Below are 288,358 nucleotides of genomic sequence, written 5' to 3' on the forward strand. Positions count from 1 at the left end.
CGGAAGATTTCCACCTGGGCCGTTTTCTCCACTTTCTGCAGACAGGAGTTGATATGGGCCTATTAAGGTGCAGATTTCGGCCCTATCAATATTCTTTCAGAAGGAATTGGCTTCTCTCCCAGAAGTCCAGACTTTTGTAAAGGGAGTGCTGCACATCCAGCCTCCTTTTGTGCCCCCAGTGGCGCCATGGGACCTTAGTGAGGTGTTACAGTTCCTTAAGTCATACTGGTTTGAACCTCTTCAAACAGTTGAGTTTAAATTTCTCACTTGGAAAGTGGTCATGTTGTTAGCCTTGGCATCTGCAAGGCTGGTGTCCGAATTGGCGGCTGTGTCTCACAAAAGCCCCTATCTGATTTTCCATGTGGATAGAGCAGAGTTGAGGACTCGTCCTCAATTTCTGCCTAAGGTGGTTTCATCATTTCATATGAACCAACCTATTGTGGTGCCTGTGGCTATGGGTGACTTGGAGGATTCCAAGTCTCTTGATGTAGCCAGGACGGCTCGAGTTAGGAAAACAGAGGCACTGTTTGTCCTGTATGCAGCCAACAAGGTTGGCGCTCCTGCTTCTAAGCAGACTATTGCCCGCTGGATCTGTAACACGATTCAGCAGGCTCATTCTACGGCTGGATTGCCGTTACCAAATTCGGTAAAGGCCCATTCCACTAGGAAGGTGGGCTCTTCTTGGGCGGCTGCCCGAGGTGTCTCGGCATTACAACTTTGCCGAGCAGCTACTTGGTCGGGTTCAAACACTTTTGCTAAATTCTATAAGTTTAATACCTTGGCTGATGAGGATCTCATATTTGCTCAATCGGTGCTGCAGTGTCATCCGCACTCTCCCGCCCGGTCTGGAGCTTTGGTATAATCCCCATGGTCCTTACGGAGTCCCCAGCATCCTCTAGGACGTAAGAGAAAATAAGATTTTAAACCTACCGGTAAATCTTTTTCTCCTAGTCCGTAGAGGATGCTGGGCGCCCGTCCCAGTGCGGACTAAATTCTGCAAGGCTTGTATATAGTTATTGCTTACATAAGGGTTATGTTACAGTTTTGATCAGTCTCTGGCTGATGCTGTTTTGTTTCATACTGTTAACTGGTTCGTATATTCCATGTTGTACGGTGTGGATGGTGTGGGCTGGTATGTATCTTGCCCTTAGATTAACAAAAATCCTTTTCTCGTACTGTCCGTCTCCTCTGGGCACAGTTCTTTAACTGAGGTCTGGAGGAGGGGCATAGAGGGAGGAGCCTGTGCACACCCATCTAAAGTCTTTAGAGTGCCCATGTCTCCTGCGGAGCCCGTCTATACCCCATGGTCCTTACGGAGTCCCCAGCATCCTCTACGGACTAGGAGAAAAAGATTTACCGGTAGGTTTAAAATCTTATTTTTTGTTTTACAGAGTGCCCTGTTGGCACTTTAAACTTTTATAATTTTATATTGTTACCTCAGAAAATGAGCAGTGGGATCCAGATATTGGGGCTACCTTTTATATTGTTACCTCAGGGCAGGTGTCTTCACCATGTGGCCCTCTAGCTGTTGTGGAAATACATAGCAAGACATGCTGGTACATGTAGTTCCACAACAGCTAGCGGGACACATGTTGAAGACCCCTTGCGTTATGTGGAATTTTACAGAGTGTCATGTTTGCACTTAAATATTTTATATTGTTACCTCAGAAAATGTGTGCCAACTGTTTAAAAGAAAACACATAACATAACTTTTAAACAAAATTTTTATAACTGAAAAACAAAATAAACAAAAAAAAAGGAACACAAAAACTTGTCCCACCAAGCCTGGTGCATCATGTTCAGTGACCCCCGCCCCATGATCATGTACATTCCACTCGGGGAGAAAGTTTTTCCTTTTGAATCTCACATATGTTATGGAGAATGCAGCAGGCTGCTACTATATCTGGCATTATTTTCAAGTCCACATCATTCCTCTTCATGAGGCAGCGCCAGCGTCCTTTTAAACGCCCAAACGCATTCTCCACTGCCATACGGGCCGAACTTAGGGCATGGGTATATGATGTCTGTTCGGGAGATAAGTGAACATGCTGGGTGTAGCCCTTCATTAGCCAGCGCTGTAATGGGTATGCTGCATCACCAATGAGGTGGACCGGGCTGTCCACACCATGTACGATCACTGATTTCTGATAATAAAACGTTAATATTATTACAGGGGTAAAACTTGACTATTGGTTTATGGGCGAACATTAGTTTAAGTAGTAAATAATCTTACCTCTCGAGGGAAAAGCCATCCACCAAGCTTGTCCTCACCAATACATTAAAGATCGGAGTTGTCGAGAACCCTTGCATCATGTGACCATCCGGGCCACCCTATGAAGACATCTGTGAAACTAAAAATAAAGGTTTATGCATTATCATAAAACAGGCCAAGCCTATTTCAAACACATTAGTGAAACAGTGCTTATCAGTATTTATGGTCCACTACAGCTTGCAGAACAATGGAATGCCAACCCTTGCGATTGTAATAGTCTGCTGGGTTGTCACGGGGGGCGATGATGGGGATGTGGGTCCCATCTATGGCACCAGCACACTGTGGGTAGCCACGCTTTTTAAATCCTTTTATAGTCGCATCTAGCTGCTGTCCTTGTGGCAAGGAAATAAAGGGATGGTTCATGGTATCCAGCAATGCCCGCGTGATCTGGTAGACAATCTTGCAGACCGTGCCAATCCCTACTCCAAATAAACTGGAAACTGTGCGATACTCTCCAGGGGTAGCATACGACCAGAGAGCAATCGCTAATCTCCTGGCTGGCTCAATGGGCTTCCGGAACCTGGTGGTCTGCATGGTTATTGCGGGGGACAGTAGTTCCAAAACATACTCGAATCTAGCGCGAGACATCCTGAAGTTTTCCATCCACTGCTCCTCCTGATATGCTAGAGTGGTCTGCATGAATGCTTCTCCATGTCTGCGATCTCTCACCCACATTCTTCGGCTTGGTGTAGAACTCATTGTTATGAGAGAAATAACAGTGGATGATATCAGCACTCTCCTCCTTTTCAAATATTTGCGTCGATAGGTAGCCCTCTCTGCAAAAGAATTGAGACCTCCTTCTCCAGCTCAGCAGTAGGTAGCACAAGGTGAAAAGCTGCATCAAGCTGTCTGTAGCAGAAATAAGCAGCAGTAAACTGCAAACAGTCTGCGACTCCATGCTAGACACAGCTACTGCACTGGCGTCCATTGCTGTAATGCTGTGAGCAGGCCCCACCCCTCCCTTTTGGTCATTTTGATGACATCATCTTGATGAGACAGTAAAAAGTCCATTTGTAGTGACATCAATAGGCTTTTACAGAGCTTACCCGGGTTAGGTGGAAACAGATCCGACACAGGAATAACCCGTGTCGAAGTGCAGTGGAAACGGGTTGTAGCCGGGTTAAACATCCCGGATCGGACACGGTACTCAGGTGGAAAAGGGGTATAAGTCAGCCTGTTGCTGATGATATTCAGGCCATAGCATGCGTTATGCTGTTACTGGTTGTGTTTACACACATAGGTTGTGTTACGTTTTATGTCAGCGTATTGCTGCATATTCTTCATGCCGTCGGCTGGTGTTCTATTGAATGCCACGTTCTGCGGCATACTGGAGGTGTGAGCTGGTAAAATGCTCACCGTGGTTTAACAATAAATTCTTTCCTCGAAATGTACGTCTCCCTGGGCACAGTTACTATAACTGGAGTCTGGAGGGGCATAGAGGGAGGAGCCAGTTCACACCCCTTTTAAAGTCTTAAAGTGCCCATGGCTCCTGCGGAACCGTCTATACCCCATGGTACTGAAGTGGACCCCAGCATCCTCTACGGACTAGGAGAAAAGGATTTACCGGTAGTTATTAAAATCCTATTTCCCCCCCATATCTACAGCACAGAGACTTGCTGCAGATGCAGTGGCATACCCTCCAAGTGTACCTTTTTGGCAGGTACAGTACCTTTTTTTTATGGTCTGTACTGATTTTTGGCTCTCCAAACTTCCATTGAAAGTATAGGAAAAGGGGCGTGACCACGTCACTGTACCCGTGGCCATGCTCCCTTTTCAAATTTGTTTCCGATTTTTATGCGTAAATTGTTGGAGGGTATGTTCCTGCAGATGCAGTGGGCCTGTTTTGGGGTGTGGGGCTGGAGCTGCAGCTCCATCAGCCCCATTGTTAATCCTGCTCTAGGAACACACAGCAGCCAAAGGGCGGAGCCTCCCATTGGATGTAACCTGTGTGGGAGGGCGTTTCTCGCCCAATCAGCTGTGGACTGGGTGCGATATACCTGCTGTTAACCCAATGAGAGCTCCTAGCCACTCCCAGCGTTATCCACACAGTCACAGAGGGGCAAATGTATTAACCTGGAGAAGGCATAAGGAAGTGATAAACCAGTGACATGTGCAAGGTGATAAAGGCACCAGCCAATCAGCTCCAATATGTAAATTAACAGTTAGGATCTGATTGGCTGGTGTGTTTGTCACCTTGCACATATCACTGGTTTATCACTTCCTTATGCCTTCTCCAGGTTAATACATCTGCCCCAGAGTCACAGATCTGGGCTATTATATAGGAGATTATATAGGAGATAAAATTATTCTTAATAATTATTAGTAAGCTGCTCCCAAATGGCACTACTGCTCCCGTCTATACCCCATGGTTCTTGAAGCATCCCCAGCATCCTCTACGGACTAAGAGAAAAGGATTTACCGGTAGCTATTAAAATCCTATTTTTGCAGGATTTGTTCGTGTATTGGCCCTCATTCCGAGTTGTTCGCTCGCAAGCGGATTTTAGCAGATTTGCTCATGCTAAGCCGCCGCCTACTGGGAGTGAATCTTAGCATCTTAAAATTGCGAACGATGTATTCGCAATATTGCGATTACACACCTCGTAGCAGTTTCTGAGTAGCTCCACACTTACTCGGCATCTGCGATCATTTCACTGCTTGTCGTTCCTGGTTTGACGTCACAAACACACCCAGCGTTCGCCCAGACACTCCCCCGTTTCTCCGGCCACTCCTGCGTTTTTTTCTGGAAACGGTAGCGTTTTTTCCCACACGCCCATAAAACGGCCTGTTTCCGCCCAGTAACACCCATTTCCTGTCAATCACATTACGATCGCCAGAACGATGAAAAAGCCGTGAGTAAAATTCCTAAGTGCATAGCAAATTTACTTGGCGCAGTCGCAGTGCGGACATTGCGCATGCGCATTAAGCGGAAAATCGCTGCGATGCGAAGATTTTTACCGAGCGAACAACTCGGAATGACCTCCATTGTGTTTTACAAGAAGTTCCATATAATGTAAGCGGCCATAGGGTTCATTGCATAGTTGCCGACTTCTGGGCTGCTCTCTCCGGGAGAGAGCAGCCCGTCGGCTCAGCAGGGGGGGGCGGGCAGTGAGGTGACGTAACAGGGGGCGGGCCAGAGGCGGAACGGAGGCGGACCAGGGCGTGGCTTCTGGACCACATAATTTAAGCCACCCCACCCCCACCCCCTGCTGTGTAATGCCGCATTTACCGGCATTATACAGCAGGGGGCGTGGTTACGATGACGCGATTCAACAAGAATCGCGTCATCGCCTGCCTGGACCGCCCACTTTACTCGTTAAGTGGACGGCGGGCAGGGGGTGACCCGCGGATATCGGGAGACTTGCCTGCTCTTCCGGGGGGCCGGGAGCGTCACCCGTTTTTCGGGAGCCTCCCGGCCATTCCGGGAGGGTAGGCAAGTATGGTTCATTGTGCCTTATAACCAATGCAGGGAAATGGCACTAATGATCCCATTTGAATGTATGTAGCGCTGATTTCTTTTCCCCCCAAGAATGTAATAGCTGCATAATGGGGGTAAGGTGCAGTCAGGGAGATTGCTGGACTTTTCAGGGAGTGAGGGAGATTGCTGCTATTTCAGCGAGTCTCCTGCAGAATGAGAGAGGGTAGGCAACTATGCCATGACCCTAACTGTGTGGAGTTTGTATATTCTCCCCGTACTAGTGTGGGTTTCCTCCGGGTGTTCTGGTTTCCTCCCACAATCCAAAAATATACTGGTAGGTCAATTGGCTCCTAACAAAATTCACCCTATAAGTGTGTGTGTGTGTGTGTGTGTATGTATGTATGTATGTATGTATGTATGTATGTATGTGTGTGTACTGTACATGTGGTAGCGAATATAGGGGGTAATTCCAAGTTGATTGCAGCAGGATTTTTGATAGCAACTGGGCAAAACCATGTGCACTGCAGGGGAGGCAGATATAACATGTGCAGAGAGTTTTAGATTTGGGTGTGGTGTGTTCAATCTGCAATCTAATTTGCAGTGTAAAAATAAAGCAGCCAGTATTTACCCTGCACAGAAATAAAATAACCCACCAAAATCTCTCTCTCTCTGCACATGTTATATCTGCCTCCCCTGCAGTGCACATGGTTTTGCCCAGTTGCTATCAAAAATCCTGCTGCGATCAACTTGGAATTACCCTCATAGATTGTAAGCTCCACTGGGGAAGGGACTGATGTGAATGGAAAATTATTCTCTGTAAAGTGCTACGGAATATGTGTGCGCTATATAAATAACTGGTAATAAATAAACAGTTACAAACTCCATTAAGACAGGTTTCTCAATAACACTGTAAAAAGTCCTTGCTGTATTCCAACATGAGTCCACCTGCAATGGCCAATCCTCTTTTCTCTTACGTCCTAGGGGATACTGGGATTCCATTTAGTACCATGGTGTATAGACTGGTCCACTAGAAGCTTTGGGCACTTAAAGAATTTTATAGGGTGCACTGGCTCCTCCCTCTATGCCCCTCCAACCAGACTCAGTTTAGAAAATGTGCCCAGGGGAGCCGGTCACTTTTCTGGAAGCTCCTGAAGAGTTTTCTGAATTTATTTTATACTAGGTAATTCATCGCGCCCTACGGGCGCTCTTCACACCGTTGGTAGGGGCTACGCCCCCTTATCCCTTGCACGCCCCAACATTTTTATTATATGGAGTATTTGCGCCAATCATAATTTAGTGAGTGGTGAAATATTGCACAGACAAAGGGCGTGCGATGGTTAAGGGGCCGTAGTCCCTTGTGATGGTGTGAACAGCGTACGATAAGTCACCTAGTAGGTGCTGTGGATGGGGGAGGGGGTGCGGGTGGGGGAGGGGCGGTTGCGGAGGTTTCATGGGTGGGGGAGGGACGGGTGCGGGGATATCACGGATGGGGAGGGTGTCCGGAGGTGCTATGGTTGGGGGAGGTGCGTATGGGGGTGGGTGAGGATGCGCAGATGGGTTAGGGGGTGGGGAGGTGCTACGGGTGGGATAGGGTCAGGGGCGTGGGGGCGGCAAATGCGGGAAGGGGTCCGGAGGGGCTGCAGGTGGGGTAGGTATGGGCGTGACGTGTGTGGGAGGGGCAGGTGCGGGGCTGCGATGGATGGGGGAGGAGTTCTGGAGGTGCTGCGGGTGAGGAAGGGGCAGGTGGGGTAGAGGGTCTGAAGACGCCGCCGGCAGGGAGGGGCAGGTAGTGGGGTGCCGCGGATGGAGGAGGGGGCTCAGAGGCGCTGCGGAGGGTAAAGGGGCAGGTGTGTGGGTGTCACGGGTGGGGTAGGGGGCCAGGAGGCGACGCAGGTGGGGGAGGGGCGAGTGTGGGGCTTTTGCAGATGGGGGAGGGGGTCCGGTGGCTCTGTGGGTGGTGGAGGGGCGGGTGCGAGGTTCCTGTGGGTGGTGGAGGGGCGGGTGCGGTGGTGGTGTGGGTGGGGGAGGGGCACTGTATATGCAGCCAACCATTCACACATGAGGCAGACACTCCCATGCACGTACTATACCCCAGACAGCACACACACAATCTCCTGGAGCAGCAGTAGCAGCACTGTAGTGAACTGGATGCGTGCTCCCTCACACTTGCTGCTGGTGCTGCTCCTGCTGTCCGGGTAACGGCGACAGGGGCTCAGAGACGGGGTCGTGGCTAGTCTGCAGCAGGTGACGGGAGGGAGCGCGCCGCTCAGTAACACTGGGCTCGCCTCCGGCGGCGGATAGTGGCTGATAGTGAGGGGGGATTCGGGGAGGTGCGGCGGCCGCAGTGGTGGGAGGCGGCCTCATTGTGTGGCCGTGCTCAGCCGCCCTCCTACCCGCAGCACAGGATCCGTGCAGGTGTGCGTGCTACAGAGCATCCCCAGCTCCCTCCATATAGCAGGGACGGGGGGTGAGGCCGGGTGCCGGGAGTGGTTCTGTGTTAGGTGCAGCCAGCAGGTGTCAATCATTTCGCTGCTAGCTGCAGGGGTGGCCAATCACAGCGCGGCCTTCCACCAACTGTCCAATGGTTGGTGGGGGGGACGGGGTTTGCACTCACTCACTAATTATATCTATATATCCTAGGATTCTGCTATTATCGATATATCCTAGTCTCCTATGTATTATCCTACTCCCCTATATCTCCTATATATTAGGGCATATCTGTGGCTTGTCTCCGCCCAGCGTTGTGACTCCACCCAGCGTTAGCAAATAAGTCACAAAGTCACAGATCTGGGCTAATATATAGGAGATGTTTGTTATTTTCAGGCAGGACTGGATGGCACCAGCCTGCCTGCTTTGTGGGACTTAGGGGGGAACGGCCCAACCTCTTGAAGGGTTAATGGTCCCGTTCCCCGCTGACAGGACACTAGCTCCTGAATGAACTATTTGCAAGCCCCACCATGGCGAGCGTACATTCCCTCAGCACACCATCACGCCTAACAGAGCCAGAAAGAAGAATGGTGAGTACTTAGCCGGCGAGCCGGTTAGCGAGTCGTCGTCCATTATGGCGGCATGAGGGTACGGAGACACACGGCTTCTACATGGGGCGGCTGGGTCTCCAGACTCAGTACACAGTGCAGATGCACAGCTTCTGAGGGGGCGAACTGAGTCTCAGTACACTATATGTGTACACAGTACCCAGACTGGCAATACAAACTTAAAACGGGGCTGACTCCATTTTAGGCACTAAATTACCTCAGCTAGTATAAAAAAGAGCGTAAGACAGCGCGCCATTCAAGGGGCAGGGCTTCACTATGAGCGGATCCAGCAGCTCACCAGCACCATTTTCCCTCTGCAGTGGACACAGACGCTGACTGACAGGGACTCGCAGCTCCCCCGGAGAGACTCCAGATTACCTCAGCGGTACCAGGGGATCATAGCAGGGGGGTGAGCGGCTATTAGTGTACTAAGTCCCTATTCTTAGTCTGTGACCCGGCTAAACTTAGCATTAGCGGTAAGGGCGCTGTGTGCTGGCTCCAAACTTTCTCTGTGTCTCCCTGGAAGGGCTCTTTGTGGGTTAATTGTGCATTTAACCTTTTCCTGTGTGTGTGTGCTGTCACTGTTACAGTATGTCAGGCAAAGATTGTGTTTCATGTAAGGCACAGTGTTCCTTTTCTCCAGGGGGTTCACTAGTGTGTACTCAGTGTAGTGTACCTTCCTAGGCTAGCAGGGCAGAGCCAGCATGGCTGGACTCCATTAGGGGAATGATTTCCAATATTTCTACTAAATTGTCCCGCAATGAGAAAGAGGCGCAATACTTAAGACAATCTATGACTGAGTTTATGAAAAGAGACTCAGTACCCAAACCAGCGTGTCAGTCCCCTGCCATTTGCATACCCTCCAACTGTATCTTTTTAGCAGATATAGTACCTTTTTTTATGGTCTGTACCGATTTTTGGCTTTCCAAACTTTCATTGAAAGTATAGGAAAAGGGTTAGATACCTTGCCTCAAGGGTAAATTATTTTACTCCTGCAACATATACAGGACTCTGTGACCTTTATGGTGGAAGCCATAAAAAAAATAGACTTACTTAATGCTATGGCAGTGTCAGCACGCAGGGGCTTATGGCTATGCCAGTGGACTGCTGACACGGACTCCAGGAAAGGCGTGGAAGGCCTACCCTTCACAGGAGAGGCCTTATTTGGAGATGAACTAGATAAATGGATCTCCAAAGCAACTGTGGATAAGTCCACATATCTTTCTTCTGCAGCTCCCTCAGCAAGGAAGGCTTACTCAGGTCCCAATTTACAGTCCTTTCAGACTGCCAAGTTTAGGGTCAAGGCCAGAGGTTCTTCTGCCCCCGCCAGAGGTGCTAGAGGTAAACCACGCAAACCAGCAACTGCCGGTTTGCAGGAACAGCGCTTAAGCTCTGACTCCTCTAAGCCTTCAGTCTGGAAAACTGGCAGGTGGGAGCCCGACTAAAATTCTTCAGTCACATCTGGACAAGTTCGTGCCAGGATCCCTGGGTCATAGATCTTATTTCCCAGGACTACAGACTGGAGTTCCAGTAGTTTCCACCTCACAGATTTTTCAAATCAGGCTTACCAGTTTCGCAAGAGACAAGTATAACTTTACAGGACCCCATTCAAAAACTGGTACATACTCAGGTCATTGTTCCAGTTCCACCTCATCTACAAAACAAGCGGCATTATTCCAACTTGTTTGTAGTACTGAAACTGGATGGTTCAGTAAGACCGATTTTGAACCTCAAGTCGTTGAACCCGTACTTACGTGTGATCAAATTCAAGATGGAGTCACTGAGAGAGCTGATCTCTGGTCTGGAGGAGGGGGAATTCCTAGTGTATCTGGATATCAAGGATGCGTACCTTCACATTGCAATCTGGCCGCCTCATCAGGCTTATCTACGGTTTGCACTGCAGGACTGTCACTACCAGTTCCAAGCCCTGCGATTTGGTCTCTCCACAACACTGAGGGTATTCACCAAAGTGATGGCAGAGATGATGTTTCTACTCTGCAAACAGGGAATGAACATAATTCCGTACCTGGACGATCTTCTGATAAAGGCACCGTACAGGGAGCGGTTGTTGGACAGCATTGGCCTCTCAACCAAACTACTCCTTGATCACGGGTGGATTCTGAACTTACCAAAATCTCACCTGGAACCGACGCAGAGGCTTCCTTTCCTGGGAATGATACTGGACACAGAGTCTCAGAGAGTGTTCCTTCCCTTGGAGAAGGCTATGGTAATCCAGTCGATGGTTTGGGCTGTCCTGAAGCCAACCTGGATCTCGGTGCATCTGTGCATTCGCCTTCTGGGGAAAATGGTGGCCTCTTATGAGGCGTCTCAGTACGGAAGGTTTCATGCGAGGCCCTTCCAGCAAGATCTATTGGACAAATAGTCCGGATTGCATCTTCACATGCACCAGAGGATCCGTCTGTCACCAAAAGTCAGGATCTCACTTCTGTGGTGGGGACAGACTTCTCACCTCATCGGGTCGGAGGTTCGGGATTCAGAATTGAATTCTGCTAACCACAGATGCAAGTCTCAGAGATTGAAGAGCAGTCACCCAGGGGGTGCAGTTTCAAGGAAGATGGTCAAGTCAGGAAGTCGTCCTTCCAATAAACATCCTGGAACTCAGGGCTATCTACAACGCCCTTCTGCAGGCCTCATCTCTACTTTGGAATCAGGCCATTCAAGTCCAGTCGGACAATGTGACGGCAGTAACGTACATAAACTGACAGGGCGGAACGAAAAGCAGAGCAGCAATGTCAGAGGTGTCAAGAATTCTCCTCTGGGCGGAAAAACACGCCGTGGCATTGCCGGCAGTCTTCATTCCAGGAGTAGACAACTGGGAAGCAGACTTCTACAGCAGACAGGGCCTGCACCCGAGGGAGTGGGGCCTTCATCCGGAGGTGTTCCAGTGGTTGACACGTTGGTGGGGATATCCACAGATCGACATGATGGCCTCTCGACTCAACAAGAAGCTCAAGCGATATCGTTCCAGGTCGAGAGACCGACAAGGAGTGGCGGTAGATGCTCTGACAACTCCGTGGGTCTACCAGCTGGAGTACGTGTTTCCTCCACTTCCTCTGATCCCAAGAATTCTAAAGAGAATAAAAAGGAAAAAGGTTCAAGCAATCCTCATTGCTCCGGACTGACCGCGAAGGTCCTGGTATGCGGATCTTCTCAAGATGCTGATCGAAGATCCGTGGCCTCTACCTCTTTGCAAGGATCTTCTGCAACAGGGCCCGTTCGTCTATCAAGACTTACCGTGGCTACATTTAACGGCATGGAAGTTGAACGGCTGATTCTAGCCAGGAGAGGGATTCCTGACTAGGTCATCTTGACTATGATCCAACCCAGGAAGGGGGTAATGTCTAAACATTACCACCGTATATGGAAGAAGTATGTCTCTTGGTGTGAGTGCAGACAATATTCTGCGGTGGAATTTCATCTGGGACGTCTCCTGCTTTTTCTGCTGTCGGGAGAGGATGTGGGCCTACGTCTAGGCTCCATAAAAGTCCAGATTTCGGCCTTGTCTATTTTCTTTCAGAAACAATTGGCTTCTCTCCCTGAGGTCCAGATGTTCTTGAAATGTGTTCTGCGTATCCATCCTCCCTATGTGCCTCCCACGGCACCTTGGCATCTCAATTTGGTGCTGCAGTACCTCCAATCAGACTGCTTTAAACCGTTACAGGAGGTTGACGTAAAGTACCTTACGTGGAAGACCGTCACACTGTTGGCCTTGGCTTCAGCAAGACGCGTGTCAGAGCTAGGGGCGTTGTCTTACAAGAGTCCCTACTTAATTTTCCATGAGGACAGAGCTGAACTCAGAACTCATCAGCAATTTCTTCCTAAGGTGGTGTCCGCGTTTCACATCAACCAATCTATTGTGGTTCTGACTGTTACGGACACATCTGCTATTTCAAAGTCTTTGGATGTTGTGAGGGCTTTGAAGGTGTATGTAAAGAGGTCAGCTCATCACAGGAAATCCAAATCTCTGCTCGTTCTCTATGATCCCAATAAAATTGGGTGTCCTGCTTCAAAGCAATCCATTGCATGCTGGATCAGGCTCACTATCCAGCATGCTTATTCCACAGCAGACTTGGCAGTTCCAAAAACTTTACAGGCCCACTCTGCTAGGTCGGTGGGTTCTTCCTGGGCGGTTCCCTGGGGTGTCTCGGCTTTACAGCTATTGGTGAGGTTCGAACACCTTTGCTAAGTTTTACAAGTTTCATACTTTTGCCTCTGAGGTCCTTCAGTTTGTTCAATCTGCAGGAATCTCAGCACTATCCCACCCGGTTTGGGAGCTTTGGTACTTCCCCATTGTACTAAATGGAATCCCAGTATCCCCTAGGATGTAAGAGAAAATAGGATTTTAATCACCTACCGGTAAATCCTTTTCTCGTAGTCCGTAGGGAATACTGGGCGCAGTGCTCCGTTCTTCCTGCACTGTTACTTGGTTCAGTAATGTTGTCTGGTTCAGCTGTTGCTGTTCCTGTTTTCAAGTTTGATTAGCATGGCTTTCCTCTTGTTCTGTGTGTGCTGGTTCGTAATCTCACCACTTTCCTTATCTATCTTTTTCTCAAAGTATGTCCGTCTGTGGCATACTGGAGTGTTAAGGGTGGTACTGACGGAAGAGATGTGTGCTGAGCGATCTTAACACAGGCCGCTCAGTACACATCTCTCCCCCCGCTCAGCACAGTGCAATGTGCTGAGCGAGGGGGTGGATGGACGGGGGGCCGCTCACTTCACACAATGGTGAAGTGAGCGACCTGATAGATTGAGCCTGCATGCAGGCTCAATCTAGCACCAGTGATAGCGATGCTTGGGGCCGCGCATCGCTATCGCTGGGGGGCATACACGGCAGAGCCGTACTCAAAATATAAGCAATCTAGTCAGATTGCTTAGATTGTAAATATGGATCTCTCCGTGTGTACCCCTCTTTAGGAAACAAGAGATACTGTATTGAAAAGTTCCAAAAGCCATTTGATTCTCATCAGGAAGTTTATGGCCCCAAAACCAGTTAAACCAGTTCTGGCAGACCCTGCCACATGTAGGGCGTTAGGACAGGAAGTGTAGGGGTTTTTAGCACAAGGAATAAAGCACAGGCTAGAGTTCAGTGTGAGCTGAGGACTGAGATGGAGGGCACAGGCTAAGTGACCAGGAGAAACGCAGTCTGGGGACTGTGGAACGAGCATGGTACTCCACAGTCCCTGGCATTATGGAGAGAAGAGCAGCGTGTGGGTGTTGCTATGGAGAGAGGGAGAGCCCATATCTGCAGTGTAACAGGAGAGCCAGCAGCTTCAGTGAGAGATGGAGAGTGCAGTGTGAGAACCACCGTATGCAGAGTACAGTGGAAGGAACCAGGAACAAAGGGGATCCCTACCTTCAGGGGTACCCAAGAAGGAGGACGGGAGGTGTGAGTCTTCGGGAGAGGACTATCTGGGTGAGTGGTAGGAAGCCACATGTGGCGGAAGGCCCCCAGTGACGTGTCCATGAGATATCCCATTTAGATAGAGCCCCCAGCGAATAGGGGAGAGCACACTGAAATGAATCTCAGTTTGCGGATGCAGCTCTACTGATTCCCAGAGACTGCGCTGGTATGTACTGTAATTCTGTCCCATCATTGTTAATGCTGTTATTGCGAATAGTATAGTGAAGCGAATTAAAAGAAATGTAACCTGATGTAACCCATATGAATATTACGCTGGAGAGAGGAGAGCAAGAAATTAAATGTTATTGTTGTGATAACCCTGTCTGAACTATGAATAAACTGCTTGCTTATGTGATGAGACGGCCTGGCGTGCAATGCTTTAAAAATCACAGAGTGGCCCGGCGCTGCCCGGCTATCACACGTCTCCTTGGACACAGTTTCCTAGACTGAGTCTGGTAGGAGCGGCATAGAGGGAGGAGCCAGCACACGCTATAAAATTCTTAAAGTGCCCAAGGCTCCTAGTGGACCCGTCTATACCCCATGGTACTAAATGGAAACCTAGTATCCCCTACGGACTACGGGCAAAGGATTTACCGGTAGGTAATTCAAATCCTATTTTCAGAATGTAATCACATTCAGTTTATTCAAGTTCCAACTTGTTCCCCTTTCACACATGCAGCTGTATCCCTATTTTTTGCACTTGAATGCGCATCATCCCGGGAATTCTGCATGTATGAAACAACCCAGGCAACCCGGGACTAGGTCCTGAGTCCACGACCTTGCTCCCGATCAGGGTCACATACCCTCCAACACATACTTGCCTACTCTCCCGGAATGGCCGGGAGGCCCCCGAAAATCGTGTGACCCTCCCGGCCCCCTGGAAGAGCAGGCAAGTCTCCCAATTCTTCAGGTCCCCCTGCCCAGCCGCCCACTTAGTGAGTAAAGTGGGTGGTCCGGGTAGTCGATGACTGAATTGCATCATCATAGCCACGCCCTCTGCAGTATAATGCAGGTGATTGCGGCATTACAGAGCAGGGGCGTGGCTTAGAGGTGCCGCTGTAACCCCACCCCCATCCTGCCTCTACCCGCTCCCATTCCACTTCTGGTCCACCCCCTCCTCACGTCATAGCCCTGCCCCGCCCCTCTGCTGAGCCGACCTGGTTGCTCTCTCCCGGAGAGAGCAGACAGAATGTCGGCATGTATGCGCCAACATTTTACACATGAAAACCGGTACAAATTAGGAAAGGGGGTGTGACCATGGATAAAGGGGGCGTGGGGGCGTGCTTCTCCTCCTGGAAGCAGCTAGGCTGCTGTCCTCCCTTTGGTAGTGGCTCTCCCGGAGACTCGCACAGCAGTCAATCACTATTGTTAGCACCGGTTATTTAGTGTGTCTCCTTCCCTGTAATGCGGCGCGTTTGGACAACAGCGCTGACAATAGTGACTGGCTGGCAGAACTGACTGACTCGCTGAATCAATGTAAAAGGTGAGAGTGCTGTGCAGTGTCACAGCACTGTCTATCACCCACTCTATCCATTACATTAGCCATCTCGGGGCTTCCAGGCCGGCAGGCCAGGTGCTGTGTTGCGGAGTCAGAGCCTCTGGGGATCTGGCCGCGGCTGTGGCGGGGAGGCACGTCTGTGACATCACACGCAGAGGAGGCTCCAGGGCTCAGAGAGTATGCGGCGCAGGGAGGGCTATGAAAGCCTTCCATTGCGCCGCTTTCATGCACATCTATGCCGGTGGCCACAGCAGCTTTTGTTCCACCTGCGCCGCGGCTAGGGAGTGGGGATTGTTGATGCCGGAGGGGGCAGGCGGACTGGCAGCAGGACATAGGGGGTCATTCTGACCTGATCGTAGCTGTGCTAAATTTACGATCACTTACATTGACATGCAGGGGGACGCCCAGCACAGGGCTAAACCACACCGCATGTCAGCCCCCCCCCCCCCCCCCCGCACAGGTACAAAAGCATTGCACAGTGGTGATGCTTTTGTACTTGAAGAGTAACTCCCAGCAAGCGCAGCTCCTGCGGCTGGCCGGGAGTTACTCGTCGGTGCCGTGGTTGCAGCGGCTGCGTGTGATGTCTCGCAGCCGCTCTGGGACACCCCCCTCACAGTACGGCCACGCCTGCGTTGTCCGGACCATGCCCACAAAACGGCGGCCAAACGCAGCCGTGCCGCCCCCTCCCGCCCAGCGACCACTTCTGCCTGTCAATCAGGCAGAGGCGATCGCTAGGCAACGACAGCCGTCTGCTGTCAGCCATGTACCGGCGCACTCTTGCGCAGTTCTGACCTGATTGCTGCGCTGCGATGAACTGCAGCGAGTGATCAGGTCAGAATGACCCCCATAGGACGCTGCAGTAAAAGGTTTTTCTAATACGTCCTAGGGGATGCTGGGGTCCACTTCAGTACCACGGGGTATAGACGGTTCCGCAGGAGCCATGGGCACTTTAAGACTTTTCAAGGGTGTGAACTGGCTCCTCCCTCTATGCCCCTCCTCCAGACCTCAGTTTTAGAAATGTGCCCAGGCAGACTGGATGCACTCCAGAGGAGCTCTACTGAGTTTCTCTGAAAAGACATGTTATTTTCAGGGAGAACTGCTGGCAACAGACTCCCTGCTTCGTGGGACTGAGGGGGCAGAAGTAGGAACCAACTTCCTAAAGAGTTTCATGGCTCTGCTTCTGGCTGACAGGACACCATTAGCTCCTGAAAGGAACTGAACACTGGCCGTGCCTAGATGCTCACTCCCACAGCACGCCGTCACCCCCCTCACAGAGCCAGAAGTCAGAAGACAGGTGAGTGTTAGAAGACAGATCTTCAATCAAGAAAGTGACGGCTAAAGGTACCGCGCGGCTGGCGGTAGCGCAGCGCGCCATGTTGCCCACACATACACAGGCACTGCAGGGTGCAGGGTGCGGGGGTGGGGGGGGCGCCCTGGGCAGCATGAAACTTATTGAAACTGGCATAAATAAGGGGCATAAGTTGCTGAGGCACAATCCTACCACCGCCAGTATAAATAATGACCTCATAAAAGCTGAGGAGAAACACACCACTGAAGAGTGGAGCTTCCTCCTCAGTCAGCCAGCACACTGCTCAGTGCCATTTTCTCTCTCTCCTCAGGCTGCAGAGACAACGCTGGTCCTCCTCCACTACTGAACAAGTATCAGGGTGCAAAACAGGGGGGCCATAGTGAATTTGGTGTGATTAGCATTATAAAAGCGCTGCATGTCAGTGGGCATTTTGTGTTCACAGACATTGTGTTACTGGCGCTGGGTTATGAACTGGCAAATCCTGTGTCCCTCTGACAGATTTTACTGTGGGTCTGACCCCTATAAGACCCGGAGTGTCTGTGGTGTGGTTGTGCACGTGTGTGACATGTCTGTGGCAGGGAACTCTTCCTCTGTGGGAGACATGTTAGAGACACAGAGGTGTAATATGACACCAAGAGCCTGACTGGGTGAAAGGTTACATGATAGTGTGAATCATATCAGTAAGAGGTTGGACTGAATCTCTTACAGAAAACTGAATATAATCTGTTGAAGATGTGATTTTTAATAGTTCTGCCTTTCATCCACAGGGACCCCTCTGGGTCACATACAAATTTGCACAAGTAGTACAAACTGATACCGACACAGACTCTGATTAGTGTGTCGACACTAGTGATTCCAGGGGAATAGGTCCTAAGTTAGCAAAAAGCATTCAAAACATGTTTTAGCTATAAAGGAGGTGTTAGAAGTTACGAAGCCCCCTCTTTTACCACAAGGAGAGGGTTTACTTTAGTAAAGAAGTAATGTAATTTTCCCTCCACCTCAGGAGTTGAACAGTCTCTTGGAGAGAGTCTGATTTAACCTGAAAAGAAATTTCAGATTCCCAAAAGGAATTCAGGCAGCTTACCTTTTTCCAAAAGGTGGGAGTCACCCCGCATTTTAGACATGTCATAAAAGAGAAAAGGTGTTTCTCCCTGCGCCTGGAATGGCTTCACTTAAGGAGCCGAAAGACCGCAAGTGAGTGAGGTGATTTATTGATGTGGCCAATGGGACACTACTCAGGCCTACCATTGTCTGTGAGTGGGTGAGTAGTGCTATTGAAAAGTGGTCAGAAAACTTGTCTTTAGACATTGACACAATAGATGGAGACGAGATACTCCTAACGTTAGGTCATATCAAAGACGCTGCTGCGTACGTACTAGAAACCATGAAATATATTGGTCTCTTGGGATCAAGAACCGCTACCAGGGCAGTATCAGCTCGGAGGGCGTTGTGGATTCGCCAGTGGAATGCTGATGCAGATTCCAAAAGAAATATGGAGGCTCTCCCGTATAAAGGTGAGGCCTTGTTTGGTGATGGGCTGGATGTGTTAGTCTCGGCGGCTACCGCAGGTAAGTCGACATTCTTGCCTTATGCTCCTACACCGGCGAAAAAGACACATCACTCTCACATGCAGTCCTTTCGGCCCAACAAATACAAAAAGGCCAAAGGTTCCCCCTTCTTTGCAGGTAGGGGAAGGGGAAAAGGAAAGAAATCCGCAGCGTCTCCCGGATCGCAGGAGCAGAAGTCCACCCCTGCTTCTGCCAAATCTGCAGCATAACGCTGGGGCTTCCTTGCGGGAGTCCGCTCGGGTGGGAGCACGTCTGAAACTTTTCAGCCAAATCTGGATTCAATCTGGCCTGGACCAATGGGTCTTACAAATAGTGTCCCATGGGTACAAACTAGAGTTTCAAGACGTCCCCCCATGACGATTTTTCAAATCGACCTTGTCAGCTTCTCTTCCGGGAAGAGAGGCAGTAACAACGGCAATTAAAAAATTATGTCAGGATCAGGTCATTGTCCTGGTACCCTTGACACAGTAAGGAGAAGGTTTTTTATTCAAGCCTCTTCGTAGTTCCGAAGCCGGACGGCTCGGTCAGACCGATTTTAAACCTGAAAAATCTGAAAAGGTTCAAGTTCAAGATGGAATCCCTGAGAGTAGTGATTTCCAGTCTGGAAGAGGGGGACTTTATGGTGTCAGTAGACATAAAAGATGCTTACTTGCATGTTCCCATTTATCCTCCTCACCAAGCTTATCTGAGGTTCGCAGTACAGGATTGCCATTACCAGTTCCAGACGTTGCCGTTCGGACTCTCCACGGCACCGAGGGTATGCACCAAGGTGATGGCGGAGATGATGATCCTCCTTCGTTAAAAAGGAGTCAATATAATTCCTTATCTGGACGATCTCCTGATAAAAGCGAGATCCAGGGAACAGTTGGTGCAGAACATTGCACTCTCCCTGTCAATACTCCATCAACACGGTTGGATCATGAATTTTCCAAAGTCGCAGTTGGAACCGACGACAAGATTGTCCTTTTTAGGGATGATTCTGGACACAGAAGTACGGAGAGTATTTCTTCCAGTGGAAAAGGCTCTGGAAATCCAGAAAATGGTCAAACAAATATTGAAACCAACAAGGGTGTCGATCCATCAATGCATTCGGTTGTTGGAGAAAATGGTAGCGGCCTACGAGGCCATACAGTTTGGCCGATTTCATGCCAGAGTATTCCAGTGGGACCTGTTGGACAAGTGGTCCGGATCCCACCAACACATGCACCGGAAAATAATCCTGTCCCCCAAAGCCAGGATTTCACTCCTGTGGTGGCTACACAGTTCTCACCTACTAGAGGGCTGCAGGTTTGGGATTCACGACTGGGTCCTAATAACCACGGATGCAAGTCTCTGAGGCTGGGGAGCTGTCACACAGGGGGGAAAGCTTCCAAGGAAAATGGTCAAGTCAGGAAGCCTGCCTTCACATAAATGTTCTGGAATTGAGAGCCATTTACAATGGCCTTCTACATGCGGTACATCTTCTTCAACAGCAGTCGCGTACATAAACAGGCAAGACGGAATGAAAAGCAGAGCGGCAATGGCATAGGTGACAAGGATTCTCCTCTGGGCAGAAAGACATGTTAGAGCTCTGTCAGCAATTTTCATTCCGGGAGTGGACAACTGGGAAGCAGATTTCCTCAGCAGACACGATCTCCATCCAGGAGAGTGGGGCCTCCACCAAGAAGTCTTCGCAGAGGTGACAAGTCTTTGGGGAGTTCCTCAAGTAGACATGATGGCATCTCGTCTAAACAAGAAGCTTCAGAGATATTGTTCCAGGTCGAGAGACCCTCAAGCAATAGCAGTGGATGCACTGGTGACCCAGTGGGTGTTTTTCGGTCGGTATATGTTTTCCCTCCACTTCCACTGATTCCAAAAGTTCTCAAAATAATAAAAACAAGAGTTTGAGCAATCTTCATTGCCCCAGACTGGCCAAGGAGGGCTTGGTATCCAGATCTTCAGGAGTTGCTCATAGAAGATCCTCGGCCTCTTCCTCCTCGAGAGGACCTACTACAGCAGGGGCCATGTGTGTATCAAGACTTACCGTGGCTACGTTTGACGGCATGGCTGTTGAGCGTCGGATCCTAGCCTGAAAGGGTATTCCTAAGGAAGTCATCCCCACTCTTATTCAGGCCAGGAAAGGAGTAACATCTAAACATTACCACCGTATTTGGAGAAAATATGTGTCTTGGTGTGAATCCAAGAAGGCTCCTACGGAAGAGTTTGAGTTGGGACGTTTTCTCCATTTTCTGCAGGCTGGTGTGGATGCGGTCCTTAGATTGGGATCAATCAAGATCCAGATTTCGGCCTTATCAGTTTTCTTTCAAAAACAATTGGCCTCCTTTCCAGAAGTTCAGATGTTCGTGAAAGGGGTTCTGCACATCCAGCCTCCATTTGTGCCTCCAGTGGCACCATGGGACCTTAATGTGGTGTTGCAGTTCCTTCAATCAGATTGGTTTGAACCTCTGCAGGAGATAGAATTGAAGTTTCTCACTTGGAAAGTGGTGATGCTTTTGGCCTTGACATCCGCAAGGCGGGTGTCTGAGTTGGGGGCCTTGTCTCACAAGATCCCTTACCTGATCTTCCATGAAGATAGGGCAGAGTTAAGAACTCGTCAACATTTTCTTCCAAAGGTGGTTTCATCCTTCCACATAAACCAACCTATTGTGGTGCCAGTAGCTACTGACACTTTCACTGAGTCACAGTCTCTAGATCTGGTTAGAGCTTTGAAGATTTATGTCGCAAGAACAGCTCGATTACGGAAAACAGAGGCTCTGTTTGTCCTGTATGCTCCCAACAAGATTGGGTGTCCTGCTTCAGTTCTAAGCAGACTATTGCGCGCTGGATCAGATGGACAATTCAGCACGCTCATTCTACGGCAGGCTTGCCGCTACCGAAGTCGGTGAAGGCCCATTCTACTAGGAAAGTGGGCTCATCCTGGGCGGCTGCCCGGGGCGTCTCAGCTTTACAACTTTGCCGAGCAGTTACTTGGTCAGGGTCAAACACATTTGCTAAATTTTATAAGTTTGACACCTTGGCCGATGAGGACCTCAAGTTCGGTCAATCGGTACTGCAGGGTCATCCGCACTCTCCCGCCCGTACTAGAGCTTTGGTATAACTCCATGGTACTGAAGTGGACCCCAACATCCCCTAGGACGTATGAGAAAATAGGATTTTAATACCTACCGGTAAATCCTTTTCTCCTAGTCCATAGTGGATGCTGGGCACCCGACCCAGTGCGTACTTTACCTGCAGTTTGTTCTTTACAGTTACACAAGTTGTGTTTCATTTGTTTTCAGCATGTTGCTGTAAATGGTTCATGCTTGTTGGCCTGTGTCATGTTGAATGCCATGTTGTGCGGCATGGTTGAGGTGTGAGCTGGTATGAATCTCACCATTAGTATAAAAGTAAATCCTTTCCTCAAAATGTCCGTCTCCCTGAGCACAGTTCCTATAACTGAGGTCTGGAGGAGGGGCATAGAGGGAGGAGCCAGTTCACACCCTTGAAAAGTCTTAAAGTGCCCATGGCTCCTGCGGAACCGTCTATACCCCATGGTACTGAAGTGGACCCCAACATCCTCTACGGACTAGGAGAAAAAGATTTACCGGTAGGTATTAAAATCCTATTTTTTCCCCCATATCTACATCACAGAGACTTGCTGCAGATGCAGTGGCATACCCTCCAAGTGTACCTTTTTGGCAGGTACAGTACCTTTTTTTTATGGTCTGTACTGATTTTTGGCTCTCCAAACTTCCATTGAAAGTATAGGAAAAGGGGCATGACCACGCCACTGTACCCGTGGCCATGCTCCCTTTTCAAATTTGTTCCGATTTTTATGCGTAAATTGTTGGAGGGTATGTTCCTGCAGATGCAGTGGGCCTGTTTTGGGGTGTGGGGCTGGAGCTGCAGCTCCATCAGCCCCATTGTTAATCCTGCTCTGGGAACACACAGCAGCCAAAGGGCGGAGCCTCCCATTGGATGTACCCTGTGTGGGAGGGCGTTTCTCGCCCAATCAGCTGTGGATTGGGTGCGATATATCTGCTGTTAACCCAATGAGAGCTCCTAGCCACTCCCAGCGTTATCCACACAGTCACAGAGGGGCAAATGTATTAACCTGGAGAAGGAATAAGGAAGTGATAAACCAGTGACATGTGCAAGGTGATAAAGGCACCAGCCAATCAGCTCCAATATGTAAATTAACAGTTAGGATCTGATTGGCTGGTGTGTTTATCACCTTGCACATATCACTGGTTTATCACTTCCTTATGCCTTCTCCAGGTTAATACATCTGCCCCATAGTCACAGATCTGGGCTATTATATAGGAGACTATATAGGAGATAAAATTATTCTTAATAATTATTAGTAAGCTGCTCCCAAATGGCAGTACTGGAGTGCCAGACGATAAATGTATTGTAGAAAAGATATAAAAAAATGTCAAGAGAGCACTTTATGTAGTAAATAAAATAAAGATTTATTAATTACATCTTTCAGATTAAAAACAATGTATCATATTGTAGCAGATGGTTGACATATAAACCTTGCAACAAATAATAAAAAGCTGTGTTGAGTTATATATCTGACACAATCGTCTCCGGATATAGCATTTAAATGTACCCTTAAATGAAATAAATATTCCATTATAGAGTCCTTGTATAGGATAGGGTAAACATGGCACGTAGAAACAGTTCTGTTAATTACAGTCTTATCCAGACAGAGAGTGGACCCACAAATTGCTCACCTCCTTCATTCCTTTAGTGCAAGAAAGGTTGTAAATGCAGCAACGTGAGGTTACGATGGCAAGGCAAACCAGCAAATAGAATTCCTCCGTTATTTCAGTATAATGATGCTGCATAGGAGGGGGCAGAGGGAGGGCGCCGGAGCGGTGTTGAATCATTTACAGCGCTATGCTCCACCTGTGCCTGGAGCAGTGGCAAACGCAGGATTTGCACGGGGGGGTTTCCAGAACTGGGCGGAGCCAATCACGGGGGTGGGGACTGAGGTGACCCAGTATATGTTGGGTCAGTAAAACTAGTGTGTGTGTGTGTGTATCTATATATATACATATATATATATATATAAAATCTCTATCTACACATATATATATACACACACACACACACACACACACACACACACACACACACACACACACATACATATACATAGCATATTAAACATGCATACATATATATATATATATATATAATATATACACACACACATACAGTACACATATATATACACATGTATATATATATCATGTGTGTGTGTTTATATGTATGTATGTATGTATGTATGTATATACATGTGTATATATATATGCACATGGATATATATGTACTATAATTAAAATAAAGTAAACTTTTATTGAACTTACAAGTGCCACCAGGAAGACAGCAGACTGCTGAGAACGCTAGACAGCCATTAGCAATACTCATGCATCTAGAAAAAAAAAAATGTATTATTTTTTTTTTTGGTGGAGGGGGGTTTCTGGGTGCTCGGAAACCCCCCCTGGGTGCGCCACTGCGGAGCGGCGCTGTCAATGTCCAAATAGCCGTGTTGGTATAGGCATATGCGGGTCTCTCTTACCGGGTGCTCACCGCCGTGTAGTAGTGCAATCTGTGCTCGAGTAGCAGCAGCGTGACTTGCGCTGACTGGATGCTGGCTGGACTAAGGAATGTTCCGGTAAGACGAAGGGTGGGATTCAAATCTTTTCTTGCCCCTGATCTCCCGTCTAAAGTGAGGTCACTTTTCATGCATTTTAGCTCAACACCCCAGGGGGTGGCGTGCTGAAATGCTGATATCGCGCCCATCGGCAGTAACATTTGAATACTGCCAGCGGGCGTGATGGGGGCGGGAGGGCAGCTGCAAGATTTGAATCCCGCCCAAAGTGTCTAATGAGTGGGTTAAATTCTCCATATGCGTTTCACCTATGTCCTGGCGGTTTCGTCAGAGGATAACAGGTACTGTACCTGCCAAAAAGGTACATTTGGAGGGTATGGGGTCATGGAGCTGAGACCCGGGAATTTGCTAACTATATTCTTTTGGATATAATGTAATAAAAGTCTGACTCAGAGACAAAGGCGGCACTCACCTCTCATGCACCCAGTGTGTCTGCGTGAGCAAAGGGAGGTGTGACTTTGCAGAGGGGGTGTGGGTTTGTGGAGGGGGCATGGCTAAGTGCCCCGACCTGCGTGTTCGTCACTCTGGGGGTCTGGAAATTGCGGGCTGTATCCGGAGACTAGCATGTCTGCAGTGCCAGCTCCTACACGGTGACAGGAGCCGGGTTGCTGCACGTAATGTGCAGCACCCGGCTCCTGTCACTCAGTGGGTGACACCCGGGAACGGACCGCACTCCCCTCACCCCCCTTGTGACGCCACTGTTCAGAGATGTAATCAATGTTAATAGACACCTCCGATGTCACACTGTGCATTTTGATTAACAGGATGTGCCGTTTGGGGGCAGAGGCCATACCTCCCTACTGTCTCACATTCAGTGGGACTGTCCCATTTTTCTAGGATTGTCCCATCTGTCCCACCAGCAGCTAGCAGTGTCCGGCGGTGGTGGTAGGGGGAACATACACTGCATAGCAGCAAGTAAGCAGTGGGAGAATAGCACATCCTCCAACATCATTAAACAATATACCAGTACAAATTCTAAAAAGGGGCGTGGCCACGCTGCCATAAGAATGTCTAGGACAAGGGAGGTGCTGAAAACTGGTACAAGGCCCCTTTTGGCCGGTACAGACCATTAAAAAACAGAACTGTACCAGCGAAAAAGATACAGTTGGAGGGTATGGAAAAGATGCACAGTATCTATTCACAGTGCTGTGAAGCCCAGCCCCCACAGTGACAGGAACGGGCTGCTGTGAAGCTCTGTCCCAAATCACATTCAACTGATCACAGAAGCCGTTAGTGGGGGTCTTTTAATTTAAGATGCCTTGCATATTTTAGCAAAGATGCCGCAACTGTGCTAACTGCTTCCACCTCTCAATCAGGCTTGTCAAATGAACAAGGCATTAATGAATAATACTTTTATTGCATTCTCTTTTATGTAGTGTTTAGTTTATGCAGGGCCGTTTCTTGGGGCAGGCGAGCAGTGCAACCGCACTGGGCGCCAGCCGCGGCACTAACTGTGGCTCCCTGCTTCCCCCCCCCCCTATTTCTCCCCTAGTAACCCGCTCGGGGGTCGGAGTTTCACGGAATGACACGGTTGCGTCGTTACGTCACGACGCAACCCCGTCACTCCACAAAACTCCCCCCCCCCCCCCGAGCGAAGTACAGAGGGGGATCCAAGTTAGGAAGAGGGAAAGGGCGGCGCGAGGAGCGACTGGTGAGGCGGGCCGAAGAGCAGTAATCGCCTCTGTAAGTATTCTCTCTCTCTCTCTCTCTCAATGTGTAAAATGGGGACACCTGGCGTAATGTGTGAAATGGGGACTCTTGCCTGCCGTAGTGTGGGAATTTAATGTATCAAGGGCTTTGCGGTGTGTGGCATAATATGGTGCAGGGGGCATTACTGTGTGGGGCTTAATATGGTAGAATTTTTTTTCCCTGTGGTGGTCGTGATCTGTTGGAGCAGGGTCAAAAACTGTACTTTTCAGACGCGGCCACACCCATTTAGATGAGGCCACGCCCCCTTGCCGGGTGCACGCGCAATTTTTTTTTTATCTAGGTGTGTGGGGGGGGGGCACATTTTTTTATGTCATGGGGGGGGCGCATTTTTAAATCTCGCACTGGGAGCCAAATTGGCTAGAAACAGCCGTGTTTATGGTTGTGTCTAACAGGACCAGGAACAGTGACAACACGTGAGAGAAAAGGAGAACTTTCGCCCTTACAGCACGTTAATATTTTATCCATTCTTCGTTTGTTTTAGGTTATTTTGTTTTATCTATGCACCATTGTATCCTCACGGGTTAAGTTCACTTCACTCGCCACGATTTGGCCTTGGTGTCTCACTTTGCTCGCCACAGGTTACTATTCCAAATAGTTAGTGACATGGACCCAGGGGCTTATGGGAAAGGTCCTCTCCATAAAGGGTAACTAGAGTGTTATCCAGTCCTAAGGAGGTGGCCATTTTCTATCAAAATATGCATACATATGATGCATATACTGAAGAATTACATAGGTCATTAGAGGATAAAAAGTACTTTATACTATTTATAGCTGAGCTGACATGGTTCCTGAACATCTCTAGGATCTTAGAGTGTATTCATCTATTAATGAAAATATATACAGCAAAGTTTTCTATATAACAGTTATCGAATTTAAATAAATGTAACAAAATATTTTTTTTTAATAAAAGTCTATAGTAAAAAGAAAGCATTTTGAAAAGTATTTTCTTACATAAGTAAATTATTCAGTATAAATACACAAAGAAACTTGCTTTAAATGAGATTTCTCAGCCGTGACCCCTAGGTATTACAGGCATAAGTAATTCATGAGAGGTAGCAGACCTGCCCTTACCCTCTTGTGTTTAAGCTGAGCCTAATATACAGGTTTGTTTTTTTTTCACTTATAATCTTTATCATTTTTTTTTTTACATACACAAAAAAAAAAACCATTTCCAACATGCACATACAGACCTACAAACATTAAAACAGTGCTATAAAATATACATAGCTCTATAGATCTATAGCTCTATAGATCAGGTGTATTCCATGTGCACCAATTTTATCTTGTGACCCTTTTTTTTTATTTTTTAAAGCTACTTTTTTAATTTCATAAAGGCAATACTATTAATAAATATATATATATATATATATATATATATATAAAAACCAAAACAAGGACCGGCACTCCTATATTCCATCCGGTGTACAATGCCCAGGTGCCAGTAAATGATATTAGACAGTCCAAGAAGAAGATACGGCACTCTAGGACTTAATAAAACATGCCTGTGGCAACTTAAAGCAAAGCTGACAGCGCAGCATAGTTTGGTCAACGTTTCATTTAATTTCTTAAATTTCGTCAGGACAATATCAAAAGTACAAACAAACATGCTTACCTTATATACCAACAGTGGCGTAACTACTGCCCCCGCAGTTCTCGCGGTGGCTTGGGGGCGAGGGGCTGCGGGGGCGCCACTGATTTACAGCAGACTGACATGCGGACGAGCGTCCGCATGTCAGTCTGCAGTCTCCTTCCCTCCGCCGCTTGTTGGAGGGACACGGAGGGTACACAGCGCGCCTCCCTGTGTCCCTCCTGCTGCATCATCTCCGGCGGCCGCGGGTCTAATAGGGGGAAGTGCCGTCCGTGAGCTCTAATTGGCTCACGAACCGGCACTTCCCCCTATTAGACCCGCGGCCGCCGGAGATGATGCAGCAGGAGGGACACAGGAGAGACGAGCTGTGCCCTCCGTGTCCCTCCAAAAAGCGACGGCGGGGGGGGGGGGGGGGGTAAATATCTGGCACTGGGGGCATATATGGCACGGGGGGGGAGGGAGGAATATCTAGCACTGGGGCATTTCTGGCACTGGGGGGAATATCTGGCACTGGGGGCATATCTGGCACTGGGGGGGGGGATATCTGGCACTGGGGCATATATGGCACTGGGGGGGAATATCTGGCACTGGGGGCATATATGGCACTGGGGGGGGGATATCTGGCACTGGGGGCATATATGGCACGGGGGGCATATATGGCACTGGGGGGAATATCTGGCACTGGGGGCATATATGGCACTGGGGGGGGGATATCTGGCACTGGGGCATATATGGCACTGGGGGGAATATCTGGCACTGCGGGGGGGATATCTGGCACTGGGGCATATATGGCCCTGGGGGGAATATCTGGCACTGGGGGGGATATCTGGCACTGGGGGGGAATATCTGGCACTGGGGGCATATATGGCACTGGGGGGGAATATCTGGCACTGGGGGCATATATGGCACTGGGGGGGATATCTGGCACTGGGGGCATATATGGCACGGGGGGAATATCTGGCACTGGGGGGGAATATCTGGCACTGGGGGCATATATGGCACGGGGGGAATATCTGGCACTGGGGGCATATTTGGCACTGGGGGGGAATATATGGCACTGGGGGCATATCTGGCACTGGGGGCATATGTGGCACTGGGGGGGAATATCTGGCACTGGGGGCATATGTGGCACTGGGGGGGTATATGTGTACCTGGCACATGGGGACGACGACTATATTTGGCACTGGGGCATGTAAGTACCTGGCACCGTGGGGGAATATCTGGCACTGGGGACATATGTGGCACTGGGAGCACAGCCCTAGCAACAAGGACTACCTCCTAGCAACGAGCATGACACCCAGTGCATGAAACACCTGGCAACGAGCATGACACCCAGTGCATGAAACACCTGGCAACGAGCATGACACCCAGTGCATGAAACCCCTGGCAACGAGCATGACACCCTGAGCATGAAAACCCCTGGCACCGTGCATGGAACCAAGAGCATAAAACCCCTGGCAACGAGCATGACACCCAGTGCATGAAACCCCTGACAACGAGCAGGTAATTGAAAAGTAATTAGAAGCCTTACTGTAGGACTTAATGTGTAATGGGCATTACGGTGTGTGGCATAATGTATCACGGACATTGCGGTGTGTGTCATAATGTGTCACAGGCATTACGGTGTATGGTATACTATATCGCGGGCATTGTGATATGTGGTATAATGTCTCAGGGTCATTGCAGTGTGTGGCATAATGTATCACGGACATTGCGGTGTGTGTCATAATGTGTCAGGCATTACGGTGTGTGGTATACTATATCACGGGCATTGTGGTATGTGGTATAATGTCTCAGGGTCATTGCAGTGTGGCATAATACATAACGGGCATTGCGATGTGTGGCATAGGGTATAACGGGCAGGGCATTGCGGTATCTGTCACAGGCATTACGGCGTATGGTATACTATATCACGGGCATTGTGGTATAATGTCTCAAGGTCATTGCAGTGTGTGGCATAATGTGTCACAGGCATTGTATGTGCTATAATGTATCGGGCATTGCAGTGTGTGGCATAATGTATCACGGACATTGCGGTGTGTGTCATAATGTGTCACAGACATTGTATGTGCTATAATGTATCAGGGGCATTGCAGTGTGTAGCATAATGTATAACGGGCATTGCGATTCCTGTCATAATGTGTCACAGGCATTACGGTGTGTGGCATAATGTGTCACAGACATTACGGTGTGTGGCATAATGTGTCGGGGGCATTACAGTGTGTGCATATTGTGTCGTGCATTATTGTGTGCGGCATAATGTCTAAGGGCCATTGCAGTATGTGGCATAATGTATACTGGGCATTACTATAAGGAGGAAAAATGACAAATAATGTAAGGGGCATGAATCAGGATTATTTTTCTTTCCTGTGGTGGCCAACGTATGGGCGTGCAGGTTGCAAAACTGGGGTATAAGGTAGTCTTTTCCTGCAATGCCACGCCCCTTTATGCGAAACCACGCCCACTCCAACAACACCACGTCCCTTTTTGGCGCGCGCGCCTTCGGCGCGCGCATATTTATCCCTTTCTTGCTCCCAGTTATGGAGCATGAAGGGGGGGGGGGGGGGGCGCCGAAGAATTTTTTGGCTTGGGGGAGAAAAATTTCTAGTTACGCCACTGTATACCAACACCACATACAGACTTGTCCACGCAGCACGAGCGGGTCCCGGACGGGGACTGATGACGTCACGGTCAAGCGACGTGCGCCCTCCAGCGCCGTAGTCATAGCAACCCGCCGGGTTTAGCCGCACCAGTGCTGAGGGTCAAAAGACAGTAATCAAACACATATATAACACAATATGAATATATACCAAAACACCAAAGAAAAAACATCTGCAATATGGTGAGACCTGAGCACATAAAGAGTGTAATATATTAATATATTCAATATAAATAGATGTCCTCCGGGTTATTATAAGATTGTGTGTGTCCAGAGGCCAACACGCCCCCAGCTGCACACAAGCAGACAATAATGAATGATACATAAAATACCTGTAGGTATACATAATATCAGCGAAACAAAAAATCACTGGAACAACTACCCTTAAGATTAAGGAGGGAAAAAAAGAAAAAATCAACTCACTAGTCATAACAGATGATGCAGATCACGTGCAATGAAATGGCAAAAAATGCATATAAAGCAAGAAATGCATATAAAACAAACCAAGTAAAAAATTAAAGAAAAAATTACAGAAAGCATCCTAAATTATTAGATTCATTAAGCCCATTCGGGGCCAAAGTCCGCAATTCAAAGATCCAGCGAGCCTCCTTACGAAGTAGAAGTGCTCCTCGGTCACCCCCCCGGATGTCACAGGGGACATGATCGATGACTTTATGTCGCAGTTTGCAGTAAGGAGGCTCGCTGGATCTTTGAATTGCGGACTTTGGCCCCGAATGGGCTTAACGAATCTAATAATTTAGGATGCTTTCTGTAATTGTTTCTTTAATTTTTTACTTGGTTTGTTTACCTACAGGTATTTTATGTATCATTCATTATTGTCTGCTTGTGTGCAGCTGTGGGCGTGTTGGCCTCTGGACACACACAATCTTATAATAACCTGGAGGACATCTATTTATATTGAATATATTAATATATTACACTCTTTATGTGCTCAGGTCTCACCATATTGCAGATGTTTTTTCTTTGGTTTTTTGGTATATATTCATATTGTGTTATATATGTGTTTGATTACTGTCTTTTGACCCTCAGCACTGGTGCGGCTAAACCCGGCGGGTTGCTATGACTACGGCGCCGGAGGGCGCATGTCGCTTGACCGTGACGTCATCAGTCCCCGTCCGGGACCCGCTCGTGCTGCGTGGACAAGTCTGTATGTGGTGTTGGTATATAAGGTAAGCATGTTTGTTTGTACTTTTGATATTGTCCTGACGAAATTTAAGAAATGAAATGAAACGTTGACCAAACTATGCTGCGCTGTCAGCTTTGCTTTAAGTTGCCACAGGCATGTTTTATTAAGTCCTAGAGTGCCGTATCTTCTTCTTGGACTATATATATATATATATATATATATATATATCCTATATAGTAGCCCAGATCTGTGACTTTGTGGGTGGAGTCACAACACTGGGCGGAGTTAGTCAAATGAGTCACAGATCTGGGAAAATCTATAGGAGACTAGGAGCAGAAGCAGATGGTATGGGCATGGCACAGGCAGGGGTGCATACCTCCCAACTTTCTTCAGGCAGAAGGAGGGACACATGCGTGGCAAAAGGGGGTGTGGCTGATGAAAAGGGGGTGGGGCTTCACAGAGGAACCGCTATCGAGAGCCACGCCCCCATTTTCACCAGTGAGGGGGCATGCTCAGTGCTCTGTGAGCTGCTGGCATGCCCCCTCTCCTCCTGTCTCCACCATGCACACAGCGTCGATTCACCACTGCTCTGCAAAGCAGAACAGCGAGTACAGGAGCCTCCCAACTGCCCCCCCCCCTTCACTGCGGGACACTGCGTCCCGCGGGTGGTACAGTGGGACAGACCCCAAAAAACAGGACTGTCCCGCGAAAATTGGAACAGTGGGGAGGTATGGGGGTGTGTGAGGGGGTATGCCATACAGACAGACGGGCACCGGCTCACTGTGTGCTTGACCCCCCACATCAGCATACTCAGCAGGGGCTCTCTGACGCGGAGGAGCGTCACTTTCTGGCACACTCCACGCTTCTTAGCTGCAGTTTTGTGGGGCACCTGCCGCTGTGCAGGTTCCGTACTGCCTCTATCTCCAGCCCCGGCAACCCCACCGCTAGCTGCAGCGCTGCCGCCCGCAGTGAGGTGCGCCCAGCTCCTTCACACACTTTAGCTGGCGGGCAGCGCTGCAGAAGTCCGCGCTGCTTGCAGGCTCTGACCCCCTCCTCCCTCCAGCCGCAGCGTCTCCTGGGGGCTAACCAGTCACTCCCAGTCTCCCCTTACCACAGTGCCCGCCAGTCGCGAGGTCCACGCTGCATGCTATGACCCCCTCCTCCCTCCAGCCGCAGCGTTTCCTGGGGGCTAACCAGTTACTCCCAGTTTCCCCTTACCACAGTGCCCATCAACTGCGAGGTCCACGCCGCGTGCATGCTATTAACCCCTCCTCCCTCCAGCCGCAGCGTCTCCTGGGGGCGAACCAGTCACTCCCAGTCTCCCCTTACCACAGTGCCCATCAGCTGCGAGGTCCACGCCACGTACATGCTATGACCCCCTCCTCCCTCCAGCCACAGCGTCTCCTGGGGGCTAACCAGTCACTCCCAGTCTCCCCTTACCACAGTGCCCGGCAGCCGCGAGGTCCGCGCTGTGTGACTGAGGAGTGGGGGGGGGGGGGGATGCGGGCGGGCAGAGGAAGCAGGACTCCAGCCTGAGAGAGTCAGCCATGCCAAGTCTCCAGCAGCAGCAGATCCCAACAGGTTGGAGTGGACAGCAGCAGCCAGCAGCAGTGACTCCGGTAAGACACATCTGTCTGTCACCACTGTTCTGTCCCTAATACCAATCTCTCCAGTGCCCTGTGTTCTGTCATGTCCCTGTCACCCCTGGCCTTGACCTGTCCCCCCTGGCCTTGCCCTGTCTTCCTTATCCTGGCCCTTTCACCCTTATCCTGGCCCTGTTACCCTTATCCTGGACCTGTTACCCTTATCCTGGCCCTGTCACCCCTATCCTGGCCCTACCATCCCTATCCTGGCCCTGTCACCCCTGTGCTTGCTCTGTCAACCCTATCCTGGCCCTGTCACCGCTGTCCAGGTCCTGCTGCCCCTACCCTGGCCCTGTCACCCCTATCCTGTCCCTGTCATTTCTGTCCTGGCCCCGTCGCCCCTGTCCTGGCCCCGTCACTCCTGTCCTGGCCCCGTCACCTCTGTCCAGGCCCTGCCACCCCTGTCCTGGCCCTGTCACCCCTGTCCTGGCCCCGTCACCCCTGTTCTGACCCTGTCACCCCTGTTACTGCATACCCTCCAACTACCTTTTTGGCAGGTACAGTACCCGCAGCGCCTCCAGACCCCTCCCCAATGCACTACACCTCCGCACCTTCCCCTCCACAACATGCGGCACCCCACCCTCCCCCACACGCTGTGCCCCCAGACCCCCTACACCACCCGCAGATCCCACTCCCCCGCCCCTCCACCACCCACAGCACCTCCAGACCCCCTCCATCATCCACCCCCCATATATGTCTCCCCCCACACCTGCCCCCCCTCCACCCGCAGCATCTGCAGACACCCTCCCCCATCCGTGGTCTCCCCCCACACCCTCCCCTCCCCCTCTCACGGCACCCCTGCACCCGCCCCTCAACCACCTGCAGCTCCTCCGGACCCCCTTCCCCATCTGCTGCACCACCCGCACCTGCCCCTCCCCCACCCACGGCGCCTCTGGACCCCCTACACCACCTCCGGCACCCCTGCCCGTTCCCATCCCACAGCACCTCCGGAACCCTTCACCCATCCGCAACATCCCCGCACCTGCCCCTCCCCCACCCATGGCACCCCTGCCCCTCCCCCACCTGCAGTGCCTCTGGACCCCTCCCCCATCTGCAGCCCCCACTCCTCTGCCCCTCCCCCACCCGCAGCACCTCCCGACCCTTCCCCATCCGGGCCCCCCCCCCCGCGCATCCGCCCCCCCTTCACCGGCAGCATCTACATACACCCTCCCCCATCCGCAGTCCCCCCTGCACCCGCTACATTCTGTACATCATGCTCTGCAGGCGCTGTTCACGCCGTCGCAAGGGGCTGCGCCTCCTTCACCATCGCACGCCCTTTCATTGTGCAATATTTAACCACTAACAAAGGAATGCAAATAATACTCCATATAATACAAATATTGAACCCCAGAAAAGCGTGCAAGGGTTAAGGGGTGTAGCCCCTTGCGACAGTGTGAAGAGCGCCCGTAGGGCGTGATGAAGCACCTAGTATATATATATATATATATATATATAAACGCATAGAAAAAATCAGCGGCACTCAGAGACTGTTTAAATGGTCAAAAAATATTCTATTAAAGATTACTGCAAAAAATTCCAACGTTTCGGGACTGGATCGTCCCTTTTTCAAGGTGAGTAACTCGTTACGTTGGAATTTTTTGCAGTAATCTTTAATAGAATATTTTTTGACCATTTAAACAGTCTCTGAGTGCCGCTGATTTTTTCTATGCGTTTGTAATTGGATTTTCTTCAGAGGGCACCAGGGCAGCTGCACCATTTGCGGGAGTGCCGGTCCAATCCTTATCTTTATATATATATAAATAATCAGATTGGGTATTTTCTTTTACTTTCCCTTGCTTCCCTCCTCTCCTTTTCTATATGGAGACAACCATAAACATGATCATATTAATAATATACTTTTTTAATGCAACAACAAACTATGGAACCACATATTAAAATGAATCCAATTATATTATTTTTGTCCATTGCCTGCTAGCATTTCTGTGCATTTCCATGTAGATTTAGGAGAATAGTGAAGTAGCAAACAAAGGATTTGGGAGAGTGCCTTTATTTGAAATAACATTAATTCAATCAAATCAATGATTACCCAGCCTGGTTTTCAAGGCACCCTAAGGGCTAAAACACACTACACGGTTGTTGCCGGCCGGGAAAAAGCCGGACGGCTTTTTCCCGTGCCGGCATTGTAGTTAACAGTGTGAGGGGTAGGGTCCCTTCACACTGCACGGCCCCGGCCCGGCTGCCGGGTTGCAGCCGGGTCTCACCACTGGAGGGTCCGGCGGCCGGGCGGCCGCCGGGCCGTCTTTGGAGCCAGTGAACCGTGTGTGTGAAGGGGAGCTTTCACACACAACGGTTTCTTCTGCAGCCGTGTCTGATGCTGCGCATGCGCACAGCATCACACACGGCTCAAAGCCGTCCAGTGTGACAGACACTGCCGGTTTCTCCCGGATGGCAAAAAGCCGGACAAAGTTTGTCCGGCTTTTTGCCATCCGGGAAAAACCGGAGTGTGTGTTACAGCCCTAAGGGCTGAAACAGACGAGCCGGCTTTTACCGGCCGGGAAAAAGACGGATGTCTTTTTCCCGTGCCGGCATTGTAATGAACAGTGTGAGGAATAGTGTCCTTACACACTGCACGACTCCGGCCCGGCTGCCGGGTTGCAGCCGGAAACTATCCACCGTGCCGTCTTTGCAGTCAGTGAACCGTGTGTGTGAAGGGGAGCTTTCACACACCACGTTTTTTTTCCAAGCCGTGTCTAATGCCGCGCATGCGCTCAGCATCACACACGGCTCAAAGCTGTGGTGTGTGAGAGACTCTGCCGGTTTCTCCCGCATGGCAAAAAGCCTGACAAAGTTTGTCCGGCTTTTTGCCCTACGGGAGAAACCGGCGCGTGTGTTACAGCCCTAAGGGCTGTAACACACACTCCGGTTTTTCTTGGATGGCAAAAAGCCGGACAAACTTTGTCCGGCTTTTTGCCATCCGGGAGAAACCGGCAGAGTCGCTCATACAGGACGGCTTTGAGCCGTGTGTAATGCTGTGCGCATGCGCAGCATCAGACACGGCTTCAGAAAAAACCGTTGTGTGTGAAAGCTCCCCTTCACACACATGGTTTACTGGCTCCAAAGACGGCCCGGCGGCCGCCCGGCCGCCGGACCTTCCAGTGGTGAGACCCGGCTGCAACCCGGCAGCCGGGCCGGGGCCGTGCAGTGTGAAGGGACCCTAGCCCTCACACTGTTAACTACAATGCCGGCACGGGAAAAAGCCGTCCGGCTTTTTCCCGGCCGGCAAAAGCCGGGTAGTGTGTTTCAGCACTCACAGTCCAGTTTCTCAGGCTATCCATGCTTGAGGATAGGTGGCTTAATTAGTACCTCATTCAAATGTATTTATCCAAGGGCGTAGCAACCATGGCCCTCATTCCGAGTCGTTCGCTCTGTATTTTTCATCGCATCGCAGTGAAATTCCGCTTAGTACGCATGCGCAATATTCGCACTGCGACTGCGCCAAGTAATTTTACAATGGAGATAGTATTTTTACTCACTGCTTTTTCATCGCTCCGGCGATCGTAGTGTGATTGACAGGAAATGGGTGTTACTGGGCGGAAACAGGCCGTTTTATGGGCGTGCGGGAAAAAACGCTACCGTTTCCGGAAAAAACGCAGGAGTGGCCGGGGAAACGGGGGAGTGTCTGGGCGAACGCTGGGTGTGTTTGTGACGTCAAACCAGGAACGACAAGCACTGAACTGATCGCAGATGCCGAGTAAGTGTGGAGCTACTCTGAAACTGCTAAGTAGTTTGTAATCGCAATATTGCGAATACATCGTTCGCAATTTTAAGAAGCTAAGATTCACTCCCAGTAGGCGGCGGCTTAGCGTGTGTAACTCTGCTAAAATCGCCTTGCGAGCGAACAACTCGGAATGAGGGCCCATAGGTGCAGGCAGGACAGCTGCTATGGGGCCCAGAGCTGAGAGGGGCCCACCTTCCCTGACCCAGTTACAAGTGTTATATAAATTTTTCGCTATTGAGTGGTACGTAGGGGTCCTTTCAAACTTTTTTCTTGGGCCCTGCAATCTATCTAGGTATGCCCCTGGACCTGCTCATTGTAGTGTGGTATAAAATAATGAACTGAAGGGCATTTTAATGTTATATAATATGAACCGGGGCACTGTAATGAGGCACAATATGAATGGGGAGCACTATATCATAATGTGAATTGGGGGTACTGTGCGGCATGGTGTGTACTGGCATCTCTGAAATGTGACATAGGGTAAACTTAAGCACTACTGCGATTCATAAAAGAAACTAGGGCACTACTATGGGGCGTAACATTAAATAAGGCTCTACTATGGTTCAGGAAATGACCTAGGGCACTATTATAACTAGGGCACTATTATAGGGCATAAAAGTAACAACTGCTGCAGAGAAGTGTCTCTCTAGAAGCATTGGGATGGGGACCCCTTCAAATGTTGCTATAGGGCCCACAAAGTTCTGTCTACGCCCCTGTATTTATCTATCTGTGCACAAGCATGGATATTCTTAAAACCTAGCCTGTTAGGGTGCCATGAGGACGGAGTTTGAGAAGCACAGCAATAATTGGTGCCTGCATTTTTTTCTTTCTTTCTTCTTTTTAACAGTACTTGCTGTATGGTTGTAAAACGACATATTCCAATAGACTTATCTTATGCTAGTGCTTGTATTTATACAGCCAGATTGAGGGCGATATTAGCACCCAGGATCGCATTGCAGAATGCAAACACTTCGAGTGAATGTATCACCCATGCACAGACAGAGATAGGTGCTCCAAAAAGGAGCCTGTCCGTGCAATATGCTGAGTGCAGTTCTGGGGCTGCTGTACATGCTCGATCATACAGTGGCCATTTCCGACAGAGGGTCCCAGGGAAACCCTGCCAGAACTACACCCACGATGTGTAGCCTATAGGTTACAACGGGCTACAGCTATTTAGAGATGGCAGTGGCACAGCTCCCAACATCAAGGAGGAAGAGGGACCCGCACGGAAAAAGGGGATGTATCCTAAATAAAGGGGCGTGGCTTTGCTGTAATGGCACAATCAAGAGCCACGCCCCATATTCTATCAGTTTGGGGGCATGGCCAGCACTCTGTGAGCTGCTGGCCATGCCCCCAGTCCCTCTTGTCTCAGTGAATAGACGCTGTCCCCATGTGTGTGAATTTTTTTTTAAGGAGGCGTGGCTACACCTCCCCAGAATTGGTGACATTCCCCCCTCAGTACACAGACCCGTTACCACATTATGTGAAAATGCATGTAGCCATAGGGATCACTGTGCCGTTTAACCAATACATGAAACTGCCGCTGATGATACCATTTGCTTGTATATATCTCTTATTTCTTTTTTACCCCCCCCCCCCCCCCACACACAAGTATATAAGAGATATGCAGTGGTGGCTCCAGAGGTGGGGCTGCAGTACAGTCCAAAATTCAAATGGGGGAGCTTCCAATTGCAACAGCGCCACTTTGCAAAACTCCAAACCACCCCCGCCCCCCGCTCCCAGAGCAGAGTACTAGGTAATAGGAAGGAGGGGGGAGCACAATGGAGCCACAAAGTGCCGTGTGCGGGCGTTCGGTGCGATAACAAGGCTCACCCGCCACAAGAACCGGCCAGGGCCATCTTTTCGTATGGGCTCAATGGGCTCTTGCCAGGGGTACCAGATTTTTGAAAATCGGCTCTGGGGAACCGGAGATATCTGACTTGGAAGCAGTGGTCCCCATCCAAGCATGTTAATTGCTCTTCCCAGCCAGAAATCTCTGGTTCTGTCTGACTTAAGAGTTTTTCTGAGGGTATAATCGAAATCTGTGATTCTCCCCTTTTGGTGGACACTGGCAGCTTGTCTCTACTATGCCCAGAACCAGAGATATCAGCCTTCCAGCAGCTGGTCCCTGCTCCAGCTCCACACGCCTAATATGCAGTTTTAGATTTCCATTGGTGAATTGCTCTGGCTCCTGAACACTGATCCCGAAGTCCCCAGAACCTCCTGAAAGGTGAGACTCTCTAGTGTTTTATCCCATTCAAATCTAAGAAATATATTTTCAGGAACTGGAGATATCTGCAGTCAAGTAAGCTGCCCTCCCACCAGAAAATTATAAATATTAAGCCCCCTCCACTATCCACCCCTCCCCTATGTATTAAACACCCACTACCACCCTGGAAGTCATGTATCCTGGCCACTTCATTCAGCTCACTGCCCGCTTTTACAGTTTAGTGTTCTCTCTCCTTCCCCATCTGTGCAGTAAAGGAGTAATTAGCAGAGATTACTGCTCCAGGTCCTACATGCTGAGCGGAAGATAGAACACCCCACACCCCTACCACTGGAGGATGCGTAGGGGGCCCAGTGCATTGCTGTGCCCAGGGGCCTATACTGCTGTTAAGACGGCCCTGGAACCGGCACTGGTAATGTGGCATAATCTGGCCATACTTACCTACTTTGCTGCCTCCTCCTCCTCCGGGAGGAGGCAGCGTTGTAGGTGTATGGGGGCGTGGCCGGCAGCAGGACGGGCGGTACGGAGGCGTGGCCGGCAGCAGGATGGGCGTTCTGGGGGCGTTTCATCAGGGTCGCGTCATCATGACTCCACCCCCTGCTGTGCTGTGCCGAGAAACGAGGTGCTGCATAGCAGGGGGCGGAGCTACGATGACGCGATTCAGCGCGAATCGCGTGATCGGACCCCCTCGGGCCGCCCACTTGTTCTCTGCTGCGGGCGGCCGAGGGGGAAAGCGGGAGGCTTTCCCACCTTTTCAGGGGGCCGGGAGGGTCACCCGATTTTCGGGAGCCTCCCGGCCATTCCGGGAGGGTAGGCAAGTATGAATCTGGCTGGGCACTGTAATGTTACATAATATGAAATGGAGACACTCTAATCTGTGGCTTTAACAACAGGGATGCAGGAGGTGTGGGCCGCACCCGGGTGTCACTCACCGAGAGGTGACACCAAAGTGCTGAATGTGACATTACGTGAAGCACCTGGCTCCTGTCACTGGGTAGGAGCCGGCATTGTACTCACCAGCCAGCACTGTACTCTCCGGGGGCAGACCGCATCTCTGGGACCCCCACGTGAGGTCATGCCCATTAACCAAGAAACCATGCGCCCTTTGTGGCATAATATGAACTGGGGGCATTACAATGGGGAATAATAAGAAATGGGGGGGGGCATTACAATGTGGCATAATATGAACTGGGGCCACAACAATATGACGTAGGGCCCAATTCAGACCTGCTTGCTCCTCTGTGTTCTTGCAGCAGTCTGCGATCAGATAGCGCATAGAGAGTGAACACCCGCCCCATGCAAGTGTGCGAATGCATGCGTACACCGTGCAAAATTTCCGCCAGACAGCGGATATCAGCAAATCCATTCGCAGCTCATTCACCATCTAATGTTTTTTTCTAGTCTGTGCAGTCTGTGTGTAGCCCAGGACTTACTCCTACAGTGCCATACAAACAGGCTCATCGGGGCCGGAGCTGACGTCTCACACCCGCCCTGAAAACGCTTGGGAACGCCTACATTATTCCTGATAGTGTCAGGCTGACACTCCCTGAAAACGAGCAGTTACCACCCTCAAACGTTGCCTTCCTGTCAATCACTTTGCGGACGCCCGTGCAATCAAAATTTTCACATCATCCTGACGCTGTTTGGCGACGCGCCTGCGCATTGCGTTGCATATGTATACGCAGTCATTCGATAATCAGCTGCTGTGCGATTTCCCAGAACAGCGATCAGGTCTGAATCGGGCCCATAATATTAAATGAGGACATACTACAATGTGGAATAATATGGACTTGGGACACTACAGCGTAGCATGATGTGAATTTGGGCCACTACAATGTAGCACACTATGACCTGGGGGGATGCTACAATGTTGCATAATATAAAATGGGGGGGGGGACACTACACGGTAGAATGATATGAACAGGGGGTGGGGACACTACAATGTGGCATAATATGGACTGGGGGCACACTACAATGTGGCATAATATGGACTGGGGGCACACTACAATGTTGCATAATATGGACTGGGGGCACACTACAATGTGGCATAATATGGACTGGGGGCACACTACTATAGCTCATAATATGGACTGGGTTCAACTTCTACTCTGTACAGTATGGTATAATATGTCCTGGATACACTGCATGGCATAATGTGTACTGGCATCACTATATGTGAATAAGGGGGCACTCTATGGCATAATGTGTACTGGCATCACTATATGTGAATAAGGGGGCACTCTATGGCATAATGTGTACTGGCATCACTACATGTGAATAGGGGGGCACTGACTCTATGGCATAATGTGTACTGGCATCACTACATGTGAATAGGGGGGCACTCTATGGCATAATGTGTACTGGCGTCACTACATGTGAATAGGGGGGCACTGGCATAATGTGTACTGGCATCACTACAATGTGGCATATTGTAAACTACTATAAACAACTGCTGAGAGAGGTGTCTCGCTAGTATTAAAGTACTATATTGCTATAGGGTCCACAAAATGTAGTTACACCCCTGTTTTAGAGGGTGCACTTTTTATGGGGGGCGCCGGTAAAATGGGGGCGTGGCAGGACCATATTTGGGGCAGCTGCGTCACACGCAGCAGCTTCCCCCAAAAAAATTGGTAGCTGACTGCCTGACAGCAAATCCAGGCTGCGCTGCCAGGGTTCAACCTTAGATCCGATGCCTCCGCAATCTAATAGCATATGCATCAGGGAGCAGCCTCACACATGCTCAGCGGCCTTGCCCTGTGCTGGGCGGCCGGCCCCAGCATGTGAGGAGAGAGACACAGATGTGGCTGCGTATGCAGCGAACTGCATTCATCTCTGACTAAACCCCCTAATAATCCAATGTGGTGCTGCTTTGCATAGAGACACATAGCTTCCCACCAAAATGGATGGATTTGCATATGAAAACAGCAATGTTTGTGACATTTAAACCAGCTGATAGACTGCTCCTTGTCAGGTGTGGAGAAGGAACAATACGGATCGGTATGAAATACCTCCAATCAAAATCCTGACGGTCGAAATCCCCACAGCAATTGACCGACGGTCAAAATCCCGACAAGGTCAAAATCCCGACATGGACAAAATACCGACATTTAACATACTGACAAGGTCAAAATACCGACATGTAAAACGCAGACAGGTAAAAATACCGACATGCGGTTTTCATTGTTTTTTGTGTGTATGTCGACATAGGTCGACATGGACACCATATAAGTGTACCGCGTCCCCTCGCATTGCTCACTGCGCACGCCATGCTTCGGGCACGGTGCCTCACTGCGCTCGGCACACTATTATATTCCCCCTCCAGGTCCACTGGGATGGTAAAGTATGAACAAGTCGATTTCAATGAAAAAATCATGTCGGCATTTCGACCTGTCTGCATTTGACATGTCGGTATTTTGACCTTGTCGGTATTTTAAATGTCGGTATTTTGTCCATGTCAGTATTTTGACCTTGTCGGGATTTTGACCGTCGGTCAATTGCTGTCGGGATTTCGACCGTCGGGATTTTGATTGGAGGTAAATTGACTACATCCCGAACAATAATGTGCCTTGTTTTGTGGGGCAGTGTAGAAATAACATTACAATTTGAGAATTGAAACTATTGAAATTTGATACAAGTACCGCTGTTCGCAGGGTGATCTGAAAGTCATACACCTATAGACACTCTTGTGCCATCACCACTACTGCCACGCATCAGGCAGCTGCGTAACAGTAATAGTATTGGTATAAAAAATAAGTTCCGATAAATTTTTAATTGTGTGTAAAATAAAAACTGTATTAATATACAAAAGGGTTTTTCTTTTTGTGTCTCTGTATTCCTCCTATCAAGGAAATAATTATACCTGCTGTATTAGATAAGTGTCTTTTATGTCATTCAAACGTAACAGCGAATGCCAATGTCACTATCAAAAATGTTCTTTATCTATTTTTTTAAGATTTGGTTGCAGCTGCATGCCTAATGTAAATGCGGCGCACATTCTACGGGCGCAGATCTGCATGTATCTTGCGAGTCGTTCATCTTTGATATGCACGCATTTGCATCTGTTTGGTGAACATGTTTTACTTCTGCAAATTTGGACCCAAAATTAGAGATGAGCGGGTTCGGTTCCTCGGAAACCGAACCCGCCCGAACTTCAGGTTTTTTTACACGGGTCCGAGCGACTCGGATCTTCCCGCCTTGCTCGGTTAACCCGAGCGCGCCCGAACGTCATCATCCCGCTGTCGGATTCTCGCGAGGCTCGGATTCTATCGCGAGACTCGGATTCTATATAAGGAGCCGCGCGTCGCCGCCATTTTCACACGTGCATTGAGATTGATAGGGAGAGGACGTGGCTGGCGTCCTCTCGTTTATAGAGAGTGAGACTAGAGTAGAGAGAGACACAGTATTATTTACTTAAGTAATTTTGGGGAGCATTAGGAGGAGTACTACTACTTGCTGAAGTGATAGTGTGACTGTATATCTGACTTGTGGGGGAGACAGTGGGGAGCAGTTAGAGTCTGAGAGCAGGAGTACATATTTTAACGTACAGTGCACACTTTTGCTGCCAGAGTGCCACACTGCCATTGTGACCACACTGACCACCAGTATATATTGTGATTGTCTGCTTAGGAGTACTACTTGCAAGTTGCTGATAGTGTGACCAGTGACCTGACCACCAGTTTAATTAATCACCACCAATTTAATATATATATATATATAAAATTGTATATAATATATATATAATTGTATACCACCTACCCGTGTTTTTTTCTCTTTCTTTCTTCTTGATACATACTACTATAGTAGCTTACTGTAGCAGTCTGCGGTGCTGCTGAGCTGACAGTGTCCAGCAGATCCGTCATCAGTCATTACATAATAAATATATATACCTGTCCGGCTGCAGTACTAGTGATATTATATATATATATATATATATTAATTTCATCTCATTATCATCCAGTCTATATTAGCAGCAGACACAGTACGGTAGTCCACGGCTGTAGCTACCTCTGTGTCGGCAGTCGCTGGTCCATCCATAATTGTATACCACCTACCCGTTTTGTTTTTTTTTCTCTTTCTTCTTGATACATACTACTATAGTAGCTTACTGTAGCAGTCTGCGGTGCTGCTGAGCTGACAGTGTCCAGCAGGTCCGTCATCAGTCATTACATAATAAATATATATACCTGTCCGGCTGCAGTACTAGTGATATTATATATATATATATAAATATTAATTTCATCTCATTATCATCCAGTCTATATTAGCAGCAGACACAGTACGGTAGTCCACGGCTGTAGCTACCTCTGTGTCGGCAGTTGCTGGTCCATCCATAATTGTATACCACCTACCCGTGTTTTTTTTTTTCTCTTTCTTCTTGATACATACTACTATAGTAGCTTACTGTAGCAGTCTGCGGTGCTGCTGAGCTGACAGTGTCCAGCAGGTCCGTCATCAGTCATTACATAATAAATATATATACCTGTCCGGCTGCAGTACTAGTGATATTTTATATATATATATATTAATTTCATCTCATTATCATCCAGTCTATATTAGCAGCAGACACAGTACGGTAGTCCACGGCTGTAGCTACCTCTGTGTCGGCAGTCGCTGGTCCATCCATAATTGTATACCACCTACCCGTGTTTTTTTTTTCTCTTTCTTCTTGATACATACTACTATAGTAGCTTACTGTAGCAGTCTGCGGTGCTGCTGAGCTGACAGTGTCCAGCAGGTCCGTCATCAGTCATTACATAATAAATATATATACCTGTCCGGCTGCAGTACTAGTGATATTATATATATATATATATATATATATATTAATTTCATCTCATTATCATCCAGTCTATATTAGCAGCAGACACAGTACGGTAGTCCACGGCTGTAGCTACCTCTGTGTCGGCAGTCGCTGGTCCATCCATAATTGTATACCACCTACCCGTGGTTTTTTTTTCTCCTTCTTCTTAATACATACTACTATAGTAGCTTACTGTAGCAGTCTGCGGTGCTGCTGAGCTGACAGTGTCCAGCAGGTCCGTCATCAGTCATTACATAATAAATATATATACCTGTCCGGCTGCAGTACTAGTGATATTATATATATATATATATATATATTAATTTCATCTCATTATCATCCAGTCTATATTAGCAGCAGACACAGTATGGTAGTCCACGGCTGTAGCTACCTCTGTGTCGGCAGTCGCTGGTCCATCCATAATTGTATACCACCTACCCGTGGTTTTTTTTTTTCTCTTTCTTCTTGATACATACTACTATAGTAGCTTACTGTAGCAGTCTGCGGTGCTGCTGAGCTGACAGTGTCCAGCAGGTCCGTCATCAGTCATTACATAATAAATATATATACCTGTCCGGCTGCAGTACTAGTGATATTATATATATATATATATATTAATTTCATCTCATTATCATCCAGTCTATATTAGCAGCAGACACAGTACGGTAGTCCACGGCTGTAGCTACCTCTGTGTCGGCAGTCGCTGGTCCATCCATAATTGTATACCACCTACCCGTGGTTTTTTTTTCTCCTTCTTCTTAATACATACTACTATAGTAGCTTACTGTAGCAGTCTGCGGTGCTGCTGAGCTGACAGTGTCCAGCAGGTCCGTCATCAGTCATTACATAATAAATATATATACCTGTCCGGCTGCAGTACTAGTGATATTATATATATATATATATATATATATTAATTTCATCTCATTATCATCCAGTCTATATTAACAGCAGACACAGTATGGTAGTCCACGGCTGTAGCTACCTCTGTGTCGGCAGTCGCTGGTCCATCCATAATTGTATACCACCTACCCGTGGTTTTTTTTTTTCTCTTTCTTCTTGATACATACTACTATAGTAGCTTACTGTAGCAGTCTGCGGTGCTGCTGAGCTGACAGTGTCCAGCAGGTCCGTCATCAGTCATTACATAATAAATATATATACCTGTCCGGCTGCAGTACTAGTGATATTATATATATATATATATATTAATTTCATCTCATTATCATCCAGTCTATATTAGCAGCAGACACAGTACGGTAGTCCACGGCTGTAGCTACCTCTGTGTCGGCAGTCGCTGGTCCATCCATAATTGTATACCACCTACCCGTGTTTTTTTTTTTCTCTTTCTTCTTGATACATACTACTATAGTAGCTTACTGTAGCAGTCTGCGGTGCTGCTGAGCTGACAGTGTCCAGCAGGTCCGTCATCAGTCATTACATAATAAATATATATACCTGTCCGGCTGCAGTACTAGTGATATTATATATATATATATATATATTAATTTCATCTCATTATCATCCAGTCTATATTAGCAGCAGACACAGTACGGTAGTCCACAGCTGTAGCTACCTCTGTGTCGGCAGTCGCTCGTCCATCCATAAGTATACTAGTATCCATCCATCTCCATTGTTTACCTGAGGTGCCTTTTAGTTGTGCCTATTAAAATATGGAGAACAAAAATGTTGAGGTTCCAAAATTAGGGAAAGATCAAGATCCACTTCCACCTCGTGCTGAAGCTGCTGCCACTAGTCATGGCCGAGACGATGAAATGCCAGCAACGTCGTCTGCCAAGGCCGATGCCCAATGTCATAGTACAGAGCATGTAAAATCCAAAACACCAAATATCAGTAAAAAAAGGACTCAAAAATCTAAAATAAAATTGTCGGAGGAGAAGCGTAAACTTGCCAATATGCCATTTACCACACGGAGTGGCAAGGAACGGCTGAGGCCCTGGCCTATGTTCATGGCTAGTGGTTCAGCTTCACATGAGGATGGAAGCACTCAGCCTCTCGCTAGAAAAATGAAAAGACTCAAGCTGGCAAAAGCACCGCAGAGAACTGTGCGTTCTTCGAAATCCCAAATCCACAAGGAGAGTCCAATTGTGTCGGTTGCGATGCCTGACCTTCCCAACACTGGACGTGAAGAGCATGCGCCTTCCACCATTTGCACGCCCCCTGCAAGTGCTGGAAGGAGCACCCGCAGTCCAGTTCCTGATAGTCAGATTGAAGATGTCAGTGTTGAAGTACACCAGGATGAGGAGGATATGGGTGTTGCTGGCGCTGGGGAGGAAATTGACAAGGAGGATTCTGATGGTGAGGTGGTTTGTTTAAGTCAGGCACCCGGGGAGACACCTGTTGTCCGTGGGAGTAATAGGGCCGTTGACATGCCTGGTGAAAATACCAAAAAAATCAGCTCTTCGGTGTGGAAGTATTTCAACAGAAATGCGGACAACATTTGTCAAGCCGTGTGTTGCCTTTGTCAAGCTGTAATAAGTAGGGGTAAGGACGTTAACCACCTCGGAACATCTTCCCTTATACGTCACCTGCAGCGCATTCATAATAAGTCAGTGACAAGTTCAAAAACTTTGGGCGACAGCGGAAGCAGTCCACTGACCAGTAAATCCCTTCCTCTTGTAACCAAGCTCACGCAAACCACCCCACCAACTCCCTCAGTGTCAATTTCCTCCTTCCCCAGGAATGCCAATAGTCCTGCAGGCCATGTCACTGGCAATTCTGATGAGTCCTCTCCTGCCTGGGATTCCTCCGATGCATCCTTGCGTGTAACGCCTACTGCTGCTGGCGCTGCTGTTGTTGCTGCTGGGAGTCGATGGTCATCCCAGAGGGGAAGTCGTAAGCCCACTTTTACTACTTCCACCAAGCAATTGACTGTCCAACAGTCCTTTGCGAGGAAGATGAAATATCACAGCAGTCATCCTGTTGCAAAGCGGATAACTGAGGCCTTGACAACTATGTTGGTGTTAGACGTGCGTCCGGTATCCGCCGTTAGTTCACAGGGAACTAGACAATTTCTTGAGGTAGTGTGCCCCCGTTACCAAATACCATCTAGGTTCCACTTCTCTAGGCAGGCGATACCGAGAATGTGCACGGACGTCAGAAAAAGACTCACCAGTGTCCTAAAAAATGCAGTTGTACCCAATGTCCACTTAACCACGGACATGTGGACAAGTGGAGCAGGGCAGGGTCAGGACTATATGACTGTGACAGCCCACTGGGTAGATGTATGGACTCCCGCCGCAAGAACAGCAGCGGCGGCACCAGTAGCAGCATCTCGCAAACGCCAACTCTTTCCTAGGCAGGCTACGCTTTGTATCACCGGTTTCCAGAATACGCACACAGCTGAAAACCTCTTACGGCAACTGAGGAAGATCATCGCGGAATGGCTTACCCCAATTGGACTATCCTGTGGATTTGTGGCATCGGACAACGCCAGCAATATTGTGTGTGCATTAAATATGGGCAAATTCCAGCACGTCCCATGTTTTGCACATACCTTGAATTTGGTGGTGCAGAATTTTTTAAAAAACGACAGGGGCGTGCAAGAGATGCTGTCGGTGGCCAGAAGAATTGCGGGACACTTTCGGCGTACAGGCACCACGTACAGAAGACTGGAGCACCACCAAAAACGCCTGAACCTGCCCTGCCATCATCTGAAGCAAGAAGTGGTAACGAGGTGGAATTCAACCCTCTATATGCTTCAGAGGTTGGAGGAGCAGCAAAAGGCCATTCAAGCCTATACAATTGAGCACGATATAGGAGGTGGAATGTACCTGTCTCAAGCGCAGTGGAGAATGATTTCAACGTTGTGCAAGGTTCTGCAACCTTTTGAACTTGCCACACGTGAAGTCAGTTCAGACACTGCCAGCCTGAGTCAGGTCATTCCCCTCATCAGGCTTTTGCAGAAGAAGCTGGAGGCATTGAAGGAGGAGCTAAAAGGGAGCGATTCCGCTAGGCATGTGGGACTTGTGGATGGAGCCCTTAATTCGCTTAACAAGGATTCACGGGTGGTCAATCTGTTGAAATCAGAGCACTACATTTTGGCCACCGTGCTCGATCCTAGATTTAAAACCTACCTTGGATCTCTCTTTCCGGCAGACACAAGTCTGCTGGGGTTCAAAGACCTGCTGGTGACAAAATTGTCAAGTCAAGCGGAACGCGACCTGTCAACATCTCCTCCTTCACATTCTCCCGCAACTGGGGGTGCGAGGAAAAGGCTCAGAATTCCGAGCCCACCCGCTGGCGGTGATGCAGGGCAGTCTGGAGCGACTGCTGATGCTGACATCTGGTCCGGACTGAAGGACCTGACAACGATTACGGACATGTCGTCTACTGTCACTGCATATGATTCTCTCACCATTGAAAGAATGGTGGAGGATTATATGAGTGACCGCATCCAAGTAGGCACGTCAGACAGTCCGTACTTATAATGCCAGGAAAAAGAGGCAATTTGGAGGCCCTTGCACAAACTGGCTTTATTCTACCTAAGTTGCCCTCCCACAAGTGTGTACTCCGAAAGAGTGTTTAGTGCCGCCGCTCACCTTGTCAGCAATCGGCGTACGAGGTTACTTCCAGAAAATGTGGAGAAGATGATGTTCATTAAAATGAATTATAATCAATTCCTCCGTGGAGACATTGACCAGCAGCAATTGCCTCCACAAAGTACACAGGGAGCTGAGATGGTGGATTCCAGTGGGGACGAATTGATAATCTGTGAGGAGCGGGATGTACACGGTGATATATCGGAGGATGATGATGAGGTGGACATCTTGCCTCTGTAGAGCCAGTTTGTGCAAGGAGAGATTAATTGCTTCTTTTTCGGTGGGGGTCCAAACCAACCCGTCATTTCAGTCACAGTCGTGTGGCAGACCCTGTCACTGAAATGATGGGTTGGTTAAAGTGTGCATGTCCTGTTTATACAACATAAGGGTGGGTGGGAGGGCCCAAGGACAATTCCATCTTGCACCTCTTTTTTCTTTCATTTTTATTTGCGTCATGTGCTGTTTGGGGAGTGTTTTTTGGAAGGGCCATCCTGCGTGACACTGCAGTACCACTCCTAGATGGGCCAGGTGTTTGTGTCGGCCACTAGGGTCGCTTATCTTACTCACACAGCTACCTCATTGCGCCTCTTTTTTTCTTCTTTGCGTCATGTGCTGTTTGGGGAGTGTTTTTTGGAAGGGCCATCCTGCGTGACACTGCAGTGCCACTCCTAGATGGGCCAGGTGTTTGTGTCGGCCACTAGGGTCGCTTATCTTACTCACACAGCTACCTCATTGCGCCTCTTTTTTTCTTCTTTGCGTCATGTGCTGTTTGGGGAGTGTTTTTTGGAAGGGCCATCCTGCGTGACACTGCAGTGCCACTCCTAGATGGGCCAGGTGTTTGTGTCGGCCACTAGGGTCGCTTATCTTACTCACACAGCTACCTCATTGCGCCTCTTTTTTTCTTCTTTGCGTCATGTGCTGTTTGGGGAGTGTTTTTTGGAAGGGCCATCCTGCGTGACACTGCAGTGCCACTCCTAGATGGGCCAGGTGTTTGTGTCGGCCACTAGGGTCGCTTATCTTACTCACACAGCTACCTCATTGCGCCTCTTTTTTTCTTCTTTGCGTCATGTGCTGTTTGGGGAGTGTTTTTTGGAAGGGCCATCCTGCGTGACACTGCAGTGCCACTCCTAGATGGGCCAGGTGTTTGTGTCGGCCACTAGGGTCGCTTAGCTTACTCACACAGCTACCTCATTGCGCCTCTTTTTTTCTTTGCGTCATGTGCTGTTTGGGGAGTGTTTTTTGGAAGGGCCATCCTGCGTGACACTGCAGTGCCACTCCTAGATGGGCCAGGTGTTTGTGTCGGCCACTAGGGTCGCTTATCTTACTCACACAGCTACCTCATTGCGCCTCTTTTTTTCTTCTTTGCGTCATGTGCTGTTTGGGGAGTGTTTTTTGGAAGGGCCATCCTGCGTGACACTGCAGTGCCACTCCTAGATGGGCCAGGTGTTTGTGTCGGCCACTAGGGTCGCTTAGCTTACTCACACAGCTACCTCATTGCGCCTCTTTTTTTCTTCTTTGCGTCATGTGCTGTTTGGGGAGTGTTTTTTGGAAGGGCCATCCTGCGTGACACTGCAGTGCCACTCCTAGATGGGCCAGGTGTTTGTGTCGGCCACTAGGGTCGCTTATCTTACTCACACAGCTACCTCATTGCGCCTCTTTTTTTCTTTGCGTCATGTGCTGTTTGGGGAGTGTTTTTTGGAAGGGCCATCCTGCGTGACACTGCAGTGCCACTCCTAGATGGGCCAGGTGTTTGTGTCGGCCACTAGGGTCGCTTAGCTTAGTCATCCAGTGACCTCGGTGCAAATTTTAGGACTAAAAATAATATTGTGAGGTGTGAGGTGTTCAGAATAGACTGAAAATGAGTGGAAATTATGGTTTTTGAGGTTAATAATACTTTGGGATCAAAATGACCCCCAAATTCTATGATTTAAGCTGTTTTTTAGTGTTTTTTGAAAAAAACACCCGAATCCAAAACACACCCGAATCCGACAAAAAAAATTCGGTGAGGTTTTGCCAAAACGCGGTCGAACCCAAAACACGGCCGCGGAACCGAACCCAAAACCAAAACACAAAACCCGAAAAATTTCAAGTGCACATCTCTACCCAAAATGCGTTAAAATTCAGCACCAGGCTCTTGGTTGGCAATTGTAAGAAGATAATATTTATTTATTTTCCAGATGATTTCTTACTGTGGTTAAATATTCCCCATTACTCCCATTATTTATTTACAACACAAAGTATAATGCGGGGAGCATCTGTCACATAGACCACATCATAGCACGCTACAGCTAGATGTCACATTAACAATACATGCCCATATCCAGTGTCAGTCCCTGGACTACATCCTTCCTGCCCTTTTCTCTGCTGCCAGTACACTCAGCGAGTCAGCTCACGTAAGTGTTTCTCTCTTTATATTCCATTTCTAGATTATATCCTATATCTATTTTGCCGTATACTCTATAGGGTTTTACCTAGACCGCATCATCCTGTAAGTGTGTATCACTAAACCAGCACATCCTAGAGAACAGGTTCTACATATTGGGGCTGGTGCAGAGGGTAACACAAGCCAGGATTGTGGCTGTATCTTGTGTGTTTTTGCATGGCACATTCTCCAGGGCTGAGCGCAGACAACTATAGTGTTGCGCTGTGGATGTTATTCAATTCGGTCAGGTGCCCTGAGATGGGCTTCGTTTAACAGTCCTCTCTGTTTCTCCTATTGCCTCCAACGCGTTTCGTGCACAGTGGCACACTTTGGCCCTCATTCCGAGTTGTTCGCTCGCTAGCCGCTTTTCGCAGCAGTGCACACGCTAAGCCGCCGCCCTCTGGGAGTGTATCTTAGCATAGCAGAATTACGAACGAAAGATTCGCAAAATTGCGAATAGAAATTTCTTTGCAGTTTCTGAGTAGCTCGACACTTACTCTGCCACTGCGATCAGTTCAGTCAGTTTCGTTCCTGGTTTGACGTCACAAACACACCCAGCGTTCGCCCAGGCACTCCCCCATTTCTCCAGCCACTCCCGCGTTTTTCCCAGAAACGGCAGTGTTTTTTCACACACTCCCATAAAACGGCCAGTTTCCGCCCAGAAACACCCACTTCCTGTCAATCACACTACGATCACCAGAACGAAGAAAAAACCTTGTAATGCCGTGAGTAAAATACCAAACTTCTTAGCAAATTTACTTGACGCAGCCGCAGTGCGAACATTGCGCATGCGCAGTTAGCGGAAAATCGCACCGATGCAAAGAAAAATAACGAGCGAACAACTCGGAATGAGGGCCTTTGTCAAGGATGGCAGGGTTGGAAACATGTTGATTATTTATAGTAAAAAACTTTATTATAAAAAACGGAAGTAGTCACCGGAAATGTTTAAAAAAGGTTGGAATCACATGTTCCTTATTCTCCTATCATTTCTGATGGGAAAAGGGGAAAAATAAATCTAACAATATTTAAAATTATTTTATGGTGCCACAATGATTAGTATGTTTTAGTTGATGATACATATACAAAAATCTCATTAAAAAACCCCATTAAATTCGAAATCTATATTCAACCCTTTCGGTTCTAAAGTTTGCATTTCAAAGATCCATCGGGATTCAGTCTTTTTTAGTTTTCGTATCATGTCTCCTCCTCTCCAATTTGGTTCTAGTTTCTGGATGGCCATGAATTGTAGACTGGATAGAAGGAGAGTAAGGAACATGTGATTCCCACCTTTTTTAAACATTTCTGGTGGTTACTTCCGTTTTTTATAATAAAGTTTTTTACTATAAATAATCAACATGTTTCCAACCCTGCCATCCTTGACAATGGTGGTCATTCTGAGTTGATCGCTAGCAGAAAATTTTCGCTGCGCAGCGATGATGCAAATAAATTTGGCACTTCTGCGCATGCGTATGCGGCGCAATGCGCACGCGCAATGTACTTTCACAACGGCCGATGTAGGTTTACACAAGGTCTAGCGACGCTTTTCAGTCGCACTGCTGACCGCAGAGTGATTGCCGTGAAGTGGGCGTTTCTGGGTGTCAACTGACCGTTTTCAGAGAGTGTTCGAAAAAACGCAGGCGTGCCAGGAAAAACGCAGGCGTGGCTGGCCGAACGCAGGGCGTGTTTGTGACGTCAAATCCGGAACTGAACAGTCTGAAGTGATCGCAAGCGCAGAGTAGTTCTGGAGCTACTCTGAAACTGCACTTTTTTTTTTGTAGCCGCTGTGCGATCCTTTCGTTCGCACTTCTGCTAAGCTAAAATACACTCCCAGAGGGCGGCATATCGTTTGCACGGCTGCTAAAAACTGCAAGCGAGCGAACAACTCGGAATGACCACCAAAGTGCGCCACGGCACACAAAACGCGTTGGGGGCAATAGGAGAAACGGAGTGAGGACTGTTAAACGAAGCACCTGACCGCATTTAATAACATCCACAGTGCAACGCAAGTTCCGGGCGCCCGCCGCCATTCATGTCATCAGCGGCAGAGGGAGGACAAGAGCCCCGTGCAAATGGGAGTGTAGAACCACTTGTCCGGACCCAGGTTTGCGGCGCTGCACCAAACATCAGCCAGAGCGGCACTAAACTTCCGGACATCCGCCGCTAACATTACTTGCCTGCAGCGGGAGGAGGACAAGATCACTGTGCAAACGGGAGATACAAACCATCCCATCCAACCCGGACTGCGGTAAGATAGAGGTAGGGATAGCTTAGCTCAGCAGGTGCAACTGTAGCGGACATAACAGACTCTATCCACATTCTCCACTTGCTCTTAAAAAAAGTGTAAACATTTTTAATCTAACCTTTTTTCATTTTACAGGTGCCACAATAAGTAAATAGCACATTGAGCGCTCACTATTTTCCCCATTAACATTATATTTTATTGAGCTGCTGCATATAGAGATACAGCGCGGTGCTTCACACATAAACTACAGTTATATTCCACACACCTATAGGCCAGCAGAGTTATACTCCACACATCTATAGGCCAGCAGAGTTACTGTATGCTCCACAAAACTATAGGCCAACAGAGTTATACTCCAAACAACTATAGGCCAGCAGAGTTATACTCCACACAACTATAGGCCAGCAGAGTTATACTCCACACAGCTATAGTCCAGCAGAGTTATACTCCACACAGCTATAGTCCAGCAGAGTTATACTCCACACAACTATAGTCCAGCAGAGTTATACTCCACACAGCTATAGGCCAGCAGAGTTATACTCCACACAACTATAGGCCAGCAGAGTTATACTCCACACAACTATAGGCCAGCAGAGTTATACTCCTCACAGCTATAGGACAATAGAGTTATACTCCACATAACTATAGTCCAGCAGAGTTATACTCCACACAGCTATAGGCCAGCAGAGTTATACTCCACACAACTATAGGCCAGCAGAGTTATACTCCACACAACTATAGTCCAGCAGAGTTATACTCCAGACAGCTATAGTCCAGCAGAGTTATACTCCACACACCTATAGGCCAGCAGAGTTATACTCCACACAACTATAGGCCAGCAGAATTATACTCCTCACAGTTATAGGACAATAGAGTTATACTCCACATAGCTATAGGCCGGCAGAGTTATACTCCACATAACTATAGTCCAGCAGAAAAAACCTTTTTTATCAGGCGCTAATATCAAATGCTATAAAAAACCCTTTTGGATAAAATAACAATCAGCTGCAAAAAGTTAATGACCTGGGGTTAGCAGGTCAATCAAATTGCACTGGGCCACCCAAGTGCAATTAACCACAAAACTCCAATTGTTAGAAACTTTTGCGCTATATTATAAATTTATATGATATGGCTGACAAAAATAACAGACTCCTATTGAATTAAAAATATTTAATAATATATGAATAATCACAAATCATAAAACAAGACCGGTCTTAGTAGTTTAATCATCTAAGATGACAAGTATATATACTTTCCAATAAAAGGAGGTGGACTTAAGCATATTCTGTGCACAGAGGTGTAAAAACTAGCTTTATAGCTAAATGACTTGATTTACAAAGTAAAAAAAAATATAGATCAAGTGTAGCTGCTGGTAGAACCCGTATAATAGATGTTTCCAATAGACAGTCACTTTGTATCAAAGTTCCTTTGAATGTAATAATCCAACATAGGTCAGTAAAATGAAATGAGAGCTGTTTTCAACCGGAATCTTACGTGAGGTGTGAGCAAGTAGTATCAGCAGGAGTACATCCCGACGTCCACCACACTGGCTTCTAGCTGCGGGGAAAACGGCACCTGCACTGGCGCCTGCTACAACTTGTCCTGCTCGGTCTGAATGCTCCACAGGTCTCCACCTATACGTGCCGTTTGCGGGCACCGGTGAGCGGCTCCTCTCCACTCAAGAATAAACAACCAGCAGATGAATGCTGCGGCCGGTATGTACTACGGGTCTAACTCCAGCTGGGGTCCAACAGTTCAGCTTCTGACGCGTTTCGCTCCTCCCACAGGGGCTTCCTCAAAGAATGCCTTTTATTGGAAAGTATATATACTTGTCATCTTAGATGTTTAAACTACTAAGACCGGTCTTGTTTTATGATTTGTGATTATTCATATATTATTAATTATTTTTAATTCAATAGGAGTCTGTTATTTTTGTCAGCTATATCATATAAATTTATAATATAGCGCAAAAGTTTCTAACAATTGGAGTATAGTCCAGCAGAGTTATACTCCATACAGCTATAGGCCAGCAGAGTTATACTCCACACAGCTATAGTCCATCAGAGTTATACTCCACACAACTATATGCCAGCAGAGTTATACTCCAGACAGCTATAGTCCAGCAGAGTTATACTCCACACACCTATAGGCCAGCAGAGTTATACTCCACACAACTATAGGCCAGCAGAGTTATACTCCACACAACTATAGGCCAGCAGAGTTATACTCCACACAACTATAGGCCAGCAGAATTATACTCCACACAGCTATAGGCCAGCAGAGTTATACTCCACACAACTATAGGCCAGCAGAGTTATACTCCACACAACTATAGTCCAGCAGAGTTATACTCCAGACAGCTATAGTCCAGCAGAGTTATACTCCACACACCTATAGGCCAGCAGAGTTATACTCCACACAACTATAGGCCAGCAGAGTTATACTCCTCACAGTTATAGGACAATAGAGTTATACTCCACATAGCTATAGGCCAGAAGAGTTATACTCCACACAACTATAGGCCAGCAGAGTAATATTCCACACAGCTGTAGGCCAGCAGAATTATACTCCACACAACTATAGTCCAGCAGAGTTATACTCCACACAGCTATAGTCCAGCAGAGTTATACTCCACACAGCTATAAGTAAGCTGCATCTCGTCCTGCAGATGAAGGAGCGTTACTGGGTGGTAACTAGGCATGTTGGCTAAGTTTATTGAGGGCGTGCAAAGATGTGCATAAGTGTATTTATGCCTGTATTTAGATGGCCTCTTTGCACCATGGCTATGAATCCAAGTGTTCACATGGGGAGCAGTTTGGTCGCAGAGATGCGTCCATGTCTTCAGGAGCAATTACGTTCGGTTTGCATCAGTCCCATTCTTCTACTTGCACTTCTATTGAGCAACTGAGGGAGACAATTTAAATTAAAATAGTATTGAAGACAATACAGATGTAGCCATGCTCATACAGCCTTTGGCACGCCATGCCGAAGCACGGGTGCAACCAAGTACGCTGAACTGCGGCTTAGTATACCTAGTATTCCTATGAACGTGCGTACTAAGACGTACGCGCGTGTCCTAGTCGTGGGCACACCTGACGCAAATGCAGCAAGCTGCAGGCTAGATGGTTGTGGCTACATCTGTACCTAAAGCAGGGATAGGCAACCTTTATTGGACCCATCTTTTCCAGGGTTCTCCCCTACTTCCTACACTTAACATGGCCTTATCACTATCTTTCAGCCTATACTTCCTGCAGTCTCTTCCAGCAGTCCCTTTACTCTGTCCCCCAAAGGACAGACTGTGCACATCAAAGATGGGAGAGACCATCCACAATTTTTATATAGGTATATTTAAAGGAAGAGAGATAGAGGGTCTATTTACCCAGATGTTGCCCATAGCAACCAATCCACTTCTTTAAACCCGTACTTTCGTAAATATACCCGAGAGAGAGAGCGATATATTGTATACGCACATATGCTACTGCTTTGATTGTAAAAACTATAAAATTCCAGTAACTTACATTTCCTATGAATCCCATATGTAACACTGTATTTATTTAGGTTCTTAGACACAATATGTCTGAAACCAGTTTCGAACCTCAACACTTTACTTCGAGCCTGAAAGAGGCCATGCAGCAATTGGAGCTACTGAAACAAAGGAAAAGTGAGTCTGTGAGAGCTGTTGGGGTCTGTACTGGCTTAGGGCGGGCTGGATAATCCTGGGTCTAGTCATGGTTTTGTGGCTCTCAGCACAAATCTACTGTCTAGCTTGGTGCAGTATGATGTTGTCGTGGGTGGCACTTGATATGCCGGCTGTCGGGAACCCGGCGCTCAGCATACCGATGCCGGAATCCCGACAGTCGGCACACCACAACTTTTTTCCCTCTTGGAGTATCCACTACACCCCTGGAGGGAGAATAAATAGCGCAGCGCGCGTAACGCACCACGTGCCCGCAAGGGGCTCTTTTGCGCTTGCCCTGCTACCGGTATACCGGCAGTCGGGATCACGGCGCCGGTATGCTCAGCACGGGATCCCGAGCACTGACATGCCGTAGTAGACCCTGTTGTCGTAGAGGGCATGACTTAATAGTTTGGCTGCGCATTTTGGGTGCATGGGGTGACTGTTTGGATGGCATTTCGTCTCACACATGTATGGTAATAATTTCCAAAAGGCATGCTGGAACTTGTAGTCCCCCAACTGTAGTTGGCCGCATCTGTCCTAGCATGTGAAGGTGGACTTTCTCCAGGAGTGGACAAGATACATTGCAATATGTTTATTCTTTTTTAACATCCAGGTGAGATGGCAAAGAAAGGGAAAAAAGAAATAGCAGAGCATTTAACGTCTAAGGAGAAAGTTCAAGCACAAATCCGGGGGGAAGCCACTATTCGGGAGGAGAACCTTGTGGATGCCATTGAGATCATTCAGACGCTTTGTGATCTGCTATATAACAAAGTTGAAGCAATCCAGTCTATGACGTAAGAAAGGCAGACAGACGATGGTGCAAAATATATAAAGTTAATTTTTTACAAAACCAATGCATGCTACAGAATAATGACATAGACAACACGTGTAGAAAAGGCGAATTGACATCTTTCTTGTTCTATACTGGGGATCTGCAGTGGCGCACCCAGGGGGGGTTTCCGAGTACCCAGAAACCCCCCTCCACTATAAAAAATAAAATAAAATATATATATATATTATTATTATTTTTTTTTTTTAGCTGCATGAGTATTATTAATGACTGTCTAGCGTCCTCTGCAGCCTGCTGTCTTCCTGGTGGCATTTGCAAGTGCAATAAAAGTTTACTTTATTTTAATTATAGTACATATATATCCATGTGCCTACATATATACACATGTATATACATACATACATACATACATATAAACACACACACATATGATATATATATATATATATACATGTGTATATATATGTGTACTGTATGTGTGTGTGTGTGTATATATATATATATGTATGCATGTTTAATATGCTATGTATATGTGTATATGGGTTCACTACGATCTCCCGGCGGCCGGCCTCCCGGCGACCAGCATACCGGCGCCGGGAGGCCGGCCGCGGCTTACCAACAGTGTGGCGAGCGCAAATGAGCCCCTTGCGGGCTCGCTGCGCTCGCCACGCTACGCGCGCCACACTATTCTATTCTCCCTCCAGGGGAGTCGTGGACCCCCACGAGGGAGAATAAGTGTCGGTATGCCGGCGGTCAGGCTCCCGGCGCCGGTATGCTGGTCGCCGGGAGCCCGACCGCCGGCATACTGAAGACCACCCGTGTATATGTATGTGTGTGTGTGTGTGTGTATGTGTATATATATATATATATATATGTGTGTGTAGATATATATATATATATATATATATATGTGTAGATATATATATATATATATATATATATATATACACACACACACACACACACAGACACACTAGTTTTACGGACCCAGCATATACCGGGTCCCCTTAGTCCCCACCCCCGTGATTGGCTCCGCCCAGTCCTGGAAACCCCCCCATGCAAATCCTGCGTTTGCCACTTATCTATCTAACCTGCTAAATAGGACATGTGGAAATGTAGCCTATTGTAATCAACCTCTAGTTACCACTTGATAGAATGTACTTGCTATAGGAATCTTCTTCACTTGTCCACTTTACAAAGTTTCATACATATCCCTCTTAGGGGTCAATTCAATTAGGAGTGAGTTTGTAGAAGTGAGTTAGGGGGTCATTCCGACCCGATTGCACGCTGCACTTCTTCGCAGCCGTGCAATCAGGTTGGAACTGCGCATGCACCGACGTCGCAGTGCGCCGGCGAACGGCAGTCATCGTTGCCTAGCGATCGCCTCTGAGACAGAGGCGGTTGCTAGGCGGGAGGGGGCTGAACGGCGGCGTTTAGCAGCCATTTAGGGGGAGCGGTCCGGCCAATTCACAGTGACGTGTCACGCAGCCGCTGCGGCCAGCGGGAGCGACGAGTAGCTCCCGACCAGCCGCAGGAGCTGCGCTGGCTGGGAGTTGCTCCTCAAATACAAAGGCATTGCCTCTGTGCGATGCTTTTGTATTTGTGCGGGGGGGCCGGCACTGACATGCGGGGTGGACTAGTGCTGTGCTGGGCGTCCCCCCGCATGTCTGAGTTAACGACTGTAGCTGTGCTAAACTTAGCACAGCTACGATCAACTCGGAATGACCCCCTTAGTTTCATGAAACTGGCATACATTGCGTCAATGTGCGCACGCATGCATGGTTCAGTTAGAAATGCCAATTCACAGTTCTCGCAGCGAGATTGGGTGACTGTTCTAAAGGCTGTGACCTGGAAGAAGTGAATGGAAAAGTGGGGAAACCATCCTGGACCCCAAAAAACAGGGCAACTGAGATAGCAGGACATATAGAAGTCTGTTGGCAGCACTGGAGGGTCTTACAATGTGCCAAATGGATTATTTTTGCACTTTTTTTTATTAATGGTGGCATAAGGATAGCCAGCAATCATTTGCCAGCAAATTAAAGTCTTTCCAGCATTTTGGGGAACAGGAAAATGTCTATAATTTTTTTATGTTTTTAATTTATGCAAGTTGTAAAACGTTTACATACTTTACCTTTCATTTGTAATGTTTTAAATCCTTCCTCCATCAACACAATCTCCAGGAACCTGTCCCACATCATTTATCCCATTATTGAGATTTTTAGAGAAAATTACGAGAAAACTGACATGTCTTTATTGGCCAAATGAAACCAAGTGTGTGAGTATTCATTAGGAGGGGTGCACCAGAGGTTCTACACTGTGTACTGACATCTTTACCTTGAAATAAAGATTTTCTCTGAAAAATCAATGCGAGTTTGGACAGCTCGCAGCTCCCAATTCGCACGTAACTGAATGGACCCCTTGACCCATTGACATGGGTGTATTTTGCCTCTGTGAGGGTCGGACTGGACCACAGGGGAACAGGGAAAACCCCCGGTGGGCCCCACTGCCTGTGGGCCCTCCTCCTTCTCTAGGGATCAGGTTCCAGACTCTATCCTAGTGCACTTGAATTATATATTATACTTATACATTATACTTAAGTTACATTTTACTTCACAAGAATATGGTTTATTATATAATGGTTAGCCAAACCTCTGTGTTGGCTGGCCACGCCCCAGTGGAGCCTTGCCACACCCTTAAGAATGGGCCCCTACAACAGCATCCCCCCGGTGGGCCCTTCATGGCTCAGTCCAACACTGCATACACATGCAGCCTGGAGGGGCATCAGGGATCCCTATGCTGGCAGGAAAATAATTTATGTGTCCATAGTCAACGCCCGGTATACCATATTTCATGTGGGCAATGTACACCTGTCTGATCAAATCCTTCAATATAAGCGGGATAATCATCAAAATGGGTAGTTGCTAGCTGCATAACAAGAGACAAAATGAATAGAGGTCATTCTGTAGGATCTGCAGCACCTACAAATCAATAAGAACATTCTGTAAATCAGGAAAACTAAGGTGGGTACCTACACTACAGTGGAAGATATATCTACAGGTCAGTGGATCTGCAGATGTATCTATAGACGGATCGGGCAGTGTGTTGTGCATACACACTGCCCGATCCGTTGTGACTGAGGTCACTAACTGGGCTGGCATTTACTATACATGCACCCGCCCAGTTGAGCCGTCAATCACCGCCGGCTGCTGCAGCATATGTACGGGCGGTTGTAGACACAGAACGATTCACCAATATATCTGTAGCTATATTGGAGATATATTGGTGTGTGCTGGTCATCGTGTGTCTGCAGGGCCGTCGTGATATGTCTATGAAAGACAGCGTTCACAAACATATCGCTGGTACACACTGACAGACGGACCATCAATACATCGAACGTTCAATTGAACGGCCGACATATTGGCCAGCGTGTACCCAGCATTAGAAACACAAGTAAACAAGTTTAACTGTATTTTATGCTTTCAGTGACCCCTGCACTAAATCCCCTCACCTTCAAATAATTATACTTTGGTGGTCGTGTTTTGTTTTCCCCTGTGACACTCACCATTTGCTTCATATAGCGGAATCTTGCCACCTAACTATAGACAGGACCTCTGCTGGCCACCCTTGTGCTGCTTACTGCTCCCCATAGCGGACAAGATCTGGCTCAGTCATCTTATAGTGACTGCTAGACCTATACTACTAAATCAGATGAGGTACCATCACCAAAATACTATTCTTGTTACTGGCGGGGACTGACACCGGCCCGACACAGGTCTCAGCTAAAGCGGACAAGTGGAAGATTTCTTTACCATATGTTCTATGTTTACTTTTAGCCTTCTAAAGACAAAATATTTGACTTCACTTTTTTATTTATATAAAAAGGCTCTTTGTAGTGCAATTAGTAAATGAGGGGAGTGTATACCTGCATACCTAAAGTGGATATGTTATATTCTTATCTGTAATTGCCCTTTTTCTATTTCCCAGATTATGACTTTCTAACAAGTGAAATTAGCATAATAAACATATCTCCATAGTGTAATGTTTTTCACAAGTATTTATTAGATTTTGTAAAATATAAATATTGCTGATACATTTAAATATATGAAGCTTAACATACATTGGATTGCTAACCTTAGAAACTTGTGGGATACCTGTAATACTGAGTTGAGAAACGCTTGTGGGACACCAGACTTAGCAGCAATAGTATACAGGCAAATGAGCAGAATACATGGACCATTGCTGCTTGCAGATGGTGAAAAGAGCAAGATGTTCTTGTAACTTTACAACAACAATTCATGTTCTCAAAACTTCTCATGATGGTTTCTTTAGGTGCAGAGATTTGGACCCAACCCTGTCCGAAGCAGTGTCCACTGTGATCTGGGCTGCTCCACATATGGAAACAGAGGTCCCTGAGCTGAAGACAGTAAGTGTAAATGATACCTCTTTCAGAGGTAAATGATACCTCTTTCACACCGCCAATGCCGGATCCCTCCCGGGAATTGGAAATGGATCCTTCCTGGGTGGAATCCGGCATTGGACCCTACAGTAGGCTTCCCTGACCCGGCAATATGGCGTGCGGGTTGCCATAGCGGCAGGGGCGGAGCCAGCAGCGGGGGCGGAGGCGGCGCTGGGAGATGAGCTCATTTCCTTGCCGCTTCTCCCTATGTAGTGAACGGGTCCCGGGTCGCATCAACCCGGGAAATCGTTTACGCTGCCTTCTGACCCGGTATTCAACCCGGGAATAACACTGCTTTATTCCCGGGTTGAACTACCGGGTCAGAGGACCCAGGAATTCGACCATGGCCCTTTCACACCGCACACCGACCCGTGTCGATACCGGATTATTTGTGCGTTGTGAAAGGGGTATAATAACTAATAAGCTGTGTGGGAAGAACACTACATGTCTGTCACCTATTTGAGCACATAGATAGTGTAATACTGTACCTTCAGTGCAGGATTATACTGGGTTGACCCCAGGGACTCTCTACACACTGTGTAGATGTGTGCTGTGCACCCAGCAACACCCCTCACTGGACACTGGAGCCCTCGGGTGGGAAAGCGGCACTGTCCCCAGAAAGCAGGAGGTATGCCATACAAACTGCAGGTAGCGAGCAAAACATGGCAAATGGGGTTGGGGGGGACACTTACAAAAGCACAGGCAATCGTGTAACAGCAGTGAAGGAAGATGATAAATCTTCCATCACCATGTTCATGTGTGACACCATCCTACGGGTATTATTCAGCCCTAAGTGCTGGTTTCTATAAGCAAAGGTTTCTGTGGGTTCCACAATGTTCTGGGTACATTTTCCTGGCACAGTTTGGGAGCAGTCATTCCCTTAGAAGGCAAGGTCAATGCTTATTTCAAGTTGCTGCTATGTTGCAGCATTTCTGTCCTGGTTGTCAAAACATCCATCCAAAATGGCCTCCCAGTGGTATGCTGAGCATGATGATGATGCCACTCATGTTATGGCCTTCTCAGTCACCTGATCTGAACACAAGCCAATATTTATGGACTATTTCGTACTATAAACCATCACACCACCATCAACCAGAATGATGCCGCTTCACTTCTGGCCAGTTAAAGAAATTTGTAGAACCAATGACTTGAAACGCACATGCCATACGTCCATTCACTCACATTATACTGCTTTCTTTCTGTTCACCACATGTAGGTGACAAAATGCATGTATAAAGGTTGTATAGGCTAAAAAAGTGTTGTTTGCATTCTGATGTAGGGGAGTAGCTATAGATGGTTCAAGGGGTGCGTCCGGGCGCTGGTAAGAGGCCTGTCCCTCCCCTGCACCCAGTTACTTCCAGCAGGCGGATGCTCTCCTACTCAGTCACATAGATGGCTTTTTATTTCTTAGCTGTGTGCTGCTACAGAGCGGCACATCTGCTGTCCCGGGCGGCTCCGTCTCTCCTCACTGATGCTGGGAGGAGGCGTGGTTGTGCTGAGCCTGCTCGGACATCCCCAGACCATCCCCAGCACACTGCTAAGAAATGAAAAGCAGCCCACGGGGCTCAGGAAGGGAGCGCCCGCTCCACTCTAAGTAATGGAAGATTTGCTATGGGGCCTCTGTAGGGAATACATACTATTTACCAGAGGGTGGGATGCCGGCTGTTAAGATCCCGTCAGTGGCATCCCGCCCGCCAGAATGCCGGCAGCGCAGCAAGTGCTAAGAGTCCCCTTGCGGACTTAGTGGCTCGCTGCGTTCGCCACAGGTTCTATTCCCACTCTATGAGTGTTGTGGACACCCATGAATGGGAATAGCCCCTGTGCGCTGGGACTCCGGCTGCCAGCAATGTCGGCTGTCAGTATTCCGCCGTCGGTATCCTGACCGCCGGGATCCCAACAGCCGGCAATTTGATTGCATCCTCTCTGTAGGTGTAGCTACACTCCTGCTCTGATGTATGTGCTTTATGGAAAATGAATATATGGGTGTGTTTAAGTAATGAAGATTGGCTAATATAGCAGCATATAAGCCGCCTAATGTACTGTGATTACATGACCATGCTGATTGTATTGCAGGCAGCCAGTCAGCTGTGTCATAACTTTAGCAAGGAATATGGCAATCTCTGTCGGTCAAATAAGCTTGGAACAGTCAACGATAAAGTAGGTGTGAGATGTATGTTCTATGTACCCATTACCAGGGATGTGCAATGTGGGGTTACAAACACGTTTCCCACCTAGAACCTGAAGTGTCACTGGTACCATTCCAAAGCTTTCCTATATTATTGCCATGAGTAGATGCATCTCATGGGCAGTGATGCTCAGAGAAGTGGCAGCATGCAAATGTGTATCTATATCAAGGAACCAATGCCTTCCAGACCACATCATTACACTGCCACCAACAGCCTTCATGCTAGACATCTGGCACGTAGCCTAATAAGAGAATATAAGGAGGAGATGTACTAAGCAGTGATAAAAATGGAGAAGTGAGCCAGTGGAGAAGTTGCTCATGGCAACCAATCAGCTGCTCTGTATACTTTTATAGTATGCAAATTATAAATGTTACTTCAATACTGATTGGTTGCCATGGACAACTGGCTCACTTCTCCACCCTTTTCACTGCTTCATGAATAGACCCCTTAAGCTAGATACATACTAGGCAATATATTGTCCGTTCGATCAAACGGACAATATATCGGTAGGGTGCCGGCATTCACGGACATATTGCATGGCCTTGCAGCACAGCCAATGGCCGATATATCTGCAGATATATCGGTGCATCTGGCAGTGTGTACTGGCAACCCGCCGACTGCCCGTATACTGGCTGCAGGGCAAATTAAAATGCCTGCCCAGCTGGATGACAGGATCGATATATTCAGCGCCCAATTGGTAACTGTATATACCTACCTGAATTACCCACTATGACGGCACGAAGGCGAGTTCTCGGTCAAGTCAGGTAGGTGTGTACCCAGCTTCTCACAGTTGTCGCAGCCTGATCCCTGGAACCAGGATTGACCAGACTAGGCAATGTTTCTCCAGTCCTGATAGGGTGTGATCCTGTTTGCTCTCTGCCATTCGCCATTGGTAACTTTTACATTTTACATAGTGATGAGAGGGGAGACGTGGACCAGTGCAGAAGATGTCCATAGCAACCAATCACTTTCAATGTAGCTTTTATCAAGTACAATCTATAAAATGATAGGTAAAAACTGATTGGTTGCCATGGGCAACTTTTCCGCTGGTCCACTTCTCCTTTCTTTTCACTGTTTGATACATCTCCCCCTTAAGTACAATGAGTTATGGGGGTAATTCAGACTGCATCGCTGCAGCGTCAGTGATCGCAGCCTGAATCACTTTGTGGAGTGCAAACAGCATCTCACTGGTGCGATCGCCTCTACCTGATTGACAGGCAGAGGCAGTTGCGAGGCAGGAGGGGCGTGCCAACGGCGTTAGAATGACGTTGGCAGGGCGTTGTCCGGACAACGGAGGGGCGGGCCGCCGCGGCTGCATGACGTCAGATGCAGGCGCTGCGACCCGGGACGCAGTGAGTAGCGGCCTGCCAGCGCACAGGAGCTGCGCTGGCAGGGACCTAGTCGCCAGGCACAAAAGCATCACCGCCGTGCAATTCTTTTGTACCTGTGCAGGAAGGTAGGGCTTGACATGCGGGGCGGACTATCCCTGTGCTGGGTGTCCCCCCGCATGTCTGAGTTCCTGATCGTAGATGTGCTAACTTTAGCCCAGATCTGAGTGACCCCCTATGTGTCGCAACATGCCGCTTTCTCCAGAACTCTTGTCACAATCTTATGGCCCCTTTTATTAATAGTCTGATTTCAAGCACAGGCTCAGAGATGGCTGAGAGTTACACCTGTGACATTGTTGTCTATGACGCGTTACCTATGAAACCCCCAGCAGTGTTGTTGTTACTGATACACTCGTTCCTGTTCCTGGCCCACACTATCATGCTGTATTATTACTTGTCTTGTCCACTATTCCTCTAAACTGAATCCACGACCCCATGAAGACACAGACATCAGATGCACATCAGCCAGTCACTGACCTTCTGAGTGACCCTATGGTCGCGCTACAAGGTCGCTGGAAGTAAGCCATTGTAACTATGTACGGGATCACAGTTGCAATATCTGACACGCACCAGAAACGCTTACATGGCTGTTTGCGAGTAGCCACTCCCCCGTTACCTCCCATAAGCAGCCCCTGCCTGTCCGTCACTTTGTGAATAAATCCTTCCTGCGACCCCTGACACAACACCATCGCTGCACATGTGCAGTGCCACTTACACGCAGGTGCAACAGGAAACATCATTCCACTGTGTACAACATTGTCACTGCACCCATCCCTGAGTCAGGCACATATTGCTGGCCTGGTGAAATGTGTTATGATCAGTAATAATTGTGCATTTCATATGGTTATAGATAATGATAGTATATTCCACAGTTCTGCCGAGAGAGGTAAATGAGGGTTTGACCGATGGTAAAGAGAATATGCTAAAACAGGTCAGGAACCAACATAAGCATCTAGCTATCTATCTATCTATCTGTCTATCTATCACAGGTTTCTTCTTCTTGCAGGATTTTACATAATGGCCCATATGTTTAATTTACAATACTTGGGGCCTAATTCAGCATGGGTCATTATTCTGAGAAATTGCAGTTGTCTGCGAGTAGAAAGGTGCCGCCCCAACAAGGAGACACAACGCCCTGTGCAAGTTTGCGAATGCATCGCAGAACGCTATCCATTCGCAGATGCATACACAATTCCCGGAACATCACAGATTTTTTACCATCTGAGCAAATGTGAGTAGGTCTGAGGCTGCCACTAATCTGCGACTGAGACGGCCTGGAAGTGGTCTGCGCTGACGTCAGAAACCCTCCTCAAAAACGCCTGGGCATGCCTGCATTTTTTCTGACACACCCAGAAAATGGCAGGTTTCCGCCCAGAAATGCCGGCTTCCTGTCAGTCAAACAGCGGCTAAATTGCAATTATGATCTGTACGCATTTTCTGTCGCTATTGCCCCTCATGCGTGCACAGTGCAAATGCTATACATGCACAATCACATGATAATCGCTCGATTTGTGATTCTCTGAATAGCGATCCATGCTGAATTAGGCCCATAAAACGACATTAACCCCAATATAAGAAATCAATAGCTGTTTATAAACTGAACAATATGGCAGCCCACCCACATCATGCCCCTTCCTCACTGCCCTAACACATTCCTTCTCCCCAGGTCATACAGTCGCTGGGTACCAAACCTCTTTCCAAGTCCCTGGTGGAGAGATATCTGTCTGATATAGCAAAAGAGTTCAATGTAGAGTATGAGCCAGATGAAATCATGGTGAGTACAAAAGTGGGGATAAAGCTTTTACTGTTAATAGTATTCCACTGCACTGGCAATTTAAAAAAAAAATATCTTTTTTTTTGGGGGGGGGGGGGGGGCAGTATAGAAAGGCATTAAACTCCTTGAAGCAAATCACCATTAGTACAAACATCGTCAACGTAACTTTGGTATCAATGGAAATCGCACATTTACTAAAAATCATCTTTGCAAATGCACACAAATTCATTGCATCAAAATCACACCTCAATGCACAAAATCCATGCACTGATATTTTTGCATGTTGACGTGTAATAAACTTTTATTTTTTTGCCTAAGTCCTATCAAAAGCCCCACCAAGATCACACAAAAAGTGCACCTCAATGCACCACTTTCAAAAAGACACATGTGACAACCATTTAAATTATGGCTAAACCAATCAGAATTCTAATAAAAGCCCCCCCAAATCACCTGCAGCACCAGGGACTGGACGTGTCAAACCTTCTCCGTCTGGGCCCCCTCTGCCGGCAGTGCTGTAGAGTCTAAGCCCTGCACTGCTCAGACTCTAATATACATGTGCAGATCTTCGGAAAAATGGCGTGGTGGCCATTTTCCCAGTGATTTATCTATGGCACATGCACAGAACTCCAGGAAAATGGTCTCAGTGCGATTTATCCAGAGATTTCTGCAGCTCTGCTGCCATTGGCATGGGACTCCGGAGTGGTAAGTAGAAATGGGCGCAGCGTATGCGGTGTGAGCCCTCCTGGACTCAGGGCCCATGTGCACCGCACATACTGCACCTATTATAAATACGTCAGCTGCTGGCAACCATAGCTGAGTGCTGTTATTATTTAACCTGGAGCTAGTCAGTGATTTTATGTGGCCTGCACCAGCTGATTGACAGGGCCCAGGACCAAGAAACAGAACAGAGGAACCAGCAGGTAGGGGTGCCGCAGAGCCTTTGACTTGTGGTGCGATTTTGTGTTGGCATGCGACTTCTGAGGCATTTTACTGTGCATTCAAGTGCAATTTTCCATGTGAAAACCGCCAAATCGATACAAATCGCACATTGTACAATTCGGCCACACACACCATCGAAAGACAAGATGCAAGCCAAAACGCTTGTTAGTAAATGTGCGATTTTTGTTCCGGCGATAAGGGGCGATTATGGCGATTTATAAACTCTCCCAAAAATCGATTCATAGTAAATTTCCTCCCTGAAATACATAAAGGCAGGGTGGCATGCAGCTGAGACTATGCCATTACTAATCCAGGCACAGCTCAGACAGGGACGTCTGGAACCTGCGTTATTTTACATAACGATACGACCAGATAATCAAACATTGCAGTGGTTTAGGGCCTCCGAATCTGCTATCAACATTAGGCCAATCAGCTGCATTACTTACAGTAGAGAACCGTATCTGACGCCTACAGGCTGATCACAGAAGGCTCATTCACTTTATATACTTACCACAACCATGAGGTCTTACAGTTCACCCATCACCAGAGTCGGATTTAGACCTCATGGGGACCTAGGTAAGATACCGGTTTGCCCCCCTCCCTTTGTTTTTATTATTACACTATAGGATTTATCTTTTGTGGTAGGTGAGGAGTATACAGGACTGCCTTAAATTACAAGTATCTGGGCACAATAACATAAAGAAATAATTGGTACATCTACCATCACCTTGAATTGATGATGGTAAATGAATCATGATGTATATTACAATATACCTGTAATAATTCAATCATCACGCTGTTGTCCTGGGGCTGGGAGGCGGGTCCTCCGATGCACTGCAGACAGTGATCCTCTGGGAATGTTTAGCAGAGGCACAATAAATGAGCCCAGTGCCAGTATTAGTGATATTGATATTAATACTGGTCTGAGCCCCGTTACTGAGTCTCTACAAAACATTTATCTAGAAGCCAGCCTTTGTGATGGATCATGGACTGGCCGGATTTCGTGGGGCCCAGCCATGGCCCCCTTGGGATCCGCCAGGCCCTAGGCAGGCACCTAGGTTGCCTTGTGAGAAATCTACCCCTGACTGTCACTGACATAGCTGCCAAATGTTTCTAATTTCCAGGGACAGTACCAGCAGCGGCTGCCCACAGACTCCTGTGAACTAGCCAATGAGAGTCTGGGGGCGGGCTCAAGAGAGGAAAGCCTAATGCTGAGTCCTGAGTTCTGCACGGTGGCTGTGGTATACAGTGCCATTGCCAATCCGGACATGCCAGCGCATATATTACATACCTCTACACATGTATGTTTATACTAGGTGCTTCATCGCGCCCTACGGGCGCTCTTCACACCGTCGCAAGGGGCTACGCCCCCTTAACCCTTGCATGCCTTTCTGGGGTTTAATATTTGTATTATATGGAGTATTACCTGCATTCCTTTGTTAGTGGTTAAATATTGCACAATGAAAGGGCGTGCGATGGTGAAGGAGGCGCAGCCCCTTGCGACGGCGTGAACAGCACCTGCAGGGCACGATGTACAGAATGTAGCGGGTGCGGGGGGGACTGCGGATGGTGTCTGTAGATGCTGCGGGTGGAGGGGAGGCAGAAGTGGGGGTGGGGCCCGGATGGGGAAGGTTCGGGAGGTGCTGAACGTGGGGGAGGGGCAGAGGAGTGGGGGATGCAGATGGGGGAGGGGTCCGGAGGCACCGCAGGTGGGGGAGGGGCAGGGGTGCCACGGGTGGGAGAGGGGCAGGTGTGGGGATGTTGTGGATGGGTGAAGGGTTCCGGAGGTGCTGTGGGATGGGAAGGGACGGGTGTGCCGGGGGTTGGGTAGGGGACCGCAGGCACCATGGGTAGGGTAGGGGCAGGTACGGGTGTTGCGGCGGATGGGAAAGGAGGTCCGGAGGTGCTGCAGGTGGTGGAGGGGCAGGTGCAGGGGTGCCATTGGTGGGGGAGGGGTGGGTGAGGGGGGGACCGCTGATGGAGGAGGGTGTCTGCAGATGCTGCGGGTGGAGGGGGGCAGGTGTGGGGGGAGACGTATAAGGGGGGTGAATGGTGGAAGGGGCCTGGAGGTGCTGTGGGTGGTGAAGGGGTGGAGTGGGAGCCACGGGTGGTGTAGGGGGTCTGGAGGCACAGCATGTGGGGGAGGGGTGGAGTGCCGCATGTGGTGGAGGGGAAGGTGCGGAGGTGTGGTGCATTGGGGAGAGGTCTGGAGGCGCTGCGGGTACTGTACATGCCATAAAAGGTAGTTGGAGGGTATGCAGTAACAGGGCCAGGACAGGGGTGACAGGGTCAGTACAGGGTTGACGGGGCCAGGACAGGGGTGACGGGGCCAGGACAGGGGTGACGGGGCCAGGACAGGGGTGACGGGGCCAGGACAGGGGTGACAGGGCCAGGACAGGGGTGACAGGGCCAGGACAGGGGTGACAGGGCCAGGACAGGGGTGACAGGGCCAGGACAGAAATGATAGGGACAGGATAGGGGTGACAGGGCCAGGGTAGGGGCGGCAGGACCAGGACAGGGGTGACGGGGCCAGTGTAGGGTTCACAGGGCAAGCACAGGGGTGACAGGGCCAGGATAGGGGTAACAGGGCCAGCATAAGGGTGACAGGGCCAGGATAAGGGTGAAAGGGCCAGAATAAGGGTGGCAGGGCAAGGCCAGGGACATGACAGAACACAGGGCACGGGAGAGACTGGTATTAGAGACAAAACAGTGGTGACAGACAGATGTGTCTTACCGGAGTCACTGCTGCTGGCTGCTGTTGTTCCATTCCAACCTGTTGGGATCTGCTGCTGCTGGAGACTTGGCATGGCTGACTCTCTCAGGCTGGAGTCCTGCTTTCTCTGCCAGTACGCATCCCTCCCCCCCCCTCCTCAGTCACACACCGCAGACCTCGCGCAGCTGCCGGGCACTGTGGTAAGGTGAGACTGGAAATGACTGGTTAGCCCCCAGGAGATGCTGCGGCTGGAGGGAGGAGGGGGTCATAGCATGCACGTGGCGCGGACCTCACGGCTTCCGGGCACTGTGGTAAGGGGAGACTGGGAGTGACTGGTTAGCTCCCAGGAGACGCTGCGGCTGGAGGGAGGAGTGGGTCAGAGCCTGCAAGCAGCTCGGATTTCTGCAGCGCTACCCGCCAGCTAAAGTGTGTGAATGAGCTGGGCGCACTCCACTGCGGGTGGCAGCGCTGCAGCTAGCGGTGGGGTTGCCGGGGCTGGAGATAACAGAGGCAGTATGGAACCTGCACAGCGGCAGGTGCCTCACTAAACTGCAGCTAAGAAGCGTGGAGTGTGTCAGAAAGTGACGCTCCTCCGCACCAGAGAGACCCTGCTGAGTATGCCGATGTGGGGGGTCAAGCACACAGTGAGCCGGTGTCCGTCTGACTGTATGACATACCCCTCACACACCCCCATACCTCCCAAATGTCCCGATTTTCGCGGGACAGTCCCATTTTTTGGGGTCTGTCCCGCTGTCCCACCCGCGGGTCGCAGTGTCCTGCGGTGGGGGGGGGGCAGTTGGAAAGCTCCTGTACTCGCTGTTCTGCTTAGCAGAGCAGCGGTGAATAGTGGAGACAGAGGGAGAGGGGGCATCAGGGGGTACGGATTAATGGGGGGGTTCCAGCAGCAGAGCCGGATTAAGGGGGGGCGGGGGATACGTACCGTTGGCCCCACAGTTTTAGAGGCCCCCCCGGCTGGAGTAGCTCTGTCCCAGCTCAGAAGCTTCCCCCCCCCCCCCCCGTCCTGCCAGCAACAGTGGCAGCATTGTGCTACAGTCAGCACACGCTGCTGCATATTGGCAGGTCTGTGGTGTTGCAGGGAGGCAGCAGTCTCCCTGCTTTCTTCTCCCTGTGCGGGTGTGTAGGGGGGAGCGACCACCTCCTCTGGATTTAGCCCTAGCTGAGGGGCCAAAATCCCATTAAAAAAATAAAAACAAAAATCGGAATTTGCATAAGGGGGCGTGGCCGCGCGGTCCGCGATTAGGCCACGCCCCCAACCCCCAGCAGGCACAGCAATGAGATAGGGCTCCCCTGTCTCAAGTGCCCTGGGCCCCCCGGACTCATAATCAGCCCCTGGGGGCATGCCAGCAGCTCACAGAGCGCTGGGCATGCCCCCTCACTGACGAAAACGGGGACCCTCCCGTGAAGCCACGCCCCCTTTTCGCAGAGTGTTTCCCTCCTTCTGCCTGGAGAAAGCTCCTGCAGAAAGCTGGGAGGTATGCAGCCCTGTCTGTGACATGCCCAATGCCCATGCTATCTGCTTCTGCTCCTAGTCTCCTGTAGATTTGGCCAGATCTCTGTGACTCATTTGAATAACTCCGCCCACTGTTGTGACTCCGCCCAGCGTTAGCAAATGAATCACAAGGTCACAGAATAGGGCTATTATATAGGAGATTATTTATTTTATTTGTTAACAGTTTCTTATATAGCGCAAAAAAATCCGTTGTGCTTTATAATTGGAAATAACAATGATATAACAAACTGGGTAATAACAAACAGTCATAGAGGTAGGAAGGTCCTGCTCGCAAGCTTACAATCTATAGGAAAATAGGCATGGATACACAAGGAAAGGTGCTATCTATTGCATAGTTGTCCGCCAGATTGCAAAGGTTCTTGGTGGGCTGTATGATATGGTCATACAGCAATGAATGATGAACCGGGGTTGAGAGGAAGGGAAAGTGAAGAATGAGAAGACATGTGAGGATATGTGTGGACTGTACAGAGTGGATGCAATTTGATAGGAAGGTTTATGAAAGTTATGTGGGCGGTTCTGGAATTTGATACGCTTGCCTGAAGAGGTGAGTTTTCAGGGAACGCTTGAAGGTTTGGAGACTAGAGGAGAGTCTTATTGTGCATGGAAGGGCATTCCACAGAGTGGGTGCAGCCCGATGAAAGTCCTGCAATCGTGAGTGGGAGCGAGTAATGAGTGTGGATGAGAGACGCAGATCTTGTGAAGAGATCGGGTTGGGAGATATTTTGAGATAAGCGAAGTGATGTATGTTGGTGTAGTTTGGTTAATGGCCTTGTGTGTGAGTACAAGTATTTTATATTGAATACGGTAGAATACAGGTAACCCATGGAGGGACTGACAGAGTGGATCTGCAGATGATGAACGTCTAGCAAGGAAGATTAGCCTCGCAGCTGCATTCAGAATGGATTGTAGTGGTGAGAGTCTCGTTTTGGGAAGACCAGTTAGGAGACTATTGCAATAATCAATGCGGGAGATAATTAGAACATGGATTATAATTTTAGCAGTGTCTTGTGTAAGGTATGGTCGTATTTTGGATATGTTTTTTAGATGCATGTAACATGATTTTGAGACAGATTGAATGTGGGGAACAAAGGACAGATCAGAGTCAAGGATGACATCTAGGCAGCGAGCTTGTGGGGTAGGGTAGATAGTCGAGTTTTCAACAGTGATAGAGATATCAGGTTGGTACCTACTATTGGCCGGTGGAAATATAATTAACTCTGTCTTTGAAATATTAAGTTTGAGGTGGCGAGATGTCATCCAAGATGAAATGGCAGAAAGGCATTCAGTGACAAGGCACCAGTACAGATAGGGACAAATCAGGGGAGGATAGGTAGATTTGAGTATCATCTGCGTAGAGATGATACTGAAATCCAAAAGAGCTGATTAGTTTACCAAGAGATGAGGTATGAATAGAGAAAAGCAGAGGACCCAAGACTGAGCCTTGCGGTACTCCAACTGAAAGAGGTAGCGAAGAGGAGGTAGATTAAGAGAAGGGAACACTGAAGGAGCGATTAGATAGGCAGGATAGGAACCAAGAAAGGGCTGTGTCTTTAAGACCTAGGGATTGTAGTGTTTGTATGAGAAGAGAGTGGTCAACAGTTTCAAAGACAGCAGATAGATCTAGAAGAATAAGTAGTGAGTAATGACCTTTAGACTTAGTAGTGACCGAGTCATTAACCACTTTAATCAGTGCTGTCTCTGTGGAGTGTTGGGAACGGAAGCCTGACTGAAGTGGGTCCAATAAATTGTGTGAGTTAAGAAAGAGTGTGTGTCGAGTGTAGGCAAGTCTCTCAAGTAGCTTAGAGAGGCAAGGGAGCTGAGAGATAGGGCAGTAGTTTGAGAAAGAGTTAGGGTCAGAATTTTGTTTTTGTTTTTCAAAATGGGAGTAATCACTGCATGCTTGAACAGTGAAGGAAAAATACCAGTGGAGAGAGAGAGAGATTAGAGATGTTAGTTAAGGTAGGGATGAGCACCAGAGACAGAGCTTTACTTATTTGTGAGGGTAAAGGATCAAGAGTAGGAGGTAGTAGGGAAGCAGGATGAGAAGAGTGATGATACTTCATCTTCATTTGTGGGATCAAATGAAGAGAGAGTGCCAGAGGGTTCATGTAAAGAACTGAGCAGGTCACTGGCTGCCGAAGAGCATACCATTTCATCTCGGATTTTATCAATCTTCTCTTTGAAGTAGGAAGCAAGATCTTGTGCCTTGATTGTGGCTGGTGGGGTAGGTGAGGGAGGATTCAGAAGTGATTTAAATGTATTAAAGAGTCGTTTGGGGTTAGAGGCTTGAGCAGAGATAAGAGTTTGGAAATATGTTTGTTTGGCAGTGTCCAGGGCATTTCTATAAGAGTGGTAGACAGTCTTATATGTGAGGAAGTCACTTGAAATGCGAAATTTACACCACTGACGTTCAAGTTTACGTGTGAGTATTTGTAGTTGTCTTGTTAATTTAGAGTGCCATGGTTGACATCTAGGCCTACGTGGAGTGTGATGGGTAGCTGGAGCCACTTCATCAAGGGCTAGTCTGGTTCAGGTGTGATACCGCCATATCAGGAGAGGTGAATGCAGAAATAGGTGAAAGCAGTTGTTGGAGTGAGGTGGAAAGTTCTTGAAGAATAACTGTGTTAATATTTCTGCGGGTTTGAGGAGGATTGGAGGACTTCAGCAACACAGAGTTTGAATTAACGGAGGAGAGCATGCAGGTGATAAGGTTGTGATCTGAGAGGGGGAAAGGAGTGTTAGTGAGTTCAGAAATGGAGCATAGTCTGGTGAATACTAGCTCAAGGCAGTGGTCCTCCTGATGAGTAGAGGAGTCAGTCCATTGGGAGAGGATGAGAGAGTAGTTTGGAGGCGTGAGCAGCAGATTTAGGACAATCAATAGCAATATTGAAATCACCCATGATGATGGTGGAGCATCATCTTATTATATGTGCTTAGCGGCTCCCCCATCCCCCCTGCACTAGGTAGTCAGCGCTGCTGCCGCCACTGGACAGTACCAATTGTAATATTTATCTCCTGTAAGCCAAGTCCTACAGGAAAGTGAAACTGGGCGTACCGAGAAAAGAACAGTGCAATAATCTTGCTCTATAAACTGAAATTTATTTTCTGCATTGCTCCGATGCTCTACGAGAGACACCCTCATTTCACCCAACCCGTCCCGACCTCTTCCTCTCAGGTTGCTTCTCCTGTTGCATCTCAGTGGAAATCTAGGCACACTACTGAGTACCAAGGCACACCTTGTTCATGTCGACCTAATGTCCGACACAACCTATTTCTAGTGTCGACCTACCCACTGTCGACCAATGGGTGTCGACCTAATGGGTGTCAACATAATTGGTGTCGACCTTGAGTCCCAGACCCTCTGTAAATTACCTCTACTGTGTGAAGGGGAAGGCGGCGCTTCTAAATTAAACATTGGAATAAACCTAGAACCTGGCATCAGCAATTTGTTTTGTTTAGCGAGCTCAAACAATAACCTTTATTCCTTCCAGGTGTTTTATTAGTACATATTATATCGCAGAGTAAGCAGACATCTAAATTTCACAAGAGCCTTAATTATATCAAAGTCAAATATAAACATAAGCAACCTGTAAACGCCACGGGACTGACTTGAAATTACAGTAATTGGCCTCACATCAAAGATTGTAATGGAATACTGACCTTGTAACCCGCTCTGTGCCTAGGGACAGAAGTATAGCCATCACACGGTATGTGACAACTATGGCGCCAGAATTGATGGATCCTAGCAAGGTTGAAGCCCTATACGGGCCCCAACAAGATTGTACTGGCTCCTTTAGGTTCTCAGAAGGTCACTGGGGGGCAGGCGGGATTGAATTGCATCTCCAGACCACCAATCCAAATTTTCATTGGGCCATGACATTACACAAATGCTGCACAAATATGTCTCCTCGAACCATTGCACAATAATTATACACAATATTGAAATGCACAAATTACACATTTTTTTATTGAAGCATCACATGTAATACAAAGTATAGATTAAAATAGTGCAATAAAAACAGGCATTGCCACCAGCAGAAAAGAAAACAATTGCAGTGCAACCTCAACATATGCAATACAATAGTACAGTTACAATAGACAATGTCCCCAGCAGATAATAAAGACAATAAAAGTGCCCTCTTTAAATATAACAGAACCCTTGCAGGAGACATGTATTGGAATTGATAAATACAATGGTTGGTGGAACATGATTACAAATGACATATTTACTAATTGGATATATATAAAGATTGGGCACATTTGCAGGAGAGGCAGTTGGCCTCTTGTTTCAATATCTTGCCATATTGTGTCCTATATATGGCTATGCCTGTCAGCAGTGTAAATGAAGGTCCCACAGGGGAATGCTGTGATAGGGGCCCATATTTAGGGGTGGGGCCAGTCTCCAGGGGGGGTGTGGCCAGCCACCACATTGGTTTGCCTAAACATATGAGAATGCATGGTCTGGACCACTTGTAAATATATATATATATATATATATATATATATATATATATATATATATATATATATATATATATATATTAGTGATGTGCACCGGAAATTTTTGCTTTGTGTTTTGGTTTTGGATTGGGTTCCGCAGCCGTGTTTTGGATTCGGACGCGTTTTAGCAAAACCTCCCTGAAAATTTTTTGACGGATTCGGGTGTGTTTTAGATTCGGGTTTTTTTTACAAAAAAAACTCAAAAACAGCTTTAATCATAGAATTTGGGGGTCATTTTGATCCCATAGTATTATTAACCTCAATAACCATAATTTCCACTCATTTCCAGTCTATTCTGAACACCTCACAATATTATTTTTAGTCCTAAAATTTGCACAGAGGTCGCTGGATGACTAAGCTAAGCGACCCAAGTGGCCGACACAAACACCTGGCCCATCTAGGAGTGGCACTGCAGTGTCAGACAGGATTGCAGATTTAAAAAATAGTCCCCAAACAGCACATGATGCAAAGAAAAAAAAGAGGTGCACCAAGGTCGCTGGATGGCTAAGCTAAGCTAAGTGACCCAAGTGGCCGACACAAACACCTGGCCCATCTAGGAGTGGCACTGCAGTGTCAGACAGGATGGCACTTCAAAAAATTGTCCCCAAACAGCACATGATGCAAAGATAAATGAAAGAAAAAAGAGGTGCAAGATGGAATTGTCCTTGGGCCCTCCCACCCACCCTTATGTTGTATAAACAGGACATGCACACTTTAACAAACCTATCATTTCAGCGACAGGGTCTGCCACACGACTGTGACTGAAATGACTGGTTGGTTTGGGCCCCCACCAAAAAAGAAGCAATCAATCTCTCCTTGCACAAACTGGCTCTACAGAGGCAAGATGTCCACCTCCTCCTCATCCTCCGATTCCTCACCCCTTTCACTGTGTACATCCCCCTCCTCACAGATTATTAATTCGTCCCCACTGGAATCCACCATCTCAGGTCCCTGTTTACTTTCTGGAGGCAATTGCTGGTGAATGTCTCGACGGATGAATTGATTATAATTCATTTTGATGATCATCATCTTCTCCACATTTTCTGGAAGTAACCTCGTACGCCGATTGCTGACAAGGTGAGCGGCTGCACTAAACACTCTTTCGGAGTACACACTGGAGGGGGGGGGGGCAACTTAGGTAAAATAAAGTCAGTTTGTGCAAGGGCCTCCAAATTGCCTCTTTTTCCTGCCAGTATATGTACGGACTGTCTGACGTGCCTACTTGGATGCGGTCACTAATATAATCCTCCACCATTCTTTCAATGGTGAGAGAATCATATGCAGTGACAGTAGATGACATGTCAGTAATCGTTGGCAGGTCCTTCAGTCCGGACCAGATGTCAGCACTCGCTCCAGACTGCCCTGCATCACCGCCAGCGGGTGGGCTCGGAATTCTTAGCCTTTTCCTTGCAGCCCCAGTTGCGGGAGAATGTGAAGGAGGAGCTGTTTACGGGTCACGTTCCGCTTGACTTGACAAGTGTCTCACCAGCAGGTCTTTGCAACTCTGCAGACTTGTGTCTGCCGGAGAGATACAACGTAGGCTTTAAACCTAGGATCGAGCACGGTGGCCAAAATGTAGTGCTCTGATTTCAACATTTCCTGGTTAAGCGAATGAAGGGCTCCATCCACAAGTCCCACATGCCTAGCGGAATCGCTCTGTTTTAGCTCCTCCTTCAATCTCTCCAGCTTCTTCTGCAAAAGCCTGATGAGGGGAATGACCTGACTCAGCCTGGCAGTGTCTGAACTGACTTCACGTGTGGCAAGTTCAAATGGTTGCAGAACCTTGCACAACGTTGAAATCATTCTCCACTGCGCTTGAGTCAGGTGCATTCCCCCTCCTTTGCCTATATCGTAGGCAGCTGTATAGGCTTGAATGGCCTTTTGCTGCTCCTCCATCCTCTGAAGCATATAGAGGGTTGAATTCCACCTCGTTACCACCTCTTGCTTCAGATGATGGCGGGGCAGGTTCAGGAGTGTTTGCTGGTGCTCCAGTCTTCGGCACGTGGTGGCTGAATGCCGAAAGTGGCCCGCAATTCTTCGGGCAACCGACAGCATCTCTTGCACGCCCCTGTCGTTTTTTAAATAATTCTGCACCACTAAATTCAATGTATGTGCAAAACATGGGACGTGCTGGAATTTGCCCACATGTAATGCACGCACAATATTGGTGGCGTTGTCCGATGTCACAAATCCCCAGGAGAGTCCAATTGGGGTAAGCCATTCTGCGATGATGTTCCTCAGTTTCCGTAAGAGGTTGTCAGCTGTGTGCCTCTTATGGAGAGCGGTGATACAAAGCCTAGACTGCCTAGGAACGAGTTGGCGTTTGCGAGATGCTGCTACTGGTGCCGCCGCTGCTGTTCTTGCTGCGGGAGGCAATACATCTACCCAGTGGTCTGTCACAGTCATATAGTCCTGAGTCTGCCCTGCTCCACTTGTCCACATGTCCGTGGTTAAGTGGACATTGGGTACAACTGCATTTTTTAGGACACTGGTGACTGTTTTTCTGAGGTCTGTGTACATTTTCGGTATCGCCTGCCTAGAGAAGTGGAACCTAGATGGTATTTGGTACCGGGGACACACTAACTCAATTAATTCTCTAATTCCCTGTGAATTAACGGTGGATACCGGACACACGTTTAACACCACCCAGGCTGCCAAGGCCTGAGTTATCTGCTTTGCAGCAGGATGACTGCTGTGATATTTCATCTTCCTCGCAAAGGACTGTTGGACAGTCAATTGCTTACTGGAAGTAGTACAAGTGGTCTTCCGACTTCCCCCCTGGGATGACGATCGACTCCCAGCAGCAACAATAGCAGCAGTAGTAGGCGTTACACTCAAGGATGCATCGGAGGAATCCCAGGCAGGAGAGGACTCGTCAGACTTGACAGTGACATGGCCTGCAGGACTATTGGCTTTCCTGTCTAAGGAGCAAATTGACACTGAGGGAGTTGGTGGTGTGGTTTGCAGGAGCTTGGTTACAAGAGGAAGGGATTTAGTTGTCAGTGGACTGCTTCCGCTGTCACCCAAAGTTTTTGAACTTGTCAATGACTTCTGATGAATGTGCTCCAGGTGACGTATAAGGGAGGATGTTCCGAGGTGGTTAACGTCCTTACCCCTACTTATTACAGCTTGACAAAGGCAACACAGGGCTTGACAAATGTTGTCCGCATTTCTGTTAAAATAATTCCACACCGACGAGGTGATTTTTTTTGTAATTTGACCAGGCATGTCAATGGCCATATTCGTCCCACAGACAACAGGTGTCTCCCCGGGTGCCTGACTTAAACAAACCATCTCACCATCAGAATCCTACTTGTCAATTTCCTCCTCAGCGCTAGCAACACCCATATCCTCATCCTGGTGTACTTCAACAGTGACATCTTCAATTTGACTATCAGGAACTGGACTGCGGGTGCTCCTTCCAGCACTTGCAGGGGGCGTGCAAATGGTGGAAGGCGCCACCTCTTCCCGTCCAGTGTTGGGAAGGTCAGGCATCGCAACCGACACAATTGGACTCTCCTTGGGGATTTGTGATTTAGAAGAACGCACAGTTCTTTGCTGTGCTTTTGCCAGCTCAAGTCTTTTCATTTTTCTAGCGAGAGGATGAGTGCTTCCATCCTCATGTGAATCTGAACCACTAGCCATGAACATAGGCCAGGGCCTCAGCCGTTCCTTGCCACTCCGTGTCGTAAATGGCATATTGGCAAGTTTACGCTTCTCATCAGATGCTTTTAATTTAGATTTTTTTTTGGGTCATTTTACTGAACTTTTGTTTTTTGGATTTTATATGCTCTCTACTATGACATTGGGCATCGGCCTTGGCAGACGACGTTGATGGCATTTCATCGTCTCGCCCATGACTAGTGGCAGTAGCTTCAGCACGAGGTGGAAGTGGATCTTGATCTTTCCCTATTTTACCCTCCACATTTTTGTTCTCCATTTTTTAATGTGTGGAATTATATGCCAGTAATATATCAATAGCAATGGCCTACTGTACCGTACTGCTATATATTATATACTGGTGGTCAGCAAAATTCTGCACAGTCCTCCTACTATATAATACTGCGCACAACTAAAATGCACCACAGGTATGGATGGATAGTATACTTGACGACACAGAGGTAGGTAGAGCAGTGGCCTACTGTACCGTACTGCTATATATTATATACTGGTGGTCAGCAAAATTCTGCACTGCCCTCCTACTAAATATACTGCGCACAACTAAAATGCACCACAGGTATGGATGGATAGTATACTTGACGACACCAAGGTAGGTAGAGCAGTGGACTACTGTACCGTACTGCTATATATTATATACTGGTGGTCAGCAAAATTCTGCACTGTCCTCCTACTATATAATACTGCGCACAACTAAAATGCACCACAGGTATGGATGGATAGTATACTTGACGACACAGAGGTAGGTAGAGCAGTGGACTACTGTACCGTACTGCTATATATTATATTCTGGTGGTCAGCAAAATTCTGCACTGTCCTCCTACTATATATACTGCGCACACCTAAAATGCACCACAGGTATGGATGGATAGTATACTTGATGACACAGAGGTAGGTAGAGCAGTGGACTACTGTACCGTACTGCTATATAATACTGGTGGTCACTGGTCAGCAAAATTCTGCACTGTCCTCCTATACTACAATGCAGCACAGATATGGAGTGTTTTTCAGGCAGAGAACGTAGATATTTTCAGCACACTGAGCACAGATATTTGCAAGCACACTGAGCACAGATATTTGCAGCACACTGAGCACAGATATTTGCAGCACACTGAGCACAGAAACTGAGAGAACGCTGCACATCCTCTCCCTATCATCTCCAATGCACGAGTGAAAATGGCGGCGACGCGCGGCTCCTTATATAGAATACGAATCTCGCGAGAATCCGACAGCGGGATGATGACGTTCGGGCGCGCTCGGGTTAGCCGAGCAAGGCGGGAGGATCCGAGTCTGCCACGGAACCGTGTAAAATGGGTGAAGTTCGGGGGGGGGTTCGGATTCCGAGAAACCGAACCCGCTCATCACTAATATATGTGTATATATATATATATATATATATATATAAAATAAATACTGCTAGTGCTGGCATGATAATGTTCCAGATTAATAACAGCAATGCACTGTAGAAAATACACCATAGTCCTGTGCAGGATAAGGTAACATATGTATAATATATAATTCAAGTGCACAGTCTGGAACCTGATTCTTAGAGGGGGAGGTGGGCCTCCATACAGTGGGGCCCACCAAGGGTTCCACCTGTACTCCTGTGGGCCAGTATAATCCTGCTCGTCAGTACTGGTAGAACACAGTTATTCCTTTTACACACGTGGTTTATTAAACGGCACGTTGGAGCTATAGGGTTCTATTTTCATCATCCAGTTTTTGTACTGAGATGTTTTTCCCTCTCATTAGGTGGACGCGTCCCCAAGGTTTGACGGTATCGGATTTAATCCCTTCGAAGCCGGAGCTGGCAGCTCAAACCAAGACTCCCCAGTCTGCCCGTATCCTCAAAACAATGTGCGTTCATAAAAAAGAAATTAGTACACAATACAGTGTTGTGGGAGATAAGAACCCAATGAGAGGGGTGAGAGAGGTCACAATTGATGTGGACATTAACAGTCATGGGATTTGATTAAAACAAAAATGTAATTTTTTTCAGGTTAATCTCTTATACTGTATATATATATATACATATACATATACATATACATATATATATATATATATATATATATACATATACATATACACACACACACCAGACAGACAGACGGACAGACAGAGGGGTATATTTACTAAGGTCCCGATTTTGACCGAGATGCCGTTTTTTCATCAAAGTGTCATCTCGGTAATTTACTAAGCAAAAATCACGGCAGTGATGAGGGCATTCGTAATATTTTGGAAGTCCTAGGAAAAAATCACGAATCAATACACCATCGGTCAAATACGCCTGCAATTTGTTAGAAATCGGGAATTTACTAAAAAGTGCAAAACACAAACACTGCCGACAATAGCCAAACACTGCCGTGATAAAATACAAATCGTGAAAAAGTGCTAAAAAAAAACAGACCTGCTTTTTTATCCCGTGTTTGTATAGGCATGCACGGATCCATGAGATCCGTGCATGTTTTTCAGTGGGAAGGGGGGGGGGGAAATGTTCTAAATTTTCTGGAAAAAAAATTGCGTGGGGTCCCCCCTCCTAAGGCAAACCAGCCTCGGGCTCTTTGAGCCGATCCTGGTTGCAGAAATATGGGGAAAAAATGGACAGGGGTTCCCCCATATTTAAGCAACCAGCATCGGGCTCTGCGCCTGGTCCTGGTTCCAAAAATACGGGGGACAAAAAGAGTAGGGGTCCCCCGTATTTTTGAAACCAGCACCGGGCTCCACTAGCTGGACAGATAATGCCACAGCCGCGGGTCACTTTTATACAGTGCCTTGCGGCCGTGGCATCAAATATCCAACTAGTCACCCCTGGCCGGGGTACCGTGGGGGAGTGGGGACCCCTTTAATCAAGGGGTCGTCCCCCCCAGCCACCCAAGGGCCAGGGGTGAAGCCCGAGGCTGTCCCCCCCCCCCCCATCCAATGGGCTGCGGATGGGGGGCTGATAGCCTTTGTGATAAGTGTTTTATATTGTTTTTAGTAGCAGTACTACAAGGCCCAGCAAGCCTCCCCCGCAAGCTGGTACTTGGAGAACCACAAGTACCAGCATGCGGCGGAAAAATGGGCCCGCTGGTACCTGTAGTACTACTACTAAAAAAATACCCCAATAAAGACATTACACACACCTTGAAAGTATAACTTTAATACATCCATCCACACCTCCATATACACATACTTACCTTATGTTCACACGCAGGTCGGTCCTCTTCTCCAGTAGAATCCATGGTGTACCTGTAGAAAAAATTATACTCACATATTCCAGTGTTTTCGGCTCCTCTGTAAATCCTTTTGTAATCCACGTACTTGAAAAAATAAAAAAACGGATACCCGACCACGAACTGAAAGGGGACCCATGTTTTCACATGGGCCCCCTTTCCCCGAATGCCAGAAACCCACTCTGACTGATGTCTAAGTGGGTTTCTTCAGCCAATCAGGGAGCGCCACGTTGTGGCACCCTCCTGATCGGCTGTGTGCTCCTGTACTGTATGACAGGCGGCACACGGCAGTGTTACAATGTAGCGCCTATGCGCTCCATTGTAACCAATGGTGGGAACTTTCAGGTCAGCGGTGAGGTCACTTTCGGTCAACCGCTGACCTGAAAGTTCCCACCATTGGTTACAATGGAGCGCATAGGCGCTACATTGTAACACTGCCGTGTGCCGCCTGTCATACAGTACAGGAGCACACAGCCGATCAGGAGGGTGCCACAACGTGGCGCTCCCTGATTGGCTGAAGAAACCCACTTAGACATCAGTCAGAGTGGGTTTCTGGCATTCGGGGAAAGGGGGCCCATGTGAAAACATGGGTCCCCTTTCAGTTCGTGGTCGGGTATCCGTTTTTTTATTTTTTCAAGTACGTGGATTACAAAAGGATTTACCGAGGAGCCGAAAACACTGGATTATGTGAGTATAATTTTTTCTACAGGTACACCATGGATTCTACTGGAGAAGAGGACCGACCTGCGTGGGAACATAAGGTAAGTATGTGTATATGGAGGTGTGGATGGATGTATTAAAGTTATACTTTCAAGGTGTGTGTGTAATGTCTTTATTGGGGTATTTTTTTTAGTAGTAGTACTACAGGTACCAGCGGGCCCATTTTTCCGCCGCATGCTGGTACTTGTGGTTCTCCAAGTACCAGCTTGCGGGGAGGCTTGCTGGGCCTTGTAGTACTGCTACTAAAAACAATATCAAACACTTATCACAAAGGCTATCAGCCCCCCATCCGCAGCCCATTGGATGGGGGGGACAGCCTCGGGCTTCACCCTGGCCCTTGGGTGGCTGGGGGGGGGGGCCCCTTGATTGAAGGGGTCCCCACTCCCCCAGGGTACCCCGGCCAGGGGTGACTAGTTGGATATTTGATGCCACGGCCGCAAGGCACTGTATAAAAGTGACCCCCGGCTGTGGCATTATCTGTCCAGCTAGTGGAGCCCGGTGCTGGATTCAAAAATACGAGGGACCCCCTACTCTTTTTGTCCCCCGTATTTTTGGAACCAGGACCAGGCGCAGAGCCCGATGCTGGTTGCTTAAATATGGGGGAACCCCTGTCCATTTTTTCCCCATATTTCTGCAACCAGGATCGGCTCAAAGAGCCCGAGGCTGGTTTGCCTTAGGAGGGGGGACCCCACGCAAATTTTTTTTTACATTTAAACTTTATTTATATTTTTAACAAAGTGCACAATGAAGCCCAGCACGGATCTCTCAGATCCGGCCGAGATTCATTGTATTAAAGTCGGCAGTGTTTTACAAGTCACTAACGTAAAACACTGCCAAAAAAAAACGAATGACATCGACATCGGAAAACCCGAAAATGCAGAATACGGCAGCTTAGTAAATTAGTCGTTATCAATTCAAAAAGTTGCACATTTACACTTTCGATGTCATTCGTGATTGAACTTTGACCTCAAACGGGAAAACACGAATCTTAGTAAATTTACCCCAGAATCTCTATTCTGCAGTAAGAAGGACGTGGCCCATCCTTGTGTGGCACATAATAATATTGGGGGTCATTCCGAGTTGTTCGCTCGCTGACGATTTTTGCAGCGCAGCGATCAGGTAAAAAAATGGTAAAACTGCGCATGCGTATGCACCGCAATGCGCAGGCGCATCATACAGGTACAAAGAGGATCGCTGATGGCCGATGGATTTAGCGAAGATTGCATTCGCACAGCTGATTTCAAGGAGATTTACAGGAAGAAGACGTTTATGGGTGTCCACTGACCGTTTTCTGTGAGTGTTTGGAAAAACGCAGACGTGTCCAAGCGTTTGCAGGGCGGGTGTCTGACGTCAATTCCGGGACTTAACAGGCTGAAGTGATCACAATGGCTGAGTAAGTCTAGAGCTACTGTACTCTGAAACTGCAAAAAACTTTTTCGTCCCGCTCGGCTGCACGCGCTTTCGCACACTTGCAAAGGAAAAATACACTCCCCCGTGGGCGGCGACTATGCGTTTGCACGGCTGCTAAAAGTAGCTAGCGAGCGATCAACTCGGAATGAGGGTCATTGAGGGTCATTCCGAGTTGATCGCTCGCTAGCAATTTTTAGCAGCCGTGCAAACGCTATGCCGCCGCCCACTGGGAGTGTATTTTAGCTTAGCAGAAGTGCGAACGGTTGTATCGCAGAGTGGCTACAACATTTTTTTGTGTAGTTTCAGAGTAGCTCAAAACCTACTCCGCGCTTGCGATCACTTCAGACTATTCAGTTCCAGATGTGACGACACAAACCCGCCCAGCGTTCACCCAGCCACGCCTGCGTTTTTCCTGGCACGCCTGCGTTTTTCTGCACACTCCCTGAAAACGGTCAGTTGCCACCCAGAAACGCCCACTTTATGTCAATCACTCTGCGGCAGTCAGTGCAACCGAAATGCATCGCTAGACCCTGTGTAAAACTACATCGTTCATTGTGCCCGTACGTCGCGCGTGTGCATTGCGCTGCATGCGCATGCGTAGAACTGCCGTTTTTTAGCCCGATCGCTGTGCTGCGAACAAATGCAGCTAGCAATCAACTCGGAATGACCCCCATTGTGCAGTGTCTGGATGTGTAGGAAGCCACTTTTTTCTATTATTACGTCAGTATGCCAAGGGTCCATGCCCCTTGGACGTCAGTACCAATGAGCATGTACCTTCCTTGTCGGGACTCTACACATTGCCAGCCAATTACCTGGCATGATCGTCATCCAACAAGTGGGGCAAAAATAAATCTCTGAGCCAGGTCATGGCTTGTATACATGGGAAGCCCCAAGACATCCTAAAGCACAACAGTTATTCTGGCAGTAGGAAAATAAAAGGTTATAATCCCAGGCTGAGGGCATGATATATCCCTGCGGCAATCCACGAGCATCAACCCTAGGATTTGTTCTGACAAAAACTCATAAAATGGCAATTGCACATACCTATCTGTTGCCTTCATAGTAGTATGAAATGGGATTAAACATACTTCACTACTGATGCAGCTGTTTTATGGTTGATCTTAATTGCCTTACAGGGGGCCTTTCCGGATGCAGAAGAAATCTTTAGAGGCATAGATAGTGCATCACCAAGATGGCCATTTCCAATCACATATGAGATTCCCGGCAGTAATTTGGTAAGTCACAAACAGAGGGTAAAGACTGTTTTGAGACTGGAGAAACCAGTCTAAACCACAATGAGCTCAAGGCAAAGTGCCAGTTTGGACCTCATTCTCACTTAGGAGGAGATTTATCAAACCTCCTAAATAAGATACGTCGAGGTGTTGCCCATAGCAACAAATCAGATTCTAGCTAGTATAGTCTATAAAAGAGAGCTACAATCTGATTGATTGCTTTGGATACACCTGCACTTGTCATCTTTAGAAGGTGTGATAAATATGTCCCCCTAAGGCTCTTAGGTTTGCCTCTCCTTCCTCTTAGTCATGTGATACCACTTTCAGACAGAATACTCGGCAATTCCCTGGCATTTCAGTGCCGGGTCGTGTTGCCGAGCTCTGTCTGACCCCCCCTTTCACACAGAGAAGCAAATTACCAGGGAATTTCGACCCTGTAATTTGCGGTTCAAAATGGGTATTTCGTCTGTGTGAAAGGGTCAACCCGAGTCGAAATTCCTGGGTCTCCAACCCTGGTAAATTTCAGGGTCAAAATCCCGGGAATTTCAATCCGGGTTGACCCTTTCACACAGAAAAAGGTATTTTTCATGAAATTACCGGGTAGAACTGCTTCACCCAGTAATTTCATTTTCTGTGTGAAAGGCGTATTAGAGTACAGTATTAAAGGTGAACATCAATTTAAAATGTTTCCAAAAAAAACAGACATCTAATTGGTATGTTTTATTTTTGTTATGAATGGAAAGTGTAGTTTTAACTGTCTATTTCCTGACCTGAGTCCTGACCTGACGGAACTGTCTCGCAGATTAAAACTTTTGTCCCGATTGCAGGATATTTAGGAGGTTTGTGCCACTGAGGCCGGCGCTGTTAAGTTGTGTGCCCCTATGATGTTACTTATACATGTGTCTGGTGTGCGCAGAATTAAAGGGTTGTTTTTAGGAGAGGAAAAGGTTACTGGGGTGGTGTTTCACATGCACTGGGCATGCACCTGAGGCATGCGGGGTGGTGTATTGCCACCATTTTATGGGAGTGTCAAGGCCAGCGTCTGCATCTTCCTATGCAGATATACTGGCCTCAGCAGCACATATAGGGGGTCATTCCGAGTTGTTCGCTCGTTATTTTTTTCTCGCAACGGAGCGATTAGTCGCTAATGCGCATGCGCAATGTCCGCAGTGCGACTGCGCCAAGTAAATTTGCTATGCAGTTAGGAATTTTACTCACGGCATTACAAGGTTTTTTCTTCGTTCTGGTGATCGTAATGTGATTGACAGGAAGTGGGTGTTTCTGGGCGGAAACTGGCCGTTTTATGGGAGTGTGTGAAAAAACGCTACCGTTTCTGGGAAAAACGCGGGAGTGGCTGGAGAAACGGAGGAGTGTCTGGGCGAACGCTGGGTGTGTTTGTGACGTCAAACCAGGAACGACAAGCACTGAACTGATCGCACTGGCAGAGTAAGTCTCGAGCTACTCAGAAACTGCACAGAGAAGTCTTTTCGCAATATTGCGAATCTTTCGTTCGCAATTTTGATAAGCTAAAATTCACTCCCAGTAGGTGGCGGCTTAGCGTGTGCAAAGCTGCTAAAAGCAGCTTGCGAGCGAACAACTCGGAATGACCCCCATGAGGTAGCCAATCTGAGTAGCCTTACGCTTACTCAGACAGCCAATGCTGCAACCATCGCAACTGATGGGCACAATGGTGATCCAATGCTGCAACTTTGGACGCAGCAGTCAGATCAGCGATACTGATATTAGGCTTCTTTAAACTTCAGACACCTCCTGCGGCAGCAGCGATGCAGTTAGCGTCAATCTCTGAATCACCCCATTAATCTGTAACCTGTTGTCTCAGTGTCAGACTTGCATGAAACAAGACCACCTTTCTCTGGTGGCTGGTTTCTGTTCTGCATGGAAAAGGGGGTATGCAGCTCTGTCCAGTCAATGTCAGGATTGCACCGCGCTTCTCTCAGATATCAGTGCCAGGACAGTTGGTAAGCCCTAGACCCTCTATAGTCAGATGGAGGGGCTGTTAGGTGAAAACTACATTTTAGGTAAAGTTATATTTTAAAACATTTAAGAACATGGCCCATAATAAGTATGTGACACAGGTGCAGTGATATAGAGGCATGAATTGTGTTGCTTCTCTCTTTTCTCACAGGTGAGATCGGACAACGGTGACTTCTCCACCCCGAATATGGGTGAGTGCTGAATTGTGACACAAAGCTAGAACATATTACCAGTAGGAGAATAAAGGGCCGGATTCAGAGCTGGATTTTTTTTACATTTTATTTTCTTGAAGCCCGAGGTGCATGACTTCATTACCCAGTGTCTGTGCAAAACGTGCTGGGGGCGTAGGACCTTGGACCCTCTCCGAAAGGAGAATGGCCCCGTTACTCCCCAACACCTCAGAGCCGAAAGGCCTACTGAGGGGAAAAAGGGTCTGCGGGTCCCTCCTTGCCGAAGCACAGAGGGATCCTCGGGTATTCCCAGGGTTGGACGAAGCTTCCCCCTGGGGAACGAAAACAGCCTCTAGCCCTCCCCAAAAGGAGAGGGCCTCAGCTAACTAGGGGAGAGGGTGGTCCATAAGGGTCTCACCTACACCCCGACAAAACCGTGACAAACACACAAAAAACACAAAATAAGTGCAGTGTACTGCAAAACACGTGAATAAATAAATAAGTCCCAGCCAGAAGGCCGGGGGGGGGGGTTCTGTATAAAAAATTATTCCTGCCCTAGCCAAAAGGCCAGGGCATAGGAAAAAGGTGCAGCAGAAGTTGGGGAAGTGAAAGTGCAAAGTGCCGTACTAGTGCAAAGGTGGACAGTCATCGCCAGTGCATGTTCGGGCACCCCTGGCTCTTCCAGCACCAGGGGCACATATCACCTCGGGCTTCAGATTGCTCCCGACCTCCAGCCAGACCAAGCTTCATACCCACTCTATGTTGGCATAGTGCGATGGATTGATACCATAGGTGTGCAGCAGCAGGTCTTATAGATAAAGGATCACCTCAGGAGTTACCTTGTATTCAGACAGAACGAGACTTGAGATGTATATCTTCTTTATATAGTACTGAGTACCAGGATCAATATAACAACAGGTTTCAGTAACAGCTTCTTAACTTAAACATGTCAGTAACATGAGCTGCTCAGCTCACCTCCTTTCTCAGAGACTTTTCTAGAACACACACGTGAGGAGGAAGAACAAAAAAGTACATGCATATACAGCAGACAAACAATACACCTCTGTAAGTATACAGTGCCATCTGCTGCCCCTGTACGGTAACTACATGCATATAAACAAACCCATAGTCTGTTGTACATATTTCAACACCCCTTCTCAACAGACTGGGTTTCTTCAGTTAGACCCATCTTTGACGTAAGTCTCCAATGTCTCTCTCTGGTAAGAGGCTTAGTCATGATATCAGCTGTCATATCTTCTGTTGGGCAATAGTTCATCTCTATAAGACCTTGTTCCTGTAGATCCCTCAGGAAGTGATGCTTGATATCAATGTGCTTGGTTCTTGGGTTCACTCTTTCTGTTTGCGCTAATGCAAGGCATCCTTGATTATCCTCATATATCTTGATAGGTTCTTCTTGAGGCATTCCTAGGTCTGATAGTAGTTGCATTAACCATACCACTTCTTGACTGGCGTGAGCTGCTGCGATATATTCAGCTTCTGTAGAAGATAGTGCTACGGTAGACTGCTTCTTGCTTGTCCAGCTGATTAATCCTTCTCCGATAGAGAATAGATATCCACTTGTGGATTTTCTGTCACTTGTGTCTCCAGCCCAATCTGCGTCAACATATCCTGTTAACTTGTGACTTGTGTTTGCTGAGAGCTTAAGCTTCTTGTTAATCGTTCCCTTTAAGTAACGAATTACCCTCTTAACTGCATTCCAATCCATCTTGGTTGGTTTAGAGGCTTTTCTGCTTAAAATCCTGACTGCTGTGGAGATATCTGGTCTGGTGACGGTTGCAATGTATAGCAATTTTCCTATGGCTTTTCTGTATAGATGGTTATCCTGTAACAGGTTGCTCTGATCATTTGGTTCCTTTTCATAACTTGTCTCCATAGGAGTGCTTGCTGTCTTCGCATCTTGTATACCAAATTCCTCAATGGTTTCCTGAATTTTGTATTTCTGACTTAGTGTGAATGTTCCATCATCTTCTCTTGAGATTTGCATTCCCAAGTAATGCGTTATGTGGCCGAGGTCTTTTGTTTCAAACTGACGGTTTAGTTCTTGTAGCAATTCAATTTCGTCCCCTTCTTGTTCAAAACAAACTAGCAAATCGTCCACGTAAATCAATACATAGAACCATCTTTCCTCTATCAACTTTGTATAGAGACATGGGTCTGCTTTGCTTCTGATGAATCCCTTTTCTGTCAGAACTCCATTTATCTTTGTATTCCATGCTCTTGCTGCTTGTTTAAGACCATATATACTCTTGTTAAGTTTACATACATTATCTGGGTTCTGAGAATTCACGAACCTGGTGGTTGTTCCATGTATATATCTTCCTTTAGTTCACCATGTAGGAAAGCCGTCTTTACATCGAAATGTTTCACTTGCATACCCTTTATGGCTGCTGTTAGGAGTAAGGTTCTAATGGTAGTGTGCTTCACAACTGGAGCAAACGTTTCATCATAATCTTCTCCAAATTTCTGTGAATATCCTTTAGCAACCAGTCTTGCCTTGTATCTTTCTATTTTTCCTTCAGAATCATATTTGACCTTAAAAGTCCATTTACATCCTATGGCCTTTTTGTCTACTGGTAGTCTGGTCAATGTCCATGTCTGATTGTCTTCCATTGATTCCATTTCTTCTTTTGCGGCTCCTAACCATTTCTGTGCTTCTCTTTCAGAAAAATTAGCAATTTCTTCCCATGATGCAGGTTCTTGTATGTTAATAGCTTTTGCTTTGTAAGATAAACGTGCAGGTGCTTTTCCCTTATTTTCTCTTGAAGAGCGTCTCACCCCCTCGGATGTACTCTCCCGAGTGTCGCTGGTATTTGTCTTGTGTTGTACTTCAACTTCTTGAGTGATCTCTACTTCATCTGTTTCTTTGGATTCAGTACTTTCTTCTTCAGTAGAGTCTACTGGAATTATGACATCATCTCGTGTTTTTTCTATGAATGTCACACTGTTGCTTATAACTACTTTTCCAGTTCTTGGATTTAAGATTCTGTAGCCTTTTGAATGTTCGCTGTAGCCGACTAGAACTCCCTCTTCTGCTCGGTTCTGCAACTTGCTTCGTTTTTCAGCGGGAATGTAGACGAAGGCTCTGAATCCAAAAACTCTAATGTGCTTTAAGCTGGGTTTCTTACCGTGCCACAGCTCATATGGTGTCTTCCTTACTGCTTTGGAAAGTAGTCTGTTTTGAAGATCGGTGGCTGTTGCTGCTGCTTCACCCCAATATTTATCAGGTAGTCCTGAATCTGTAAGCATGCACCTTATCATTTCTGTTAGTGATCTGTTTTTCCTCTCAGATACACCGTTTTGCTCTGGTGTATATGGTACTGTCTTCTGATGCTCAATACCGAGTCCTCTTAAGTACCGTTCTATTTTCTGTCCTGTGAACTCGCCTCCATTGTCGCTGCGAAGAGTTAGCATATTCCTCTTGAACCTGTTTCTGGTCATGGTCACATAGTCTTGCAGCTTTTTACTTTTTATTAGATAAGTGACTGTGAACCTGGAGTAGTCGTCAATGAATGTCAGCATATACCTTTTGTCTCCTACGGTTCGCATTTTCATAGGTCCACATACATCACTATGTACCAGGTCTAGTGGTCTGGAAGCTCTGTTTTCACTTTTCTTAGGAATTGTCGTCCTTGTTGCTTTTGCTTTTATGCAGCATTGGCACTTCATCATTTCCGAACAGTCTGACACTTTGAGATCCCTGGCTATGTCTCTCCTCTGCATTTCCTTTATGCAATCTGGGTGTCTGTGTCCTAATCTTCTATGCCACTTGTGAATACAGTCAGCGTGTTTCTGTGTACTCAGCTTTGCCTGCTGTGCTGCGATATCCAGACAGTATAAATGTTCTTTTATTCTGGCTGTAGCTAGCGTTTCTCTTCCATTTTGGATAAAACACTTATTATTCTGAAACTTTACAGTAAGTCCTTTTTCTACTAGATTCTTTACTGATAGCAGTGCTCCTTCAAGCTTGGGAACATATAGCACATCTGTTACGGGTATTTCTGCATAGCTGCCATTACCCTTGGAGCATAGGAATGGACCATTCCCTTTCCCTTCTGCAATGATATTTGTTCCATCTGCTAGGTAGATTGTTTCTTTATGGTTCAACTCAAGTTCAGTAAAGAAGTCCTTGTTATTTGTCATATGACTAGTCGCTCCTGAGTCTACATACCACTTTTCTGACAATTGGGTTACTGTCGCTTTAAATGTTCCATTCCAATTGTGTGCTCCTGTATCTGTAAGTGTGGCTTTGGCTCTTTGTTTGTGTAATCTTTCTGGTGGTTTGTGCTGCTCTGTCTTCCATATGGTGCAATCTTTTTTCAGGTGACCCACTTTCTTGCATCTGAAACATGCTCTTGTTTCCCTGGTGTGTGGCTTAGTGTCCGCCATTTTAAGTGCTTTCTCTGTGTCACTTTCAGTATTGCACTCTGTAAGCTCCTTTCTGCGTTGATACTCCTCTATGAGCCTGTTCTTCACAAAGTCTAGTGTGATTTCTGCTTCAGGTCTCATTTCTAGTGCATTTATTAGTGCACTGTATGTATCTGGTAAACTGCACAGGAGGATAGCTACTATGTGGTTGCTTTTGATTTCTTCTCCCATTGACCTGAGCTGTATGGTTATCTCTAGTAGTGCACTGATGTGTTCTTGCATTGTCTTGCCTTTATTAAATCTCATTTGGTATAATTTTCTTAATAGGAATAGTTTGCTGTTCAAACTTGATCCTTCATGCACTCTCTGTAATGCTGTCCACATGTCTTTAGCTGTACTCTCTTGTCTTATGTGTATAAGCTGTTCATCTTCCACCAGTAAACTTATAGTGGCTCTTGCCTGTCTGTCCTTCTTAATCCACTGCTGATCCTCTCCTGCAGGTCTGTCTGCATTTATAACATCCCATAAATCATCTCTGGTTAATAGCATTTCTACTTTAAACTTCCATGTCTGATAGTTCTCATTAGAAAGCTTGCTAGCAGCTAGTCTGAGATCTGTGTAATTTGCCATAACCCTTCCTTGTATAGATCTCTCTATTCTTCTGTGGTATTAAACTTGTTTTACTCACAGTTTTATTTCCAAGGTTCTCCTGGGTTGTTTCTTGTGTACGTTACACAGTCTGCTGTCTGCGCCTGCTGGGACTTGCAGTGCAACTCGTGATCTGGATGCTGCTTAGGATGCACTCCTGAAAACTTTATCTTGTATAGACTCCAGTCTGGGCCCATAACCTGTTGGCATAGTGCGATGGATTGATACCATAGGTGTGCAGCAGGAGGTCTTATAGATAAAGGATCACCTCAGGAGTTACCTTGTATTCAGACAGAACGAGACTTGAGATGTATATCTTCTTTATATAGTACTGAGTACCAGGATCAATATAACAACAGGTTTCAGTAACAGCTTCTTAACTTAAACATGTCAGTAACATGAGCTGCTCAGCTCACCTCCTTTCTCAGAGACTTTTCTAGAACACACACGTGAGGAGGAAGAACAAACAAGTACATGCATATACAGCAGACAAACAATACACCTCTGTAAGTATACAGCGCCATCTGCTGCCCCTGTACGGTAACTACATGCATATAAACAAACCCATAGTCTGTTGTACATATTTCAACACTCTATGCCAGGGTCAACCCCGAGTACGAGAGTAGATACTAAACCAGGCCGTTCCCGCTCAACGCAAGGGGTCCTATTTCAGCCCCTTCTTAGGACGACGGACACTAAGCCCATTTTTTCTCCACTCTCGACCAGAGGCATTGCCACACCCCGGCATGGTACTCCTCAAGGTGATTCTCCATTCCACACTAGGGACCTCTCACGCTCCCAGTGTAAGAACAGGTAGTCCACCAAGTGTTTCCCTCGAGCAGGTACTACACTTGATCTTAGAAAAAAAGTCCTGATTCAGAGCTGGATGCTACATTGACAGCAATAGTGGCCACAGTCGGGACACAGGGAGTGAAAATATCCAAATGCTGATGTCAGCCATCCCCTTGTGCACAAGCGTGCGACGGAGAATACACATGCTGAGGCGCCTGTTTTTAGTGTCCGTTGACAGTGCAACTGTGTCAGTGGTCCGGAAAACTCCCTCATCAGCGTGTCATCGCTCCCGCCATCAATCTTTGCGACAGCCTATGTGCTGCTCAGTGTTACCTTCTCAGATTCAGCTAAATAAGGGGGTCATTCCGAGTTGATCGCTCGCTAGCAACTTTTTGCTGGCTTGCGATCAGATAGTCGCCGCCTATGGGGGAGTGTATTTTCGCTTTGCAAGTGTGCGAACGCGTGTGCTGTCAAGCGGGCCAAAATTTTTTTGTGCAGTTTCTAAGTAGCTCTAGACTTACTCAGCCCTTGCGATCATTTCAGCGTGTCTGGTCCGGATTTGACGTCAGACACCGGCCCTGCAAACGCCTGGACACACCTGTGTTTTTCCTACCACTCCCTGAAAACGGTCAGTTGACACCATAATCGCCCTCTTCCTGTCAATCACCATGCGTTCGGCTGTGCAAATGGATTCTTCGTTAAATCCATCGCTCAGCAACGAACCGCTTTGTACTCGTACGACGCGCCTGCGCATTGCGGTGCATACGCATGCGCAGTTTAGCGGCGATTGAGATGATCGCTGCAAAAAGTTGTGATCAACTCGTAATGACCCCCCATGGCATATGTGGCTCTGGATCTGCATTTGGGGACGCAATTACATATACTGACATGCCCATAAAACGTCCTTTTTCTTTGCAAACTTGGTTGTGCGCCGCAAGCTCTACTGCAAGCAACCCCATACGCAGCAGCAGTGTCTGAGTACAGTCCGGGGAACGCATGCTCCATAGGGGTGTTCAGGACTTATGACGCATGGACAGTAGCAAATAATCGCCCAGCTGAGCAAACATCAGCACCGCTTCCCCCTCTGGATCAGGCCCATAGTCACAATGCATAACCAGAACCATGTCAGGAAAATAAAAAAGATAAATCCAGGTTGCCAATATTTTTGCTAGAAGCAACTTTGGGATGGTCATCGGGTGGGTTAGCCATCGATGGTCATCGATGATATTTCCATTGGTGGTTAACCTCAATGTCATGGAACCATCAATAGTGAACTATCAACAGTTTGAACCCAGGATTGAAACTGACCCACAGGGGTACAGGGTAAATCCCCGGTGGGCCCCACCGCCAGTGGCCCCACCCCCTCCTCTAATGTCAGGTGTCAGACTGTGCATTTGAATTATTCATTGTAACTCTATTAGAGGGTCAGTTACATGGCTTATATTGTCTGGCCAAGCCTCTTTGGGGGCTGTGAAACCCTCTATGGTAACTAACCACACCCTTTAACCACTTGCCTGGCATGGTCGCATCAGATGCAACCACAACGGCAAGTGTCTTATCTGATCTGGTCGCACAGGATGCAAAAGTCAGATACTGTAAATAGTGTGTGCAGCTTCAGGGAAGAGAAATGTTTTACAAATATATATATTTTTAAATAAAATACTTTTGGATAAGTTTAAATACATGTTCTTCACCTAATTTACTCATTTAAAACAAACCAACAATTTCTGAGCATTTTTTGAAAGGAAAATAAAATAAGAATTTACTTACCGATAATTCTATTTCTCGGAGTCCGTAGTGGATGCTGGGGTTCCTGAAAGGACCATGGGGAATAGCGGCTCCGCAGGAGACAGGGCACAAAAAGTAAAGCTTTAGGATCAGGTGGTGTGCACTGGCTCCTCCCCCTATGACCCTCCTCCAAGCCTCAGTTAGGTACTGTGCCCGGACGAGCGTACACAATAAGGAAGGATTTATGAATCCCGGGTAAGACTCATACCAGCCACACCAATCACACTGTACAACCTGTGATCTGAACCCAGTTAACAGTATGATAACAGCGGAGCCTCTGAAAAGATGGCTCACAACAATAATAACCCGATTTTTGTAACTATGTACAAGTAATGCAGATAATCCGCACTTGGGATGGGCGCCCAGCATCCACTACGGACTCCGAGAAATAGAATTATCGGTAAGTAAATTCTTATTTTCTCTATCGTCCTAGTGGATGCTGGGGTTCCTGAAAGGACCATGGGGATTATACCAAAGCTCCCAAACGGGCGGGAGAGTGCGGATGACTCTGCAGCACCGAATGAGAGAACTCCAGGTCCTCCTTAGCCAGGGTATCAAATTTGTAGGATTTTACAAACGTGTTTGCCCCTGACTAAATAGCCGCTCGGCAAAGTTGTAAAGCCGAGACCCCTCGGGCAGCCGCCCAAGATGAGCCCACCTTCCTTGTGGAATGGGCATTTACATATTTTGGCTGTGGCAGGCCTGCCACAGAATGTGCAAGCTGAATTGTATTACACATCCAACTAGCAAAAGTCTGCTTAAAAGCAAGAGCACCCAGTTTGTTGGGTGCATACAGGATAACAGCAAGTCAGTCTTCCTGACTCCAGCCGTCCTGGAACCTATATTTTTAGGGCCCTGACCACATCTAGCAACTTGGAGTCCTCCAAGTCCCTAGTAGGCGCAAGACACCACAATAAGCTGGTTCAGGTGAAACACTGACACCACCTTAGGGAGAGAACTGGGGACGAGTCCGCAGCTCTGCCCTGTCCGAATGGACAAACAGATATGGGCTTTTTTGAGAAAAAAACCACCAATTTGACACTCGCCTGGTCCAGGCCAGGTCCAAGAGCATGTTCACTTTTCATGTGAGATGCTTCAAATCCACAGATTTGCCTGGTTTTAAACCAATGTGTTTTGAGGAATCCCAGAACTACGTTGAGATCCCACAGTGCCACTGGAGGCACAAAAGGGGGTTGTATATGCAATACTCCCTTGACAAACTTCTGGACTTCAGGAACTGAAGCCACTTCTTTCTGGAAGAAAAATCGACAGGGCCGAAATTTGAACCTTAATGGACCCCAATTTGAGGCCCATAGACACTCCTGTTTGCAAGAAATGCAGGAATCGACCGAGTTGAAATTTCTTCGTGGGGCCTTCCTGGCCTCACACCACGCAACATATTTTCGCCACATGTGGTGATAATGTTGTGCGGTCACCTCCTTTCTGGCTTTGACCAGGGTAGGAATGACCTCTTCCTGAATGCCTTTTCCCTTAGGATCCGGCGTTCCACCGCCATGCCGTCAAACGCAGCTGCGGTAAGTCTTGGAACAGACATGGTACTTGCTGAAACAAGTCCCTTCTTAGCGGCAGAGGCCATAAGTCCTCTGTGAGCATCTCTTGAAGTTCCGGGTACCAAGTCCTTCTTGGCCAATCCGGAGCCATGAGTATAGTTCTTACTCCTCTACGTCTTATAATTCTCAGTACCTTAGGTATGAAAAGCAGAGGATGGAACACATACACCGACTGGTACACCCACGGTGTTACCAGAACGTCCACAGCTATTGCCTGAGGGTCTCTTAACCTGGCGCAATACCTGTCCCGTTTTTTGTTCAGACGGGACGCCATCATGTCCACCTTTGGTAATTCCCAACGGTTTACAATTATGTGGAAAACTTCCCCATGAAGTTCCCACTCTGCCGGGTGGAGGTCGTGCCTACTGAGGAAGTCTGCTTCCCAGTTTCCATTCCCGGAATGAAACACTGCTGACAGTGCTATCACATGATTTTCCGCCCAGCGAAAAGTCCTTGCAGTTTTTGCCACTGCCCTCCTGCTTCTTGTGCCGCCCTGTCTATTTACGTGGGCGACTGCCGTGATGTTTTATCCCACTGGATCAATACCGGCTGACCTTGAAGCAGAGGTCTTGCTAAGCTTAGAGCATTATAAATTTACCCTTAGCTATATTTATGTGGAGAAAAATCTCCAGACTTGATCACACTCCCTGGAAATTTTTTCCTTGTGTGACTGCTCCCCAGCCTCTCGGGCTGGCCTCCGTGGTCACCAACATCCAAAACTGAATGCCGAATCTGCGGCCCTCTAGAAGATGAGCACTCTGTAACCACCACAGGAGAGACACCCTTGTCCTTGGATATAGGGTTATCCGCTGATGCATCTGAAGATGCGATCCGGACCATTTGTCCAGCAGATCCCACTGAAAAGTTCTTGCATGAAATCTGCCGACTGGAATTGCTTCGAAGGAAGTCACCATTTTTTTACCATGGCCCTTGTGCAATGATGCACTGATTTTAGGAGGTTCCTGACTAGCTCGGATAACTCCCTGGCTTTCTCTTCCGGGAGAAACACCTTTTTCTGGACTGTGTCCAGAATCATCCCTAAGCACAGGAGACTTGTTGTCGGAATCAGCTGCGATTTTGGAATCTTTAGAATCCACCCCTGCTGTTGTAACAGTATCCGAGATAGTGCTACTCCGACCTCCAACTGTTCCCTGGACTTTGCCCTTATCAGGAGATCGTCCAAGTAAGGGATAATTAAGACGCCTTTTCTTCGAAGAAGAACCATCATTTCGGCCATTACCTTGGTAAAGACCCGGGGTGCCGTAGACAATCCAAACGGCAGCGTCTGAAACTGATAGTGACAGTTCTGTACCACGAACCTGAGGTACCCTTAGTGATAAGGGCAAATTTGGGACATGGAGGTAAGCATCCCTGATGTCTCGGGACACCAGATAGTCCCCTTCTTCCCGGTTCGTTATCACTGCTCTGAGTGACTCCATCTTGATTTGAACCTTTGTAAGTGTTCAAATTTTTTTAGATTTAGAATAGGTCTCACCTAGCCTTCTGGCTTCAGTACCACAATATAGTGTGGAATAATACCCCTTTTCTTGTTGTAGGAGGGGTAATTTAATTATCACCTGCTGGGAATACAGCTCGTGAATTTTTTCCCATACTGCCTCCTTGTCGGAGGGAGACCTTGGTAAAGCAGCCTTCAGGAGCCTGCGCAGGGGAAACGTCTCGACATTCCAAACTGTACCCCTGGGATACTACTTGTAGGATCCAGGGGTCCTGTACGGTCTCAGCGTCATGCTGAGAGCTTGTCAGAAGGGTTGGAACGCTTCTGTTCCTGGGAATGGGCTGCCTGCTGCAGTCTTCTTCCCTTTCCTCTATCCCTGGGCAGATATGACTCTTATAGGGACGAAAGGACTGAAGCTGAAAAGACGGTGTCTTTTTCTGCAGAGATGTGACTTAGGGTAAAAACGGTGGATTTTCCAGCAGTTGCCGTGGCCACCAGGTCCGATGGACCGACCCCAAATAACTCCTCTTCCTTTATACGGCAATACACCTTTGTGCCGTTTGGAATCTGCATCACCTGACCACTGTCGTGTCCATAAACATCTTCTGGCAGATATGGACATCGCACTTACTCTTGATGCCAGAGTGCAAATATCCCTCTGTGCATCTCGCATATATAGAAATACATCCTTTAAATGCTCTATAGTCAATAAAATACTGTCCCTGTCAAGGGTATCAATATTTTTAGTCAGGGAATCCGACCAAGCCACCCCAGCTCTGCACATCCAGGCTGAGGCGATCGCTGGTCGCAGTATAACACCAGTATGTGTGTATATACTTTTTATGATATTTTTCCAGCCTCCTGTCAGCTGGCTCCTTGAGGACGGCCCTATCTATAGACGGTACCGCCACTTGTTCTGATAAGCGTGTGAGCGCCTTATCCACCCTAAGGGGTGTTTCCCAACGCGCCCTAACTTCTGGCGGGAAAGGGTATACCGCCCATATTTTCTATCGGGGGGAACCCACGCATCATCACACACTTCATTTAATTTATCTGATTCAGGAAAAACTACGGTAGTTTTTTCACATCCCACATAATACCCTCTTTTGTGGTACTTGTAGTATCAGAAATATGTAACACCTCCTTCATTGCCCTTAACGTGTGGCCCTAATAAGGAATACGTTTGTTTATTCACCGTCGACACTGGATTCAGTGTCCCTGTCTGTGTCTGTGTCGACCGACTAAAGTAAACGGGTGTTTTAAAACCCCTGACTGTGTTTTTGAGACGTCTGGACCGGTACTAATTGTTTGTCGGCCGTCTCATGTCGTCAACCGACCTTGGCGCGTGTTGACATTATCACGTAATTCCCTAAATAAGCCATCCATTCCGGTGTCGACTCCCTAGAGAGTGACATCACCATTACAGGCAATTGCTCCGCCTCCTCACCAACATCGTCCTCATACATGTCGACACACACGTACCGACACACAGCACACACACAGGGAATGCTCTGATAGAGGACAGGACCCACTAGCCCTTTGGAGAGACAGAGGGAGAGTTTGCCAGCACACACCAAAAACGCTATAATTATATAGGGACAACCTTATATAAGTGTTTTCCCTTATAGCATCTTTTTTATATATTTCTAACGCCAAATTAGTGCCCCCCCTCTCTGTTTTAACCCTGTTTCTGTAGTGCAGTGCAGGGGAGAGCCTGGGAGCCTTCCCTCCAGCCTTTCTGTGAGGGAAAATGGCGCTGTGTGCTGAGGAGATAGGCCCCGCCCCTTTTTCGGCGGCCTCGTCTCCCGCTCTTAACGGATTCTGGCAGGGGTTAAATATCTCCATATAGCCCCCGGAGGCTATATGTGAGGTATTTTTAGCCAAAAAAGGTTTTCATTTGCCTCCCAGGGCGCCCCCCTCCCAGCGCCCTGCACCCTCAGTGACTGCCGTGTGAAGTGTGCGGAGAGGAAAATGGCGCACAGCTGCAGTGCTGTGCGCTACCTTAAGAAGACTGAGGAGTCTTCTGCCGCCGATTCTGGACCTCTTCTCGTTTCAGCATCTGCAAGGGGGCCGGCGGCGAGGCTCCGGTGACCATCCAGGCTGTACCTGTGATCGTCCCTCTGGAGCTAATGTCCAGTAGCCAAGAAGCCAATCCATCCTGCACGCAGGTGAGTTCACTTCTTCTCCCCTAAGTCCCTCGTTGCAGTGATCCTGTTGCCAGCAGGACTCACTGTAAAATAAAAAACCTAAGCTAAACTTTTCTAAGCAGCTCTTTAGGAGAGCCACCTAGATTGCACCCTTCTCGGCCGGGCACAAAAATCTAACTGAGGCTTGGAGGAGGGTCATAGGGGGAGGAGCCAGTGCACACCACCTGATCCTAAAGCTTTACTTTTTGTGCCCTGTCTCCTGCGGAGCCGCTATTCCCCATGGTCCTTTCAGGAACCCCAGCATCCACTAGGACGATAGAGAAAATAAAATACATGTCAGTTAAGTGATTAAGCATGGGACCCTACCACTACATTCTCCTGGTGGGTCCTTCAATCCCCAGTCTGACACTGTTTCTGCCCATTGATGGCCGTCCCTGCTGTAAGGAAAGACAGTAGGTCAGCCAAACAGTAAAGGTATGGGGTTTATCAGGCCTAAGGAGGTGGGGCTAAGCTCTGATCCCAAAAAGATGAGAGGCGGAAAAATAGATGGCGGAGAACCATTGGATTGCAAAACCATTAATCATCGGTGGCAAACCATCGATGGCCGATGACCATACCTAAAGTAAATTCACAGTAGGTGATAGAATAACTATTTCTACAATAAAACACCCTCAAAACATCAGCTGCTCTATGCTCTCAGCTGGGAGTGGAAGGCATATGTTGGACTCTCTAGGAGGATTGTTTTATTTGGCAGATTGGAAGGTTTTTGGTCCTAATGAGAGAATTACTGAATTACTGTGAGCTTATTGTTTATATGACTAGTAATAGCATTGTCTGCTGTCCTTTGTAGGTATTGGATTTAAGTCAGATCTGTGGAGTCACAATCAAGACCCAGAGATCTCAGACACACAACCCGGAAGTGACACGGACCAACTGACTGAAAAAATGTTAAAAAGTCATTGTCATGACAAATAAAGTTTTTTTTTCTTTTGTGTTTTAACATTGGGTGCCCTCTGTTATACGAAAGATGCATTAACAACAATATCATTTCATAATGGAGTTTTTCCTAGACACACAGCCACAGGCATAGGAGGCCATAGTCAGTCACAGAAACTGCACCTGCCATGGGATATAAGGGCTGTAACACACTGGCCGGTTTCTCCCGGATGGCAAAAAGCCGGACAAACTTTGTCCGGCTTTTTGCCATCCGGGGAAGAAACCGGCAGAGTCTGTCACACAGGACGGCTTTGAGCCGTGTGTGATGCTGTGCGCATGCGCAGCATCAGACACGGCTTGAGAAAAAACCGTTGTGTGTGAAAGCTCCCCTTCACACACACGGTTTACTGGCTGCAAAGACGGCCCGGCGCCGGCCCGGCAGCCGGACCTTCCAGTGGTGAGACCCGGCTGCAACCCGGCAGCCGGGCCGTGTGTAAGGACACATTGCGCTGCATGTGTCTTTACATCACGGCAGCGGTTTAAAGACGGCCGGGTGTTTGCCGGGCGGCGCCAGCCGCCTCGTGTGTTTCGGCCCTAAGGAGGCACCACTCTCTATAACAGCGTCCACAGACACTAGAAATGGGCGTCTCAGTCCTTGCACTTTCGGGCACACGGATGTACACAAGAGAAGGAGCTTAGACATTGCTGCATGCACTTCTATGAGCCACTCATTATCCAACACTAAGGGTAAATTTACTAAGATGGGAGTTCTACTTAAGATGGGATGTTGCCCATAGCAACCAATCAGATTCCAGGTACTATCTTCTAGAAGGTGCTAGATAAATGAGAAGCAGAATCTGATTGGTTGCTACAGGCAACATTCCATCTTAAATAGAACTCCCATCTTAGTAAATTTACCCCTTAGTGTTGGATACACCCACTGGTTATTAAACATCCTAGTGATATTTGGTGGACCCCCCCCCCCCCCCCCCCCCTTCCTTCAAAGTAAAGCATTCATTACCTTCAAACCCAGAAATAAAGACACGGAGACTTGAATTTTGGCAGAAAAATTGCTAGCTATTTATTTGACCCTAACCAATAGCAAACCTGTAATAAGAAAATTTTATTAAGATGCCGCTCCAGCCGGCATATGGTGGCAGCAAAAAGAACGGCTCTATTAACCTAAATTAACCGTAAAATACTAAAAAACTCGAAACCTTCCTAATTTTACTACAACTATCACAAACTGGTAATAGGTGAAAACTCAACCCCCACAGTGGCTACCCACCCTGATGGGTGCCCTGCCGCTGCCTTCCCGGACGGGTGTTCAAGCGGCCAATCAGTCGATGGAGGTGAGTGCACCTAAACCACACCAAACTGTAAAACACTACAGCTTACCATACAAATACAAACTGCCGTTCTTTTCCGCCAATAAATAGCCAACGATAAAACCAACCAACAATTAAACGCCAAGGCACCACGTGCCAGAATTTCTGACCACAGGGGCGGGAGGGTGGGAAGGCAAATCACCACAAGAGAGAGCTAAAATGGCCTCACCTTCCCTATATATAATAAACCCTCCCCTTCAAAAAAGGGCTGTACTTTCCTCACAGCTAGGTCCACCCCTCACCAGATGTTTAACTCTTTCCTTTCCTATTCAGTCAATTCTCTCTCCTTCTGTGAGGAGGGAGAGAGAGGAGGTGGTTGCCTGCTGCTGCTCTATAGTGGATGTGTTGGGTGGGGAGGGGGTAGTGGGTGTTCTGGCAGCTACTACGTGCTGGGTTGGGTGTCAGGGGGCCCTGCTGTGAGCACCCTATACTGTGCATATATATATGGGGTAATTAGCTAATGAGTGTATTTTGTGCAGTGTCTAGGTGCTAAATAAATGAAATAGTAAAACCTTTCTGGCAGCCATACTTGCCAGGTTGCACAGGAGCGAGTGTGGAGGAGGCGGTCCGGAGGCATAGAGACGTGATTGCATCATTATAGCCCTGACTCCCCCTTTTACAGTGACCGTGTTACCGGCACTGTAAAGCGGAGGCAGGACTACAATTACGCACTTTAGTGCAACTCGCATCATCACCTTGCCCACTTCTCCTGTGTGAGCAGATGGAGGCAGGGGTGCGGATGGGGGTGAGCGGATGAAAAGGGGGTACATGCAGGGGGGAGCGGGATGCAGCAGCATTCAACACAAATTAACAGAAAATAATAAACACCTAGTCCCCATTCAGGGCACTAACTCACGTCTTCGCCTAATTGTGCTGCAAGTCTGCAAACACACTCTCTCAAAGTCTTTCCAGTGTTGTCTCTCACAGGTGTAGCTAGTCTGGCCTGGCTTGGCCTCTGACTTCTCACAATCTGGCCTGCTTCCTTGTAGGTAACACACAGGCTCCAGCCTACTCACATTCAAGGTTCGCCGGCCTGGCTTCTGCTCAGCAACATGTAGCTTAGTCCTAGAATTTGGTGGCCTTCCCTGTCTCCCCGTGGAATTGCCACCTCCCTAGTCCACTACATCATCCATCCCTCACTGCCTGCTGAACTAATGACCTCCACTAAGTGATACAGTGTGTGCTCCGGCAAGGGGTGCTACTTTACCCCAAAGCTCTGCAGGGTCAGCAGCGCTGTATGTGGGAGCTCCGGGAGGCTGATACTGTGCAAACACCCGGTTGTGTACAAAGTGGGGATGCGGAAAGGCTGGTAACCGGAGGCGGACTTTAAGCGTACTGAGCACAGGGGGCTCATCAATATCCATGGACCCGCCAGCTGCTGTGCTACCCGTAGCTGTAGCTAAGAATATATCTGCGGGCTGGAGGCCATAGTTATAGGCCTGTGCCTGAGCCTTGGGGGTGGCGGGCTGGGTACCAGACACTGGAGTCTGGTTGTGGGACAGGAAGATCTGTGCCATTGATAAGGACTAGATTCCTACACTGTGTACACCTACCCTCACTATAAACTGTATACACCTACTGTATAACCTCACTATATACTGCAGTGATTGCAACTACCCCTCATTACCCCAGCACTGCCTGCCCCTAACCCCCTCCTTGCTCCCCAATACTGCCCCAGCTGATAAGTATCTACCCTTGCCCCCTCCCCATCGCCAGTACTGCCCCAGCTGCTATCTGTGATGTTAGTGTATTAGAATGCTTAATATTTGTAGACACTCCCTTACTAATATGTGTAAGCCTGAATCTTCAGTGATAGTCCCTGGGACCAGGAGGATGCTGGGAAGTGGGTGGTCCAGTGTGCAGTGTGCCTGGAGTTGGTGATGGAATAAAAACAGCACAGCAGTGAACTCACATGTCTCTGTGTCCTTATGACTGGATTTACAAACATATGAACGAAACACTATCCACACTTATTCCTCCCTACTCCCCCAGTACTGCCTGGCCCTACCCCCCTCCTCGCCCCTAGCTTCTCCCTGCCTCTATCCTCAGCTCTACCCCAACTGCTGCTTACCCTTAACCACCTCTACCCCAACTGCTACCTGCCCTCTTCACTGTCCCAACTGCTGCCTGCCCTCAGCCCTCCATAATATGTGATGGGACCCAGAAATGGTGGAGTAGGACCCCAATTTTTAAAGTGAGAGGTCCCTGGAACCCACAATTTTTTTGCCTACCACGATCACTGTAGCCTCCAACCCGAGGCCACAGGTAAAGGCTCCCTGTGTTTTCACACCCCTTTCACGTTATTTTAGTATCACCTGAATGTATTAAGGGCACTTGGAGCAGTTTTCGTGAGAAACTGCTCCAAACCCTTTAATTGTAATTTTTTTTGTTAGTAATATACATCGCATTCCCCATACTTATAATGGGAAATGCGATATGACCGAATTTACAAAAAAAAAACCATGACAAAAAACACTACAGTGTGCTCTGTGATATTAATGCCAGCTCAAGCTGGCGAAATCACACGGCAGAACTGTGAGATCCCTACTTCTGCCCAGCTTTCTCTGCCTCCTGGCAGAGAAAGCTGTGTGTGGACCGGCCAGTGTGATCAGCGCTGTGTGTCCGAGCTGATCACTGGTTAAAACTAACAAAAAAAAGTAAAAAAATACCAAAACATACCAGTCCAGGGAGCTGGTGATCCGTGCTCTAGTACTGCCTGCCGGGCGCGGGTCCTCCATGTGCTGTGCTGTGGCCCCCGATGCAGTAAAGTGATGCTGCAAAACGGCAGCTCACTTTACAGCATCGGGGGTCACAGTAGCGCACAGGATCCGGCAGCCCTGCAGGAGCAGCGATCACCAGCTCCCTGGACTGGTAAGTACTGTATATTAACCAGCGGAAGGGAGGGGAGGCCATGGCGCGCGTGGGTGGGGATTAGTCGCAAGAGGGGGGTCAAACCATCGGTAGCTGTGATATTGGCCCATGCGCAGTAGGACATCGGGGTATATTTTCTGAAAAATACCCCATTGATGCTGCGGATTGTAATCGCAGGGACAGAGCTTGCTCGCAAGCTCTGTCCCTGCATGCGGAAATTGATACATTCGTGCAATGTAATCAATTATCGCAGTGCGGATTCGGGCGATTTTATCACTCCACATCCCAGGGGCGTTTCAACAAAGAAGAGGGCTAGTGTGCACCTCCGGATGGCCCCCCTCCTCTGTACAGCGCTGTAGACTCTGGCATTACGCTGGAGTCCACCTGCGCATGCGCAGATCTCCGGAAACATGGCGCCCACCATGATCCAGAGACCAATTTGGCTATCGCATATGTGCGGCGGCCATTTTGCCAGCAATTTCCGCCGCGATCGCAGCGCACGACGCTGGACTCCGTAAAGGTAAGTAATAAAATGGGTGCAATGTGTGCGGTGTGGGACCCCCTGGACCCAAGGGCCCGTGTGCCTCGCACATATTGCACCCATGATAGAAACGCCTATGCCCCTTATCTTTAAGTTTATGTCATGTCATATTAATGCAGGCTGTTAAAAGAAGCATAAATTAAATAAAGTATAATACTATGCCTATTACAAGGGTTATAAAAAAGTTATGTTAAGAAAAACAAAAACAAAAAAATAACTATTCATTTACATAAGAATGTTTTTTGGGAGTTATTTTTATGGCGCACACATAGGCAATCCAAGTTTCTAAAAAGTACACACATTAGGCAGACTTATAAAAAACAGCAATTACCCCCCAAAAATGTAGCGAATATTTGCGTTCTTAATTAATTAATTAATTGATTGATTTTGTAAAAAAAAAAAAGAATAAAAAAAAAGAATCATGGAACGTTCTGTTTCCTAGTTTTGATTCTCTCTTCTATAATCCAAATAAATAAAAAAAGTTAATTATTCTGTTTTTCGATCAAAACATAGCTTTGTTCGGGTGTGGTATGTTGGGTCGACCACACTTAGGTCGACGACTATTGGTCGACAGTAAGTAGGTCGACAGGGACTCTAGGTTGACATGTTCTAGGTCGACATGACATAAGGTTGACTTGAGGGTTTTTTTGTGCCATTTTTGGTGTCGTACTCGCTGTACAGTGACCAGGAACCCCAAATAGTACACAGTGTCCCCTCGCAAGGCTCGCTTCGCTCGCCATGCTTCGGGCAAGGTTACCGTTCCCAGTCGTAGTCCACGTGGATCGTAAAGTAAGAAAAAGTTTTTAAAATATCACAAGTGAAAAACTCATGTCGACCTTTTGTCATGTCGACCTAAAACCTGTTGACTAAAGGCCCGTACACACTGGCCGATATATCGTCCGTTCTCTTGAATGGGCGATATATCGCGGGTCCGTCGGCTAGTGTGTACGGCCAATACGTCTGTGAACTCCGTCGTTCACAGATGTATCGCGTCGGCCCGGCAGCACAGCCGACGGCCAATATATCTTCCGATATATTGGCGTGTCGCTGTGTGTGTACGGCGGTCGGCCGACCACCCGTACACATGCTGCGGCGGCCGGAGGTGATTGACAGCTGAGCTGGGCGAGCGTGTGTACACGCCCGCCCAGTTCATGACGTCAGTCCCCGATGGATCGGGCAGTGTGTATGCTCAACACACTGCACGATCCATCCATAGATATATCCGCCGATCAATTGATCGGCAGATATAACTTCCAGTGTGTACCCACCTCTAGAGTCCCTGTCGACCTAGAAACCATGTCAACCTACTTACTGTCGATCAATAGTGGTCGACCTAGACATTCTTGACCTAAGTGTAGTCAACCTAGAGAACGGATCCCGCTTTGTTCACCCCTTCCTAAGACAAAACAAAAAACTTACTAGAAGAAACCAACACAGCCTGATATGGAATGAACTACTAAAGGTGTGTACACATGGGGAGATTTGGGCTAAACCCCGATTCTCACTATGCGACACGGGCTAGGTCGGCATCACAAGCACATAATGAGTGTGCTTGTGATACTGACTAAGTGCGATTTTGGCTAAGTGTCAATTTTGACTATCTTTTCTACGAGATAGTCAAAATTGACTTGCCTGCACAGTCTATCTAGACTTGCGATACCGACCTCGCGGGACTGCACATCGATATCGCATCGGGATCGCAAGGTGACTTTCACCTGCCTGAACTAACTTTCCTAACGATTTAGACTATACCGTCAAAATCATAAGAAAAAAGCTTACCGTGTGTACACACCTTAAATCCCATCTTTATTTATAAAAGTCTAAGGGGTATATTTACTAACGTGCGGGTTTTAAGAAATGGAGATGTCTCCCATAGCTACCAGTCAGATTCTGCTTATAATTTACTAGGTGCTTCATCGCGCCCTACGGGCGCTCTTCACACCGTCGCAAGGGGCTACGCCTCCTTAACCCTTGCATGCCTTTCTGGGGTTTAATATTTGTATTATATGGAGTATTACCTGCATTCCTTTGTTAGTGGTTAAATATTGCACAATGAAAGGGCGTGCGATGGTGAAGGAGGCGCAGCCCCTTGCGACGGCGTGAACAGCACCTGCAGGGCACGATGTACAGAATGTAGCGGGTGCGGGGGGGACTGCGGATGGTGTCTGTAGATGCTGCGGGTGGAGGGGAGGCAGAAGTGGGGGTGGGGCCCGGATGGGGAAGGTTCGGGAGGTGCTGCACGTGGGGGAGGGGCAGAGGAGTGGGGGATGCAGATGGGGGAGGGGTCCGGAGGCACCGCAGGTGGGGGAGGGGCAGGGGTGCCACGGGTGGGGGAGGGGCAGGTGTGGGGATGTTGTGGATGGGTGAAGGGTTCCGGAGGTGCTGTGGGATGGGAAGGGACGGGTGTGCCGGGGGTTGGGTAGGGGACCGCAGGCACCATGGGTAGGGTAGGGGCAGGTACGGGTGTTGCGGCGGATGGGAAAGGAGGTCCGGAGGTGCTGCAGGTGGTGGAGGGGCAGGTGCAGGGGTGCCATTGGTGGGGGAGGGGTGGGTGAGGGGGGGACCGCTGATGGAGGAGGGTGTCTGCAGATGCTGCGGGTGGAGGGGGGCAGGTGTGGGGGGAGACGTATAAGGGGGGTGAATGGTGGAAGGGGCCTGGAGGTGCTGTGGGTGGTGAAGGGGTGGAGGAGTGGGAGCCACGGGTGGTGTAGGGGGTCTGGAGGCACAGCATGTGGGGGAGGGGTGGAGTGCCGCATGTGGTGGAGGGGAAGGTGCGGAGGTGTGGTGCATTGGGGAGAGGTCTGGAGGCGCTGCGGGTACTGTACATGCCATAAAAGGTAGTTGGAGGGTATGCAGTAACAGGGCCAGGACAGGGGTGACAGGGTCAGTACAGGGTTGACGGGGCCAGGACAGGGGTGACGGTGCCAGGACAGGGGTGACGGGGCCAGGACAGGGGTGACGGGGCCAGGACAGGGGTGACGGGGCCAGGACAGGGGTGACGGGGCCAGGACAGGGGTGACGGGGCCAGGACAGGGGTGACAGGGCCAGGACAGAAATGATAGGGACAGGATAGGGGTGACAGGGCCAGGGTAGGGGCGGCAGGACCAGGACAGGGGTGACGGGGCCAGTGTAGGGTTCACAGGGCAAGCACAGGGGTGACAGGGCCAGGATAGGGGTAACAGGGCCAGCATAAGGGTGACAGGGCCAGGATAAGGGTGAAAGGGCCAGAATAAGGGTGGCAGGGCAAGGCCAGGGACATGACAGAACACAGGGCACGGGAGAGATTGGTATTAGGGACAAAACAGTGGTGACAGACAGATGTGTCTTACCGGAGTCACTGCTGCTGGCTGCTGTTGTTCCATTCCAACCTGTTGGGATCTGCTGCTGCTGGAGACTTGGCATGGCTGACTCTCTCAGGCTGGAGTCCTGCTTTCTCTGCCAGTACGCATCCCTCCCCCCCCCTCCTCAGTCACACACCGCAGACCTCGCGCAGCTGCCGGGCACTGTGGTAAGGTGAGACTGGAAATGACTGGTTAGCCCCCAGGAGATGCTGCGGCTGGAGGGAGGAGGGGGTCATAGCATGCACGTGGCGCGGACCTCACGGCTTCCGGGCACTGTGGTAAGGGGAGACTGGGAGTGACTGGTTAGCTCCCAGGAGACGCTGCGGCTGGAGGGAGGAGTGGGTCAGAGCCTGCAAGCAGCTCGGATTTCTGCAGCGCTACCCGCCAGCTAAAGTGTGTGAATGAGCTGGGCGCACTCCACTGCGGGTGGCAGCGCTGCAGCTAGCGGTGGGGTTGCCGGGGCTGGAGATAACAGAGGCAGTATGGAACCTGCACAGCGGCAGGTGCCTCACTAAACTGCAGCTAAGAAGCGTGGAGTGTGTCAGAAAGTGACGCTCCTCCGCACCAGAGAGACCCTGCTGAGTATGCCGATGTGGGGGGTCAAGCACACAGTGAGCCGGTGCCCGTCTGACTGTATGACATACCCCTCACACACCCCCATACCTCCCAAATGTCCCGATTTTCGCGGGACAGTCCCATTTTTTGGGGTCTGTCCCGCTGTCCCACCCGCGGGTCGCAGTGTCCTGCGGTGGGGGGGGGGGGGGGGCAGTTGGAAAGCTCCTGTACTCGCTGTTCTGCTTAGCAGAGCAGCGGTGAAAAGTGGAGACAGAGGGAGAGGGGGCATCAGGGGGTACGGATTAATGGGGGGGTTCCAGCAGCAGAGCCGGATTAAGGGGGGGCGGGGGATACGTACCGTTGGCCCCACAGTTTTAGAGGCCCCCCCGGCTGGAGTAGCTCTGTCCCAGCTCAGAAGCTCCCCCCCCCCCGTCCTGCCAGCAACAGTGGCAGCATTGTGCTACAGTCAGCACACGCTGCTGCATATTGGCAGGTCTGTGGTGTTGCAGGGAGGCAGCAGTCTCCCTGCTTTCTTCTCCCTGTGCGGGTGTGTAGGGGGGAGCGACCACCTCCTCTGGATTTAGCCCTAGCTGAGGGGCCAAAATCCCATTAAAAAAATAAAAACAAAAATCGGAATTTGCATAAGGGGGCGTGGCCGCGCGGTCCGCGATTAGGCCACGCCCCCAACCCCCAGCAGGCACAGCAATGAGATAGGGCTCCCCTGTCTCAAGTGCCCTGGGCCCCCCGGACTCATAATCAGCCCCTGGGGGCATGCCAGCAGCTCACAGAGCGCTGGGCATGCCCCCTCACTGACGAAAACGGGGACCCTCCCGTGAAGCCACGCCCCCTTTTCGCAGAGTGTTTCCCTCCTTCTGCCTGGAGAAAGCTCCTGCAGAAAGCTGGGAGGTATGCAGCCCTGTCTGTGACATGCCCAATGCCCATGCTATCTGCTTCTGCTCCTAGTCTCCTGTAGATTTGGCCAGATCTCTGTGACTCATTTGAATAACTCCGCCCACTGTTGTGACTCCGCCCAGCGTTAGCAAATGAATCACAAGGTCACAGAATAGGGCTATTATATAGGAGATTTATCTAGCACTTTCTAGAAGATAATAGCTAGATTCTGAGTGGTTGCTATGGGCAACATCTCAACTTCCTAAAACCCGCACTTCAGTAAATTTACCCCTAAGTGTTCCACCATAACTCTGATTAAGGAGCCTATTTATTAAAATTGGCGTTGCGCACTCGAGAGTTAACAATTTATTGCCACAAATTGGGGGGATTTGGATTTTTTTGGTACAGTTTTATAACTCTGGGGCCCATCTGAGAAAAGTTTGCTCTTTGGTGCGTGATAAATTGCATACAGGCCCTCATTCCGAGTTGATCGCACAAAGCTGCTTTTTGCAGCCCGTGCGATCGACTAGTCACTGTCTATGGGGGAGGTATTTTTTGCATAGAAAGGCTGCGAACGCTTGTGCAGCCCTGCTATGCAAAAATTATTATTTGCAGTTTCTAAGTAGGTCCTGACATACTCACCGGCTGCAATGTCTTCAGCGAGACTGGTCCCGCAGTTGACATCAGACACCCGGCCTGCAAACGCCTGGACACGCCTGCGTTGGACTCACCACTCCCAGAAAAACGGTGAGCATCTGCCCCGGAACACCTTCACCTTTCAATCTTCTTGCGCTAGGCACCGACGCACATGCGCAATGCGGCCGCCGCGCATGCGCAGTTCCGACCCGATCGCATGGCTGCGAAGAAGTGCAGCGTGCGATCGGGTCGGAATGACCCCCACAGTCTTATAATTCTACTATTCACACATGGAGATCACATCATCTCCAAACGCCGACAGGCGCGCCCGCACATAGAGTGTAAATGGGAAGCCGGGTAGCGCGATCCAGCTCCCGTTTACACTGAGCAGTTTGCCGGGTTAAACACGTGTTCAACCCCGCAAACTACTACCCCTTTTCCACTAGCTCTAAAAACACAGGTAAATGCGCGGGGGCGCGCATTTACCCGTGTTTTTTTTCTAGTGGAAACGGCCCACCCTGCAAATTCTCGGTTCAAGTAATCCGGGAATCCTACCCCGGGTAGCTTGCCGGGATGAACACGTGTTCAACCCGGTAAGCTGTGTAGTCTGAACGGGAGCCGAGTCGAGGCGACACGGTTCCCTTTCACAGTGTATGGAAGGGCGGCGCTGGGAGATCATGTGATCTCCTAGCGCCGCCCCTGCCGCGTCAGCAGCAGCGTCACCAACCCGGCAATATGCCGGGTTGGTGAGCTAGTGTAGAAGGACGCTCTAGCACAGGTCGCAGCCGTGTCAGGCTCCACGGCTGCGACCAGTGCTAGCAAGTTGAAAAGGTGTATACCCGAGTTGGAATACGGGTCTCTCGACCCGGATTATTCCAACTCTGCCCTTTTACACCGTGCAGCAACACGTGTTATGCACGTTCATGTGCAATAACCCGTGTTATATGCTGCCGGTGTAAAAGGGGTATTAGTATCTGCCTTTCTCTGACGTCCTAGTGGATGCTGGGGACTCCGTAAGGACCATGGGGAATAGCGGCTCCGCAGGAGTCTGGGCACAAAAGTAAAGCTTTAGGACTACCTGGTGTGCACTGGCTCCTCCCCCTATGACCCTCCTCCAAGCCTCAGTTAGATTTTTGTGCCCGAACGAGAAGGGTGCACACTAGGTGGCTCTCCTGAGCTGCTTAGTGAAAAGTTTAGTTTTTAGGTTTTATTTTCAGTGAGACCTGCTGGCAACAGGCTCACTGCATCGAGGGACTAAGGGGAGAAGAAGCGAACTCACCTGCGTGCAGAGTGGATTGGGCTTCTTAGGCTACTGGACATTAGCTCCAGAGGGACCGATCACAGGCCCAGCCATGGATGGGTCCCAGAGCCGCGCCGCCGGCCCCCTTACAGAGCCAGAAGACAGAAGAGGTCCGGGAAATCGGCGGCAGAAGACGTCCTGTCTTCAATAAGGTAGCGCACAGCACCGCAGCTGTGCGCCATTGCTCTCAGCACACTTCACACTCCGGTCACTGAGGGTGCAGGGCGCTGGGGGGGGGGTGCCCTGAGACGCAATAAAAACACCTTAGATGGCAAAAAATACATCACATATAGCTCCTGGGCTATATGGATGCATTTAACCCCTGCCAGAATACACAAAAAAACGGGAGATAAGGCCGCCGAGAAGGGGGCGGAGCCTATCTCCTCAGCACACTGGCACCATTTTCCCTCACAGTTCCGTTGGAGGGAAGCTCCCTGGCTCTCCCCTGCAGTCACTACACTACAGAAAGGGTTAAAAAAGAGAGGGGGGCACTAATTAGGCGCAGTATTAAAAATACAGCAGCTATAAGGGGAAAAACACTTATATAAGGTTATCCCTGTATATATATAGCGCGCTGGTGTGTGCTGGCAAACTCTCCCTCTGTCTCCCCAAAGGGCTAGTGGGGTCCTGTCCTCTATCAGAGCATTCCCTGTGTGTGTGCTGTGTGTCGGTACGTTTGTGTCGACATGTATGAGGAGGAAAATGATGTGGAGACGGAGCAAATTGCCTGTAATAGTGATGTCACCCCCTAGGGGGTCGACACCTGAGTGGATGAACTGTTGGAAGGAATTACGTGACAGTGTCAGCTCTGTATAAAAGACAGTGGTTGACATGAGACAGCCGGCTACTCAGCTTGTGCCTGTCCAGACGTCTCATAGGCCGTCAGGGGCTCTAAAGCGCCCGTTACCTCAGATGGCAGATACAGACGCCGACACGGATACTGACTCCAGTGTCGACGGTGAAGAGACAAATGTGACTTCCAGTAGGGCCACACGTTACATGATTGAGGCAATGAAAAATGTTTTACACATTTCTGATAATACGAGTACCACCAGAAAGGGGTATTATGTTCGGTGAGGAAAAACTACCTGTAGTTTTCCTGAATCTGAGAAATTAAATGAGGTGTGTGATGATGCGTGGGTTTCCCCCGATAACAACTGATAATTTCTAAAATGTTATTGGCATTATATCCTTTCCCGCCAGAGGTTAGGGTGCGTTGGGAAACACCCCCTAGGGTGGGTAAAGCGCTCACACGCTTGTAAGAACAAGGGCTCTACCCTCTCCTGAGATGGCCGCCCTTAAGGATCCTGCTGATAGAAAGCAGGAGGGTATCCTAAAATGTATTTACACACATACTGGTGTTATACTGCGACCAGCAATCGCCTCAGCCTGGATGTGCAGTGCTGGGTTGGCGTGGTCGGATTCCCTGACTGAAAATATTGATACCCTAGATAAGGACAGTATATTATTGCCTATAGAGCATTTAAAAGATGCATTTCTATATATGCGTGATGCACAGCGGAATATTTGCCGACTGGCATCAAGTGTAAGTGCGTTGTCCATTTCTGCCAGAAGAGGGTTATGGACACGACAGTGGTCAGGTGATGCGGATTCCAAACGGCATTTGGAAGTATTGCCGTATAAAGGGGAGGAGTTATTTGGGGTCGGTCTTTCAGACCTGGTGGCCACGGCAACAGCTGGGAAATCCACGTTTGTACCACAGGTCGCCTCTCAACAAAAGAAGACGCCGTATTATCAGGCGCAGTCCTTTCATTCCCAGAAGGGCAAGCGGGCAAAAGGTTCCTCATTTCTGCCCCGTGACAGAGGGAGAGGAAAAAGGCTGCAGAAATCAGCCAGTTCCCAGAAACAGAAGCCCTCTCCCGCCTCTGCCAAGCCCTCAGCATGACGCTGGGGCTTTACAAGCAGACTCAGGCACGGTGGGGGCCCGTCTCAATGAATTTCAGCGCGCAGTGGGCTCACTCGCAAGTAGACCCCTGGATCCTTCAGGTGATATCTCAGGGGTACAAATTGGAATTCGAGACATCTCCCCCTCGCCGTTTTCCTAAAGTCGGCTTTACCGACGTCTCCCTCTGACAGGGAGGCAGTTTTGGAAGCCATTCACAAGCTGTATTCCCAGCAGGTGATAATCAAGGTACCCCTCCTGCAACAGGGAACGGGGTATTATTCCACACTGTTGTGGTACCGAAGCCGGACGGCTCGGTGAGACAGATTCTAAATCTAAAATCTTTGAACACATACATACGGAGGTTCAAATTCAAGATGGAGTCACTCAGAGCAGTGATTGCGAACCTGGAAGAAGGGGACTACATGATGTCTCGGGACATCAAGGATGCTTACCTTCATGTCCCAATTTACCCTTCTCACCAAGGGTACCTCAGGTTTTTGGTACAGAACTGTCACTATCAGTTTCAGACGCTGCCGTTTGGATGGTCCACGGCACCCCGGGTCTTTACCAAGGTAACGGCCGAAATGATGATACTCCTTCGAAGGAAGGGAGTTTTAGTTATCCCTTACTTGGACGATCTCCTGATAAGGGTAAGATCCAGAGAACAGTTGGAGGTCGGTGTAGCACTATCTCAGGTAGTGTTGCGGCAGCACGGTTGGATTCTCAATATTCCAAAATCGCAGCTGGTTCCGACGACTCGTCTTCTGTTCCTAGGGATGATCCTGGACACAGTCCAGAAAAAGGTGTTTCTCCCGGAGGAGAAAGCCAGGGAGTTATCCGAGCTAGTCAGGAACCTCCTAAAACCGAGCCAAGTCTCAGTGCATCAATGCACAAGGGTTCTGGGAAAAAGGGTGGCTTCCTACGAAGCAATCCCATTCGGCAGATTCCACGCAAGAACTTTCCAGTGGGACCTGCTGGACAAATGGTCCGGGTCGCATCTTCAGATGCATCAGCGGATAACCCTGTCACCAAGGACAAGGGTGTCCCTCCTGTGGTGGTTGCAGAGTGCTCATCTTCTAGAGGGCCGCAGATTCGGCATTCAGGACTGGGTCCTGGTGACCACGGATGCCAGCCTGCGAGGCTGGGGAGCAGTCACACAGGGAAGGAATTTCCAGGGCTTATGGTCAAGCCTGGAGACATCACTTCACATAAATATCCTGAAGCTAAGGGCCATTTACAATGCTCTAAGCTTAGCAAGACCTCTGCTTCAAGGTCAGCCGGTGTTGATCCAGTCGGACAACATCACGGCAGTCACCCACGTAAACAGACAGGGTGGCACAAGAAGCAGGAGGGCAATGGCAGAAGCTGCAAGGATTCTTCGCTGGGCGGAAAATCATGTGATAGCACTGTCAGCAGTGTTCATTCCGGGAATGGACAACTGGGAAGCAGACTTCCTCAGCAGACGCTCTGGTAACACCGTGGGTGTACCGGTCAGTGTATGTGTTCCATCCTCTGCCTCTCATACACAAGGTACTGAGAATTATAAGATGGAGAGGAGAAAGCACTATATTCGTGGCTCCGGATTGGCCAAGAAGGACTTGGTAACCGGAACTTCAAGAGATGCTCACGGAGGATCCGTGGCCTCTACCCCTAAGAAAGGACCTGCTCCAGCAAGGACCCTGTTTGTTCCAAGACTTACCGTGGCTGCGTTTGATGGCATGGCGGTTGAACGCCGGATCCTGAAGGAAACAGGCATTCCGGATGAAGTCATCCCTATCCTGATCAAAGCCAGGAAGGATGTAACCGCAAAACATTATCACCGCATTTGGCGAAAATATGTTGCGTGGTGCGAGGCCAGTAAGGCCCGACGGAGGAATTTCAACTGGGTCGATTCCTACATTTCCTGCAAACAGGAGTGTCTATGGGCCTGAAATTGGGGTCCATTAAGGTTCAAATTTCGGCCCTGTCAATTTTCTTCCAAAAAGAACTAGCTTCAGTCCCTGAAGTTCAGACGTTTGTAAAAGGGGTACTGTATATACAGCCTCCTTTTGTGCCTCCAGTGGCACCTTGGGATCTCAATGTAGTTTTTGGGTTCCAAAAGTCACATTGGTTTAAACCACTTAAATCTGTGGAGTTAAAATATCTCACATGGAAGGTGGTCATACTGTTGGCCCTGGCCTGGGCCAGGCGCGTGTCAGAATTGGCGGCTTTATCCTGTAAAAGCCCTTATCTGATTTTCCATTCGGACAGGGCGGAATTGAGGACTCGTCCTCAGTTTCTCCCTAAGGTGGTTTCAGCGTTTCACCTGAACCAACCTATGGTGGTGCCTGCGGCTACTAGGGACTTGGAGGACTCCAAGTTGCTAGACGTTGTCAGGGCCCTGAAAATATATGTTTCCAGGACGGCTGGAGTCAGAAAATCTGACTCGCTGTTTATCCTGTATGCACCCAACAAGCTGGGTGCTCCTGCTTCTAAGCAGACTATTGCTCGTTGGATTTGTAGTACAATTCAGCTTGCACATTCTGTGGCAGGCCTGCCACAGCCAAAAATCTGTAAATGCCCACTCCACAAGGGAGGTGGGCTCATCTTGGGCGGCTGCCCGAGGGGTCTCGGCTTTACAACTTTGCCGAGCAGCTACTTGGTCAGGAGCAAATACGTTTGTAAAATTCTACAAATTTGATACCCTGGCTGAGGAGGACCTGGAGTTCTCTCATTTGGTGCTGCAGAGTCATCCGCACTCTCCCGCCCGTTTGGGAGCTTTGGTATAATCCCCATGGTCCTTACGGAGTCCCCAGCATCCACTAGGACGTCAGAGAAAATAAGAATTTACTTACCGATAATTCTATTTCTCGTAGTCCGTAGTGGATGCTGGGCGCCCATCCCAAGTGCGGATTGTCTGCAATACTGGTACATAGTTATTGTTACCAAAAATCGGGTTATTGCTGTAGTGAGCCATCTTTTCTAGAGGCTCCTCTGTTATCATGCTGTTAACTGGGTTTAGATCACAAGTTATACGGTGTGATTGGTGTGGCTGGTATGAGTCTTACCCGGGATTCAAAATCCTTCCTTATTGTGTACGCTCGTCCGGGCACAGTATCCTAACTGAGGCTTGGAGGAGGGTCATAGGGGGAGGAGCCAGTGCACACCAGGTAGTCCTAAAGCTTTACTTTTGTGCCCAGACTCCTGCGGAGCCGCTATTCCCCATGGTCCTTACGGAGTCCCCAGCATCCACTACGGACTACGAGAAATAGAATTATCGGTAAGTAAATTCTTATTATTTGTACCATGCAATTGGTTGTTCAAATGTAGATTTATTATACACTGCATTTTTACCCTGGTATTATTATTTGATACATACAGTCTCATTCTATAAATCAGGTTTGTGAGTGGTTGTCTGTCACCTCCACTGAATACTCCCACTGGGATTATTTACTATTGTTACTCCATTCTGTTTCTTACCTTGAGTTATATACCAGTTATTAATAGGTGAAGTTTCCATTAAGTGTCCTGTTACACTTATTTTAATAAACATTAATTAAAGATACATTTTTACTGTCCCCACAGAAGTCCTGGAGGGATCTAAGCAGGGCCACCAAGAGACAGGGGAGTGGGTACTAACTACTCGGGATTTGGTAAAAAATAGAAAATATTATTTTATGTCCCTCCACCCAGCCCAGGGCCCACAACGACTCACTTCTCTCGTGGTGCGGGCAGGCAGCTGGTGCAGCTGTCATTGGGCTGTGTACGGCAGCACAGCCGGGGACAGGGGAGCTGGGCAGCGTCTGAGCTGTCTGCTGCAAGTGCTCAGTGCTGCTCGGCTTTAAAAATGCACATGCGTTAACTAATCTCGAAATTCCAGGATTGTCTTCCCTAACTGGGCCTGATGGAGAGGCCTGGCAAATAAGGAGCAGGAGCCTGGCAGGCAAGGAAACTTTTTAATGGCTTTTTGATGTGTGATTAAGGTAAACGGGTGCTTCGAGTTAATGTATTAATAGGTGTTGGGTAGGGGAGGTTAATGGGTGCTGTGAGGTGAGTTAATGGGTGCTGCGGGTGAATGGATTAATGGGTGCTAGGTGGGGGAAGGTTTATGGCTGCAGACATGGGTGACAAATGTGTTAATGGGTTCTTGAGGGGAATGGGTTAATGGGTGCTGGATTGGAGAAGTTAATGAATGCTAAATTAGTAAATGCGGTGGATACGGCGAAAGTGACTGGGTATATTGGGTGCTATGGCTCTAAACAAAGTGTAATACATGTACAGACAGGTTGTGCATATGCAAAATAACTCACTCTAGGGGAGAATTCAATTGTTTATGCTTGCCAGATCTTCCGTCTATAGCACAGGTTCTCAAACTCGGTCCTCAGGACCCCACACAGTGCATGTTTTGCAGGTAACCCAGCAGGTGCACAGGTGTATTAATTACTCACTGACACGTTTTAAAAGGTCCACAGGTGGAGCTAATTATTCTACTTGTACTTCTGTGAGGAGACCTGCAAAACATGCACTGTGTGGGGTCCTGAGGACCCAGTTTGAGAACCTGTGGTCTAGTAATGGGAGATCGTGGGATGCTATTCAATTGGGTTTTTTTCAACGCGGGTTTAATCGTGTAAAACAACTAAACCCGACTAAAGTGCTGGGCATGACACGAAAAGTGCCTTTTGGGTGGCCAAACTGTGCACTTTTCGCACATTTCTGCTTGCCAGCACGGGGGGCTGCCAGCAGAAATGCCAGCGCCGGTAGCTGTTCGCTTCTGAATGGAGCAACAATTGAATTGCTCCATTGGGTGCCGGCACAAACAACTGAATACCCTACTAGGTGCTCAAAGCTGGTAGAGACATATAGACTGATGGTTGTAATTGCAGCAAAAGGTGGTTCTACAAAGTAATAAATCAGGGGTCTGTTCACTTTTCCAACCCTGTTATTCTAGTGTAATCTAAATTTTCGAAATTGTTGCCTTTTTTGTATTATTAGTGATTATTATAAGGCGAAATGTGTAAATAATAAATGACGTATCTCTGCTGATCTGTCTTGACAAAGACCCTTTGGGGCCAAAATGCTTACTTTGATGATGTCAGAATAAATTTATACTGTGCATTATATGCTAAAGCTGATGACACTAATTTGTCTGTGTGGGTTGGGTAGAGAATGCCGGCGGTTGGGATGATGGAGGTCAGAATACCGACCACTGCATCCCGACGATCAGAATCCCGACCGGTGGCAGGTAAGTATACTTACCTCCCCCTACCCCCTTGGCAGGGGCGTTTTAAGAGAGGAGAAGGCCCGTGTTCTGCCTCCTCCGTTCGGGCCCCCTCCTCTCTGCTGGCAGCGCTGAGAGTCTGAGCACTAGAGCGCTCAGACTCCACTGCGCATGCACAGATCTCCGGGAAAATGGCACGACGGCCATTTTCCCTGAGATTTCTCTACTGCGCATGCGCAGAACTCCATGAAAATGGAGTTTTAACACCGCTGTGGACATCGCCGCGGGACTCCGGAGGGGTGAGTATTCAGAAAATGAGTGCAGCGTGTGGGGTGGGGGCTCCCTCTGGACTCAGGGGCCCGTGTGCACTGCACACACTGCACCCATTATAGATACGCCAGTGCCCCTTGGTCCCCTAACCCTAGCTCTCCCTCCCCGTGGCCTAAATCTAACCCCCCCTCCCCCTTACTGCAGGCCAAGCCTAACACCAACAAAAGTTTGTGCAGTCTCTGCACAGCTCAGGACTTACTCAGCCGCTGCGATGATCCGGCAGGAGCTGACGTCAGGAATCCTCCCTCCAAACGGCTGGACACGCCTGCGTTTTTCCGGACACTCCCTAGAAACGGTCAATTGACACCCACAAATGGCCTCTTCCTGTCAATCTTCTTGCGATCGCCGGTGCGATCGCTTTCTTCGTTAAATCCATCGCTGTCCAGCATGCGCAGTTCAGACCCGATCACACCGCTGCAAAAAAAAGCTAGCATGCGATCAGGTCTGAATGATCCCCTTTGTCGTTATTGTTTATATATACTGTATATATATATATATATATATATATTTAGAAAGGAGTATTTACAGTTCAAATAAACATTACATTATTGGGATAAATTGATAAACTGTACATTAATTATTGGTATTTAATTATTTCCATTATACAGATGACACTAGAGGCAGATTGGCGCCAAGTTGGAGAGAGGGAGTGGAAAAGTGAGATCTGGGCCTGCGTCAAATATTTTTTTTTTAATTTAATACATATTTAAAGTTGACAATATAAAATTATGAGCAAAGTCAGAATAATATTATGAGGTTTATTTTTCCACAAATTGTTACTGGTTCTATATTTTTTTTCCCTCCACCCACTGTTGAGCTTCCCCAGTGCTCCTGTGCTGCTAATATGACCAATGTGTGACAAAGCAAGGTAACCACACACCCACACAGGTAAGGTATGGTGCAGTGATGCACATCACGTGAGACACACCCATGATGATGTCACCACACAGAACACGTGCCCACTTGTTTGCAATAGCACTCACACATCCAGTCAGACTGCTCAGTCCCTGGACTACATCTTCTACGTCGTCTCTTTCCTCTGCTGCTAGGACCCAACCGAAACCAGCACAGGTAAATCCTTTACTTTCTTATCTTTTTTATTATTATATTTTATATAACCTAGTACCTGGTACAGATTTACCTATAACCTATAGGAGGGAGGAAAATAATGTTATTCTAATTTGTTGCATACGTGTTAATAAAAGTTCTATACAAGCTTATTGATTAACCACTGAACTGGAACGGTCAGATCACATACGACCACGCCGGGCTACTGTGTCCCACAGTTTTTGCTGAGCAGATCGTTTTAGCAGATGTGCATAATATAATATTTCAATATTTAAACAGAATACTTTTTAAACCAAATTAAATAAAAAAAAATAAGTGAAAACAAACAATGAACGGTTTTGAAGGGAAAAATCGTCGGTTAAGTGGCTTAAGAAAAGTACATTTGTATATAAATATTGTGGCTAGCCTAGCCATACAGATATGCCCTATTTTATTTTGCAAACGAGTCACGGTAAACGTGACTCATTTGCCGCGAACAGTGTGCCCACGAATGTCCACGGGCACGTGCGTACGCAACCGCTTCCATAGGGAAGCATTGAGTGTATACACACAACGAATACTCGTGGCACAGAGCACATAACTGCTGCCGCAATGCGTTCGCACGCGGCAGGCGATTATGTGCAAGATAAGTATGAGCACATCTGTATATCAATGACTCGGGCTCTCATTACTTATTGTATGTATGTTTGTTTTCTCCCGTTTTTCAATGATAAGTTTAAAATGGGTCAAGTTATATTCAGCCTGTAGCTAGGGAGGCCATCCCGGGTCCTATTTTCAATTCTGGTGGTGGGGGGCATCGGGTGAAAGGAGGTGATGGGGTTTCCGGCGTGAGCGAGGAGGCCCTCCTGTCAGCAGCTCGGTGATACAACAGATCAACAGCAGCCCCGGCATGTGTAAAGAGGCAGCGGCTCCCGTTGTGGTGAGGTTGGTTCCAGTTTAGAAGTTTCTCATGGCAACCAATCAGGGGCTACGTATAATTGTATAGAATGCAGTTGATAAATGTTACTTCAATGCTGATTGGTTTCCATGGGCAACTTCTCCACTGCTTCACTTCTCCACTCTGCATCATGAATAGACTGCTAAATCCTAGGATTCCACCGAACCCGATCCAAGAATTGTCCTCCCTACCTGTGGCCAGTCATTGCTTTAGAATGTTAAATTGTTACATTTTATTTGATTATTTTTGTTACATATACTTTTCCTAATGCTTTCTTAGCGCTGTTTCTTATATTATTATTATCTTTTATTTCTATGGCGCCAAAAAGGGTTCCGCAGCGCCTATTACATAGTACATAAACAAATAAGCAAAACAAGAAAGAAAGCACTTACAGTTCGAGACAATATAGGATAAGTACAGGGCATACCTACCTACCTGACCCTCTCCATGAGGGAGAAAATGCTCTGTTCCTGGACTTTCCTGGTAATGTATGATTGCCATCACCTGTGGTAAGCTAGTTAATTGATAAGAAAGGTGTTTCACCACAGGTGATGGCAATCATACATTACCAGGAAAGTTCAGGAACAGAGCATTTTCTCCCTCATGGAGAGGGTCAGGCAGGCAAGTATGGTACAGGGTATATACAGAAAACCAGGGGTTAGGTGCTATCAAAGGGAGTATTATTGAGTATAAGATACTGTAAGTAAGAGAAGGAAAAGATCATGAGGGGAGATGGCCCTGCTCTATATTTTACCTTGTTTATGCCAGATATAATAACACTCCTTATATAAAGGCATAACTTGACAGACCTTGCTGCTATATAAATTCAATATCAGCAAAAGGACATAAAGATTAATCCTTAGAGGGATGATAAATCCAGTGTGTTTGGGATTTTTACAGTGAAGGTTCTGTGATTACTCTGTATAGCCCTGGTTTCATTAAAGGTGGGTTTTTATGCTGTTGCTGGTGTGTACAAACATTGCTTCTAATCAGGAATGTCTACCGTGTCAGCTGACCGCAGTCTCAGATTACTCACTTATACCGGTCTGTCCGGTTTTTGCCTCTTGTTCCGGTGCTATCATTGATCTGAGTTTAGAGTTTCATCGGGTAATTAGCTGAGAGAAACTTACCTCATAAACAGAAGACAGGTTCATGCAAATTATAAACAGCATTCTTTTTTTCCATTAGAGATAAGCACTCCTGCACTAGTCATGAGTTAAAAGCACATCATTAACACAAATGATTTGAGCAAGTCTAAAGGAAAAGATTAGACATTTGCATCATAGTACGAGGAAAAAAAAGAAAATATTAACTGTAAAAGCTCAAAATTGTTATACTTGACAACACTGCTCAGAGATAGCGAATCGGAGTGTGTCGTGCTGGATTGTCCATGAGCAACAAATTGCAGCACCCATTTTGTCCTGGAGCCTAAAATTGCTGCACTGTTGTGTGTTGATGGCAACCCCAAAGGGTGCAGTGGATTCCTGACTGAGATTCACCCGTGATCTACCTGTAGTATTTTTCCCCACAGAGATTATCACAATGGGACATGCCATCTTCCTGCTGTAGGCCTAAACTCCATTGCTACATGAGAATATTTTATTGACAGCCAGACATTTTGATCATAACTTATAACCGATCCATTTTCTGTGGTTTTGCTGAATTTTTAGTAATGATCCATTCCACCCTTTACGTGATGATGCTCATGGATGGGTCACACTCACCAGCCAAACTGTGGTGACATGACCACATGACTGTGGCACGTCTGTGACACACTTGGCAGGTCTGTGACACACTAGATAGAGGCACAGCTCATCTATATTACAGTATATTCTTTGTTTTGGGAGGGTTGTACTAAAGGAAAAATGCGGTAAAACCCCCGTTTACTGGGTTTTTTTTACCGCATTTCAAATGTACTAATTCCTGGCTCACGCCACTTCCTCCCAATGGGGGTCATTCCGAGTTGATCGCTAGCTGAAAATGTTTGCTGCGCAGCGATGAAGCAAAAAAAACGGCACTTCTGTGCATGCGTTTGCGGCGCAATGCGCACGCACGACGTACTTTCACAACGGCCGATGCAGTTTTACACAAGGTCTAGCAAAGCTTTTCAGTCGCACTGCTGGCCGCAGAGTGATTGACATGAAGTGGGAATTTCTGGGTGTCAACTGACCATTTTCAGGGAGTGTTCGAAAAAACGCAGGCGTTGTTGTGAGAACGCAGGGCGTGTTTGTGACGTCAAATCCGGAACTGAACAGTCTGAAGTGATCGCAAGATAGAAGTAGTTCTGGAGCTACTCTGAAACTGCACAATTTTTTTTTGTAGCCGCTCTGCGATCCTTTAGTTCGCACTTCTGCTAAGCTAAGATTCACTCCCAGAGGGAGGCGGCATAGCGTTTGCACGACTGCTGAAAACTGCTAGCGTGCAGTCAACTCGGAATGACCCCCTATACCTGCATGCAGGCAGCTCCCGTCGCAGTCCCGGATCCATGCCTCCTCCCCAGGAACACAGCCATCTGTACTTCTGGCTGCAGGGAGGAGGAGCCCGAGACTGACAGCAGACGTCACATCTCGGTGCTCGGAGGCGACGGAGGCCCCCGCGCACCCTCTCCTCCGGACCACTAGGAATCGCAGGGGGCCCCTGGCATCGCATTGCAATACTAATCGCATATGTTAGTACTCAAGCGATTAGCATCGTTGCAATGACCGGCGAAGGCCTGCGATCACTTTTAGAACATCCTGCCCTCACAGTGTTACTTTGTTATTTTTTTTATATATATCTTTCAAAATTCCCAATTAAAACATTGGAACTAAAGAGAATAAAACATAGAATTTGATGGCAGATAAGAACCACTTGGCCCGTCTAGTCGGCCCATGTACACGCACACCCCTACACACTAGGGTTAGTTTTTGTCGGCAGCCAATTAACCTACAACCCATAATCCAACACATGAACTGCAGTTAAACCACGTACATATGAGGCATACAGATTTTTGTCACAATTGGGACTGTTGGGAATTATGGCCTTCTAGGACAAGAGTCAGCAGACTGCTGCCGCGACCTATTGGTGCAAAACAAAAATAATTGTATATACATGCTGATGATCCAATGATCCTGACTAATGCAATAGATACTACAAGCTTTGAGGCATTAGTCATTAATATGCATAAATTAAACACAGGGCCTGTTTCAGAAGTGTCATTGGTGCACACAAACAGCCAATGTTATGCATCAGCACATGTGTACTGACTGCCCGCGCACAGGAGACATCAGTCTGGTCCCTTTGTTATTGCTCCCCATGCCACAAAGTACCGATGATCAGTACTTTGCAAATATGCAGGACTCGTTTACCACACACTGACACGGTTCCTGCAACAGCGGACACAGGATGGCATCAGACTGTCAGTGACTGAGTCAGGAAGTGGGTAGCGTTAGCCTCTGTTTGTCCAAACGGAGGCGTGTCGTCGCTGTTGCAGGGGAGAGAAGAGGCCAGGATCTCCGTCAGAGGACGGAGATTTCCTGGCCTCTTGGTGGCAGCTGTGGCAGCTGGCTTGCCTGACCTCATGGGTTACGCAGCTGGCTGATGGTGCTGGGGAAGATCCAATACTGTGTCCTGGGTCGCAGTATGGATCAGTAATGCATGTAGGAGGCCTCTGCTGCATTACCATATTTGTACTATCGCTGCTGCTGCTTCTTTGTAAGCAGCAGCAATAGCTCCGCCAACCACATCTGAATGAGGGCCAGAGAGGCAGCACAGAATCGGATGCATGGTCTGAGAATGTCAGAGGGGGATGTCAGAGCTGATTCGGTCTTGTCACTGAAAGTGGCTGTGTTTAAAGACACACAGCCAGGAGGAATCAGAACCAGAATCAGCATTATTGGCTAGGTGTACTCATGTACACTAGGAATTTTTTGTGGTACAATGCATTGCCAAGCAGCAACATGAAGGAGGAACAAATAGCATAAGAAGGAGGAAAAAAACATAGCATGCATTACAAACATGAGTTCATACTGCACATTGCAACTGTACAATAGACTCGACATATTAGACATATTATACTTATTAATTATTATACATGTAACACTAAAAACAAAGGCAACTTGGCAGAGCAGCACCGAGGCAGCCATCCACTGCTCCAACTAGAACTCAAACAATGCACATAATACAGAAGATTTAAGTAATACATCAAAAGATAAACCACACAGACAATTAAAAAAACCAAACAAAAAACAAACAAACCTTGAGCACACAGAAAGACTGCGTAGGTCATGAATGTGGCCGAGCAGCATAAACTCACCGGCTGGGGATGCGGCACGCCTCTTAATGCATCACTCTGGCAAGGAAGGGGTTACAGTTTTTTGAGGGAGGAACGGAAGGGAAACTGCCTGGATTGTGATTGGCTAGATTCTGTATAGGGGCTGGTCTGACATACATATAGTCTTCAGACCTAGGACAGCCTGTCTCTTTTCCTGTTTTTCGGTGACCCACCCGCCCGCCCTGGAGAGTCGGTTTTTTTGTTGCTCCCCTGGGGTTGCTTGTGTCGGCTTTTGGTGGCCGGTTTCTGAACGGTTATTTTAGTTTAACTTAAGGAGTTTATCGTTAGTAAGTTTGGGTGAACTTTTAGGTAATTTTATAGGCTTATTATTAATTGTTGGGCACCACCGTACCTGGTGGGCACATATGATAGATCATAAACATGTGTGGATATCGGGGCCGGTGGCCCTATTTTTTATCCCCTAGGGGCGGAGCGTGCCTCCGTCCCTACAACTGTTGGTGGGCAGGGGTAGTGGCAGAAGGTCAACCCCTGGCCTTGGATTTTTGGATTTTCGATGTCTGGGATGGAGGCAGGAGGCCGATCCCGGAACATCTGGGGCAGAAGGCCCCCTCACACATATGTTTTATTGCTCGGGATGGAGGCAGGAGGCCAATCCCGGAACATCTGGGGCAGAAGGCCCCCTCACACACACATGTTTATTGCTCTATTTCGTCATATCATTTTGTATTACCCTTATTAAGTTCTTTATCATGCTTAACCGTTCTTCTCCCCGCCACCTTAGTTAGAGAGGGAAGTCTGCATTCTAGTTTTAGTATTAATAGGCCTCCCTCTCAGTCAAAATAAAAAGCTGACCCCTTTCACGCCAATTACGGTTGTTGTGTCTTTATTTACTAAGATAAGTGTGCTTGAGTGGCGTGCGCATGCATCTGACGTGTGAAGTTTAAGCATAATGCATGATTGGTGTAGGCATTTTGGGTAATAACCTCCAAGGGTTGTGCATTCCACCCTCACAAGGTACCAGGTGCGGCAGCCATCTTAGGCGCACTGCGTAGGATTACCCAGGGTGGAATAGTCCACTTACTAGAAGAGAACACAAAATGGGGAGATTGAAGAGTCCTAAAGGTCAGAGTAGGGTTCCAACAAAACCATCAGGTCCATGTATTTTACAGCCCATCCACAAGCGCACCAGATAAGTCAGCCATGTTGGGGAGTACTACGAAGGTTACACAGTGGGAGATGAACCATACAAGGGCCAAATGCATGTATGGGAAAACTGACACGTGTGTAGGAGTATGCTATACCCTGCATGCAGGGCCGGATTAACAATGGGGCGGATGGAGCTGCAGCTCCAGGCCCTCCATTGAAAATAGGCCCACAACCACAGTGAAAGGACTCATAGCTGCCGGCATTACAATGAGTCACACTGACTCATTGTATGCCGTCGCCAGCGCTGCACCCGCCGCGCCTCCACCACCACTGCCTACAGGGAACCAGTCACTCACTCAGTCACTGAAGACTCCTGGCCGGAGCGGGAGGAGAAGCCGATCACGAGACGCATCTCTCCTCCTGAGCGCCTCCGCCCCCAGCCTATTAGTTGTGCTGCTGTGCTCTAGTGACGCGAGGGAGGGGGGAGGAGCAGCTCTCCCATCTAATTCGAGCTCCTCCCCCCAGACAGTGCTGCTAAGTGAAGAGGATGGGCCGGACGGAGGGGGAAGAGGAGGAGCCGCTCTTTCTGCTCCTCCCCTTTCCTGCTGTGACTCAAGCACCGCATGGGCAACCAGAATGGCCGCACAATGTAGCCCTGGGACTCGCAGCAGCTATTCTTGGCTGCATGGAGAGTGAAGAGTGCTACATTCTACATTCCTGGATGCCAAAGGGTGAGACCGGAGGTGCCTGTTTCAGTAAGTTTATTAGTTTTTATGTGTTGTATATGTATTTGTGAGTCAGTAATTGGTTTCTTAAAGTTAGTGGTGACTGTGTCAGTAAATTTGTATGTGTGTGTGCGTGTGGGTGTCTGTCAGTAAGCATGTATGTGCTAATAAATCGTGTGTGTGTCAGTAAGTGTAATCTAGGTCAGTAAGGGGTGTCTGTGTTATTAACTGGTATCTGTCAGTAATGGGTATCCACAGAGCCATTTATTGCGGCGGGCGAGGCGGGCGTTCGCACAGGGTGCCCAACGTGGCTCTAAGTCGCTCTTTTTGGCTCCCCCTACTCCCCGTCATTGCTATTCCGCTTAGGGGCAGGGTTTCGTGCAATGATGCGTTTGCATCATGACATCACAACGCAAAAGTGTAATTGCATGAAACTCCGCCCCCGAGCACAGTACTGATGACGGGGAGGAGGGGGAGCCGGGATACGACAGGAGATTGGAGACTGGAGAGGTGGGCCGGCGCGGGACAAACAAAGAGTGTAGAGGGTTTTTTTTCGTTTTTTTTCTTTGTCTTCTCTTTGTTGAAGGGGTCTCTGCCTGACGTAATGTGTAAAATGGGGACACCTGCCTGCAGTAATGTGTAAAATGGGGACTCTTGCCTGCTGTAATGTGTAAAATGGGGACTCTTGCCTGCTGTAATGTGTAAAATGGGGACACTTGCCTGCTGTAATGTGTAAAATGGGGACACTTGCCTGCTGTAATGTGTAAAATGGGGACGCTGTCTGCCGTAATGTGTAAAAAGGGGACGCAGTCTGCCGTAATGTGTAACAAGGGGGACGCTGTTTGCCGTAATGTGTAAAAAAGGGGACGCTGTTTGCCGTAATATGTAAAAAGGGGACGCTGTCTGCCGTAATGTGTAACAAGGGGGACACTGTTTGCCGTAATGTGTAAAAAGGGGACGCTGTCTGCCGTAAAGTGTAAAAAGGGGACGCTGTCTGCCGTAATGTGGAAAAAGGGGACGTTGTCTGCCGTAATGTGTAAAAAGGGGGACGCTGTCTGCCGTAATGTGGAAAAAGGGGACACTGCCGTGATGTGTAAAAAGGGGATGCTGTCTGCAGTAATGTGTAAAAGGTGGACGCTGTGTGCTGTAATGTGTAAAAAGGGGAATCTGTCCGCCGTAAGGTGTAAAAGGGTGTCTATCTAGTGTAGTGGTGTTACCGTGCGGCTTCATTTGAATAATGGAGACTACTGTGCACCGTTATATGAATTGGTATTATTTTGTGGCCGCACCCCTTCCCCACGAAGCCACACCCCTATTTTTTTGTGCACGCCTACTGCGCGTACTGCCCCTGTTTTACATAGAGGGGTGGGGCTCCGATGCCGTTTCTTGCACACAGAACTAAAATTACTAATTACGGCACTGTTGCTAGGTATCCATTTCCCTGGCCTTGAACAGGTCCCCCTCACCAGATCCTCTCCAGGGGTGAGGGGGTGGTCTTGGAGGGGGGGGCCAAAGCATTTTGTCGCACATGGGCCCACCGCTCGCTAGTTCCGCCACTGTAGCCACACCCATGGTACAGACTATACTCCCTATTTAGACCACCCCCACTGCAGCGCTTGTCACGCCTCCTACCGAGGCACACAATAGGCCCTTCATAAATTTCAGCTCCAGGCCCAAGTGGACCTTAATCTGGCACTGCCTGCATGGAAAGATCCAAATGAAGCACACCCTGCCCACGGAGGAGCCGTCTGAGGCAGCCATGTGGGGCGCACTGCGTAGGTTAGTGCTGGCATGGTGTGCAACCAATGGAGGTAAACACTACAGGAATAGCACACAGTGGGGTGGAAGTACGCTGTAAGAAGAAAGAGAAGAGAAAAACACATTTGCAGGAAAACTGTACTAACATTATTTTGCAAAAATTATAAATGTCCTGGTCCCATGAGAGCAGTGCGGGTGGGTGTGAGAATGTGGGGTGCACACTAATGTCCAATGGAAATGACCCAACAAAGTCTGGTCCTGGTGCACACGTCCCTCAGTTCCCTGCTCAGTTTGTGGGGTAGTCCCGGGGGCAGTCATGATGTTCTTGGACAGAGGAGTAGTAGGCATTGGTCCTGGTGTTCTCATGGCAGAGGTGAGGAGAGGCCACATAGTAGTTCTGAGATGTAGTGTTTGGGGAAGTAGTTTAATTAGAGATTTTTGCGTAGTCCAAATCCAGTTCAAACTCCGGTTCTAACTTTATCCTTAAAATACATCCTTAACAAATGCATTATTCACAAATGCAAGCAGATCAAGTCCTGCAGGCCTTGATAATATTGCTCTTAAATGGTCCAACTATATCAGCTGGCAAAGGGGGAGGTGTCCAATCAGAAGTTCAGCTAATTAACAGAGGGGATTTTGCATTGAAGAAAGATCACAGACAGTTGCAGACAAACTTTCTTGGGGTGTGAAAAGTTTAGCCAGAGAGAGATTATAGACTCAGATATACAAGCATGAGCAGCGGCGGATTGGCATGCCGGGACGCCGGATCGGATTCCATTTGGCCGGTCTGGCGTTCCTTCATGGGCTGCCCGCCACCCCCATGCAGGCCAGCCGCGATCGCTGCAGTGTTCACGGAAAGCTTCTGTGCATGCGCAGAAGCTCAATGAAGCACTTTGAAAATGGACGCCGTCTGAGCTTCTGCGCATGCTGTGGGCTCAATACCACATGGTTTTGTAATAAATATCCCCGGCAAACCTCCTCCTCAGATGCACGCCTTGGATGGGACCACGGACCGCGCCGCTAACCACCTCAATGGACACCACACGCTGGGACACCTTCTCTTGCCGGCAATCAGAGGACACAGGAGGGGGATCAAACAGGCACATCAGCAGGAGGAGGTTTGCCGGGGATATTTATTACCAAACCATGTGGTATTGAGCCCACAGCGTGTTGTGATGTGGTTCGAGCACTAATGTTGTGATCTTAACTCAGTTAGCATTGTGATGCTGTTTTAACAAATTAAATTGGTCCTGCACTATGGAGCGCCCCATCTATTTGTTTATATATATATACGCTGCTCAAAAAAATTAAGGGAACACTTAAACAACACAATGTAACTCCAAGTCAATCACGCGTCTGTGAAATCAAACTGTCCACTTAGGAAGCAACACTGATTGACAATCAATTTCACATGCTGTTGTGCAAATGGAATAGACAACAGGTGGAAATTATAGGCAATTAGCAAGACACCCCCAATAAAGGAGTTGTTCTGCAGGTGGTGACCACAGACCACTTCTCAGCTCCTATGCTTTCTGGCTGATGTTTTGGTCACTTTTGAAAGCTGGCGGTGCTTTCACTCTAGTGGTAGCATGAGATGGAGTCTACAACCCACACAAGTGGCTCAGGTAGTGCAGCTCATCCAGGATGGCACATCAATGCGAGCTGTGGCAAGAAGGTTTGCTGTGTCTGTCAGCGTAGTGTCCAGAGCATGGAGGCGCTACCAGGAGACAGACCAGTACATCAGGAGACGTGGAGGAGGCCGTAGGAGGGCAACAACCCAGCAACAGGACCGCTACCTCCGCCTTGGTGCAAGGAGGAACAGGAGAAGCACTGCCAGAGCCCTGCAAAATGACCTCCAGCAAGCCACAAATGTGCATGTGTCTACTCAAACGATCAGAAACAGACTCCATGAGGGTGGTATGAGGGCCCGACGTCCACAGGCGGGGGTTGTGCTTACAGCCCAACACCGTGCAGGACGTTTGGCATTTGCCAGAGAACACCAAGATTGGCAAATTCGCCACTGGCGCCCTGTGCTCTTCACAGATGAAAGCAGGTTTTCACTGAGCACATGTGACAGACGTGACAGAGTCTGGAGACGCCAAGGAGAACGTTCTGCTGCCTGCAACATCCTCCAGCATGACCGGTTTGGCAGTGGGTCAGTAATGGTGTGGGGTGGCATTTCTTAGGGGGCCGCACAGCCCTCCATGTGCTCGCCAGAGGTATCCTGACTGCCATTAAGTACCGAGATGAGATCCTCAGACCGCTTGTGAGACCATATGCTGATGCGGTTGGCCCTGGGTTCCTCCTAATGCAAGACAATGCTAGACCTCATGTGGCTGGAGTGTGTCAGCAGTTCCTGCAAGACGAAGGCATTGATACTATGGACTGGCCCGCCCGTTCCCCAGACCTGAATCCAATTGAGCACATCTGGGACATCATGTCTCGCTCCATCCACCACAGACTGTCCAGGAGTTGGCGGATGCTTTAGTCCAGGTCTGGGAGGAGATCCCCCAGGAGCAGTGAGAAGACCATCCGCCACCTCATCAGGAGCATGCCCAGGCATTGTAGGGAGGTCATACAGGCACGTGGAGGCCACACACACTACTGAGCCTCATTATGACTTGTTTTAAGGACATTACATCAAAGTTGGATCAGCCTGTAGTGTGTTTTTCCACTTTAATTTTGAGTGTGACTCCAAATCCAGACCTCAATGGGTTAATAAAATTAACTTCCATTGATAATTTTTGTGTGATTTTGTTGTCAGCACATTCAACTATGTAAAGAACAAAGTATTTAATAAGAATATTTCATTCATTCAGATCTAGGATGTGTTATTTTAGTGTTCCCTTTATTTTTTTGAGCAGTATATATAAAAAACCAGAATCACCTTTATCCTGCGCTATAATATTGCTGCCCTCTGAAACGGTCCTACTGTTAGTCAGGACCAGACAAAACACCTCCAAACAATGAATCAGAGGGCGCTAATAATCACTCCAACTATACCAGCAGTACAATTGACCACATATGTAAATGAATACTATCAATTTATTTAAAAGCACAGATTGCTAAAAGAGATAACCCTTTCACATACACATGGCAATAATTTGTGTCACAGATGACATGAAGGGTATTTTTTCTCTCTCTTCCACCCAGACGCATTTCCTCCTTTGCAGACTTTTTCAGAGGAATGATCAATACAGCTATGAAATCCAAAATTGACAATCATAAGAGTCTTCAGGTCCTTACGACTAATTGACAATGCAGATTTGTAGGACAATTCTATGCAATCCAAAATTGACAATCATACAAATGTTCAGGTCCTTAAGACCAATTAACAGTACAGGTTTGTAGGACAATTTTAAAAGTGGGACCTCTAATCACAATACGTGAGGGTCCAATCAATAAAAGCTGATAATAAGCCCACTTAGGGAGAATCTCCTAAAGTACAGGGGCGGAACTGCCGGAGACAATGGAGCCTCTTGCCGCCGGGCTCCCAGCCCAGAAGGGGGCACTTCCTCCATTGTTCCCCGTTCCTCCATTGTTCCCGCCCGCATCTATCCATCCTGCAGTTTTCGAGGACTGATGATCTGCCGTGCAGAGCGCACATCATCACGGCGCTCCTCCCCTGTGACCTGGTCTCACTGCTCTTTATGGTCACGTACGTCACCTGACACCTGTAATGTGACCCGCGACCTGAGCATGTGAGCGGGGAGCCGGTCAGTGATTTTCGTTCCCGGAGCCGGGAGCAGAGGCATGACAGGAGCCGGGAGCTGGGCAGTGATGTGCGGTGAGGTCCTTCCCTGGAGCCGGGCAGTGATGTGCGGTGAGGTCCTTTCCGGGAGCCGGGCAGTGGTGTGCGGTGAGGTCCTTTCCGGGAGCTGGCCAGTAATGTGCGGTCTGTCCTTGGAGCTGGTAGCAGTGGCGTGATGGGAGATTGAGCGGGATGGGCGTGCAGAGTGGCTGTCGCTGTTGGGACTCGAGGATCCAGAGGATAGATCACTAAGCGCAAGGCAACAACAGTCTACTTGGATCAAGCCCTATAGGGCTGCGGTAGTGGAGGCAGGTGCTTGTGAAGGGGGAGAGTTGGGGGTGATGTACATTCCATAGATACTAAATTTATTTAATTTGGTTGCACTGGAGGTGCACCTATTATAAAATTATATTATTACACTATAGCTCTCTTTAAGTATATAATGACAAAGTCACGTACGTATGTACAAGGCAATATAGTGTTATAATGTGTTTATGACAAATTAGGTACACCTCCAGTGCTACTAATATATATATATATATATATATATATATATGGAAAAGACAAAGGGGGAGGGACAAGCGCCTAATAGTGCAGTAACTTCACACCGAATTAGGTTATGTATAGTGTCTTATCTATAGGTAATATGCGTACCAGAAATATGATCTATAGTGGGCACATCAAACGTTATAATAGCTGGTATTTTGCACCGCAATTGGTCCCCAGGTTGGACATCAATATGGATGTTCTCCAAATCATCAATTTGCAAATGCGCCGATCTGTAAATAGTCAGAGCGAGAGGCGCCTCTCATAGTGCAGAAATTACTTTATAAATATATTGGAATTCATAGAAAACGATAGGTATTAAGCGTACCAAAATATGAACACCAAACAGCTTTTAAATATGGTCTTTTTGTCCAGAGCGGTTTTCCCACATGTGGTTAGAGATTGTCAGACTTCGTGTATTGCCGTATATAAATAAATATATCACAGGCTAAAAAAAGTGGGTTTTAATTCATATGATAAAAAGAAAACAAGAAAATATTCTCAAAGAAAAAAAGAGTTCATTAAGCTTATCTGGATAGTCCGAGATTTTTTCAGTGGTCCGGGGTATATCCACCGTATAGGTCTGTGTCAGGGGTGTTCAGAACAGGTCCTCAACGCGTTTCACCTGTAAAAGGCTTCCTCAGGAGTGTCCCCTGCCTGCCGCCCTGCAGTTCCGCCAGCCGCTGCTGCCTTATAGCTTCACCTGGAAGCTATAAGGCAGCAGCGGCTGGCGGAACTGCAGGGCGGCAGGCAGGGGACACTCCTGAGGAAGCCTTTTACAGGTGAAACGCGTTGAGGACCTGTTCTGAACACCCCTGACACAGACCTATACGGTGGATATACCCCGGACCACTGAAAAAATCTCGGACTATCCAGATAAGCTTAATGAACTCTTTTTTTTCTTTGAGAATATTTTCTTGTTTTCTTTTTATCATATGAATTAAAACCCACTTTTTTTAGCCTGTGATATATTTATTTATATACGGCAATACACGAAGTCTGACAATCTCTAACAACATGTGGGAAAACCGCTCTGGACAAAAAGACCATATTTAAAAGCTGTTTGGTGTTCATATTTTGGTACGCTTAATACCTATCGTTTTCTATGAATTCCAATATATTTATAAAGTAATTTCTGCACTATGAGAGGCGCCTCTCGCTCTGACTATTTACAGATCGGCGCATTTGCAAATTGATGATTTGGAGAACATCCATATTGATGTCCAACCTGGGGACCAATTGCGGTGCAAAATACCAGCTATTATAACGTTTGATGTGCCCACTATAGATCATATTTCTGGTACGCATATTACCTATAGATAAGACACTATACATAACCTAATTCGGTGTGAAGTTACTGCACTATTAGGCGCTTGTCCCTCCCCCTTTGTCTTTTCCAGATTAATTTGTCACTAAACCTAGTGACACTTTGAAGGACTGAGCTGCCATCTACAGGAATACCCTGTGGAACCAAAGTGCAAGTTAATCAATTTAAGACTCTTTTTTGAATTCATTAATTGAGAAGGAAAGTAGCGCACCAACTGAATTCTATGTTCATATATATATATATATATATATAATAAGAATTTACTTACCGATAATTCTATTTTTCATAGTCCGTAGTGGATGCTGGGTACTCCGTAAGGACCATGGGGAATAGCGGCTCCCGCAGGAGACTGGGCACAAAAGTAAAAGCTTTATGACTAGCTGGTGTGCACTGGCTCCTCCCCCTATGACCCTCCTCCAAGCCTTAGTTAGGATACTGTGCCCGGACGAGCGTACATAATAAGGAAGGATCTTAAATCCCGGGTAAGACTCATACCAGCCACACCAATCACACCGTACAACTTGTGATCTGAACCCAGTTAACAGTATGATAAACGTAGGAGCCTCTGAAAAGATGGCTCACAACAATAAACAACCCGATTTTTGTAACAATAACTATATACAAGTATTGCAGACAATCCGCACTTGGGATGGGCGCCCAGCATCCACTACGGACTATGAGAAATAGAATTATCGGTAAGTAAATTCTTATTTTCTCTGACGTCCTAGTGGATGCTGGGAACTCTGTAAGGACCATGGGGATTATACCAAAGCTCCCAAACGGGCGGGAGAGTGCGGATGACTCTGCAGCACCGAATGAGAGAACTCCAGGTCCTCCTCAGCCAGGGTATCGAATTTGTAAAATTTAGCAAACGTGTTTGCCCCTGACCAAGTAGCTGCTCGGCAAAGTTGTAAAGCCGAGACCCCTCGGGCAGCCGCCCAAGATGAGCCCACCTTCCTTGTGGAATGGGCTTTTACAGATTTTGGCTGTGGCAGGCCTGCCACAGAATGTGCAAGCTGAATCGTACTACAAATCCAACGAGCAATCGTCTGCTTAGAAGCAGGAGCACCCAGCTTGTTGGGTGCATACAGGATAAACAGCGAGTCAGATTTTCTGACTCCAGCCGTCCTGGAAACATATATTTTCAGGGCCCTGACTACGTCCAGCAACTTGGAGTCCTCCAAGTCCCTAGTAGCCGCAGGCACCACAATAGGCTGGTTCATGTGAAACGCTGAAACCACCTTAGGGAGAAATTGAGCGCGAGTCCTCAGTTCTGCCCTGTCTGAATGAAAAATTAGGTAAGGGCTTTTATATGATAAAGCCGCCAATTCTGAGACACGCCTGGCTGAAGCCAGGGCTAACAGCATGACCACTTTCCATGTGAGATATTTTAATTCCACAGTGGTGAGTGGTTCAAACCAATGTGACTTTAGGAGACTCAACACTACATTGAGATCCCAAGGTGCCACTGGAGGCACAAAAGGAGGCTGTATATGCAGTACCCCTTTGACAAACGTCTGAACTTCAGGCACTGAAGCCAGTTCTTTTTGGAAGAATATTGACAGGGCCGAAATTTGAACCTTAATGGACCCTAATTTTAGGCCCATAGATAGTCCTGTTTGCAGGAAATGCAGGAAACGACCCAGTTGAAATTCCTCTGTAGGGGCCTTCTTGGCCTCACACCACGCAACATATTTTCGCCAAATGCGGTGATAATGTTTTGCGGTTACATCCTTCCTGGCCTTGATCAGGGTAGGGATGACTTCATCTGGAATGCCTTTTTCCTTCAGGATCCGGCGTTCAACCTCCATGCCGTCAAACGCAGCCGCGGTAAGTCTTGGAACAGACAAGGTCCCTGCTGGAGCAGGTCCTTTCTTAGAGGTAGAGGCCACGGGTCCTCCGTGAGCATCTCTTGAAGTTCCGGGTACCAAGTCCTCCTTGGCCAATCCGGAGCCACGAGTATAGTTCTTACTCCTCTCCTTCTTATGATTCTCAATACTTTGGGTATGAGAGGCAGAGGAGGGAACACATACACTGACTGGTACACCCACGGTGTTACCAGAGCGTCCACCGCTATCGCCTGAGGGTCCCTTGACCTGGCGCAATATCTGTCTAGTTTCTTGTTGAGACGAGACGCCATCATGTCCACCTTTGGTTTTTCCCAACGGTTTACAATCACGTGGAAGACTTCTGGGTGAAGTCCCCACTCCCCCGGGTGGAGGTCGTGTCTGCTGAGGAAGTCTGCTTCCCAGTTGTCCACTCCCGGAATGAACACCGCTGACAATGCTGTCACATAATTTTCCGCCCAGCGAAGAATTCTTGCAGCTTCTGCCATTGCCCTCCTGCTTCTTGTGCCGCCCTGTCTGTTTACGTGGGCGACTGCCGTGATGTTGTCCGATTGGATCAATACCGACTGACCCTGAAGCAGAGGCCTTGCTTGACTTAGGGCATTGTAAATTGCCCTTAGTTCCAGGATATTTATGTGAAGAGACGTTTCCATGCTTGACCACAAGCCCTGGAAATTTCTTCCCTGTGTGACTGCTCCCCAGCCTCTCAGGCTGGCATCCGTGGTCCCCAGAATCCAGTCCTGAATGCCGAATCTGCGGCCCTCTAGAAGATGAGCACTCTGCAACCACCACAGGAGAGACACCCTTGTCCTTGGAGATAGGGTTATCCGCTGATGCATCTGAAGATGCGATCCGGACCATTTGTCCAGCAGATCCCACTGAAAAGTACTTGCATGGAATCTTCCGAATGGAATCGCTTCATAAGAAGCCACCATCTTTCCCAGGACCCTTGTGCATTGATGCACTGACACTTGTCCTGGTTTCAGGAGGTTCCTGACTAGCTCGGATAACTCCCTGGCCTTCTCCTCCGGGAGAAACACCTTTTTCTGGACTGTGTCCAGAATCATCCCTAGGAACAGTAGACGTGTTGTTGGAATCAGCTGCGATTTTGGAATATTTAGAATCCACCCGTGCTGACGTAGCACTACCTGAGATAGTGCTACTCTGACCTCTAACTGTTCCCTGGACCTTGCCCTTATCAGGAGATCGTCCAAGTAAGGGATAATTAAGACGCCTTTTCTTCGAAGAAGAATCATCATTTCGGCCATTACCTTGGTAAAGACCCGTGGTGCCGTGGACAATCCAAACGGCAGCGTCTGAAACTGATAATGACAGTTCTGTACCACAAACCTGAGGTACCCTTGGTGAGAAGGGTAGATTGGGACATGGAGATAAGCATCTTTGATGTCCAGAGACACCATATAGTCCCCTTCTTCCAGGTTCGCTATCACTGCTCTGAGTGACTCCATCTTGAATTTGAACCTTTTTATGTAAGTGTTCAATGATTTCAGATTTAAAATCGGTCTCACCGAGCCGTCCGGCTTCGGTACCACAAACAGCGTGGAGTAATACCCCTTTCCCTGTTGTAGGAGGGGTACCTTGATTATCACCTGCTGGGAATACAGCTTGTGATTAGCTTCCAATACTGCCTCCCTGTCGGAGGGAGACGTTGGTAGAGCAGACTTCAGGAACCGGCGAGGGGGAGACGTCTCGAATTCCAATTTGTACCCCTGTGATACTACCTGCAGGATCCAGGGGTCCACTTGCGAGTGAGCCCACTGCGCGTTGAAATTTTTGAGACGGGCCCCCACCGTGCCTGAGTCCGCTTGTAAAGCCCCAGCGTCATGCTGAAGACTTGGCAGAAGCGGGGGAGGGCTTCTGATCCTGGGAAGAGGCTGCCTGCTGCAGTCTTTTTCCCCTTCCTCTGCCCCGGGGCAGAAATGAGTGGCCTTTTGCCCGCTTGCCCTTATGGGGACGAAAGGACTGAGTTTGAAAAGACGGTGTCTTTTTCTGCTGAGAGGTGACCTGGGGTAAAAAGGTGGATTTCCCAGCCGTCGCCGTGGCCACCAGGTCCGATAGACCAACCCCAAATAACTCCTCCCCTTTATACGGCAAAACTTCCATATGCCGTTTGGAATCCGCATCACCTGACCACTGTCGTGTCCATAAACTTCTTCTGGCAGAAATGGACAGCGCACTTACTCTTGATGCCAGGGTGCAAATATCCCTCTGTGCATCTCGCATATATAGTAATGCATCCTTTAAATGCTCTATAGTCAATAATATACTGTCCGTATCCAGGGTATCAATATTTTCAGTCAGGGAATCCGACCAAGCCACTCCAGCGCTGCACTTCCAGGCTGAGGCGATTGCTGGTCGTAGTATAACACCAGTATGTGTGTATATACCCTTTAGGATATTTTCCAGCTTTCTATCAGCTGGTTCCTTGAGGGCGGCCGTATCAGGAGACGGCAACGCCACTTGTTTTGATAAGCGTGTGAGCGCCTTATCTACCCTAGGGGGTGTTTCCCAACGCGCCCTAACCTCTGGCGGGAAAGGGTATAATGCCAATAATTTATTAGAAATCAGCAGTTTTTTATCGGGGGAAACCCACGCTTTGTCACACACCTCATTTAATTCATCTGATTCAGGAAAAACTATGAGTAGTTTTTTCACACCCCACATAATACCTCTTTTTGTGGTACTTGTAGTATCAGAAATGTTCAAAGCCTCCTTCATTGCCGTGATCATGTAACGTGTGGCCCTACTGGACATTACGTTTGTCTCGTCACCGTCGACGCTGGAGTCAGTATCCGTGTCTGGGTCTGTGTCGACCATCTGAGGTAACGGGCGCTTTAGAGCCCCTGACGGTGTTTGAGACGCCTGGACAGGCACTAACTGATTTGCCGGCTGTCTCATGTCGTCAACAGTTTTTTGCAAAGTGCTGACACTGTCACGTAATTCCTTCCATACGACCATCCAGTCAGGTGTCGACTCCCTAGGGGGTGACATCACTATTACAGGCAATTACTCCGCCTCCACATCATTTTCCTCCTCATACATGTCGACACAATCGTACCGACACACAGCACACACACAGGGAATGCTCTGATAGAGGACAGGACCCCACGAGCCCTTTGGGGAGACAGAGGGAGAGTTTGCCAGCACACACCAGAGCGCTATATATATATATACAGGGATAACCTTATATAAGTGTTTCTCCCTTCTATAGCTGCTGTATTTGTATTATCTGCCAATTAGTGCCCCCCCTCTCTTGTTTTACCCTGATTCTGTAGCAGGACTGCAGGGGAGAGTAGGGAGCCGTCCTTCCAGCGGAGCTGTGAGGGAAAATGGCGCTTGTGTGCTGAGGAGATAGGCTCCGCCCCCTTTTCGGCGGCCTTTTCTCCCGCTTTTTTTAGGAAAACTGGCAGGGGTTAAATGCATCCATATAGCCCAGGAGCTATATGTGATGCATTTCTTTAGCCATATAAGGTTTAAAACGTGTTTTATTGCGTCTCAGGGCGCTCCCCCCCAGCGCCCTGCACCCTCAGTGACCGGAGTGTGAAGTGTGCTGAGAGCAATGGCGCACAGCTGCAGTGCTGTGCGCTACCTTATTGAAGACAGGAACGTCTTCTGCCGCCGATTTTTCCGGACCTCTTCGCTCTTCTGGCTCTGTAAGGGGGCCGGCGGCGCGGCTCCGGGACCCATCCAAGCTGAGCCTGTGATCGTCCCTCTGGAGCTAATGTCCAGTAGCCAAGAAGCCCAATCCACTCTGCATGCAGGTGAGTTCGCTTCTTCTCCCCTTAGTCCCACGATGCAGTGAGCCTGTTGCCAGCAGGTCTCACTGAAAATAAAAAACCTATTTAAACTTTTACTCTAAGCAGCTCAGGAGAGCTACCTAGCATGCACCCTTCTCGGCCGGGCACAAAAATCTAACTAAGGCTTGGAGGAGGGTCATAGGGGGAGGAGCCAGTGCACACCAGCTAGTCATAAAGCTTTTACTTTTGTGCCCAGTCTCCTGCGGAGCCGCTATTCCCCATGGTCCTTACGGAGTTCCCAGCATCCACTAGGACGTCAGAGAAATATATATATAATTTATTTATTTATTTATTGGATCCAATTGTTCCGGCACTCAGATTAATCGATTAATTAGATGAATCGACTTGTCCAGGTGCCTTTCCTACGTGGTTTTGATATATGGTATGTATCACTGGACGGCACTCCGGAACCACCAACCCAAATGAAACACCGTAGGGGTGCGATGCGGGTCCGGTGCAGCCGTGTGCTGATGATGTCATCAGACCCCGGAGCAGGAGGTTTGGTAGGACTTCACGAGCACACAGGGGGGTAAGTATGTCCATATATTCTGTTTTGCTTGTTATACTCAGGTCTTGATAAAAGGGACACAATCCCTGAAACGTTGATCATCACACTGTGATTACTGTGTTTCATTTGGGCTGGTGGTTCCAGAGTGCCGACCAGTGATACATATATAGCAATAGACGATATATAGCAATAGACAATTGGCGGCACTCACGGCTCAAGAGAGAAACACAGGATTCCCCTTAGTTGTGTCACAACTAAGGGGAGTCCTGTGTTTCTTTCTCGAGCCATGAGTGCCGCCAATCGTCTATTGCTGCATATTTGGGGACTCTTTGCCTCCAACGGAGGACAACGGCCATTATGGAAAATTACTTCACACATTAGTGAGTGCCCTGACTATGCTGTGTGTGTGTGTGTGTGTGTGTGTGTGTGTGTGTGTGTGTGTGTGTGTGTATATATATATATATATATATATATATATATATACATATATATATATATATATATATATATATATATATATATACAGTAGTCAAGCTGTGCACTCCTCCTTGGTCAAAACAAGTGCTCCATGTGCCCAGAATAGTGGGGGGGAATTATAGAAATAGAGTTGCTTACTTATGTCATAAAATGCAATGTAAATGGAGTGGTCACTAAAATGCCCTCCGTATTGTTTGTCAATCAGATTAACGCTCTCTATATTGTCTGGAGGTCACAATAATGCTCTCCGTACTGTCTGGAGGTCACTATAATGCTTTTCGTATTGCCTGATGTGTAGCAGTCACTGATATGCTCTTAGCATTTTGCAGCGGTCACTGATATGTTTTTAGTATTGTGTAGCGGTCACTAAACTGCTCATAGTATTGTCTGGTGGTCACAAAAATGCTCTCGGTTCCCATGGGTTAATGCTTCATAGATTAGCGGGAAATGGGCTGTAACTAATTTTCATAGGAATGACATGGACATGTCGTTCATTTTGCGAAGTCAAATAGTCAGCATGAAAGGGGGGCACCAAATTTTTCTTGCCTCCGGGCAACTTGGATGAATTTACGCCACTGCTAAAGTAGTGTATATGTCCACAGATGAACAACAAGTTCAAGTGTGCTCCTGTGTGCTCTCCCAAAAGTGCAATATATATAATCGACAAAAGCAGGCGGCACTCACAGACTTGTAGCGTGCATAAAAGTCAAGTGCAGGTTACATTTCGGGGACGTGTCCCCTTCCTCAGACAACATTACATGCAGAACATCATACATACTGTATTTACCAAAAATATTGGCGCCACTTACCCCCACCAATAACTCTCAGCTGTGTGGGGGTAAGTGGCGCCAATATTTTTGTTATACATGGATGATGTTCTGCACTGTAATGTTGTCTGAGGACGTAACCTGCACTTTAAAAAATAGTCCAGCCAACAGGGTGGCTTTATGCACGCTACAAGTCTGTGAGTGCCGCCTGCTTTTGTCGATTGTATCACGGTGGGTCTGCAAACCCACAAGGAGGGCACCGCAGCAAGTAACCAGCAACTGGAGTACCGGGGCTCTCGCTTGATATATATATATATATTAATAAATTATATATATATACAGTATATATATATATATAGTATATATGTATGTAATATAGAAATGTATATATATATATATCTTTTTATATATACAGGTTGAGTATCCATTATCCAAAATGCTTGGGACCAGAGGTATTTTGGATATCGGATTTTTCCGTATTTTGGAATCATTGCATACCATAATGAGTTATCATGGTGATGGGAACTAAGTCTAAGCACAGAATGCATTTATGTTACATATACACCTTATACACACAGCCTGAAGGTCATTTAATACAATATTATTAATAACTTTGTGTATTTAACAAAGTTTGTGTACATTAAAAAACAAAGGTTTCACTATCTCAGTCTTACTCAAAAAAAGTCCGTATTTCGGAATATTCCGTATTTCGGAATATTTGGATATGGGATACTCAACCTGTATATTATAATATATATATATATTTATATATATATATAAAACATAAAAATAAATAAATAAATCTATCTATCTATCTATCTATCTATCTATCTATCTATCTATCTATCTATCTATCTATCTATCTATCTATCTATCTATCTATCTATCTCCCATATGGATGATGTAGAAACACCATCATACAGCACGGCACTGCAGATTGAGTTTAAATAGATGTAGTGCTGCCACTAATAGCAGCATTGAATCTATTTAAATTCAAACTGCAGTGCCGTGCTGTATGATGGTGTTTCTACATCATCCATACTGAGTTATTATGTAAATTTTGAGCAAGGGCACACAGACCGCTATGGTGACACTAGGGAGTGCCAAACCAAATTCAACACTATGGGGTATATTCAAATAGTGCCAAGTTTTCCAACAGTTGGAAAATCGGCACTAATTTGACGGCATACTGACAGCGTGGCGAGGGCAAATGAGCCACTTGCGGGCTCGCTGCGCTCACCACGCTGCGCTCACCACGCTGCGGGCACGGTGGCGCGCTATGCGCGACACGCTATTTTATTCCCCCTCCAGGGGGTTCGTGGACCCCCACGAGGGAGAAAAAGTGTCGGTATGCCGGCTGATTCCAGCGCCGGTATACTGTGCGCCGGGATCCCGACAGTCGGCATACTGAAGACCACCCTGTGGTTTTTACCGAAGTGCCACTAATTGAATACCTCCCTTTTTATATATATATATATATATATATATATATACACATACACAGACACACACACACACACACACACACACACACATGTATCCTCTGTCACGGGCACGTACAACCATTTGCACCCGCGATCCATAGGAAAGGCATTGTGCGATCGATCGCAGTTGCGAATAGTCTCACCCGGGCGTGTGCAATCATTGCCACAATACATGCGAACGCATCGCGGCAACAGTGAATGACACTTCTGTAGCGCTCTCTCTCTTTCTCTCTGTATATATACATCCAGAGTTCCGCACTCACATCTATGGAAAATAACAGCGGAGTGCACTGCACTAGGGGCCTAATTCAGACCTGGTCGCACAGCGGCCGATTATCGAATGACTGTGCATGCGTACAGATCGTAATATGCATGTGAGAGGCCAAACAGCAAAAAAATCCTGCGTCTTTTTTGATTGCTAGCCGAACGCAGACTGATTGACAGGAAGCAATGTGTATAACGTGCTCTGCCAGGTGCAATGTGTATAACGTGATCTACCTGGTGCAATGTGTATAATGTGCTTTACCTGGTGCAATGTGTATAATGTGCTTTACCTGGTGCAATGTGTATAATGTGCTTTACCCAGGGGCGTAAGTTATTATAAGACGCCCGGAGGCGAAAAAGTTTATAGTGCCCCCCCGCGGCCCAGTCCAGGCAGGTATACACTCACAGCCACATATACACGCACTCACATATATACAAATACACACCCAACCACATATACACACAGCATATATACACACACATTATACCACTTATACACACATAGCCACATATATACACACACATAGCCACATATATACATACTCACAGTCACAAACACATCTATACAAATACACACACACACACACACACACACACACACACACACACACACACACACACACACACACACTGTCCCCCACCCTGACACTTTCCTCCATAAGATACCTCTTCTCACCTGCCTCAGTGTAAGCATGCAGGTGGAGCTGGGCAGCGGCGTTGTGCGGCAGGAGCTGAAGCCGGGAAGCTGTGCTGTGGTGGTGCAGGAGCTGGGTAGCGGCACTGTGGGGCGGGAGCCGGCCAGCCGTGATGTCATCAGGCTGGCCGGGTAGCTGCGCAATGGGGGGCGGGAGCTGAAGCGTCGCGGTATCATCATCCTGAAGCCGGGCGGGAGCCGGGGTGCATTTCGGGAGACGGGAGCCACAGCCGGACAACCACACTGTTGGAGGCAATGGAGAAGGTGCCCCCTTCATTGCTGGAGCCCGGTGGCATCCGACTCCATTGCCTCCCAGACTTCCGCCAATGGCTTTACCTGGTGCAGTGTGTATAATGTGCTTTACCTGGTGCACTGTGAATAATGTGCTTTACCCGCTGCAATGTGTATAACGTGCTCTACCCGGTGCAATGTGTATAATGTGCTCTACCTGGTGCAATATGTATAATATGCTTTATCTGGTGCAATGTGTATAACGTGCTCTACCTGGTGCAATATGTATAATGTGCTTTACCTGGTGAAATGCGTATAATGTGCTCTGCCTGGCGCAAAGTGTATAACGTGCTCTACCTGGTGCAATGTGTATAATGTGCTCTGCCTTTCAGAAAGTGTATAATGTGCTTTACCTGGTGCAATGTGTATAATGTGCTCTGCCTGCCGCAAAGTGTATACCGTGTAGAACGTGCTCTATCTGGCGGAATATGTATAACGTGCTCTACCTGGCGCAGTGTGTATAAGAGGTTCTATCTGGTGCAATGTGTACAAGCGGCACTACTTTGTGGTGTAATGTGAATTGGCACTATATTATGTGGCCACGCCCCTTCCCCGTGAAGCCACGGCCCTAAAATTTTGCAATGTGACTGCGGCGCGCACTTTCCTTGCATTAATTTCATCAGGTCTTCAGAGCAGTAATCCCTCCCATTTGACAGACCCCCCTCCCCCCCATCCATTAGGGCTGCTTCCATAAATTTCCCGGGCTGGTTGTCGATCCCAATCTGCCCCTGAGCATGAGGATGGTGTTTTTACCTCCCTAGGGCATTTGTAGGCTTATGGGGGGAAGGTTCCTTCTCCATTTTCAGCAGAACGCTTAAGCCGCTGTCATTGCATGCTGCTGACCGGTGCCGCCATGTTTAAAACACTGCATGCACCTGTCATAGGGCTGGTGACAATTTAGATGGTGCATCTAAAGCACACTAGGGCTAATTCAGTTAGGATAACTATTATGATCCCCCGCGCAGTTTTCTGATTAATGGAGGACAGCCAGCCTGATTGACAGGCAGAGGTGTTTGGGGGGCCTGCGTGCAGCTTTGCAAACGCAATGAATGCTGAATGAGGGTCACTGGACGGAGATGCACTGTCTTAAGACACTAGTGGACAATACATCTCAGCGCTTTTACAAATGAGAGTCTTTAGCATAAAGATTCGACTGCAGCAAAAGGCGCTTCCTCCGTCGCATCTGTGCCACCACCAAACCAGGACCACAAGGTGTGTGGTCTTCCACTAACAAATAGGATCCTGATTCTCTTCTTCTGGGAAAAATGGCATTGCAGTACATTTACCGGTAATTATTTATGTGCGTTATTCATAATATACAATTTGCCAAATGCCAGATGCAGAGAAGGGTGGAATACGGTGATATAAAGCGCAGGGGAAGGAACACTGGGGGTCATTCCGCGTTGTTCGCTCGCTAGCTGATTTAGCAGCATTGCACACGCTAAGCCGCCGCCCTCTGGGAGTGTATCTTAGCTTAGCAGAATAGCGAACGAAAGATTAGCAGAATTGCTACTAAATATTTTCTTGCAGTTTCTGAGTAGCTCCAGACCTACTGGTTTAACGTCACAAACACGCCCTGTGTTCGGCCAGCCACTCCCCCGTTTCTCCAGACACTCCCTCGTTTTTCCCTGACATGCCTTCGTTTTTTAGCACACTCCTGGAAAACGCTCAGTTACCACCCAGAAACGCCCCTTTCCTGTCAATCATTTACCGATCAGCAGAGCGACTGAAAATCGCCGCAGAATCCACAGCAAATCTGCTAAGTTTTTAGTTAAATAACTAAAGCACTATGCGCAATTTGCAACAAATCGCAGCATAGTGAAAATCGGCAACGAGCGAACAACTCGGAATGACCCCCATTGGCCGCAGTCATTTCAATGAGTTATTCTTCTTCAGATGTATAAAAAAAATTAACAAATATTTGTGTATTGAAGCTTTCATTTTTTTCTGTGTTTTTTTTTCTATGTAGAGGAAGAGTCAGCATGTTGAGCTCAGGGTTCAAGGCTGAACGCCTGCGAGTCAATCTAAGGCTTGCGATCAACCGCCTGAAACTACTGGAAAAGAAGAAGAGTGAGTATACTTTGCACAGCCGTACAGCGCGTATGGATCTATAGGCGGATATTCGCCATATGCAGCAGAGCCGGCCCTAACCAATATGATGCCCTAGGCAAGATTTTGGCTGGTGCCCCCTAGCACCACCTCTGGTTCTGCCTCTGACCTTGCACCTCTTTCCCAGCACTATCACCCCTCACCCACAGCAGTCCTTGTACCCCCTATATTTTAAATAGGAACAGTTCGCACATTTGACGCACAGCCCAAAAAGGGGCATCTTCTTGCTGGGAAGGGGCATGGCCACACAATAGTAACCCCAATTCCAATTACGCCACACAGTGCTGCAACTTTATTCACATTTTATCTTGCGATAGTGTCCATAATTCATATTACATCCCACAGTAGTATCACTTTACCTTATAAACGTTACTCCTCACAGTAGAGCCCCTTATTCACATTACATCACACTGAATTGCTCCTTATTCACATTACACCACACCTTATTGCTCTTTATTCACATTAGACGACACAGTAATGCCCTTTCTATATGCAGCGCCACATAGTAGAGCACCTTATACACATAATGCCACACATTAGTAATGCATTTATACACAATTCCACACAGTAATGCCCCTTACACATATGAGACACTTTATTAATGTCCTTATAAACATAATGCACCTTACACATTATGACAACCTTTATTAATGCCCTTTTACACATAATGTCCCTTACACATATGCCGCACATTATTAATGCCCTTATACACATAATGACACACATAGTGCCCCATACACATTTGCTGCACATTATTAGTACCCCTATACACATAATGACACACATACAGTAGTACCCTGTTACACATATGCCGCACATTATTAATGCCCTTATACACATAATGACACACATAGTGGCCCTTTACACATATGTTGCACATTATTAAAGCATTTTTACATGACACACGTAATGCTCCTTACACATATTCTGAACACTACTGCACAACCAACCCACTCACATGCACACAGCACTCACACTTCCACTAACACTGTGACCTCTGCCTCTGCTTGGATACAGATGTGTCCTCACAAATCTTGCATCAATGCTAACATCGGGCACCTTTTTTTTTTTTATGAAAATGCATCTTATTTGCATTGCTATGTGGCTAGGATGCACAAGCAGCTTCTGCTGATTAAAATGATATGCAGCATGCCTACATACTGTGTGAGACTGTGTCTGTATCTGCTTATGAAATGCTACACACAGAATATAGGCATGCCGCATATCATTTTAATCAGCAGAAGCTGATGATGCCCCTAGGCATATCAAATGCCCTAGGCAATTGCCTAGTTTGCCTATGCATATGGCTGGCTCTGATATGCAGAGTTGCACGCATCCGTGCAATGGGGTGAGGCAGAGCCTTTCCTGTTATACCAACGTTTATGCCAGAGCTTTGACTGTATAAAGTGTATGAAAAATACAAAGAATATGTTAGAAATATCTTCTTTGCATTGTTCTAATCATTTTTACAGCCAAAACTGTGGAATAAAAAGTCTATGGCGCCTATCTTTTCCGCACATCTCTGAGCAAAACTAACCAAATTTCCAGCAGTATATACTGCTGTACCTGTGTATAATGCGCACATGTACCCTTTGGCGCATATATTGTGTGTAAATCTAGCTCTAATGCAAGCCAGTGCCTCCTGAGCCATTTACCTCACCGCACGTCCCTGATATTCAGTGCGCATTTACACCATACTTACCTACTCTCCCGGTTTCTGCGGGAGACACCCGGTTTTCGGGTAGTCCCCCGCAGCCCCCGGAAGAGTGGGCACCCCTCCCGCATTCTGCCCACTCCCTAGTAAAGTGGGCAGAATAGGGAGAATATCACAGTAAAATCACTGACCCGGTGGGGGCGGAGCCTAATGGCGGATCAGATGCTAATCACGTCATTTTAGCCCCGCCCCTAGCCATATTTCATCCAATTACAGTCGTTTACCGGGGAGTGGGCGGAGCCTACTGATGTAATCAGCTTGGCTCCTCCCTCATCCCCGCCCGCCTGCTTCTCCTCTCCGGTCATCTCCCGGAAAGGAGATTTAAAATATCGGTAAGTATGATTTACACCAGCCCTATACCTGGTGCAAGAGACCCATCTGAAATCTGCTGGATCTCTGCACATGGTCCGCTCAGCATAGGCTACAATTCCGCCTACATGCCCATTACATGACCTCAGCACATGCCCCGTTGCTGCCCAGTTACCCGCATTCAACTGCAGGTGGAGATGAGACTGAGTTGTGTATGACTTTTTGCCCATGTGCTCCTGGTTGCAGCTGCAGGTGTGGAGTGCATGTAGAAGGAACTTGCATGGAACTCTACCCCAGCCCCGCTCTGTGCAGAACTGTATACATCACAACAAGTTCAACGTCATACCATTTGAGAATCACCCATTTCATTACATTTTACAGTTTTTCCCCTCAAATACTGATCAGTATAGCTTAATTTGCGGCCTAATTTAATTATGACAGCGACAACATCACAATTGTCCTAATTATATGTTACTTTTACTAGTTTGAAGCTTTTTGTTACACGGGATAAGTGGCGCCTAAAATGCGTTTCTCTGCTAAGATACAAATGGAAGGTGGAAAATGTATCACGTGAAAAGAACGTCAGCTCTGAGCTTGAGAGAATTCCAACAGTTTTTGCAGACTGGCCTATTCCCTATCACATGTACACGCACACACATTCATGGTAGGGTTAATTTTGTTGGGAGCTAATTAACCTACCAGTATAGTTTTGGATTGTGTGAGGAAACCGGAGTACCCGGAGGAATACTCATGCAAGCACAGGGAGAATATACAAACTCCACACATTTAGGGCTATGATGGGAATCAAACCCAGGATCTTAGTGCTGTGAGACAGTAATGCTAACCATTACACTGTCCATGCTGCCATCACATTCCCCTACATACCGCCTACCTATGCCATGCCACGCCTCCCTCATTGGGAGGGAAGCCAAAAGTTGGCAAGTACGATCTTCCCATAGAGCAGGAAATTCCACTTAAACTCTTCCCTCTATTCCCAATAAACCTGCTCCACAGGGAAAATATTAGTTTTGTCACTGCTCCTCAAAGCTAGGTACAATGGGGGTCATTCTGACCTGTTCACTCGCTGCTTTTAATCGCAGCCAAGCGGACGGGTACCCACTGCGCATGTGCCAGCGCCGTAGTGCGCCGGAGCATGCCAGACGGCCGAACGCCGTAGCTGGACTGTGATCGCCTCTGCCTGATTGACAGGCAGAGGCAGTCGCTGGGCGGGAGGGGGTGGAATGGCGGCGATTTGCCGCTGTTTCGTGGGCGCGGTCCGGCCAACACAGGCGTGGCCGGACTATGCGGGGAGTGGCCGGACCATGCGGGGAGTGGCCCGCAGCAGCTGCGTGATGTCATACGCAGCAGCTGCGGGCCGGGGAGCGACTAGTAGCTCCCGGCCAGCACGCTAAAGCTGTGCTGGTCGGGAGCTACTCTTGAAGTGCAAAGGCATTGCCGTTGTGCGATGCCTTTAGACTTCTGCGGGGGAGCCGGCACTGACATGCGGGGCGGACTAGCTCTGTGCTGGGCGTCCCCCCGCATGTCAGTGTAAATGATCGTAGCTCTGCTAAATTTAGCACAGCTACGATCATCTCGAGATGAGGGCCAATGTTGCTTTTACAAGGAACCCATCATTTCCTGCCATTTGGCATTGCAAATATGTGCGCCTCCATGAAGGCGGCTATCTTGGTCTTCTTATGGATACTAAGAAGATGTGTCACTCCCATTTTGCATAGCATTTATTACCTTCACACAGTGGAAGCAGCCATATTGTGAACTGAAACCAGCATTAGTTCAACAGTCAATATGTCGACACCATATGATCGACATGCAATAGGTCAATGCTTAAGCTGGACAGGTACAAAAGGTCGACAGGTTCAGATAGTTGACATGATAATGTCCGACACACATATTGTCGACATAAGTTTTTTTGTTTTGTTCCCCCCCCCCCCCCTAATTTTTAAAACTTTTTAATTCTTTACAGTCCACGTGGACTATGATTGGGAATATTAACCTGTGCCGAATGCAGCGGTTGTGTGGTGAGTGAAGCGATAGTGTGGTGAGTGAAGCGGTAGTGTGGTGAATGCAGCGGTAGTGTGGTGAATACAGCGGTAGTGTGGAGAGTGAAGCGGTAGTGTGGTGAATGCACGATAGTGTGGTAAGTGAAGCGGTAGTGTGGTGAGTGAAGCGGTAGTGTGGTGAATGCAGCGGTAGTGTGGTGAATGCAGCGGTAGTGGGGTGAGTGAAGCGGTAGTGTGGTGAGTGAAGCGGTAGTGTGGTGAGGGAAGCGGTAGTGTGGTGAGTGAAGCGGTAGTATGGTGAATGCAGCAATAGTGTGGTGAGTGAAGCGGTAGTGTGCCGAATGCAGCGATAGTGTGGTGAGTGAAGCGGTAGTGTGGTGAATGCAGCGGTAGTGTGGTGAGTGAAGCGGTAGTGTGGTGAATGCAGCGATAGCGTGGTGAATGCAGCGATAGTGTGGTGAGTGAAGCGGTAGTGTGGTGAATGCAGCGGTAGTGTGGTGAGTGAAGCGGTAGTGTGGTGAAAGCAGCGGTAGTGTGGTGAGTGAAGCGGTAGTGTGGTGAGTGAAGCAGTAGTGTGGTGAATGCAGCGATAGTGTGGTGAGTGAAGCGGTAGTGTGGTGAGTGAAGCGGTAGTGTGGTGAATGCAGCGATAGTGTGGTGAGTGAAGCGATAGTGTGGTGAATGCAGCGGTAGTGTGGTGAGTGAAGCGGTAGTGTGGTGAATGCAGCGGTAGTGTGGTGAGTGAAGCGGTAGTGTGGTGAATGCAGCGGTAGTGTGGTGAGTGAAGCGGTAGTGTGGTGAATGCAGCGATAGTGTGGTGAGTGAAGCGATACTGTGGTGAATGCAGCGATAGTGTGGTGAGTGAAGCGGTAGTGTGGTGAATGCAGCGGTAGTGTGGTGAGTGAAGCGGTAGTGTGGTGAATGCAGCGGTAGTGTGGTGAGTGAAGCGGTAGTGTGGTGAATGCAGCGATAGTGTGGTGAATGCAGCGGTAGTGTGGTGAATGCAGCGGTAGTGTGGTGAGTGAAGCGATAGTGTGGTGAATGCAGCGGTAGTGTAGTGAGTAAAGCGGTAGTGTGGTGAATGCAGCGATAGTGTGGTGAATGCAGCGATAGTGTGGTGAATGCAGCGATAGTGTGGTGAATGCAGCGATAGTGTGGTGAATGCAGCGGTAGTGTGGTGAGTAAAGCGGTAGTGTGGTGAATGCAGCGATAGTGTGGTGAATGCAGCGGTAGTGTGGTGAGTAAAGCGGTAGTGTGGTGAATGCAGCGATAGTGTGGTGAATGCAGCGATAGTGTGGTGAATGCAGCGGTAGTGTGGTGAGTAAAGCGGTAGTGTGGTGAATGCAGCGGTAGTGTGGTGAGTGAAGCGGTAGTGTGGTGAATGCAGCGATAGTGTGGTGAGTGAAGCGGTAGTGTGGTGAATGCAGCGGTAGTGTGGTGAGTGAAGCGATAGTGTGGTGAGTGAAGAGGTAGTGTGGTGAGTGAAGCGATAGTGTGGTGAATGCAGCGATAGTGTGGTGAGTGAAGCGATAGTGTGGTGAATGCAGCGGTAGTGTGGTGAATGCAGCGGTAGTGTGGTGAGTGAAGCGGTAGTGTGGTGAATGCAGCGGTAGTGTGGTGAGTGAAGCGGTAGTGTGGTGAATGCAGCGATAGTGTGGTGAATGCAGCGGTAGTGTGGTGAGTGAAGCGATAGTGTGGTGAGTGAAGCGGTAGTGTGGTGAATGCAGCGATAGTGTGGTGAATGCAGCGATAGTGTGGTGAGTGAAGCGGTAGTGTGGTGAATGCAGCGATAGTGTGGTGAGTGAAGCGGTAGTGTGGTGAATGCAGCGATAGTGTGGTGAATGCAGCGATAGTGTGGTGAGTGAAGCGGTAGTGTGGTGAATGCAGCGATAGTGTGGTGAATGCAGCGGTAGTGTGGTGAGTGAAGCGATAGTGTGGTGAGTGAAGCGGTAGTGTGGTGAATGCAGCGGTAGTGTGGTGAGTGAAGCGATAGTGTGGTGAGTGAAGCGGTAGTGTGGTGAATGCAGTGGTAGTGTGGTGAGTGAAGCGATAGTGTGGTGAGTGAAGCGGTAGTGTGGTGAATGCAGCGGTAGTGTGGTGAGTGAAGCGATAGTGTGGTGAGTGAAGCGGTAGTGTGGTGAATGCAGCGATAGTGTGGTGAATGCAGCGGTAGTGTGGTGAGTGAAGCGATAGTGTGGTGAATGCAGCGATAGTGTGGTGAATGCAGCGGTAGTGTGGTGAGTGAAGCGATAGTGTGGTGAATGCAGCGATAGTGTGGTGAATGCAGCGATAGTGTGGTGAGTGAAGCGGTAGTGTGGTGAATGCAGCGATAGTGTGGTGAGTGAAGCGGTAGTGTGGTGAATGCAGCGATAGTGTGGTGAGTGAAGCGATAGTGTGGTGAGTGAAGCGGTAGTGTGGTGAATGCAGCGATAGTGTGGTGAGTGAAGCGGTAGTGTGGTGAATGCAGCGATAGTGTGGTGAATGCAGCGGTAGTGTGGTGAGTGAAGCGGTAGTGTGGTGAATGCAGCGATAGTGTGGTGAGTGAAGCGATAGTGTGGTGAGTGAAGCGGTAGTGTGGTGAATGCAGCGGTAGTGTGGTGAGTGAAGCGATAGTGTGGTGAGTGAAGCGGTAGTGTGGTGAATGCAGCGGTAGTGTGGTGAGTGAAGCGATAGTGTGGTGAGTGAAGCGGTAGTGTGGTGAATGCAGCGGTAGTGTGGTGAGTGAAGCGATAGTGTGGTGAGTGAAGCGGTAGTGTGGTGAATGCAGCGGTAGTGTGGTGAGTGAAGCGATAGTGTGGTGAGTGAAGCGGTAGTGTGGTGAATGCAGCGATAGTGTGGTGAATGCAGCGGTAGTGTGGTGAGTAAAGCGATAGTGTGGTGAATGCAGCGGTTGTGTGGTGAGTGAAGCGGTAGTGTGGTGAGTGAAGCGATAGTGTGGTGAGTGAAGCGATAGTGTGGTGAGTGAAGAGGTAGTGTGGTGAGTGAAGAGGTAGTGTGGTGAGTGAAGCGGTAGTGTGGTGAGTGAAGCGATAGTGTGGTGAGTGAAGCGGTAGTGTGGTGAATGCAGCGGTAGTGTGGTGAATGCAGCGGTAGTGTGGTGAATGCAGCGGTAGTGTGGTGAGTGAAGCGGTAGTGTGGTGAGTGAAGCGGTAGTGTGGTGAATGCAGCGATAGTGTGGTGAGTGAAGCGGTAGTGTGGTGAATGCAGCGATAGTGTGGTGAGTGAAGCGATAGTGTGGTGAATGCAGCGGTAGTGTGGTGAGTAAAGCGATAGTGTGGTGAATGCAGCGGTTGTGTGGTGAGTGAAGCGGTAGTGTGGTGAATGCAGCGATAGTGTGGTGAATGCAGCGGTAGTGTGGTGAGTGAAGCGATAGTGTGGTGAGTGAAGCGGTAGTGTAGTGAATGCAGCGATAGTGTGGTGAATGCAGCGGTTGTGTGGTGAGTGAAGCGGTAGTGTGGTGAGTGAAGCGGTAGTGTGGTGAGTGAAGCGATAGTGTGGTGAGTGAAGCGGTAGTGTGGTGAGTGAAGCGATAGTGTGGTGAATGCAGCGATAGTGTGGTGAGTGAAGCGATAGTGTGGTGAATGCAGCGGTTGTGTGGTGAATGCAGCGGTAGTGTGGTGAGTGAAGCGATAGTGTGGTGAGTGAAGAGGTAGTGTGGTGAGTGAAGCGATAGTGTGGTGAGTGAAGCGGTAGTGTGGTGAATGCAGCGGTAGTGTGGTGAGTGAAGCGATAGTGTGGTGAGTGAAGAGGTAGTGTGGTGAGTGAAGCGATAGTGTGGTGAATGCAGCGGTAGTGTGGTGAGTAAAGCGATAGTGTGGTGAATGCAGCGGTTGTGTGGTGAGTGAAGCGGTAGTGTGGTGAATGCAGCGATAGTGTGGTGAATGCAGCGGTAGTGTGGTGAGTGAAGCGATAGTGTGGTGAGTGAAGCGGTAGTGTAGTGAATGCAGCGATAGTGTGGTGAATGCAGCGGTTGTGTGGTGAGTGAAGCGGTAGTGTGGTGAGTGAAGCGGTAGTGTGGTGAGTGAAGCGATAGTGTGGTGAGTGAAGCGGTAGTGTGGTGAGTGAAGCGATAGTGTGGTGAATGCAGCGATAGTGTGGTGAGTGAAGCGATAGTGTGGTGAATGCAGCGGTTGTGTGGTGAATGCAGCGGTAGTGTGGTGAGTGAAGCGATAGTGTGGTGAGTGAAGAGGTAGTGTGGTGAGTGAAGCGATAGTGTGGTGAGTGAAGCGGTAGTGTGGTGAATGCAGCGGTAGTGTGGTGAGTGAAGCGATAGTGTGGTGAGTGAAGAGGTAGTGTGGTGAGTGAAGCGATAGTGTGGTGAATGCAGCGGTTGTGTGGTGAGTGAAGCGGTAGTGTGGTGAATGCAGCGGTTGTGTGGTGAGTGAAGCAGTAGTGTGGTGAGTGAAGCGGTAGTGTGGTGAGTGAAGCGATAGTGTGGTGAGTGAAGCGGTAGTGTGGTGAGTGAAGCGATAGTGTGGTGAGTGAAGCGGTAGTGTGGTGAGTGAAGCGATAGTGTGGTGAATGCAGCGATAGTGTGGTGAGTGAAGCGGTAGTGTGGTGAATGCAGCGGTAGTGTGGTGAATGCAGCGGTTGTGTGGTGAGTGAAGCGATAGTGTGGTGAATGAAGCGGTAGTGTGGTGAATGAAGCGGTAGTGTGGTGAATGCAGCGATAGTGTGGTGAGTGAAGCGATAGTGTGGTGAGTGAAGCGGTAGTGTGGTGAATGCAGCGATAGTGTGGTGAGTGCAGCGGTAGTGTGGTGAGTGAAGCGGTAGTGTGGTGAATGCAGCGATAGTGTGGTGAGTGAAGCGGTAGTGTGGTGAATGCAGCGATAGTGTGGTGAGTGAAGCGGTAGTGTGGTGAATGCAGCGATAGTGTGGTGAGTGAAGCGGTAGTGTGGTGAATGCTGCGATAGTGTGGTGAGTGCAGCGGTAGTGTGGTGAGTGAAGCGGTAGTGTGGTGAATGCAGCAATAGTGTGGTGAGTGAAGCGGTAGTGTGGTGAATGCAGCGATAGTGTGGTGAGTGAAGCGGTAGTGTGGTGAATGCAGCGATAGTGTGGTGAGTGAAGCGGTAGTGTAGTGAATGCAGCGATAGTGTGGTGAGTGAAGCTGTAGTATGGTGAATGCAGCAATAGTGTGGTGAGTGAAGCGGTAGTGTGGTGAATGCAGCGATAGTGTGGTGAGTGAAGCGGTAGTGTGGTGAATGCAGCGATAGTGTGGTGAGTGAAGCGGTAGTGTAGTGAATGCAGCGATAGTGTGGTGAGTGAAGCTGTAGTGTGGTAAGTGCAGCGATAGTGTGGTGAGTGAAGCGGTAGTGTGGTGAATGCAGCGATAGTGTGGTGAGTGAAGCGGTAGTGTGGTGAATGCAGCGATAGTGTGGTGAGTGAAGCGGTAGTGTGGTGAATGCAGCGATAGTGTGGTGAGTGAAGCGGTAGTGTGGTGAATGCAGCGATAGTGTGGTGAGTGAAGCGGTAGTGTGGTGAATGCAGCGATAGTGTGGTGAGTGAAGCGGTAGTGTGGTGAATGCAGCGATAGTGTGGTGAGTGAAGCGGTAGTGTGGTGAATGCAGCGATAGTGTGGTGAGTGAAGCGGTAGTGTGGTGAATGCAGCGATAGTGTGGTGAGTGAAGCGGTAGTGTGGTGAATGCAGCGATAGTGTGGTGAGTGAAGCGGTAGTGTGGTGAATGCAGCGATAGTGTGGTGAGTGAAGCGGTAGTGTGGTGAATGCAGCGATAGTGTGGTGAGTGAAGCGGTAGTGTGGTGAATGCAGCGGTAGTGTGGTGAATGCAGCGATAGTGTGGTGAGTGAAGCGGTAGTGTGGTGAATGCAGCGATAGTGTGGTGAGTGAAGCGGTAGTGTGGTGAATGCAGCGATAGTGTGGTGAGTGAAGCGGTAGTGTAGTGAATGCAGCGATAGTGTGGTGAGTGAAGCGGTAGTGTGGTAAGTGCAGCGATAGTGTGGTGAGTGAAGCGGTAGTGTAGTGAATGCAGCGATAGTGTGGTGAGTGAAGCGGTAGTGTGGTAAGTGCAGCGATAGTGTGGTGAGTGAAGCGGTAGTGTGGTGAATGCAGCGATAGTGTGGTGAGTGAAGCGGTAGTGTGGTGAATGCAGCGATAGTGTGGTGAGTGAAGCGGTAGTGTGGTGAATGCAGCGGTAGTGTGGTGAATGCAGCGATAGTGTGGTGAGTGAAGCGGTAGTGTGGTGAATGCAGCGATAGTGTGGTGAGTGAAGCGGTAGTGTGGTGAATGCAGCGATAGTGTGGTGAGTGAAGCGGTAGTGTAGTGAATGCAGCGATAGTGTGGTGAGTGAAGCGGTAGTGTGGTAAGTGCAGCGATAGTGTGGTGAGTGAAGCGGTAGTGTGGTGAATGCAGCGATAGTGTGGTGAGTGAAGCGGTAGTGTGGTGAGTGAAGCGATAGTGTGGTGAGTGAAGCGATAGTGTGGTGAGTGAAGCGGTAGTGTGGTGAATGCAGCGATAGTGTGGTGAGTGAAGCGGTAGTGTGGTGAATGCAGCGATAGTGTGGTGAGTGAAGCGGTAGTGTGGTGAATGCAGCGATAGTGTGGTGAGTGAAGCGGTAGTGTGGTGAATGCAGCGATAGTGTGGTGAGTGAAGCGGTAGTGTAGTGAATGCAGCGATAGTGTGGTGAGTGAAGCGGTAGTGTGGTAAGTGCAGCGATAGTGTGGTGAGTGAAGCGGTAGTGTGGTGAATGCAGCGATAGTGTGGTGAGTGAAGCGGTAGTGTGGTGAGTGAAGCGATAGTGTGGTGAGTGAAGCGATAGTGTGGTGAGTGAAGCGGTAGTGTGGTGAATGCAGCGGTAGTGTGGTGAGTGAAGCGGTAGTGTGGTAAGTGCAGCGATAGTGTGGTGAGTGAAGCGGTAGTGTGGTGAATGCAGCGATAGTGTGGTGAGTGAAGCGGTAGTGTGGTAAGTGCAGCGATAGTGTGGTGAGTGAAGCGGTAGTGTGGTGAATGCAGCGATAGTGTGGTGAGTGAAGCGGTAGTGTGGTGAATGCAGCGATAGTGTGGTGAGTGAAGCGGTAGTGTGGTGAATGCAGCGATAGTGTGGTGAGTGAAGCGGTAGTGTGGTGAATGCAGCGATAGTGTGGTGAGTGAAGCGGTAGTGTGGTGAATGCAGCGATAGTGTGGTGAGTGAAGCGGTAGTGTGGTGAATGCAGCGATAGTGTGGTGAATGCAGCGATAGTGTGGTGAGTGAAGCGGTAGTGTGGTGAGTGAAGCGATAGTGTGGTGAGTGAAGCGATAGTGTGGTGAGTGAAGCGATAGTGTGGTGAGTGAAGCGATAGTGTGGTGAGTGAAGCGGTAGTGTGGTGAGTGAAGCGGTAGTGTGGTGAGTGAAGCGGTAGTGTGGTGAATGCAGCGATAGTGTGGTGAATGCAGCGATAGTGTGGTGAGTGAAGCGGTAGTGTGGTGAATGCAGCGATAGTGTGGTGAGTGAAGCGGTATACTAATTGGGGATACATGTACTGTAGTTTAACGTTGGACACATTTTTTTTTCTGTAACAACCATCCATGTCGATCTTTTGTACCTGTCATCCTTTTCCAGTGTCTACCTTTTACACTGGTCGACCCAATGATCCACACCAAATAATCCTGATCAGTCCCTCCTATCACTAGGAACCAGTAATGTCTGTTGTACAAGCTAATCAATATACTGCATTCTCATACCTCCTAACTTCTGAACTGTGCAAAGCGAGATCTTCCGCGCGGCAGCGTCTGGGAAAGGTGTGGAGCTAAGTGGGTGTGGCCTCGACAGAAGGGACGGGGCCTCATCCAGCGACCCCCATTTTTTTACATTTTGGTGGCGTGCCCAGTGCTCCCTGAGCAGCCCCAGCACTGTTTAGATACCGTGCGCACAACATCTAATTCAGGGATCACCGGCTGCTTTGCAGAGCAGAGCAGTGGTGATCACAGGATCTCGAAACCGGCCCCACCGCCCCTGCCCGCGGGACACTGCGACCCGCGGGAGGGACAGCGGGACTGTGTCCGAATAGCGGGACTGTCCCGCTGGAATAGGGACAGTTGGGAGGTATGCATTCTCATGAATTATGGTACAGTCTACAAAATGGTGACCTCCACTGTGTGTGGATTAGGGGTCCTCTTTATGGGTGATTCCTATGAAAAACAGAGTTGACAGAGTTGCAACCAGGAGATTGCACAACAGAGAGCCAAGCTATATCATAGGTTGTTTAGTAGATCTGCTGTTAATAAAGAAAAGATCCCTCTGGCATAACCAGTAAACAAAGACAATAATCTAGTGGGGAGAGGGACATTATTGTTACATTAGAATACTCTTGTCTGTAGTACCTTTAATTATTGAATGTGCTACTGTGCATATGCCAGTCTTCCTGTTCTCCAGGGATGTGTCATGCCTTATCCAAAGATGGTCACCAAGACCTCTACTGAGCATGTGCAGGGTCCATCTTGTCTTGACTGTGTGAGAATGAGACTGTGTAGTGTGACATGGTGGGAGACAGAAGTCTCTTGCTTAGCTCCAGAGAGAGGTTTATACCTACCACAAAGCTGTTCCAGCATCCCTGCATTGCTACCTGTATACAGTATACACTCACCATGTGGCGAGCTGTAGGAAACCACACTCCGCTCAAGCTCTGATACATCACCAGTGTACATGTAACAGTGAGTACGGCTGTACCTACTATCTATCAATAAACCACCACCACTGGGTAAGTAACCGGGTTGTTCATAGTTTGAGTCATATGCTGGTGTGAGCCTGTGTAACTCTGCAATATCAACTCCTGCATACACATTCATTACCACCAAATATTGATGTCCCTGCAGCTGAAATGGCAATGAAGGCCAGGAAGGAGATTGCAGACTATTTATCATGCCGAAAGGATGAGAGAGCGCGGATCCGGGTGGAGCACATTATCCGAGAAGACTACCTGGTGGAGGCCATGGAGATCCTGGAACTGTACTGCGACCTGCTCCTGGCACGGTTTGGATTAATCCATTCTATGAAGTAAGTTTAATAATATAGCTATAACTTAAGAAGACTACATGCCAAAATGACGCGGAATGTAGCAATTGCTAACTTTGATCTAGCTTGTGGCCATACTGTACATAAATATAGAAATATCACTTTTGCATACTATAAAGACACGTATTTGCAGGATCAGAGGGATAAGCTTATTTCTCTATCTGGTATTTATGGTAATAATAAAGAGTAAAGCACAAAGGGGCTTAGACAGAGCAAGTTTATCAGAGGTCAGAAGAACTAGGACTGACGGATCCTGAGGCTTCTAACTGATTGGGTTAGCAGAGAATAGAGTGGCCTTCAGGGGAAGCAAATAATTCATCTGTGGCATGTGAGTTCTGCAACTAATGGCCTATAGGCATGGGCATAACTATAGTGGGTGCAAGGGGTGCCATTGCTATGTGGCCCAGAGGCTTAGGGAAGGCTGGACCCAGGTTATAAAGCTGCATACCAATTTCCCTGATTTGCCTGCTAAGCAATTGGGTCTGATCCATTGCCCAGCCTGCGTTGTGTGACATTACATTCTCAGTGAGAGCAGTGTGTAGTGCATGCTACAATGGTAATGTGGAATAACATGAACTGGAGGCCACTGTAATGTGGAATAACATGAACTGGAGGCCACTGTAATGTGGAATAACATGAACTGGAGGTCACTGTAATGTGGAATAACGTGAACTGGAGGCCACTGTAATGTGGAATAACATGAACTGGAGGCCACTGTAATGTGGAATAATATGAACTGGAGGCCACTGTAATGTGGAATAATATGAACTGGAGGCCACTGTAATGTGGAATAACATGAACTGGAGGCCACTGTAATGTGGAATAATATGAACTGGAGACCACTGTAATGTGGAATAACATGAACTGGTGGCCACTGTAATGTGGAATAATATGAACTGGTGGCCACTGTAATGTGGAATAATATGAACTGGTGGCCACTGTAATGTGGAATAATATGAACTGGAGGTCACTGTAATGTGGAATAATATGAACTGGAGGCCACTGTAATGTGGAATAATATGAACTGGAGGCCACTGTAATGTGGAATAATATGAACTGGTGGCCACGGAATGTGGAATAATATGAACTGGAGGCCACTGTAATGTGGAATACTATGAACTGGTGGCCACTGTAATGTGGCACAATAGCTGGAGGCCACAGTTATGTGTAACAATATGAACTAGGGCACTGTAATGGGATGTAGTTATGTGCCCCCCCCTGAAAAACCCGACGGTCGGCATGTCGACTAGCAGGGACTATTCCCACTCATGGGTGTCCACGACACCTATAGAGTGGGAATAGAACCAGTCGCCACCAAGCCCGCAGCGTGTCAAGAGCAGCGAGCCCACAAGGGGTTTGTTGTGGTCGCCCCCAGCCGGCATTCTGCTGCCAGGATACCGGCGGAGGTATGCTGACTCCGGTCACGCATACCCAACCCTGCTGTAATGTGGAGTAATATGAACTGGGGCCACTATACTGTGGAATAATATGAACTGGAGACCACTGTAATGTGGAATAATATGAACTGGAGGGCACTGTAATGTGGCACAATATGAACTGGAGGGCACCGTAATGTGGCATAATCTGATCTGTTCATTGTAATGTGGAATCTGTTCATTGTAATGTGGAGGGCACTATAATGTTACATAATAAGAGCTGGGCCATGATTCTCAAGAGATCTTTATTTTGACTCCTTGTACAGATTAACCTACACATAATTTGAAGTATAAAGTCTACTTTAATCATCTGCATGCTTTTCAAGGCCTCATGGACTTGTTCTAACCTGGATTTCTCCCTTTTCTCTTTGTTCTGTGTATGCTGTGTCAAATGTGTATTTTCTCTAACGTCCTTGAGGATGCTGGGACTCCGTAAGGACCATGGGGAATAGACGGGCTCCGCAGGAGATAGGGCACTTTAAGAAAGCTTTGGATTCTGGGTGTGCACTGGCTCCTCCCTCTATGACCCTCCTCCAGACCTCAGTTTTACACTGTGCCCAGAGCAAGATGGGTGCACTGCAGAGAGCTCTCCAGAGTTCTCTGCTTGAAAGCATTTTTGTTTGGATCTTTCTTTCTACTTTTTACTACTTTTTCACAGGGAGCACTGCTGGCAACAGGCTCCCTGCATCGAGGGACTGAGGAGAGAGGAGCAGACCTTCTTGTCAAAGATAGGCTCTGCTTCCTCGGCTACTGGACACCATTAGCTCCAGAGGGGGTGAACGCAGATTCTTACTGGGCGTCCACCCCCGGAGCCGCGCCGGCGTTCTCCTCACAGAGCCAGAAGTACAGAAGTCAAAAAGACGTCTCAGGCGGCAGAAGCCTTCAGCTTCACTGAGGTAACGCACAGCACTGCAGCTGTGCGTCATTGCTCCCATACACCTCACACACTCCGGTCACTGTAAGGGTGCAGGGCGCAGGGGGGGGGGGCGCCCTGGGCAGCAATATAAACCTCTGCATGGCAAAAAGACTATATACATGTACAGGTGGGCTCTGTACATGTATATAAAAGAGCCCCCGCCATATTTTTCTAAGTTTGAGCGGGACAGAAGCCCGCCGCCGAGGGGGCGGGGCTTCTCCCTCAGCACTCACCAGCGCCATTTTCTCTCCACAGCACTGCTGAGGGGAAGCTCCACGGACTCTCCCCTGCTTACACACGGTGAAAGGGTGCTTAAAAGAGAGGGGGGGGGCACATAATTGGCGGTTTACATATTACACAGCGCTGCTGGGGAAAAACATTTTGTGTTGGTCTCCAGGGTTGTTGCGCTGGGGTGTGTGCTGGCATACTCTCTGTCTCTCCAAAGGGCCTTGACAGGGATACTGTCTTCAGAAAAGGGGTTCCCTGTGTGTGTGAAGTGTGTCGGTACGCGTGTGTCGACATGTTTGACGAGGAAGGCTCGCTTACTGTGGAGGGGGAGTGTTTGAATGTCAGGTCGCCGTCGGCAACGCCGACACCGGAAAGGGTGGATATGCTGAATGTCTTGAATGCAAATGTCAATCTATTGCATAAAAGGTTAGACAAGGCAGAAGCTAGGGATCAGTCAGGTACCCAGTCCATGCCTGTCCCTGTGGCGCCAGGCCCGTCGGGGTCTCAGAAGCGCACCATATCCCAGATCGATAACACAGATACCGACACAGATTCTGACTCTAGTGTCGACTATGAAGATGCAAAATTACAGCCGAAGGTGGCAAAAGGTATTCGGTACATGATTATGGCCATTAAAGAGGTTTTACTGAGGAACCCCCTGTCCCTGACACGAGGGTACACATGTATAAAGAGAAAAAGCCTGAAGTCACTTTTCCATCATCATTTGAGTTGTGTATTGTGCGAAAAGGCTTGGGACGGTCCAGATAGGAGACCACAAGTTCCCAAAAGGATTCTTATGGCGTATCCTTTTCCACAAACTGATAGGATACGCTGGGAATCTTCACCAAAAGTGGACAAGGCGCTGACACGCTTGTCCAAAAAGGTGGCACTGCCTTCTCAGGATACGGCTTCCCTCAAGGAACCGGCCGATCGCAGGCAGGAAATTACCTTGAAGCACATTTACACTCACTCCGGTACTATTGCTAGACCGGCTATGGCGTCGGCCTGGGTTTGTAGTGCAGTTGTGGCATGGGCAGATTCCTTATCTACGGAGATTGACACCTTAGATAGGGATGCCATTCAAAGGACCATAGAGCAAATCAGAGATGCTGCCTTGTATATGAGAGATGCTCAGAGAGACATTTGTTTATTAAGCTCCAGAATAAATGCTATGTCTATTTCTGCTAGGCGACTCCTGTGGAACCGGCAGTGGACGGGGGATGCCGATTCAAAGCGGCACATGGAGTCCTTGCCGTACAAGAGGGAGGAGTTGTTTGGAGACGGCCTCTCGGACCTTGTCTCTACGGCTACGGCTGGTAAGTCGAATTTCTTACCTTATGTCCCCCCGCAGCATACTAAGAAGGCACCTCATTATCAAATGCAGTCCTTTCGTTCCAATAAAAACAAGAAGGTGCGGGGATCGTCCTTTGTTACCAGAGGAAAAGGCAGGGGAAAGAAGCTGCACACATCTAGTTCCCAAGAGCAGAAGTCCTCCCCTGCGTCTGCAAAGTCCACCGCATGACGCTGGGGCTTCCCGGGGGGAGGCAGATCTGGTGGGGGCTCGTCTTCGGTTTTTCAGCCACGTCTGGGTTCAATCGCAGGTGGATCCCTGGGCAATAGAGATTGTTGCTCAGGGATACAGGCTAGAATTCGAAGACTTGCCTCCTCGCCGGTTATTCAAATCGGCTCTGCCGACTTCCCCATCAGAGAGGGAGTCAGTGTTGACAGCAATCCAAAAATTATATGTTCAACAGGTGATTGTCACAGTTCCTCATCTCCAGCAGGGAGAGTGATATTATTCAACCCTGTTTGAGGTCCCGAAACCGGACGGTTCGGTCAGGCCCATTTTAAACCTGAAATCTCTGAACTTGTACTTGAAAAGGTTCAAGTTCAAAATGAAATCACTCCGGGCGGTCATCGCCAGCCTGGAGGGGGGGGGGATTGGATGGTGTCCCTGGACATAAAGGATGCATACCTTCATGTTCCAATATTCCCCCCTCATCAGGCGTTCCTGAGATTTGCAGTGCAGGACTGTCACTACCAATTTCAGACGTTGCTGTTTGGGCTTTCCACGCCCCCGAGGATTTTCACCAAGGTAATGGCGGAAATGATGGTGCTCCTGCGCAGGCAGGGGGTCACAATTATCCCATACTTGGACGATCTCCTAATAAAGGCGAGATCTCGGGAGAAGTTGCTGGACAGCATGTCTCTGTCCATGAAGACGTTGCAGCTACATGGCTGGATTCTCAATATACCGAAGTCCCAGCTAGTTCCTACAACGCGTCTGACCTTTCTGGGCCTGATCCTAGACACAGACCAGAAAAAGGTTTTTCTTCCGATCGAAAAGGTTCAGGAACTCATGACCATGGTCAGGAACCTATTGAAACCAAAGAAGGTTTCAGTGCATCAGTGCACGCGGGTCCTGGGGAAGATGGTGGCTTCATACGAGGCCATCCCTTTCGGCAGATTCCATGCGAGGACTTTTCAATGGGACCTCTTGGACAAGTGGTCCGGGTCCCATTTACAAATGCATCAAAGGATCACCCTGTCTCCCAGGACCAGGGTATCTCTCCTGTGGTGGCTGAACAGTGCTCACCTTCTAGAGGGTCGCAGGTTCGGCATTCAGGACTGGGTCCTAGTAACCACGGACGCAAGCCTTCGAGGTTGGGGAGCAGTGGCACTGGGAAGAAATTTCCAAGGTTTCTGGTCAAGCCTGGAGACTTGTCTCCACATCAACGTCCTGGAGTTGAGGGCCATATACAACGCCCTGCGTCAAGCGGAGAACTTACTTCGGAGAAGACCGGTTCTGATTCAGTCAGACAATGTCACGGCAGTGGCTCATATAAACCGCCAAGGCGGAACAAGGAGCAGAGTGGCCATGGCAGAGGCGACCAGGATTCTACGCTGGGCGGAAGGCCATGTAAGCGCGCTGTCAGCGGTGTTCATCCCGGGGGTGGACAACTGGGAGGCGGACTTCCTCTGCAGGCACGACCTGCATCCGGGGGAGTGGGGACTTCATCAAGAAGTCTTTGCACAGATCGCGGATCGGTGGGGCCTGCCTCAAATAGACATGATGGCGACCCGTCTCAACAAAAAGCTAAAGCGGTATTGCGCCAGGTCAAGGGACCCTCAGGCGGTAGCGGTAGAGGCTCTGGTGACACCTTGGGTGTTCAGATCGGTCTATGTGTTTCCTCCTCTTTCTCTCATACCCAAAGTGTTGAGAATTGTAAGAATAAGCAGGGTCAGAACAATCCTCATTGTTCCAGATTGGCCACGGAGGACTTGGTATCCGGAACTACAAGAGTTGCTCACAGAAGATCCGTGGCCTCTTCCTCTAAGGCAGGACCTGCTGCAGCAGGGGCCCTGTCTGTTCCAAGACTTACCGCGGCTGCGTTTGACGGCATGGCGGTTGAACACCGGATCCTAGCGGAAAAAGGAATTCCGGAGGAAGTCATTCCTACCCTGATCAAGGCTAGGAAAGACGTGACGTTGAAACATTATCACCGTATATGGCGGAAATATGTTTCTTGGTGTGAGGCCAGAGCTGCTCCTACGGAGTAGTTCCATTTGGGCCGTCTACTTCACTTCCTTCAAACAGGAGTGACCTTGGGCCTAAAATTAGGGTCCATAAAGGTCCAGATTTCGGCCTTATCCATTTTCTTTCAAAGAGAATTAGCCTCTCTTCCTGAGGTACAGACTTTTGTGAAGGGGGTGCTGCATATTCAGCCTCCCTTTGTGCCTCTGGTGGCGCCTTGGGATCTTAACGCGGTGTTACGTTTCCTCAGGTCACCTTGGTTTGAACCACTTAAAACTGTGGAGTTGAAATACCTCACGTGGAAAGTGGTCATGTTGTTGGCGTTAGCTTCAGCGAGACGTGTTTCAGAATTGGCGGCTTTATTGCATAAAAGCCCATACTTGGTTTTTCACGTGGATAGGGCAAAAGTGGTCTCATCTTTTCATGTGAACCAACCTATTGTCGTGCCTGTGGCTACAAGGGACTTGGAGGATTCTGAGTCCCTGGATGTAGTCAGGGCTTTGAAGATTTATGTGACCAGAACGGCTCGGATCAGGAAGACTGAAGCTTTGTTTGTTCTGTATGCGGCCAACAAGGTTGGCGCCCCTGCCTCAAAGCAGACTATTGCTCGCTGGATCTGTAACACGATTCAGCAAGGCGCATTCTACGGCAGGATTGCCGTTACCGAAATCGGTTAAGGCCCACTCCACTAGGAAAGTGGGCTCTTTTGGGCGGCTGCCCGAGGGGTCTCTGCATTACAGTTGTGCCGAGCAGCTACTTGGTCGGGGACAAACACCTTTGCAAAGTTCTATAAGTTTGATACCCTGGCTGAGGAGGACCTCCTGTTTGCTCAATCGGTGCTGCAGAGTCATCCGCAGTCTCCCGCCCGTTTGGGAGCTTTGGTATAATCCCCATGGTCCTTACGGAGTCCCAGCATCCTCAAGGACGTTAGAGAAAATAAGATTTTACTTACCGGTAAATCTATTTCTCGTAGTCCGTAGAGGATGCTGGGCACCCGTCCCAAGTGCGGACTTCTTCTGCAAGACTTGTATATAGTTATTGCTTACATAAGGGTTATGTTATAGTTTTCGGTGATACCGTGGCTATGTTGTTGTTCATACTGTTAACTGGGTAAGTTTATCACAAGTTATACGGTGTGATTGGTGTGGCTGGTATGAATCTCGCCCTTAGATTTACAAAAATCCTTCCTCGTACTGTCCATCTCCTCTGGACACAGTTTCCCTAACTGAGGTCTGGAGGAGGGTCATAGAGGGAGGAGCCAATGCACACCCAGAATCCAAAGCTTTCTTAAAGTGCCCTATCTCCTGCGGAGCCCGTCTATTCCCCATGGTCCTTACGGAGTCCCAGCATCCTCTACGGACTACGAGAAATATATTTACAGGTAAGTAAAATCTTATTATTATCTGTATCCATTTCAGTGATGTACTATCTCTGAAAATCCAATATATATATATATATATATATATATATATATATGTTGCATATATGGCACTGTAATGTGGCATAATATGAATAAGGGACACTGTATGTCATGTGAGTTGGGGATTCTGTGTGGCATAATTTGTACTGGCAGCACTACAATGTGACATAGCATGAACTAAGGAACTACTATGGTTCATAAAATACACTAGGGCACTACTATGGGGCATTCCATTAACTAGGGCACCACTATGGGGCATTCCATTAATTAGGGCACTACTATGGGGCATTCCTTTAACTACGGCACTACTATGGTTCAGAAAATGAACTAGGGCATAATTATAGAGCATACAATTAACAACTGTGGAGAGGTCTCTTAAGCATTGGGGCAGGGGTCCCTTCAATATTTTACTATGGGGCCCACAAAGTTCTGGTTATGCCCTTACCTATAGGTTTTATCAAACTGAGTAGTCATCAAAACCGGGCTTTGTTTTCACTGGAATGTGGGCTCTGCATTGCACTACAGCCATGATAATATGATCTCTGTATTGTACTATAGACACAATGATAATAATATGTGTTCTGTATTGTACTACAGTCATGATAATATGTGCTCTGTATTGTACAATAGACACAATGATAATAATGTGTTCTGTATTGTACTACAGTCATGATAATATGTGCTCTGTATTTTACTATAGACACAATGATAATATGTGCTCTGTATTGCGCTAAAGCCAATATAATATGGGTTCCACATTGTACTACAGTCATGATAATATGGGCTCTGTATCAGGGCCGGTTCTAGACCTTGTGGCGCCCAGGATGAAAGTTTCCTTTGGCGCCCCTCCCCCCTTCCCTGGACAGGTAAAACGAATGCACCCAAAAATAGGGGTGTGGCTTCACAGGGAAGGGGCGTGGCCACAGTTGTGCCCCCAGTAGTTGTGCCTCCAGTAGATTTTCCCCAATAGTTGTGCCCCCTGTAGTTATGTCCCCAGCAGTTGTGCCCCCTGTAGTTCTGCCCCCTGCAGTTGTGCCTTCAGTAGCTGTGTCCCCAGTAGATTTGCCCCCAGTAGCTGTGCCCCCTGTAGTTGTGCCCCCAGCAGTTGTGCCCCCAGCAGTTATGGGCCCAGTAGTTGTGCCCCCAGTAGTTGTGCCCCCTGTAGCTGTGCCCCCTGTAGCTGTGCCCCCTGTAGCCGTGCCCCAAGCAGTTGTACCCCCCTGTGGTGTGACCCGTGTAGTTGTGCCTTTAGTAGCGCCACTTACAAACACACAAAAAAACCACACAATACTTACCAGCCCCGCTCCTGCTTCCATACCGCTGCTGCGCTGCCCTCCGTCTCTGGCCGCCCGCTCCTCTCTATGGGAGAGACATCATATCGTCTCTCCCATAGCAGCGCCGCACAGACACTAGAGGTCAATTATGACCTCTAGTGTCCGACAGTGGCACCGGCTGCAGCCGGGGAGCAGGATGCGGGATGCGGGGTGCGGGTGGGCTGCTTGCCCGTGCCTAGAATCGTTCCCGCTCTGCATTATACTACAGTCATTTGCGGGATCTGCATTGTACTACAGCCACTATAATGCGGGCTCAGCATTGTACTATAGACATGATAATATGGGCTCTGCATTGTACTACAATCACTATAATACGGGCTCTGCATTGTATTAAAGATATGATAATATGGGCTCCACATTGTACTACAGTCAGGATAATATGGGCTTTGCATTGTACTACAGCCAATATAATATGGGCTCTGCATTAAACTACAGACACTATAACATGGGCTCTGCATTGTACTACAGGTATGATAATATGGGCTCTACATTGTGCTACAGACACTATAATATGAACTCTGCATTGTACTACAGGTATGATAATACGGGCTCTGCATTGTGCTACAGACACTATAATATGGGCTCTGCATTGTACTACAGTCTTGATATTATGGGCTCCGAATTATACTACAGGCATGATAATATGGGCTCTGCATTGTTCTACAGCTATGATAATATGGGCTCTGCATTGTGCTACAGACACTATAATATGGGCTCTGGAATGTACTACAGCCATTATAATATGGGCTCTGCATTGTACTACAGTCTTGATAATCTGGGCTCTGCATTGTACTGTACTACAGCCACTAAAGTATACATTCTGTATTGTACTGTGTCATGCATTGTAATGGGGTCATCAGGATATGGACTCTGCATTTATACTCTACCAGAATAACCTACGTCCCAACTTTAGAAAGTTGGGAGAAGGGACACAGCCGTGCCCAAAATTAGGGGGTGTGGCATCACGGATGGTGCCACGATCGCAGGCCATGCCCCGTTTTTCGCTGCTTTGGGGGCATGCACAGCGCTCTGTGAGCTGCTGACACGCCCCCTGTCCCTTTCTCATAGTGAACAGATGCTGCAATCCACGGGTGGGACAGCAGGACAGTCCCAGAAAAACAGGACTATCCCGCCAAAATGGGGCCAATTGGGAGGTAGGGAATAAAGGATTTGCATTGTACTGTGGTCACCATAATATAGGCTCTGACGTGTATGGGAGCTCCATGATCTGCACTCAGCAGTGTGTTTTGGTTCAATAAAAGGGGTGGTCTAAAGTATACCACCGGCCGGGATCCCGACTGCCGGCATGCCGACACATGTTCTCCCTCTTGGGGGTCCACGCCCCCCCCCCCCCCCCGGAGGGAGAATAAATAGCGCGGCGCGCTTAGCGTGCCACCATGTCCGCAAGGGGCTCATTAGCGCTCGCCCAGCTGTCGGTATGCCGACTCCACCCAATAAAAGTGCTAGAACATCTGTAACACTCAGACATAGATTCCAGTCTTGGAGTCATTTTGCCTACAGGAATTTTACCCAGATAACGTTTAATAATACATACATTAAACACTATATAAATAAATAAATATATATATATATATATATATACACATACACCAGGGGTATAATGACAACAATCGTATAAATCCTCATAATGTGGTATAGGGTAAAGCGTTAGTATACTGTAAGTCCAGCAGTTAGTGCATGTCAATTCCTAATGAACACAAGGAGTTATTTAACAGGGATATAAATGAACGTGAATCAAGGGAAACAAATCCAATTAAATGTTGTAATGTTAAATCGGAAAACAAGGGTTACCAGAATGAGTTTCCAGCAGCAGAGATTCTAATACAAGCAGTCTCCATACTGTTGTGGTCTTAATATATTAATAAAGTCAGAGAGGGAATATCTCACCATAGGAGTACGTGATGGTTGTAATCACACCTGGTCCTTCTCGTTAACTGCCGGGACACGGACGCGTGCTGCGATGTTAATGCGCTCCGGTCTCTTCTATAGCACAGCTGCTTGCAGGGCAGTGTACTGTGGACCAGCTCAGTATGTGATCGGGCTTGCAATCTGGTGACCCTTGTGAAGATTCACTAGATATATTGCTGGATAGTTGAGGTTCAGTACCCACCAGAGGCGTCAACAGCCTGAATCCTCAACGCATTTCTCCGCACAACGGGGCGGCTTCATCAAGAGGCCATGCAGTACTGACGCACAGAGAGCATTGCCTTCACCGAGTGAGTCTAAAGTTGGTATCGACGCTGGCGCCATATTTCTCTACGTACAGGATCGCAACTGATGACACGCCTGTGTTTTTGCTGCCACTGTCCGTTACCTCCCCCAAATGGTCCCTTCCTGTCAATCACTTTAAGCAAAAAATCTCACTGCAAGCGGCATTGCAGAGGTACCTTGTCGCGTGTGCAGTGTGATCATGGCGCATGTGACACTCCGTTGCGTCAACATCAGCATTGTGTAGAATCATGAATTACACCCTAAGCTAGAATGCCTCCAGACCAGTATCAAGTACAACAGGTGCAAGAGTCAGAATCCTGCCACTCCGCATAGTATCTGCTTTCCACTGGTCTGTGCTCTATACGGTGCTCTAAATCCTCTTTGATATGGAATGGGGCATTAACTTGGCGCCAGTTGGCTGCAGCGCTGCAACCTGAACAGATTTAGATTAGGAAAAGGTGGCAGCGTCCTTAGATGTGACACAGGCCTAAACGCTGAGGTTACAGACATTTCATTTGATGTAGCATCACTGGCCCTCTCCTAAGAAAGTCTGCCCAGCTGTCATTCACGGTGTGACATGTGCAAAACCCAATAATAATCATCAGATAGAAGTAATGATATAATCAGATATACTGAAAAAAATATTCAAAACATCACGCAGACAGTACTATTGTGACCATTTTAATTACTTGAAAGCATTTGTATTGCTGGTTGTGCGGGCAACAATTATAATTCATTAAATGTACTCAGCGACCGATGGATGATATGTAGGTTGTTCTCAGCATGCAGGAGTGACAGGAAGAGGGCTGGGAGGGGTACTTTTTACCCAGGCCCAGGTTGTTTAAGGGGCCCAGCTGTACAGTTAAGACAGTAGCTTTCATTCCTTTCCACAGGTGTGGCCATGCCGCCCCATCACCCAGGCTCTCTGTTAGAGCCCTGTGAGTATGTACCATACCTTCCATGAAAAGATCTTTTGATTGAGTGTGGGTAGCTAAAGGTGTTCAGCTGCTCATTGTGAGGTCCAAAACACATCAAAGCCGCACTGTATCCTATAAACGTCAGACAAGGGCATAGCCAGAACTTTGTGGGCCCGTAGCAACATTTTGAAGGGGCCCCAATCCCAATGCTTCTAGAGAGACACTTCTCTGCAGCAGTTGTTAATTTTATGCCCTATAATAGTGGCCTAGTTCATTTTTTGAACCATAGTAGAGTCTTATTTAATGTTATGCCCCATAGTAGTGCCCTAGTTTATTTTATAAATCGCAGTAGTGCTTAAGTTTCCCCTATGTCACATTTCAGAGCTGCCAGTACACATTATGCCGCACAGTACCCCCAATTCACATTATGATATATAGTGCTCCCTGTTCATATTGTGCCTCATTACAGTGCCCCGGTTCATATTATATAACATCAAAATGCCCTCCAGTTCATTTTATACCACATTACAATGAGCAGGTCCAGGAGCATACCTAGATATATTGCAGGCCCCAAGGAAAATGTTTGAAAGGACCCCTACGTACCACCCAATGGCGAAAAATGTATATAACACATGTAACTTTGACAGGGAAGGTGGGCCCCTCTCAGCTCTGGGCCCCATAGCAGCTGCACCGCCTGCACCTATGGTAGCTACGCCCTTGACGTCAGGTGATCCACACTACAGTAACAGCACAAAAGCTTATAGGAAGCAAGTCATGCAAATTTAATTAAACAAGATATTTACCTTGTCTCAGAAGAGTCTGCCCTACAATTCCTTCAGGAAGCCAGGTCATAGGGGCAGATTAACAAGTGATATTCTTGTTATCACTTGTTACGAATGGTAAATGGTGCTCCAACCAATAAGCTCATCACTGTCATGTGTAAAATAACAGGAGCTGATTGGCAGGAGCATCATTCCGAGTTGATCGCACCAAGCAACTTTTTGCTGCTGGTGCGATCAACTAATCCCCGCCTATGGGGGAGTGTATTTTAGCTTAGCAGGGCTGCGTTCACTTGTGCAGCCCTGCTATGCAAAAAAAGTTTCACTCAAAACAAGACCAGCCCTGGACATACTTACCCTGTGCGATGGATCCAGCGATGATGGGGCCGTCTTTGACGTCACACATCCGCCCTCTGTTCGCCTGGACACGCCTGCGTTTCACTTACCACTCCCCAAAAACGGCAGCAAACGGTAAGTTGACGCCCCGGAACGCCCTCTTGCTGTCCATCTTCTTGCGGTCACCGCTGCGACAGCTTTCTTCCCTGTCAGCGTTGTTGCCCAGCTACCTCTGTCGCCGGGCAACGATGTGCGTGTGCAATGCGCACGCCACGCATTCCAGACCCGTCCGCACCGCAGCGAAGAACCGCTGCGTGCGAATGGGTCAGAATGACCCCCATCATTCGTAACGAGTGATAACAAGACTATACAGTAGGTGTGTACTGTGGCAAGAACACTGGAATAGTGTTTGAGGGCAGGTATGTTTGTCCCAGGTTCTTGTCTTACATGTATTAGAAAAATGAAAACTTCTAGGAAAATGTTTTGTTTTGTCAGAACCTTTTCAGTTTGTTGGAAAAGCTGGATAAGGGCCCTGAAAGAGAGATAGGGCAAGTTCCAGACATTGGGCCCAGTTCGGGTCTTTGGCCTCACAGAGGGCTAATCAGGGCTTTCAGCTGTGCAAGAGCCTTTTAGGGCTGCTAGCCTGATTAGTGTGGGCAGACTGCCTGAGGAGACTGGATACTCTCTGAAGAGAGAAACACGCTTCTTTATACAAGTGAGCTATACAGTGTTTACTGGAGAACTCTGTGTTTTTGTTTAGTGATAGTTAGGAAGGTCTAGTGTTTAGTTAGTGCCGGACAGGCAAGGTATTTTCTTTTGTTGTTTGTTTTATTTTCTGTTTAATAAAACTGGCTGTGGCCAGTTGCACCACAAACTGGACTTGTGTGGTTCCTCAGCTGCTGCTTGCTGCCATTTACCCCAGGAAACGGCACCTTGTACCCTTACAGTGTTACAACTTGGTGGAGAATGCGAGCATGCCGTTCTGCGCATAAGTGAAAGCAGCAGCTTTATGAGGCCTGCAGAAAACGGTGGTATATGCAGATACAGCCCAGTGTGAAGTTGCTGAGACTCGCCCTAAGGATTTGATATATGTCCTGGGTGAAAGCAGCTACAAAGCCGCCTGAAAAATCTGTCGACATGGAGGAACTGCTTAAAGCCTTGCTGCAAGCTACAGCGGCTCAGTGGGAGGCCAACAGACAGCAGTAGGTGGCAATGGAGGAAAATAGGAGACAGCAGAAGGTGGCTATTGACGAACTTTACAGGCAACAGCGTCAGGATAGAGAAGCCTTAACAGAGGTGGCGCAGAGCCTTGCAGCCCTGATTGGAGATATGGCCATCAGTGCTCCGACCAGTTCTAGTTCTATACGGGCCAGTCACTTCCTGCAGAAAATGACAGAGGCTGATGATGTGGAGGCCTACCTGACCATGTTTGAAAGGACTGCCGAGCGTGAGAACTGGCCGAAAGCACAGTGGGCCAGTCTGTTGGCACCTTTTCTGTCAGGTGAGCCCCAAAAAGCGTACTTTGATTTAAGCCCTGCTGAGGCTAGGGACTATGATAAACTAAACACTGAGATCCTGACCCGCCTGGGAGTCACGCTGTCAGTACGAGTACAACGGGTGCACCGTTGGGTGTACGCCATGGAGAAGCCTCCTCGCTCCCAGATGCATGACCTTATTCAGCTAACAAAAAAATGGTTACAGCCAGAGACATTAACTGGTCCCCAGATGGTTGAAAGAGTCGCCATGGACCGCTATTTGAGATCTTTGCCCGTGGTCCTGCGCAAGTGGGTGAGCCATGGAAACCCGGATACTGCTGACCAATTAGTGGACATGGTAGAGAGGTATTTGGCAACAGAGGAACTACTGATGACCACCCAGCAACCCATAGATCCTCGACAGCGCCCTTCAGTAAAGACTGATAAGACTGTTCCGTGGGAAAACGTTGCTGGGCGGTTAAGAGAACGCAAGGCTGGAGAGACTGTAAACACTGGCCCTGGAGACAGGCCAATGGGGCTAGAACGGTCTATGCTGCCCAAACGGGTTGATAATTGTGTGGTTAAAGGCTTTAGGTGTGGTATGCCAGGTCATGTTATTGCCAATTGCCCAGTCATGCAAGAACCCATTCAATGTGATGCTGCCTTTGAATGTCGCAGAGTGTCTTTCTTTGCTAGGTTAGCCTGTACTGTGGTACCTTCACCTGAACTTTCTGACCCTTTGCCTTTTGCTAGTTTGGCTGGGGAAGTGACAGATGGGGAGTCCAGTGAGGACCCTCTTGCTGGGAACAGAGACATAGTAGTTAGAACTGAAAGCGTGCCTGACCTGGATGTAAAGAAGGATCTGTTTGAGTCTGAACAGTTAAAGGATCCTACCTTAATAAAGGCTAGAGAGAATGTTAAGGTTGTTAATGGGGAACCTGTGGTACCAGGTGACAGGGTTACGTATCCCCACATGGCCATCTGTAATGAGCTCTTGTACCACATTGTCAAAAAGGGTGAGGATGTGGTGGAACAGCTGGTAGTTCCCCAGCCTTATCGGAGAACGGTACTAGATTTAGCTCATAGTCACGTTACAGCTGGACATTAAGGGGCAGAAAAAAACACTGAAAGAGTTTTACAAAGGTTCTTTTGGCCAGGGGTTTATAAAGAAGTGTCTGAATATTGTTCTTCCTGTCCTGAATGCCAGTATCGTGCCCCTAGACCCCATTTCAGGAGCCCACTAGTTCCCATGCCTATTATAGAGGTCCCGTTTGACAGAATAGCCATGGATCTCGTGGGGCCCTTGTTAAAGTCCGCTCGGGGCCATCAGTATATCCTGGTAATTATGGACTATGCCACTCGATATCCTGAGGCTGTCCCTTTATGCACTATCACAACCAAGGCGATAGCTAGGAAGCTGGTGCAGGTTTTTAGTAGAGTGGGAATACCAAAAGAAATTTTGACTGACCAAGGTACTCCATTTATGTCAATCATGAAAGAATTGTGCAAATTATTTAAGGTCACTCACCTCAGGACGTCCATTTATCATCCCCAAACTGACGGGTTGGTGGAAAGGTTTTTATAAAACATTAAAAAGTATGTTAAAAAAGGTTGTTGATAGAGATGGGAAAAACTGGGATTGTTTGTTGCCCTACTTGTTAATGGCCATCAGAGAAGTTCCTCAGTCCACTACGGGGTTTTCTCCATTTGATTTGTTGTATGGTAGACACCCCAGAGGGCTGTTGGACATTGCCAAAGAGACGTGGGAAGGACAGCCCACTCCTTATAGAAGCGTTATTGAACATGTAACACAAATGCAGGATAGGATTGCAGCCGTGGTACCTATTGTCAGAGAGCACATGGAACAGGCCCAAAGTGCTCAACAGAGGGTATATGACCGGAGTGCCAAGATACGGGAATTTGCTCCTGGAGATAGAGTTCTTGTTTTGGTACCCACTGTGGAAAGCAAATTCCTAGCTAAATGGCAGGGTCCATTTGAGATTAGGGAAAAAGTGAATGAGGTTAATTACAAAGTATACCAGCCGGAAAAGAGAAAACCCGAACAAATCTACCATGTTAACTTAATCAAATCCTGGAAAGATAGGTTGTCTCTGTCAGCGGAGCCTTGCCCTTCGGTGTCTTCACCTCGGTTGCTTCCCGCAGTAAAGGTGTCAGAGACATTATCAGCTGATCAGAACAATCAGGTTAAAGAATTTCTCATCCAAAATAGGGAGATATTTTCAGAGCTGCCTGGCCGAACGACCGTAATAAAACATGACATTGTCACAGAACCAGGGGTCAGAGTCCATTTAAAGCCATATAGGATTCCTGAAGCTCAGCGAGAAGCTGTTTCTAAAGAAGTTAAAACCATGTTAGAACTTGGAGTCATAGAGGAATCTAACAGTGAGTGGTCCAGTCCCATAGTTCTCATCCTGAAGCCAGATGGTAGCATACGCTTCTGTAATGACTTTCGTAAGTTAAATGAGGTGTCCAAATTTGATGCATACCCCATGCCCCGTGTGGATGAGCTTATAGAAAGGCTGGGAACAGCCAGGTTTCTCACCACGTTGGACCTGACCAAAGGTTACTGGCAAATACCTTTAACTGATAGCGCAAAATAAAAAACAGCCTTTTCGGTCCGGAGGGGCTATACCTGCATAAGTTGTTACCCTTTGGGTTGCATGGGGCTACAGCAACCTTTCAACGGGCGATGGATAAAATTTTGAGGCCCCATAGAAAATATGCAGCTGCCTATTTGGATGATGTGGTAATTCACAGTACAGACTGAGGGTCGCATTTGGTTAAAGTACAAGCAGTACTGGACTCAATCAGAGAGGCAGGGTTAACTGCTAACCCAAAGAAGTGCTGCCTCGCAATGGAGGAGGTCAAATACTTGGGCTTCACCATAGGCAGAGGTCTGATTAGGCCCCAATTGAATAAGGTTGATGCTATTCAAAACTGGCCTCGTCCAGTGAATAAAAAACAGGTAAGGGATTTTTTGGGAATAACTGGGTACTATAGACAGTTTATTCCCAATTTTGCGACCACAGCAGTGCCGTTGTCAGACCTTACCAAAGGGAAGCAGTCAAATATGGTGAAATGGAACCCTGATGCAGAAAAAGCATTCCAAACATTAAAAGTGGCTTTGTGTTCACAACCGATATTGATAACATTAGATTTTTCAAAAGAATTTGTTGTACAGACAGATGCCTCAGAGGTAGGGATAGGGGCTGTGCTGTCCCAAACCAGAGATGGGGACGAACACCCTATCATTTATTGAGTAGGAAACTCAATGAGCATGAAAAAAGGTATGCCATTGTGGAAAAGGAGATTTTGGCCATTAAGTGGGCACTAGATGCCTTGAGATATTACCTCTTGGGTAGACAATTCAGACTAGTGACAGATCATGCCCCTTTAAAATGGATGTATGTAAATAGAGGTCAGAATGCTCCAGTAACTAGATGGTTTCTAGCATTGCAGGATTTTAAGTTTACTGTTGAACCTAGACCGGGTACACAATTGGCCAACGCAGATGCATTGTCCCGCATCTTCTGTTTGGGGGCTACAAGTGTTCCGGCCCCTAGGTCGAAACAGGGGAGGGGGATATGTGACAAGAACACTGGAATAGTGTTTGAGGGCAGGTATGTTTGTCCCAGGTTCTTGTCTTGCATGTATTAGAAAAATGAAAACTTCTAGGAAAATGTTTTGTTTTGTCAGAACCTTTTCAATTTGTCGGAAAAGCTGGATAAGGGCCCTGAAAGAGAGATAGGGCAAGTTCCAGACAATGGGCCCAGTTCGGGTCTTTGGCCTCACAGAGGGCTAATCAGGGCTTTCAGCTGTGCAAGAGCCTTTTAGTGTGGGCAGACTGCCTGAGGAAACTGGAGACTCTCTGAAGAGAGAAACACGCTTCTTTATACAGTGTTTACTGGAGAACTCTGTGTTTTTGTTTAGTGATAGTTAGGAACGTCTTGTGTTTAGTTAGTGCCGAACAGGGAAGGTATTTTCTTTTGGTGTTTGTTTTTATTTTCTGTTTAATAAAACTGGCTGTGGCCAGTTGCACCACAAACTGGACTTGTGTGGTTCCTCAGCTGCTTCTTGCTGCCATTTACCCCAGGAAACGGCAACTTGTACCCTTACAGTGTTACCGTACACACAGTGCGATTTCAGCTATCCCAGATTCTCACTGTGCGATAGGGATTGCGGTCGGTATCACAAGCCTAGATGACTGTGCTTGCGATACTGACTAAGTGCCAATTTTGACTATACTTTTATACTAGCTAGTCAAAATTGACTTGTCTGCACAATCTATCTAGGCTTGTGATACCGACCTTGCGGGACCGCGCATCGGTATAGCATCGGGATCGAAGGTGATTTTCACATTGCAATCTGCACTAACTTTCCTTGCAATTTTGACTATATAGTCAAAATCGCAAGCAAAAATGTCACCTTATCACTCATAGTTAAATTGGGATGTGCTTAATTTGCCAGCTGTTGGGATCCCGGTGGTCATGATACTGATGCTGGAATCCCACCAGACGACAATGCCACCAGCTGGAATCTTGGCGCAGCAGGAATATTCCCACTCATGTGTGTCCACAACACTCATAGAGTGGGAATAGATCGCCACCAAGCCTGCAGCGTAGCAAACTCAGCGAGCCCACAAGGGAACTATTTGCTCTCGCCTCGCTGCCGGCATTTTGGCGGGCGGGATGCTGCTGTCGGCTTCTCGTCCGCCGGTAAATCATACTGAATGCGTTAAATCTGCCCCTTAGTTACATAATGTGTCTAAGCTTATCTGTACCACCTGTAGTATATCTTGTACAGTGTACTCTTTTAGGGGCCCATTTATCATGGATCGCATATAGAGTGTGTTCTGGGCAGAATCTTACTGCCCAGGATCGCATTACAATATGCGATCCTATCGTCTGAATGTACCTGAATGTATCATGCAGGGACAGAGGCTCCGGTATGTTCTTTGGTGGCTGATGGGGGGTCTGCGCATGCGCTGTAAGTTCTGAACGCACAGCACAGAGACCATTACTGGGAAGGGTTCCAGGGGATCCCTCTGCCTGACTACAAGTGCGATGTGTAGCCCATAGGCTACAATGGGCTACTTCTATCTTAAGATGGTGGTAGCCCCGTGGACTAATATCTGGATTGCTTTGCATTCCTGATATTCGTAAATTTGGTAGCATCGCATCCCCCATAGAAACCTATGGGGGATGTGGCTGCAGGCAGCAATGGAGATACCTAATATTTAAAGCTAACCCCCAAAATGGGTGTTTTCGGGACTATAGCCACAAAATATACATATAAATAGTCCCCTAACTGAGGTTGAGATTGAAGCCTGCGCTGTCCTGTCTCTTATGTCTCCCCAATTGTCCTCCTCGGGATGTAGGGGTGCAAGATATTTTTTCCTATTCACTTTCATGTCGGCTGTTAAAATCTGATACAAGGTAATTTGCTATACGACTGGTTCCCAGTGGTTTTGAATCATGGCATCCTTAGGCCAACATTTTCTATTCAGGAATCCAGTAAAATCGATTAAAGTAAGGAAATACTTTGTGGCTCCTACTCTATGGAACTCACTCTCCAGCAGAGCCGGATTAAGGGGGGGGTCCCGGGGATACGTACCCCCAGGCCCCCCTTCCCAAAAGGGCCCCCTGCCACACCACAGATCGGATCTCTCTTCCGATCCGATCTGTGGTGTTGTGCTCCCGTCCGCACTGCAGCGGCGGCCGTACAAACAGGACAGCTGAGCGACGGCTCAGCTGTCCAATAACGTATGAGTGAAGTAGGCTGCCCCAATGGCTGAGCGGCAGGCTGCTTCATTCATGCATGATTGGAGAGCTGAGCCGTCGCTCTGCTGTCTGTGCGATTGGCGGGGACGGGAGCGCAGTTCGTTCACTGGATGGTATGTGAGTGACCGCGCGCCCCCCCTCCCCCTCCTCTCTTGCATAGGGGCCCCACTGTTTTAAGTACCCCGGGCCCCCCAGCGACTTAATCCGGCTCTGCTCTCCAGGCACAGTTCGAGAGGCCTCCACTCTAGAATTCTTCAAAAATAGAATCAACACTTTCCTGTTTACTCACTCGTTTCACCAATGTCCCTTGTTAAGCTTGTTTTGTATATTGTGCTGTAAAGGCAAATGTAAAGCCACACACACCACGATTTACTGACCATTGCCCCCTCCCCCGCACCTGATGCAAAATAAAAAAACAAGTTGTAATGACAAAAAAAAAAAAAAAAATCACCTGTCCTCATCCGGCCATCGGACTAGCAGGGCTCTCATGCAAGTGGGCATGCTATGCCGTCCTCCCCCCCTCCCCCAGCAAGTGTCACTCCTGGGCAAGTGCCCTGTGGAACCCTAGGATGCCAGAGGGATTCAGTGTCCTATATATTACAGATATGCAACAAGCAATGTGAAACCATTTTCCATGTTAGAAATTAATTTCCATAAAACAAATACCTTTTGGAGATATTGTCTGAGCCGTGCAATCTACAGAGAGACCACACAGCTACATCAAAGCCCAAGATTTAGGGAGAGGATACTCTAGGGGTAACCCAATACAACCCTTGTGCACTCCCGCCAAATGTATGACAGGGAGCCCTCCTGGCTACAGATCCTCCAGGACAACTCCTAAGAGTTTGGGATGATTTTGTGGAGCAGAGCTGGGACATATAGCACCTCAGTTAGACCCACGCAGCGCTCTCTCATGCAATTATATACTGTAGACTGCTATAGATCTTACCATAATGAGCATTCTGTGTGCAGGGAGCTGGACCCAGGCCTGGCTGAAGCTGTGTCCACTCTGATCTGGGCGGCACCTCGTCTGCAGACTGAAGTCTCCGAACTGAAGACAGTAAGTGCACATCAGTGAAATGTGTTTTCGAACATTGATGCTTATTTACATGTCTATAACATTATAGAAAGACAATGGTGACCATGTGACAATGTTACCTGACTATAGAGCTGCTACCCACACACAGGTACCTAAGGTTCATACAGCTAGGACCCAGATACAGGTGACCGTGTGCTCTGTTACTTGTCCATAGAGTTGACACCCAGACAGAGGTAGCAATGTGCTCTACTACCCCCCCTTTCAGTCATATACTACACAGTCTTCAGGACACCAATGTACCCTCCTGTTGGTTGGTACACAGCCATAGGCACCAATGTACCCTGTTGTGTGGTTGGTACACAGTCATAGGCACCAATGTACGCTCCTGTGTGGTTGGTACACAGTCACGGCTAACACTGTGTTCTACTACCTGTCCATATACCTATAACCGAGACACAGGAGACCATTTGTTCTACTACCTGTCCATATACAGTACCTAAAACCCAGACACAAGAGACTGTTCTACTACCTGTCCATATACCTAGTACCCAGACAAAGGATTCTGTTCTACTACCTGTCCATATACCTAGTATCCAGACACAGGATTCTGTTCTACTACCTGTCCATATACCTAGCACCCAGACACATGAGACTGTTCTACTACCTGTCCATATACCTAGTACCCAGACACAGGATTCTGTTCTACTACCTGTCCATATACCTGGTACCCAGATACAGGAGACTGTTCTACTACATGTCCATAAACCTATACCCCAAACACAGGAGACTGTTCTACTACCTGTCCATATACCTAGTATCCAGACACAGGATTCTGTTCTACTACCTGTCCATATACCTAGCACCCAGACACATGAGACTATTCTACTACCTGTCCGTATACCTAGCACCCAGACACAGGAGACTGTTCTACTACGTGTCCATATACATAGCACCCAGACACAGGAGACTGTTCTACTACCTGTCCATATACCTAGCACCCAGACACAGGAGACTGTTCTACTACCTGTCCATATACCTAGTACCCAGACACAGGATTCTGTTCTACTACCTGTCCATATACCTAGTACCCAGATACAGGAGACTGTTCTACTACCTGTCCATATACATAGCACCCAGACACAGGAGACTGTTCTACTACCTGTCCATATACCTAGCACCCAGACACAGGAGACTGTTCTACTAACTGTCCATATACCTAGTACCCAGACACAGGATTCTGTTCTACTACCTGTCCATATACCTAGTACCCAGATACAGGAGACTGTTCTACTACCTGTCCATAAACCTATACCCCAAACACAGGAGACTGTTCTACTACCTGTCCATATACCTATTCCCCAGACACAGGAGAACGTTTGTCCTACTACCTGTCATATACCTAGAACCCAGACAAAGGAGACTATTCTACTACCTGTCCGTATACCTAGCACCCAGACACAGGAGACTGTTCTACTACCTGTCCATATACATAGCACCCAGACACAGGAGACTGTTCTACTACCTGTCCATATACCTAGCACCCAGACACAGGAGACTGTTCTACTACCTGTCCATATACCTAGCACCCAGACACAGGAGAACGTTTGTCCTAGTACCTGTCCATATACCTAGAAGCCAGACACAGGAGACTGTTCTACGACCTGTCTGTATACCTAATACCCAGAATCAGGAGACTGTTCTACTACCTGTCCATATACCTAGTACCCAGACACAGAAGACTGTCCTACTACCTGTCCATATACCTAGTACCCAGACACAGAAGACTGTTCTACTACCTGTCCATATACCTAGTACCCAGACACAGAAGACTGCTCTACTACCTGTCCATATACCTAGTACCCAGAATCAGGTGACTGTTCTATTACCTGTTCATATACCTAGTATACAGACACAGGATTCTGTTCTACTACCTGACCATATACCTAGTACCCAGACACAGGAGACTGTCCTACTACCTGACCATATACCTAGTACCCAGACACAGGCACAGCCGGCGCTACGCACTCAGCAAAGGTACGCAGTGCTCTGCTACCCTGCTGATGCCGGCTGCCGCTGCGCCTGTCAAACTGGATGACAGGTAGCGGCGCTAGCAGCGTGTAGCTCTCTCCCTTCCCCACACAGCGCCGCTGCCGAGAATATCCACTGCTGCTTGACAGGTCTGCTGGCCAAGGTAAAATTTTTGGGGCGTGGCCTAATTGTGGGATGTGTGGCCACGCACCCTTATGAGGAAATTTAAAAAATATAATCTTTGCAGTGTGTGTGTGTGTGGGGTGGGGTGGATGGGGAATATGAGCCCCTCAGCCAGTGTCAATTAAAGGGGGGAGTGTGATCGGTTTGATCACTCCTCCCACAATCTGTACAACAGGCAGAGGCTCAGCAGTAGCAGCAGCCTCTCTGCCCCACTGCAGCTCAGCACACAGCAGCATGTGCTGTGCTGCCAAGATGAGAGCATATGCTGCTGCTGCCCAGCAAGGCGAGAGGGGGTAGGGAGTGCAGTGGACTAGGGACCCCGCCGGTCCCCTCCATCAGTCCCAGCACTGGGTAATTAGTAAGGGCGGCGTGGCCATGGGTAAAGGGGGCGTGGCTACATCCCTTCAATGAAAGTTCGGAGAGCCAAAAATCGGTACAGACTATAAAAAAAGGTATTGTATCTGCTAAAAAGGTACAGTTGGAGGGTATGTTGTGCGGTGTAATATGACTGACGGACACAACTGTGCGGTGTAATGTGACTGACGGACACAACTGTGCGGTGTAATGTGACTGATGGACACTACTGTGCGTTGCAATGTGACTAATGGACACTACTGACCGACACTACTGTGCGGTGTAATGTGACTGAGGGACTCTACTGTGCGGTGTGATGTGACTGACGGACACTACTGTGCGGTGTAATGTGACTGACGGACACTACTGTGCGGTGTAATGTGACTGAGGGACTCTACTGTGCGGTGTGATGTGACTGACGGACACTACTGTGCGGTGTGATGTGACTGACGGACTCTACTGTGCGGTGTAATGTAACTGAGGGACTCTACTGTGCGGTGTGATGTGACTGACGGACACTACTGTGCGGTGGGATGTGACTGACGGACGCTACTGTGCGGTGTAATGTGACTTAAGGACACTACTGTGAATTTGTACTATTCTGTGGCCATGCCCATATATTTTTAGCGAGCGCATTCGGCGCGCACTGTCCGCGTTTTGAGCATGGCAGATACAAACAGAATTTTTTGCCTTGAGCTCCTCAAGGTCTAGAACTATCCCTGTCACCGATTTTAAAATATCTTTTTCTTTTCAAATTTAACATGCCCCCAATTTTATATAGAGGAGGGGGCGCTAAACCATACTCCTGCTCCGGGCACCATGGCACCTAGCAACACCACTGTGTGACCACTACTGTGGGCATTGTGTATAAGGGGTAGCACTGTGTGGCGTAATGTGCATAAGGGGCACTACTGTGTGGTATAATATGAATCAGGATCACTACGTTTGGGGTAATGTGAATAAGATTGTAATACTGTGTGGCGATATTTGAATTGTGGGTACCATTGTGGTCACGCCCCTTCCTTGTGTGACCACACCCCTTTTTGCTGTGCGCCCTGTTCTTTTTTTTACGGATGAGAGGGCGCAAAGTTATCATTTGCAGGGGGGCGCCAAACACTCCAGCACCGTCCCTGGGCACAGGAGACTGTTCTACTACTTGTCCATGTACCTAGCACCCAGACACAGGAGACTGTTCTACTACTTGTCCATGTACCTAGCACCCAGACACAGGAGACTGTTCTACTACTTGTCCATGTACCTAGCACCCAGACACAGGAGACTGTTCTACTACTTGTCCATGTACCTAGCACCCAGACACAGGAGACTGTTCTACTACTTGTCCATGTACCTAGCACCCAAACACAGGAGACTGTTCTACTACTTGTCCATGTACCTAGCACCCAGACACAGGAGACTGTTCTACTACTTGTCCATGTACCTAGCACCCAGACACAGGAGACTGTTCTAATACTTGTCCATGTACCTAGCACCCAGACACAGGAGACTGTTCTACTACCTGTCCAAGTACCTAGTACCCAGACACAGGAGACTGTTTTACTACCTGTTCATGTACCTAGTATTAGGGAGGCCAATCCCGGGAACGAGATCGGCGGGATCCTGGGATTCTGGCCCAAAAATGCCGGGATTTGAATCCCTGGATTGGAGACTCCAATCCCGGGATTCACAGGATTACATTGCGCATGCGCACTTTGGCCCGGCTGTACGGCCCGGGTGGCACTGGCAGTGGGGTGTTTTTAAAGCTGATGCGGGCGGCATGAACAAATGCTGACCGCGCCGGCGTCATTTAAAATGTAGCACCAGCTGCCAGCCAATCGGAGCTGGCGGACCAGGAAAGCGGTTGCAGCAGCGTCTCCTGGTTGGCTGCCGGACTGCCGGTTCTGACTGGCTGGCGGCCAGCGCTACATTTGAAATGATGCCGGAGCGGTCAGCGTTTGTCCATGGCTGCCTATAATAGTAAATTTTGATACTTAAACCCACCCTTCCTGCTCCGTACATCCTCCCTCCCGCACTGCTCCCTACATCGCATCCTCACTCCCGCACCGCGCCCTCCATCCTCCATCCCATGCTGCTCCCTACATTGCATCCTCCCTCCGCACTGCGCCCTACATCCTCCCTCCCGCACCGCACCCTACATCCTCCATCCCATGCTGCTCCCTACATCGCATCCTCCCTCCGCACTGCGCCCTACATCCTCCCTCCCGCACCGCGCCCTACATCCTCCAGCCCATGCTGCTCCCTAAATCGCATCCTCTCTCCGCACTGCGCCCTACATCTTCCCTCCCGCACCGCGCCCTACATCCTCCATCCCATGCTGCTCCCTACATCGCATCCTCCCTCCCGCACTGCTCCCTACATCGCATCCTCCCTCCGCACTGCGCCCTACATCCTCCCTCCCGCACCGCGCCCTACATCCTCCATCCCATGCTGCTCCTTACATCGCATCCTCCCTCCGCACTGCGCCCTACATCCTCCCTCCCGCACCGCGCCCTACATCCTCCATCACATGCTGTTCCCTACATCGCATCCTCCCTCCGCACTGCGCCCTACATCCTCCCTCCCACACCGCGCCCTACATCCTCCATCCCATGCTGCTCCCTACATCGCATCCTCCCTCCCGCACTGCTCCCTACATGCTCCTTACACCCACCCTTCTTCCCTGCCCTCCTCTTCCACTCTCCCTGCTCCCTACTGCAATCCCGGGATTGAGCGTTTTTCAATCCCATATCCCGGGATTGAAAAAATGGCCCGGGATTGGCCTCCCTACCTAGTACCCAGACACAGGTAACAGTGTGTTCTACTACCTGATGTGTAAAACACAGTGCACAATTTTCTTGTGATACTACACAATTGTTTTTGTGCGAATTTTGTGCAATTATTTTGACTCTCTCACAGTAGAGTGATCGGTCTGTTATTTTGTGAAGGGGTAACCTGGTCCCTTTTGTTATAGGTGGCCAGTCAGCTTTGTCATAAATACAGCAAAGAATATGGAAACCTCTGTCGGTCAAACCAGATCGGAACAGTCAGCCAAAGAGTAAGTGTGAGATATGGTGCAATACATGTATGGATATAATATCTGTACTACAGTATAAACATATATATAGGGAAATTTACTAAGCTCCCGATTTTGACCGAGATGGTGTTTTTTCTTCAAAGTGTCATCTCGGGAATTTACTAAACTCAAATCACGGCAGTGATGAGGGCATTCGTATTTTTTTGGAACTCAAAGAAAAAAATTACGAATGAATACACAATCGGTCAAATACGCCTGTAATTTGGTAGAACTCGGTAATTTACTAAAAAGTGTAATTCACAAACACTGCCGGCAATAGCCAAACACTGCCATGAAAAAATACAAATCGTAAAAAAGTGCTAAAATAAAACAGACCTGCTTATTTTTACCGTGTTCTGATAGGCATGCACGGATCCATGAGATCCGTGCATGTTTATCAGTGGGAAGGGGTGGGAAAGTGTTAAATTTGTTGAAAAAAAATGCGTAGGGTCCCCCCTCCTAAGCAAAACCAGCCTCGGGCTCTTTGAGCCGGTCCTGGTTGAAAAAATATTGGGGAAAAAATGACAGGGGTTCCCCCATATTTAATCAACCAGCACCGGGCTCTGCGCCTGGTCCTGGTTCCAAAAATACGGGGGACAAAAAGCGTAGGGGTCCCCCGTATTTCTGAAACCAGCACCGGGCTCCACTAGCCAGATACATAATGCCACAGCCGGGGGACACTTTTATATTGGTCCCTGCGGCCCTGGCATTACATACCCAACTAGTCACCCCTGGCCGGGGTACCCTGGAGGAGTGGGAACCCCTTAAATCAAGGGGTCACCCCCTCCAGCCACCCAAGGGCCAGGGGTGAAGCCCGAGGCTGTCCCCCCCATCCAAGGGCGGCGGATGGGGGGCTGATAGCCTTTTTGTCAAAATGTGAATATTGTTTTTAGTAGCAGTACTACAAGTCCCAGCAAGCCTCCCCCGCAAGCTGGTACTTGGAGAACCACAAGTACCAGCATGCGGAGGAAAACCGGGCCGCTGGTACCTGTAGTACTACTACTAAAAAAATACCCCAATAAAAACAGGAGACACACACCTTGAAAGTAAAAGTTTATTACATACATCCACACCTCCAAACATACATACTTACCTATGTTCACACGAGGGTCGGTCCTCTTCTCCATGTAGAATCCATGGGGTACCTGTGGGAAAAATTTTACTCACATAATCAGTGTGTAGATCGGTCCTCTTCTGTTCTTTTTGTAATCCACGTACTTTGCAAAATAAAAAAATGGACACCCGACCACGCACTGAAAGGGGCCCCATGTTTTCACATGGGACCCCTTTCCCCGACTGTCAGGAACCCCCTCTGACTTCTGTCTAAGAGGGTTCCTTCAGCCAATCAGGGAGTGCCACGTCGTGGCACCCTCCTGATTGGCTGTGTGCTCCTGTAGTGTCTGTCAGGCAGCACACGGCAGTGATACAATGTAGCGCCTATGCGCTCCATTGTAACCAATGGTGGGAACTTTGTGGTCAGCGGTGAGGTTACTTTCGGTCAACCGCTGACCGCAAAGTTCCCATCATTGGTTACAATGGAGCGCATAGGCGCTACATTGTATCACTGCCGTGTGCTGCCTGACAGACACTACAGGAGCACACAGCCAATCAGGAGGGTGCCACGACGTGGCGCTCCCTGATTGGCTGAAGGAACCCTCTTAGACAGAAGTCAGAGGGGCTTCCTGGCAGTTGGGGAAAGGGGTCCCATGTGAAAACATGGGGCCCCTTTCAGTGCGTGGTCGGGTGTCCGTTTTTTTATTTTGCAAAGTACGTGGATTACAAAAAGAACAGAAGAGGACCGATCTACACTGGATTATGTGAGTAAAATTTTTCCCACAGGTACCCCATGGATTCTACATGGAGAAGAGGACCGACCCTCGTGTGAACATAGGTTAGTATGTATGTTTGGAGGTGTGGATGTATGTAATAAACTTTTACTTTCAAGGTGTGTGTCTCCTGTTTTTATTGGGGTATTTTTTTTAGTAGTAGTACTACAGGTACCAGCGGGCCCGGTTTTCCTCCGCATGCTGGTACTTGTGGCTCTCCAAGTACCAGCTTGTGGGGGAGGCATGCTGGGACTTGTAGTACTGCTACTAAAAACAATATTCACATTTTGACAAAAAGGCTATCAGCCCCCCATCCACCGCCCTTGGATGGGGGGGGGGACAGCCTCGGGCTTCACCCCTGGCCCTTGGGTGGCTGGAGGGGGGGACCCCTTGATTTAAGGGGTTCCCACTCCTCCAGGGTACCCCGGCCAGGGGTGACTAGTTGGGTATGTAATGCCAGGGCCGCAGGGACCAATATAAAAGTGTCCCCCGGCTGTGGCATTATGTATCTGGCTAGTGGAGCCTGGTGCTGGTTTCAGAAATACGGGGGACCCCTACGCTTTTTATCCCCCGTATTTTTGGAACCAGGACCAGGCGCAGAGCCCGGTGCTGGTTGATTAAATATGGGGGAACCCCTGTCACTTTTCCCCCCATATTTTTTCAACCAGGACCGGCTCAAAGAGCCCGAGGCTGGTTTTGCTTAGGAGGGGGGACCCCACGCATTTTTTTTTTAGTTTTTAACAATGTTTTTTTTTTAAGGAAAGGTGCACAGTGAAGCCCAGCACAGATCTCACAGATCCGGCCGAGATTCATTGTGTTAAAGTCTGCAATGTTTTACAATTCACTCCCGTAAAAAACACTGCCAAAAAATACGAATGACATCGACATCGGTAAATACGAAAATGCGGTATACGACAGCTTAGTAAATTAGTCGTAATAAATTCAAAAAGTTGCAAATTTACACTTTCAATGTCATTCGTGTTTGAACTTTAACCTCATTCGGAAAAATACGAATTTTAGTACATTTACCCCACAGTATACTGTTTAGCATTAACCAAATTTTCCTTATTGTTGTTCAAACCACCAAACTGGAATCATTTAATGATTAATGGCAAACACTACACTTAAGGGGAATAACCAATTAGCCCCGGTAAAACATCGGGTGCGAAAAACGTATGGTTTTAGTGTCTCGTGCCGGTTTATCGAGGCTAATTGGATATCCCCCGCCTTAGTATATTACTTTGTTAATGTATTAATTCAGGCACATTTACCCATATTTAAAATTAATGCACATCTATATTTCTCTAGCATCCATAAGGGATATTGGGGAGACTTTGGGGGTCATTCCGAGTTGTTCACTCGCTAGCAGTTTTTTGCAGCCGTGCAAACGCTTTGTCACCGCCCACCGGGGAGTGTATTTTCGCTTTGCAGAAGTGCGAATGCTTGTGCAGCAGAGCGCCTGCAAAATCTTTTTGCGCAAAACAAGACCAGCCCTGTAGTTACTCTTCGTGTGCGTTGATTCTAATGATGGTGGTACGGCTTTTGACGTCACACACCCACCCAGCATTCGCCCAGCCATGCCTGCGTTTTCCCTGACACATCCGCGTTTTTCTAAGCACTCCCTAAAAACGGTCGGTTGACACCCTGAAACGCCCACTTCATGTCAATCTTCCTGCATTGTGCCATGCGACTAAAAGCTTCGCTAGAACCTGTGCAAAACCAAAAATGGCTTTGTACCCATACGTCGCGCATGCGCAGAAATGCAGATTTTTAGCCTCTATCGCTGCGCTGCGAACAACGGCAGCTAGCGATCAACTCGGAATGACCCCCTTAGTACCAGGGCAGAACTGGCCATCTGGCACTTCTGGCACATGCCAGAAGGGCCGATGGTCTGGTGGGCCGATCTGGTCCACAGAGAGCCGGGAAGGCTGCGCTCAGCACAGCTCCCGGCTCTCTGGATTGTCCCCAGCTGCCGCTGCAAGGCGTGCCCCGTTGCTAAGCAATATGGGGGCGTGCCACGAGACCACGCCCCCTGACTCGCGACACGCCCCCATTTGCAGTGTCCGCACGCCCTTTACATGGCGTGTGCACCCCCTTTTTTGTGTGCGCGCGCATGAATTCCAGGGCCGGACGGAGTCCTCAGTCCGTCCCTGCTTAGTACGATGGGTATAGACGGGGTCCAAAGGAGTCGGTGCACTTTAACTTTCTTCACTGGGTGTGCTGGCTCCTCCCCTCTATGCCCCCTCCCACAGGCAGTTTAGAAAAATGTGCCCTCAGGAGAGGATGCACACACTGCAGCTCCAGAGAGTTTTCTTCAATTTCTTTTAAACTTTTATTATTTTCGGTATGCTGTTTGGGCAACATCATACTTGCAACGTGGGAGTTAGGGGGGACGGTCACCGGCCTTGCGAGGTGTCATAGCCGCTTCCCTGCTGCAGGACCACTGTCCTGAGAGGTTGTTTGTATAGTGGGGCACCACGCCTTAGCTGTCGCAATTGCAGCATGCCGCACACCCCTAACAATAGCCTAAAGATGACGACAGTGGTGAGTACAAATCGGGGGCCCCGCTATATGGGACCCTCCTGAGGGGGACCCGCTATATCCCCCTGTGTACACTGGCTAGTGGTGGCTTAAACTAGCACTTGTGTGATGTTTTTAAGCTAATCGGGAGTCTTTGCTAGTATAAAGTACACTGTAGCTCCGGCGCCATTGGGGGGGCGGAGCTACTTCAGAGCGAGACCAGCTGTATTTTGGCACCTTCCTCTGCTTACAGCAGCAGCAGCAGGCACACACAGCTCCTCCTGACACCCAGAAAATGCTGGAGAACTGTTACAGGGTGTAGCAAAGGGGGAGAGCCGCTATTGTACACAATCTGTCTCCTATAAAGGACAGTAATCATAGGTGTTTCTAACAGCTTACAGCCTCACAGGGGCTCTGTAGCTGGGGTGTGCTGGTCCTCTCTCTCTATCTCCCTCTCACACACAGTAAGGGGCAGGCTTGCTAGTTATTACTTGTCTGTGTATGTGATTGTGCTTTACTGTGAACATGGGTAAACACAAACTATGCAGTGTATGCCACACCAGATTCTCTCCCTTATCATCTGATTCTGTTTCATGTCAACAATGCAGCCAATCTTCACAACTCAGTGAAGGGGCTGGGGGGAGAGGGTCAAGAGCCTTCCTGGCTAGGTGCCCTTAAAAATATGATGTCTGATATGTCATCACAACTCACTGCTAATGTTAAAAAAAACTCTGCTACTACAATGGGCGGTTGCAGACTTAGGGGGTAATTCAGACCTGATCCTAGCAGCAAATTTGTTAGCAGTTGGGCAAAACCAAGGAGGTAATTCCAAGTTGATCGCAGCAGGAAATTTTTTAGCAGTTGGGCAAAACCATGTGCACTGCAGGGGGGGGGGGGGGGGGGGGGGGGCAGATATAACATGTGCAGAGAGAGTTAGATTTGGGTGGGTTATTTTGTTTCTGTGCAGGGTAATAAATACTGGCTGCTTTATTTTTACACTGCAATTTAGATTGCAGATTGAACTCACCCCACCCAAATCTAACTCTCTCTGCACATGTTATATCTGCCCCCCCTGCAGTGCACGTGGTTTTGCCCAACTGCTAAAAAAAATTCTGCTGCGATCAACTTGGAATTACCCCCCAAGTGCACTGCAGGGGGGACAGATACAACGTGTGCAGAGAGAGTTAAGGTCAGTACTGACGGGAGAGATGTGTGCTGAGTGATCTTAACAAAGAGCGTTCAGCACACATCTCTCCCCCGCTCAGCACAGCGTGTTGTGTGCTGAGCGAGGGGGGGGGACGCTCACTATACACAGCGCTGAAGTGAGCGATCTGCATACAAGCTCAATCTAGCACCGGCGATAACGATGCACGGGGCCGCGCATCGCTATCGCTGGGGGCCATACACACGACAGATCCGTGCTTAAAATCTAAGCAATCAAGTCAGATTTCTTAGATTTTAAACACGGATCTCTCTGTGTGTACCCCCCTTTAGATTTGGGTGGGGTGTGTTCAAACTGAAATCTAAATTGCAGTGTAAGAATAAAGCAGGCAGTATTTACCCTGCACAGAAACAAAATAACCCACCCAAATCTAACTCTCTCTGCACATGTTATATCTGCCCTCCCCTGCAGTGCACATGGGGCCTAATTCAGACCTGATCATAGCCCTGCGGGTCGTAGCGGCTGCGTGTGACATCACGCAGCCGCTGCTGCCCGCCCCCCGCATGGTCTGGCCACACCTGCGTTGGCCGGACAATGCCCACAAAACGGTGGCCAAACGCCGCCGTGCCGCCCCCTCCAGCCCAGCGGCCGCCTCTGCCTGTCAATCAGGCAGACGCGATCGCTAGGCAACAACAGCTGTCGGCTGTCAGCCATGCACCGGTGCACTGCGGTGCTGGCGCATGTGCATTTCTTACCTGATTGCTGCACTGCGATGAACGCCAGCGTGCGATCAGGTCAGAATGGCCCCCTTGGTTTTGCCCAAATGGTAACAAACTTGCTGCTACGATTGGGTCTGAATTACCCCGTTAGCTGCCAGGGCAGATGTTACACAGCTTCCCCTCTCTCACTCAGGACCACAAAAGTTTGGTTTACCTGCTCTACTCTTTGATTCAGATGCAGATGTACAGAAGCATGGGGAGGACTTGGATCCCGTTAGTGGGGATTCCACTTCTGCTCACGGTATTGTACCCCTCATTCTGGCTATACGGGACGTGTTAAAACTCCTTCTTGAGGACGCTGTGTCACAGCAGACATTTTTCTTTACACAGGACAAGCCAAATGTCACTTTTCCTAATTCTGCAGAGTTAGATGACCTGTTTAAGTTAGCCTGGAAAAGTCCAGACAAAAACTTCCAAGTGTCAAAAAGATTCTTGCACACTTTCCCATTTGCTCCTGAAGGTAGGAAATTCTGTGAAGAACCACCGGGGGTTGATGTATCAGTCTCTCGACTGTCAAAAAAGGCGGTGCTGCCTGCCTCGGGCTCCTTTACCATAAAGGACCCTACACTAAAGTCTATCTACACAGCAGCAGGTGTATCGCAAAGGCCGGTCATAGCAGGTTGCTGGATGACCCATGCCATTCACATGTGGGCTTCTCAAATTCAGGAGGGCCTCTCCGGGGATATGCCTCTGGTCATTACAGTGGCTCTCCTGAAGCACATTCAGGACACTTCACGCGTCCTGTGTGACTCGCTCAAGGAGATGGGCAATATTAATGCTAGGACCTCTGCCATGGCCTTGTGGTTGCGTCAATTGATAGTGGATGCAGAGTCCAAGCGCAGTGTGGAATCTCTGTCCTCTTCTGGGAAATGGCTCTTTGGGGTTGAGTTGGATACATGTATTTCTAAATTTACTGCAGGGAAATCCACATTTCTCCCCTCTGGGGCCCCGCCGGCTAGGCGTTCCTAACCAGGGCCGTCTGTTCAGTCCTTTCGGTCTAACAGATTTCGATCTAGGGCCAGAGGTGCCTCCAATGCAGCTAGAGGCACCATAGGTAAGACAAGAAGACCTGAGAACACCGGTTCTCAGGAACAGAGCACCAGTTCTGCTTCCATTAAGTCCTCAGCATAACGATGCCCACCCCAAGGGGATCTCAAGGTGGGAGGTCGACTGCGTCACTTCAGCCACATCTGGGAAAGCTCCTGCCAGGATACCTGGGTAAGGGACCTCATTTCTCAGGGCTACAAGCTGGAGTTCGACGGTGCTCCTCCTCAACGATTTTTCAAATCAAGCTTGCCAGCTTTGGAGGATACGCAAGTTACGTTTGAACAGGCCATCCAAAAAATTGGTCCAGTCCCACGTCATTGTTCCAGTACCAATACAACAACGGGAAAAGGGTTATTACTCCAACCTGTTTGTGGTACCGAAGCCGGATGGTTCGGTTAGGCCCATTTTGAATCTAAAGTCTTAGAACCCTTATCTCAGGGTTTTCAAGTTCAAGATGTAATCCTTAAGAGCAGTGATTGCGGGCCTGGAAGAGCAGGAATTCATGGTTTCCCTGGATATCAAGGACGCCTACCTTCATATTTCAATTTGGCCACCTCATCAGGCTTATCTGAGGTTTGCCCTACTTGACGATCACTACCAGTTCCAGGCACTACCCTTCGGCCTGTTCACAGCTCCGAGGGTGTTCGCAAAGGTGATGGTGGAGATGATGTTCCAGCTCGGGGTCCAGGGGGTCAATGTTGTCCCCTTACCTGGACGATCTCCTGATAAAAGCAAGATCCAGGGAGCTTTTATTGCTCCATATCGACCGCACTATCCAACTTCTGTCACACCATGGGTGGATTCTCAATTTACAGAAGTCCCACCTGGACCCAACTCATCGGCTCCTGTTCCTGGGGATGTTACTGGATACTGTGGCCCAGAAGGTGTTCCTTTCGGAGGACAAGACGAGAACACTTCAGGAGTTGGTCCGCATGGTACTCCGACCTGCTCGAGTATCTATCCATCTTTGCATAAGATTGTTGGGAAAGAGGTCGCCTCATAGAAGGCGATCCAATATGGGAGGTTCCATGCCGGAACATTTCAATTGGATCTCCTGAGCAAGCGGTCCGGATCACATCTACAGATGCATCGGATGATACGGCTGTCACCTCAGGCCAGGATTTCCTTCCTGTGGTGGCTGCAGTCCTCCAATCTCCTGGAAAGCCGGAGTCTCGGGATTCAGGATTGGATCCTCCTCTTAATGGATGCGAGTCTGAGAGGATGGGGAGCTGTCACCCAAGGGGCTCAGTTCCAGGGCAGGTGGTCAGCCCACGAAGCCCTCCTTCTGATCAACATTCTAGAACTTCGAGTGATCTACAGTGCTCTGCTTCAGGCCTCTCCTCTACTCAAGGATCACGCAATCCAAGTACAGTCTGACAACGCCACAGCAGTGGCGTACATCAGTTGGCAAGGAGGGACAAAAAGCAGAGCCTGCATGCGAGAGGTGTCAAAGATACTCCTCTGGGTGGAAAGATATGCAAGAGCAATGTCAGCAATCTTCATTCCGGGAGTGGAAAACTGGGAAGCAGACTTCCTGAGTCGTCACGACCTTCACCCGTGAGAGTGGGGGCTCCACCATCAGGTGTTTCAGCAGATCATCGACCGGTGGGGCTGCCTACAAATAGACATGATGGCTTCTCGACTCAACAAGAAGCTTCACTGGTATTGCTCACGAACCAGGGACCCTCAGGCGAGGGCAGTGGATGCACTGACGTCGCCTTGGCCTTACCGTCTGGTCTACCTGTTTCCTCCGATCCCGTTGCTCCCAAGGGTGCTCCAGCAAATCAGACATCAAGGAGTCCAGGCAATTCTGATTGCCCCGGATTGGCCTCGGAGGGCGTGATACGTGGATCTTTTGGACATGTCCATCAAAGACTCTTGGCCTCTACCACTAAGAAGAGATCTTCAACAAGGACCGTTCATCTACCCAGACTTATGGCGACTTTGTTTGACGGCATGGAGGTTGAGCGGAACATCCTAGCTCACGAGGGCCTTTCCAAAAGAGTCATTACTACCATGGTTCAGGCCAGGAAACCTGTGACGTCAAAACACTATCATCATATCTGGAGGAGATATGTCTCTTGGTGCGAGGAACGCTCGTATCCGCCTGCGGAGTTCCACTCGGGACGTTTTCTCCATTTCCTGCAAGCTGGTGTGGATAAGGGCTTACGCCTGGGTTCCATTAAGGTTCAGATTTTGTCCCTCTCAGTTTTCTTCCAGAAGAAATTGGCAGTATTGCCAGAAGTGCAGACCTTCTTGCAAGGAGTATTTCACATTCAACCTTGTTTTTTGCCACCCACAGCACCCTGGGATTTGAATGTAGTGTTGGAATTTCTATAGTCCTCCTGGTTTTAACCTCTGCTGATGGTAGAAGACAAGTACCTCACGTGGAAGACGGTGATGTTACTGGCCCTTGCTTTTGCTAGACGTGTCTCAGAATTGGGGGCCTTATCGTGTAAAAGTCCATACTTGGTCTTTTACTAGGACAGAGCAGAGCTCAGGACTAGGCGGTTGTCTCTGCGTTCCTCTTGAATCAACCTATTGTTCTGGCACTTCTGCTCCTCCGTGTTATGAGCCACGGCTGTGGCTCATTCCTGTTTTGCATTTTTGGTTATTTATTTTATGTTATACTTCTGTTTCTGTTCCCCGTGGGTGTCATGGGGTGTTCGGAGCCCACCCTTAAAGAGAGGGTACTGTTATGAACCACAGGTAGTGGTTCATTCCTATTTTATGTTTATAAGTAGTCTTGCAGGCCAGGATTTCCAGTTGCTCTGGTTTAAGAAGATTCTTGTTTGCTGCCAGTGGTGAGTCTGTGTGATTGCAGCTTGTTCCCATGTGTTCAGCCTCACCTGTCTGTTGATTGCACCTCTCAGTTGTGCAGCAGGGCAGCTGCATGACATAATTAATTAAGACTCTCTGTTATATGCTGGCTCAGTGCAATTCACAGACGCTGGTGATATTTCCAGGTTTCCTGGGTTCCAGAGTTCTTGTGTTCTGAGCTAGTCCCTGCCAGTTCCTGAGCTCCTGTCTAGCAGTGTCTGTCTAGCTGCTTTGAGTGTCGGTTCCTGTGTCGATTCCAGTGTCTGATCCTGTGTCCTGCCGTGAAGCATTCCTGTCCAGGAGTCCTGTGGCTTTGTCTGTGCCTGGTCGAATATCTGGCTTCTTGGTGTCCACCGGTCTGTCGTTTGGGATTCTGCCTGTCCTCCAGTTCTGAGAGTCTGTGTCGGCTACATTGGGGGTTCCTGTCCGTTTGCCAGTATTTGTACCGGTTCCGTGAGTAGCGGCTTTGCCGCGTCCGTCGGCTCAGGCCGCAGTATTCTTTGGTTATAATTTGTTTCTGGTGTTTTGCAGAGGGTTCTGCTTGTGCTGTCACCGCCGGTACACAACGGTATTGTGTCGGCGAGTGGACAGCATTTCCTTTGTTGTTCTTTTCCTTTGGCGGCGTGCCGCACATATATTTAGGTTTAGGGTTGTTAGTAGCCCCTAGCCTTCTGTTTGTTTTAGCTAGAGGTCCCCTTGTTATTATCCTCTGTCGGTTCACGCCTTGTCTCAATCTAAGACCTGGGGGCATCGGAGTTGGGCAGACCTAATCCGCCCTTCAAACGCGGCTGCCGTGGGCCCAAGAAACCATAGTCACTCAGGCGTGAACGGACCACACGGGTGAAACAACGGAGGTAGGGTGCTAGAGGCTATTTCCACACCACACCTCGTTTTAGCGTCACGTTCTGGTGCTCAGGACTCACTACGCAACATCTCCCTTGTTCTGAGCACCAGGAACCTAACACTCCGGAGGCATTGGATGCTGTGCGAGCCTTGAAGATCTATGTCAAGCGAACGGCTCGGATCAGGAAGACGGATTCCTTGTTAGTGAACGGCTCGGATCAGAAAGACGGTTTCCTATGATGGGCAGAAAAAGGGTTGTCCTGCTACGAAGCAGTCCATTGCTCATTGGCTTAGACTTACTATCCAACAGGCCTATGTGTCGGCAGCCTTACCTGTTCCTAAGTCTCTGAAGGCCCACTCTACAAGATCGGTGGGCTCTTCCTGGGCGACTGCCTGTGGAGTCTCGGCCTTGCAACTATGCCGAGCTGCTAACTGGTCGGGGAAGAACACTTTTGTAAAATTCTACAAGTTTGATTCCCTGGCCAAAGAGGATACCCAGTTTGGGCAGGCGGTGCTGCAGAAGTCTCCGCACATTCCTGCCCGTTCTGGAAGCTTTGGGACGTCCCCATCGAACTAAGTCTCCCCAGTATCCCTTATGGATGCTAGAGAATAAAGGATTTTAATTACCCACCGGTAAATCCTTTTCTCATAGTCCATAAGGGATGTTGGGCAACCGCCTCAGTACGTTGACTTTTCTGCAGGTTCTCTTGTTCAGCCGTTGCTGGTTGTTTTATGTTCGTGGTGTATAAATCTCAGCACTTATTATTATATACCCCGTCGTACTAAGTCTCCCCAATATCCCTTATGGACTACGAGAAAAGGATTTACCCATAGGTAATTAAAATCCTATTTTGTGCATTTGTACAAATTACTCTCAGTAACACCATGTTTAAAACTGAGAGGATGATGTATTATACCTGCAAGGATTGTGCCGCTATAGCTCTTCCCTCTTTGCCTCTTTACAGAGTATCGATGAGATGTATGAAGATCTCGGATGCTGGAGTGGTGGAGTGAAACGCCCCACAGTGCTGTGTCTCCCCCCCAGTGGTCATGTGTGAGATCTCGTTATTATCGTGAGATCTCTTGTGCAGCCCAGAGCTGGCAGCCAGGGACAGCGCTGCCACTGCTGAGGTGAATGGATGACACCTGCAGTTGTCCAAATCAATAGCTGCAGGTGTCAGAATGGTGTATAGCGCCCCTGTCATATAGCACCCACCGCCACAATCATACATAGGGTGGAAGGTATCCTTACAGGCTCACTGAGCTCATCACACTATTTTATTCCCCCTCTCCGGTGGTGGCGTGGACCACCACCCTAGGGGGAATACTGGAGTGTGCCGGTATTCCGTGCACCAGCATGTCACCCTCTGTCGGGTTTCTGGCGTCCGTATTCTGACCACCGGGATCCCGACAGCCGGGAAAGTAAACGCATCCCAGATGAAGAACTGATTCAGCTTACAGTACAAGTCATTAGAAACCAGTGTTGCTTATTCCTCACTGCACCTTCCAGTACCCAACAACCTGCTCTCTTTCTACAGCTGATGCATAAACTGGGCACGGAAGCACCTCCCAAAATCCTGGTGGAGAGATATCTGATTGAGATCGCCAAAAACTACAATGTCCAATATGAGCCAGATGCAATGGTTATGGTGAGTAAATGTGGGTATTAGTGGCTAGGGATTGGGGGGCTACAAACAGGCTGTAGTATAATCTGCTAGCCCAAAGCTCAGCATGGGGGGTCATTTACTAAAGTATAGAGAACCTTGCTCTGTATCTGCTGCTACAATGGCGTCTACACATGCAGAGGGGTGGGGCCTGTAGATGTGCAATGTACACAGCTGCGTAGTTGGCAGGTAGGAGCCACTTCTTAGTGTAACTAGGTGAGAGAAGTGCAAAACCGTAAAAACAAAATAATGGCCCAGTGATCCCTAGTCATGCGATCTGTACAGCGATGCACACAGATGTTAGGGGGGGGGGGGGGCAGAACCTGGCATGAGCGGCTGCCTTGCCCTGTGTTGGGCGGTCTCCCGCATGTTAGAGAACAGAGTTGTATTTATGCTACTTTTAGCAAAACTACAACTCAAGCTGAATTGAGAGCTAAGGACGGTTATTTTGGAAAGCGGCTTTAAATATGGCGTAGTGAAAAGAGATGCATAACATTGAACCTTGCATCTAAATAACATATGTATGGCTCAGGATCCAAGTCAGACAAGTGAAATTCCTGCTCATCGCAGTGATAGAAAGTCTTATTTTCACCTATTTACAAAAAGACAAAGGGCCGGATTCCAAGTTGGGTGTAAAGCAAAAGAGAGCAAGTAACGGTGCACCTTGGTAAAGCCATTCTGCACTGCAGGTGGGCAGATGTAACATGTGCAGAATTAGATGGGAGAGGGGCGTATAACTTGCTGTGTAATATTAAAGCTGCCCAGCAGTTGCATACCTCCCAACTTTTATGATGACCCAGTCGTGACGTGACCGAAAAGGGGACGTGTCCTCAGCAATAAGGGCGTGGCTTCATGGATACCGGGACTGACTGCCACGCCTCCCGTTTTCGTCACTGGGGGTCATGGCCAGCGCTCTGTGAGCTGCTGGTACGCCCCCCAGTCCCTCTGCCCAGGGCCGGTGCAAGGTTTCTCGGCACCCTAGGCAAAACTTCTGCCTTCTGCCCCTTCCCCCTACCCACCCTTCAGATGAAAGGCATGCTGCTCTCACCCCCTCCGCCCTACTCTGTTAAATGTCTGCTGTTCTATCCCCCCCAAAATCTGTGTGCATGCTGCTGCTCATCCCCCAGACTGTGTGCATGCCTGCTCCTTATCTCCTCCCCCCCCCCCCCCCACCCCCTCACCACACTGCTGCTCTCGCCCTCTTTCCTTATCAATGCAGAGAATGCACTGTGCAGCCACCTTACCTGCAGGCTGCAGTGCAGAGTTGGAACTGAGTAGTCTGTGAAAGAGCCTGGAATGAAGAGCTGTGCTGCATGTCACCCCCAGCCAGGACTTCAGGAGCTGCCAAAGTTACTGCCGGTGCCGGGTGGAGGTGGAGCTGGAGGCTGCAATACGGGAGCTTAGCAGTCACGGCTACTGTAAGATATGCATTCAGGGGGATTGCAGTGGCTGTGAAAGGTAGGACTATGCTACCTTTTTTAGGCAGCTGTAGCAGGCCGCCCCCTCAGGTCCCGGCGCCCCTAGGCAGCTGCCTAAAGCTGCCTAGTGGAAGCTCCGGCCCTGCCTCTGCCTCCCATGAATAGACTCTGTGCACATGCGCACAGCGTCTGTTCACCGTTGCTCTGCACTAAGCAGAGCAGCGTGTGACAGAGAAGCCTCCCAACTGCCCATCCCCGGACCCCCACACCCACACCGCGGGACACTGCAATCCGCGGGAGGGATAGTGGGACAGTATGTATGTATTTATTTGCACCCCTTGCATTGCAACATGGTCTGTCCAGGTGATCTGTTTTTTACTTTACTCCAACTTCAGAATCAGGCCCAAGAATGTGGAGAATGTGAATTTTATGAATTTTGTCCAGATAAGCTATATTCAAGCTTTTATCGCCACCTAGTGGCGAGAGGAATTCCTCTTCTTTTAGAATTGTCTTATATGAGATGTTATTAAATTGTTATTTTTTTACATAGAACAAACCATCCGCATTATTATTATCATTATAATCATTGTTGTTATTATTACTATTATTACTTTTAGTATTGTTGATAATATATCAACTTGACCCCATTCAGCCAGCGCTGGTACCCATTTTCTTTTCTACTACTTAGTTTTTGAGGAACTGACCTTCCTCCTACCTGCTGCTGTTGGCCGCGCACCTGCTTATTTGTTATTTGTACCTCAAAGTCACTGTGGCAGCTGCACGATGCTCAGCTCCCTGGTGACACTGGCTGGCAGTGCTTAGAGTGTTCTTACTGCTTGCTAGGGCAGGTAAGGAGCGCATGCATGGGGTGGCTTACTGGCTCCTGCGTACACACGTGAATGGTCAGACCACTGTGGGCTTCCCGTTCTGGTTTCATTAACAAACATGAAATAAACGTTTTCTTTTCTGAAAGTAAAACAATATAGAAAACCTTTATTTAAATAATAACCCCCCTCCCAGAAAATATGCTTTATAGTAATAATAATAATGATAATAATAATAATAGCTTTATTCCTTTGTGCACCCAATGGTAATTCCATCTGGGGATGGCTTTCACTGTCACATGACACCAGAAGCTCTAAGTCCTGTTAGAATGTCCCGACTTTGCAGAATTTGGGGATTTCGTCTATGACTGCTGACCCCTGAGTAACTTACATCGCAAAGCCCGAAACTAGATTGCATCATATCAGTTGGTGCTGCCTTTTATGCCTCTGCAGATGGGATCGGTTAGGGATCCTAGCGATCAGGAGACCGACGCCGGGATCCTGACCTCGAGCGCAGCATGGCACCTTGCAGGCTCGCTGCGCTCGCCACTCATCGGGCCCAGTGGCAACCTTAGATCACCACACTATTATATTCCCCATCGGGTGGTGGCATGGACCACCACTCAAGGGTGAATTCTGGGCTTGTGTTGGTATTCAGACTGCCGGCATTTAGCCGGGTGTCGGGATTTCGGCGTCGGTATCCTGAGCGCCGGGATCCCGACGGTTGGGATGTTAACCGCCTACCCTGCAGATATCGTCATCGTGGCAATTCCATGTGATTCCTTGTAATGCTGGCTGCAATTGGCAAGTAAGGTCACAAACAGGGCCGTAAGTAGGAGTGTGCGAGGGGTGCTGCCACCCTGGGTGCAGGGCCCTGGGGATGGCACCATCGCTGCCCCCTAGCACCTTCATTTGGTTAGAGGATGCAGCCTGCAGGACCCTTCAGGCAGTTCCCTTCTTTCTGGTGCCGCCATGCTCCAGTGCTGGTCACAAGAGAATTTGTGCTGTGGAGAAAACACCTGAGATGCTCTATGTTTAGTGCATCCTGTGCTGAGTATGGAGGTGGTGTATTACCATCAGCAAGCACTGATCACTGTAATAAATGGTATGTTACCACTGCAGCCCATATAGAGAACAGGTGCAGTGTGCAAGAGCCCTAGACATTGCTATGTACAAACCTCAGCAGTTCAGTGCTAGCAAGTAGACATGTGATGCTCATGTGTGCTGACATCTAATCAGCCAATCACTGATCCTTTGCTACTAGCTCTAAAGAGAATCCCATATATACTGTCAGATGTCTCCTGAGGCTGGCTCAGTGAGCCAGGGCCGGGCTGTAACTATGGTTATGGTTACTGCCTACAGCGCTGGTATCAGCGGCCTCTTCAGTAAATGTACTCACGGTGGTGCGGCGCTCTCAGCTGTCATTGCCGCGCCTGTGGTCCTCTGCTGGATGCGCGTCCTCGATGTGCCCTGTCCGCCACTTCCATCACTATGGCGCGTCTGGGCACGTGGAGTCTGGCTGCTGCGGCCTCCGCCACCATTGTTGTTTGTACTCATGCTTCACAGTACTTAGTTCCCCTTCTAGTTCTGTTAATGGGCGCAGCCATCTTGGACTTTGACACATGATACCCATTCAACTATCCTCAGTGCTACTGGAGCCGTGTCATAATTGCCAGACCAATCCCTGATGATGCAGCAGGTATAAATATCCTGTCCCAGCTCCCCGAAGATTGTCAGTGCTTCCATTGTCTACGTCTACCATGTTGAGTACAGTGTGCAGTTCACTGTGGACTTCTCCTGCATTTCAGCCTGACTCCCTGGTGATTTCCTCCTGCGGTATTGTTGCCAGTTCTCCAGTGTTTAAGCCCTGTGCTAACAAAAGGGTTATGCTCCGGCTTTCCAGAAGCCACTCTTCAGTTACCCTCTGTGTTCCTGCGAACTCCAGCCTCTTCTACAGTTCTCCTGCGTACCCCAGCTTCTTTTACAGTTCTCCTGCAAACCCCGGCTTCTTTTACAGTTCTCCTGCGAACCCCAGCTTCTTCTGCAATTCTTCTGCGAACCCTAGCTTCTTTTACAATTCTCCTGCGAACCCCAGCTTCTTTTACAGTTCTCCTGCGAACCCCATCTTCTTCTACTATTCTCCTGCGAACCCCAGCTTCTTTTACAGTTCTTCTGCGAACCCCAGCTTCTTCTACAATTCTCCTGCGAACCCCAGCTTCTTTTACAGTTCTCCTGCGAACCCCAGCTTCTTCTACAATTCTCCTGCGAACCCCAGCTTCTTTTACAGTTCTCCTGCGAACCCCAGCTTCTTCTACAATTCTCCTGCGAACCCCAGCTTCTTTTACAGTTCTCCTGCGAACCCCAGCTTCTTCTTCAGTTCTCATGCGAACCCCAGCTTCGCCTACAATTTATCTACGAACACCAGCTTCATTTATAATTTACCTGAGCAACCCCAGTATTATTTACCGTTCACCTGCTCATCTCAGCTTCACGTTATACCTCACCTGGGTTCCCAAGTATTGTACTGAACTTTCACGCTCATTCCGGATTACTGGTCCTAACCAGCTGTATTATATTCACCTGTGACTTTTATTTGTTTCATTGCACCTTATAAGACTTTTCTTTGAATAAATACCCTCAAAGATATCTCCAGTTGTCGTGGTCACGCCTTCGGGCACTTACTGCTACTGTCTAATGCATGTCTAGGAGTCCACTCACTCCTCCTAAATTCCGGTACCCGTCAGCCCCTATAACTGAGGCTTCCAGTTACCTTCACCAGCCCTCAGTTGTGACAGTAAGCACTGACCTAATGGATCCGGTCGGAGACCAAGTCCAAGGGACCAGGCTCATGCAAGAACTGGCAGCCCGTCTCGAACATCAGGTGGCTGCACAGGGCCATGTTATCCGATGTCTCCAGGACCTCTCCTACCGACTGGATGAAATTCAAGCTACCCTCCGTGGGTCAGGGGCGTCCAGTATGCCGACAGTAGTAGCTCCGGTGGTATCCCCACCCACCATACCCATTTCTCCTCCACGTCTCCACTTGCCGACACCTGCCGAATATGATGGATCCCCAAAAGCCTGCAGGGGTTTCCTAAACCAGTGCGAGATTCACTTTGAGTTGCAGCCCAGCAGTTTTCTTACAGACCGCACTAAAGTTACGTATATCATCTCCCTACTCGGTGGCTCCGCCCTTGACTGGGCATCACCCCCATGGGAAAGATCAGATACCCTGCTGTCATCCTACTCTGACTTCGTGGCAACATTCAGACAAATTTTTGATGAGCCAGGTCGAGTGTCGTCAGCTTCTTTTGAGATCCTTCAGCTGCGTCAGGGGACAAGAACTGTCAGCCAGTATATAGTACAATTCCAGACGTTGGCATCCGAAGTCTCCTGGAATGAGGAAGCCCTCTATGCAGCGTTCTGGCAAGGCTTGTCTGAACGTATTAAAGATGAGCTCGCCACTAGAGACTTACCCTCGAAACTGAATGAGCTCATATAGCTCTGCATTAAAGTTGACCTTCGGTTCAGTGAAAGGGCTATGGAGCGAGGCAGATCATCAGTTCATAAGACTTCTTCTGCTCCTCCTCCTCGTCAGCCGTCTCCGTCTAAAGACGAACCTATGCAGATAGGTCATTCATGACTGTCTCCAGTAGTGCGCAGAAGACGTTTGTCCAACCGCCTGTGCCTATACTGTGCTGCACCTTCCCACCTCATTAACGCCTGTCCCGAGCATCCGGGAAACTCCAAATCCTAGCCCGCCAAGGAGAGGGTCGGCTAGGAGTAATGTATGCATATCTAGTGTTCACTCTAGGAGTGAAAAGGGGCAGGGCGCCGGACTCAGGGGGGCACATGTGCGCGCGCGGCCGAAATGGGGGCGCGACCACGCAAATTAGGGGGCGTGGCCACGCCTTCGTCATTTTAGGGGGCGGTGCGGCCCACAGGCGCTACTATAGAGAGCGTCTGTGGCCGGCGACGTCACTGTTGGGGGCGTGCCCAGCACCTCCGTTGGTGCTGGGCTTCCCCCAGCCCTCTCCCAATGCGTGAATGGATGCCGCGCGCATGCGCACGGCATCTATACACGCCGGGAGGACAGGGAGCGGGCGGCTGTTCTAGCAGGGCGCTGCAAAAGGGGCAGGGCGGGTTTTGCCTGTTAAAAAACGGGCAGGGCGCGGCGCCCTGCTAAAACAGCCTAGAGTGAACACTACATATCCGCCTTCAAGCGACTGCAACCTCTCAGTTTCTCTTCAAGTGGTTCAGCGTACCAAGAATCTTATTGCTTTATTGGATTCTGGAGCAGCCAGAAACTTTATTGCTGAAAGGTTTGTTAAGCAGTGGTCTCTACCCACTGAGAGACTTTTATCTCCAATTTCTCTAACTGCCGTGGACGGCAGTAGGATTCCAGATGCGGTGATTACCTCCAAGACCCTACCTATCCGTGTGAAGGTAGGGGTCCTGCACACCGAGTTGATTTCCTTCCTGGTAATCCCAAGGGCCACTCATCCTGTGGTTCTAGGCCTCCCATGGCTTCGTTTGCATAATCCCCAAGTCGACTGGAAGACGACCCATATCCTGGCGTGGGGTCCTTCCTGTTCCAAGACATGTCTACAGAAAGTACTTCCAGTTTGCAAGTCCTCCTCTAAGTCTCCTGATGTTTCACCTTCTCCATATCAGGATTTCGCTGATGTATTCAGCAAGTCTTCTGCCGATATTCTTCCTCCTCATAGAGAATGGGATTGTCCTATCGATCTCATTCCAGGGAAAACTCCTCCTCGTGGACGCACGTATCCATTGTCGTTGCCTGAGACCCACTCCATGGAGGAGTATATCAAGGAAAATCTGGCTAAAGGATTCATCCGGCCTTCATCTTCTCCAGCTGGTGCAGGCTTCTTCTTTGTGAAGAAGAAAGATGGTGGCCTGCGGCCTTGTATTGACTACCGGGGTCTGAATGACATCACAGTGAAAAATCGATACCCTCTGCCGCTTATTACCGAGCTGTTTGACCGCGTCAGTGGAGCCACTATCTTCACAAAGTTAGACCTGAGGGGTGCTTATAATCTCATCCGTATCCGAAAGGGTGACGAGTGGAAGACCGCTTTTAACACCCGTGACGGACATTTTGAGTACCTCATCGTGCATTTCGGTATTCCAACACTTCGTGAATGAAATCTTCAGAGACATCCTTTATCATCACGTTGTGGTTTATCTCGATGATATCCTTATCTTCGCGAATGATTTGGAGGAACATCGGTTCTGGGTGAAAAAGGTCTTGTCCCGTCTCCGTACCAATCATCTATATTGCAAACTGAAAAAGTGCGTCTTTGAAGTTAAATATATCCTGTTCCTGGGGTATATTGTATCCGGTTCCGGTCTGGAGATGAACCCCAAGAAACTTCAAGCGATCCAAGATTGGATGCCCTTGAGGTTTACAGGAATTGGCCAAAGGTTCCTAGGGTTTGCCAATTACTACAGGAAATTTATTCGAGACTTTTCCACCATCGTAGCACCTATTACGGCTCTTACCAAAAAGGGTGCCAATCCTTCCAAATGGCCAGAGGAAGCTTCCCAAGAGTTTAATTTGTTAAAACAAAGATTCATCACTGCTCCAGTTTTGAAACAGCCAGATACCAGCTCGCCGTTCATCCTTGAGGTGGACGCCTCTTCTGTTGGAGCGGGCGCAGTATTGTCTCAAAGAGCTAACAATGGTCATCTACATCCCTGTGGCTTCTGCTCATGAAAATTCTCTCCCGAAGAGCGTAACTACGCCATTGGCGATCAAGAACTTTTGGCGATTAAGCTCGCTTTGGAAGAGTGGAGGTACCTGTTGGAGGGAGCTTCTCATCCCATCACTATTATGACGGATCACAAAAACCTCCTGTATCTAAAAGGCGTTCAATGTCTTCACCCTCGCCAAGCCAGGTGGGCACTTTTCTTTTCCAGATTTGATTTCAAGTTGCAGTTTTGTCCAGGGTCACAAAATCGTAAGGCCGATGCCCTCTACCGCTCCTGGAAGCAAGAAAATTAGTCTGAGTCTACTGACAAGCATTATATCATTGATCCAGTGGCGTTCTCCGCAGTGAGGATGGAATCTATGCCCCCACCAGGGAAAAGTTTTGTGAAGCCATCTCTCAGAAGGAAGCTCTTGCATTGGGCACATTCCTCTCGCTTTGCCGGGCACGCGGGCATACGCAAGACCTTAGAATTTGTTTCCAGATCGTACTGGTGGCCGACCCTAAAGAAGGACATTACTGAATTTGTGGCCTCCTGCCCAAAATGTGCCCAACATAAAGTACCTCGCCAGTCACCTGCTGGGCAACTGGTCCCTTTGTCTGTTCCTCATCGTCCATGGACTCATCTCTCAATGGATTTCGTCACTGATCTCCCTATGTGTGATAAATTCAATACCATCTGAGTGGTAGTTGACCGGTTCACCAAGATGGCTCATTTCATCCCTCTTACCGGTCTTCCGTCAGCTCCCAAGTTGGCACAAGTCTTTATTCAAGAGATCTTCAGATTACATGGTCTCCCTGAGGAGATAATTTCCGATAGAGGTGTTCAGCTTGTAGCTAAGTTCTGGCGAAGCCTTTGTCAAGCGCTCCAAGTCAAGCTGAAATTCTCTACAGCCTATCATCCTCAAACCAATGGGCAAACTGAGAGGGTGAATCAAGACTTGGAGGCCTTCCTTTGTCTCTATGTATCCTCTTCCCAGGATGATTGGGTTCAACTTCTCCCGTGGGCCGAATTCTGTCATAACAATCAGTACCATTCTTTGTCTTCCTCCACACCATTCCTCACCAATTATGAGTTTCATCCAAAAGTTCCTGAGTTCCAGCCGCTTCCAGCAACATCAGTGCCTGCAGCTGACATCACGATTCGACAGTTTTCAAATAACTAGAAGAATGTTCGTGCAACCCTTTTAAAAACATCCTCCAGGTACAAGAGATTTGCAGATAAGAAGCGTAGGGCAATCCCTGCCCTAAAAGACCGTGTTTGGCTATCCACGAAGAATCTACAACTGAGGATTCCGAGTATGAAATTCGCCCTTCCCCCGCTATATCCGTCCTTTCTTAATTGAGCAAGTAGTCAACCCAGTGGCTTACAAACTCCAACTACCTCCGTTCTTGAAAGTCCCTAAAACGTTCCATGTTTCTCTCCTCAAACTAGTGATTTTGAATCGTTTTCATTCCGTGTTACCCTCTGCTCCCAAGGTCCAGACTCAACGGGGTGGATTCTCGTATCAGATATGGTCATCTCCAGTATTTGATAGATTGGAAGGGCTATGGTCCTGAGGAACGTTCCTGGATGAATGCATCTGACGTTTATGCTCCTAAGTTGGTCCAGAAATTCCACTCCAGATTTCCACGAAAACCTAAGAAGCGTCCTGAGGCCACTCCTAAAGGGAGGATGCTGTCACGATCCGGGTACTGAGACATCGTTTTCTACCTGTCAGATGTCTCCTGAGGCTGGCTTAGCGAGCCAGGGCCGGGCTGTAACTATGGTTATGGTTACTGCCTACAGCACTGGTATCAGCGGCCTCCTCAGTAAATGTACTCACGGTGGTGCGGCGCTCTCAGCCCCATCGCGGGCGTCATTGCCGCGCCTGTGGTCCCCTGCTGGATGCGCGTCCTCGGTGTGCCCCGGCCTCCACTTCCATCCCTATGATTGCTGTGTGCGTCTGGGAGCGTGGAGTCTGGCTGCTGCGGCCTCCGCCGCCATTGTTGTTTGTACTCATGCTTTACAGGACTTAGTTCCCCTTCTAGTTCTGTTAATGGGCGCAGCCATCTTGGACTTTGACACATGATACCCATTCACCTATCCTCAGTGCTACTGGAGCCGTGTCATAATTGCCAGACCAATCCCTGATGATGCAGCAGGTATAAATATCCTGTCTCAGCTCCCAGAAGATTGTCAGTGCTTCCATTGTCTACCCTGTTGAGTACAGTGTGCAGTTCACTGTGGACTTCTCCTGCGTTTCAGCCTGACTCCCTGGTGATTTCCTCCTGCGGTGTTGTTGCCAGCTCTCCAGTGTTTAAGCCCTGTGGTGCAGCCTGTCATCTTTGCTCCTGCACCCAGTGCTAACAAAAGGGTTATGCTCCGGCTTCCAGTAGCCACTCTTCAGTTACCCTCTGTGTTCCTGCGAACTCCAGCCTCTTCTACAGTTCTCCTGCGTACCCTAGCTTCTTTTACAGTTCTCCTGCAAACCCCGGCTTCTTTTACAGTTCTCCTGCAAACCCCAGATTCTTCTACAGTTCTCCTGTGAACCCCAGATTCTTCTACAATTCTCCTGCGAACCCCAGCTTCTTCTACAATTCTCCTGCGAACCCCAGCTTCTTTTACAGTTCTCCTGCGAACCCCAGCTTCTTCTTTAGTTCTCCTGCGAACCCCAGCTTCTTTTACAGTTCTCCTGCGAACCCCAGCTTCTTCTTCAGTTCTCCTGCGAACCCCAGCTTCGCCTACAATTTATCTACGAACACCAGCTTAATTTATAATTTACCTGAGCAACCCCAGTATTATTTACAGTTCACCTGCTCATCTCAGCTTCACGTTATACCTCACCTGGGTTCCCAAGTATTGTACTGAACTTTCACGCTCATTCTGGATTACTGGTCCTAACCAGCTGTATTATATTCACCTGTGACTTTTATTTGTTTCATTGCAGCTTATATGACTTTTCATTTAATAAATACCCTCAAAGATATCTCCAGTTGTTGTGGTCACGCCTTCGGGCACTTACTGCTACTGTATAACGCATGTCTAGGAGTCCACTCACTCCTCCTAAATTCCGGTACCCGTCATCCCCTATAACTGAGGCTTCCAGTTACCTTCACCAGCCCTCAGTTGTGACAACTAGTTACCAGCCCATCAAAATTATAGGACAACATAACTTACTCCATTCGGGCGCCATCTAGTGGCCGCCGGCAAACAAAACACTTGAATTCCCCCCACAGAGGTGAGGAGCAGCATTACCGTTTTATTATATAGGAGATATAAGGAGATATATATACACATATATAGCCCACCCCATAATGTCTGACCTCACTGAGTGTAGAAGAGGGTTACAGTTTGAAATAAGAAACAAATGAACACAGTACATCAAAGCTGCATTGATCCAATAGACAGGGAGGTGACACAGTGAGGTACTAATCTGTCTCTCTCACCAGAGTGAAGCGCCCTCTGGATTTGAAGTTGACGGCTGTGACATTGGGTTTATTAACAATGATAGGAAAGGAGGTCCTGGCAGCGGGGGAGCTGGCGGCGGTGATTTCAGGAGCAACGCAATATGTCCTTATCCCCAGATATCAGTAAGTTTGTATTTCCATGTGTACAATATTGTGCATTGTAACCAGTGACTGTATGCGTGTGCTGTACTGTTTACACTGAGCATCTTCACCCAGATGTAAACTGTCCATAAATGTACTGGGACACTAAGGGCGAGTACTATACTATCTATCCCAGCAATGGTAGACTAATATGGGGTGGTGGGCAAAACTGCATGGGGCCCGGGGACATGGCTGTGGCCCCCTAGGGAAGTGGGCAGTCCCAGATGTGTGTGCACTAGAGGGGTAGAGGAGTTTCCGGAGCCCAGCAATCTTCATCACCTCCTGTAGGGACGTGAAGCCTATAACTAGTGCTGGCCATTGAGGCACACGCCATTGATGGTCTTGAACCACTGCACCACCTACATGACCCAGCGCAGCTTGTCATAGTCACATGAGAGCAACACCTACTGAGTCTTCTGATTATACCTCGTTGGCTGCATCCAATGTAGTCAGTAGATAGTCACATGCAGTGATAGAGTGGACAGGGCCGAAACTAGGATTTTTGGCACCCGGGGCAAGGAAGCCATTCGGGCTTCCAGGGGTAAAACAAGCATTTACTAACAATTAAAAAATATAAACAATAAATGTGTGTTTAAACACTGTAAACCCAACATCGATTCAAATCGATCTAAAATCGATTAAAATAAATTGACTTTTAAATATACCCCCAGCAGTCATTACACGCATCAGCTATGTGTCAGCAGTGTACAATATGTGACCGGGATAGTACTTGATGCTGCTGCCACTGAGAGAGAGTGAAGTGGACCGGGGGTACGTAGTGTGAGCAGAGGGGGAGCTGACGGGGACGCTGCCTGATGCCGCTGCCACTGAGAGAGAGTGAAGCAGGGTCCACTTCACTCTCTCTCAGTGGCAGCAGCATCAGGCACCATCCCCGTCAGCTCCCGCTCTGCTCACACTACGTACCCCCGGTCCACTTCACTCTCTCTCAGTGACAGCGGCATCAGGCACCATCCCCGTCAGCTCCCGCTCTGCTCACACTACGTACTCCCCGGTCCACTTCACTCTCTCTCAGTGGCAGGGCATCAGGCACTATCCCAGTCAGCTCCCGCTCTGCTCACACCACGTCCCCCTATCCACGCACGCAGATCACTATGGTCAGATTAGCCGTCTCCCTTCCGCACAAGGCAGGCTGTGAGGGGGGAGGGGGGGAGCGTTACCTTGCAAGGCGGCTGGTGGACGCAGCTACCGGTGCCCAGTGCCAGGCAGTGTTCTCGGCGCCCCCTCACCTCCGGCGCCCGGGGCACGTGACCCCCTAGCCCCCCCCCCCCCTAGTTATGGCCCTGGAGTGGAGTACATTGACCTGAGCTGCTGTGAGGTCCTGCCTCTGAGATATGAATAGTGCTACTACCCATATTCCATCCTTACTGTCTAATCACCTTGATGCTCTTTGCATCAAGGTGATTAGACAGTTATTTAATTTACTGTAGCGCTCCTATGGCTGCACATTAGTGATGACTATAATATAAAAACCTGGCCTAATGATGCTTTCCCTATGTATAAAGTGCTATTTGCAACACATTGTTTAATCACATCACAATACATACAAACAGCATTACATTTATGTACAAGTTTTATATATGTTTGATGTAAGTTTTATACTTACTTAGTTTCATATGTGATGTAAATGGAACAAGTAGTATTCCAAAGAATGCACACCCACCCAAACCTGCTTACTAGGTGCTGCTATATAGACAGAGGGGGATGCGTTTAGTATTCCGGCTGTTGGGATGGTCATATGACCGATGCCGGAATCCTGACACCACTCAGGAGACCAGCGCCGGATCACCGACAGCCGAAATCCAGAAGGTGAGTATTGGGGTACGGGTTAGGGACAGGGTGGTTGGTTAGGCCTAGCCTCCACCCCCCGATGGTTAGTCATAGCTGCCACCCCCAAAGGTTTAGTCCTAGCCATCACCACTCCCCAAGTATTAAGGTTAAGGTAGGTGACGGGGGATAGGGGAGGTGAAAATATTTCCCCCCTCCGATGTCGGAATCTTTAATGTCGGGATGCTACGGTCGGTCATGTGACTGCCGGCATAACGCCGGGATATAGTATGTATGCCAACAAAAGATAGTAGTAGTAAGAAATAATAATAATAGTTATAATAATGTTCAAACTAATGTCAAGTGCATCCCCCTGGTGGGCCCTTCATGCCCCAGTCCGACACTGGCTCCACTCATGCAGCCAATCAGGCGGATGTTGTCCATCATGTGATCCAATACTGTATTCTACAGAGCACCATGGACAATATTAGTAATACACATAATAACAAATGACCATTCATGACGTTTGCTGACTCCGACTATCTTTCCTTACAGAAACCTCTCCCGGATGCAGACGTTGGGATCTATGAAGAGTGTACGTTTATGCATCCACCTCCAAGAGGGAAAACAGAGCCCTCGTTCCCAGGCATTCCTTTCAACTATCATCTGGTAAGTTCTAATGCAGGCAGGGACGTTTGTCCAGAGTAAGAGTGGGAGACACTATACAGGGTGCTGCCACCTTTCTCTCCACTAGTATGATGTTCTCTCCTGGTTCTCCTGCCATGTGCGCCATGCACCTGTCTCTCATATTTACCTGTGCTGGGATTCTCTGCTAGTGAGCTGTAGTCTGACGGCCCCGGGACCTGATGCACTGGTACAGCCGGCAGTCAGCTGTGACTGTAATCAGTGTGTAAGGGAACGGTTGTCCTGTGGTTCTCCTGTGACGCTTCTGCCCTCCAGCAGATGTTAATATGGTAATGTCTGCTGCATAGATCACAGGCGGTAACACTTGGTAAGGAGGCTGTATACTTCAGGGATAATTTAGGGATGGCCATGGGAATGCAATGGTTCCCAAATATCAATGTGTTATGTTTTTCCCAATGCTGCCTGTTCCCATCTTGTTTGGCAGATAGTGGTTGTTGCCACCATCCCTTGCTCCTGTTCTGAAGGGTTTGCGAAGCCAGCGTCTCTGTACAAGAGACAGTGGGTGCAACGTTTGCATATCCTCCCAGATCCACAGCAGCGACACAATTAGCATCCAGATCTGAACCAGGCCCTATGTGCACATGTGCAAACTATCTCGCTCCTTTGCTCTAAGTCAGTGTTTTCCAAACTTTTTGGAATCACGGCGCCCTAAAATATCAGAATTTTTTTCACGGCACCCCTAGGCCAAAAATGTCTTATTGAGAAATTTAGAAAGAAATATTACATTAAGTAGATCGCGTTTAGATGTCATCCTTAGGGTCAGTGGTGTGGTGAGGGACAAGATTTGCTTCTGTTTGGCCACATATTTTATGACTGGCAGCCACCAGCACTGGTTTTGCCTATTATATTGACCATAAATAATTTGAATTGGTCCTGGACCACCAACCCAAGGCACCCCTGCAAGTGTCCTGAGGCACCCCAGGGAGCCACGGCACACAGTTTGGGAATCACTGCTCTAAGTCATCTGATGGATTACAGGTAATCGCTGCAGGCCATGGGAAGTAGTGCTGAGATGGTGACAACGCCACAGCAATTCAATGGCGCCCTTCTGATGGCCATCTCTAGGAAGGTGTGACAACTCTGGAGTAACAGGCATTGTACCTTTCCAGTAGCAGTTCTTTGTCCTTTGCTTTACTGAGATACAGGAGTATAGTATAAAGTATTAATGAGGGAAAATAGTTCTGCTGTATCTCACTGGTCTGGCACACAACAGTGTAAGGGGATGCGTTTAATTTACTGGCGGTCAGGATACCAACAGGGCTATTCCTACTCGTGGGTGTCCACAACACTCATACAGTGGGAATAGATCTTGTGACGGCATTCTGGCGGGCGGAATGCTTCTGGCGGGAATTTGACAGCCGGCATCCCACCCACTGGTAATCCATACTGAACCCAGTGTAAGCAATGTATATCAAATTAGATGCAATAATTAGGTTCTAAAAATAATAATTAATAAGAAAAGACAAACCTACCTTCCACCTACAAATGTACGAGTTTGGGGGAAAGGTAGGTTTGTCTAAGGTTCATCCACTCAAAATACATCCTTATGAGGGACAAACATCATAAACTACATTAGTGATCTTGCATAGTGACTGCAGGAGGTATTTATTGGGAATTACATTCATTCTGTGTCTATGTTCTCAGCTGAAACCTCCTGGACCAGACTCCCAGGTGTTTCCTGCACGGGATATGGGTAAGTGTCATTCTTTCATGTTCAGTAACTATAGCTACAGCGTTTAATCAGCTGACTGCCCATAATATCTGAATGCAGCAGTTTAAGCCTTTATTCTGTCTCTGCCTGGAAATGGTGAGCTACACATAGAAGCATGACATTGTTATTTTAAAGCAGAAAATTAGGTGTTATTTTTTTTATATAAATCAATGTGGCGGGCTATAAGTAACATCTAGGAATTACAATTTCAATTAAGCTGCAGTTGCTAATTTATGGTTCTGCATAATGTAATGTGATGACTGTGCCAAACAGTCACATGGTACAGTAGCAGAGAGGTTTTGGAACAACTCTCTGAGCACTGTGACATCCTCCCCCTCCTATCTAATGAATTGTTTTTTTAAAGTGTACGTGTGATTGCTGCTTTAATAAGTTTATTCGTTTTGGAGGATCTGGCTATCGGGATATACAGACTGATATTATGTGGCCTATGTTGTGTGGTCCGATGATGACTGGTCAAGTAGTCTGACCATGGTCATTTTGCACTAGTCCCAATGGAAACATGATAAGCCCACATCAGATGTTAACTGGGATTGGTGGATCATTGTGTTTATACATACAGCGTTCTTAGATAATTTCATGGAATAAATCCACCTAATTAACTGTTGGAGCTAGGAAGCCATGTAGGCTGGAAAAATATAGCCTACCAGTTGCAGGTTGCAGCGCAATTTCAGCTATTTAGCTGCTAGATTTAAAGTGGCAATAAGGTTGGTTTTGAATTTTAAATTATTGCCATTTGATATATAGCGACTAAATCATCAAAATTCTGCCAGTGCCTGCATAGTGAGGCTATAGAGAGGTATAGGAGATAGGGGACAATATACCTGTGCTGGGAATGGGAAGATATATTGCAAGATAACGATAACATTATAATAAAAGTATTTATAGAGCCGTTTATTTTCAGCAGTCTGGCAAGTTTGGGATAAAACTGAAAGCAGCCCTCAGAATTAGCTGATTAGTCTATTGGAGTATTTATCAGGGACAGCTATAGGCCCTCATTCTCAGTTGATCGCTCGCTAGATACTTTTAGCAGCCGTGCAAACGCATAATCTCCGCCCACTGGGGAGTGTGTTTTCGTTTTGCAAGTGTGCGAACGCCTTTGTAGCCGAGCTCTGCAAAAACATTTTGCTCAGTTTCTGAGTAGCTCTGGACTTACTCAGCCCTTGCGATCACTTCAGTCTTTTTGTTGTCGGAATTGACGTCAGACACCCGCCCTGCAAACGCTTGGACGCGCCTGCGTTTTCCCAAACGCTCACAGAAAACGGTCAGTTGACACCCACAAACGCCCTCTTCCTATCAATCTCCTTGCGATCTGCTGTGCAAACGGATTCTTTGTTAAATCCATCGTCCAGCAACGATCCGCTTTGTATCCGTACGACGCACCTGCGCATTGCGGTGCATAAGCATGCACAGTAGTGACCTGATTGCTGCGCTGCAAGAAACGGCAGCGAGCGATCAACTCGGAATGACCCCCATAGTTAGGTGAGCCAATTACAAGTAATTTTTGGCTAACTTAGACGAATACTACTGTTTGGGACTAACTTGAAGAATCAAAATGTCATTGGATTAATATGTGATCTTCTGGGTTGTGCTAAGTGGCCGGGTGTATGGTTACCATTGGGTTATGTGTGAGGTTATTTGCCGACCCAGTGACCAAGTGTTCAGCTGCATAGTCAGATCTATACACATTGGGTGGCAAATTGCTTAGAGATCTGGCCTTTGGGCAATAAGACAGAACAGCTAGATTGTGCGGTGTAGCCGGCTTTAGAAGTTTAATGTACAGAGACTTTATCAGTGTGGTCGTGGTATAAATGAAATGGATGGAGCTTTACCTCACTGTGAAATGCAGCTGAACATGACATTGGTTAATAGTGGAATTGTCTTTTCTAGGTGCTGACACTAAGCCAGGAATTCCATGGAACACAAACCACGTCCCTGAGAAGTATGACCATTTGCCGCTGCCCAAGCTCCCATCTGTACCAGCCAGCCCTGCTCATATTTCCCCGACATCTGATCCCTCAGCATATGAGGATATAGACTTTGAGGATCTGTCAAAAAGACTGGAGGACCTTAAAAAGAAGACGTAAGGTCCCTGCTGGGATTTCATGGAGAAGAGACAGATGCTGTATATTTTGTGTAAACTTCTGCCTGAAATGTTTTATCTGTAGCTGGGCCTGAGGCGTCCTGTGCCTCATTCTCACAAATCATAATCACTGATCCACCGTCTTGTCAATAAAAGTCTATACGCTTCTGATTTGCTGTTATCCGCGTCACTGTGTTCATTTTTTGATGGAGCTGAGGCCTCAGGACCCCTCAGAAAGTATGTCTAGAAACTGACCTAATGGATGTTTGCGGCGGCTCTGTGACAGCCGCGTTACGTACCATGGAGTTATACAGACGTTTGTTGCTACATAGCCATGGTCAGTCTTAGGAAGGGGATCAGAACCACCTGTAAGTGACTGCTAATTAGGTAATAAAGTGTTTGCTTTATGTCTCCTAACTAGGCTGTTCTTGTTAGTATTTTATTTCTCTTTATTTCTCTCTACTCACGCTCTTTTGCTCTCTTTCTCTTGTTCTCTCGCTCTTTTGCTTGTTCTCTCTCTCGCTGTTTACTTGTACAGTAGATGCAGCTGAGATATTGCATTTACCCCAAACATCCGCAACAGTGAAAAATGTCATATGCCATGATACAAAAATGGCCGCCATCTTCATATGAAGGTAAATAAAAATAAAGTAATGTGGTTTCTGACTACTAACTTACAGGGGTCATCATACACAAAAAATAACATTGTTAACAAATGGTCAAGCAACCAATTAATTTAATTCTGGACCATTTGATACGGATTGACCCACAAGATTTATCTTATTTACTAACAAATATCTGCCATGCATTTACTAGGTGGACACTCAGTAGGTCAGCATTAATAATGTTGACACCAGAATATCGAAATGTTATAATATCAACATGGACAAATTGTTGACATGTGACATATTAACAAAATTAAAATGTCAGGGTTAGATGTTGACATTGTGTTGACATGAACATGTTGGCATGTACTCTGTTGACGTTTAGTACATAAAGTTGAAGGTAGACACTAGCAATGCATTGCATGGAGCTAGCCACACCCCACAGCACAGGCCACACCCCTGTGCAGACCACGCCCCTGCAGTGCTGGTCACACCCCCTATGGCAGCACACAATATTCCTTTCATGAATTTTATATCCAGGCCCACGCTGACCTTACTCCGGTACTGAGGTCACTCACACACACAGCACTGTAGTTATTTGCTACACATATAATTAGGCGTTATGGCAGATGAAATGTAATGAGATAAGCGTAGACAGTAGGGAATAGTATACACTGAGAGGGAATGGACATAGGAATTCCATCTGACAGAAAGGCGATGTATAAATTCTTGGGATGCACATGGAGTATAAATATGCTCACATACCTCATTACTAAAGTTATAGTGATAAATTATGAAGAATGGTCAGAATAAAAAAAGGTTGTTTTTTTTTTTTTTATAATAATTTTTTTTTAATTGAGGCAATAAGGAAATAATACAAATAAATCAGAATAGTTACAATGTTACTTTGATAAATCTAGACGTAAAGCATGAGCAAAGTAAACGTCATATAGTGATACAAACTCTGGTATATGGAAGATAATCATAGAAATGTGTAACTCTAGTCTAGCATTTAGTGTCCATAGTACAGATTTCTCAGTTTCGAACAAAACTTATTGTATACAGTAGAAATCAATAACCGTCAATAGTAAAGTCCCAGACATTGTATTTAGACATACAGAGATTAATAATCAATGAAATGATTAATTAAGACTGCGAGTCCCGAAACACAACAAAGGCTAACAGGTAACAAGTGAGAGCCCCCCTCCCTCTCCTCCTACGCCAAGGCAATCGGAGGATCTTGTGATATTAGCCTGGTAAGATACCAGGTGGTATCTTTAAGACTATAATGAATCTGATTTCTAATTATGAGTGGGAGGGTGTCTATATATGATTCCCAGAGTGAAAAAAAGCGTTCCACTTCCTTTTCTTTATGCAGGAGTGTCTCCATCCAGTCCATTCAGAAGAGAAAGAATAATTTATTAAAAAACAAAGGTGAATTATCAAGCCAGCTTTGTAATATAGTTTTTTTACCCGCTGCGCTAATAGCCAGTAGCAATTTCTTACTACCCGGGGTGGTTCGTAGCATAGGGTTGACCATTCCAAAAATTGCCCACTCCGGGGTAAATGGGACAAAATTTGTCAATTTCAATTCTGTATATCTACGTACTAAGTGCCAAAAATATTTTACAATAGGGCAAGCCCACAGGCAATGGTAGTTATCTGCCTCCTCCTGATGACACCTGGGGCAGTTATGAGTCGTGGAGATTCCTATGTGAAATCTACATAGCGGAGAAAGGTATGCATTATGAAATATGTTCAGAAATAGTTCAGTATACATGCTGGAGGGAAGTGTTTTGCGAGAATATAGAAAGGCCTTTTCCAGATCTAGGACTGTTAGTTTGGGAAAGTGAGACAACCACCCCGCCACTCCTCCCGACACTTTAGTATGATCCATAACATCTCTGAGAAACGTATAATGGACCGAAATAGCTTTACGTTGAGGGACTGCATTTTTCAAGAGGGTGTCTAGGGGGTTGTCCCAGTCTTTGTCAGAAAAGTGTTGTAGAACATGGTTTATATAGAAATGTGCCTGTAGGAAAGCCAAAGGATATGGTCTAACCATGGCGTAGTTAGTGGATAGTTCTGTAAAAGTGAGAGGGCGTTTCTCCTTTGACACCAGAGTCCCAATATTTTCTATTCCCGCAAGTCTCCATAGGGTGAAGGGATGGGCAGCCATGCCGCCTAGGAACTGAGGATTTTTGACCAGGGGTAGATGTAAAGAATAAAAACCATTGAGTCCAGCCTTGTGACGCAAGATGTGCCAAAGCCTCCGCGTTGACCAAAGCAAAGGATTCAATTGGATATGTTCCTCCACTTCTCGATCATGTTGGTGTAATAAGCCTATTAATGCAGTGTCCCTCAGAAATTCTTGTTCCAAAGAGACATCAGTATAAATCGATGTCCTCTGTAACCAATCTCTTAAAAGTCGCAAGAGAGCTGATTGATTATACCCAGTGATATCAGGGAAGTTAATCCCACCATTTGATTTTGGTTGGTGTAGCTTCCGTAAGGTTATGCGCGCGCGCCCACCTTTCCATATAAATTTCCTAATTAAAGCGTTTAATTGAGCCGTGTCCGCTTTAGTCAAAAGTACTGGAAGGTTTTGTAGTGGGTATAATATTCTAGGCATTACTACCATTTTTAAGAGATCTGCTCGTCCCAGGAAAGAGAGTGACAGGCGTTCCCAATGCTTCACATCGTCCATAAGAGTATGTATTACCTTTTTAATATTTAACTGATATAGGTTGGTCGGATTCCGGGGCAGAATTATTCCCAAGTAAGGGATAAATGTTCTGGCCCATTGCAGAGATAAATGGGAAGCCCAGCGGGGTTGGGTTAATGTACCCTTGAGGAGCATTGCCACAGACTTGTCCATGTTAAGTTGTAGGCCCGATATGGAACCATATAAGTTAATCATGTGTAGAATTTGGTCTAAGGAGTGTTCCGGGTTAGATATATACAACAATATGTCGTCTGCGAATGCAGAGATCTTTATTTCTCTGCACCCAATCCTAACCCCCTGAAAGACATGCCATTGTTGAAGAGTGCGTAATAAGGGATCTAGTGCTATGTTTTTTTGTATAATCTGTTTTTATTTAGAACAGTATAACAATACAAGGATTGCATCACATTTCAACAAAAGAAGAAGGAAATCGTCAGGACACAAATGAAGGTCTAATACATCATAGCCGTAAAGAGTAGGGTAGCGTATCGTCCCCATCACTGGAGGTCAGTGTAGGCACTAGCGTTAGTAGGTGTTTCTGTAACATCCATCCGATGTCCTGTCGGCATCAATCCATACTATAATGCAATCGTAATATCTTTAATAGCATTGTGGAGAAGTTGTAGAAGAGAGAGAGGAATGAAATGAGAGGAATAGAAGAGAGAGAGCAGTGTGTGACCAGACTGGGGGTAGCTATCAAATTGGGGGGGTGGGGTGGTACAATCTATCCATTTGATCAATTGCGTGGTTAAATCATTTGACAGCATAGACATAGTCCTTATAATCTTTGGAAGACATATACTCTATCCAGGGCATCCATATGGTCATAAACTCCGAGAGTTTATCTCTGGAGACCAGGAGGATGTTTTCCATATTCATGTAATAACTAATTCTGTTAAACCATAGTTTCCTAGTGGGTGGGAGTTGAGATCTCCATAGTGTGGGGATGACTGCCCTCGCTGCATTAGACAGGTGTCGAAGTAGCGATGTTTTATGCTGAGCCAGTGAGATTGAGGAATGGGAAAGCAACCAGAAGGCAGCGTCTGTGGGGACCGGAGTGTGAAGTATGTCTTGAGAGATGGATACAACATCCCTCCAGAATGGTTTTAGTAGGGGACAGTTCCACCAGATAAGCATCAGGGAGCCCGTGGCGCCGAGACATCTCCAACATCTGTCCGTCACTCCAGGATACATGAAGTGGAGGAGAGAGGGGTGCCTGTACCATCTCATCAAGAGCTTATATTGAGTTTCCCTGACTTGTATGCAGACTGAGCTTTTGTAGGATTTGAGGAATATCATCTGCCAGTCTTTGTCTGTTAGGGGAATTCCGAGGTCTCTTTCCCAAGCCAGCTGGAAGGGCGTGGGCGTCTGGGCGTTTGGGGTCTGCAGTAGTCTATAAAGTGAGGAGATGGTGTGCTGGGGGGGGGGGGGGGGCATGTGGCGACGCACATTCTCTCGAACTGGGTTAACTCTCGTGAGGCCCGGAGATACCTACGCTCGGAGTGCAAAAAGTGTCTAAGTTGTAGATACTTCCAAAAGTCACGTTGCGGGATTTCCCATTTGGATCGTATTTCTGAAAATTGTTTAACTCCTGAGGAAACTGCCATCTGACCCACTCTAAAGAGGCCTTCAAGGGCCCAGTCACGAAAGTGAGAGGGCGTTAGGCCGGGCTGGAAGTCGGGGTTAGCTAGAAAAGAGGTCAGTGGGCCAAAATCAGAGGAAAGGAAGGGCCAGCGGCGCGCCTTTTTCCAGAAGGAGAGGGTTGCTGTAATAGTTGGGTGGGGGGAGGGGGGTTTGGGCAGGGAGGGGAGCCAGGGAAAGATCTCTGGGAATTGTTGCATGTATAGTCCCTCTATAGCCACCCATTGCTTTGTGTCTCGACTCCTCGTCCAGTCCAGAACCCTATTGAGCAGTATTGCCCAATAGTATCCTCTGATGTCAGGCAATTGGAAACCACCACTTCGGGTAGAGCGGATCATAATGGATCGGCTTATTCTTGGCCGTCTCCGAGACCAGATGAATTGTTGTATTAAAAGTTGGATGGATCTGAACCAGGAGTCTGGGATCTGTATGGGGAGGGTCTGTAGTTTGTAGAGTAGTTTGGGGAGAGTATTCATCTTTACAACGTTCACCCTCCCCAGCCAAGAGAGTGGCCTGAGGTACCATCTGCTATAATCAGCCCTGAGTGTTCGGAGGAGGGGGGTAAAGTTTAAAGTGTATAAATGAGATAAGTCGTTTGGCAGTTGTATTCCCAGGTAAGACAAATGAGAAGCGTTCCAAGTAAAGGGGAAGGATTGTTTAAGTTTAGCTACGGTGTCGGGGGGGGAGGAGATGTTCAAGGCACATGATTTGGACATGTTGATCTTAAAGTTGGAGAGTGATCCGAAGTGTGATAGCTCTCGCATAAAGTGGGGGAGGGAGGATATCGGGTGCATTATTGTGGCTAGTAGATCATCAGCAAACAGGGAAAGTTTGTGCTCCGTATCACCAATCGTCAAGCCCTTGATGTTGTCATTGGCCCTAATAGCTCTAGTAAAAGCTTCGATACAGAGGACAAAGAGTAGAGGGGATAATGGGCAACCCTGTCGTGTCCCATTGCTAATGGGGAAGGATTCGGACAAAGATCCGTTCACTCGGACCCGTGCTGTGGGAAATCTATAAAGACCCATTATCCTATCAAGCATCCGGGGACCCAGTCCAATATGCTCCATAAAGCCCCAACCGACCCTGTCAAAAGCCTTTTCAGCATCAGTGGACAACAACACTGTGGGTGGGCCACTCTGGGATGCAATATGAATCAGGCTCAGTACCTTAGTGGTGTTATCCTTAGCCTCGCGGCCTGGGACAAACCCCACCTGGTCGATGTGGATTAGGGAAGGCAGGAATGCGTTCAGTCTGTTTGCCATTAATTTTGCGAAGAGTTTGACATCGACGTTTAGGAGAGATACGGGTCTATAGCTGGAGCACACCGAGGGGTCCTTACCGGGCTTGGGCAGAACGGAGATGTGTGCTTCTAAGGATTGGCTAGAGAAATGGGTGTTTGCGGATATTGAATTAAAGGCTTGGAGAAGGTAAGGGGATGTGAGATCTCTGAATTGTTTATAATAGGTGATGGTGAAGCCATCTGGTCCTGGGCTCTTGCCAGACTGTGTCATGGTCAGGGCAGTCTCCAGTTCTTGTTGGGTAAAGGGTAGTTCCAATGCTTCCCTGTCTAAAGGTAGTAGGACGGGGTAGGACACCTTTTCTAGATACGTCTTCGCCTGTAAAAAATCGTATGGGGGAGCGGTGTCGTCCGATCGATTTTCTAGATTATATAGAAGGGAGTAGTACTGTTTGAAGCTTGCCGCGATTTCTGGGGTTTTGAATCGGAGGGTATTCCCGAGATCTTTTACATTGTTAATGTACAAGGAGGAGCGTTGGGCTTTGAGAGCCTGGGCCAAAAGGCGACCAGGTTTATTACCCCACTGGTAGTATTTAGAGTTACTTTTTCGAACAGAGAGTTGGATACTATCAGTAAGGGATTTCTTTAGTTGGGCCCGTGTATCTAGTAGTTCTAAGTAGTCGGTTTCCGACAGGGTCGATTTATGCAGGGACTCGAGACAATGTAGTTGGTTTAGTAATTTAGTGATTAGTGCTGATTTCTGCTTCTTCATAAATGTCCCCAACTGTATGAGTTTACCTCGTATGGTGCATTTATGTGCTTCCCATAGGGTGATCTTTTAGACATCATTGGTGTCATTCATGGAGAAGAACTCAGCCAGAGCTTTTTCTATTTCACCCCTGCAATATTGATCTTGCAGCAGTGACTCGTTGAGGCGCCAGGTCCATTGACCTGGGGTATTCTGGGGGGTCGAAAGCGTCATGTGTACTGGGGCATGATCAGACCAGGTTATCGAGCCGATGGAGGAGTCTATTAATAAGGGGAGGTGCCTGTGACTCAGAAATAAATAATCGAGGCGGGAATAGGCATTGTGTGGGGGGGAATAGAAGGAGTAGTCCCTATTTGAGGGGTGAAGAACCCGCCAGGAGTCAGCCAGTTGGAGGTCGTGAAACAGTCTCCTAACCTGTCGGTATTGGCGTTGGGAGGTCCAGGGAGCATTAGAAGATGAGTCTAGTGATGGATCCATTATCCAGTTCAGATCACCTCCAAGAACAACCACCCCAGAAAGGAGTGGCTCCATTTGGAAGAGTGCATTGCGGAAAAATGGGACCTGATCCTTATTTGGGGCGTAAAGTGCAATAAATGTGTATGGACAGGTGCATATTTTACAACGCACCATCAGGAGACGACCCGGGACCAATTTATGGACTGAGATGTCTGACAGCTGGAGGGTCCTGGAAAACACTATCGCTACGCCCTTCGACTTAGAATCTGGGTTGTTATTGTAAAAAGCCTGGGGGTAGCGGTAATTGGTCAGGGGAGGATTCTTAGCTGAAATTTTAAAATGCGTCTCCTGGACCATTGCAACATCCACTCTATCAGCCCAGAGGGACCTCAAAAGAGATGATCTTTTCTCCGGAACATTGAGACCCTTCGCGTTAATCGAAGCGATTTTAAGTTTGCCGGTGGACGTCATAGGAGATATGTGTTATGATGGAGTGCGTTGAGTTCAGAATGGCCAGTGAAAGGAGAGGAAGAGAAGTAGGGAGGAAAAAGAGAGGAACAGAGCATGAAGAAAAAACTATAATAACATTCAAACAACATTCAAAAAAACCCGCATTGGGGTAACCAATCCGTCTAAGGATTGGGTACCCATGAGACCAAACAGCCAGAGGCGGGTATGGGGCGGATAAGGGAGCCACCGCCAAAGGCATGATGATAATGAGAGAAGACATTGTAGTAAAGAGTATACATATATAAACTGAACTGAGTGTAAATAAGCTATGAACCTTAAACCTCATCAACATAAGGAAATCTTCGAATAGTGAAAAATATAAGAAATCTCGTAATAATAGCACAAGAGATAGTAATAATCAATGACCCATTACGTATCGGGGAGATGAGGCCAGGGCCTCAGTAACAGCGGAAGTTCACATGGAGGTTCCTCAGTAGCGTGAAGTGATATCACGCTATAATCCAAGAATAGTGTCACGCTGTAACCTGTAAAGATACCTGAAGTAGGACTAGGACAAACAAAGGGGCCTAGATATTCGGTCAGGTAACATGTGAATCTTTGTTGGGAGGGGATCCAATTGTGCCTTTCCCTCCATCCTTTCGTACCACCTGCCAAGGTGGTCCTGTGTTCAGGGGTTGGAAAGATGGGAGCTCTGGAATAGGGAAGTCCCAATCGCGTAGGTCAGGTTTTGGTATGCCAAGTCCCGTGCAGAACTCTGGGAGATCCGAGTAGGAGTTGAGGGTGTGGGTTTTTCCGGATGAGGAGACCTGGAGGCTGAAGGGGAAGCCCCACCGATATTTCAATTGACGTTTGCGAAATTCTTCCGTCAGGGGCTTGAGGGCTTTTCGTTGTTGTAATCTGTGCCAGGACAAATCTTGGTAAATTTGTATCGCGGAACCATTGAAGTCCACTCCATCAAGTTGGAGCACTTTGCGCATGATGTCTTCTTTTTGGGAGAAATAATGCAATCTGCATATGACATCACATGGTCTATCTGCGGGGAGGCCTCTTGGTTTCAGAGCGCGATGGGCCCTATCGAAGGTGATGGTATCATTAGGGTCGTTACCTAGGATCTCGTTAAATATCTTCGTTAGGGCATCGATCAGGCCTGATGGAGGAACTTCTTCCGGTAGGCCATGTACACGAATATTGTTTCTCCTCCCTCTGTTGTCCAAATCTGTCAACCGCAGCTGGAGGGAGCGAATCTCCGATGATTGGGTTTCAATGACGGTCGTCAATGACTTTAGAAAAGTATCAGAGGAAGTTTGATGATCTTCTAAGCTCGACACCCGGTCAGAGATGTGGGAAATATCCTGCCTCATAGCAGCCAGTTCACGTCTCACTGTGTCTTGTAAGTCTTGTTTAGTGGGTAGAGTCTTCATATAAGCTAATATATCTTGCAGATCTTTGCCACCCGAGGGGCGAGCATGTGGTGTATCTGCGCTTGGAGAAGACGGGTGGGGAGCAGGCGGGAGAATGGGGGAGATTGCTGAAGGAGGGTTGTCAGATGGAGCGGGCGAAGTAGGTTGTAAGAAGGGCCTCATTGCAGGTTGCGACATGTTCCCCCGAGGAGTCGGTTTGCCGGTCTTCTGGTAAGATTTCTTGTTCTTGGACATCACTCAGTCAGCATCGAGATGCTCAAATTCCCGGGATCGAGTTGACGAGGTGAGGTATGATTACATGATTAGCATAAGAGTGCCTTCAGCGGTATGGCTCCCCGTGGGTTTGCATCAGCGGCATATTACGGCGGCAGTGGCCACGGCAGCCGGTTTAGATGCATATCTTGAAACATTATAGGATCTGAGAGGCAGAGATGTGATCATATAATATCTCTCATTTGAGCAGAAATATATTTCTTCAGTAAATTACCACACTAGGGGGAGTCTTCGAAGTGAGCTGCAGTATAGAGCCTGTGGCTTGGTGAGTACCGGTGCCTGCTGGGTATTATGTAGAAATGGAGTCCCCGGATTCAGAAGGGTAACTAGGCCTCAGCTTGCAGGAGGGTGATGGAGCCCCCCGAGCACTGCAATCCAGCCCCAAGAGCAGAGGGATGTCCGAGCCTCTCTAGCACCTATATGAGAGTATGTTGGTGAGGTGGGAGTGTGCTTTCATGCGGGGTGTATTGCGCCAGACGGGTCAGCAATCCCCGGCCGGGATCTTCAAAGGCCGGGTGTCCGGGAGTGCGGTGGACTCTGAAGTCTGTAGAGCGTATGAGGTGAGGGGTCAGCGTCCGAGGCAGCCGAGCAGCCGGACGGGAGAAGCCGCCGCGTCTCGGAGCCGCAGGAGGGGGGCAGCCAGCCCGCGAGTGTCCAGGCGGATCAGTGCGGGCAGCCGGCGCAGCGATCGCAGGGCGGGCTCCGGCTATGGAGCGCACTCACCGCTTCATGGAGGTCTGTCCCCTCGTTCCGCCGGCGGGTCTCAGTAAGTGCAGGGAGGGCAGCCCGATCTCAGCAGGGAGCCCGTGTGTAGCGGATGGATGGCGGGTGGGTGCCGTCAGTCGTCGTCACTACTCCAGGCCCCGGCTTCCGTTTGGGGGGGTAGGCCGCAGTCCGCAGGAGCGCTTAAAAGCGCTCCCCGACTCCGCGGGTTCCCCAGGAGTTAGCAGCAGGGTAAGGGGGACTCCTTGGGTATCTTTTAGCTAGTTAGGAGTGTGGGAATGGAAGGTTAGGTGCCCTAATGTGTGCCGTTTGGGGAGAGCTGGGACACTGCAAGTCCTCTCCACTTGCCAGCCCCTAGTGCTATGTTAAAGAGGAGGGGCGATAAGGGGCAACCCTGATGGGTGCCTCTTTCTAGTGTAAAGCTTGGGCTTACGAGGCCATTAACCAACAGGGAGGTATTTGGATCATGGTATATGTATTTTATAAAATTTATAAAAGTATCATCAAAGCCTTTTTTTTCTAATACAGTATAAAGGTGCGACCAGAGTATAGAGTCAAAGGCCCTATGAATATCTAAGCTGACTAGTATATTTTGAGTGGGTGTCGGGTTTTGGGCCACCACAACAGCCGCTATAGCCGTCCTAATGGCCCTAACTGCATGACGTCCCTGTACGAATCCCATTTGATGGTCCGAGAGGATGGATGGTAATATAGTCTGTAGACGTGTTGCCATGATTTTGGCCAGTATTTTGTAATCAACATTTAACAGGCTTATAGGCCTGTAAGATGTCAACAGACTCGGATCTTTATCTGGTTTGGGAAGTAGGGTCATGAAAGCATCATTGAAAGACGGGTATGGAGCTTTCTTTTCATGTATAGACCTAAATAATTCTAGCAAGGTCGGGGCAAGGTGGGCTTGCAAGATTCGGTAGTAGTCACTTGACAGACCATCGGGTCCCGGAGACTTTCCATTAGGAAGGTTAGATATAGTTCTATTGATTTCATCCATAGTTATTGGGCCTGCAATCGCTTCTCTCTGATCAGACGTCAATTTAGGGAGCACTGAGTCTGAGAGGATAGTCATCTGGTCAGTCAGGTTAATAGGGGTTGAGCGAAATGCATTTTCAAAGTAGTGACGGAATTGTGCATTTATATCTGAAGTCTTGGTCAGTAAAGCTCCCATATCAGGGTGTTTCAACGTGGCAATAATATGGCGTTTCCTGAATGGCCTAGACATTGTTGCTAAGAGTTTCCCTGCTTTATTACCCCAGCGATAATATTTGTTTCGTGTAAAGTCAATCGACTGTTTTGTCTTAGTGGTAAGGTATGTCTCCAGTAATTGACGTGCTTGTTTATACGAAGTTTTGGTATCATCCGAAGGTGCATTAATGTATTGAGCAAAGGAAGCTTGCATTTCAGCACGAAGTGCTTCATATTCCTTCCTAGAGTGTTTGTTTTTCTGTGAGACGTAGCTGATTATGTGACCCCTCATAACCGCCTTAGAGGCACTCCAGAAAAGAACGGGATCCTCCCAGTGTTCAAGGTTGTCATCGACATAATTAGTCCAATGACCAATCATGTAGGTCTTAAAATCGTCAGAGTGTGCTAAGTAATGTGAAAATCTCCATATGCGGCTGTGAGGGTGCATGTGTGAATGAGTCAGAGATATGGAAACTGGAGCATGATCCGACACCATTAAATTGTGAATATCGGTGTGAGTTATATTATTGAGTAGAGTATCTGAAGTAAGGATCCTATCGATACGTGAGAGAGACCCATGGACCATTGATAGGTGTGTATGAGTTTTGTCTGTAGGGTTCAAAGGCGCCAAGGGTCTGATAGACCTAAGTCTAACTTAAAAGACTGGTAGAGGTGGGCATAGAAGTTAGAAGGTCTGTGCCCTGGTGGCCTTTTGTCTAAAGAGGGGTCTTCTACCATATTAAAATCTCCTCCTATGATAAGGGAATGATTCGTTCTGCCCTGGAGGGTGTAGCCAAGATCTCGGATAAATACATGTGGATTTATTTTAGGGGCATAAAGGTTGACTAGAGTATATTGGGTATGGTACAGGTCGATGTCCAATATGACGTAACGGCCCTCCGGGTCGACAATCTGTGACAAGATAGTGAACGGGAGGTCTTTGTGAAATACTATCGCCACTCCTCTCGCCTTACGATGATAAGGAGCGGATATACAAGAGCCTAACCAAGGGGCCTTAAGTGTGTTTTCCTCTGTGGTGACCCAATGTGTTTCTTGCAAAAATATGATGTCCGGGGTAAACCGTTTAAGGTGGGTAATAACTCTCTTTCGTTTTACCGGAGTATTAAGTCCGCCGACGTTCCATGATACCATGTGTAACGGTTTAAGTGTGGGGGGGGTCAATACCTAAATGTGGAGACGACATGGCTACCCATCCCCCCACCAGGGGTCAAGTACCAGTAAGAGGGTGACATCAGGTAGAGGATCCCGGGGACGGCTCATCACCCATTTGGCAAAGGAACAGCTACATCCCACCATGGCATAGAAGGCAGGAAATAGAGAGACAAAAAAAAAAAAAACCCATAGCAGCATCTCAGGACTCGCAGTGAACAATATACAACCAATAAATATCATCCAAATTACCTCTAAACACCATATTTTCAAATTTCCAACCAAACCAGTACAGTGGTGGGCATCATCTAAAATTAGATGTGCGCACCTGAAACCCAAAATAGAAATATATAACAAACAAGCGAAAATAAAACAAATCCAGTAACAGAGGAAGTGTTTCATCAACAGCACAGTAACCCTACCTCAGGGAACCAATAGTAATCATGATTCCCCTACCCTGTAATCGACCTTTTTGTGTCTGCAAGTCATCTACGAGGGGAGCGAGGGGACAGCTGAGGAGGCTTAGAGTATGATTTAGCCTCCAGTGGGTTAGAGAAGTAAATCGGCTTACCATCCTCCATCACCCTCAATTTTGCCGGATATAGCAAGGAAAACCTAATTTTTTCACCATGAAGAAAGGTGCATATCTCAGAAAATTCTTTACGTTTCTGTGTGACTGACGCTGAGAAATCTTGGAAGATCAGTATTTTAGTCCCTCCTACCACTAGACCCTGAGACCTACGACAGGACGCCAAGATCTTTTCTTTCGCTCTATAGTCCAGGTAGTGTCACGAACCGGTCTCTCACCTTTGCGGGTTCTGGGGTTCATCCGTTGCCAGTGCGGTTGCTCGCGGTGCTGTGCGCCCGTGTGGGGACACGGCGTGATCAATGGCACAGGTAATGCAGAGTCTGGGAACTGTGAGTGCGGGGACCAAATGGCCTAAGGCACTGCGGTGTGTCTGCTGTATAGGAGGTGGCCATGTTGGAGACCAAATAGCTAATACTGAGCACTTGTGAAAACACCTGTGGGCAGGTGTAAGCCAATCCCGTGCTTGTGCTGCCTTTAAGTAGGCTGGGATTATGTCACTCTGGGCCAGTGCTTTGTTGTATCAAAGCTGTGCTCTAGCTCTGAACTCTCTCCGTGCATTCCTGTGTGATTCCCGTGGTCCAGATATCGCCTCCGTTCCCAGAGGTCCGTTTTGCAGCCTTCACTGCCAAAGATCTACCGGCTCTCCATTGTGCTATCAGTCAATTGCACACCTATTGGAAATACTTGAATTCCCAGTGTCCTGCATGAGGTTACCTTGTCTGTCTGCCTATCATACAAAGTCTGGAGGATTCCAATTCCCTCAGCTGTTCGTTTGTTCAACTCTGCATTTAACCCATTCATCACCTTGCCATCTACTACAGTTTCACAGTGATCTCCGGAACCCGCAAGTAACCCAATTCAGTACTTTTTCTATGTTGTCATTACAAGGATAATTCTTCACAGTCTCTCAGTTAACTCTTAAAACTCCATTGCAAATTCTTACAGTTAATTCTCCATGTCTGCATTAACCAGTTAAACACAATCTGCAGTTCAGCATCAAAGCCTGTTTATATTTGGACAATTCAACATTTATTCTTCAGCTTGTTTTTGCATATGTTTCCATGAACATTTCTTTTATTTATTTCTGAGTTTTCTCTTGCATATTATTTCTGTCATTCCTGCAATACTTCAGTATAATGATGATTAACAACTAGTCATTTAACTCCTTACTGAATTGTTACTTTAATAAATATATGAAACGGAACTTCCTTCGTCCTCCCTGTTTTCTTCATACCCCAGCACCTACCCCTGTGGTTGGTTCCAGGTTAACGGATTCACAAAAACACCCGGACCTGACAGTAAGCACTGGCCACATGGATCCGTCAAGTGACCAATTCGCAGGAGGCGGTGCTACGTCAAATATCCTTTCCCGTCTGGAAAACCAGGAGTCTATACAGACACAAATAGTGCAGTTTATGCAAACTATGGCAGACCGTTTAGAGACTCTTCATACAGCAATTAAAACGTCTCAAGTCCAGATTCCAACTCCGGTTGTCCCAGTTACCACTACAGCTTCTCCTGTGATGCTGCCTACGTCCCGCTTGCAGTTACCCTCTCCGAGTAAGTTTGACGGAACTCCAAAACTTTGCAGGGGATTCCTGAATCAATGCGAGATCCAGTTCGAACTGATGTCCGCCAGTTTCCCATCAGCTCGTTCTAAGGTCGCATATATTATTGCCCTCCTCTCCGGTCAGGCTCTGGAGTGGGCATCACCATTATGGGAGAGAGGTGATCCTATCCTCTCTAATTACAAAGAGTTTGTATCTTCTTTCCGGAGAATCTTTGACGAACCCGGCAGGACCACCTCAGGATCTTTGGAGATTCTCCGTCTACGTCAAGGTTTACGTCCTGTCAATCAATATATTGTTCAGTTTCGCACGTTGTCTTCAGAGTTAAACTGGAATGAGGAGGCCCTGATCGCCGCGTTTTGGAATGGACTTTCTGAGAGAATCAAGGACGATTTAACTATCCGGGATGTGCCAACTAAACTGGATGAATTGATTTCTCTCTGTAACAAACTTGACCTACGCTACAGGGAGCGATGTTTAGAGAAATCCAGGGCAGAGCGATCCAGTCCACGTTATCATCCTAGGCCTCGACAAGATTCTTCATCACAGTCTCCGGTAACGACAGACGAACCTATGCAGATTGGGCGCTCTCGCCTCACAGAAGAGGAACGACTTCGTCGTCGACAGGGTAACCTCTGCATGTACTGTGGGTCCTCTGAACACTTAGTTAAATTCTGCAAACTCCGACCGGGAAACTCTCGCTCCTAGCTTATTCAAGAGAGGTTAAGCTAGGAGTTACTCTAGAATCACGTTCTGGGAAAGAGCCGACCTTGTCTATTCAATTAGAAGTGCCAAGTTCTACAGTGAAAGTTTCAGCTCTCCTAGATTCTGGGGCAGCCGAGAACTTCATCTCCTCAGCCTTTGTCATGCGGTCTAAAGTTCAAACCATGCCTCTGGAAGCAGCAGTTGCCGTTACAGCAGTGGATGGAAGTCGAATTCCAGATGGTATAATTACTCATCGAACCGTATGTCTCAAGATGAAAGTTGGTGTGCTCCATTCCGAATACCTCTCCTTCTACGTGATTCCCAAAGCCTCTCAAGATGTGATACTTGGTTTACCTTGGCTGCAGAAACATAACCCTCAACTTAATTGGCAAACCATGGAAGTCCTTTCATGGGGTAAATCTTGTACCAAGAACTGTTTAGCCTCAATTGTACCTCTCCGGTCAATCAGCCTTCCCGACCTACCTCCGGTGTATCAATCCTTTGCGGATGTTTTCAGTAAACAAGCAGCAGACTCTCTACCTCCTCATCGCGAATGGGACTGCCCAATTGTCCTGGTTCCGGGTAAAACACCTCCTAGGGGACGAATTTATCCGCTATCCATCCCAGAGACGCAAGCTATGTCTGATTATATACAAGAAAATCTAACCAAAGGATTTATCAGACCATCTTCTTCACCTGCAGGAGCCGGATTCTTTTTCGTTAAGAAGAAGGACGGTGGGTTACGACCATGCATAGATTACCGTGGACTCAATGAGATCACTGTGAAAAACAAGTATCCATTACCCTTAATTCCAGAATTATTTGACCGGGTAAAAGGAGCTACTGTGTTTACAAAACTGGATCTCCGAGGGGCCTACAATTTAATCCGCATCCGAGAAGGGGACGAGTGGAAGACTGCTTTTAATACCCGGGATGGGCATTACGAATACCTTGTAATGCCTTTCGGTCTTTGTAATGCACCTGCAGTTTTTCAAAGCTATGTGAATGAACTTTTTCGTGATCTTCTCTACAAGTGTCTAGTAGTGTACCTGGATGATATCCTAATATTCTCTAGGGATATAAAGTCTCACCGTCACCAAGTTAAAGAGGTACTGACACGTCTGAGGAAAAATCAACTTTATTGTAAGTTAGAGAAGTGCACTTTTGAAGTATCTTCCATACCGTTCCTTGGTTACATCATTTCTGGATCAGAGCTATGTATGGATCCCGGTAAGGTACAAGCTATCCGAGATTGGTCCACTCCTACAACTCTCAAGGGGATTCAGCGATTTCTCGGCTTTGCTAATTTCTATAGGAGATTCATTAAGAATTATTCTACGTTAGCTGCTCCCATCACAGCCCTAACTTGTAAGGGAGCAAATCCTACGAACTGGTCTTCAGAAGCAATCAAAGTCTTCTCTGATTTAAAGCAAGCCTTTGTGTCAGCCCCCATTCTTCGACAGCCTGATCTGAATCGTCCCTTTCTACTAGAGGTGGATGCATCTACAGAAGCAGTAGGAGCTGTGTTGTCACAAGTCTTTGAAGATAAAAAGGTCCATCCCTGCGGATATTTCTCCCGTAAGTTCCTCCCGGCAGAACGTAATTATGCAATCGGTGAGCAAGAGTTACTTGCCATCAAGTTGGCATTTGAGGAGTGGAGATACCTTCTAGAAGGAGCTCAACATCGCATTACAGTTTATACTGATCATAAGAATCTTCTGTATCTGCAGTCAGCTCAGTGTTTGAATCCACGACAAGCCCGATGGGCGCTTTTCTTCTCACGATTTGATTTCAAACTCACCTATCGTCCAGGGTCTCAGAACAAAAAGGCAGATGCCCTTTCCCGGTCCTTTGCTTCTTCTGAATTAAATGATGCTACCACGAATCAAGCCATTGTGAATCCTAGGTCCTTTTTAATGACTCGAACCTCTCCAGTTCCTCCGCCTGGCAAGACCTTTGTCGCCACAAGTCTTCGAAAACGGCTGCTTACCTGGGCTCACTCCTCTTCCTTCATGGGTCATCCTGGGGTTCTAAAGACTCTCAAGTTTATTCAACAGTCTTATTGGTGGCCACGTCTTAAAGCCGATGTTCAAGAGTTTATAGCAGCATGTCCTAAATGTGCCCAACATAAGAGTCCAAGAAGTTCTCCACCAGGTTTGTTACATCCACTATCCATACCCAAACAACCATGGACTCATATCTCAATGGATTTCGTGACCGATCTACCTCCATCAAAAGGGCGAAATACCATTTGGGTGATAGTGGATCGATTTTCGAAAATGGCCCATTTCATTCCATTAACTGGGTTACCATCAGCCCCTTTACTAGCCAGATTGTTCATCTCTGAAATCTTCAAGTTGCATGGCCTTCCTCGAGAAATTGTTTCTGATCGGGGAACACAGTTTGTGGCCAAGTTTTGGAGGTCGCTTTGTTCATCTTTAAATGTCAAGTTGAACTTTTCTTCTGCATATCATCCTCAGACAGATGGACAAACTGAGAGAGTCAACCAAGACCTTGAAACATTTCTCCGGCTATATATATCGTCCTCACAGGATGACTGGGTTGACTACCTTCCATTGGCAGAATTTGCTCATAATAATCTCTTCCATTCATCTTCAGAATCTACGCCCTTTTATATTAACTTCGGCTTTCATCCTCGTGTGCCAGAGTTTCATCCATTGCCAGCCCTAGAGGTCCCAGCGGCAGATCAAGAGCTTCAACGTCTATCTAGCATCTGGAGTTGTGTACGTAAGTCCTTGGTCAAAACTTCCGCTCGTTATAAATCTTTTGCAGATAAAAAACGTAAAGCTGTACCGAATTACAAAGTGGGAGACCAAGTTTGGATTTCTACGCGCAATCTCAAGTTCAAAGTTCCTTCTAAGAAATTTGCTCCCAGGTTTATTGGTCCATTTCCCATTGTAAAGGTACTCAACCCTGTGTCATACAAAGTCAAGCTGCCACCGTCTTTGAGAATTCCTAACGCCTTTCATACATCTTTACTGAAGCCTTTGATTCTCAATAAGTTCCGTACTACCCAGTCCAAATCTCCTAAAGTTCACTCTTTGCAGAATGAGGAATTTGAAGTTAAAGAGATTGTGGACTCACGTTCCCGATATGGACGTTTACAGTTTCTGGTCGACTGGAAGGGTTACGGCCCGGAGGAGAGATCCTGGGTTTTCTCTGAAGATGTTCATGCTCCAAGACTGGTACAGAAATACTTCTCCAAAAATCCTGACAAGGTTCAAAGGTGTTCGGAGACCACCCGTAGAAGAGGGGGTACTGTCACGAACCGGTCTCTCACCTTTGCGGGTTCTGGGGTTCATCCGTTGCCTGTGCGGTTGCTCGCGGTGCTGTGCGCCCGTGTGGGGACACGGCGTGATCAATGGCACAGGTAATGCAGAGTCTGGGAACTGTGAGTGCGGGGACCAAATGGCCTAAGGCACTGCGGTGTGTCTGCTGTATAGGAGGTGGCCATGTTGGAGACCAAATAGCTAATACTGAGCACTTGTGAAAACACCTGTGGGCAGGTGTAAGCCAATCCCGTGCTTGTGCTGCCTTTAAGTAGGCTGGGATTATGTCACTCTGGGCCAGTGCTTTGTTGTATCAAAGCTGTGCTCTAGCTCTGAACTCTCTCCGTGCATTCCTGTGTGATTCCCGTGGTCCAGATATCGCCTCCGTTCCCAGAGGTCCGTTTTGCAGCCTTCACTGCCAAAGATCTACCGGCTCTCCATTGTGCTATCAGTCAATTGCACACCTATTGGAAATACTTGAATTCCCAGTGTCCTGCATGAGGTTACCTTGTCTGTCTGCCTATCATACAAAGTCTGGAGGATTCCAATTCCCTCAGCTGTTCGTTTGTTCAACTCTGCATTTAACCCATTCATCACCTTGCCATCTACTACAGTTTCACAGTGATCTCCGGAACCCGCAAGTAACCCAATTCAGTACTTTTTCTATGTTGTCATTACAAGGATAATTCTTCACAGTCTCTCAGTTAACTCTTAAAACTCCATTGCAAATTCTTACAGTTAATTCTCCATGTCTGCATTAACCAGTTAAACACAATCTGCAGTTCAGCATCAAAGCCTGTTTATATTTGGACAATTCAACATTTATTCTTCAGCTTGTTTTTGCATATGTTTCCATGAACATTTCTTTTATTTATTTCTGAGTTTTCTCTTGCATATTATTTCTGTCATTCCTGCAATACTTCAGTATAATGATGATTAACAACTAGTCATTTAACTCCTTACTGAATTGTTACTTTAATAAATATATGAAACGGAACTTCCTTCGTCCTCCCTGTTTTCTTCATACCCCAGCACCTACCCCTGTGGTTGGTTCCAGGTTAACGGATTCACAAAAACACCCGGACCTGACAGGTAGCGGGCTATGACTGGACGAGGCCTACGTCTAGGACCCTCTTGTTCTATGCCAATTCTGTGGGCTCTTTCAATATGGGGAATTTCTAAGTCAGTCAGAACCCCCAACGCTTTGGGTAGGTCAACAGTGAGAAAAGTTGTTAAAGTTTGGCCCACTATAGATTCCGGAACACCTATGAATCTCAAATTGTGTCGCCGGGACCTATTTTCTAACTCGTCTACCTTTTCTTGTAGTTGTAGGATAGCCCTGTCATTGCTGTCTCCACCTTCCTGACAAGAGTGTAGGCGATCCTCCACATCACTAACTCTGGTTTCTAAAGCAGTTATATGAGAGGCGTGGGAATCTATACGAGTAAGGCCTGCCTCTAGACGCGTCTGGAGGTCTTCAAAACGTTTATCCATAAGTGGCATCATGAAATCTGCGATTTCTTTTGCCGTCAGGGGGGTGGCAGTAGTTCCCGGAGAATCTAGGCTATCATTTTCAGAGAAGGATGGGGAAGGTGGCCCAGATTTTTGAGCGTTGGGCTTCTTTTTTGAGGCTTTGTTTGCATTATTCTGTTGTTTGGGAGGCATTACTTTATCGACAAATTTGTCCATGCCCCTGTAGAGGAGGACAGTTATGAAGGTTGTAAAGAGAGGAAGTCGATAGTGAAAAAATATATCCGTTTGATTATTACAGGTAGGGGTCAGATTTAGAACATTAGACAATTACATTGAAACTGCGGTTCAAGATAGCTTCCCGCAGAGAGGTAACTAGCTTATAAGAAACACTCAGTAGGTCCCATATATAGCAATGGGATCACCGCCGAAATAGGAGTAGCAGTAAAATAAACACAGAAATTAAATTAAATAAAATGAAATAAAATTTGCAATAGATATACGTCAAAGAAAAAAAAAAGCAACTTTATCAGTAATAACATCGGCAGGAGAGCAATTGGAGCGTCATTCCAGGCGGAGCAACGCTCAAATCAAATCAAATGGTCAACAAAACCTGCAATGAGAAAACATGCAGGTAGAGGCAGTAGCGTAATGATCACCACATTCAGCGATAAGATGCGGTCAGTTAATGATACAGATTTGGTCTGAGTATTGGTAACCACATGTAAGAAATGTAATTGTTAAGCTCAGCGCTAAACTTGGTGTCAGATAAACAATGGCACTGTAGGGTGTTAAGATATTAACTGTAGCATTTGCCATATGAATATTACAGATTGCAGCATATTACAAAAACACCACATGAGGGCAGTATCGCATAGAAAATTACCAGTTGAAATACAGCCAAGTTTACATTATAAGAAAAAGAAAGAAATAAAAAAAATAAAAAAAAAAGAGAAACATAGTAAAAAAAAAATGACATATAGAACAGCCTTTTAGTGAGTGGGTGCTGCACAGACCAGGTCAGAGAGCAGATAAGGTACAGTTATAATGTGCCCTGAGACAATGCAAGGGTAGCTCAAACAGGGTCCCAAGGAGTCCACTCAGGCGACCCTCTGGTGCTTCGGGAGGGAAAATGGTGCTCCAAATGATACCCTCAGTCAAATATTGTAGAAAAAAAGCAGTAGAAAGGGGGGTACGAGAAGGGGTCACTGAGTGGGTAAGGAAAGGAGGTGTGTAGGGAGGGTACGGATAACACACAGGGAGGGAATGGTTCAAAGCATAAGGGTGTGGAGGATGTTAGTAGAGAATAGTGGGGATTACAAACAATATTAGTACCTGAGGGGGGATGAGTCCAGGCATCCAAAGTAACAAGTGTAGGCTCAGTTGGAGAGGATCAGGCAGCTCAGGATGCTTTTAGAGGAGCCTAGGTACATAGATGGTCAAATCCCGGGGAGATGCCGCCAGACTGCCCCTCAGTCCAGGGAAGCCAGCACCGCTCGAACCACCGCGGGTTTCAGCAGACACACCAGGTAAGGAAGTGATCAATGTAGTGCAGCAGGGGGATGGAACGCAGGTCCAGCAGTAAGCATAGCCTCCGTGATACAGCTGCCAGGGAACAGTGTAGCCGAGCGGCCCGAGGATCAGGGCGGCGGTGGAGCCTGCAGAGAGACGGGGCCCCCAGAGGCTAGGACCGCCGTCCGTTAGCGACCCGCGCCCAGTTAGACGTCTCACAGGGGTAGTTGACACCGGTCTCCGCTGGGCTCGACGTCACACCAAAGTCCCTCCGCGGCAACAAACCCCGCCAGCCAGGGTCACTTCAGACGATGTCCGCCCCTCAGGTCACGGTATCTCAGCCGTCTCCGCTCGCAGGGTGAGAACGTGGCCGGGTAGCAGGGAATCCACCCGCACTCCACAGCGGTGATGAAGCAAGACGGGGTCCCCAGTCCAGCGCCGTCTGGAGCAGCAGGATCAGGATCAATGTAAGGAGGAGAGGAATGGGTAGTTCAGGGCAGAAATTACCAGCCAGGTGCGCCCCTCCGTTCCGGGCAGCGCAGCAGGCTCTCCACGGCGGGACCCCCCCGTGGCCCGGCGGCCGCCACCAGCAGTCGGAGGGAGAGGGTCAGGTAAGCGGGCTCAGGGTCTCCCCTGTCACAGAGGCAGCCCCCGCCGGCCAATTTGCGGTGGTCAAACGGACAGGAGCGAACCAAGTGTCACAGCGTGTCCCACGCCGAAGGGGGGCCTCCACTACAGCCCGACCACCTACAGCCGGGGGAAATTGCAGGCCATCGGGTAAGGGTGCACGCCCTGCGGGCAACCGTCAGCGGGTCCACTCCAGGAGCCAGCAACCAGAGAGGGGTCGAGAGAGGCAGTGGGGTCGGGTAGGAATAGTAGCCGGCAAACTGTAGTGAAGGTGAGCGTTCCGTCACACCAGCTTTCGCGCCAAAGGAGAGGCGCACTTATATGCCACCATCAGGGGCCAGACTCCGGGGGATATATACAAGCTCCAGACTTAATTTTGGTATCTAGTGAATCCACCACACATCAGCCATCCGAAGGTGTGATCAAAATCTCCAAAAGTAGCTTGGTAGTGGCAGATGGAGGCAGATTTATGAGGTCCTTGTCTGGAGAGATGCTAAAATGCAGCCACACGAGGTGCCCTGCCCACCGGAAGTCATAAAAAAAGGTTTTATTTTAAGTCAACAAATGAATTTTTACAAAATATATTCAAAGGTCAATAAAAAATGGAGAGCAGCCATGAGCCTGACTGCCGTCACCATTGTTACATCATAGATGTTTCCATGGTAACTCCCAGCTCACTGCATCAACTGCCGTGTTCAAGGGTTTGAAGCTCACTAGTTATTTGGACTAGATAACTGCCGACATGCCGTCCAGGTTTCGCCAGTTTTTTAGCTGCTTTTGCTGCATTTTCAGCCATAAGAAAAAATCTAAACCTGTAAAGGTAATATTATTATTTCTATTTATATTCTTATTATTATTACTACCTATTCTCCCTATATTTGTATTGTGCCAGTATTATTTATTTATACACTTCACACAGCGCTGTACAGAGAATATATGAATAGGCGAGTAGATGAAAGCGTTATGTAACATTTTTCTGAAATACAGTATTTTTTTATTTTTTTTTATAAATGAAGGTGAATTAGGGATTACAGTAACAATGTTACTATGACCTTTATTTATTGTTCCTCTCTGCCTCTCCCCTCTGACTGCCATTACATTTTATTGTGATGACATCATTTTCATCAGCAATTTCATTTAATATATAGATTTACATCTGTTCCTATACCATTGGGGGAGGTGTATCAAAGCTTGGAGAAAGATAAGGTGTAACTAATCAGTCAGCCCCTAACTGCCATGTTACAGGACGTGTTTGAAAAATGACAGTTGGGAGCTGATTGGTTGGTACTTTATCGCTCCACTATCTCTATGCAAGCTTTGAAACATCTCCCCCAAATTCCTCCTAAATATTTTTCATAATTTTCCAGGCCTGTTCTCTGTGTTTTCTATTCTGCGGAATGGATGAAGGGATACATTGGGAAGGTAATTGAAGTGTTACAGTCCCCTCAGTACACGTCAAGTAATAGTACATCTCAGATTTTTGCCATATTACTTATCAAGTGGTGGTTTTGCAGTCAAAAGAATTGACTCTGAGAGGCGATGTAACAGCGAGCATTCTGTCCACACAGCAGATGGGGGGGCCGGATACATTTGTTATGAGCGCAATCATTGTTTACTGAGTAAGCGGACAATAAACATGAATTATCTTATGAGACAATGAAGCCCCAAAATTTTTTATTCATGATGGGGGACGTGGTGAAATAGTTTCAGTATGAGGGCACCAATTACTGTGGAAGAATATATCGAGGAGGAGATGTACTACGTCTTGGAGAGTGATAAAGTGGAGAGAGAAGTACCAGCTAATCAGCTCCTAACTGCCATGTTACAGGCTATGGCAGTTAGGAGCTGATTGGTTAGAAGTTTATCTCTCTCCCCCTTATTACTCTCTAAGGATTAGTACATCTGCCTCTAAGTGTTGCAATTTTGGCCCCATTAACAATTATATTTCCAACATAATTTAATAAATATGAAATGCTCTATTAATATAATTAAATTGGATTCATCGTATACTCATTCAACAATGAACAGTAAGCATTTACTATAAAACCAAAAACCTGTTAATAAATGAATATATGTACTCCATAATGCTTTTACAGATGTAATCGTTTAAAGCTGTATAGTATCAAACACCTGAATAGGTAAATGCAGAACACAGCTTTTTCATGTGAGCAGCATCTTCCATTGGTTTTATGGAAGCTATAGTAGACCAGAGGTTCTCAAACGCAGCCCTCAAGGCACCTGACAGTCCAGGTTTTAGGTATATTCATGGTTTCAGCACAGATGGTTACATGAAAATGACTGAGGTGCTAGTTAAGTCACCTGTGGCCAAGCATGCATATGCTTAAAAACTGGACAGTTGGTGTGCCTTGAGGGCCGCATTTGAGAACCTCTGCTATAGACTATCTCTAAATAAGAAATGGAAAATTATAGCAAGTCAGTGTCCAACTAACTCCGGGGGTAATTCAGAGTTGATCGCAACAGCAAATTTGTTAGCAGTTGGTCAAAACCATGTGCACTGCAGGTGGGGCAGATATAACATGTGCAGAGAGAGTTAGATTTGGATGGGTTATATTGTTTCTGTGCAGGGTAAATACTGGCTGCTTTTTTTTTTTTTCACTGCAATTTAGATTTCAGTTTGAACACACCACACCCAAATCTAACTCTCTCTGCACATGTTATATCTGCCTCCCCTGCAGTGCACATTGGCCCTCATTCCGAGTTGTTCGCTCGCAAGTGAATTTTAGCAGATTTGCTCATGCTAAGCCGCCGCCTACTGGGAGTGAATCTTAGCATCTTAAAATTGCGAACGATGTATTCGCAATATTGCGATTACACACCTCGTAGCAGTTTCTGAGTAGCTTCAGACTTACTCGGCATCTGCGATCATTTCAGTGCTTGTCGTTCCTGGTTTGACGTCACAAACACACCCAGCGTTCGCCCAGACACTCCCCCGTTTCTCCAGCCACTCCTGCGTTTTTTTCCGGAAACGGTAGCGTTTTTTCCCACACGCCCATAAAACGGCCTGTTTCCGCCCAGTAACACCCATTTCCTGTCAATCACATTACGATCGCCAGAACGATGAAAAAGCCGTGAGTAAAAATCCTAACTGCATAGCAAATTTACTTGGTGCAGTCGCAGTGCGGACATTGCGCATGCGCATTAAGCGGAAAATCGCTGCGATGCGAAGATTTTTTCCGAGCGAACAACTCGGAATGAGGGCCATGGTTTTGCCCAACTGCTAACAAATTTGCTGCTGCTATGCTATCAACTGTGAATTAGGGCCTCCATTAGTCTCAAGGGCACCCTTCTGATGACCTGATGTAAAGGGATAGTATGGTGAGCCTAACCCTAGTAGTCATCTTTTGCAGAGTTTTGTTTTGGGATTTTTTAACGCCATATATTTATATATTTCAGCACAAGACTTTTTCCTTGGTGCCCGTTTATGAAACCTCTTCTGAGTTTGGAGTCTGTTGCTGGTTATTCTATGCTACATTTTCACAATTTGAAATGTTTTTAGCAGGTTAGAGCGCAGGATGTTATGGCGCAGGAGGTTCCAGCGCTAGAAGTGAAAGAGCCGGAGCCCAAACCAATACCAGGTCAGTGCTTCTATACCATCTTTTATATAAATCTTGCTTTACTCAGTGATAATAATGATAAAAGACGCATACTTGGTGTTTTATCTGTTTAATCAGGGGTTAAAGTGGGCCGGAACGGGGCGGAACTGCGTTCCGTCACTTGTGTATGGAGGCGGAACGCGTTCCGCCTCCGCCAGCCCACCTTGCCCGATCTCCGCAGCTATCTGTACAGGCAGCTCTGCGGCTGCCTGGTGTAGTTTGTATCCCAGTGTGTGCAGCCCGGCCCGCCCATAACAATAGATGCTGCTTGGGTAGGCGGGCGCACTACAGGGACATGGCCCACCTCCTCCTTTCAGTGGCATGATGGTAATAAGACGCGATAACGTCACGGAGCGACGCCTCGTCTTATTCCCGTGGCGCGCAGCTGTGCAGAGGAGCGGGGCAGACAGACAGACATGAGGACCGCGCTGTGCTGCATGCAGTTAAGAGCGGGCATACAGACAGCAGTGCCTGCCCAGCCTCTACCTCTTCATTCGGTTCCTCCTCAATGACGGGACCCTCTCCTCTGGCTGTGGATCATACAGCAGCCCACACTAGCATACATCAGCAAGCAAGTGAGTGGAGGGGAGGGTGTGGGGGCGGCAAACATATTACAAGTTTATGAGTGATATTCTGAGGTTAGGGAGTTGTTAGTGAATGAAGGGTGGGGAAGGGTGTAGCTGGGATCCTATTAGTTAATGTGGGGTGTCTGTGCTGCTAGGGGTGTTATTAATGAATAAGGAGTGTGGGTGTTAATGCTGCTGGGGTGTTACTAGTGAAAAAGGGTGTGGGCAGAGGTTAAATCGGGCCAGAACAAGGTAGAACTGTGTTCCGGCTCTTCTAATTGGAGGCAGAACACTAATCACTTAAACTAGCCACACAGGCAGTGCCGAGAGGACTATAGGAAAATAGAAGGCTCAGGCTGAGGCGGCTTCAAGTCCCGGGTTAGGGACAGCCGGAAAGAATCAATAGGAAGCTGAGGCTGGCTTCAAGTTCCGGGCCTCCCCATGCGCTGCCCAGCGGCACCGTGGCCACCGATATCAATGATGTGGTGGTGGGTGGCGCTAAAGAAGGAATGATTGATTTAGCGTGACCTGCCTCCTTCAGACCCTCTGCCGGCGGCGGAAATGACATTGCACATCTGCAGCTAAAGGGAGCAGAGGAGCTGCCCTGACTCTAAGTACCCAGCCACGCTGACGTAAAGGTGATGGGACAGCCGGAGACGGATTCAATCACACTGCTGCTGCACATCACATGTAATAAATAAAAAAAACAACCCAAGCAATTGCATATTATATATTTATTTGTAAGTTTATAACTCATCTCAACTGCCTATGTTAATATATATTTCATATATTTGGACACAATACAACTGAGAAAAACTCTGTTGGTGATTCTGCTACATTGCTCTCTTCCACCCATTATTTTTCTCTTTAGCCAGCCCAGTAGACACATTTAATGGCAGATGCTCACAGTGTAAGATTATATAAATACACACACATATATACGAAGGATTAAACCTTCGAAATGTTGAAGCTTACACCTGTACATGAATGTCCTTATTTCCTGAGCGCCGCCGACACAGTGTTATATATAAAGTCATATATAGCTGGCACTCAATGTAAATATGAACATCCACTGGGGTGCCATCCAGGATGTATAATAGAGAAAGATGGGTTCCCTGGGTCAGGTCTGCTTACCCCCTTATATATGTGACACATGCACACACAGGAACGAGGCGGCACTCTCCGGATTTCAAATAGAAAGTAGTGTATTCAAAATTTAATCTCAAAGTGCAAAGTGCATAACAGGTACAGACGTTTCAACACCGCACAGGGAGTTTTTTTTAAAGGTGCAGATGCTGCAAATAACAAAATTTGCAGCATTTGTATCTTGAAAAAAACTCCCTGTGCGGTGTTGAAACGTCTGTACCTGTTATGCACTTTGCACTTTGAGATTAAATTTTGAATACACTACTTTCTATTTGAAATCCGGAGAGTGCCGCCTTGTTCCTGTGTGTGCATGTGTCACATATATAAGCGGGTAAGCAGACCTGACCCCTCTTTCTTTTTCTCTCTAACTCTCTCTCTCTCTCTCTCTCTCTCTCTCTCTCTCTCTCTCCGTCTCTCTCTTTCTCTGTGTCTCTGTCTGTCTCTTTCTCTTTCCAATATGAAACATACAGGTATGTGATTATACAGGTTAAAGCAGTGGACAGTCCTCTGGGTTTTTTTTTTACCTGTATCACCACATACCTGTATGTTTCATATTGTATGCACTATATGTAATTTTACCTTCACATGACATATAATAAATAACTTTACACTGTGAGCATCTGTCATTACATGTGTCTGCTGGCCTTGCTAAAGAGAACAATATTGGGTGGAAGAGAGCAATGTAGCAGCATCACTCACTCTGCAATTATATCATAAACTGATTATTATACAATGACAGGGTGAGTGATGCTGTTACATTGCTCTCTTGAGGGGAGAGGCCAGGGGTGTGACAACAGGTGGGAGGGGCTGTGGGTGTGGCATCTTCATAGTGGGAGGGGCTAAGGTGTGGCCCAGGCACCTACGGGGGGGGGGGGGGGGGGGTGAGTTCCCCCACCTCTCTCGGACCACTTTAAGCACTGTGTTTAATTATTTTCTCCTCTGTTAGTTATGAAACTGATGGATCCATTTATTAAAGTGGAAGATGTCAGCCGGTGAGTGTTATTGTCACATACACCCAATGTACGATCAGTCACGTGTCACATACGTGTGCCTATACATGTGTGATATGTTTTATACGTTTCATTTTCTTACAAGTGTAGAAAACTCATATTTCTAACTAGCAATCCCAAATAGCTTCTTCTTCTTCCTCTTCTTCATTCAGCTGAGCGGTGAGAGTGTTACTGTATGTCCCATCACTGTCTGCCCTCCCACACTCTCCTGTGCAGTCAGCGACCACTACTGTAATAATATAACCTCATATCTTCCTGTACAGCCACTACAGACCATTGTTTGGGCTTCGCCTTATATTTGAGTGTCCCTATGGCCCTAGTCACCCAATGGACACCAAGGAAAGGTCTGTTTGATTTTGCTATACTTTGGGGTCCACTTATCAAATTTGAGTGATAGAAAATCTAATGAGCTACTTTCTGGCGGCCAGTCAGGGTCCTTCTGTGCACACATGACCCAGGTCACACGTATGTACAGCTGTAGAATCTTAGGATGGGGTGTACTAAAGGAAAAAAGCAGTAAAACTCCTGTTTACGTGTGTTTTACCGCATTTTCAAATGTACTAAGACCTGGCTGCCACTTTTCTTTGCGGAAGGTATCGCCATCTTTCTATGGAGATACCCTATAGAAGCCTATGGGCTTCTTACCGCATCCCGTCGCACCCGCCGCCCAGCGCCACTCACGTCGACCCCCCCATACCTATATGCAGGCAGCTCCCGTCGCAGTCCCGGATCCCAGCCAACTCCTCCCCCAGGAACACAGCCTTCTGTAATTCCAGCTGCAGGGAAGAGGAGGAGGAGCCCGGGACTGACAGCAGATGTCGCCTCCCGGTGCTGGGAGGTGACAGAGACCCCTGGAGGCCCCCACACACCCAATCTATGCAGGGGGCCACTGCCATTGCATTGCGTTACTAATGGCATATGTTAGTACATATGCGATCAGTGCAGACGATGGCCCTCAAAGATTATTAGTACATCCCGCCCCCAGTCTGAAGAGAGTAGATGCTTTATTTTTATAATAATTTTTTTGTGAGCACCTCATCTGCTATTACCACCCTGAGATGGGCAGTCTGTGCTACAGGTAACACCGCTGTCCTGCTATATATGTGCAGCAAGTAGTGTCACCAGCTTTGCCAGCGGAAGTTATTGCAGGAGATCCCCTGGTGATGGTCAGCGTGGTGATACCAGGAGTTGGCCATCACAGGCTGCAGGGAATGGTACATAGGGAGATTCCCTAATCCGGCAACTGCTGTTTTTTGATAAATCAGCTTGTTTCCCCATATAGATGTGTATAATGTAGGTGTAACATGTTGCTGCTGACAGTGACTGCTCCTTGAGGGGACTCTATCTTTAGATTTAGTTATGTATTTGGTTATGGCGCTATTAGAAGGCATGTAATGCGCTGCTGTAGTTGTATTTATTGCCTCTAATCTGACTGTTATTCCCTCAGTGAGCATAAAACCGCAGCTCACCAGGGCCCAACCAAGATGCCAGGGTACTGCGAATGCTGCAGGTGCAACTACCCTGATCTGGAAGAAGTAAGTACTGAATGATGTATGTGTACTAGCTTAGGGGGTAATTCCAAGTTGATCGCAGCAGGAATTCTGTTAGCAATTGGGCAAAACCATGTGCACTGCAGGGGAGGCAGATATAACATGTGCAGAGAGAGTTAGATTTGGGTGGGGTGTGTTCAATCTGCAATCTAATTTGCAGTGTAAAAATAAAGCAGCCAGTATTTACCCTGCACAGAAATAAAATAACCCACCCAAATCTAACTCTTTCTGCACATGTTATATCTGCCTCCCCTGCAGTGCACATGGGGGGTCATTCCGAGTTGTTCGCTCGTTATTTTTTTCTCGCAACGGAGCGATTAGTCGCTAATGCGCATGCGCAATGTCCACAGTGCGACTGCGCCAAGTAAATTTGCTATGCAGTTAGGTATTTTACTCACGGCATTACAAGGTTTTTTCTTCGTTCTGGCGATCGTAGTGTGATTGACAGGAAGTGGGTGTTTCTGGGCGGAAACTGGCCGTTTTATGGGTGTGTGTGAAAAAACGCTACCGTTTCTGGGAAAAACGCGGGAGTGGCTGGAGAAACGGAGGAGTGTCTGGGCGAACGCTGGGTGTGTTTGTGACGTCAAACCAGGAACGACACTGACTGAACTGATCGCAGATGCCGAGTAAGTCTGGAGCTACTCAGAAACTGCTAAGAAGTGTCTATTCGCATTTCTGCTAATCTTTCATTCGCAATTTTGATAAGCTAAGATTCACTCCCAGTAGGCGGCGGCTTAGCGTGTGCAAAGCTGCTAAAAGCAGCTTGCGAGCGAACAACTCGGAATGACCCCCATGGTTTTGCCCAATTGCTATCAAAAATCCTGCTGCGATCATTTTGGAATTACCCCCTTAGTGTAGTAGGTATTAGTAACAGTCCTGTGTAAGGAGCAGCGGATGACCTGGGGATCCTCACTTTGGGAGGGGGCAGCAAGGTAGGAGGTGCTCGGGAAGTGGGCGGCTGCGGGTGGCTGCTCACAGGACGAGGGGAAGAGTTGCCTACTTTACCAGGCATCCAGAACAGTAGGGAAGTATGGATGTCCTGCCTATTACTGTGTCTATTGGGCAGGATAATTGTCTGCAGCGTTCAGAGTGCAGGGGCAAATGCAGGATTTCTAGATGGGGGTTTCCAAATGAAATAACAATCTCCCGTCTACGGAAAACTGAAGCAAGCGCAGTATGCGGGGGGAGCTGGAGAAGAACATAGTGTGTGGAATACAGTATTAATAATTAACACTAGATGGTGTAGATGGTATAGGCCAGTGTATCCCAACCTCAGTTCTCAAGGCACACTAACGGCAGTGCCACACTGGACAATATTTTAAACTATATTGCTCATTTCTCTTACGTCCTAGAGGATGCTGGGGACTCCATAAGGACCATGGGGTATAGACGAGATCCGCAGGAGACATGGGCACTATAAGAACTTTAGATATGTGTGCACTGGCTCCTCCCTCTATGCCTCTCCTCCAGACCTCAGTTAGATCCTGTTCCCAGAGGAGACTGGGTGCATTGCAGGGGAGCTCTCTTGAGTTTCCCTGAAAGAAAGAATTTTGTTAGGTTTTTTATTTTCAGGGAGCACTGCTGGCAACAGGCTCCCTGCACCGTGGGACTGAGGAGAGAGAAGCAGACCTACTTAAATGATAGGCTCTGCTTCTTAGGCTACTGGACACCATTAGCTCCAGAGGGTCGGAACGCAGGTCTCACCCTCGCCATTCGTCCCGGCAAGGCCGGCTCCAGGCATGTTCCACTGAAGCGGCCGCGCGGGGCGCCAGCCCATAGGGGGCGCTGTGTGGCCACCACAATTGTGACAGGTGCTGACGACAGGCGGCCAGAGGCAGCGCCAGAGCCACAATAAGAACGTGTGCGCTGCGCTGCCTGAAATATCCCTCCCCTGCCCTGTCAAAGTTGGCTTCACTGGGACTAATCACGCAGCTGTCGCCCGCTGCCACAAATGAGGCCAGCCAGTGGCAGCCTCACTGGAACTGTGTGCTTCCTGGTCCTTCCCCCGGTCCCAGCCAGCAATGACCCGCTGCCTTCCATTGGTCCTTCCTGACCGAGTCCCATTGCCTGGCCCTACCCTGTGCTGCAGCTGCACAGTTAGAGCTGGTGAGTGGTGTTAGGGTATATAAAAGCAATCTGGGGGTGGGGTAGTGGCTTATTAATGTTATGGAGGTGTATAAATGTTATCAGTGTGGGAAGGGGGTGGGCATATAAATGTTATCTAGGTGGTGTATTAATATGTATTATTGTGGGAGGGTGGGGGTGTTTAGATGTGTAGCTATGTGGTGTATTATAGTGTATTAATGCAGGGCCGGCTCCAGGCATGTTCGTATAGAGCGGCCACGCGGGGCGCCACCCTTAATGGGCACCGCACGCTGGCGCCGCCATATTCGTGCTTGGAGCCAGCCTGCAGTGTCCCGGCCCCATCCTAAACTCTTGTGTGCGCTCTATGCGGCGCGCTGTGCGGCGCCGGCATCTGACGTCAGACGCCGGCAGCGCGCACAGCGCGCACACAAGAGTTTTGAAGAGTCCGCCCACGCCCTCAACAGCACTCCCCCTCCCGGCTCCCAGCACCGCAGGTATTGGGCATTTATGGATCGGCACTGGGGGCATCTATGTATTGGGGCGGGCAGGGCACTGTGGGGTCATATCTGGACCTGTGGGGTCACATCTGCACTGTGGGGATATTTATGTATCTGGCACTGTAGGGGCATTTATGTATCTGGAACGGTGGGGACATATCTGGCACTGTGTGGCCATTAATGTGTCTGGCACTGCTGGGGGGCATGTCACGTGTATATGGCACTGCTGGGGGGCATGTCACGTGTTGCTGGCACTGCTGGGGGGCATGTCACGTGTAGCTGGCACTGCTGGGGGGCATGTCATGTGTAGCTGGCACTGCTGGGGAGCATATCATGTAGTGTTCCCGCTAGGCGTCTGTGGCTAGGCAATGTGTCTCAGTGCTCTACCTGGCGCAATGTGTCTCAGTGCTCTACCTGGCGCAATGTGTCTCAGTGCTCTACCTGGCGCAATGTGTCTCTGTGCTCAACCTGGCGCAAAGTGTCTCAGTGCTCTACCTGGCGCAAAGTGTCTCAGTGCTCTGCCTGGCGCAAAGTGTCTCAGTGCTCTGCCTGGCGCAAAGTGTCTCAGTGCTCTGCCTGGCGCAAAGTGTCTCAGTGCTCTGCCTGGCGCAAAGTGTCTCAGTGCTCTGCCTGGCGCAAAGTGTCTAACATGCTCTGCCTGGCGCAAAGTGTCTAACGTGCTCTGCCTGGCGCAAAGTGTCTAACGTGTTCTGCCTGGCGCAATGTGTCTAACGTGCTCTGCCTGGCGCAAAGTTTCTAATGTGCTCTGCCTGGCGCAATGTGTCTAACGTGCTCTGCCTGGCGCAAAGTGTCTAACGTGCTCTGCCTGGCGCAATGTGTCTAACGTGCTCTGCCTGGCGCAAAGTGTCTAACGTGCTCTGCCTGGCGCAAAGTGTCTAACGTGCTCTGCCTGGCGCAAAGTGTCTAGGAGGTTCTACCTGGTGCAGTGTGTATTAGCTGCACTACTGTGTGTTGTAATGCAAATTGCCACAATTATGTGGCCACGCACCTTCCCCACGAAGCAATGCCCCTAAATTTTTGCAGCGCACTGTCCATTCTTTAGCATGTAGGTAGGGGAGCACCAAGCATTACAGTATGTACATCATTTTGTCCTCCTAACTTCAAAATGTGCCCTCCCTGTGATCAGCACCCTGCCCTAAAAAATAAACACTATCATGTGTAGCTGGCACTGCTGGGGGGGCATATTGTGTGTAGCTGGCACTGCTGGGGGGCATGTCATGTGTAGCTGGCACTGCTGCGGAGCATGTCATGTATAGCTGGCACTGCTGCGGAGCATGTCATGTATAGCTGGCACTGCTGCGGGGCATGTCATGTGTAGCTGGCTCTGCTGGGGGCCATATCATGTGTAGCTGGCACTGCTGGGGGGCATGTTATGTGTAGCTGGCACTGCTGCGGAGCATGTCATGTATAGCTGGCACTGCTGCGGGGCATGTCATGTATAGCTGGCACTGCTGCGGGGCATGTCATGTGTACCTGGCACTGCTGAGGGTATATCATGTCTATCTGGCACTGCACATTATGTGTATCTGACACTATACTGGAGACATTGTGTATAAGGAACACTACTGTGGCTGTTATGTGTAAGGCTGCTAATTGTGTGCGTAGAGGGGGTGTGAAAATATATTTATTTATTGATAATATGACGTTACAAGACCGCCCATTTTTCGAGGAGGCCACGCCCACTTTTCCAGGAGCGCGGGCATAGGGTTTATTTATTTTTTGGGGTGGGGGGGGCGCTTTTAAATTTTCTCGCTCAGGGTGCTAGTAGGCCTGGAGCCGGCCCTGCGTCCCGGAGCCGCGCTGCCGTCCTCCTCACAGAGCCGGAAGATAGAAGAAGAAAGAAGACTTCAAAGGCGGCAGAAGACTTCAGATCTTCTCTGAGGTAACGCGCAGCGGTAACGCTGCGCGCCATTGCTCCCACACACAACACACAGCGGGCACTTAAGGGTGCAGGGCGCAGGGGGGGCGCCCTGGGCAGCAATAATAAACCTCTAGGGACTGGCTGATATGTATATAGGCTGCGGAGGCAGTATATAATATAATCCCCCGCCAGTATAGCAAATTTGAGCGGGACCGAAGCCCGCCGCCGAGGGGGCGGAGCTTGATCCTCCAGCACTAACCAGCGCCATTTTCTCCACAACACATTGCAGAGAAGCTGGCTCCCCGGACTCTCCCCTGCTGAACACGGTGACAGAGGGCAAAAAAGAGGGGGGGGGGCACTTGTAATTGGCGCAGTGAGTGTATATTTATATATTATATATAAAAGCTCTGTTTTGTCTGGGACTTTTGTTTCCAGTGTCAGTTGGCGCTGGGTGTGTACTGGCATACTCTCTCTCTGCCTCTTCAAAGGGCCTTATTGGGGGAATTGACTCCATATAGATATATCCCTGAGTGTGTGGGGGTGTCGGTACGCGTGTGTCGGCATGTCTGAAGCGGAAGGCTCATCTAAGGAGGAGGTGGAGCAGATTATTGTGGTGTCTCCGTCGGCAACGCCGACACCTGATTGGATGGATATGCTGAATGTTTTAAATGCAAATGTGTCTTTATTACATCAGAGGTTGGACAAAGCAGAGTCCAGGGATAGAACAGGTCAATCCATGGCTTTGGCTGTGTCACAGGGCCCTTCAGGGTCTCAGAAACGTCCCCTGTCCCAAGTAGCAGACACTGATACCGACACGGATTCTGACTCCAGTGTCGACTACGATGATGCGAGGTTACACCCAAGGGTGGCCAAAAGTATTCATTATATGATTATTGCAATAAAGGATTTTTTACATATCACAGATGACCCCTCTGTCCCTGACAAGAGGGTATGCATGTTTAAGGAAAAGAAACCTGAGGTAACCTTTCCCCCATCTCATGAGCTGAACGCATTATTTGAAAAGGCTTGGGAAACTCCAGACAAGAAACTGCAGATTCCCAAAAGAATTCTTATGGCGTATCCTTTCCCTGCGCAGGACAGGTTATGGTGGGAATCCTCACCCAGGGTGGACAAGGCATTAACGCACTCGTCCAAAAAGGTGGCGCTTCCGTCCCCAGACACGGCAGCCCTCAAGGATCCTGCTGATCGCAGACAGGAAACTACCTTAAAATCTATTTATACACATACGGGGCCTTGCTCAGACCGGCAATAGCGTCGGCTTGGGTTTGTAGCGCTGTTGCGGCTTGGAAGGATACGTTGTCAGCTGACATTGGTATCCTGGATAGGGATACCATTTTATTGACCTTTGATAATGTCAATTATTATCTTTAAACATAAAGCTATACACTATTACCGTGGAGCCGCTATGGCCGCTAGACCACGTGCACGTGCTACGCACTTTGTACGCTATTTGCGTACAGAGTCCCGCACGTGGTACGCACTTGGCGTACACACGCTGCACTGGGTGTACGGAATACACACAGGGGGTCATTCCGAGTTGTTCGCTCGCAAGCCGTTTTTAGCAGCTTTGCACACGCTAAGCCTACGCCTACTGGGAGTGAATCTTAGCATAGTAAAATTGCGAACGAAAGATTCGCAATATTGCGAAAAGACATCTCTGTGCAGTTTCTAAGTAGCTCCAGACTTACTCGGCATCTGCGATCAGTTCAGAGCTTGTCGTTCCTGGTTTGACGTCACAAACGCACCCAGCGTTCGCCCAGACACTCCTCCGTTTCTCCAGCCACTCCCGCGTTTTTCCCAGAAACGGTAGCGTTTTTTCCCACACGCCCATAAAACGGCCTGTTTCCGCCCAGAAACACCCACTTCCTGTCAATCACATTACGATCGCCTGAACGAAGAAAAAGCCGTGAGTAAAATACCTAACTTCATAGCAAATTTACTTGGCGCAGTCGCAGTGCGAACATTGCGCATGCGTACTAAGCGGAAAATCGCTGCGATGCGATGAAATTTACCGAGCGAACAACTCGGAATGACCCCCACAGCGAGCGCACACACAGTCGATAACCTTTACACCTTGTTAATAAAACACAGTAAGAATATACTTATACTCTAAACCTTAATAACCAAGTACTGTAATGATGTAACGTTTAAAACCCTTAACAATGTGTATGCTGTTTGAGCGATAGAGACGCTAAGAGAGCCCTTTGCAGGAAAGTGAAAACACAACACCAGGTTTGGTTATAACCGCAGCAGCTCTAACACTGCCGTGGATTATTCAGAGTAAAAGGGGAAAAACAGTACAAATCATACACTACAAACTAACATAGAAATCTAACATAATAATAGAGAATAACATGAACAATGGTGAACAATGGCTACAGAGAATATACATACGTGGGGAATCTTTCGCATGCGCGACCTGGAATCCAGTCCTCAGCTATCAGGTAGAAAGCCTTCAGAGACATGAGGCTGGCCAGGCAACAGTGGTCTTTATATACACAACATACATTCACAATACAATGGTACCTGTATCTCATTGTTCATTGGACACAGGGATGTGTCTCTACATTACAGCAAAGGTCATAGGTGGATTTGAACAGGTGGGCTGTGTCTTTCCCCAACTGCTCTGGTGGGAGGTATCCTCAGGATTCCCGCCGCATGTGTAATTTACAGCAAATACAGTTTATGTTCATAATCTACTTCTGTACATAACTATATGCAGGAGCGAGCGATCCTTTCCTAACTAACACCGGAATGTTACTCTAAAAATACCCTACAGCTGGATACTAGACACCACCTTTCAACCTTTATCTGACCCTTCCTATCAAGCAAAGAGGAATCTCTCTGTCCAGGAACAGTTTAAACTAATCATACTCGCTGACATGGTCTAAGGGAATATTAACTACAAAATGCACTATTTGGGTTAAATATGCTATGATCGAGTCGCACGCTACACGCTCACAAACTCTACCCTAAATACGCACACCACACGCCAAGGCGCATGGCCGTGGAAGCTCCGTTACGCAAAGTGCGGATATGCGCACGCACGGCAGAGCGAGTGCACGCGCAGCGGGCATGTGCATGGGGTTAGTACAAGGGGCATGCATCATGATATTTTTCGACTTTGACAGTCCACCCTTTGGCAGTCAACAATAACTGCCACTATCTAAACAATTAAGCAGAAAAATATTCAATACAATGAAATACCTATAAATGATTGGGTGGAGGGAGGAGAGGAGAAGGTGGGAAATGTATGACCTAGTGGGATAGTAAAAGCATGTATGTATGAAATTCATTTCTGAGGGGTCATGTATCAACGTGCCGTACATGTTCTTAGACAAGCTTCGAGGTATTGCGAAGTATACATTAAATCCTTCTTATCCCGTATTAAGGGTCTGTAAGTGGGCTAACAAACTCTACCGAGCTTTTTTCAGCTTTTAGTTCCAACAAATGGGGTGCACATTAGTTGATGATACATGGAGGGGGAAAATATGTGAGTGCTAATATATGTACCTATATTACCTGTCGACTATGTGTGTCACTACCTGAAGATCGCAGAGATGAAGATAAGAAACATGTGTTATAAATACATTCATATGATAATGTGTGTAATTGTCCTTGGATGTCTTGTTGAAGTCTTGTCCGGATAGGTGTATCTTTGCTGTAAGTGGTAAGCAAAGTTTTTCAAGTGTCCATAGAAAGTTAAAGTCTCTAAAGTGTCTCGCAAAGTCTGTGAAAAAGTTCATCAAAGGTCCGTGGAAATGTTCATCAAAATTGCATCAAAATTATACTTCCGAGTGGATGTCTTTTTACCTTGGAGAAAAACAAAGGAGAAACGGGTGAAAGAAACGGACCGTGGAATCACGTCTTATCACAACATTGTCTCGATTGATGGGTCATAAATTAAACCAGTTGTTGTAACAATGCCCTCGCTCCTTAAACTCATAAATTTGGTACTGCGCTTGCAATGCATTAAAATCCGAACACATCTGAATATCAATCCAATCATTATGACAACTCCTAGGATACAAAGGAGAAATTTCCCTACATTCACGATAACATTTTGAGCCCATTCTCCTAAACCTGAGAACCAATTGCGTGGGTTCAACCATGAAACCCAGCCGGTCAGTTCATTACTCACAGCAGTAAGGGTAAGGTTGTGTCTCCTTCGGAACTCCCACTTCAATTGCAAGATATCGTCCATCTTTTGATCTATGACCTCGGTTGGGTCATCGGTGCTGTTTGTGATATATGTACAGCACTTCACGCCATACTGCGTTGCTAGGGTGACACAATACCCGCCTGTCACCGCTGTGAGGTAATTGAGAACCATCCTGTGCTGGATCAGTTCCGTTTTGTAAGCTTGCAATTCCCTCCCAGTATACTTGAAGGTGTCATCATACATCTCGGTGATATTGTCTATCAGGTTCGCTAGCGCAGTAATATACCTAAAATTTATAATTCCTCTGGCGGTACGGGTGATATCTAACGCGAGTAGGAATTGAATCCCCGTGGATTCGTGGATCAAATCAGAGGCTGCGTGCTCTGTCCTATCTATAAGGTGTCTCTTAACCATGTGTTCGTAGTGAGTGTGAGTGTAAGGAGCTTGAGCATTGCGGTGAACGTCTATCATCTTATCATGGGTAATGGTCATCACTTCTGGCAACACTCTTCCAATGTAACACAATCCCTCTGAGTTTGGGGCAAGCCACTTATACGCCTTCCTCCCACATATGAAATATGCATCATCGGGGAGGACATATGGGACTGAATATGACATCACCATATTACAAACCTTCCAGGTGAAAAATCCTATCCCTAACTCTCTCATCTGTTCAGTACACGTATCAGGCTGTATGATATGCGCACAGTATCCTGGTGATACTTCTCCAACCCGCATGGTCCTACTTCCTAGAGTGTACCTATACTGAAAATATCTCCCACCGTTGGCTATTTGGCGTATAAGTTCTGAGTCTACGGGCATTCTATTGGCTCTGTGTGAAAATGCCATGGTTTGGTTGTTCCATGTCACTTCCCAATTTCCCGGCTTTCGGGGATTGGAAATGTTAAAACATACTAAGGACCTATCCACATGATATTGGTGGAGCTTCAAACTAGGAGGCCTAGAAATATTAAATTTCTTGTCCACCGGTCTCCCACCCCTTAATTCAAGTACCTCATCTATTGTTAAAGAGTATGGCACTAGTCCTGACTTGCTCTGACCTTGAGGTACTTGTGAGCACACCCAGCATTCCGTTTGGTTTAAAACCTTACCCACTAATGAGTGATAGTCACTCAATGGATGATGGTCCATGTTGATATTAAGGCTGGACTGACATCTCTGGATGCACCCGTCCTCAACTATGTTTTCACAATTCCTACAGATACAATTTTCCTCAGCTAACAATCCTTCACAATGTCTCCTAGTGTCATGACTACCAGATCGTTTTCTGATACTCGCCTTTGCTCGGTGATTGTGTTGCTCTTGGAACTCTATGAATCCGTCCTTGTCATCAGAACCCATTCCAGAACCTCTCGACCTCTCTGGTACTCTCACCGAAACAGACTGTTCTGGTCAACAACAGGGTCAACAGGAAAACCCGGAACGCAGTCTCTTGGGGTAAGTCCATCTTGCAGGAGGAGAAAGAAAAAGTGGTAATGGGAGGTAAAGAAAATAATTAGAAGGGAAAGAAAATTGGTACGATAATTGTTCTCTAGTCTTGTTGTTCTTCTTGCTCAGATGCCGTCTCAACAGTGCTGCCTCTCAGTCTTCCCAAAACGGACACTCCAGTGATACGATATTCTTTCCGAATCAGCGACCTTTCTGTAAGGAGCATAAATCTTGCATTACCATTTGTTTAACTGTTGTGTGACATACCATCCTTAGAACATGAAAAAACAAAGAGAGAGAATAATAGAAAAAGAGAAAAATTGTCAGATTTACGTTCACCATCAGGCTGTCACACCAACATGTCTATCGGTATCTCTGCACAGTCTCCCCCACCAGTATTTCCACTCTCCACCCTCTGTGCATGGCCAGGCACAATGATGCTGGTAAGATATACTGGGGTTGGGCAGACCTCTGAAAAGGACAAGTAGACATGTGACGTTTGAGCTGTGGTTCTGCTGGTGAACGTCAGAGATGAAGAGGAAACATTTAAAGATAAATCACAGAGTTTCTAACAAAAGAATATGGGGAAAGAAATCTGCACTCTCTGATTTATAGACTAATTAAGTGAAATGAATCACTCACATGAACCCCAATAGTATTTTAGTTGAATATATATAAATTTTGGGGGTGCTACCTAAAACAACCAATTAGTAACATATGTTAGAGAGAAAGAGAATGGGGTTGTACTGGTAAGGTGCACAAAGAAAGATTTAATTAAAATATAACTTTTATTATGTCATTAAGAGCCGTAAATTGATCAGCCAAGCGAAATATATGGTTAAAATGACAGATAGAAATAAGAAAAATCGAGTGCTCTGAGATAGAAAAGATTTAAAATATGTCCACCCCGATGATTACAGAAACTACCTAAATCCGTTAGGTGTACCTATAAATGAATAGTGGAGCCACACTTAGGTGGTTAATTTTCAGCTCCTAGTGTCCTGTATAGTATAGATATTGTTATTCTGAGTCAAATACTCCAGCGTATGCTAACTACAACTCCCAGTGTACTCTGTGCTGTGGGTGTTGTTATGTACTCTTGTTCTGAGTCAAATACTCTACCATGCACAGCTTATATGTGTTCAGAAAAAACGAAATACAAATTCAAATGTCCTGAATCAGCTATCTAATTGGTCTGGGTATTCACTCCCAGTATTAGCACAGCTGTGTCAATAGCCACTGTAACAATCTCCTACATAATGAGAACCTGGATATGCAGGGGATATCATACCTACATATTTAACATATATATCACTATTGCCACTACTACCCCTCCTTAACAAAATTGGATTATATACGGATGGGGTTAATTATCTGCTCACATTATAATATGCAAGCAGGAGTGGACATCTCCACTAATGTCCACAGCAGCAATTGTAGGTGATTCTGGAATAGTACCTAGTGAACCTCACTTAGGAGATGTAATAAAATTCACGTGTCACATTTACTATATGTGACAACAATGTGTCCACTAGGATTCAAATGAGATGATATCCTGTATTCTTAGAGTTAAATATACTATCATTGAGGAAAGTATTTGGAGTAGGTAGAATTATTATGTGGTTCTATTGCGAGTTATATTTATACTCTCCAATGCCGTCTCCTCAATATGATAGCCTCCCGTGGATATAAATCAATACATAGATGGAAATTTAACAGGTGTTCATGGCTAATATGATATATAGTTGATGGTACATATTCAATTGATAATAGTATATTAATTGAAAAATATGGGGCTATGAGACACAAGGGTAAATATATTTGTGCTGGCAAATATTTATATCAACTCGGGTATTCCTGTGTTTGCCGTCTATTTAACATATCAACCTTTTGTGTACGTGCTAGCACAAGATAAATTCAGGACACCAGAGACTATGGGAGTGAATATACTGCAACGACACCTAGTGAGTCGGCATTTGTCCGATTAACGGGCATTCCCGTTTGCCGTGCAGTATTCCAACCCCCATACTCACTGAAAGGAAACAAACTGTGGAACACAAAGATATGTATGCTGCCACGGTGTGTGTTCAATTAGCATATATTGAGATGGACATTCCCGTATTGCCGTATAGCAGGGTTCCAAACTTCTGTGCATATGCTAAGAAAAGGGGGAAAGATTTTGACACTGGAGATTATGGAGGTGAGCATGCTGCAGCGGCATTTGTCCGATTGACGGGCATTCCCGTTCGCCGTGCAGCAATGCGGCCCCCCGTGTTAATGACGACTAGGTAGTTAAAGTAAGAGCATCGGAGTGGCAAGGAAAGCCGATGCGCGCATTTCGCGTATAGCTTCGACGAGGCTTAACCCGACTGTGACTTATGACAGGATATTTATTCATTCATTCCTATCTGACAAACCAATCACATGTGGTTCTAGGCTCACATGATCGTCTTGTCAAATGTTGATCCATGGTTCCCAGGTGATATCCCAGGTCGTACTAACTATCTTTAATTACATATTGCTACACGATCGTCTGAGGCATTAATGATCACAACGCATGTATTCCGTGATTGCTTCAATGAGCTGTCATTGTTCCTATTGAACCAATACTTTGCCTGCATATGCAATCTGCTCTTTCTCTAATATATTCCTATTGTTTATGAGGTGGCTCCAGATCTAATTGGTAATTTACAGTTTGTAATTAGTTTCTAAAGTCCATCTAGAATTTGATCCTGTAGGGACAGGATTAGAAAATATGGATAATACAGCTAAATAAAAATAAAAATGAAAATAAATAATAAAAAATAAAAATAATAATAATGATAATACATATAAGGTTAACGGTGAAATATGCCAATAACTCAAAATTAAACTAAATATGAATATGAAATCATGTACCTCAGCGGACCTTCAAAGGGTCAAGATAGTCAAGATTGATTATATATAGCTACAATATAAACCTCAAATCCCTTCCACCCATCCCTGGTCACCACATTAATGCTGATGGTCACTGTTAAATTGATATTTCTGTGTTTGCGAGACCAAAATATATCACATCTGCTTATAATATACACATATTGAGAAGATATATATCAATAAACAGATAATTTTCAAGAGTATATTGATGAAATAAAAAAAAATAAAAAAATAATAGATATAATAATAATAATAATATAAATATGTATATATATACACTGACCCTACGATTGTAAAAGCCAGATCCTTGTGAAAATATGCTGTGATGATGAAGTAAGAAGCAGATAAACTGCTATTGATGTGAGTGAAATATTAATATTATACCGTGTGAACTATAAAAGTGCAAGTGATAAACGCCCCATACGCTAATTATAATTCTATACCTATGAGTGTGGTATATTCAATACTAAAAGGTGCTATAGTATGAACAAAAGTGAAATCACATAAAACTAAACAACAAATAGAAATAAAGGTGCTACAGTGAGTGAAAAACAATAAATGAATGTGCTTTAGAGACTGGCGCTCCAATAATGTAAGCGACAAATGTTTATATTATAATGGTGATGGTATTAATTATAAAATATGGGGAATTGATTATTGACCGTGAAGTCCTACATCAGGTAGGTTTATAACAATTAATACGAACGCAAACAGACAGCCAACCGAAAGATATGCTGGAAAATCCTCTCCATTCTCTGTGATGCCAGGGTAAATACAAGGAATTTGTGATATTACTATCTCAAATGTTCATAATGGTGCTCAATGAGACTGATATCATTTCTTTGGGTGGAAAAATTCCCTGTTATGCAACTGGTCCTGATATCGATATGGGGAAATGGTAGAGAAAGTACGTGTGTCCCTAACTAACGGTTCCCAGATCTACATCTCTTGGAACTCATACCTACGAACTATTTTAGCCAGAGATTTAAAAATCAATTGATGATATCCGGGTTCCTGAGATCCTTGGCAGGATGATTGCCCTTGACTATAGTATTCCAATATTGGAATTAGAATAGCCAAACAGATTATGTCTATATCTATTAATTTGATTGGGGCTCAGAAATACATTGGAATAAAGATAGCCTGGGAGATTATGTCTATGTGTTTTAATTTCATTAAGGCTCAAAGATACAATATGATGATGGTGCAAAGATCTTCATGGACTTCAAATCATGGTCCCTAAGATGTGTGACTCTTGGGACCCCTATCTTCTATCTATTTAAAACCGGTATATAGATATAATGTGTTAATACCTGGATTATCACAAATCCCTGTCAATGTGTTAAACCTTGAACGTTATATTCTATTCCTTTTAACGGAAACAATCAGGTAAACTAACATAGAAAGGGACTGTAACTGTTGGTTTCATTCAGGCCTCTTGGATGCATTGTATTCATAAGAAAAATCATCCTTGTCTCCATCTTGAGTAGTTCCTGATCAAGATCTCCTCCACGTATCCCTAATTTAATATGCTTCATCCCAAAGGCCCTGAGTCCACTGGGATCTGAATTATGAAATTGATGAAAATGTCTGGCCACAGATGAAACAACCCTAAAATTCACAAGGTCCCTCTCAACATTACGTATGTTGCCTGCATGTTCTAATATTCTTACTTTGAGGGGTCTTGTTGTCTTCCCAATGTATGCTTTATTGCAGGGACATTCTAGATGGTAAATGGTACCTACTGTGGTGCACGTGATTAGGCCTGGTATGGTCCATTTTTTATTAAATTTATCCATATAGAATTTCTTAGGGACCATATATTTACAAGCTTTGCAGCGTCCACATTTTGTGGACCCAATTGCTGTTGATTTGGATGCTGCCTTTGACATGTGACTGTGAACCAACTTGGCCGCCCCTGTGTCTACAAGGTATGATCTACCAACTATACTTCACTGGCTGCAGACTACAGGTGCGGCCCAAAATTTTCCTTATATGATCCCTGATTCCAATTACGTGTGTCATAACTTTGCTCGTGTTCTTGTCTAGGGGGTCTGACTTTATGTGTGCTGTTACAGTTGCTGGCACAATGCCCTTCCCTTTTACACAGATAACAACCCTTGGCTTCATCCATGTGCCAGGGGCCGGGGGTTTTGGTCGAGTTGATGCCTCTTTCAGTGCTTGGATGCTCATCACCATCAACCGCTCTCCCTGTGCTTCCCTGGTTCTTTGGATATTACGGTCATGCTCGATAGCGGACTCTCTTAATGCAGCCACCGAGATACCTCTCCAGTTAGGTTGAGTGGTTTGTACTCTGGTTCTCAACGTTTCTTTTAAACCTTCCATTAATACGGACACCGCTACCTCTCTATGATGCACATTTTCCTCAATGTCCACGACCCCAGTGTATCTAGCCATTTCCTGCAGTGCTCGGTGGAAATAGTCAGAAGCAGTTTCACCTTCTTTTTGTCTAATGGAGAAAATTTTCTTCCACTTGACAACAGTTGGGAAATAGATTCCTAATTGCAGATTGATTTGTCGTGCATTCTCCTGATTGTATTCCTCAGTGAGAGGTACTTCTGCGTCTAACTTACAATCAGTGATGAATTTCGCAGGGTCAATATTGGAGGGTAGACATACTCGTAGCACTGTTCGCCAATCTTTGTTTGTGGGTTCGGTGGCATTACCTAATTCTTTAATAAACCTTTGACATGCGGCTAGATCTCTCCTGGGATTGGGAAATTCAGACATAATTGTCCTCAATTCTGTCCGGGACCAGGGACAATGCATAGCAATGTCCTTGACGGGAGTGACTCCCTGAGCGTCAGTCCTCCCATTGGGGACTGTGATCACCCTGACAGGATTTAGTTCAATTACACCATCTTGTGTTGACTCTACAATGTGAGGTGCAATTGTCTGTGCATAATGTACAATACCGTACTTACCTGTGGACACGACCTCACCTGACCCTCCGTTAGGGGGCTTTACTACTGCCCTTACCAATTGGGTCGTGCCCACCTGGGTGCTCTATATGGTGGCTGCTGGAGAAAGTGCCGACATCGTGCTGGGCTCACTTTCTTGCTTGCAATCCTGAGGGAAGTTTAACATGGGGGGCAACTTGCACGGGTTAGAATTTATACATTTATCAGGTTTACTCCTATCGTCATTAATACATTTATTACATTTATTCTTATTGTCATTAATACATTTATTAAGTGCACTTTTATCGTATACCAGTATGCCATTCTCTGTAGCCATTTTCTCTCCTGTTATGTATGGTGGTGGTGGTGCTGTTGCTATCAGTTTCCTGCTAGGGTTGTAACCAGCTGTGTGAGCTAATTCCCTCTGTATATCACTCTCTTGTTGCCATAAATGTAAACAATTTGTGTGTCTGATCCTCTGTTTTTGGGATTTTATGAGACAGATCCTAAGCCTTATATTATGCAATACCTCTGAGTCAAAACTACCTATCCCAGGAAATGGTGCTTTATCCCCCACAGTCATTCGTGTCCATTCATCACAAAAGGTCTCAGTGTGGGGACCATACTTCCCCCACATTACTAACCGGGCAGACCCCCGGAGTCTGAAAATCTCTGCAGTCTGAACCCTGACTGCTAAACGTCCCTGTGTTGTGCACTTGGCTTCCATTGTGGACCTTTTTAACACAGAAAAACTTCCTAAAATGCACCAAACACAGTAGTCTACGGTGGAAATCCTTAAAGCTCTTCCACTGAACTTCTTCTGCTCCGAGTACCACGGATCCGCCTTCTAGCAGACTCGTGTAGCCGTTGCAGGCCCTACCTCTCAAGATTTTCCTGAGAGATCGGCGAAAATTCCCTAAACTTTTACTTTACACAAATCACGCTTGCATGTGCTCCCTACAACGCGTATGACTATGAGGATAAGATTTACGCTCGAATATGCAACCTCATATCATGTTGCGTCAATTGTTTACACATACAACCGTGCGGTCCAATCGTACCACTTATAGACACTTGTTATCTATAAATGGTAGGATCATTGGAGTCTCCCTACTGTGCTCCACAACAGCCGGAGCGTAATACCACGAAAACTTTTATCACACTCCGTCGCACGTGTACACCTGGACCGTGCTCGCACGTTTTCACCTAGACCGTGCTTCACCAAGCTTCACCAAGTTTCACCAAGACCACCAAGACCACCAAGCGGGGTTCAATACACTCATACCTTTTTCAACCCACACTATCATTCTATGGTTTTCTGATCAGAAAAATCCTTTCCTGTTAACTGATAGCTTTCCCCAGAGGTAATACAGAAAAAAAGGGTTTTTCTTTTGGGTTTTTTTAAACTAAATATTGGATACTGATCAATTTGTGCTATTATCGCGTGGCTACCGTCTCGCCTAAACTGAAACAGTGCTATTGTGTGATTTGTATTTAGTGGGCGTACCTGTACGCATGTTGCGTAATATACGCCACGTGTGTAGGCCTTTGCGTTGCGTACGCAGTCCCGCACGCTGTCCGGGACACGTGTACAAAGGCCGGATACGTCCGCAGCAATACAAATAACACACTTCTATAAATGTAAACGATATTCAACTATAATCGCTTACCCACACCACACAGTATCTCCTGTATAAGCCTTTATAACTGGGCCAGGCTGCGTGTGTGTTTTACATGTGCTCCCTTAAATATTACTCTATATTTTTAACTAAATAGCAACAAATTTCTCAGCACAGGTCAAAATGTATCTAATAATCAATGCTAATGGCAACAAGCGAATAGATATGCAGAGTACACAAATAAAATACAGGTGTGTGCGTGTGTTACGTGTGTTGCGTGCGCAATTGGCACCAAACAGAAATTTCACAGATTTAAAACCAAACAATAGCTTTTCGTTCTTACCTTCCGGATCCCACCAGCATCCCTTCAAACCAAGCGGAGCAGACGCTTATCTAATCAGCACTAATGTATCCCCGACCACAAAACGGCTAACAGGGGATACTACCTTCCCGCCCTTTGCTGATAGATAAAAGTCTGCCTTGTCCTGCTAGGCTGCGGATATGAGGAGAACCGGACGATTGCCCCCAATTGATAATGTCAATTATTATCTTTAAACATAAAGCTATACACTATTACCGTGGAGCCGCTATTGCCGCTAGACCACGTGCACGTGCTACGCACTTTGTACGCTATTTGCGTACAGAGTCCCGCACGTGGTACGCACTTGGCGTACACACGCTGCGCTGGGTGTACGGAATACACACAGCGAGCGCACACACAGTCGATAACCTTTACACCTTGTTAATAAAACACAGTAAGAATATACTTATACTCTAAACCTTAATAACCAAGTACTGTAATGATGTAACGTTTAAAACCCTTAACAATGTGTATGCTGTTTGAGCGATAGAGACGCTAAGAGAGCCCTTTGCAGGAAAGTGAAAACACAACACCAGGTTTGGTTATAACCGCAGCAGCTCTAACACTGCCGTGGATTATTCAGAGTAAAAGGGGAAAAACAGTACAAATCATACACTACAAACTAACATAGAAATCTAACATAATAACAGAGAATAACATGAACAATGGTGAACAATGGCTACAGAGAATATACATACGTGGGGAATCTTTCGCATGCGCGACCTGGAATCCAGTCCTCCGCTATTAGGTAGAAAGCCTTCAGAGACATGAGGCTGGCCAGGCAACAGTGGTCTTTATATACACAACATACATTCACAATACAATGGTACCTGCATCTCATTGTTCATTGGACACAGGGATGTCTCTACATTACAGCAAAGGTCATAGGTGGATTTGAACAGGTGGGCTGTGTCTTTCCCCAACTGCTCTGGTGGGAGGTATCCTCAGGATTCCCGCCGCATGTGTAATTTACAGCAAATACAGTTTATGTTCATAATCTACTTCTGTACATAACTATACGCAGGAGCGAGCGATCCTTTCCTAACTAACACCGGAATGTTACTCTAAAAATACCCTACAGCTGGATACTAGACACCACCTTTCAACCTTTATCTGACCCTTCCTATCATGCAAAGAGGAATCTCTCTGTCCAGGAACAGTTTAAACTAATCATACTCGCTGACATGGTCTAAGGGAATATTAACTACAAAATGCACTATTTGGGTTAAATATGCTATGATCGAGTCGCACGCTACACGCTCACAAACTGTACCGTAAATGTGCACACCACGCGCCAAGGCGCATGGCCGTGGAAGTTCCGTTACGCAAAGTGCGGATATGCGCACGCACGGCAGAGCGAGTGCACGCGCAGCGGGCATGTGCATGGGGTTAGTACAAGGGGCATGCATCATGATATTTTTCGACTTTGATACCTTAGGTCACATTAAAGATGCATAGTCTTACATATGAGATACGCTCAGAGAGACGTTGGTCTGCTAGGTTCAAGAGCCAACTCCATGGCGATTTCTGCTAGGCGAGCCCTGTGGATCCGCCAATGGACGGATGATGCCGACTCAAAGAAACATATGGAAGTTTTATCTTACAAAGGTGAGGATTTATTTGGAGAAGGTCTCGCGGACCTGGTTTCCACAGCTACCGCGGGTAAATCTACTTTTTTACCTTATGTTTCCCCACAGCAAAAGAAAAGGACACAATATCAGATGCAGTCCTTTCGGTCGCATAAGTCCAGAAGAGGTCGGGGCTCTTCCTTCCTCGCCAGAGGTAAGGGAAGAGGGGAAAAAACTGCCTGCTACGGCCAGTTCCCAGGAGCAGAAGTCCTCCCTGGCTTCTACTAAATCCACCGCTTGACGCTGGGGCTCCACTGAGGGAGTCTGCACCAGTGGGGGCACGTCTTCGACTCTTCAGCCATGTCTGGGTTCAGTCAGACGTGGATCCTTGGGCAACGGAAATTGTGTCCCAGGGTTACAAGCTGGAATTCGAAGACGTGCCTCCTCGTCGGTTTTTCAAATCGGCTCTACCAACTTCTCCACCAGAGAGGGAGATAGTTTTAGCTGCAATTCAAAAACTGTGTCAACAACAAGTGGTTGTCGAGGTTCCCCTAGTTCAACAGGGGAAGGGGTACTATTCAACCCTATTTGTGGTCCCGAAACCGGATGGCTCGGTCAGACCCATTCTAAATTTAAAATCCCTAAACCTGTACTTGAAAAAAGTTCAAATTCAAGATGGAAACGCTCCGGGCAGTTATCTCCAGCCTGGAGGGTGGAGAATTTATGGTGTCACTGGACATAAAGGACGCATACCTTCATGTCCCCATATATCCCCCTCATCAGGCGTACCTGAGATTCGCTGTACAGGACTGTCATTACCAGTTTCAGAAGTTGCCGTTTGGGCTTTCCACAGCCCCGAGGATTTTCACCAAGGTAATGGCAGAAATGATGGTGCTCCTGCGCAGGCAGGGAGTCACAATTATCCCGTACTTGGACAATCTCCTGATAAAGGCGAGATCGAGAGATCAGTTGCTGAAAAGCGTGGCGCTCTCCCTGAGAGTGCTACAGCAACATGGCTGGATTCTGAATCTACCAAAGTCACAGTTGGTTCCTACAACTCGACTATCCTTCTTAGGCATGATTCTGGACACGGAACAAAGGAGGGTTTTTCTCCCAATGGAAAAAGCCCAGGAACTCCAGAATATGGTCAGAGACCTGTTAAAACCGTAAAGAGTGTCAGTCCATCAATGCACTCGAGTACTGGGAAAAATGGTGGCGACCTACGAGGCTATCCCCTTCGGCAGGTTTCATGCGAGGACTTTTCAGTGGGACCTTCTGGACAAGTGGTCCGGGTCCCATCTTCAAATTCATCAGAAAATAAGCCTGTCCCCCAGGGCCAGGGTCTCTCTCCTGTGGTGGCTGCAGAGTGCTCACCTTCTAGAGGGTCGAAGGTTCGGCATTCAAGACTGCTTTCTGGTGACCACGGACGCGAGCCTCCGAGGATGGGGAGCAGTCACACAAGGAAGAAACTTTCAGGGGATATGGTCAAGCCAGGAGGCTTGTCTACACATCAACGTACTGGAATTGAGGGCCATATACAATGGCCTACGTCAAGCGGAGAATCTTCTTCGCGACATACCGGTTCTGATTCCATCAGACAACATCACAGCCGTGGCTCATATAAACCGCCAAGGCGGAACAAGGAGCAGAGTGGCAATGGCGGAAGTCACCAGGATTCTGCACTGGGCGGAAAATCACATAAGCGCTTTGGCAGCAGTTTTGATTCCGGGAGTGGACAACTGCGAAGCAGACTTCCTCAGCAGACACGATCTCCATCCAAGAGAGTGGGGACTTCATCAAGAAGTTTTTGCAGAGATAACAAGTCATTGGGGAATTCCTCAAATAGACATGAGGGCGTCACGCCTCAACAAGAAGCTTCGGAGGTATTGTGCCAGGTCAAGGGACCCTCAGGCAGTAGCAGTGGACGCCCTGGTGACACCGTGGGTGTTTCAGTCGGTCTATGTGTTCCCTCCTCTTCCACTCATCTCAAAGATATTGAGAATCATAAGACGAAAAAGAGTGCAGACAATACTCATTGTTCCAGATTGGCCTCGAAAGGCCTGGTATTCCGATCTTCAGGAAATGCTCACAGAAGATCCGTGGCTTCTTCCACTCAGAGAGGACCTGTTGCAACAGGGACCCTGCGTGTTCCAAGACTTACCGCGGTTACGTTTGACGGCATGGCAGTTGAACACCGAATCCTAGCTGGGAAAAGCATTCCGGAAGAAGTCAACCCTACTCGGATGAAGGCTAGAAAGGAGGTGACGGTGAAACATTACCACCGTATCTAGAGAAAGTATGTATCTTGGTGTGAATCCAAGGATGCTCCTGCGGAAGTTTTCCATCTGGGCCGTTTTCTCCACTTTCTACAGACAGGAGTGGATATGGGCCTAAAATTAGGCTCCATTAAGGTACATATTTCGGCCCTATCAATTTTCTTTCAGAAGGAATTGGCTTCTCTCTGTCACGATCCAGGTAATTCCTTATCAGTATTTACCTTCCAAATGCCTCCTGAGACTGTCCCAGTGTTCCAAGCCTGGATTCCATCTGCACTGTCTGCATGCAGCATGCTGCATCTCATTGTCTCAAAACTCTTCAATGTGATTCTGGCAGCTTCATGGTTAAAGCTCACATGCAAGTTACAAACAATCTTTCCCTCCAAAAGCAAACATGGGCGCAGCCATGTTTGCTTTCATCACATGTTGCTTTTCAGCCTATCAGCTGCACTCTGCTCTCAGCCTGATTACACAGCATCTGTACTCTGGTCTCTGGTTAATCAGCCAGCCAATCCCTGCTTCCCAGCAGGTATAAATATCCTGTTCCTGGGGTGGAAAGATGTCAGTGCTTCAATTGTCTTCAGTGATTCCAGTGTGCAGTCCTCCCATGGACTTTCTCTGCAGTACAGCCTGACTCTGCAGTGTCTCATCATTGCATCCTGTGACTGGCAGTTACCGACACCAGCTTCCAGCAGTGCTCTGCCCTGCCAGTCTCCATCGGTGCTCCGCCATCGATCCCAAGTCTCCATCGGTGCTCCGCCATCGATCCCAAGTCTCCATCGGTGCTCCGCCATCGATCCCATGTCTCCATCGGTGCTCCGCCATCGATCCCAAGTCTCCATCGGTGCTCCGCCATCGATCCCAAGTATTTCTCTGAACTGTGATTCCTGTTACCTGTACCAAGTCATCCGTATTCCTCTGAACTGTGTTTAATAAACCTTTGAACTTTCCTTCGTTGTCTTGGTCACGCCTTCGGGCATTTGTTCTAAAGGTTCCCTGCTTGTCTAAGAACCCTGTACTGCCTCCCAGGTACACATATACCTCAGCCCCTACAACTGAGGCTCCCCCTGGTCAGCACCAGCCCTCAGTTGTGACAGTAAGCACTGACCCAATGGATCCGGCCGGAGACCAGGTCCAAGCGACCAGGCCGGTGCAAGAACTTGCAGCCTGCCTTGAACGTCAGGGGGCTACACGGGGCCATGTGATTCGCTGTCTCCAGGACCTCTCCTCTCGGCTGGATGGAATACAAGTAACCCTCCGTGGTTCAGGGGCGTCCAGTGTGCCGACTGCAGTACCTTTGGTGGTATCCCCACCCACCATTCCTGTTTCTGCTCTTTGTCTCCATTTACCGACACCTGCCAAGTTTGATGGTTCCCCAAAAGCCTGTCGGGGTTTCCTAAATCAGTGTGAGATATATTTCGAGTTACAGCCTGGCAGTTTCCCAACTGACCGCACCAAGGTTGCTTACATCATCTCCCTCCTCAGTGGCTCCGCCCTCGATTGGGTATCACCTCTATGGGAGAAGTCTGATGCCCTGCTCTCTTCATATGCAGATTTCGTGGCAACCTTCAGGCGCATCTTTGATGAACCAGGTCGTGTGACCTCTGCCTCCTCTGATATCCTCCGGCTACGTCAGGGGACACGAACAGTCGGTAAATATCTGGTACAGTACCAGATCCTAGCGTCCGAACTTTCCTGGAATGATGATGCTCTTTACTCAGCCCAAGGAGGGGCATCTGTGTCTACAGCCCAAGGAGGGGCGTCTGTGTCTACAGCCCAAGGAGGGGTATCCAATGTTCAAGCTCTAGTAGGGGCATATGAGTCTTCTCAAAAAGGAGTTTCTGATCTGTCAACCCCAGGAGGGGTGCTGGAGAAAACAACCCTGAGAGAGGTGTCTGATTCATCAACCCCAGGAGGGGTCACCAAAGTTTCAGTCCCAAGGGAAGTATCCAGAGCCAAGTTCCTAGATGGAAATTTTTGTGCTAGAGATGCAGTTATGAACTCCTGTTTGCCGTCTTCAGAGAGCACCACCCTGTTGGCATCCAGCATGGACCAGGTCCAGGATGGTCTAACTGAACACTCAGATACCACTCATTCCGGTTCTAACCGGATTCTGACTCTTTCAGTTCCAGCTGATTCAACGGTCTCCAAACTCAATCCTGTCCTATCCGTCGGCCCAAAGTCTCCGCCGGTCTCAGCCGGTTCAATTTTGTCTGGACTCAATCTGGTCTTGTCCATAGGTCCAGTACAGTCTCCTCTGGTTCCAGCCAGTTCAAGTTCATCAGGATTCAATCTAGATTCTTCCATTTGTTCAGGTAAAGAATTTATAAGAAGTGTCCTGGGGCCACTCCTAAAGGAGGGGGTGCTGTCACGATCCAGGTAATTCCTTATCAGTATTTACCTTCCAAATGCCTCCTGAGACTGTCCCAGTGTTCCAAGCCTGGATTCCATCTGCACTGTCTGCATGCAGCATGCTGCATCTCATTGTCTCAAAACTCTTCAATGTGATTCTGGCAGCTTCATGGTTAAAGCTCACATGCAAGTTACAAACAATCTTTCCCTCCAAAAGCAAACATGGGCGCAGCCATGTTTGCTTTCATCACATGTTGCTTTTCAGCCTATCAGCTGCACTCTGCTCTCAGCCTGATTACACAGCAGCTGTACTCTGGTCTCTGGTTAATCAGCCAGCCAATCCCTGCTTCCCAGCAGGTATAAATATCCTGTTCCTGGGGTGGAAAGATGTCAGTGCTTCAATTGTCTTCAGTGATTCCAGTGTGCAGTCCTCCCATGGACTTTCTCTGCAGTACAGCCTGACTCTGCAGTGTCTCATCATTGCATCCTGTGACTGGCAGTTACCGACACCAGCTTCCAGCAGTGCTCTGCCCTGCCAGTCTCCATCGGTGCTCCGCCATCGATCCCAAGTCTCCATCGGTGCTCCGCCATCGATCCCAAGTCTCCATCGGTGCTCCGCCATCGATCCCAAGTCTCCATCGGTGCTCCGCCATCGATCCCAAGTATTTCTCTGAACTGTGATTCCTGTTACCTGTACCAAGTCATCCGTATTCCTCTGAACTGTGTTTAATAAACCTTTGAACTTTCCTTCGTTGTCTTGGTCACGCCTTCGGGCATTTGTTCTAAAGGTTCCCTGCTTGTCTAAGAACCCTGTACTGCCTCCCAGGTACACATATACCTCAGCCCCTACAACTGAGGCTCCCCCTGGTCAGCACCAGCCCTCAGTTGTGACACTCTCCCAGAAGTCCAGACTTTTGTAAAGGGAGTGCTACACATACAGCCTCCTTTTGTGCCCCCAGTGGCACCATGGGACCTTAACGTGGTGTTACAGTTCCTAAAATCTCACTGGTTTGAACCTCTTCAAACGGTTGAATTAAAATTTCTCACTTGGAAGGTGGTCATGTTGTTGGCTTTGGCATCTGCAAGTCGGGTGTCTGAATTGGCGGCTTTGTCTCACAAGAGCCCCTATCTGATTTTCCATGTGGATAGAGCAGAATTAAGGACTCGTCCTCAATTTTTGCCTAAGGTAGTTTCATCGTTTCATATGAACCAACCTATTGTGGTACCTGTGGCTACGAAGGAGGATTCCAAGTCCCTTGATGTAGTCAGGGCCTTAAAAATTTACGTAGCCAGAACGCCTCGGGTTAGGAAAACAGATGCACTGTTTGTTCTGTATGCTGCCAACAAGGTTGGCGCTCCTGCTTCTAAGCAGACTATTGCTCGCTGGATCTGTAACACGATTCAGCAGGCTCATTCTACGGCTGGATTGCCGTTACCAAATTCGGTAAAGGCCCATTCCACTAGGAAGGTGGGATCTTCTTGGGCGGCTGCCCGAGGCGTCTCGGCATTACAGCTTTGCCGAGCGGCGACTTGGTCGGGTTCAAACACTTTTACTAAATTCTACAAGTTTGATACCTTGGCTGAGGAGGACCTCATGTTTGCTCGATCGGTGCTGCAGAGTCATCTGCACTCTCCCGCCCGGTCTGGAGCTTTGGTATAATCCCCATGGTCCTTACGGAGTCCCCAGCATCCTCTAGGACGTAAGAGAAAATAAGATTTTAAACCTACCGGTAAATCTTTTTCTCCTAGTCCGTAGAGGATGCTGGGCGCCCGTCCCAGTGCGGACATATTTCTGCAAGGCTTGTATATAGTTATTGCTAACATAAGGGTTATGTTACAGTTAAGATCAGTCTTTGGCTGATGCTGTTTTGTTCATACTGTTAACTGGTTGTGTATATTCCATGTTATACGGTGTGGATGGTGTGGGCTGGTATGAATCTTGCCCTTAGATTAACAAAAATCCTTTCCTCGTACTGTCCGTCTCCTCTGGGCACAGTTTCTCTAACTGAGGTCTGGAGGAGGGGCATAGAGGGAGGAGCCAGTGCACACCCATCTAAAGTTCTTTATAGTGCCCATGTCTCCTGCGGAGCCCGTCTATACCCCATGGTCCTTACGGAGTCCCCAGCATCCTCTACGGACTAGGAGAAAAAGATTTATCGGTAAGTTTAAAATCTTATTTTTCACCCTTCTGAGTGATATAGTTTAATATATCGCCCAGTGTGGCCGGTACAAACTATGAACGATGCGTCGCAAACTAGGTTGTCTGTCGTCTGTCCCTGCAGCTCAATTCTGGCTATATCATTGACGACACGATGCATATCGTTCAGTCGTTCATTAAGTCGCTCTATCTCGTTCATTATCATTCATCCGGGAGTCCGGGATGTTCAAGGGAAAATAATGAACCATATCGTTCATCATTCATGTCGTCCAAAGTGTCACTGCCTTAACAGTCCAGTATATTTAACTCATATAAATATAAGTGGTCAGGAAAAGGTTAAACTTTCCATAATAAATAAATGAATAAATAAATAAAATAAATAAATAAATAAACATAATAGAACCAGTAGGAGACAGAACTGCACTTTCTAAGCATACATTCTCCCATCTCATGGCAAAGCACCTGTCTCTTCTTCCTGTCAGCTACTCTCTGGTACAGTGCACTGATTGAGCATTCGGATCTCCACACACGGCAAGCTTGGTAGAAGAAGAAGCTGCTATACTGGATATGTGCAGCAGCTCCGCTCTGTTAATTAAACTGTGTGTTTTTGTGGCAGCAGCTGTAGTAATCGTATTATATATTATTGCTATCGTGGTCATAATTTGAGCAGCTGGCTAAGAGGAGGGGGGTTTCTGGACAACTGGAACCCCCCCTGCATTTGCCTATGGAGGGTGTGCACGAAGGGCTGGCTCTGTTATTATTATTATTATTATTATTAATAATATTATTATTGTTACAAGTTATTTATATAGCGCACACATATTAGGCTGCTTTAGGCAGTCCACTAGGGAGCCAGGATCTTGTGGGGGGATATCTTTAGCCCTGAGATTGCTTATCTCAAAATTAAGGGTAGCTCTGAGAGATGCATCCATGTTAAACTTAATTCAGATGGCAACTGCTGAACTTCTAAGATGCTACCTCCAAACTATCCCGTGATGGGCTGAAAAGTGGGTTTTGGTTGGTGGGTGGTGGTGGGTATGGGGGGACAGGGGGACGGGGGGCTGTAGGATGAAATTTTGTATATGATGCCGAGAAACCTTGTAATGGCCCTAAGTGCAGGGATCAGGGATGTGCATTACCTGGTATCACTGTGGTGGTTATTGGGTAACTCACATGTAAAGCTGTGTCCCTTACTTATGTATTACCAGTTATTTATATAGTGCACACATATTCCACAGCACTTTACAGAGAATATTTGACTATTCAGATAAATCCCTGCCCCAGTAGTGCTTACAATCTATAATCCCTAACAGCATTATAGGCCTGGGTAAAGCAGTGCACTGGGACCCCTACACACCCATTCACAGGAACCATTAAAAAGTTATAACATGCTCCTCCTGTGGTCCTGCAATGTCTGTCCACAAGCTTCCATACAGTAAATGGGCTGTCGGATTTCTGATTGGTGGATAGCACCAGCCATCCACCAATCAGCATGCTGCCACAGGCAGGGCCGGTTCAAGGGCGCAGAGCGCCCCGGGCAGGAAAGGGGCGTGGCCTAATACAGGGGGCGTGGTGAGTCACGCCCCCTGTACATTGAAAGCGCCGCTTGAATGCTGAGCGGTGCGCGATGACGTCATCGCGCACCGCACAGCAAAAGGTCCTCTCCACGAAGAGAAACTAGACGCTATGCGTCTAGTTCCCTTCGTGGAGAGGACCTTTGCTGTACGGTGCGCGATGACGTCATTGCGCACCGCTCAGCAGTTACTCTCCACGAAGGGAAACTAGACGCATAGCGTCTAGTTCCCTTCACAGGAGGCGCCGAGGACGGGGACGGCAGCGGGCAGCGGAGGCGGACGGGGGACACAGCGGGCAGCAGTGGCGGATCTTGCCACGGTGCGGCGCCCTCCGGATGGCGGCGCCCCGGGCAAAAGTCCTGCTTGCCCGTGGCAAGAACCGCCACTGGCCACAGGCTGGGAGGCAGGTAGAGAATGAGTCCTCTCTGGTCTGACTGTGTGACCACCACCTACCTCTGTTTGAAGGCCCCTAGAATTGTGGGACCCAGGGCAGCTGCCCTGTGTGCCTATACATTAAGATCAGAGGCGGAACTACCGCCATTGCAACCAGTGCGTTGCACTGGGGCCTGCCTCTGTCCAGGGGCCCAAAGCATGTAATGAGTCAAACTTACTCATTATATGCCGCTGTGTGCTGCGGGCAACCGCTGCCCTCAGCACACAGCCGCCCAGAGAGGAGAGGAGCAGCGGTACGGGGGAGAAGGAGGAGGAGGTACGCTGTCTGCCGCTATGTGTAACAAGGGAACGCTGTCTGCCGTTATGTGTAAAAATGACACGCCGTCTGCCATTATGTGTAAAAAGTAGAGATGAGCGGGTTCGGTTCCTCGGAATCCGAACCCGCCCGAACTTCAGCTTTTTTTACACGGATCCGAGCGACTCGGATCTTCCCGCCTTGCTCGGTTAACCCGAGCGCGCCCGAACGTCATCATGACGCTGTCGGATTCTCGCGAGGCTCGGATTCTATCGCGAGACTCGGATTCTATATAAGGAGCCGCGCGTCGCCGCCATTTTCACACGTGCATTGAGATTGATAGGGAGAGGACGTGGCTGGCGTCCTCTCCATTTAGATTAGAAGAGAGAGAGTGAGATTGAGACAGAGACACTTGATTTACTGGAGCTTAGGAGTACTAGAGAGTGCAGAGTTTACTAGTGACTGACCACTGACCAGTGACCACCAGTGCAGTTTTATTTAATATAATCCGTTCTCTGCCTGAAAAAAACGATACACAGTGACTCAGTCACATACCATATCTGTGCTCAGCCCAGTGTGCTGCATCATCTATGTATAATATCTGACTGTGCTCACACAGCTTAATTGTGGGGGAGACTGGGGAGCAGTTATAGGTTATAGCAGGAGCCAGGAGTACATATTATTAAAAATAAACAGTGCACACTTTTGCTGCAGGAGTGCCACTGCCAGTGTGACTGACCAGTGACCTGACCACACTGACCACCAGTATAGTATACTATATTGTGATTGCCTGAAAAAGTTAAACACTCGTCGTGTGACTTGTGTGGTGTTTTTTTATTCTATAAAAAACTCATTCTGCTGACAGACAGTGTCCAGCAGGTCCGTCATTATATAATATATACCTGTCCGGCTGCAGTAGTGATATATATATATTTTTTATATCATTATTTATCATCCAGTCGCAGCAGACACAGTACGGTAGTTCACGGCTGTAGCTACCTCTGTGTCGGCACTCGGTAGTCCATCCATAATTGTATACCACCTACCCGTGTTTTTTTTTTTCTTTCTTCTTTATACATACTACATCTCATTATCATCCAGTCTATATTAGCAGCAGACACAGTACAGTACGGTAGTCCACGGCTGTAGCTACCTCTGTGTCGGCACTCGGCAGTCCATCCATAATTGTATACCACCTACCCGTGGTTTTTTTTTCTTCTTTATACATACTACATCTCATTATCATCCAGTCTATATTAGCAGCAGACACAGTACAGTACGGTAGTCCACGGCTGTAGCTACCTCTGTGTCGGCACTCGGCAGTCCATCCATAATTGTATACCACCTACCCGTGGTTTTTTTTTCTTTCTTCTTTATACATACTACATCTCATTATCAACCAGTCTATATTAGCAGCAGACACAGTACAGTACGGTAGTCCACGGCTGTAGCTACCTCTGTGTCGGCACTCGGCAGTCCGTCCATAATTGTATACCACCTACCCGTGGTTTTTTTTTCTTTCTTCTTTATACATACTACATCTCATTATCATCCAGTCTATATTAGCAGCAGACACAGTACAGTACGGTAGTCCATGGCTGTAGCTACCTCTGTGTCGGCACTCGGCAGTCCATCCATAATTGTATACCACCTACCCGTGGTTTTTTTTTCTTCTTTATACATACTACATCTCATTATCATCCAGTCTATATTAGCAGCAGACACAGTACAGTACGGTAGTCCACGGCTGTAGCTACCTCTGTGTCGGCACTCGGCAGTCCATCCATAATTGTATACCACCTACCCGTGGTTTTTTTTTTCTTTCTTCTTTATACATACTACATCTCATTATCATCCAGTCTATATTAGCAGCAGACACAGTACAGTACGGTAGTCCACGGCTGTAGCTACCTCTGTGTCGGCACTCGGCAGTCCATCCATAATTGTATACCACCTACCCGTGGTTTTTTTTTTCTTCTTTATACATACTACATCTCATTATCATCCAGTCTATATTAGCAGCAGACACAGTACAGTACGGTAGTCCACGGCTGTAGCTACCTCTGTGTCGGCACTCGGCAGTCCATCCATAATTGTATACCACCTACCCGTGGTTTTTTTTTCTTTCTTCTTTATACATACTACATCTCATTATCAACCAGTCTATATTAGCAGCAGACACAGTACAGTACGGTAGTCCACGGCTGTAGCTACCTCTGTGTCGGCACTCGGCAGTCCGTCCATAATTGTATATCACCTACCCGTGGTTTTTTTTTCTTTCTTCTTTATACATACTACATCTCATTATCATCCAGTCTATATTAGCAGCAGACACAGTACAGTACGGTAGTCCACGGCTGTAGCTACCTCTGTGTCGGCACTCGGCAGTCCATCCATAATTGTATACCACCTACCCGTGTTTTTTTTTTCTTTCTTCTTTATACATACTACATCTCATTATCATCCAGTCTATATTAGCAGCAGACACAGTACAGTACGGTAGTCCACGGCTGTAGCTACCTCTGTGTCGGCACTCGGCAGTCCATCCATAATTGTATACCACCTACCCGTGGTTTTTTTTTCTTTCTTCTTTATACATACTACATCTCATTATCATCCAGTCTATATTAGCAGCAGACACAGTACAGTACGGTAGTCCACGGCTGTAGCTACCTCTGTGTCGGCACTCGGCAGTCCGTCCATAATTGTATACCACCTACCCGTGGTTTTTTTTTCTTTCTTCTTTATACATACTACATCTCATTATCATCCAGTCTATATTAGCAGCAGACACAGTACAGTACGGTAGTCCACGGCTGTAGCTACCTCTGTGTCGGCACTCGGCAGTCCATCCATAATTGTATACCACCTACCCGTGGTTTTTTTTTCTTTCTTCTTTATACATACTACATCTCATTATCATCCAGTCTATATTAGCAGCAGACACAGTACAGTACGGTAGTCCACGGCTGTAGCTACCTCTGTGTCGGCACTCGGCAGTCCGTCCATAATTGTATACCACCTACCCGTGGTTTTTTTTCTTTCTTCTTTATACATACTACATCTCATTATCATCCAGTCTATATTAGCAGCAGACACAGTACAGTACGGTAGTCCACGGCTGTAGCTACCTCTGTGTCGGCACTCGGCAGTCCATCCATAATTGTATACTAGTATCCATCCATCTCCATTGTTTACCTGAGGTGCCTTTTAGTTGTGCCTATTAAAATATGGAGAACAAAAATGTTGAGGTTCCAAAATTAGGGAAAGATCAAGATCCACTTCCACCTCGTGCTGAAGCTGCTGCCACTAGTCATGGCCGAGACGATGAAATGCCAGCAACGTCGTCTGCCAAGGCCGATGCCCAATGTCATAGTACAGAGCATGTCAAATCCAAAACACCAAATATCAGTAAAAAAAGGACTCCAAAACCTAAAATAAAATTGTCGGAGGAGAAGCGTAAACTTGCCAATATGCCATTTACCACACGGAGTGGCAAGGAACGGCTGAGGCCCTGGCCTATGTTCATGGCTAGTGGTTCAGCTTCACATGAGGATGGAAGCACTCAGCCTCTCGCTAGAAAAATGAAAAGACTCAAGCTGGAAAAAGCACAGCAAAGAACTGTGCGTTCTTCGAAATCCCAAATCCACAAGGAGAGTCCAATTGTGTCGTTTGCGATGCCTGACCTTCCCAACACTGGACGTGAAGAGCATGCGCCTTCCACCATTTGCACGCCCCCTGCAAGTGCTGGAAGGAGCACCCGCAGTCCAGTTCCTGATAGTCAGATTGAAGATGTCAGTGTTGAAGTACACCAGGATGAGGAGGATATGGGTGTTGCTGGCGCTGGGGAGGAAATTGACCAGGAGGATTCTGATGGTGAGGTGGTTTGTTTAAGTCAGGCACCCGGGGAGACACCTGTTGTCCGTGGGAGGAATATGGCCGTTGACATGCCTGGTGAAAATACCAAAAAAATCAGCTCTTCGGTGTGGAAGTATTTCACCAGAAATGCGGACAACATTTGTCAAGCCGTGTGTTCCCTTTGTCAAGCTGTAATAAGTAGGGGTAAGGACGTTAACCACCTCGGAACATCCTCCCTTATACGTCACCTGCAGCGCATTCATAATAAGTCAGTGACAAGTTCAAAAACTTTGGCCGACAGCGGAAGCAGTCCACTGACCAGTAAATCCCTTCCTCTTGTAACCAAGCTCACGCAAACCACCCCACCAACTCCCTCAGTGTCAATTTCCTCCTTCCCCAGGAATGCCAATAGTCCTGCAGGCCATGTCACTGGCAATTCTGATGATTCCTCTCCTGCCTGGGATTCCTCCGATGCATCCTTGCGTGTAACGCCTACTGCTGCTGGCGCTGCTGTTGTTGCTGCTGGGAGTCGATGGTCATCCCAGAGGGGAAGTCGTAAGCCCACTTGTACTACTTCCAGTAAGCAATTGACTGTTCAACAGTCCTTTGCGAGGAAGATGAAATATCACAGCAGTCATCCTACTGCAAAGCGGATAACTGAGGCCTTGGCATCCTGGGTGGTGAGAAACGTGGTTCCGGTATCCATCATTACTGCAGAGCCAACTAGAGACTTGTTGGAGGTACTGTGTCCCCGGTACCAAATACCATCTAGGTTCCATTTCTCTAGGCAGGCGATACCGAAAATGTACACAGACCTCAGAAAAAGAGTCACCAGTGTCCTAAAAAATGCAACTGTACCCAATGTCCACTTAACCACGGACATGTGGACAAGTGGAGCAGGGCAGGGTCAGGACTATATGACTGTGACAGCCCACTGGGTAGATGTATGGACTCCCGCCGCAAGAACAGCAGCGGCGGCACCAGTAGCAGCATCTCGCAAACGCCAACTCTTTCCTAGGCAGGCTACGCTTTGTATCACCGGTTTCCAGAATACGCACACAGCTGAAAACCTCTTACGGCAACTGAGGAAGATCATCGCGGAATGGCTTACCCCAATTGGACTCTCCTGTGGATTTGTGGCATCGGACAACGCCAGCAATATTGTGTGTGCATTAAATATGGGCAAATTCCAGCACGTCCCATGTTTTGCACATACCTTGAATTTGGTGGTGCAGAATTTTTTAAAAAACGACAGGGGCGTGCAAGAGATGCTGTCGGTGGCCAGAAGAATTGCGGGACACTTTCGGCGTACAGGCACCACGTACAGAAGACTGGAGCACCACCAAAAACTACTGAACCTGCCCTGCCATCATCTGAAGCAAGAAGTGGTACCGAGGTGGAATTCAACCCTCTATATGCTTCAGAGGTTGGAGGAGCAGCAAAAGGCCATTCAAGCCTATACAATTGAGCACGATATAGGAGGTGGAATGCACCTGTCTCAAGCGCAGTGGAGAATGATTTCAACGTTGTGCAAGGTTCTGATGCCCTTTGAACTTGCCACACGTGAAGTCAGTTCAGACACTGCCAGCCTGAGTCAGGTCATTCCCCTCATCAGGCTTTTGCAGAAGAAGCTGGAGACATTGAAGGAGGAGCTAACACGGAGCGATTCCGCTAGGCATGTGGGACTTGTGGATGGAGCCCTTAATTCGCTTAACAAGGATTCACGGGTGGTCAATCTGTTGAAATCAGAGCACTACATTTTGGCCACCATGCTCAATCCTAGATTTAAAGCCTACCTTGGATCACTCTTTCCGGCAGACACAAGTCTGCTGGGGTTGAAAGACCTGCTGGTGAGAAAATTGTCAAGTCAAGCGGAACGCGACCTGTCAACATCTCCTCCTTCACATTCTCCCGCAACTGGGGGTGCGAGGAAAAGGCTCAGAATTCCGAGCCCACCCGCTGGCGGTGATGCAGGGCAGTCTGGAGCGACTGCTGATGCTGACATCTGGTCCGGACTGAAGGACCTGACAACGATTACGGACATGTCGTCTACTGTCACTGCATATGATTCTCTCAACATTGAAAGAATGGTGGAGGATTATATGAGTGACCGCATCCAAGTAGGCACGTCACACAGTCCGTACTTATACTGGCAGGAAAAAGAGGCAATTTGGAGGCCCTTGCACAAACTGGCTTTATTCTACCTAAGTTGCCCTCCCACAAGTGTGTACTCCGAAAGAGTGTTTAGTGCCGCCGCTCACCTTGTCAGCAATCGGCGTGCGAGGTTACATCCAGAAAATGTGGAGAAGATGATGTTCATTAAAATGAATTATAATCAATTCCTCCGCGGAGACATTGACCAGCAGCAATTGCCTCCACAAAGTACACAGGGAGCTGAGATGGTGGATTCCAGTGGGGACGAATTGATAATCTGTGAGGAGGGGGATGTACACGGTGATATATCGGAGGATGATGATGAGGTGGACATCTTGCCTCTGTAGAGCCAGTTTGTGCAAGGAGAGATTAATTGCTTCTTTTTTGGGGGGGGTCCAAACCAACCCGTCATATCAGTCACAGTCGTGTGGCAGACCCTGTCACTGAAATGATGGGTTGGTTAAAGTGTGCATGTCCTGTTTTGTTTATACAACATAAGGGTGGGTGGGAGGGCCCAAGGACAATTCCATCTTGCACCTCTTTTTTCTTTTATTTTTCTTTGCGTCATGTGCTGTTTGGGGAGGGTTTTTTGGAAGGGCCATCCTGCGTGACACTGCAGTGCCACTCCTAGATGGGCCCGGTGTTTGTGTCGGCCACTAGGGTCGCTTATCTTACTCACACAGTCAGCTACCTCATTGCGCCTCTTTTTTTCTTTGCGTCATGTGCTGTTTGGGGAGGGTTTTTTGGAAGGGACATCCTGCGTGACACTGCAGTGCCACTCCTAGATGGGCCCGGTGTTTGTGTCGGCCACTAGGGTCGCTTATCTTACTCACACAGTCAGCTACCTCATTGCGCCTCTTTTTTTCTTTGCGTCATGTGCTGTTTGGGGAGGGTTTTTTGGAAGGGACATCCTGCGTGACACTGCAGTGCCACTCCTAGATGGGCCCGGTGTTTGTGTCGGCCACTAGGGTCGCTTATCTTACTCACACAGCGACCTCGGTGCAAATTTTAGGACTAAAAATAATATTGTGAGGTGTGAGGTATTCAGAATAGACTGAAAATGAGTGGAAATTATGGTTTTTGAGGTTAATAATACTTTGGGATCAAAATGACCCCCAAATTCTATGATTTAAGCTGTTTTTTAGGGTTTTTTGAAAAAAACACCCGAATCCAAAACACACCCGAATCCGACAAAAAAAATTCGGTGAGGTTTTGCCAAAACGCGGTCGAACCCAAAACACGGCCGCGGAACCGAACCCAAAACCAAAACACAAAACCCGAAAAATTTCCGGCGCTCATCTCTAGTAAAAAGTGCACGCTGTCTGCCGCTATGTGTAAAAAGGGCACGCTGTCTGCCGTTATGTGTAAAAAGGGGGACGCTGTCTGCCGTAATGTGTAAAAAGGGGACGCTGTCTGCTGTAATGTGTAAAAAGAGGAATCTGTCCGCCGTAAGGTGTAAAAGAGTCTCTACCTGGTGTAGTGGTGCTACTGTGCGGCATAATTTGAATAATGGAGACTACTGTGCACCGTTTTATGAATTGGTATTATTTTGTGGCCACACCCCTTCCCCACGAAGCCACGCCACTATGTATTTTTGCGCGCGCCTACGGCGCGCACTGCCCCTCTTTTGCATGCGGGGGTGGGGCTCCAATGCCGTTTCTTGCACACAGTGCTAAAATGTCTAGTTACGGCACTGTTGCTAGGTATCCATTTCTCTGGCCCTGAGCAGGTCCCCCTCACCAGATCCTCTCATGGGGTGAGGGGGTGGACTTGGGTGGGATGGGGGGCCCAAAGCATTTTGTCGCACCTGGGCCCACTGCTCGCTAGTTCCGCCACTGATTAAGATGACCTGACCACATATACACACACATACACACTAGGGTTAATTTGTTTTGGTGGGAACTAATTAACCTACCAGTAAATATTTATTGGGAGGAAACCGGAGTACCCGGTGGAAACCCACGCAAGCACAGGGAGAATATACAAACTCCACACAGTTAGGGCCATTATGAGTCTTTATCACATTCCTTTTACACCTTTTCACATTACTTTC

At 47.8% G+C, this 288,358-nt stretch overlaps 2 protein-coding genes across 4 annotated transcripts; both read left to right on the top strand.

Moving 5' to 3' along the window:
- The first annotated feature begins 51,592 nt into the window (after window positions 1-51,592).
- Window positions 51,593-104,084, top strand: LOC134970191 (IST1 homolog). The gene is made up of 10 exons (XM_063946212.1): window positions 51,593-51,649; window positions 57,479-57,581; window positions 58,213-58,393; window positions 62,719-62,812; window positions 64,919-65,002; window positions 68,086-68,193; window positions 83,307-83,411; window positions 88,036-88,134; window positions 90,278-90,317; window positions 103,935-104,084. The coding sequence occupies exons 2-10, from the start codon at window positions 57,494-57,496 to the stop codon at window positions 104,057-104,059; spliced, it is 924 nt and encodes a 307-aa protein (XP_063802282.1). The 5' UTR covers window positions 51,593-51,649; window positions 57,479-57,493; the 3' UTR covers window positions 104,060-104,084.
- Window positions 104,085-107,571: 3,487 nt separating this feature from the next.
- On the top strand, window positions 107,572-221,604 carry LOC134969495 (IST1 homolog). 3 transcript variants are annotated; one of them, XM_063945484.1, is made up of 11 exons: window positions 107,572-107,673; window positions 123,585-123,633; window positions 150,627-150,727; window positions 163,617-163,797; window positions 185,197-185,284; window positions 190,797-190,880; window positions 203,434-203,544; window positions 214,963-215,103; window positions 217,462-217,575; window positions 219,256-219,304; window positions 221,231-221,604. In XM_063945484.1, exons 3-11 carry the CDS (start codon window positions 150,640-150,642, stop codon window positions 221,425-221,427), a joined length of 1,053 nt encoding a protein of 350 aa, XP_063801554.1. In that variant the 5' UTR covers window positions 107,572-107,673; window positions 123,585-123,633; window positions 150,627-150,639; the 3' UTR covers window positions 221,428-221,604. The 3 variants fall into 3 exon arrangements, with proteins under 3 accessions (XP_063801554.1, XP_063801553.1, XP_063801555.1); XM_063945483.1 differs by lacking the exons at window positions 107,572-107,673; window positions 123,585-123,633 and adding an exon at window positions 123,889-124,047; XM_063945485.1 differs by lacking the exons at window positions 107,572-107,673; window positions 123,585-123,633; window positions 150,627-150,727 and adding an exon at window positions 163,249-163,501.
- Window positions 221,605-288,358: the final 66,754 nt, after the last annotated feature.

This window comes from Pseudophryne corroboree, chromosome 11 (assembly GCF_028390025.1).
Source record: "Pseudophryne corroboree isolate aPseCor3 chromosome 11, aPseCor3.hap2, whole genome shotgun sequence".
Lineage (NCBI taxonomy): Eukaryota > Metazoa > Chordata > Amphibia > Anura > Myobatrachidae > Pseudophryne > Pseudophryne corroboree.

Bases quoted from the DNA above. Each gene is read 5' to 3' on its own strand.
- LOC134970191 (XM_063946212.1), top strand. From the start codon at position 57,494: ATGTCTGAAACCAGTTTCGAACCTCAACACTTTACTTCGAGCCTGAAA. The intron at 68,194-83,306 runs GTGAGTACAAAA...CCCTCTCATTAG, and splicing joins ATGAGCCAGATGAAATCATG to GTGGACGCGTCCCCAAGGTT. The intron at 83,412-88,035 runs GTGCGTTCATAA...ATTGCCTTACAG, and splicing joins GCCCGTATCCTCAAAACAAT to GGGGCCTTTCCGGATGCAGA.
- LOC134969495 (XM_063945484.1), top strand. From the start codon at position 150,640: ATGTTGAGCTCAGGGTTCAAGGCTGAACGCCTGCGAGTCAATCTAAGG. The intron at 150,728-163,616 runs GTGAGTATACTT...ATGTCCCTGCAG, and splicing joins ACTACTGGAAAAGAAGAAGA to CTGAAATGGCAATGAAGGCC. The intron at 217,576-219,255 runs GTAAGTTCTAAT...CTATGTTCTCAG, and splicing joins TTCCTTTCAACTATCATCTG to CTGAAACCTCCTGGACCAGA.